Here is a 288,358-nt window from a genome sequence, read left to right as displayed (position 1 = left end):
TATATCTTGATCCGGCTTGTGGTGACTTGAGTATATACATAGGTAAACATTCACCAACCAAACACTTGAGGATTTGTATACTTTATACCCTTTACTACATAAATGTCATACTAAAATTTTAAAAGTTAAAAACAAATAACAAGGGAGAGTTGCTCCCCCATTGACCTCAGGGAACACTGGACCAGGCCACTCTTCTTTCCTGTCCTCCTCCCACTCATTTATGGATCTGTAGACACCAGGACATATGACAGAGCCTGTTGGCTGCTCCACCCCAGTGGATTATTTGGGGGAGCCAAGCTGATAGAATAGTAGGCATAATTAGTGGGAAACCAGATGAGAGATTGGCACTGCAGTCTGAGGCAGGATAAGCACTTCATGCTAAAATGCCTCCAGAGACTTTTCCTGTCTCCTGTTAACAAAAGGGTGACTCATGCTGAGGCGGAGATGGAGGAATTATATGAGCACAGATAATTTCCGCTCCCGTGGAAACTTGAGTTCAGGAGACAGAAACACACACACACACACACACACACACACCTATTTCCGACAGCCACTGATTCCAGAGGTATTTAAAGACTCAAAATGAGAGAGATGTAAGAAGAATTAGCAAGGTGTGCCAAACTCTATTTCTAATTTGTACACAGTAAAATTCAGTCTTTGTGGTATACAGTTGTATCACTTTAAACAAATGCATATGGTTGTGTAACCACCACTTCTGTTAAGACACAGAACAGTTCTAGCACACTAAAACTTTCCTTTGAGGTGCTCCTTTGTAATCCACCCCCCTTGTCCCACCCAACCCTGGTAACTGGATCTGTTCTACATCCCTGTAGTCCCTGTAGTTTTACCCTTCCCACAATGTCACATAAATGGAATCACACAACATGTAGCCCTTTGGGTTTAACTTCTTTCACTGAACAGGAGGTCTTTAAGAATCATCCTTGTTGTATGTATCAATAGTTCATTCCATTTTCTTGCTGAGTAGAATTCCACAGGATAGATATAGCACAGCTTGTTTAAACCATTCACCAGTTGAGGGGAATTTGGGTTATTCCTAGTTTCTGGCTATTATGAATAAAGCTGATACCAACATTCATGTATAGGTTTCTGTGTGAACATATGTGTTCATTTCTCGGGCAAATACCTATAAGTGGAATTGCTGTTAATTGTAGGGTTAACTTTATAAGACACCAACAAATTGTTTTCCAAAGGGCTTGTATGATTTTGCTTGGCCACTAGCAATGTATAAGAGTCCCAACTGTTCCACATCCTTGCCAACATTTGGTATTTTCACTTTTAAAAAGTTTTAGCTCTTGTAAAAAATGTGAAATAGTATCACCTAGTTTTAACTTGCATTTCCTTACTGACTAATAAAGGTGAACTTTTTTGTGTGTGCTTATTAGCCGTCCACATATCTTCTTTGGTGATGTGTCTGTTCAAGTTTTTTGCCCATTTTTAAAATGAGATATTTGTTTTCTCATTGCTGAATTTAGAGAGTTCTTTATATATTCTGGATACCAGTACTTTGTCAGAAGTGTGCAAATATTTTCTCTCAGTCTCTGGCTTTCCTTTTCATTCTCTTAAGAGCATCTTTCAAAGAACAGATGTTTTTAATTGGGATAAAGTCTGATTTATTGATTTCTTTCTCTTACAGATCATACTTTCATGTCATATCTAAGAACTCTTTGGGTCACAAAGATTTCCTCCTATGTTTTCCTAGAAGCTTTAGAGCTTTATTTTATGTTTTATATGAATATATATGATCCATTTTGAGTTAATTTTTGTATAAGTTGTAAAGCTGAGTGGAGGTTCATCTTTTTGCAAATGGATGTCCAATTGTTCCAGTACCATTTATTGAAAAGACTATCCTTCCTCCATTGAATTGCCTTTGCAGCTTTGATGAAAATCAGTATGTGAGTGGATTAATTTCTGGACTCTATTTTGTTCCATTCGTCTATGTTTCTGTCCTTTCACCAAAACCACACTTTTTTTTTTAAAGATTTTATTTATTTATTTGAGAGAGAGAGAATGAAAGAGAGCATGAGAGGGAGGAGGGTCAGAGGGAGAAGCAGACTCCCCGCTGAGCAGGGAGCCCGATGCGGGACTCGATCCCGGGACTCCAGGATCATGACCTGAGCCGAAGGCAGTCGCTTAACCAACTGAGCCACCCAGGCGCCCCCACACTGTCTTGATTAATGTGTCTTTAGAGTAAATCTTGAAATCACAGTGTGAGTCCACTGAATTTTTTTTTTAATTATTTTAGCTATTTCGTCCATTTGCTTTTCCATGTAAATTTTAGAATCGGCTTACCAATATCTACCCCCAAAAATCATGCTGGGATTTTTATTAGGATTGCGTTGAATCTATAGATCAATTTTTTGAGAAGTGACATTAAACAATGTTGAGTTTTCCAATCCATGAACATGATACACTTTCCCATTTATTTAGATCTTCTTTATTTATTTTTTCAGTGTGTTGTAGTTTTCAGCATACAGATCCTGCACCTACTTTGTTAGGCTTACACTTTAATGTTTCTCTTTTTTTGGGTGCTGATGTAAATAATACTGTTTTTAAATTTTGAATTCCAATTGTTCATTATTAATATGTAGAAATACAATGAATTACTGCATATTTGCCTGGTATCCTGTGACCTTGCTAAACTCTCTTATTAGTTCTAGAACCTTTTTTGTAGATTCTTCGTGATTTTCTATATAGACAATGATGTCTTCTGTAAACAGAAACAAGTTTATTTCTTCCTTTCCAATCTGGAAGCCTTTTACCCATGCATTTTAAGGTCAGTCCCATCCCTGGTTAAAAATTCTCCCTTAAAAAGCCAAACCCTAAAGTTCTTAAGATGTTATCCATCTCTCATACTGCACACTAATAACTAAAACTGAGGATCAACTAAACTACATCAGTCAGAATAGGTTAGGTTTTGCTGTAGTAACAAATAACCCTAACATCTCATCAACAAATATCTCTTCCAACAAAGTTATAAAATCTTGCTCATAGTATATGCCCATTATTGGTTGACAGGACTCTGCCCTTTGTGGCCTCCCAGAAACCCAGGCAGATAGACCAGGCACTGTCTTAAATGTTGCCTGTGAGTGTGCCAGAGCAAAGGAGAATTCCAGAGAATTTTTCACAGAAGATTCATTGGTCGGCCCAGCAGTGACTCATACACATTCTGCTCACAATCATTGACCAGAACAAGTCACATGACACCGCTCTACCAGAAGAGGGCTAGGAAATGCAATTCTACTGTATGCCCAGAAGTGGAGAGCCAGAAATATTTGGTAAGAGCACTGATGACTGTCAAGGCATGCACACACACACACACACACACACACACAAAGGAATATAAGACATAAAAATCATTCAGATGAAAGCTAGAAACAGTACATGCCTTTAGAGAGGTATAGAGAAAGTGCATTTGGAGTTAACAGAAGGTTTCTCTTCTATGAGCTCAGGGGAGGCTCCTGGCAACAATAACCTTCGAAACTAGGCCTTGAAAGATGTTAGAAATTGGAAGTTTAATACATTTATATTTCACGACATAATGTTGTAGTTAGGAGCAGGGGTTCGGGAACCAGACTGTCTGGGTTCAAGTCAGATCTGCCCATACTAGCTGTGTGACCTTGGGCAAGCCACTTAACTTGTCTGTGCCTAAGTTTCCTCAACTATAAAGCGAGGCTACTGACAGTACCTGCTTCATAGGTTGTTGAGAGGGTTAAATGAGTTAATATTTGTGAAACTCTAGAATAATGCCTGGCACATAAGTGCTATAAATGGTAAGTGCATGCGCACCACCCCCTGCCACCAAATATCCCTGTCTTCAACCAATTTGAAATTCTTGAGATTTTTAAATGCAGAGACTAGCTAAGAAAAGAAATTGGAAAAGTAGTTATCTCTGGTGAAACTTACCCTGATTCTAGCGAGCAAGGGCCACAGACCGACAAAGCCATCCATTCACTGTCTCTGTGACTCTGAAGCCCTGAGCAAGACTCCTCCTTTCACTTCACAACCAGAAGCGCAGATCAGATTTCTTAGCTATAGGTCATTCCCTGTCCAAAGCTATACCAGCTGAGCCTTTCCTAGGAGATTTTCCTCTCTAACTTTGGAGACTTAAACTCTGTTTAGGAAAGTCTTTTCACCAAGCTATGTGAAAATAAACCTCCACTCATCACCTGCCTGATGATAGGCACACCACAGGATATATAGGCATGCCACAAAAGGGGATTTGCTCAGAGACACTTTTCCAGGAAAAGGATAGAACCAGCACTCAAGAGACCTCCACACCTCGTCGAAGATGAGCAAATAAAGAATTATTTATACTAAAGGGCGGGGAAGCAGATACACATTCTGCATGGAGCACTGGGTGTTATGCACAATGAATTGTGGAACACTACATCTAAAACTAATGATGTAATGTATGGGGATTAACATAAGAATAAAAAAATTTTAAAAAAAGAATTATTTATACTATAAACGGGAAAATAATAAATCTCATAAGTAGAGTAAGAATGAAAACTTCTATTGGTTTAGCTTATTTGAATGAGTAAAGCTCTTTCGGTTATATTGCCACGTTTGGGTCTCACAACAACTCTATAGGGAGTGCACAGTGGGTGCTTCGTATTCACTCTCACTCCACAGATGAGAAAATTGACACTCAGAAAGGTGAAGTGACTTGCCAGGGACATTGCAGCTGGTAAGTAACAGAGAAGGAACTTGAACTCAGAGCTACTTCTCATGGTTACCTCTAAGTCCCTGTTTACAAAAAGGTGGGAGGCATACTGCCAGTGGGTACAAATGATTTAATGTGACATGTGTTATATTTATTAGCAAAATGTAACACCAGAACAAACTAGTAATTTGAAGCTTCCCTTTTCAATAAATTTTGTTTGCTTAAAACATTAGTCCATTTAAAGAAAATCTTTAGTGCACACCACAGATGGTGTGCATGTGGATATGGCAAAAATTGTGAAGATGGTCTGCAAAGGGCGGAAGGCTGGAACTCCTGCTGTAGGAACAGTGCCTTGGGCATGGGGGCTCTGGACCAGGCTCTGTCACTAAAGGGCTATGTGACCTTGTACTAGCCATGACCTCCCTGAGCTTCAGTCCTATCCTAAGCAGAACGAGAGGGTTAGTCGCAGTCATTCCTGGAGCCTCTCCAGCTGCAATCTTCTAAGATAGAAGCTGGTGCTATGTCCACGATGTGTGTAGGGCTGAGTTTCCTTGGCCCCCTTCTCCTGCAGTCAGCTTTCATTTGCCTGAAAGAAAGCTGACTGGTGGCTGCAGGATTCCGAGCACATTCCTCTGTGTCAGCTGCTCGCGATCTTTTCTCAGGAGCTTCTAAGGAAGGCCCCTTCAGCAGCCTGGATTCTCCCTGGCCGTGCGCCCTGGGCCCCCGCAGCCTGCTTAGGAGGAGAGACCATGATGGACAAAGCAGAAAGGAGGCGGTTTCCACAGAACCATCCTCCAACAGTGAAGGAGCGAAGGGGAGGGCTCGTAAGGACTCCAGCAGGGTGGGGAGCTAGGGCAGCTAGAGGAATGGAATTCATGATGGGTCCGACCTGAATGGCATCAGGGTGAGTGGGAAGGGTTTATTGGAAAGAGCCAGGATTCCCACTGAATGTGTCTTGAAGGTACTTGTGGGTGGGTGGCAGTTCTCCTCCCACGGAACCGGATCAGCACCCAGAACGAGAAAGTACAGGAGGGTCACCATCAGCTCATGAAATTATGAGGAAACCCAGGGCCACCCTGACCTGCTTTGTGACCTTGGGCAAGAACTTAAACCTCCCCAAGCCTCAGTTTCCCTATCTTCGAAATGGACATAATAACTGTAACTATCTCGAAAGGTCAGGGTGGGGATTAAATAAAAGAATACACGAAAATCCCAGCATGTGGTAAGAATAAATGTTACCGTTCATGTTTATTATTGATACTCTTACACTGGGCAGCCAGGATGGTGTTCTAGCTTGGAATTAGACAAACATACATTGAAATCCTGGCTTGGCCTCTAATTAGTCCTGTAATTTTGGGCTTCAGTTTTCATTGATAAAATAGCACTACTAGTAAAGATTCAGTTGCATGTTAGCATAAAGCACTTAGCAGAATGCCTGCACATCTGAATTGTTCAATAAATTACAGTCGGGATAGACATGGAGGTGCGCCCCGCCAATCCTCCCTTGAGGAAAGCCTTGCAGCCCCAGCTATGGGGAGTGCCACCAGCTGACAGGCCCACTGGCAGCAGCCTCAGGACCTGTGTGTCCCTAGGAAGTTCTCTGAAGGCAGGATCCCCGCTTCTTTGATGTCGCCAGGATAGTCACTGCAAATGTGGTAGGTCAGCTCTAAATACTTATTGATGGGCTGACTAATTTCATGACCTCCTTCAGAAACACAGACTATTTCGATGGAGCCCACTTAGAAGCATCTCAGGTGAGCACGGGGCAAGTCTGCCTAGCCTAATTCCAGAGTCCACAGCAAAGATGAAGTTGCCCTTGCCGGCATCCCTCACCAACTTCCGAGGGTTCTTTTTCTTTAAGATAGGATATGGGGCCCGGCTTTGGGGATCCAATTTAGTTCTTGTCAAAACCCCTCCACTCGTTTCCAGTCAGCACTCCCTGTGAGAACGCAGTTTTGGCAGATGTGCCCTTTCCAGAAGATTTTTATCTTACAGAACTTGACAGCTCACTCTTTAATTTGAAGTTTCTCATATTACCCCCTCTACTCCCGTCATTCCAGCTTGGGTAATTTTTCTCTAAAGCGACAGTTTCTCAGTTGGTGGTTACATTCCAGCGTGGGTTAATATGAAAGGCAGAATTGCCACATCTTGAATAACTTAAACCAAAGTGACGAATGAATATGGGATTGACCAGAATGTAGCAAGTCCTGGGCTTTTGAGCAGTAGTTTCCAAGCACCAGTCCATGGAGCAGGGCCAAGGTCCCTCTCCCACAGAGCTACAATCCAATGGGCATGTGTTGAAATGCACTAAAGGCCACCGTACTTCGCAGCTCCTCTCATCAAGAGGTGGAGTCTATTTTCACACCCCTTGAATCTGGGCGGGCCTTGTGACTTCCTTGTTTGGCCAATGGAATGCAACAGAAGTGACAGTGTGTCGATTCCTAGCTTAGAGTGCAAGGAGCCTTGAAACTTCCACTCTCAAGCTGCCATGTGAACAAGCCTGGGCTAAGCTGCTAGAGGCTGAGGGAGAAGAAAAGATGAGGAGAGAGGCCCCAATGCCCCAGCCTTCCCAAGAAAAGCCATAATAAACCAGCCAGTCCCGCTGACCCATCAGCTAGCAGCAGATGTGTGAGCAGACCCAGCCAAAATCAGCCAAGCCTGGCCCAAGGAGAAGAATGGCCCAGCGGAGCTTAGACCATATTGGCATTCTACAAAATCACGTGTAATTAAATAAGGGATGATTGGTATCACTGAGCTTTAGGGCAGTCTGTTCTATAATAAAACAGATAAAGGGGGAAACCCTTACAGGGGGAGATAGAAAGTAAAGAAGAAAACAAATAAAAGACCAAGGTAATACAAAGGCGACATGTATGATAAAGGAAACAAACAGGGTGAGGTGATGGGGGACTTTGGGTGACAAATTTGGGAAGGATAGTCAAGGGAAGACCTCTCTCAAGAGGTGACCTTTTTGCTGAGACCCAAATGAGGGGAAGGAACCAGCTAGGTGAAGACCTGAGGGCAGAAGAAATTGCAGTTCAAAGCCCCCAAGGTGTATTTTCAAGAAACAGAACAGAGACCAGCATGGCTAGAGCCTGATGAGATAGGGAGAATGTGGCCAGAGGTAGTCAGAGAGATGGGCAAGGTGTCTCAAGAAAAACCACTGGAGGGTTTTAAAAAGAAGAGTGACAGCAACTGATTTCCATCTTTTAAAGGTCACTCTGGCTGCAGTATGGAGGACGGATTGTAGGGTGCCAAGACTGGGAGCAGGAAGCCTGGTCAGGAGGCTCTTACAAAATCCAGGTGGGAGAAGATGCTGGCTTAAACTAAGGAGGTATCAGTAGTGGTCGTGACAAAGGGTCGGATTCTGGAACTGTTTTGGAGAGAAAGCTTCCTCACAGCACATAAGCTGACTTAAAACCAAAGTTTGTTATTTGATCCATATGTCTAATAAAGCTTAGGTCATAGGTATTGCTTTACTTTTCATATGTTTATTCCAAAATTTTTATTGAGGAGTTTTTAAGTTTGTAAGTGTATAATTTACTCATATTTTATACCAGTTTTTATCGTCAATTATTAATAGGTGCATAAGGTTTTCCTCATACTTAAAAAAAGTGGATAAAACACAAATCCAACATCTAGTTGTTCACAGAATGGAATATTTGGTTCATAATTTGAATACTCCCAATTTTGTGAATAGGATTAAAATTTTTCTATTCAGAAATTTTCCTGAACATTTGTAATCAGAATCTCCCTTATAGTTTCCCAAGATGTCAACGTTAGCTTATAAACCGTTTCCTGAAAGTGTTTTTCTTAGAACATTTTTCTTAGATGTTAATTTGCAAACATTTGTTTGTTTAACAATTATTGAGAAACAGTACGGTTTGGGGATTAAAATCATGGACTCTGGAGCCAGTCAGCCAGGTTCAAATTCCAACTCTGCCATTTATTACTTGTGTGATCTTTGGCAAGTTTTTTTTAAAATGAGGTGATAATACTACTTCCCATATGGTACTGTCGTGGTGATTAAATTATTTAATACATGGAAAGCACTTAGAACAGCCCCTGGTACATAGTAGGTGCTCAGCATTAGATATTAATATTTAACATAGGATGTCTTTAGGATCTCAGTCAGGGACTACACGTCTTTGTTAGTGTGACTATTTGAAAGGTGCAGACAAACAGCAACAACAAAATCTTCCAGATTTTCACTAACCTAGCATTCCCCTCCGAATTTTCTATCTCTGTCAGTTCTGACTATATGTTGTCCTCTAATGACTGGTCCTCATGCTCGCTGTGCCCTTGACCAGTGCCAGCCCTGAGTTATCAACTGTGGATTGCAGATGAAAGAAAAAATTTGTCAACAGCATACTACATGGTGACTATGCCAGACACTGTCGTGGAAAATTGGCCTGCTACTCGAAAAGAGGTGACAGTCGAGTTATTCCTGAGTTTGCAGTTAGAGGAGGGTGGGGACTGAGGTCATCTTACAAGCTAATTCAGTCAAATGCCTAGTGCCTGGTCTGGGAAGGCTCAAACGGCTGGGGGTTGAACAGCCGGGGCTCCTTGGGCATCTCTATCTCTGTGTGGTCTCTCCCTGTGGCTTCTCCAACATGGCAGCCACCGGGTAGCCAGACTTCTTATACGGTGGCTCAGGATCCCAACAGTGCCTATGAGGGGAGGAGAGAGGAAGAGAGAGAGAGCAAGCAAGAGCCAGGCAGAAGCTATATTGCCTCTTATGACCTAGCCTTGGAAGTCACATATTAGTCCCAACTAACACTGTAGTCTGTTAGTTGAGGCTGTCAAAAAAGCCCACCTGATGTTCAAAGGGGAAGCAAAACAGACTCCATCTCTTGATGAGGGGTGGGGGAAGGGTGGCAAGGTTCTGGAAGAGCCTGTGTGACTGGAAATATTATGGCCATTTGGGGAAATATGCTCTGCCACAGATGGAAAATGCATCAGTCAAAGCCGGCCAAGGAGATGATGTCCACAAGGAACCAAAAGCCATAGGCCCACTTGAGCTGGCTAAATCTGTAGCTTTACCTGAATGGCCCTACCTGTATCAGGTTAAGAGAGCAATTATAGGGATAGGAGGAAGGCGAAGAAGGAAACTCATGTTTATTGAGCACCAATTATACCCTGAATGTTTCACACATTGCCAACTGTCAATCAACAACCATTCAGCTGGCAATTTGAACTGCATTCAGCTAGCCAGGTTTTTTTTTTTTGCTCTGGGCCAGCCTCAGCTGATTGCTGGGCTTGCTCGTGCATCATCAGCCAGCTGCCAGGTCAGCTGAGGCACCTTGGTTCTTCCCAACATGGTCCCTCACCCTCCAGCAGGCTAGGCCGGGCTTGTTCATACAGTGGAAAGGTCCTAGAGCAGCAAGCCCCATTACACAGGCACTTTTAAAGTCTATTCTATGTCACAATGTCCCATGGACCGAATCAAGTCACATGGGCAGCCAAGATCCACAAACACTACAAGAGTGTGGACATAGGGAAAGGAAACATGTGTGGCCATCTTTGCAAATTACCACAGCATGAGATGTAAAATTTTGTTCACCAACTTCTCCACAACAGTTTCTCAGAGAAAAGAGTGATAGTGACAGAAGGAGCCTACTGGAGACTCCTTATGCTTCCCCCTAGGAGAGCAAGGGAGGACCAAGAGCAAAGAGTCTCCAGGTCTTCTAGTCACACGAGAGCAGCCCCATGTGGTCCGTGAGCAGGGACCACATCCAGGCTGGAATGAAGGCAGCATACTTGGAGACAAGGAAGAATCAAATGGGAGAAGAGGGAGGGGAAAGCCCCTTCCAGAAGATGTCAGTCTAAGGGCGCCTGGGTGGCTCAGTCTTTAAGCGTCTGCCTTCGGCTCAGGTCATGATCCCGGGGTCCTGGGATCGAGCCCCACATCGGGCTCTCTGCTCGGCGGGAAGCCTGTTTCTCCCTCTCCCACTCCCCCTGCTTGTGTTCCCTCTCTTGCTGTGTCTCTCTCTGTCAAATAAATAAATAAAATCTTAAAAAAAAAGAAGATGTCAGTCTAGCACTATGGCTCCCATTCATCATGGCCCACCTATCCCTGAAGGGAGCTATCATTCAAGCTCAATACATTCATATTATCATCAGCAAAAAAAAAGTAAAAAGCAACTCAGTTCTGCTTTTTGTTCTATGTTTTTCTTCTTTTCACATTTTTGTTTTGATAGACTAGAGCAGAGGACTGGAAGAACAAAAGGTCAGCTGGGGCAGGAAAGCTACCTACCTCATAAATGGACAAGGTTACATGGTCAGACAAAGCCCCCAAGGTAAGTGTGGTTTTTTGTTTTGTTTTGTTTTTTTAAGATTTTATTTATTTATTTGACAGAGACAGACACAGCGAGAGAGGGAACACAAGCAGGGGGAGTGGGAGAGGGAGAAACAGGCTTCCCGCCGAGCAGAGAGCCCGATGTGGGGCTCGATCCCAGGACCCCAGGATCATGACCCGAACCGAAGGCAGAAGCTTAACGACTGAGCCACCCAGGCGCCCCGGTAAGTGTGTTTTTGTGTCAAGTGAGGCCATAAGTGCATTTTAGAATATTAAATTATTTTTTTATTTTTATTTTTTTTTTATTTTTTATTTTTTAAATTTATTTATTTATTTGAGAGAGAGAGAGAATGAGAGTCAGAGAGCACGAGAGGGAAGAGGGTCAGAGGGAGAAGCAGACTCCCTGCTGAGCAGGGAGCCCGATGTGGGACTCGACCCCGGGACTCCGGGATCATTAAATTATTTTTTTAAATTGTCCTTGGGCCTTTGGCCTTCTTTATTTCTTCCACTTAGATGCCTCACTTACTTACCCAGAACATAAACTATGGCCTTCCTCTATGGCCACAACTATTTGGGGGGCGGGGGTAGTATTTAACTAAGCCATAAATAATTTGTCTCCAAAGAACAATCTCCATCCCTACCTTCCATCCTCCTACCCTACCCCCACCATACCCCCACAGCTTGGCAGTTAATTGCTTAATGGAGTTCCAAAATGTCTGCTCCTCCTTCATTCAGGAGCACCAGGCCTGTACAACCAAGACCAGACCCTGACAACAGACACATTCACAACCAAGCTCTCAGGCAACTTCTCCCCCATTCCTGACATCCTTTCAGAGTCATATGAGCTATAGGTGGGCCACTACTGGATTCCAGGATGCTCTCTACTTGTTTCTTAAATTCATAGGCCTGGTGGCACAGGAATAATGCCCCCCCCCCCACCAAAGATGTTGTATTACTTTGTTAGGGCTATGAAGAAGAATCTGTTCTGGGCCTCTTCTAGCTTCCTGTGGTTTGCCAGCAATCTTTGGTGTTCATTGGCTTGTAGATGCATCACCCTGATCTCTGCCTTTGTGCTTGCATGGGACTGTGTGTGTGTGCGTGTGTGTGTGTGTGTGCACGTCTCTGTGCCCAAATGTCCCGTTTTTGCAAGGACACAGTCTTATCAGATCAGTGCCCACCCTAATGACCTCATCTTAATTTGATCATCTGTGGAGACCCTATTTCCAAATCAGGTCAAATTCCCAGGCACTGGAGGTTAAGACTTCAAAACCCTTTGGGGAGACACAATTCAACCCATAACAGATGTCTACACACTCATCCCTGGAACCTGTGAATATCTTACCTTACATGGCAAAAGGGACTTTGCAGATGTGATTAAGGTTACTCAAAGGACTTTGAGATGGAGAGATTATCTTGGATTATCCCAGTGAGCCCAACATAATCACGAGTCCTTAAAAGTGGAAAAGCTTCTCCCACCATAAAGAGAGGCATATGTGAGGATGAAAGAGTGGACAGAGAGATGCAACACCAGGGATGGTGTTAGGGGCCTACAAGCCAAGGAATGTGGTGGCCTCTAGAAGCTGAAAAGGGCAAGGAAATGGATTCTTTTCTAGAGCTTTCAGAAAAGAATACAGCCCTGCCAACACCTTGATGTTAGCCCAGGGAGACCCACGTCAGACTTCTGGCCTACAAAACTATAAGATACTAAAACTGTACTGTTTAAGCCACCAAGTTTGTGGTAATTTTTCAAGCAGTGATAGAAAATGAATACAGCTGAGATTAGGCCTAAGCAGATCTTAGGTCATGTTCCCTAGAAGCAGAGCCTGAGACAGGAATTTTGTGCAAGTGATTTCTTGGGGGAAGTGGGGTAGGGTAGGGGGAAAAAGCTAAGCAAGGATGTGGTCTTTACTGGAAACTAGCTTCCACTCGATCCCATGGGAGGCTCTGAAGCATAAACAGCCCCACAACATTCATCAAATTTCTGCAAGGCTTTTATATCCTCATGTGAGTCTGTGACTGAGCAAGGACTATGGGGGTTAGAGGGAGGTGTAAGTGAGTAAGGGAGGAGCACAGTTTGCAGGGACCAGAACAGCTGAGTTGTCAGCCAGCACTCACAGCAGCTGGGAAATGGGGATCCTACAGATAACCTAGGGCAGAGCCGTCTAAATCTAACCTTACGGCCTTCAGCAGCCTCATGCACATTCCACAAGGACAGTATTTGTTCGCAGTTTTAGAGTACATTTCCCCTATCCTTCTCAAGGACCTGACTTTGCCATGGTCAGCCCAAGGTTGAAGAGAGATGGTGTGAGGCGCAGGGAGGAGGGGGGGAGGAGATTGAGATTTTGCTGCAGAGGGAGTGAAGACAGAAAGACCAAAGTAATATTTGGCTTTTTTTTTTTTTTTAAGATTTTATTTATTGATTTGACAGAGAGAGATACAGCGAGAGAGGGAACACAAGCAGGGGGAATGGGAGAAGCAGAATTCCCGCCAAGCAGGGAGCTCGATGTGGGGCCCGATCCCAGGACCCCGGGATCATGACCTGAGCCGAAGGCAGACGTTTAATGACTGAGCCACCCAGGCGCCCCAGTAATATTTTGCTTTTGATATTCACAACTGAAATATGCAGCAGGCAAGGGGCTTCCAAGCCAAGAGATTGTCTTCAGGAAGGATTTCCCAGAATCTTTTGTCTCTTCTTGTAGCCAATCAGCAAATGGAAGACTCCACTCCTAGGTTTTAACTATAGTGAAAAAGGGGAGACCTCTGTCTACCATGAAGGCATAGCTGGAGTCGGGAAAAAGGAAATATGACAAAGGGGAATAAAAGAAGCCCACCGCTCTTCTGGCCTAAGAACTTGTGAGAAGTAGGAGAGTGTGAGGTGAGGAAGCAGTCACAGGGGTGTGTCCTGAGCTCCCCTTTCTGAAATGTGCAGTGGCCACACTGGGAGACTAGAGGGTCTCAGATAAATCTGAAACAGTTACCTTAGAGTCAACTGCATGGCACAGTGGGACCAAGCACAGGAGTCCCTGATCTGCCCAACTGCCTTTGGGCCCTATAGGGTATAATACCTAGGTTACGAGCCAGAGGTCCCAGCACAAGGCCACTTTGGCAGAACAGTGTCACCCTGCAGTGGGCTGCACAGAGGCCTCAACAGGTACCCAGGGGTCTGCAAGTCAGCAGGAGCCGAGGGGAGGCCTGGTCATCCTGGGAGGCATAGGCCTTGGCCACACCAAAAGAATGGTCAGATCCCAAGTTGCACCAGCAAAAAAAGACATCAACCTAGCATCCAGAAGAGGCTAAGGAACCTGCCTAAGTTCCTTTCCTGATGGAGTAGGGAATGTGCTCTCTCACCAAATGAGTGTCTGAACATCTCCTGATAGGCCCATTTATATTATCACAGCTGACTACGCTGAAACCAGATTGGACATTTCGTTTAATTTTATCCCACCAACAGGCAGGTGGGGCCTCAGTAGGCTCATTAAAGATCAAATAAAATAATTTTGTTGGCCCGCCCACGTGCCGGTGAGTTTAATTCAGCCATGTGTACAATGAAGGGGCTTAGCCAAATGACCTTCCGTGTGCTTTCGAACGTTAGAATGTTGTGATTTGGGACCTGATGCAGCAAGAGGCCACCGGAGCTGAGAACAATCTGAGACAGCCCCGGGGGAGAAGAGGACTGCCCTGCGTCTCCACAACAGGGAGGCAGCCCCCAGGTAAAACAGCCCTCGGGCCCAGTCCCTGCCCCACCGTGTGGGACTGACCGAGCTAAAGGCCCTCCTCCATGCTGCACCCTCGTGCCTGGGTCCTCTAGCTCTTCCTGCTCCTCTACCCCCACCCACCTCATCAGGGGACTTTTCAGGGGCTCATTAGTGCCTCTTTCACCAGAGAGAGGGCGTGGGAGAGGAGGCTGGCCTCTTCTGGCAGTGCTCAGGAAAGGCTTGGCGCAGAGAAGGGAGAGAGTCCTGCTAGGCCACATGAGGTGTGGAGATGCCTGGTAAGTTCTACCGGCCCACCTGAAGCCACACTGAGGTCAGCATTCTCAGACCATGCTAGCTCTTTCCGCGTGGCTGTGGCTTCATTTGCTTTTGCTTTCACCTCAGCTGCTTTTCTTCACGGGCATGGATGCTCCCCCAAGCCCCACTCGAATGGAACCTCCTCAAGGAAGAAATTCCCGACGACTCCAGGAAGATATATGCTCCCTCCGCCGGGCCACACTGTGTCCTTGCGGCCAGTACAGGATTAATCTGGTAACTTTGCAGTGCTGGGGCCTCAGCTGTTCAACTAAACTTCCCAACCTCAGGTGCTGCCTCAGTCTCAACCCCGTGTCCCCAGGGCGTGGCACACTGAAGACGCTGAACATTCCCGCAATCCTTTCGTCTCCTTTCTAGTCATGGCTCTAGCTTCATGCCCTCGATTTGTTCCTCTGGTAACTTCAGTTCTCCCACATGATTCACTCATTCAGCAAATATTTACTAACCCCTTCCCTAGGGCCCGACATTGAGCTGAACCCTAGAGGTCGGACAAATGTAAGACGCGGGCTCTGCCCTCAAGGAGCTCAGCCTACTGATGAAGACAGACACAGGAACAAATCACTGCTAAATAACGTGGCTCTGGCAACAAGAGAAGTGCATGCAAGGCATTACAGGAGTGCTGAAGAGAGGCACTGTGGGGCTTGGGGCCGAGAGGCCAATGGGTCTGCAGATGGGGCTGCGTGGAGAGGAGTGTCAGCCTAGACACCGTCCCCGCGGACGACTGACACCCTCACGCACGGATTCCCACCCCCAGAGTGCCAGCTAAGCTTAACACAGACTGTGACATGTCAGATCTCAAATCCCAGTCCTTTTCCCACGGTGAAAAGAACGGGCATTGAGTTAAAGTTTCCTCTGAAACTCCTTCTAACGTCTTGGCTCCACATGCCAAGCCACTGTTCTCCCCTGCATTCAGTTTATGTATGGCGACCACTGGCCTAGAGAGAGAGGAGACTTGGAAGGCCCACGCCCACAACACAGTGTCTCCCCTACCCAGGCCATCCCTGGGAGTTGTGGGGTCCGGGCCAAACTTACTTTAAGCTCTTGAGATGAAGTTGATATTAAGGGCTGATCCAAAAGGGAAAAGAGGCCTCCAACTCGGCGCCGTCCATAATCCACCCAGACCCCGTCAGAGCCATTCCCCATGGTGGCATGTGCTGCCCGATGGGCTTTCCTGCCCACCCGCCAGCACCCGCAGCTCGGTCGGTGGGCTGCCTGAGGCTGCTGGGGGCCGCTGTGTTGTTGAGCGGGGACAATGAGCTGCGCAGGGACAGAGCCTCGGGGACATACCGGTAGGTACCGGGTGTAAACGAGCCCGGTAAAGAGCACCCCTTCGAAGTGGAGTCAGGCATGTCTGTGGGCTTTGCTGTCTGCCTCACCCCTGCTTTGCCTCCTTCCCTCCCGGCCCACTTCCCACTCCCATCCTGGTCTTTAATACAGCGCCATCCCCAGAAGCCTCAGGCCGGAGTTTGCTTCCAGGGAACGCAGCCCCAGGACTGGAGGGGGGCGTTCTGTGCTCCCCACTGGCTTGATTTAGGTAAGGGGGGTGGGGGTGAGCTTCAGGACCTTCGTTTACCACCTGGTGACAGGCACCTGGGCCACCCCAACTCCTTCTCCAGGCTACAAGCCACAGTGTCACGGGGCCTGTTTCACCTCAGCACCTGCCCCGTTTCTCCGCAATCTGGGGGAGGCATTGTGAGCTCACCAAACCTTCTGGACCAAGCCCTTCTCTGCTAAAATGCCAAGAGGTCTCCTACAAGCCACTGAAAGTAGCTTCCTACATAAACTTTGCTTGGGTTAGCCCTAGGGCTTCTGCCAAGTGTCATGAAAAAAGGCACATAGGTTTGAGTCCTGACCGCTCATCCGGGGGGTTACAATGGGGGGAAGGGTGTGGGCGCACTTTCACCTGGACAGGGGAGAGAACAAAAGATTTCTCACTCGACATTGACTGAGCTTTTCCTTGCCAGCTTTTTCTGAAAGAAATTCTGTTATAAGCGTCCTTGACCACAGAAGATCATGAAAATACTAAGGGAACATTTTTAGGCTTAATGTAGCACCTCTAAATCATGTATCTTGGCAGCACAGGTCCTGCTGACTCGGGATGTCAGAATTGGCAGGTGTGAAAAATCCCTACCGTCCATCACTGTAAAACTCATCTTCTCCCTGGGGTCTGAAGCTAGCAGAGCTGAGGAAAAAGAAAACACATCGAGGAGGAGACGCTGCAGGAAAAACAGCCAGGGCCTTCAGACTCAGAGACAGTGACATTCATCATCATTAGCCAAATGAAGAGTTAAGCCAAAGGTCAGCAACCTCTCCATTACCGGCTCCCTCGTCAGAACGGCTGGCAGAAGGCGGGCCAGACAGTTTCTGAGAGGCCCCCAGTTTGTGGCACACATGTCACTTGGGTGTGAGGTGGCCTTGTGAAGACCTTCAGCAAAGGCATGGCCAAGTACACCCTTGGTGCTCCTGCCCTGGTCTATGTAGTCTGGACAGAAATTTGGTGGAAGGTACTTGTCACTCAGAGGACAGTGGACATAAAGGACAAGATGAGGTTCTGGAGAGGGTGTGGGTAGGGTCTAGAGGGAGAGGCTTCCAGAATGAAGAGGCTTCAGGGGCATCTCTAGCTGTGGGCAGGACTGCTATATATTCACTAAAATCCACTTCCCGTGTTCACTGGCACACAGCTAGATACATTTCTCAGCCTTCCTTGTGTTAGGCATTGACGTGTGACTGAGTTCTGGGTAGTGGAACATGGACAGAAATGTGGTATACCTGTCCTCACTTTGAGCCATAGAACCTCCTAGAGGATACCCCCCACTCCCTTCCCACCCCTGCCTCCCAGGGACAGAGGATGGAGTGGGCAGCACTGAAGCCCTAGAGAGCAGAGGCGCAGGGGGGCAGGGATCCGGGAACCCCCAGCCCCACACGGTCAGCCGGACTTTGTGTGGGCAAGAAGCAAATGTGTGTTGTGTTAAGCCCCTGAGGTTCTGGGGTTTACCTGTGAGAGCAGCTAATATTACCTAAATTAATTCAGCAGGGAAGCAGAACCATGACAAAAACCAGCTTCAGTGTTTCACAGTTGAGCCAAGAATGGGCATTGCTGACAAGAATCCTAATGAGAAACAAACCTACAAAGTACGAGTTCCCTGGGTCACAAGTTTCCTTCCTCAGGTTGAGAAGCAGAGTACAAACAGCAAGTGCTGTGCACGCTGACAGGCCTAGAGGTGAATTCTGGCCTTCCCCCTGCTGGTTGTGGGACCTCACAATGGTGCTTCTCCTCTAAGGCTCCCTTGCCTCACCTTTAAAATAGAGACAGGCTCATTCCTGGGGTTGTCATAAGGCTCAAGTTCAATGAGATTACGCATCTGGTGTCCACACAATGCCTCATGCAGAGTAGACCCACGTTAAATATGAGCTTTCTATGTTCTTCCTTGTCTTCCTCCAGAAACTTCTGCACACTTGCCGTTTTTCCACCATCATCCCTGGGTAGTGTCTGACCTCAGGGAAATGGCAGACACCTAGACGTCTCACGATTTATCGGGTGCAGTAGAAAGCCAGGGGCCACTGCTGGCCTTCTCTGTCACGCTGGGCCAACTTGACCAAGGCTTTCATTGCCCTGATTGATCATGTTCATTTTGAGCTGCATTTGGCTCGGAAAAAAATTCGTCCCCAGCCCTCACGGTGAGCGGGCCCCAAAGATACTTGAGCAAATCTGCTACCCAGCTCCGGTGGCGGGCCCCCAGGCGTCTGGCCCCCCGGCCGCCGTCGTGCAGCTGTGACTGACAGGCAGCGGGGAGCAGAAGCTCTGATGTGAGGATCTGCATTGGCTTCTAGAAAAACAGCAACAGCAGCAGCAGGCTCCACCGGAAAGCAGCCCTGCCAGCACGGCTGATGCGAACACCCCACCGCCCAGGGACCCACACCGGAGGGTAAAACAGCAGGTGATTGATGGCTTCCCAAACTAACTTAGCAGACCAACTTGACTCTAGAGTTGAAGACGGAGGTTTGATTCCAGCCAGACCCTAGTGGGCCATTTCCTGACAGCTTGGAGCAGAGAGCAAGAACTGAATGTTGCTTCCTCAGCTGTACACAGAAATAGTCCCTTGCAAGTGTGGGCAGCTCTAGCAGCAGGGCTCAGGCCTGGCAGCTGAAAGACTCCCAGTGCCTAGGCCATGACCCAGACCCATGCTGTCGGAACTTCCGGGGCTGGGACCCAGGCATCTGGAGGCTTTCAAGCTTCCCCAGGTGATTCCACCGTGCAGCTCAGGGCGAGAATCCCTGGGCTACCCCTTCCAAGTACTCACCCTTGCATTAGCTCCCTCCCTTGATGTAGGACTGTTGGCCCCATTTGACAGAGAAGACAATAAACTCAGACAGCAAAACTAATTTACTTAAAGTCCTGTGCCTGATACATGAACGAGCTAGGATGCGGCCCCAGCCTTTTGGTATTTAATTCAGTAATCTTTCTCCTTAACCCTTCCAGCCTCATCTTCCTCTTCTATAAAATGAGCATCCCATTAACCTACCTCACAGGGCTGTTGTAAGGATGAAACAACTCCATCTTACTGTTTAATTCATTTGGCTTAATATCTACATATGGCCTTCCAGTTTGCCCAGCACTCTTCAAGCACTTTACCAATATTAACTCAGCTTAGTTCACTAAAATAGCTTCCTGTACCCTCCTACACCACTGGGGGTAATTACTCTGGGGAGTGATTTAGCAACATGAACAATTGCCTTTAAAATGTGTGAACTTTTTGACCCAGCAAAATCTTAAAAGTCATGAAAGGAAATAATTAAGGGCGTATGAAAAAAATTGAACTACAAGGGTGATCGCTGCAGTTTTTATAATGACAAAAAAATGGGAAACACTAATTTTCAAATATAAGGGATTCATTAAATAAATTATAGCACAGCAAAAAGCTGAACTAGCATGGCTCAGTTTTAAATGGTGTGCGGCACACCCTTCCATGTTATCCGCCTCTGATTCTGGGGGAGCTATTTCATAACTCTGTAAGCTGTATCACTGATGCAATGTAAAGTCTCTCTTGCTTAGAGACAGGCAAATCCTATCCTGTCCTGTCCTGTAGAAGTTCAAGGGACTGCCCTCACCCACTGTGGAAGAGTAGTTTTGCCTCCGTTTGCACCTTCATTTCAATATTCTTTATCTATAAATATGTCTTTTCTTTTTTTTTTTTAAAGATTTTATTTATTTATTTGAGAGAGAGAGTGAGAGAGAGAAAGAGCACAAGAGGGGGGAGCGGGAGAGGGAGAAGCAGACTCCCCGCTGAGCAGGGAGCCCGATGCGAGACTCGATCCCAGGACTCCAGGATCATGACCTGAGCCGAAGGCAGTCGCTCAACCAACTGAGCCACCCAGGCGCCCATAAATATGTCTTTTCTTTGGATTTTCTTTTTTTTTTTTAAGATTGATTGATTGATTGATTGATTGATTTTAGAGGGGGGGAGGGGGAGAAGGAGAGGAGAGAGAGAATCCCAAGCAGGCTCCATGCCCAGCTTGAGCCCAACATGGGGCTTGATCTCACGACCCTGAGATCATGACCTGAGCTGAAATCAAGAGCTGGACGCTTAACCAACTGAGCCACCCAGGCGCCACTTTGGATTTTCTTTTGAACCATCTGCCTGGTTCCCTCATATTTTTAATGAGTTAAATAAAACCTTTAACAAGTGTAAAATGAAATAAATAAATGATATGTGGCAAACAGATCCCAGGGTGGTTATGTTCACACTGGGCATAACACCCTCCCCTTGAGTGTGGGTGGAATCTGCAACTTGCTTCTAACAAACGGACCATGGCAAAGGTGATGAGATGTCATTCCTCATTCCATTGGAATGAGATGTCACTCCAAACCACTCCTACATTATAATGTAGATATAAACAGATATAGACAGATACGGACATAGATACAATACTTATCTTGCTAGCACACACTAGAGAGACTCTCTGGCCGGCTTTGAATAACAACTGCCATATTGTGAATTGCCTATAGAGAGAGCCACATGGCCCAGATTGCTGGTGGCCTCTAGGACCTAAGGGCAGCCTCTAGCCAACAACCAGGAAGAAGCTGAACCCTCAGACATGCAGCCTTAGGAGAATGAATTCTCCCAACAACCTAAATGAGCTCAAATGTGGACTCTTCCCTAGTCGAGCCTCCAGATGAGAAAGAAGCTTGGCCTACATCATGTTTGTAGCCTCAAGACCTTGAGCAGAGGCTCAAACTAAGCCAGGCCTGGACTCCTGACTGATGGAAACTGCAAGATAATAAATGGTGTTGTTTTAAGATCCTGGATATGTAGTAATTTGTTACACTGAAATAGAAACTAATAGGGGTGTCATGAAAGAATATTCTTTTACATGAAAGATATCTACAAAATACTATTCAATTACAAGCTCAGATTATAAAGCAATATGATTCAACTCTCTCTCTCTCTCTCTCTCTCACACACACACACACACAACACACACAGAATCTAGAAAGCTAATAGTATAGTAGAACTTGGGATGGCTTGTATTTCTTCTTTTTGATTCTCTGTACCTTCTAAAATTAGTTGCATTTTTAATATAATATTAGAAAACATTGAAAATAAAAATACTGAATAAAATATTCAAGTGTGGTTCTGTCAGGGTGGTGAAATCATGGTTGAATTTTATATTTCAGAATTCAAAAAGTTATTTTAATTTTTCCACTTTGAAGAGCTGACACTGACCGGTATAATTAAACAGAATAAATAAACAATGCCCAATTATTTTTTTCAATGACTGAAGAAAAACCCCACCATCATTGCTCTCAGATGTAATCAGGAGGGAAAAATCCATCCATGTGGGGTCTGTCTGCCACACACAGAGATACAGGACAACACAGAGTTAATAGCACGAACTCTAGTGCCATATGACCTGGATTCTAAGTTTGGCTACCCAGTGGTATTTTCTGGGCAAATTATTTAGTCTCATCTATAAAATGGGAGAATAATAATATCTACCTTGTAGGGTAAGGATATCATGGGGATTCAATAAGACAGTGTATATAATTTATTTTAAAATGACCCTGGTATATAATAGGTGCTCAATAAATTTTGGTTAGTGTTATCATCATCATCATAATTACAGTTATTATCAACCAACTTCCTGTTGCAGGAGTGGCAGATATTTCAGTCCTGATTTTATTCTTAGGTTCATTAAAACAAGTACAAAGAAAAACATAAGAATTATAATTATGGCATATTAATTCAGGTATTTAAAAGAATATCACATGCCTTGAAAGACCTAAAGTGGATGCTATGGGATGCCAAAGACACATTTTGCCCACCTCAATGCTAGAAAGAGATTCTTTGGTATAATTAGCACTACGCTTCTGCTGGGGTGACATGGGGTGGTTGGAACTGGCCCTTTAAGAATTTGAGTCAAGCTGGTTTGAGGTTTATCGCAGGCTCTAATAAACTGGTTCGTTATGGTATGAGGTGAGTCAGGTCTGGGTCAAAACTCTCTCAACATTCCAGGGGCCTCTGGGCACTGGGTGGGAGGTGGGAGCACTCCAAGGCCACCATGAAGCACAGCTGACGAGTTACAGCTGCCCTTTGGGATAGTGTCCAAATCTGGGCTTGGTTGGGGCAGGCCAGGCCAAGGAGACTTGACAAACAGGCTGGAGCAGGAGAGGGGCCAACATCAGGGGACCTGTAGGCTGGGTGTCTGGTGATGTGACCACAGGCAACAGGCAAGTGGCCAGCCAGACAGGCAGATGGAATCAGGCACGTTCTACAAACTTTTCATTGCCTGGGACAGATCTGGCCTCGGGAGGCTGGCCGAGAGTGGTTGGCAGAGACTAGGCCAAGCCACCGATGGCACAAGGGAGCCAAGCTACTGGCAGCAGCGCCACAGCTCTAAGACGCTAAGGATGGTTTGCTGTCCCAAGGCTCCAAACACTTCCAGAGACAGACATGGAATTGCTCCCATGATGAACAGGGTAAAAAATGAAATCCTTCTAAATCTCCCCCAAGAAAACTCCAAAAGGAAATTCATGCTTCCTCAGGAGGACCTCTCTCCGCACTCACAAAGCCCAAGCAGCGCAATAATCTCATCCATGTTGTTTAGATTAGGAGCTCAGCAATGCATGGTGAGCAAGGAGCGATACAGCCCCAGACTCAGAGAAGGGACAGTGCCTCTCTGGTGGGTCAGGTTTTACTATGATCATGATGATGATTATAATTATGATTATGATTATGATCCTTGAAAAGAAACTTCAGATGTGTTTAAATAACTGGCCTTTTAAGATTCCAATCCTAAAATGTCAAGACCAGTTTCCTAATTCACAACTAAAAAGGTGGAGAGCAATTTAGACATAAATATTTTCCTGTGCATGTGGAACTGTCCACTATTTAACTAGTTTCCAACCCTGGAAGGAAAAGATTTCTAACTTGAAAGGATGTCTGCTTTGGTGCTTTCCTTTTTGCTCTCATGGCCAAACGATATCCAGGTCATTGTCTCCTTAGACACAGAACACTGCAGGAGCCTTTTTACCCTGCAACTGTCTGCTAAAGCCAGCATACCCAAATCACTGCTTTGAGGGGTACAATACCCCACTTAAAAGCCTATGATGGTGCCTACATTTAGTCAGGGTGAGTAATGTCAGATGCTGTAACAAACAACCTAAAAATCTCAATGACTTAACATGATAAATGTTTCTTTCTTGTTCATGCAAAGTCCACTCTGCTGAATGGTTCTTCTGTAAGGGGAGATTCAGGAATCTAGTTTTTATCAATCTGGAGGTTCTATCATCCTGTGTGTTCAAGGGCTGAGCTCGTATCATCCAGCTACCATGTGGGGCAGAGGGAGAGCACGGAGGATCCTATACTTACTACCTAGCCATCTCAGCCTGGAGGTTACACACACTCCTACCACTCACATCCCATTGGAGAGAACGAGTCATGTGCAAGGAGAACTGGGAAAACATAGTCTCTGGCTGGGCAGCCAGTTCCCAGCAATAACTCTACACTACAGAATGGGAAACCCAGTATTTGGTGGTCAGCCAACCATCTATTCCAACAGAATCTCCTCACCCACTGAATTACTTCCAAACGTTTTAGGATGGTATTCAAAACCTACCCCAACTTAGCCCCAATTCAAGTCATGGAGGCCATCTTCTAGCCAACCAAGATGACCCAGTCTCCCACCACCACCAGACATATCAGTTAGCTTTGGCTGCATAGCAAACCATTCTAAAACTTAGTGGCTTGAAAAAATAACCATCTATTTAGATCACAATTCTTCAGATTGGCAATTTGGGTTGAGCTCAACTGAGAGATTCTTCCGGCCCAGCTCTGCTCCCTCATGGTCAGCTGCCAGACTGGCTAGGGGCTTTGGATCTAGAGAGTACCTCGGCTGGGACAGCTTGCCTTTGCTTCATGTGGTCTCTCATCCTCCACTAGGCTACTCCTGGCTTGTAAACCTAGCAGCAGCAGGCTTACGAGAATGAGAGCAGAATAGTGCAGAGCCCCTTGAGGTCCAAGCTCAGAACTCACTCACTTCTGCAGCATTTTAATAAACAAAGCCAGTCACAAGGCCAGTTCAGATTCAAGGGGTGGAGAAGAGAGTCCACCTCTTGATAGGAGGATGCGTGAAAGTACTACACCAGACATGTACTATGCTCTCCACGCCTTCCTCACAGGGTGTCATCTACCCAAAACCTCTCCCTCCTCCTTGTCTTTCTCTGTGGACAACTCCGGTTCAAATGCCTCCTATTCCACAATGACTTCTGCCTTAGTTTAGATTCTCCCAAAAACAGAGCCTGAGACAAGGACTTAGATGAAGATATTGAGTGAAAAAGTAAAAAGAGTAAAGCAGAGATGGAAGAAAAGCCAAAATGGGGGTGCTTTACTGAGATCACTGCTGGGGGGGTAGGCAATGAGAGGTTGATTCCACGGGGATCCCTAAGAAGCTAGGGGATACCTCTCAGGAGTGTCCATTATTCAAAGAAGTGGGGCCCGGAGCCTTTCTCCACCAGCTCCCATTTTTTATTGGTTGAGGGTTACCCTGAAGGACAGTATCTTCCCCACACTTTCGGGCTGCTCTTGCATGTGGACCAAGCCAGCTCCCACAGCATCAGAGGACAGCCTTGAGGCAGAAAGACCCATGAGCAGGTCTGAAGTGGGATGCTGTCAGCATGATCCTGAGCTCCCCTGGAACTATCCTCTACAGCTGTGTCTGAAATCAGAGACCAGGGAATGTTTTCTGAGGTCCCAAAAATGTTAGACATAATTTCCCTGATGTCTTGTTGGAGAGGAATTCTCCCTCCTCAGGGATCCTGTGCTCTGAAGTTTCCATTATTCCTATGGCAACAATTACATACTGTTTTTAACTGTAGACATTCATATATGTGTACAATCTCCCTTCTGGACTAAAAGCCACTAGAGGACAGTGGCTACATCAGATAGAACTTTTTAGAGCCTTAAGTTGGCCCCTAGCGCCAAGCCCTATCAGTTGTGTTGGCTGAGTAAGGACATCAGTGCACATACTGACATGGTAATCCTTCACTCCAACACTCCAACTAGTAACTGCAGGTATCCATAATGCGCACCACTAGAGGGGTCGTAGAAAACAAACAGAAACAAGCAGAAGACTCACACTGCCCAATCTCAGGAATTTTTAAATCTTGTTGGGTATATAAACCACGCACACGCACACACCATAAAGTCTAATAGAGAACACACTGAAGGTTCGCAGCGAGGAGGTAGGGGCATGGGGGAGGCAGGTGATGGGGATGAAGGAGCGCACTCGTTGTGATGAGCACCGGGTGTCGTACGGAAGCGATGCATCACTAGAGGGCACACCTGAAACCATAGTACACTGTATGTTAACTAACTGGAATTTAAATAAAAACTGTTTTAAAAAGTAAACATGTCTAAGGCAATGCCATGGAGTAATCTGGGGGGACAATGGTTATGCCAGGAAGATCAAAGGAGGTGGTGGATTAGTCTGGCTGCCATAGTGGAGACCTAGCTGAAGAAGGATACAGTGCAGTAAGAATGAGGTGCCATTCTTCACCAAATGGGTTAATATTTTTACAATGTCTTTCTGGTCATAAATATGATCCATGTGCATTATAGAAGAGTTGGAAGATGCCAAAAAGAACAAAGAATAGAGTTCATAATCCTACCACCCAAACGTAACCACTGAAAACACTTTGGCATAGTTCCTTTTTTCCTCCTTCATACACATTTATGTTATGTGGTTGAAGTCATACTGGATATTGATTCCTAGTTTATTTAGCATGAGAGCTAAACAGAGAAAATTGAGCCCAACTGCCTCATTATGTAAATGGGAAATGGAAAGCCCAGAGAAATCCAGGGACATATGAAGCCCCCAGAGTTAAGACCAGAATAGAGGTCTTCCAATTCCAATCCAGTGCTCTTTCTATGATAAGATGCTGCCTCTATTTACCTCTTCTTCCTTCCCACATAATTACGAATATAGACAATAAACTTATGTTTGGGGCTTGAGATTTCCCAAGTCAGTATGTGCATTTAAAATTGTTTGCCTACATGTGCACACACTGTCGGGGAAAGAGGTAATGGTGACCAACAGAGCCACCCCAATGAGAAAGCACTGAAGCATGCAGCAGGGACTCTGTAAGTGTGACTGGGGTGTTCGTGTGGCTGGGGAATACAGAGAGAGGTAGAGCAGGACTCTCAGCTCCGTTTTTTCCACATGTCCTCAAGTATAAGCTCAAAATGTTCTGTTGCCCATGCTGGAATATAAAATAAACTTCTCATCCAGGAAGGTGTTTCTGCCAGGTCTCCTCTGTGTCTGGGTGAATTCGTTTTTCTAAAAACGTTATGGTCCTCTGCAAAGAATGACTACAAGGGCTGCAGATGTTGTGGGCTCCTGTGAGCAGATGTTCATGACTGTAAAATCTCAGGGAAATTATACCTCAGCCTTTTAAGTCAATGAGCTAAAACCCAACATAACGTTCTGGGCTATTTATTATTTCCCCCCCTTAGGGCAGGCTGTGGATTAGTAGCAACAAAACAAATACATTTCCTGGGCAGTAGCCCATGGTCACCGGGGTCACAGATAAGCCCAAACCTCTCTGTGTCTTGGCCACGATGATTATCTTTCTTCTGGGCTTAACTGACAACACAAACCCTCTGGTTTCAGAGGAGAAATATATTCAGGGATTCTGTGGGCGGCAAAGAAAGCAACATCTCCCCCACACCACACCCCCCCCACCTCCGGAAGTGACTTCCAACCCCTCCACTGCCACTGTCACCCATGCCAGGCGTGAAAGAATCAGAGCGTCAAAAGAGAGCTTCGGAATGATTTAACCTCCCTCCTATTCTGGAACCCAGTGCAGTCTTACAAAAAATTATGCATAATAATCAGGAAGGCTTAAAGGAATTTTTATAAATAGAGCATTAGAAGAAGTCACAGCTCGCTTGCTTGCTTGCTTGCTTGCTTTTAGTAAATGCAAGAACATCTCTTTTGTTCACCCATACTTCAGTATCTAAGCACCTTTTTGTGGGGAGAGATCAGGTTCCTTCTGCGAAGCTATGCATCATTTCTGTTCAAGAATAAGGACAGGGCATAACATTCTCACCACCGTGAACAAACGAGCACACAGGCTGTTTTCTTTCTTCCTCTCCACCAACCTCTCCTCCCTTCCTACCAACCCTTCCACCCAAGCGTGGAAGTCAATGAGTGATGAATAGCAATCTCCCAAGCATGATTCAACATTAGGCCAGAACATTGCAAGAAGCAGACTCCAAGCAACCTTCAAAAGCAGAATCTGTTCAAAAACACACTCCACTCTTCCCTCAGACAACAAAATGGGGTACAGACTGGTCCACAACCGGAATCCCCACAGATGGGAATCTGGAGAGAATGACAGAATTGTGGCGGGGAAAGCACATGAAAATATTGCACTTACTTTAAACGCCCAAGGGGAGAACAAGATTCCTAGGTGCTGAGAATGATTTGTAACCAGCAAACAAATAGGCACTTCATGGCTGAGCCCATTCCAAGCAATACAGCTAGGGTGCAATCTGGTTTGGTTGGTGGCAGTAGGCAGAAGTCCAGGTTGCTTTAGTTTATCCAAACTGGTTTGTCCATTTCTTGCTTTAATGTGCAGAGTTTGTTTTTAAAAATCATTGCTAACAGCTTCTCTCACAGTCGGACCGACTCACCAAATCTGTATCTGGTGGAGTAAACCAGAGCTGTTTAGTAAGTTTGGGGATCAGAAGTTGTAGAAGTCGAGAGGGAGGAGCAAGATGCCAGAGGAGTAGGAGACCTGGATTTCATCTGGTCCCAGGAATTCAGCTGGAGAGGGATCAAACCATTCTGAACACCTACGAACTCAACAGGAGATCGAAGAAAAGAAGAGCAACAACTCATCAGAAAAGCAACCACTTTCTGGAAGGTAGGACGTGCGGAGAAGTGAATCCGAGGCGATATTCGGGAGGATAGACGGCGGGGGAGGGGCCTCCGTCGGCCGCTTCTGGCAAGTGATAGAGCCGCGGAGCACAAAATCGGAACTTTTAAAAGTCTGCTCCGCCGAGGGACGTCACTCTGGTGGCTAAGCGGGGGGTGGAACCCTCCGGGACAGTGTGGTCTCGGGACCCTCGGGGTCACAGAAAGACCGGGGGTGCCCGAGTGTGGCAGAGCTCCCAGGTAACGAGCAGGGAAGTCGGCTGCAGAGGCGGAGCCCAGGCGCGGGCTCTCAGCTCGGGGTGGCCATAAACCGTGATCCGCGGCACAGTCGGCCACTGCTCCTCCAGCAGGGACCCAACAAGCGGCAGATCCGGGGAGACTCCCCTTCCTCCCCCGGGAGGAGCCACGCGGGAGTGCACCGCAGGGATCTGCTGGGTTTGGAGACTCCAGACCGGGTCCAGTGCCAGAGATAGAAACGCGCGGTCACAGGCCGGGTGAGCACGGAGTGCGGCTGGAGACCGGGGAGACGGGAGTGACGGACGGCTCTTCTCTGGGGGCTCACTGAGAAGTGGGGCCCAAGTTCTCGGCTCCTCTGGGGTGGAGATTGGAGGCCGCCATTTTCACTCTCCGCCTCCAACGCTGTACGGAAAGCTCGCAGGGAACAAAAGCCCCGAGAGCAAACCCGAGCAGATTACTTAGCCGGGAGGGGGCAAGGGCGGGGCAATTCCGCCTCCGGCAGAGACATTTGGAAACCACGGCAACAGGCCCCTCCCCAGAAGATCAGCGAGACCAGCCGGCCAAGACCAAGTTTACCGATCAATGAGAACGGCAGAACTCCAGCGCTAGGGGACTACTGCACATAGAATTCATGGCTTTTTTACCATGATTCTTTAGTCTTTCAAAGTTAATTTTTTTTTAATTTTCCTTTTTTCTTTTTCTTTTTTTTTTGAATTTTTCTTTTTCCCTTTTTCAACCAACATCTTATCAATTCCTTTTTTAAAATCTTTTTAAATTTTTTCATTTTTACAGTCATATTCTAGCTCTTCATTGTATTTAACCGTATTTTTTGTGTATATATAAGTTTTTCTTTCTTTAAAATTTTGGGATACAGTTTCTTCTAACAGACCAAAATATACCCTAAATCTAGTGTATGATGTTGTCCTAGTCTCCCGCATGATCACATTCTTTTTTTTTTTTCATTTTTTTCAACCAACTTCTTATCAATTCCTTTTTTAAAATCTTTTTTAATTTGCATCTTCATAGTCATATCCCTTCATCTTATTTACCCTTATTTTTGTATATATATGTTTTTCTTTCTTTAAAATTTTGGGAGGCAATTTCTTCTAACAGACAAAAATACACCCAAAATCTAGTGTGTGGCTCTGTTAGTTTCACCAGCTTGATCATATTCTTTTTTTTTCACCCCTTTCTTTTCCCCCTGGTTTTGGGTCTCTTCTGCTTTGTTTAGTGTATATTTTTCTGGGGTCGTTGTTACCCTTTTAGCATTTTTTAGCATTTTGTTCTCTCATTCATTTATTCTCATCTAGACAAAATGACAAAATGGAAAAACTCACCTCAAAAAAAAAAGCAAGAGGAAGTACCGACTGCCAGGGACCTAATCAATACAGACATTAGTAAGATGTTGGAACTAGAGTTCAGAATGACAATTATAAAGATACTAGCTGGGCTTGAAAAAAGCATAGAAGATACTAGAGAATCCCTTTCTGGAGAAATAAAAGAACTAAAATCTAACCAAGTGGAAATCAAAAAGGCTATTAATGAGGTACAATAAAAAATGGAGGCTCTAAATGCTAGGATAAATGAGGCAGAAGAGAGAATTAGTGATACAGAAGACCAAATGATGGAAAATAAAGAAGCTAAGAAAAAGAGAGATAAACAACTACTGGATCATGAGGGCAGAATTCGAGAGATAAGCGATACCATAAGACAAAACAACATTAGAATAATTGGGATCCCAGAAGAAGAAGAAAGAGAGAGAGGGGCAGAAGGTATATTGGAGCAAATTACAGCAGAGAACTTCCCTAATCTGGGAAAGGAAACAGGCATCAAAATCCAGGAGGCACAGAGAATCCCCCTCAAAATCAATAGAAATAGGTCAACACCCCAACATAGTAAGACTCACAAGTCTCAGAGACAAAGAGAAAATCCTGAAAGCAGCTCAGGACAAGTGGTCTGTAGCCTACCATGGTAGAAACATTAGGTTGGCAGCAGACCTATCCACAGAGACCTGGCAGGCCAGAAAGGACTGGCAGGATATATTTAGAGCACTAAACGAGAAAAATATGCAGCCAAGAATACTATATCCAGCTAGGCTGTCATTGAAAATAGAAGGAGAGATAAAAAGCTTCCAGAAAAAACAAAAACTAAAAGAATTTGCAAACACCAAACCAGCCCTACAAGAAATATTGAAAGGTGTCCTCTAAGCAAAGAAAGAGCCTAAAAGTAACACAGACCAGAAAGGAACAGAGACAATATACAGTAACAGTCACCTTACAGGCAATACAATGGCACTAAATTCATATCGTTCAGTAGTTACTCTGAATGTAAATGGGCTAATCAAAAGACATAGGGTATCAGATTGGATAAAAAAAAACAAGACCCATCAATATGCTGTCTTGAAGAGACTCATTTTAGACCCAAACACACCTCCAGGTTTAAAGTGAGGGGGTGGAAAACCATTTACCATGCTAATGGACACCAAAAGAAAGCTGGGGTAGCAATCCTTATATCACACAAATTAGATTTTAAACCAAAGAGTATAATAAGAGATGAGGAAGGACACTACATCCTACTTAAAGGATCTATCCAACAAGATCTAACAATTATAAATATCTGTGCCCCTAACATGGGAGAAGCCAATTATATAAGCCAATTAATAACAAAATCAAAGAAACACATCGATAATAATACAGTAATAGTAGGGGACGTTAACACCCCCATCACCAAAATGGACAGATCACCTAAGCAAAAGATCAACAGGGAAATAAAGGCTTTAAAGGACACACTGGACCAGATGGACTTCACAGATATATTTAGAACATTCCATCTCAGAGCAACAGAATACACATTCTTCTCTAGTGCCCATGGAACATTCTCCAGAATAGATCACATCCTAGGTTACAAATCAGGTCTCAACCAGTACCAAAAGATTGGGATCATTCCTTGCCTATTTTCAGACCACAATGCTTTGAAACTAGAACTCAATCCCAAGAAGAAAGTCGGAAACAACTCAAATACATGGAGGCTAAAGAGCATCCTACTAAACAATGAATGGGTCAGCCAGGAAATTAAAGAAGAATTTAAAAAATTCATGGGAACAAATGAAAATGAAAACACAACTGTTCAAAATCTTTGGGATGCAGCAAAGGCGGTCCTAAGAGGAAAGTATGTAGCAATACAAGCCTTTCTCAAGAAACAAGAAAAGTCTCAAATACACAATCTAACCCTACACCTAAAGGAGCTGGAGAGAGAACAGCAAATAAAGCCAAAACCCAGCAGAGAAGAGAAATAATAAAGATCAGAGCAGAAATCAATGAAATAGGAACCAAAAGAACAGTAGAACAGATCAACAAAACTAGGAGCTGGTTCTTTGAAAGAATAAATAAAATTGATAAACCCCTGGCCAGACTTATCAAAAAGAAAAGAGAAAGGACCCAAATAAATAAAATCATGAATGAAAGAGGAGAGATCACAACCAACACCAAAGAAATACAAACAATTATAAGAACGTATTATGAGCAACTATATGCCAGCAAATTAGATAATCTGGAAGAAATGAATGCATTCCTAGAGATGTATCAACTACCAAAACTGAACCAGGAAGAAATAGAAAACCTAAACAGACCCATAACCACTAAGGAAATTGAAGCAGTCATCAAAAATCTCCCAACAAACAAGAGCCCAGGGCCAGATGGCTTCCCAGGGGAATTCTACCAAACATTTAAAGAAGAATTAATACCTATTCTTCTGAAGCTGTTTCAAAGAATATAAATGGAAGGAAAACTTCCAAACTCATTTTACGAGGCTAGCATTACCTTGATCCCAAAACCAGACAAAGAACCCATCAAAAAGGTGAACTACAGACCAATATCCTGGATGAACATGGATGCAAAAATTCTCACCAAAATACTAGCCAATAGGATCCAACAGTACATTAAAAGGATTATTCACCATGACCAAGTGGGATTTATTCCTGGGCTGCAAGATTGGTTCAACATCTGCAAATCAATCAATGATACAATCCATTAATAAAAAAAAGAACAAGAACCATATGATCCTCTCAATAGATGCAGAAAAAGCATTTGACAAAATGCAGCATCATTTCTTGATTAAAACTCCTCAGAGTGTAGAAATAGAGGGTACATACCTCAATATCATAAAAGCCATGTATGAAAAACCCACAGCAAATATCATACTCAATGGGAAAAACTGAGAGCTTTTCCCCCTAAGGTCAGGAACACGGCAGGGATGTCCACTATCACCACTGCTATTCAACATAGTGCTAGAATTCCTAGCCTCAGCAATCAGACAACAAAAAGAAATAAAAGGCATCCGAATCAGCAAAGGAGTGAAACTCTCACTGTTTGCAGATGATATGATACTTTATGTGGAAAACCCAAAAGACTCCACCCCAAAACTGCTAGAACTCATACGGGAATTCAGTAAAGTGGCAGGATATAAAATCAATGCACAGAAATCAGTGGCATTTCTATACACCAGCAAGACAGAAGAAAGAGAAATTAAAGAGTCGATCCCATTTACAATTGCACCCAAAACCATAAGATACCTAGGAATAAATCTAACCAAAGAGGCAAAGAATCTGTACTCAGAAAACTATAGAATACTCATGAGAGAAATTGAGGAAGACACAAAGAAATGGAAAAACGTCCCATGCTCATGGATTGGAAAAACAAATATTGTGAAAATGTCAATGCTACCTAGAGCAATCTACACATTTAATGCAATCCCTATCAAAATACCATCCACTTTTTTCAAAGAAATGGAACAAATAATCCTAAAATTTGTATGGAACCAGAAAAGACACCGAATAGCCGGAGGAATGTTGGGAAAAAAAAAAAAAAGCAATGCCGGTGGCATCACAATTCCGGACTTCAAGCTCTATTACAAAGCTGTCATCATCAAGACGGTATGGTACTGGCACAAAAACAGACATATAGATCGATGGAACAGAATAGAGAGCCCAGAAATGGACCCTCAACTCTATGGTCAACTAATCTTTGACAAAGCAGGAAAAAATGTCCAACAAAAAAAAGACAGTCTCTTCAGCAAATGGTGTTGGGAAAATTGGGCAGCCACATGCAGAAGAATGAAACTAGACCATTTCCTTACACCACACACAAAAATAGACTCAAAATGGATGAAAGACCTAAATGTGAGACAGGAATCCATCAAAATCCTTGAGGAGAACACAGGCAGCAACCTCTTCGACCTCAGCCGCAGCAACTTCTTCCTAGAAACATCGCCAAAGGCAAGGGAAGCAAGGGCAAAAATGAACTATTGGGACTTCATCAAGATAAAAAGCTTTTGCACAGCAAAAGAAACAGTCAACAGAACCAAGGACAATGGACAGAATTGGAAAAGATATTTGCAAATGACATATCAGATAAAGGGCTAGTATCCAAAATCTATAAAGAACTTCTCAAACTCAACACCCAAAGAACAAATAATCCAATCAAGAAATGGGCAGAAGACATGAACAGACATTTCTGCAAAGAAGACATCCAAATGGCCAATAGACATATGAAAAAGTGCTCAAATCACTCGGCATCAGGGAAATCCAAATGAAAACCTCAATGAGATACCACCTCACACTAGTCAGAATGGCTAAAATTAACAATTCAGGAAACGACAGATGTTGGCGAGGATGCGGAGGAAGGGGAACCCTCCTACACTGTTGGTGGGAATGCAAGCTGGTGTAGCCACTCTGGAAAACAGTATGGAGGTTCCTCAAAAAGTTGAAAATAGAGCTACCCTACGATCCAGCAATTGCACTACTGGGTATTTACCCCAAAGATACAAATGTAGTGATCCGAAGGGGCATGTGCACCCCAATGTGTATAGCAGCAATGTCCACAATAGCCAAACTATGGAAAGAGCCTACATGTCCATCAACAGATGAATGGATAAAGATGTGGTATATATATACAATGGAATATTATGCAGCCATCAAAAAAAAAAAAAGAAATCTTGCCATTTGCAATGACATGGATGGAACTAGAGGGTATTATGCTAAGTGAAATAAGTCAGTCAGAGAAAGACAAGTACCATATGATCTCACTGATATGAGGAATTTGAGAAACAAGACAGAGGATCATAGGGGAAGGGAGGGAAAAATGAAACAAGACGAAACCAGAGAGGGTGACAAACCATAAGAGACTCTTAATCTCAGGAAACAAACTGAGGGTTGCTGAAGTGGAGGGGGGTGGGAGGGAGGGGGTGGCTGGGTGATGGACACTGGGGAGGGTATGTGCTATGGTGAGCACTGTGAATTGTGTAAGACTGATGAATCACAGACCTGTACCCCTGAAACAAATAATACATTACATGTTAATTAAAAAAAATTTTTTAAAAAGAAGTTGTAGAAGTCCCCGATAATTTCTATTTTCTCTCTGCAAATGATGACAAGTTTATTTCCTATAAATTCAATGCAGGGGGTGTGTGTGAGTGGGTGTGTGTGTGTCTGTGTTGGCAGAGGGCAGTGCTGAAGAAAATGGAGGAGGAGGAAAACGGGAGAAATAGAGCTAAGGTCACAGAGAATGATCGTGTAACAGTGTTGAGGCCTCAGGTAACTTGGACAATCCAACTCTGTATATGCCATTGTCTGATTTGTTTCCCATGAGCCTGGGTATAGATTGACCAGGTCTGACAGCTAGACTGACCCAGAGGTAGGGTTTTGTCAGGTGAGGGCAAATAAAGGCTAAGGAGGCCATGGAGTTCAGGATATTTTCAAGAATGTGAAGAGTAGGGCGCCTGGGTGGCTCAGTTGGTTAAGCGACTGCCTTCGGCTCAGGTCATGATCCTGGAGTCCCGGGATCGAGTCCCGTATCGGGCTCCCTGCTCGGCAGGGAGTCTGCTTCGTCCTCTGACCCTATCCCCTCTCATGTGTTCTCTGTCTCTCATTCTCTCTCTCTCAAATAAATAAATAAAATCTTAAAAAAAAAAAAAAAAAAGAATGTGAAGAGTACCTGGAGGGAAGACGACAGAGAAGAATACCCGGAGCTCACACAAGGCAGGATATAGTACCTGTTCCCACCGACCAGCATGGAAAGCCTTTTAAGTCATGGGGCATTAGGTGGAGCACTCAGAAGTGTTTTGCCTCAATCACGGGAAATAATGAGCCCTAAACTAAACGTTGTTCTGGTCCTGCCTAGTAAGTCTCAGAAGCAAGACCCAAAAGAATCACACTGCTTCTAAGTAATTTAACCACATCCCAGATAAAGGGAAAACTATTTAGTGGAGTGCAAAAATACCCAACACCCAATAAGGTAAAATTCACAATGTCTGGTATCCAATAAAAAATATACCAAGAAAGCAAAGAAGCAGGAAAATCAATCAATTGAAACTGACATAGAATGACAGAAATGATTGAATTAGTAAGCAAAGTCATTAAGACAGTTATTATAACTATTCCATATGTTCTAGAAGCTAGAGGAAAGAGCACAAGCTAACTAGAGACAGAAATGGTAAAAATATGGTAAATTATAGCTCTTTAAAGCATGTGTGCAGGTTGAAAGCAAAATACAGAACACCATGTGATGGGGTTCTCAATATATGTTGATGTAAGACAACTATAGCATGAAGAGGGGAGGGTAAAGAGATCTATATGGCAGTAAGATTTCTACATTTTCATCAAAGTAGGAAAATACTGACTCTAAATAGACTGTGAAAAGATAAGTATGCATTTTGCAATCCCTAAACAACTACTAAAAGATAATCAGCTGGTTAAAACATACCACAGTACTGGCCCAAAAGGGAATCCTACATCTGTTGCCATAAAAAAAGTCAATAAACCATCAGAAAACCATCACCTCCACAATTACTGCTCTAGGGCAGGGGGTCAACAAACTATGGGCCAAATTTTTATAAATCAAGTTTTCTTGGAAAACAGTCATGTTCATTTATTTACATATCATATATGTCTGTTTTCATGCTACAGTGGCCTACTATCTGGCCTTTTACAGCAAGCTTGTGGACTCCTGCTCAAGTACTTTATAGCCTCAGCCCAGGCCATATCGACAAAGATGAAAGCCCTATGATCTGCCTCTCAACCTGCGTTAAGTTAGAGCTTCACACAGGGACCACTTTAACTGCTGCTAGAGAAGCAAAACTGCCTCATTTCTACTTTGCACATCTCTCAGGAAGGTATCTTCAGGGCAAAACCTGGGACACATATGGAATCCAAGCTGTAAGAGAAAACAGCAAATGGATTTAGCTTTCCAGTCCCCAGCATGCAGTCAGGCATGCTGCAGAGGCCTGGAATGGAACTCAGTGGGCCAATTTGTACTATCTGCCAAACCATCCACCTTAACAGTCATTCCAAATAAGAAATCCATGATCAAGCCAACAGGATGGAAACCAGGAAAAGGTTTGAGGAGAACAGAAGGCACTTTACTTTTATTATTTAATTTTTGAGATATACTTCACATACCATAAAATTCACTATTTGAAAGTGTATGATTTAGTGGTTTTTAATATGTTCAAAAACCTGTAACGCCATCACTACTATCTAATTCCAGAAAATTCACCACCCCAAAGAGAGCCCACACCCATTAGCAGTCATTCCCTATTTACCCCTCCTCCTAGCCCCTGGCAACAGCTCTTCTTAGCTTTCTGTCTCTATGGACTTGCCTGTTGAGTACCTTTCTTATAAATAGACTCATGTGGCATTTTGTGTTTGACTTCTTTTACTTAACACGATGTTGAAAGGTTCATCCATGTTGTAGCATGTGTCAATACTTCATTCCTTTTTTGGATATGGGTGGATACACCATATTTTGTTTTTTCATTCATCAGCTGATGGATATTTGGGATGGTTCCACTTTGGGCTATTATAAATAATGCTGCTATGAATATCTGTGTACAACTTTTTGTGTAGACATATATTTTCAATTCTCTTGGGTAAATGGGTAGGAGTAGAATTGCTAGGTCACATACTAACTCAATGTTTAACTTTTCAGGAACTGCCAAATTGTTTTTCAAAGCAGCTGCACCATTTTACAATCTTTTTTTTTCAAAGATTTTATTTATTCATTTGAGACACAGAGATACAGAGAGAGAGAGCATGAGTAGGGAGAGAGGCAGAGGGAGAGGAAGAAGCAGGCTCCCCGCTGAGCCAGGAGCCCGATGTGGGGCTCGATCCCAGTACCCTGGGATCATGACCCGAGCTGAAGGCAGACGCTTAACTGTCTGAGCCACCCAGGCGCCCTACCATTTTACAATCTTAACAGCATTGTAGAAGGGTTCCAATTTCTCCACATCATTGCCAAAACTTATTTTCTGTTTCTTTAAATAATATCATCCTAATGTATATGAAGCAGTATCGTATGGTTTTGACTTGCATTTTCCTAATGAGTAATGGTGTCAGGAATTTTTTTGTGTTTGTTGACCATTTGTATATCTTCATTAGAGAAAAGTCTATTCAAAGACATTACCAATTTGAAAAATTGGGTTATTTGATTTTTATTATTGAGTTGTAAGAGCTCTTTGCATATTCTGGATACCAATTATCAGATATATGATATCTGATTTGTAAATATTTTGTCTGATTCTGTGAGTTGTCTTCTCATTTTCTTTTTTAAAAGATTTTATTTATTTATTTGAGAGAGAGAGAGAGAGAAACAGAGAGAGAGCACAAGTGGGGAAAGCAGCAGAGGGAGAGGGAGAAGCAGGCTTCCCGCCAAGCAGGGAGCCCAATGCAAGGCTCGATCCCAGGACCTCGGGATCACGACCTGAGCCAAAGGCAGAAGCTTAACCGACTGAGCCACCCAGGCACCCCTGTCTTTTCATTTTCTTGATAGCATCTTTTGAAGCACCAACATTTTTATTTTGATGAAATCCAATTTATCTATTTTTTCTTTTATCATTTGTGTTTTTGCTGCCATGTTAAGTAACTATGGCCTAATTCAAGGATACAAAGATTTATGTGTATACTTTCTTCTAAGAGTTTTATAGTTTTAGCTTTGCATTTAGGTCTTTGGTCCATTTTTTTAAAGATTCACTTATTTATTTGAGAGAGAGAGAGAATGCAGGGGGGGCATGGAGTGGGGGAAGGAGAAGGAGAGTCTTAAGCAGACTCCACGCTGAGCATGGAGCCTGATGCAGGGCTCCATTTCATGACCCTGAGATCATGACCTGAGCCGACTCCAAGAATCAGGCACTTAACTGACTGCACCACCCAGGCACCCCGGTCTTTGATCCGTTTTATAAGTTAAATTTTGCATATGATGTGAAGTAGTGGTCCAACTTCATTCTTTTGCATATGGATTTCTAGTTGTTCTAGCACCATTTACTAGAAAGACTGTGTTCATGCCTTATTGAATTGTGTTGGTATCCTTGTAGAAAATCAATGGGCCATAAATGTAAGGCTTTTTTTTTTTTTGAATCTCAGCTCTAGTCCATTGATCTATATGTCTAGTCTTATGCCTGTATCCCATTGTCTTGATTACTATTGCTTTATGGTGAGTTTGAAATTGGAAAGTGTAAGTCTTCCAATTTTGTTATTCTTTTTCAACACTGTTTTAGCTCTTTGGGGTTTTTTGAGTTTCCATTTGAATTTTAGGAAAAGCTTATCAATTTATGCAAAAAAGGCAGTTAGGACTTGGATAGGGATTGCACAGAATCTATAGATCAATGTGGGGAGTTTTGTCAATTTGACAGTATTAAGTCTTTCAATCCATGAATATGGGGTACCTTTCTATTTATTTGGGTCTTCTTTAATTTCTTTCAATAATGTTTTGTAATTTTCAGGGTATAAGTCTTGCACATCTTTTCTTCAATTTATTCCTAAGTATGTTATGCTTTATGTTTCTTTTGTAAATGGAATTGTTCTTTAATTTCATTTTCAGAGTCTTCGTTGCTAGTGCATAGAAATACAATTGATATTTTAAAGATTTCATTTATTTGTCAGAGAGAGAGAGCACAAGTGGGGGGGGGCGGGGGGAGGCAGAGGGAGAAGCAGGCTCCCTGCTGAGCAAGGAGCCCAATGTGGGACTCAATTCCAGGACCCTGGGATCATGACCTGAGCTGAAGGCAGCCACTTAACCAACTGAGCCACCCAGGTGTCCTAGAAATACAATTGATTTTTAAAAAGATTTTTATCTGAGAGAGAAAGAGCACATATGGGGGGAGGAGGGACAGAGGGAGAGGGAGAAGCAGACTCCCCACTGAGCAGGGAGCACTACGACATGGGGCTTGAGCCCAAGACCCTGAGATCACGACCTAAGCCAAAGGCAGACACCTAACTGACTGAGCCACCCAGACGCCCCTACAACTGATTTTTTAATATTGATCCTGTGTCCTTTTACCTTGCTGAACTTGTTGGTTAGCTCTAATTTTCTCTCTCTCCCTCCCCCCACTCCTCTGTGTGTGTGTGTGTGTGTGTATTCTTTAGGATTTTCTATATACAAGATCATGTCATCTGCAAATAGAGATCGTTTTTACTTCTTCCTTTCTAATCTGGATACATTTTGTTTTATTTACTTGCCTAACTGCCCTGGCTAGATCATCCAGTTAAATGTTTAACAGAATTACCAAGAAGGGGACTTGGTAATCCTCGTCCTGTTCTTGGGAGGAAAGCTTTCAGTCCTAAGTATGATGTTAGCTGTAGGTTTTTCATTGATGCCCCTTACATAGTTAAGGAAGTTCCCTTCTATTCCTAGTTTGTTGAGTGTTTTCATCATGAAAAGATGCTGGATTTTGTCAAATGCTTTTTCTTTGTCTATTGAGGTGATCAAGGGGGTTTTGTCCTTTATTAATATGATGTATTACATTGATTTTCACACAATGAAACAATCCTGTGTACATTAAATAAACATCACTTGGTCATAGTGTATATTCCTGTTTATATGTGGATTTGGTTTGCCAGTGTTTTGGTGAGGATTTATGCATCTATAATCATAATGGATATTGGTCTATAGTTTTCTTTTGCTGTAACATCTTTGTCTGGTTTTTGTATCAGGGTAATGTTGGCCACATGGAATGAGTTGAGAAGTATTCCCTCTTCTATTTTTTGGAAGAGTTTCTGAAGGCTTGGTGTTCATTCTTCCTTAAACATTCGGTAGAATTCACCAGTGAAGTCATCTGGTCCTTTACTCTGTGAAAAGTTTTTTGATTACTGATTCAATCAATGTCTTTACTTACATCCAGATTTTCTGTTTCTGCTTGAGTCAGTTTCAGTATTTGTGTCTTTCTGGGAATTTGTCCTTATCATCTAGGTTATCCAATTTGTTGACATAAAATTGTTCATATTATTCCCTTTTAATCACTGCCATTTCTATAAGGTCGGTAGGAATGTCCCCACATTCATTATTCACTTTATTAAAATGAGTCTTCTCCTTTTTCTTGCTCAGTCTATTTATAGGTTGGTCAATTTTGTTGCTCCTTTCAGAGACCCAGCTATTGGTTTCACTAATACTTCTTTGTTGTTTTTCTATTTTCTATTTCATTAATTTCCACTCTAATCTTTGTCACTTCCTTCCTTCCACTTGCTTTGGGTTTAGTTTCCTCTTCTTTTTCTGGATTCTTTTTTTTTTTTTTTTAAGATTTTATTTATTTATTTGACAGAGAGAGATAGCGAGAGAGGGAACACAAGCAGGGGGAGTGGGAGAGGGAGAAGCAGGCTTCCCGCCAAGCAGGGAGCCTGATGTGGGGCTTGATCCCAGGACCCTGGGATCATGACTTGAGCTGAAGGCAGTCGCTTAACGACTGAGCCACCCAGGCGCCCCTTTTTTCTGGATTCTTAAGGTAGAAAGTTATTGGTTTGAGATCTTTCCTTTTTTTTTTAAATGTAGGCATTTACACCTATAAATTTCTCTATAAGCACTGCTTGAGCTGAATTCCATAAGTTTTGTCTATTTCTCCCTTCAATTCTGTCAGCTTCTGCGTCATGTATTTTGGGACTCTGTTCTTAGGTGCACACATGTTTATCATTGTTTTCTCTTGCTAATTAATTGACCCCTTTATCATTATAAAGCATCCTTCTTTGTCTCTAGTAACAATTGTTTTCTCAAAGTCTATTTTATCTGACATTAGCATAGCCACTCTAATTCTTTTGATTACATTTGCATGATATCTCTTTCTATCCTTTTACTTTCAAGCCATTTGTGTCTTTGAATCTAAGATGTCTCTTGTAGAAGGCACATTGTGGATCATTTTTAAAATATCCATTATGCCAATCTCTGCCTTTTGTCTGTTTAACCCATTTATATTTAATAACATGGGGCCTACACCTACCATTTTGTTATTTGTTTTCTATATTTGTTTTCTATTTCTTTTGTGTTAGATATATTTAGTGTACCATTTTAATTCTTTTTATTTCTTTTATTATATTTTTGAGTTATTTTCTTAGTGATTGCCCTGGGGATTAAATTAAAATATTAACTTATAACAATCTAGCTTGGATTAATACCAACTTAACTTCAATAGTCTATAAAAACTTTGCTCCTATATAGCTCCCTGGATTGCTGTAACCTTTGGCCAGTTGCCAGAGTTCTGGAAAAAATTGATTCTGACCATTTTTGCTAGTATTCTTATAGCTTTTATGGAGGAGAGTATTTCTGGAGGTCTTTGCTCCAACATCTCCAGTGACATTACTCCCAGGCAGTTCACTTTTAAAGGGTGCCTACAATCTTAGGAAGGAGTGAAATAGAGTAGCTAAAGGTGTAAAAGTAAAGATGGCTGTTGTTGCTTCTCAGTAGGTATATAGCTGTGGAGGAGTGCATTGTTGTTTCCAACTATCTACCCCTCTCTCTATCCATGCCCCCTGTCTGCCCTGTGACTTTGCAGTGCTTCCATCTAGAGGTGGAATATAGTTCTCTAATCCACTGATGATGTTGCCTAGCTATATAGCTTTCTTTGGCCAAGGGGAATGTGGACAAAAGTGAGGGTGCCAGTTCTGAGCTTAGATCATAAAGCAGTTGATGTTTCCACTCATCCTTTTTCTGCTGCTGCCATCACCATGAGAAGAACATGTGCAGCTAGTCTGCTGGTCCAAGAAAGAAAAGAGATACAGGAAGCCAACCTGGACTCAACCTGGAGTTTGGAGCCAAGTTCAGCCAAGCTTGGTCTATATCATGGAAATGTCAGCCAACCCACAGGTGTGTGAACAAGAACAAATTATTTAAGCTGGTGAGTTTTGAGCCGGTTTATTATATAGCCCTGTTGTGGCAACAGCTGGCTGATACATGTTGTTTTGATCATACCTTTGTAAGACCTGGACCTCAAATACAAATAGACCTACCAGTTATTTGTGCCACTACCACTTTCCTTCTCTCTCTCTTATCAAATGGAAGAGTTTGCTCTACCTTCTCTGGGCTAAGGAGCCATTTTAGATTTTTGTCAGTTATGAAATGAATATCTGGTATGAAAGGCAACAACTACATTAGATCAAGCACACCCAAGGCAGCCTCTACCTCTCAAGGAAGCAGCCAGCAAATCACTCCTCAGAGAGCAGAAACTCAAGGTCAAAAAACCAGGTCTTTTTTTCAAAAGAGAAATGATCAATTCTTCCCTCTCTGAGGGGAACAGTTTGCAGTATAGAAAGCAGTAATGGAAACACCAGTTTTCATTCCAAGGATTTTCTTCCAGAAAACTGGTTATTTTCTTCAGAGCAGTTTGTGATCACATGCTCTGAACTAGATGACATCATTTGCGGGGGGAAAATGTCTCTGTCTCAGTATCTTTCTGGTGAAAATTTGTTTAACAGCCCATAGGCTCTTGGCCCTGAAAAAGGAGAGTGTGAGGAAGATATATGGGGAAATGGTTGTAAAGGTACTTGGTAACCTTTATAGGTGTTTTTTTTAAAGTTGTTGGCAATTTTTTGTTGGCTACTATACCTTGCTCAGTTAAATTTTTAGTCTTTAACAGGTAAACTCTAGCTTACTGATAATGTTAATCATGGATGATGATCATTAGAATAATGTTAAAGAATGAAGTAAGTACAGAAGAATTGGTTAATTCTTTTCTGGATATAGGAAAGGCTGTGTTCTGTGAGGTGGTAAATGAATGTACATGTATGAAAGTTTAAGCCTAACAGTTCACTGATGCCTCTGCCCTCAATCTTTTTTTCTCTTTTAAGATTTTATTTATTTATTTGACAGAAAGAGACATTGAGAGAGGAAACACAAGCAGGGGGAGTGGGAGAAGGAGAAGCAGGCCTCCCACTGAGCAGGTAGCCCAATGTGGGGCTCGATCCCAGGCCCCCGGGATCATGACCTGAGCCGAAGGCAGACGCTTAACCGACTGAGCCACCCAGGCACCCCCCTCTGCCCTCAATCTTAAGGACATGTGTTATTTATGTAACCCCCTTCAAGTGGGGCTTATGTACATCAAGGAGGTGTAGGGTTTTTTTTTTTTAATGAAAGAGAAACACATTTTCTGGAGAACCAAAGAGTGAACCAAGTACAACTGCTTGCTTGGGGACTGGCAATCTATGGCAGATTTACAATTGTCATGAGCCTATGACAGCCATTGTCGTTTGCCTATCCCAACTCTCATCATAGTCTTCTTTTAGTAATACAACCCCAATTTTATTTAATATAACCATGGTCTTACTTGAAGATTACATTTCCCAGCCTCTCTTGCAATTAGATATAGCCAAGTGACGAAGTATTGGCCAATGAAATGTAAAAGGATATATGTATGGCTTATAGGTAGTCTCTTTAAAAGAACCACAATTCCCTTAATTACCTCTTTCTTGTTCCTACTGCCTGAAATGGGTGTAATGACTGGAGACCCATATTGGACCATAAAGTGACCTTAAAAAAAGGAAGCCACGTGCTAAGAATTATAAAACAGCATGATATTCACCAGGCTTCCTGTGACATGAAGCTACTATTCTAGCCCTGGCCTGTTACCTCCTGGCCTATTACCTTCTTTTACCTCAGAGAAGAATAAAATTCATTTCCTTAAAGCCAGGTTTATTGTATAATATATAGTAAAATTCACTCTTTTTAGGTGCACAGTTCAATGAGTTTTGACAAATTTATACAGTCATGTTACCACCACCACATTCAAGATGTAGACCATTTCCATCCCGCCCAAAGAAGTTCCCTCATGTTCCTTTGCATTTAATCCCTGCCCCCATCTTGAGCCACTAGAGATCACGGATTTGATTTCTGTCCAAACAGTTTACCTTATCCAGAATGTCACATAATTGGAACCATACAGTATGTAGCCTCTTATATTTGGCTTTTTTCACTTAGCATAATGCTTTTGAGATTCATCCACACCATTGCATGTTATCAGTAGTTTGTCCCTTTTTGTGGCTCAGGTACTACAATTTATTAATTCATTCCCCACCTGATGGGTATTTGGAGTGTCTCCAGTGTTGGTAATTATAATATAGCTACTACAACTATTTGTGTACAAGTCCTCGTATGGACATAGTTCACTTCTCCTGAGTGGTACTGATGGGTAGTATGATAAGTTTACATTTAATAGTATAAGAATCTGCTAAGCCCATTTTTACCCAGCAGCAATGTATAAGACTTCCTATTGCTCTGAACCCTTGTCAGCACTTGATAATGTCAGAAATTTTCATTTTACCCATTCTAATAGGTGTGCAGTGGTATCTCACTGTGGTTTTAATTTGCATTTCTCTAATGACTAATAATGTTGAGCATCTTTTCCTGTGCTTACGTCATCTCTTTTGTGGAGTGTATGTCCAAATCTTTTGCCCATATTTTTAGTTGTCTTCTTAGTGTTGAGTTGTATTTAAGATATAAGTCCTTTATGAGACATGTGCTTTGTAAATATTTTCTCCTGAAGTGTAATTTGTAATTTTCTCAAAAGCATCTTTAAAAAAACAGAAGTGTTTAATTTTGATGAAGTTCAATTAGCAAATTTTTCTTTTGTGGTTTGTGCATTTTGTGTCCTATTTAAGAGTATGTTGCCTGCCCCAAAGATTTTCTCTTATGTTTCCTTTTAGAATTTTTATAGTGTTGGGCGCCTGGGTGGCTCAGTTGGTTAAGCAACTGCCTTCGGCTCAGGTCGTGATCCTGAAGTCCCGGGATCGAGTCCCGCATCAGGCTCCCTGCTCAGCAGGGAGTCTGCTTCTCCCTCTGGCCCTCCTCCCTCTCATGCTCTCTGTCTCTCATTCTCTCTCTCTCTCAAATAAATAAATAAATAATAAAAAATAAAGAATTTTTATAGTGTTAACACTTACATTTGGATTTATGATATATTTCAAATTTATTTTTATATATGGTGCAAGGTAAAGGTTGAAGTTCACTTTTTCTGCCTATGGTTATCCAACTGTTCCAGCACCATTTACTGAAAGACCATCCTCCTTCCACTTGAATTACTTTGGCACCACTGTTAAAAATTAACTGACCATATATACAGGGGACTATTTCTGGACTCTATATTTTGCTCTGCTGATCTATGTATCTATCTTTACGTCAATGCCATGCTGTCTTGATTACTGTAGCTTTGTAGTAAGTCTTCTAATCGATAGTGAGAGTCCTCAACTTTGACCTTTTTGTTTTCAGAACTGTCCTGGCTAGGGGAGCCTCAGCCAGTTAAGCATCTGTCTTCGGCTCAGGTCATGATCCCGGGGTCCTGGGATCGAGCCCCGATTCAGGCTCCCTGCTCAGCCGGAAGCCTGCTTCTTCCTCTCCCACTCCCCCTGCTTGTGTTCCCTCTCTCACTCTCTCTCTCTGTCAAATAAATAAATAAAATCTTTAAAAAAAACTGTCCTGGCTATTTTAATTGCCTTAATTTTCCATGTAAATTTTAGAGTTAGCCTGTCAGTTTCTACAAATAAGAATTGTAGGATTTTGACTGGGATTGCTTTGAATCTATAGATAATTTGAGAAGCATTGACAACCTAACAACTTTGAGCCTCTGACCCACGAACATGGCATACCAAGAGAAAAATAAAATTCTATCTCATTTAAGACCCTGTTGCTCACAGTTTGTTTTTACATTCAGCCAAGCCTAATGCTAATCAACACAGAGGCATTCACAACTTGTTATGAATGCATCAGACCTCAGTTAAAAGAAATAGAGGTACTAAAAAAGAAAAAAGGATGGCAAAAGGACACTGGAGTCAACCTGAAAGAACTTCAAATAGCCAAAAATGAAACAATTTGAACCAAATAAATACTGATGGTACTGGATTGTAACCCAAAGAAGAAAACAAATATCCATGAATGCATACTGATATAAATACATCATTGAATACATGGGGAAGAAGAAACAAATATTCCTTACATTAGAATTTCAACTAACATATATAGAAAGAAGGAGAAAAACAGAAAATCACCCTTAGAACACCACAGCAATAACTGCTGCAGGCAAGAGTCATTGATGTGTGCGCATATGTCAAATTCTTTAAACTTTACACTTTATGTATGTGCAGTTTGTTGTGTGTCAATTTCACTTTAGTAACACTGGAAAATTAATCTCGCTGTCTTTTATACTCCAATGAAAAGTTAACAATGTGGTACTTCATTCAAGTACAGGAGGTGAACTTTCTGTGGGCAGCAGAACTGTTCTAATACCTACAGTTCAAGTATCAGAGTATATCCATGGAAATAAGGGCAGGTTCTGTGGGTAATCTGCCCTTACGCCCTCACCCTTACCACATCAGGTGCTGGCCCAACTTCCAAAAGCCAGCACCTGCATTTGCCTGCTGGACTGCTCTGGCTGCTAAAACCGACTTGGCCTGCCCATCTGTCAGGCCAGAAGTGCCAGGGAATTAATGTCCTCAGAGGAACAGCCCTCAACCTGTGACTTCTGGGAATTGACTGGTGTATAAACATCCCAGCTTTCTCATCTCTTGGGGGTAGTAACTCTAAAACACATGTTCTACAGTGTTCCCCAGAGGTCCAGAACAAGACTATGCTCTCCTATTGCCTACAGAGCTAACTGGTTTGATAATGTACCCTGTCTTCCCATGCTTCTCTCACTCCCCCCACTTCTCTACTGGCATTTCCTTTACTTCCAAATAAACTACTTGCTCTTGAATCCTTGTCTCAGGGCTGGCTTCTGGGGGAACCCAAACTAAGACAAAGATGTAGTGGGCACCTTTAGTGAATACATGAGCATCCGTAAGAAATATGGCTAAGAAACATACTCCCCTTGAATAGAAAAACTACCAAGAGTTTCAGGAACCTAAAACTTTATGTTTCAGCCTATGAATACTTTAGAATTACTGTCTATAAAACCAGTGCGATTAAAAATAAGCAATACTCTCTCCCTCTGCCCCTCCTTCCTCTCTAAAGCATTAATTAATTAATTAAAAAGTAGGGTCGCCTGGGTGGCTTAGTCAGCTAAGCAGGACTCTTGATTTCAGCTCAGGTCATGATCTCAGGGTTGTGAGATTGAGCCCCGTGTCAGGCTCTGGCCTGGGCATGGAGCCTGCTTAAGATTCTCTCTCTCCCTCTGCCTCTGCCCCTCCCCCCATCTCTTCCTCGAAAGAAAGAGAAAGAAAGAAAGAAAGAAAGAAAGAAAGAAAGAAAGAAAGAAAGAGAGAGAGAAAGAAAAGCAATAATATATGCAACTAGCTTAGAGCTGATCTGCTTCTCACCATTTCTGATGGATAACTCAGGCAATCTTGACCATCATCCAGTTTATTGTCAGTCTAACAGTATATATTTGTCTATTTGTCAAATGTTCAGCAACTCTTCACCACTGGGGTTTTTGTTTTTGCTATCCCTTAGTTGTTTGTTTTCCTAAGATATCTGAGAAGAAAAGAGGAGGGCAAGCTCATTACACAAAGCTTCAGCTTTATAAAGCAATTACTTATCCTAATGAGAGGGGGTGCTGAGCTCAAGGCTTGAATACAATGGGTTGACAATGCACAATTTGCATCATGTATTAACAGGGCAATTAAAACCCATGCAAAATCTAGATATTGGAAATGAAATGGTTCTGGAAATAGCAGCAGCTGACATAGTTACTTATCACCTGAGGAGTGTTGGTAATTGTGATAGATTGCAAAAATTGTCCCAATTCTTTGCTTTTGCATGTACTTACACCCCCTTTGCCATGTAACTTTGTAGTGTTCTTTTGCTGTGTGTGGAGGTTCAGCTATATGGCTTCCTTTTGGACAAATATAGGAGACTATGACACAAGCAGAGGTTTGCAAAGAGCCTCCATGATTGGACTGGCTCGCTCTTGCCTTCTGTCATCACCATAAGAACATACTCAGGATGGTCTGATGGTGGATAAGAGACATGTGGAGCACAGCCAAGTCGCCTCACTCATTTTAGCCAAGGCCATCTTGGACCAGCTGACAGTCAGCTAATTGCCAGAAATGCAAGTAAACCTGGGCAAGACCAGATATACTGCTCAGTTGAGCCATCACCAACCCAGAGACACATTAAACTTATACATAATATTTTGAGCCACTGAGTTTTGCAGTGGCTTGTTACATAGCATTCTGATGGAGATAACTAATACAATAAGGCTGGGGATTGAGGAGTATAACCTTTCTTGGGGCAATGGGCCCCAAAACTCACATAAAAATGGGTACATTTAGCAAGTCATCTGAATACTCATAAATATCTAGGTATGTGATGGATTCTAAAACACCCATAGCAGAGATTGCAAACTGGTGGCCCACCATCCATATCTGGAGATGTGTTCCTATGGAATGGTGAAAGCATGATTTCCTGTCTTCTTTTCAGTCAGAAATAAGTGAATCCTATATATTAGAGAGCTCACCTCTATTGGCTTAAACTTCTTTCTCTACTACCAATTGGATGTAGAATCTAAAGGTAGACCTTGGGGGGTCAATAAAACTTGACTCTGTATCAGATAGGGTTCAGTCAGAGAAAAAGAACCACGAGGAATGATGTAGAATAAGAATTGGTCATAGGGATGTGACCTTCAGCAATTATGGAAACTGGTAAAATGGTCTCAGTTTGGTTGTTTCTTCTGCATCTGGTGCAGAGCCTGTAGTCAAGTAGGCATGAGCTAGGCAAGCACAGGCTCTTCCTAGGCTATGATTATGTCCACACAACTTTCTCTCTCATTTTAGTTATGAAGTCAAAAGGCATAATAATACTTTATTTTTTTTAATGTAAAGCTACAGAAGCCCTGTTATTGACATCATTTTTCCTCCCTGAGTTCATCATTGGGGTGTATATACTGAGCCAAATGGTGTCTGGATAGTTTAGCCTCCTGTGAATCACATGACTACCCATTACCTAAATCAAACTGGGTTTCTATTAGCAAAGAATATTAGGAGAGATGGGTGGGCAGTGGCTTTGTGTCTATTCATTCACTTGGCATTTACTTTATACCTGTAACCACATCAAGAGCATCAGATATGAAAGCTCCACAAGTAACATGTAGGAAAAGAGAATTTCTCCATGGCTCAGAAAAATTAAGTATGACCATCTTGTGAGTTCTACAGGGAAACTTAAAAATAGACACATGAAATGGCCAACAAGCACATAAAAATATGCTCTACTTAATTAGTCATTAGGGAAATGCAAATCAAAACCACAATGAGGGGCGCCTGGGTGGCTCAGTCATTAGGCGTCTGCCTTTGGCTCAGGTCATGATCTCAGGGTCCTGGGATCGAGCCCCGCATCGGGCTCACTGCTCGGCGGGAAGCCTGCTTCTTCCTCGCCCACTCCCCCTGCTTATGCTCCCTCTCTCACTGTCTCTGTCAAATAAATAAATAAAATCTTAAAAAACAAAACAAAACCACAATGAGATACCACTTCACATCCACTAAGATTTCCCAAAAACCAGGAAAGTAAGTGTTGGTGAAGATGTGGAGAAACCGAAACCCTCATACACTACTGGTAGGAATCTAAAATGGTACAGAGGTATAGAAAACTGTGTGGCAGGTCCTCAAAATGTTAAACAGAATTATCATGACCCAGCAATTCTACTTCTAGTATCTAACCCCCAAAGACAAGCATTTGCCCACACAAAAACTTGTATGTGAATATTCATATCAGCATTATTCATAATAGCCAAAAACTGGAAACCCAAGTGTCCATGAATGAATAAATGGATAAATAAATTATGATCTATCCACACAACGGAATAGCATTCAGCTATAAAAAGGAATGAAATACTGCTACATGCTACCATGTAGATGAACCTTGAAAACATTATGTTAAGTGAGAGAAACCTGACATATATTGTATGATTCCACTACCTGAAAGGTCCAGAATAGGCAAATTTATAGAGCCAGAAAGCAGATTACTAATTGCCTGGGACTGGGGGAGATGGAATGGGCAATGCTTGCTCAATTAAATCCCATTTAACTATGGGGTTTCCTTTTGGGGGATGAAGATATTCTGTAACTAGACAGAAGTGGTGATTGTACAACACTATGAATGTGCTGCCATGGGATTGTTCACTTTAAAATGGTTAATTTCATTACATGTAAATTTTATTTCATTTTTTAAAAATCTTTAATAAAAGACACATGAAAGAAAATAGCTTTTCCCACCTTTTTGTTAAGAATAAAGTAGTTAGAACTGCCAAATCCACCCTGTGTTAAAAAAGAGGCAGGTCTGAGAAATAAAAATCTTCTAAAGATGGCAGAGCAAAAAGATGGAAGGAACCCAGGTTTGGATGAGTTGTCAGGTTGTTTTAAATGATCTGTCACAAAACCACTCTTCCTTAAGACTTTTTATCTTGTGAGATAATTAATTCCCCTATTAAGAAGTCTTAGGAATGGGATGTTTGCCAAATGCTTTTATTTTCTCTCTTTTGTTTATATTTGCTGTCTGGAAGCTGGCAGGCTTCTGGAAATTTCCCTAAATGATTCCAGATATTCCCATAATTCTTTTCAGACACCACACCTTTTGAAAACACTCCTCTTTACTTACCTGTAGAAACCAGACACGCACCATTCCTATTGTTATAAAAGCCAAGTGCTGTGAACCTAACCACTTACAGAACCCAACCATTCCAGACCTCCCAGAAACAGAGACTGGAGCAGGACAGAACACAGGTACATTCTGTCCAGATCTTATGTGCAGTTCATGGGCACTTGAAATTCCATAGTCAGAAGGAACCTGACTTTCAACAAAATGGATTTCTTTTTAGTCTCAATCTCACAATTAATTTTAGTGTTTCTGTATATGCTAACGGGGCCTCGTCTCATTCCTATTGCTAGATGCACACACACATGCCCACACTTCACAGCATGTTCCTGCAGAAATGTTTTTACTTTAAAAATTAGTCAGAAATAGGGGTGCCTGGGTGGCTCAGTCATTAAGCATCTGCCTTCGGCTCAGGTCATGATCCCAGGGTCCTGGGATCCAGCCCTGCATCGGATCGGGCTCGCTGCTCAGCAGGAAGCCTGCTTCTCCCTCTCCCACTCCCCCTGCTTGTGTTCCCTCTCTGTCTCTCTCTCTGTCAAAAAATAAATAAAACCTTAAAAAAAATTAGTCAGAAATAGGGGCACCTGGGTGGTGCAGTCGGTTGAGCATCCGGCTCTTGATTTTTGCTCTGGTCATGATCTTGGGGTCGTGGGATCGAGCCCCGTGTCATCCCTGAGGGCTCTGCGGTCAGTGCGGAGTCTGCTTGTCCATCTCCCTCTGCTCTTCCCCCTGCTCACGCGCGTTAATAGGTGAATAAATAGAATTTTTTTAAAAATTTGCTCAGAAATCACAATGCCACAAATCCCTCAATGTAGCTCTATCTCGTCCTACCCCAGCCCATGTCCCCCCAAAGAAACCGCGTTGGGCGGAAGCAAAAGGAGGAGGTAGGAAGGCAATTTGCCACTTCCTGCCCTTCCCTGCGCTGGAGCCATGAAGGAGGTGGAAATCCTCAGGGGTACTTGAGCTACGGTTGTGGGGGTCCCGTGTTGCCAGCCACATCATTGGACAGGAGCCAAGGCAGGTTCTCCTTCGTATTATTCAAGATATTTCATATGAAGAACTCAAATGATATCTGCTGATTTAAGCTTTGTGTCAGGTATAACTTATCCCAACTATGACTCACGTGATGCTATATAGCTGCAGAATGTTTCCACATACATCATGCTATTTAATTGGGGCTACAGTTCCTCAAAATAGGTCATCTTCTTGTCCCCACTTTATGATAGGAAGTCAAGAAGTTAGGAGCCATGAATTGCATGTAGACACAGCCTGGACATGGCAGCCTGGCCTCCAGCCCAGGCCTTCTGAGCCCAGATCTCATGCTCTTTCTCTTTGTGTTCTCTGTATTCTGGGGCCCAACTCCTAGTACTTGGCACTCAGGGTCCTCCTTGGAAAGACTTAGGAGTCTCCAGGGACTCCTAACTCCCACCCCACAGCCCAGGCTGTCTGATGTTCCCTTTGCTAAACTTACTGTTACAGCAGCTACCTGTAACTGAGTCAAGAAATGCTGCTTTCATGGCCAGACTCATGAACTGGGGAGTAAATCATAACCCTGCAGGACTGATGGAGATAAGAACAGAATTTCCTTTAGAGACCCACTAGAAGCACACACCATACCTCTCTGACCTTTTTTCATTTTTCTTTTTTTTATATTTTAAAGATGTTTATTTATTTATTTATTTGACAGAGAGAGCGCGCACACATGCACAAGCAGGGAGAGCGGGAGAGGGAGAAGCAGGCTCCCCACTGAGCATGGAGTCGATGTGGGGCTCGATCCCACCCTGGGATCATGACCCCAGCTGAATCCCAGCTGAAGGCAGACGCCTAACCGACTGAGCCACTCAGACACCCCCCCTTTTTTTCATTTTTCAAGAGAAAACTTTTCTTAAAAAACATGAATGCTCACAGAGGTCAGAAAGAGCCTTATATCTTTTGGTCTCCCCCCCGCCATCCCTACTTACCCCATCCCCAGGAAATTCCTGGTAGACACCATAATGCTGGAAAGTCAAATAAGAACTTTGTGTTAGTTTCCTATTGCTACCATAACAAATAACCACAAATTTAGTGGTTTGAAACAACATAACTTTATTATCTTACACTTCTGAAGGTCAGAAGTCTAGGTACAGAATGGCTTAGTTTTTCTAAAATAAAATTAAGGTGTTGGCAGAGCTTTATTCCTTTCTGGAGGCTCTGGGGATGAATCTGCTTCCATGCACAGTCAAGTTGTTGACACAATTCAGTTCTTTGGGACGATAGCACTAAGGTCCTTGTTTCCTTGTTGGTTGTCATCTAGAAGCCTCTCTCAGCTCTTTATGGCCAGTTGTGTTCCTCATCACATTGCCCCCTCCACCTGCAAGTCCTTCCGATCTTCACATCTCTGCCTTCCTCTTTTGCTTTTAAAAGGACTTATGTGATCACATGAGGTCTATTAGATAATCCAGAATACTCTTCCTGTTTTAAAGTCAGCTGATTAGCAACCATAATTACATCTGCAAAATCCCCTTTGCCATGTAACACAACATGACCACAGGAATAACACCAGAACACCAGAGGGTGAAAATGGGAGGGGGCACCAAATTCTGCTTAGCACAATCCACCCTCTGGTGGCCCCCATGAGCCCCATACACTGCACATGGCCCCAAGTTTTCCCTATGGTATTTAAGCTTTGTCTATGGTGGTTAGGGTTTCTCTACAATTGTCCTTAATCTTTCTGAGCCCTGACCAACAGTATTTAACACCCACATTTCTACTAACAGTCTATTTAAGACAATCTAGGCTTTTCTCTATCATTCTGCCGCATCCTAGGTAAGTTACTTCACTTCTCAGGATTAAAAATTTCTTCATTTGCATGAATACTAGTTTTAAATTTTACAGAATACCCCACAGAATGATCTTAATCATCTCCTAAGTGGCTTTGGATTTCAGCCATTACCAGGCTCCACAAAAAGAATGTCATCAAAACTGGGGCGCCTGGGTGGCTCAGTTGGTTAAGCGTCTGATTCTTGATTTCACCTCAGGTCATGATCTCAGGGTCGTGAGATCGAACCCCATGTCAGGCTCCGTGATGAGCATGGATCCTGCTTAAGATTCTCTCTCTTTCCCTCTCCCTTTTCCCCCCCCCCCCCCTCCTTCTCGTAAAAAAGAAAAGAAGAAGAATGTCATCAAACTATCTGGTGGTCCGTTTTGGGCCAGTTCAAAAAAGGGGCTGCGGTCTGGTGAAGTTGTTTGCCTATCTCAAGATCAGGTGTGGGCTGGTGGTCTCTGAGATGATCTCTGAGATGATCCTGAGACAAAGATCCTCTATTTCCCAGTGCTGGACACAATGCCAAGGACTGACAACAACCAATCATCAATTTTTAGTTTAACAAACACATGTCTAGCATTTTGCTAACTAGGCACTATTCTAAGTTCTTTATATTAACATATGGGCACTATTATTGGTAAGTTATGGATGAGGATGTGAGGCATAGAGAAGCAAGTAACTTGCCGAAGACCACATAGCTATTAAGGGATGGAGCCAGCATTCCTTAATAAAGATCTCATACTTTTAACCACTATGCTATACTGCTGGAGAGCCAACCTCCAGGCCACCCCTTCTTACTCATCCCAACAGTGGAGTTACAAGACATGACAAGAGGACATTATCACCCCACCCCCACCCTACTGCCTCCCCTGGGCCATCAGAGAATTAAGGAAGAGAGGTACTTGGGAGAAGAAGAAAACGAGGTGACCAAAATCAGAGTTAGGGAAGGAGGTAGAAAGTACAGAAGTTGGACATTAATGGGCTCAAAATGTTAAAAGTTTAAGCCTGTGTCTCCATGTCTTCTGCCTCATGGCTGCTTAAAGCTGACTTCCAGAAATGCTGAGACATTCTAGCCAGAGAGCAGAGTGAAAAGAGAATCAGCTATGATCTTCAGAGAGCAAGCTGAACACACAGTGGGAGCCAATAAAAAAAACTGATTAAAATATATTTTAAACTATTTTAATTGTTGTGTCTATCAGAGGGAGGAAACTACTATTTAAAACGTAAAATCACTATAACCAGCCATGCTGCCATCTAAGAGAAAAATCCCTATTATTAAGAAATATATGTCTACATTGTTTCTTCCCCTTACAGAGGCTGGCAAGAAAAGAATGAGAAAATACAGAAATGTTAAAGCTTCTATCATTCTTCTACGCTGTGAAAGGTGAGGTTGCAAACTGGCAGTGAGTAGGCCCAACCTGGCTCACAGACATGTTTTGTTTGGCCTGCGTAATGTTAGCCTGCACAGTGGGTTTTTTTCCCCCTCCGTGTTTTAAATTGAAAATAGTTGCCAACATATAAAAAAAAATAGGCAAGAACTCTTTGACAGATGTATTGCAAATAAGTTCTACTGTGCCGCAGCCTGCCAAAACTCTCTTTGTTGTGAATTCTGATAAACAGAGGTTCCTAATCTTAATGAAATCCAATTTATCAATCTTTTCCTTTTTGGTTAATTCTTTGTATGCCCTGTTTAAAAAAACTCTTTATGAAATTCATGAAGATATTACCCTATACTTTATTCCAGAAGCCTTATTGTTTTACCTTTCACATTTAGATCTATGGCCCATATTGAACTAATTTTTGCACACGGTAGGGATCCAGGTTCATTTTTTTCCACATGCATATCTAATTGTTCCAGTACCATTTATTGAAAAGACCATCTTTTTCGCCCACTGAATTATGGTAACATCTTTAATGTAAATCAAGGGATTATATATGTGTGAATGTGTTTCTGGGATCTCTATTCTGTACTATTGATCTGTTTGTCTAACATCTGCAAAAATACCATACTCTTAATTACTGTGGCTTTATAGCTAGTCTTGAAATCTAGTAATATAAGTCCTCCAACTCTGTTCTTCTTCAAGATTATTTTGACTATTCATTGGGATGAAAACTTAAAATTGGTACATGTACATTATACCTCAATAAAAAAGTAGGTAACATAAAACAGACGTTCTGGGGGGTAAGGCAGAGGTGATATTGAGCCCCTCTCAAGGAATTAGAAATCTAGCAACACAGGAGCCCGTATGGCAATCATCTAGACCTGCCCTCATAGACGGAGTATACCAGCATGGATCTGTCGCAGTCCCGGCTTATGACTCCCTACCACTGTGACGTATGGGCCAGCGCCACTTCTCATCTTACTCTGACTCACTTCACTAATTTACACTGCTGCTCGGATCCTGGAAGTATTTAAATTAATGGACTAACTTAGCAGAACCTGTTCATGTAGCTCTGACCATGTAAAGGGGTGTCCCTGGCAGTGATGGGGAGAAGGCTACATTGCTCTGAATAATTGAGGGGAAATGAAGGAAGCCTCAGGGGCTCCCCTGGAGGTTTCACAACACAGTCACTATTAACATGTGGGGCCAAACCATTCTCTGTGGTGGGGTTTGTGCGATGCACTGTAGGATGTTAGCAGCATCCCTGTCTTTAACCCAGGCTATGCCCTCCCAAGTTGCGACAACCAAAAACGTTTCTGGATATTGCCAAATGTTCCCTGGGGGGCAGAGGCAGAAGTGCACCCAGTTGAGACCTACTGGCCCAGACCTAGCATAGAAACAGGAAGGAGAGAAAAGAGATCTGTAGTGGGGGTCTGGGCACTGAGTTAGAACAGAAATACTGGCAGGACCTCCCCAGTTCCCACCTGCCACCTTCCGTCTTCACTCGGAGAGTGCACTGTGCAGCTCAGAGCTGTGAATGGGTCGGCCGCAGCACAACCCGCAAGGGGCATCTTTCGTACAGAACACAATGTGAACAACGTCCCCTGGATATAAACTCTATTCCATAAATTCTGCCCCTTTCCCGCCCCACCCCATCTTCCATACACAGACACACAAATGCCTCGTGTAAATGACGTTCTGCCGGGAAATAGATGGTCCATCTATCAAACTAATTCCTAGGAAACATATCTGAGCCAGAAGTGACAAAGATAAAAACATCAGTTCCTCTGCCTCTCACAATCTCCAGAAAGACTGAGATGCAGGCGCTCACCACACATGGGTTGAGGTTCAAGCCAGTTTCATTTGCATTTCAAAGGTCCTACATCACAATTCTCTGTATCTGTATTTAATTTGCTTTGCTTTCCTTTATTTCATTCCCCAAGCATTATCTTACTTCCCTTTGGCTTTCCTTCAGCCTTGTTGCTTTGAGTAAGTCTAATCCAGGGGTGGAGGCATGCACTCTGTTCTACAGTGGTGTACCTAGGGCAGGAGTGGTCCACCCCAGGTCCAAGAAACTGGGGTGCATTCTCTGTAAAAAGTTTAAAAGAAAAACAGTAACAGAACTGACCACAAGTCAGTCTTTTATTTTCAGCATGTGCCAGTGGTTCTAAACTTGTTTAGACACTGGCCAATGTTAAAATGCACCCCCCCAAATATTCTGTCGGTCTATGTTCAAAACAATTACTGTGGTTACTGTTGTTATATATATATATATATACTCTATGATTGAAAGACAAATGCAATGAGAAAATCGCTTAGACCTGCCAACACCAATGTCTGCACTTCCAAAATACCTATTCTAAAAACAGTATGGCAGTACTCTTTGAAGTTGGAGTTTGCCACAGAGATGCTACACTTGGGAGCATTTCTCCCCCAGACTCAGGGATTTTCAGAATTATTAAATAAATTCAAATGAGAACTCGTGTTCCAAACAAATCGGTATTTCAGCTTCATTTCCAAACTCTTCATTCCTGTACTTCGTTAAGCCTTCCTGCCAAAAAAAGAAAAAAAAAAGAAAGAAAGAAAAAAGGAACAGAAGAGCCCTGTGCCTTTCGGTCACCTCAGTGCCCATTATCTCCCCCAAAAGGAAAGAAGTGAGGATGGAAAACGTCTCGCGTCATCCAGTGGAGCTCCTGCCTCGCAGGGTTTAGTCCCTTGTGCTCTGGGCTTCGGGCCTTTGTCCAAACACATGCCACAAGATGTGTAACAAATCAAATGAACAGGTTTGGTTCATGTCAGAAGCACTAGTTTACAGTCTTCCAGTGAAGACTCTTCTACCTCCTTTCTAGGAGGTAGAAAAAAATGGAGAGAACACCTATCACTTCTTGAATATTAGTGAAGTGACTTCATGCGTTTGTGCTTAAATCTTGAAAGAGGCTAGAATTTCAGGATGCTTTATGCCTTCTCATGACATGCCTTCCCATCCAGCCCCCATGCCCAACTCTGGCCACTTCCTCCCCTCCACACTCCACTGGCTCCTCCTTCCAGACGAGAATCTTTTGCAGTTGCCAGAATACACCATGTTCTTATACTGCCTTGCCTTAACATATGCAGCTCCCTCTGCCCGGAACACCCTCTTTTTCTTAGTTAATGCTTATCCCTTCTTTAAGACTCTTCCATGAAGCTCTCCTGGATCCCCACAGTCTGAATTAGATGTCCCACCCCCACACCATGTGTTCGCAGAGCCAACTGGCCTTGTGTCTCCTGGTGGACAATGTGCCCACTACAACTTTTTCCTCCTGAACTGACAGCTAGACCACATTTCCCAGTCTCCATCACAGTTAACTGTTGTCATCTGAGCTCTGGGAAATGAAGTATGCATAGAAGTGATGTGTAGCACTTCAGTGAAGAGAAATTTTATCTTTCCTACAGTATCTTTTTTTCCTAAAAGGAGGAAGATGAAAGCACACATGAAAGGAGTCTGGGTCCCCACATAACCACAAAGAAAATGGGGCAACTAAGAATATCCACTCTGTACTGTAAGGTGAGAAATACACATCCATTGGGTCAAGCCACTCTACTCTTGGGGTTCTTTGTTACAGCAGTCAGCCTACCCTCATACATCTTAGTAACCGTCCCACACTGCACTGCAGTTCCTGTGTAGGGGTCTGTGAGCAACTTGAGGGAAGGGATTCTGTATTGTAGGTCTCACCTCCAGTTCCTGACATAGTATTCGATACACAGCAAGAGCACGGCAAGTATCTGTGGAGGGAAGGTCAGGAGAGGGAACAAACTCATGACTGGACCCTGTAGCACAGGAGAAAGACTGCCTGAGGAACCTTTTGATCCTTTGCTGTCAACTAACTGAGACCTAGATGAGTCCATGTTGCCTCTCTGCACCACGGTTTCTTTGGCTGTAAAATGAAATTAGCTAGAGCAGCAGTTCAGTAGTAGTGGGCACCAGTATCACGTGGAGGGCTTGTCATCACGAACACTGCCAGGCCCACTCCCAGAGTCCCTGATTCAATTATTCTCCAATGATAAGTTCCCCAATGATGCTGATACTGCTTGCCCAGGGACCACATTTTGGGAACCACTTGCCTAGAGGACCTCAGATCTCTTTTATCTCCAAAATGATCCTCACCAGCGCTTGGGAAAGGTCAGGGTCAGGTGATCTCCAGTGCCCAAGTTTATGAGCCAGATCACAGAAGATTTTTTCCAGAGTTCATTTGGTATTCAGAACTACTAGATTACTAGAAATATCCCATGTGTAGTCCACCATATGCATTCACCATACAGAATAAAACCCCCATATGATAGGAAACTGGTAGACTCCTAAAATTATTCAAATTTTAAAAGTAAGAAACTGCAACTGGGATGACAGATTACTTGGTGGGGCTCTCAAGCCCACTCTTCCTGAGCCCTCCCCCTTTACCCCTACTCTAGCTAAGGATGTGATGATGGGAACATTTTTGAACAAAAAGAATACTGACAGGATGAAGCAAATTACCTGGACCCCACATTAAGTCAAATTTTCAATTCAGTCGTTCTTTAAAATGCACTGTTAGGCATGATCTCCCATGATCGCCCAGCGTTGACCCTGTAAAGATGTTTAAGGGCCTACCTCAGATCACTAGGAGGTAAAAATAATAAAATCTCAGACTTTAAATGGGAAGACCTCCAACTCTTTCCCACGGCACTTCCAGGAAATGCACAAGATCAAATGCAGGCCACAACATATCGACACCAAGACTCCATAAAAGCACACTTAGTTGTCATACATTTATTTTTAACATAGCACCTCAGTTTCACATCGTGTACATTTTCCAAAGTTGGAGATTTTTAATCTACTATGTTCTTTACAGACTTTCCAACAAGTGTGAAAAAGAGGCAGTAAGGTTAGCGTCTACAAGTCACAATCCAATATAGGTCACCCTATATTTATGTTTAAGATCAATATACATAATGTTCCCAAGGCCTAGCAAATGTGTAAGACTCTGGCTAAGTAAAATATTAACACAACTTGTTAGCACATTATGAAAAGACAGAAGGCATCAAATATATACTTTGCTGTTACTCATTTTACTGTTCAATGTACCTGTAGTGAAAAAATATACACTTTTACTCTCAAGGTTAAAATAGACCATCACCTCATTCTCTCTCCTGGCCCACTGTAATGAAGACCAAAATGGCCCTTCCTGCCTCTGGCTTTCTTGAACATATTTGCGATGAAGACAAAAAGAATGGCAGTGCTAAAGAAAAGGGTACACCCGGTTCCCAAGATAGGTACAGGTGAATTCCTCATACAAGTTGCCTTAAGACAAAACAAAAACAACAAAACTCAGCTGATTCAATCGCCCTATGATGGGGTGCTTGCATCCAACTGCACCGCTCTTGAGGGCAGAGCTCTGTGAAGGACCTTCAGGATCCAGTCCTGTTGTCCAACAGAGTACTTTAGCAGGACGTAACTGGTCGCTGAATTTCCCTAGTGTGGCCCTCAAATCCCAATACAAGCCCTCTTGAAAGTCCCTTGTCCTCTGGTCTTCAGAGTCTTAAGCCCATTTTCTCCAACTTCCCACAGCCATGAACTTAAATTAGAGCAAGACAGGAGAACTCACAAAACACAAAAAAATAAACATTTTCCAATTGTTAAGAACACAGCAAGTCTTCTGTAACTAGAACAAGTCCTCTCAGTTGAAACCCTGCCTTCATCATCATGTAGGTTAGCAAATGTAGACAGTAACTATCTAAGCCTAAAAGCAATTGTGTACTCAGCATCCCTTGCTCACATTAACAGACTGGCTGTTTCAGGGAACACCTGTAAGGCAACCTCTGAACGCCTATTTTTGAGGAAGGCAGCAGCTCTTAGACTCTGTGCTGCTTTTAAAGTCTGTCCTCCGTGTCTGTTCTTACAGCTGCTCTAGGGAGGGTCATAAAACTAGATGCATTTCTCACTGCAAACAGGCAAAGTGGGGTGGCGCACAGAGTAAGACTCACACGCAAACTGCCATCAGTGACTGAGCTGTTGGCATTGGTGGGCAGTAGCCTTCAGCCTGTGCCGAAAGAGGAGATGCCACCTCAGAATTCCAAAAACCCAAATCCCCACTTCTACTAGGAACTTGAATTACACTAAGTCATGATGCAAAAAAAGAACATAACAAAACACCCATCACTAAAGTGTAAATTCAAGAGATCCTCTGAAATCAGAGTTTTCAAAAGAGTACACTTGCAACAGAATAAGCCAGTTGGAAAGAGAAACCAAAGTCACTAGTGTTCTATTTATTTAACTAGAGGAGAAAGAGACCTTCCTTTTTCTAACTGATATTACATTTTGTTCATAATGTTTAAACCACAAGCTACTAAGTCTTACTTGTCAATAATATGGGAAGATCTGGTTGCTATGATATTGGGAATTCTTTTTTTTTATACTTTCAAAATCACATTCTTTTTGTGATGTTTAGTCAGGAGGTGTGATTGTAGTTTGTGTTGAACAAATGTTTTCAGCTGTAAGGTGTTATACTGTAACAGATCTTTCCAACTACTGCTTAGAAGAAGACATTTGCAAATGTCTGTCTTAATTGCAAGAAAAACACCCATTCGATTTTCTTATTAATCTTCTGAGTACAAATCTATTATTACCATGGTTGAGAGATCATTTAAGAAATAGACAAATTATCATTTATAAAGAGACTATAGAATCAAGTCACATATTAAGAGAAGAATGCTTTATGATAGTTCAGACACTGGTAGGAAATCAAAGAAAAATGCATGTTTTTGATTACTCCCCCTGAAATATGCTGAAATCGAACATTTGCAACCCACATAACTAAAGATATATCGAAGAAAACCGTAACTTACTACATATTGAGTTCATTTCCATCGCAGGAGTCTATTTGAAAAACAAACCCCCGTAAGGAATCCAGGAATGGAATCCATTCAAAGCAACAACTGTCAAAAGTTCTGCCAAGAAACTTGGAGTAATTTATTGCATCATGAAAGGTGAGGTGTTCAGAAGAACAAATAGTTCAATCATATTCTTCCCTTCAGATTTTATTTTTTGCTTCAATCCAAGAGAAATATCTAGATCTAAAACTCACTGAAACATGTTTTCATACTTGAAGACTAAGTAAATAAAGTTCAACATGGTAAACAGAAGAAACCCTCCTAATCTATTTTTAGTATTGCTAGAGGCTAGAGGACTTGACTCAGAATCTGTAAGATCAGCTGGCATTCCAACTCTGCCAGTAGTTATCTCTCTACAGATTCTTGGGCTAGAAAATGTAGTTTCTGATGGCCTTGGTTTCCCCACAAGCAAACTGCAGGGGACGGGTACAAGTGCTCTCAGCTCTGACATCCTCTTCTCCAAGGAGAGTAAAATGGGCATAGCTTCCAGCTAAGATGTCTCCCCTCCCAACCAGGCCCAAAGCACTTGCCTAGTATTTATAAAGCAGTTAGATCTTTCCAACTGAAACAAGTGCAAGTATCTGCCTTGATTACAACAGCATCTCCATTCCAGAAATCTACCTCTTGGTTGTACTTCATGTCTGCTGGACAGGGATGTGGCAGAAGTAATACACCACTTACAAGAGACACTGAGGTACCCCATTAGCCCGCTATCAATTCCTACTGTGCTTTCATCATGGGACTATAGGACCCCTTTAGAGGAAGACCACTTAACAAGTTTATGAAGCCCCCACAGATGGGGGCAACATCGACATTATGTCCACTGAATTCTGCCCAACGAGTGGGTCTAATTTTGGAGAAGTTTTATAGAACTTCTATAATGGTGATTTCAGTCCCAGCCTTCCTGTAAATCACATTGAAGGCTCACAGAAACATACAGGAGCTATAATCCTAAATTAAAAGTGCACATTCTGAGAAAACAGAGACATGGAAGAAGAGCACTAGTCAGGTAATAATAATAGTGTATATTGGTTTTTTTTTTAACCCACTTCTAAGCAACTAATACACTATGGTCACTGTTAAGTGCAGTCAAGGAGGGCACGTATTGCATGGAGCACTGGATGTTATATGTAAACAATGAATCATGGAACACTACATCAAAAACTAATGATGTAATGTATGGGGATTAACATAATAAAATTTTAAAATGTAAAAAAAAAAGAAAGCTGAGTATAGACATTGATGTGTGCTTTAATGCAATGCTCATCTCAAAATATCGGTGAAACTATGCAACTCATGGGACTTTAACTGTCCAATGTGAGTTTGGTCCTTTAGTGAAGACCAAGCCAGCTAAACAAAACCCCAACCTCCTAATTTGTCTCACTCTGGCACTGACTTGATGGGGGGAAAACATATCAATATTTTTTTTAAATGTATACTAAAGACTAACATTCCTGAGCTCATATGCCTCCTTACTGGACATGCAGTGCTATCTCGAGGGAGCGCACAGGTACTGGAAGATGAGGAGATGGAGCGCACACGCTGTTCTTTCCCGGGCAGAATGTAACAAAAGCTAAGCATGCTGTGGAATGTCTGCAGCAAGGACATTGCTGATAAAAATAGCTTTAGCCCCTCGATCTCAGGACATGGGAAAAGAGGTTACGTCAAAAATCTGCACTGCCCATTCATAATCTTAGGAAGGGTTTAAAATGACTCCAAACCCCTCCCAGAGGGACAGAAAAGGCTACCCAAAAGGGAAAGAAAGGGGGAATAGAGAAATAGTTTAAGTTCTGGGATTTTCAAAATCAAATCAATTCAAAATCTTTTAATATGCACAGGATAGAATCAACAATTTGTTTTTCTTTGGGAAAACATCATCTGATTGAGCCTTTCTCTTCTGCCATTAAGCTATTGATAAAGCTTGCAAATAAACTAAGGAAGCATTAAATAAACACCTCCTTATTCTAAAAGCTGTCAACTCTACTGAAACTGAAGGCTTAATCCCATACTGCAAACCTATCCTAAACCACCTCAAAAAGGACCCCAGGCACACCCCACACCTCTACTCTAAGAATGGGTAAATTAGCAAAATACACGAGAGAGAGAGAGAGAGAGAGAGAGAGAGAGAGAAAGAGAGCATTTCTTGTAATCAGTCTCTCAAATTGATGTGAAAGCGGGCATGCCCTGATCCCTGTGGGGGTCAGTCACTTCCCATATTCAACTTGAGCTTTCAGGAGCAGTGGGTGATCAAAACTTCCACAGGATACTGGCTTCGGCAATTTGAGCTCATGGTTTTACATCACATACACTGGAGTCAGCTGGGTTCCACTGGACGGTACATAAACCAATCACTTCCCAAGGGTACACTTCACAGAGAACAAACAGTTGTATATCCAGAGTGAAGATCGGTTTTCTTTCATTAGTCCTTTATACTCAATACAATCACAATCCAGGTTAAAATAACAAAGACAAAAATAACTACCAGAGTTGTTGGATTGCTGGTAACAACCATTTCCCCTTCTTCTCCAGGGTGAATACCTGGGTTCAAGCAACAAATATTTAACAGTCCAAACAGTCTCTTCAGCCTTTCACATCTGATGTGTAGTTTCCAAATTCATGCATTTACAAACATGTTATCCCATGCAGGATAAAAGTAGCGATCTGGCAACTATTTATTTAATTTGATCGAGTGAGGCGGTTAAAGTGGATTGCTCTTACCCAAAAATTTACATGAAAGGACTGAATTCTGTGAGTTGAAGGCCTAACTGGGCCAAGTTAAATAGATCATTGACAAAACTTCCACTTTACAGAGGTGCAAAGACCCAATAAATCTCTGCCATTTAACAGAAAACAATAGTTATGTATTATTTATAGCTAGATACAATGTCAAAATGGCACTAGAGAAGCAATTTTTGGCATATGGTGGCGGAGGGGGCACGGAGCCTGTCTAAATCTGATGCTCTTGTTTTAGTTTTTGCTTTTATTATCATCATGCCAAAGACTATCCAGTTGGAATCCCAATTATTCAGGAAACCAAGCTACTGTATTTGATATACATACAAAAATAAAACAAGCATCCTGAAGGTACTAGGCTATGAGGTTTTATACAAATCATAAATTCTTTAAATAAATAATGCTCTAAATTGTTTTTAATTGCTAGAAGATTGGTTTTTGGTAAGGAGCAACATCTAACAACTTGAGGAAGTACTTAAGAATGGGAGATAAATTCCACTGAAACTATAATTTCAAGTGTGAGAATCAGTTGTATTTTTTCCACCAGAGTAAAACATACAAGTGAAGTACAAGAGAAAAGGAAATATGGATTATATTCCGCTGCTCGCAGCTTTTCACACAGTCTTGGACACCTATGACAAGTAGTTGGGTTGAAACATTCAAAGGAAAGATCTTGGCAGAAAAAGTCACCCACTGTTACTTGAGTCTTGGGGGTTACAACACAGTGACTGGACGAAGTTGTTCCAATTGGTTTTCCAACGCAATCCGTTCTTGATGAACCTCCTGATTTGTACAAAACAGAGAGAAGGAAACAAAAAAGCAAAGGGGTCATTTCCTGGGTTCATCCCTACTTCATCAGATATTAAAAAGAAACTTGTAAGCAGACCCACAAACACTGAAGTACCACATGATTCTAGGGCAAGCAGACTAGAAGGCATCATATTTACAACTGGTGACTAGACAGAGGCGGCTTCACAATTTGTCATCTCGCAGCTCCTCTCTGAAGATGAGGAAATGAAACTGACTGACGCCACCCCTACCTCAATCTCACTGGCAGTGTTAACAGGATCAGTGGCTGGCAGAAGTCGATGTTAAAAATCAAAAGACAAGAGGCTGGGAGAGAGCAGAAAAGCAAAAGCAGAATACTAATACTGAGAGGTGAGCCAGCAGGACTCAATTTCTAGCTGCGATCTCTCATTTCTAGTCCAGCACCACACCCTGCCGGGTCTGAGGGATGAGCAAATGCACTGGCCATCCCTCTGCCAAAATCTCATCTTGGCTCCTGCACAAAACACAGCTGAGGGTATGACTGCATGGCTAAAGGCAGGGAGAAAGAAAAACAGGATCAGCCATCTGCTATTTGGGAATTCAAACTTTCGGCCCTAAAACAGATTTATTGGCAGGAAGAGAGGGGACACTTAAAGACATTCGTAAGTAGAATCAGTTAAGATGGGAAAGAACTCTGTAGAAAGGCTTAATTCTGAGATACCCCAGAAGAATTAACATGCTAACAGTCCAAACAGAGTTCAGCAAGCATTTGTTCACCCTCCCCCACTACCCAGCCATCTAAGAGTCTTTGATTAACTGTATACTATGGGCCAGATTCTGCTCTAGATGTGACAGTACCAGCAAAGAACAAGATGGATCAGACCAATGCCTTCATAGGCTTTATTCTCAAATGGCTAGAGGAAGACAATAAAGAACAAGATACTTTCAAAAGGAAATAAATAAGATGAGGTAATAGAGGAATCTGGAAGACAGGTGGAACAGCTGGTCATGGAAGGCTTCTCAGAGGTGATGCTATCTGAGCAGAGACTTGAATGAACTGAGGGGTGAGCCATATGAAGACATGGGGGAAGGATATTCAGGGAGACAAAATGGCAACTACGGGGGCGCCTGGGTGGCTCAGTCATTAAGCGTCTGCCTTCGGCTCAGGTCATGATCCCAGGATCCTGGGATTGAGCCCGCATTGGGCTCCCTGCTCCACGGGAAGCCTGCTTCTCCCTCTCCCACTTCCCCCTGCTTGTGTTCCCTCTCTCGCTGTGTCTCTGTCTAAATAAATAAAAAATTTTTTTAAAAAATGGCAACTACAAAGGCCCCAAGGGAGGGAATAAGTTTGGTGTGTTTGATACCAGAAAGGCCTGTGTGACCAGAGGAGAGGGAGCCAGGAAGACACTGGCAAGAGCTGAAGTCTGAGAGTTAGGCACAGACCTTGTGGACAGAGTCAGGAGTGTGGACACCATTCACAGTACAGGGGGATAGCATTGTGGGTTTTGAATCAGGGAATGTATGTGGCTTAATTTAGAATTTAAAATGTTCACTCTAGCTACTGTGTAGACAGTGGATTATAGAGTAGGGCAAGAGCGCAGGCAGGGAAGAGTTGCAAGGTTACTGCATGGACCCAGGTGAGAAATGAAAATGGCTCTGATCAGGGTAGCAGCCATAAAGATGGCAAGAACTGGATGAATTCTGGTTTTGTTTTGTTTTGTTTTGTTTTTTTTAATTTAGAACTGATAGGACTTGCTGATAAAGTTGACGTAGAAAAGAAGGAAAGAGATTTGTGATCAAGCAAGTGGGTGGTTAGTAAGTGGTACTGAGAACAAGATTAGATGAGAAATAGGCATTTCAAAGGGACGGTTGGGAATGAAGCGTCTGAGGTGTGTATTAGATATATTAAGAGAATATGTTGAGTAAGCAGTTGTAATTGCACGTCCAAAGATCAGAGGTAAAAGAAGTAAGGTTTGAGACATAAATTTAGGATCACCAGGCTATGGATGATCTTCAAAGCCCTGAGATTGTGTATCATCTAGCAAAAGAATACAGACAGAGGTTGCAGGTGAAAGATGGAACTGAACATACACAGCATACTCATTCCCTACTAGAACTCCACTAAAACAATGAAAAAAAGTTTTTTAAGTCACAAACACACAAGAACAAGAAAAACAAAAGGGAAGAAGTGATACCAATACAATTTGCAAGCAGGAAGGCAAACTGATGAATGGTAAATGACTCAGCAAATCCAAGCAAAATAAATGTGGGCATTCTACCAGTTGTTACATTGCTGCATGGTGGGGTTCGTCTGTAAAGTGACCCAAGTACCTCTTTATTCAAGGGTCCTGCATCTGTAAACTGACTTAGTCTGGAAATTGATTGACAGGCTGTGACTAAAGCTCTATTTTGATGATTCTTCAGACTTCTATTCACGTGAGCTAGAACATTTTCACTCATACAGATCAAGAAGAGAAAACTAAACCTAAGCTAAGCATAGTGACAAAACAAGAACCAACTTGATTTTACATAGAAGAGTTCCTGAAAGACTCAAGCTGGCAGTGCCAGATACCTACGTAAGTGGAAGCGGAAGAGGGGAGGAGGATGGCTAGAATAAGTGTTGGGTGAAAGTCTGCTTCAGAAGCAATTAGCTCCCCAGCTTCTTCCTGCTACCAGGGCAGAATACTGAAGATTTATTCCTTGAAAAGGTAAAACACAGGGCCTCTTGATTAGCAGTACAGAGACACAGCTGAGGACAAGATACTGGACTGGAACTAAGGAGATTAAATGAATATCCTAGATACTGAGACCCACAGCCCTCTCCCTCCACTGAACCAGGTCTTTCCCTCCATGTAGGAGACTTAAAAAAAAAAATCTCTCTGGAAATTCTATCAGATTAAAAAGAAAGCACCAATGATACTGCCTTGGGAGGATCCCCAACTATACAGCCCAACCAGACTGTAAGACTGAAGCTCAAAGTTGACAAGCCCCACAACATGCTATGCACTTCCAGGGAGCATTTGCATCCTCCTCCTAAATATAAGCAAAGGACCATCAGATATTGAAGGAAAGCATCTAATAAGAAATACGTAATAGTAAAATAGAAAAGTATTCAGGAAGAAAAAAACTACCATTAATAAAAAATATTACAACAATGAAATGAGAATAGGATACCTTTAAAAAGAAACAATTAGAGAACAAAAAATGAACTCTTGGTTAGTAAATAACAGTTTGAAAACTTAAAATTAAGTAAGTCTCCAGAAATGGACAAAAAGACAAAAATAAAGAGAAGGACAGAAAACAGAAGATAAAATATGAAAATATTAGAATACCAACAAGCTAAGAGTTCCAAAGTCTGAAAAATATCAGCAAGCAAAAACAGAGAAAATGGGCAGGGGAGTGGGGGGGGGTGGGGAAGAAACATGGAGAAAATACAACAATAACAAAAACCAAGAAAACCCTCAGAACTGAAGAATATGGGTTTCCAAATTAAAAGGGCTTACCAAGAAGAAAGAACATTGTATGAAAATGATCTACACCAAAGCAAAGTAAGAGGGGAGAAAAACAAGAAATAAAACACACAAAAAAACAAGTTTGTACACAAAGATTCATAAAACAGAATGAACTTTGACATTTTAAAAAATAATCTTTTTCATTACATGGTAAGAGTGACTTTTTTTTTTAGCGTACAGTTCTATAAACTTCAACACATGTATGTATTTGTGTAACTGCCAACAACCAAAAAGCTCCCTGGTACAACTCACTGATCTATAAACCTTCACCTTCACGCACAACCCCTGGCAACTACCAGTCTGTTTCCCAGCACTATAGTTTTGTCTTTTCAAGAAAGTTAAAAAAAGGGATCAAACAGTATAAAACCTTTCGACCCTGGCTTGCCTCACTCAGTGTAACGTCTTTGGAGTTTCATCCAAGTTGTGTGTATCACTACTTTTACTGCCGAGTGCTATTTCATTGTGTGAATGTACCACACTTGACCTATTCATCCTCTGAAGTACATCTGGGCTGTTTCCAAGTTTTGGCCATCACATAAAACTGTTATGAACATTCATGTACAGACTTTTTAGTGAACACAAGTTTTCATTTCACTGGTGGATACCCAGGAGTAGAACTGCTGGATCACATACTCAGTGCATATATAACGTCCTAAGAAACTGCCAAATGATTTTTCAGAGTGGGGTACCATTTTGCATTCCTATCAGTGCATGAGAGTCCCAGTTGCCAGCACCCGGTATTGTCATTATTTTCTGTCTTAGCAATTCTACTATACATGTGGTGGTACAAGATCACAGTTTTAATTTGCATTTCCCTATGGCTAATAATGCTGAGTTCTTCTCACGTGTTTATTTGCCATCCTTATATCCTCTTTGGTGAAGTGTCTGTTCAAGTCCTTTGAGTTTTTGGAGTTTTGAGAGTTCTTGAGTTTGGAGAGTTCTTTATATAATCTGGATACAAGTCGTTTGTCAAATATATGGGTTGCAAATATTTTCTCCCAGTCTGTAGCTTGTCTCTTAATTCTCCTGACAGTATTCTAGACAGAGCAAAAGTTTTTAATTTTGATGAAGTACAATTTAATTTTTCTGTTCTAGGTTACGCTTTTGGCATCATTTCTAACACCAGGTCATGCAGATTTTTTCCTATCTTTTCTTCCAAAAGTTTTACACCTTTATGTTTTATGTTTTCATCTATGACCCACTTCAAGTTAATCTTTGTATAAGGACTGAGGTTTCAATCAAGGTTCGGTTTTTTTTTCCACATATGGAGGACCCATTGTTAGAAAACAACTGTTGAAAAGACTATCCCCTTTCTCAATGAATTGATGTTGCACCTTTGTCAAAGACGGAATGGCTATATTCATGTAGTCTACTTCACAATCCTCTATCCTGCTCCACTGATCTATGCATCAATCCCTCCCCCAAGCCCATATTGTCTTGATTACTGAAGCCTGATACTAAAGTGATTCCTCCAACTTTGTTTCAGCTATTCAAGTTCCTTGGCCCTTACATAAAAATTATCAGATTAGCTGATCTATACCTACAAAAAGTCCTGCTGGCACTGTGATTGGTATTGTAGTGAATCTATAGATCACTTTGGAGAAAAGTAACATCACTACTATGTTAAGTCTTCCAATCCACAAAAAGCAAACATGTCTCTCCATTTATTTAGGTCTTGGATTTCTTTTAGGAGCACTTTATAGTTTTCAATATTCACAACATATGTGTTTTGATGAATTTATATGAATTGATACCTAAGTATTTCATTTGGAGGAGGGTGGCAAGATATCGTGAATGGCAGTGTTTTTCATATTTGTTACCAATTGTTCATTGCTTACATAAAAGAATATGATTGGTTTTTGTGTGTTGACCTTGTATTCTGTAACCTTCACAAACTCAATTAGACAATGAAAATGTAAAAACCAATTCAATTTGCAATAGTGTCACAAAAAATTAGGAATAAATTTAAGAAAACACATGTAATATGTGTACACTCGGAACTGCTAAGAGAAATTTCACAAGATATAAATAATTAGAAGATGTACTCTACTAACAGATTAGGAGACTCAACACTGTTTAGATTTTGATCCTCCTTAAACTGATCTATAGATTCAAACGAATCCAATCATAAGCCTGGCAGGCTATTTTGTAGCAAATGACACAATGATTCTAAAATTTATATGAAAGAAGGGGCCCAGAATATCCAAAGGAATCTTGAAAAAGAAGAGCACGTTGAAAAATTTATACTACCTGATTTTCTTACTACAAAGTAACAGTAATCACGATTGTGTGCTACTGGTGTAAGAATCAACAAATAGATTAAAGGAACAGAGTAAGAACCCAGGGGCACCTGGGTGGCTTAGTTGGTTAACCATCTGATGCTTGATTTCGGCTCAGGTCATGATTTTGGGGTTGTGAGATTGAGCCCCATGTCCAGCTCTGTGCTCACTGTGGAGTCTGCTTGAGATTCTCTCTCTCCCTCTGCCCCTCCCCCATTGGCGTGCTCTCTCTCAGAAAAAAAAAAAAAAAACAGAAATAAATCAACACTTATATGGTCATTAGACTTTTCACAAGGGGACCAAAGTAATCCAAGGAGAAAAGAAATTCTTTTCAACAAATGGTGCTAGGTTAGATATTGATATAGGGAAAAAACAAACCTTGACCCTAATCTCAAACCATACACAAAACTTCACTTGAGGTGGATCACAGACATTGGTGCAGCCACTATGGGAAACGCTATGAAAGTTCATCAAAAAATGACAAAATTATCAGGAGTAACATCAGCATCATGGCTGTATAAGACATCCCTTGTCCATGTCCCTCTGCCAACAACAACAGTGCCAAAAAAAATCTGGCTTTCATTCATGGGCAAAGTGCCTTTGTGTGAGCTGTGCGATCCAGCACCATACATAGACCAAGAGATCCACCCAGCCATGTATTGGGTAATAGGCACACAGACCTCAGTCCCAGCTCTGGACCCTGCACTGGCTTCTGAACCAGCTCTAGTCCCTCTTAGCCACCATCTGGGAGTCTATGGAAAACACTGTTTTAGACAATCACCCATGGATGACAAAGCCTTGGTGGAAGTCCAAATTTCCAGGAGAGAAGTTCTAGCACAATGCTAGAGCAAAAAAAAAAAAAAAAATAGTAGTTTGGATGCACTGGAGGACATAAGAGGAACTGTAAGATTTTACTCATATCACCCTCCTCCACAAGGTAGCACAGCTTAGGGCCAAGAGAGATCTTCTCAGCCCATGATTTCTCCCATGGGAGAAACAGGAGTGTGTGGGTACACACCCACCTTCCCCAGCTGTGTGGGACACTGCCAAAGAGGCTCAATTCTCTCTTGCCCCGTCCAGAGTACTGAATTATGAACTGCATGACCAAGAGGCAGAAAGTAGCTGGGAGAGCGGCAGACAGGACCCTCAGAAGGTATTAAAGGAAACATGGACCCTACAAAATGTGTTGCGGGACTCATCAAGAAGCCTACTCATGAGCTTCTGGGGATCCTCCAACTGCCCACAGGATACTTTTCAGCATACCTCTAGCCTTACCCTCTCTCTCTCTCTCTCTCTCTCCCTCTCTCACACACACACACACACACCTATCCTGTACCAGATACCTGTTCACACTCCCTAGGCAGCAAACTTTGGCAGGTGGCTGGTGAGCACATGCAGAAAGGCTGTGCTGGCTCAAATCTGAGGGTCATGGAGAGACCACAAAATTGAGCTTTAGTGCCACCTTTGGGAAAACAAAAGAGAGGCTGCTAGCACTTGGCCTGGTGTTTTGCAGGATCAGAAGGCATATAAGCTTAATAATTCTTCCACAAGAGGGAGCAAAAAATGTCAAGCAGCTACATTCATAAAAGGTCTGAGAAAGCCTCAGAATCCCTAGCAGGACTGATGAAACGTACTTGTCTCCTGAAGGCAGTTAATAAAGACTGAAGGAAGTGACCGCTACTTCAAATACGAAGACAGCAATGCAAAATTTCAAGGAACATGAAAAATTAAGGAAACATGACACCAACAAAATATTGCAGTAATGTCCAGTAACCAAACCCAAAGACATGGAGATGTGTGATTTACCTGCTAAAGAATTTAAAATAGCTGTCTTAAGAAAACTCACTGAGCTACAAGAGAACACAAAAAGACAAAATCAGGAAAACCAAATTATACAAACAAAATGAGAAGTCTAACAAAGAGACAGAAGTCATTAAAAAAGAACCAAAGAGAAATTCTGGAGCTGAAGAATGAATGAAAGGAAAATTACAATAGAGAGCAAAAACATCAAAATGGATCAAACAGAAGAAAGAGTCTATGAGACAGAAGACAGAACTTTAAAATTATACAGTCAGAAGAGAACAACAACAAAAAATAATCAAAAAGAGTGAAGAAAGGCTACATTACCTATAGGGTACCATCAAAAGAAATAATATGTGATTTGCTGGACTTCCAAAAGTTGGAAAGAGAAGGGGGCAGAAAATGTATTTAAATAAATAATGGCTGATGAGAGATATGGATACAAGTCCATAAAGCTCACAGACCACCAAACTTAACTTAAAGAGATCCTCTTCAAGATTCATTATAATAAAACTGTCAAAAATCAAAGAGACACCATCTTAAAAGCAGCAAAAGAAGTTTGTAACTTACAAGCAAAGCCCCAAAAGGCTCTCAGCAGATTTCTCAGCAAGCACCTTACAGACAGGCCAGGAAAGAGTGGGATAATATATTCAAAGTGCTAAAAGAAAAAAAATGTCAACCAAGAACACTCTATTTGGCAAAGTAATCCTTCAGAAATGAAGAAGGATTAAACACTTTCCCAGAAAAACAAAGTTGAGTGGGTTCATCAACATTAGACCAGCCTTGCCAAGAAAGGCCGAAAGGAGTTCTTCAAGCTGAAATGAAAGAATGCTAATCAGCAACATGAAAACATAAAAAAATACAACATACTGGTAAATGTAAGTATATAGTAAGATTCAGAATACTCTAATACTGTAATATGATGGGGTGTTAACCACTTAACTCTATTACAAGGTAAAAGGACAAGAGAATCAAAAATACCTATAGCTATTTACAAATCAATCAATGTGATACATCACACATTATCAAGAGGAAGGATAAAAACCCTATGACTATCTCAATAGATGAAAAAAACACATCTGACAAAGTACAACATTCATTCATGATAAAGACTCTCAACAAAGTGGGTTTAGAGGTAATATACCTCAACATAATAAAGGCCATCTAATGAAAAACACACAGCTAACATCATACTCAATGGTGAAAAACTGAAAGCATTACCTTTAAGATCAGTAATAAGATGAGGATGTTTACTCTCACCACTTTTATTCAACATAGTACTGGAAATCCTAGCTGCAGCAATCAGACAAGAAAAAGAAATAAAAGGCATCTAAACCAGTAAAAATAAAGTAAAACTGCCACTATTTGCAGATGAGGATATGAGACACAGAAAACCCTAAAGACAGCACCAAAAAAATATTAAAATAAGTGAATTCAGTGAAGTTGCAGAATACAAAACTAATATATAGAAACCTCTTGCGTTTCTAAATACTAATAATGAAGTAGCAGAAAGAGAAATTAAGAAAACAATCCCATTGACATTTGCATCAGAAAGAATAAAATAGCTAAGGATAAAATTAACCAAGGAGGTGAAAGACCTGTACTCTGAAAACTATAAGACACTGATGAAAGAAACTGAAGATGACAAAAACAAATGGAAAGATATTCCATGCTCATGGATTGGGGGAACAAATATTTTTTAAATGTCCATACTACCCAAAGCACTCTACAGATTCAATGCAATCCCTATCAAAATACCAACAGCATTTTTCACAGAACTAGAACAAATAATCCTAAATTTCACATGGAACCACAAAAGACCTCAAATAGCCAAAGCAAACTTGAGAAAGAAGAACAAAGCTGGAGGTATCACAACCCCAGATTTCAAGATATACTACAAAGCTGTAGTAATCAAAACAGTGTGGTACTGGCACAAAAACAGACACATAGATCAAAAGAACAGAATAGAGAGCCCAGAAATAAACCCACACTTATAGGGTCAATTAATCTATGACAAAGGAGGCAAGAATATCCAATGGGAAAAAGTCTCTTCAATAAATGGTGTTGGGAAAACTGGACAGCTACATGCAAAAGAATGAAATTGGACCACTTTCTTACACTATACACAAACATAAATTCAAAGTGGATTAAGACTAAATATGAGACCTGAAACCATAAAACTCCTAAAAGAAAACATAGGCAGTAATCTCTTGGCTATCAGCCTTAGCAACATTTATGGATATGTCTCCTTAGGCAAGGGAAAATAAACTAATAGAGCTATACCAAAATAAAAAGCTTTTGCACAGCCAAGAAAACCATCAGCAAAAAGGCAACCTACTGAATAAGGGAAGAAGATATCTGCAAATGATTTATCTGATGAGGGATTAATATTCAAAATATATAAAAGACTTATACAACTCAATACCAAAACAAAACCCAATCCAATTAAAAAATGGGCAAAGGACCTAAACAGACATTTTTCCAAAGAAGACATACAAATGACTACCAGACACATGAAAAGATGTTCCACATCACTAGTTATTGGAGAAAGGCAAGTCAAAATCACAATGCGATATCACCTTACACCTGTCAAAATGGCTAGTATCAAAAAGATATGAAATAACAAGTGTTAGTGAGGATATGAAGAAAAAGGAACACTCATGCACTGTTAGTAGGAATGCAAATTGGTGCAGCCACTATGGGAAACAGTACGAAGGTTCCTCAAAAAAAGGAAAAAAACTACCATATGACCCAGTAATTCCAAAATTCAGTGTTTATCCAAAGAAAATTAAAAACACTAATTCAAAAAGATATAGGCACCCCTATGTTTACTGCAGCATTATTTAAAATAGCCAAGATACAGAAGCAACCCAAGTGTCTATCAATAGATGGGTAAAAAAATGTGACACACACACACACACACACACACACAGAGGAATATTACTCAGCCACAAAAAAGAATGAAATCCTGCCACTTGCAACAACATGGATGGACCTAAAAGGTACAATGCTAAGTGAAATATGTTAGACAGAGAATGACAAATACCATATGATTCCACTTATACATGGAATCTGAAAAATAAAACAAATGAACAAACAAAAAAACGGACTCTTAAATACATAGAACTGGTGGATGCCAGAGAGGAGGTGAGTGGAAGGATGGGCAAAATAGGTGAAGTGGATTAAGAGGTACAAAATTCCAGTTATAAAATAAGTAAGTCATGGAGATGAAAAGTACAGCATAGGGAATATAGTCAATAATATTATAATAACACTGCATGGTGACAGATGGTGACTACACTTGTGGTAGTGAGCGCTGAGTAATACACAGAATTGCAGAATCACTATGTTATATGCCTGAAACTAAGTAACATTGTATGTCAACTATACTTCAATAATAAAAAAGTAAATAAAAAGCAAATCAGTATCATACAGGGAAGCAGAGTGCCAAAGGTGCTGGAGACTTGGTATTACTCCTCCTCTGCTCTGTTACATGGTAGCTAAGTGACCATGGGCCAGTCACACAGATTTCAAGGGCCTTGCTATGCCCATCTGTTGAAGGAGGGTTTCCAAGCTCTCTTAAAGCTCTGAAATTCTATGATTTAGAATCCTAAAAATCAAGTACATAAAACATTAATAGGCACAATGCTAGAGTGACAAGCATCCAGTTAATACCTTGAGGGAAAACAATGAGGTAGTATAACTTTTAACAGTAATTAATACAATTAAGGCAATAAAAATTATTTCACTCCTGAACAACCAATAGGTCAAAGAAGAAATCAAAAACGATCTTGAAACAAATGAAAATGGAAACACAACATACCAAAACAAATGACCAACAGGTATGTAAAAGACGCCCAACATCAGCAATCACCAAGGAAATGTAAATCAAAACCACAATGAAAGGTACGTGGCTGGCTCAGTTGGTGGAGTATGCAACTCTTGATCTCAGGGCTGTGAGTTCAAGCCCCACATTGGGTGTGGAGCCTACTTTAAAAAAAAAAACAAAACTACAATGAGGTATCACATTACACCTGTTAGAATGGCTATTATCAAAAAGGTAAGACATAAGTGTTGCCAAAAATGTGGAGAAAAGGGAATCCTTGTGCACTGTTGGTAGGAATGTAAATTGGTGCAGCCACCATGGAAAACAGCATGGAGGTTCCTCAATATTAAAAAAAAGAACTACCACATGATCCAGCAATCCCACTTCCAAGTATCCAAATGAAATAAAAATCAGGATCTCAAAGGGATATCTCCACTCCCATGTTCACTGCAGTATTATTTACAACAGCCAAGCTATGGCAACATTAGTATCTGTCTACAAATGAATGGATAAAGATGTAGTACATACATACAATGGAGTACCATTCAGCCATAAGAAAGAAGGAAATCCTGTCATTTGTGACATGGATGGACCTTGCAGGCACTATGCCAAGGGGAGTAAGACAGAGAAAGGCAAATACTGCATGATATCACCTGTGTGTGGAATATAAAAAAAGCCAAATTCATAAAAACAGAAAGTAGAATGGAAGTTGCCAGGAGCTGGAGGGGAAATGGAGAGATGTTAACTAAGGGTGCAAAGTTCCAGTTATAAGATGAGTAAGTTCTAGGGATCTAATGTACAACATGGTGTCTATAGTTAGCAATACTACATTACATACTTCAAAGCTGCCAAGAGAGTAAATCTTAAATGTTCTCACCACATAAAAGAATTGGTAATTATGTGAGGTGACAAAGGTATTAACAGTACTATGATAATCATATTGCAATATGTAAATGTATCAAATCAACATGTTGATACCTATACACAGTGTTATATGTCAATTATATCTCAATAAACCTGAAAAAAATAGAACTACCAAATATGATCCAGCTTCTGGGTATATATCCAAAGGAATTAAAATCAGTATCTTGAAGAGATTATCTGTACTCTCATGTTCACTGTGGCATTATTCACAGTAGCCAAGACATGGAAGGAACCTAAGTATCTACCGATGGACAAATGGATAAAGAAAATATATATACATACAATGGAATATTATTCAGTCTTTAAAAAGAAAGAAATTCAGCCATTTGCAACAACATAGATAAACTTGGAGGACATTACACTAAGGAAAATGAGCCAGACACAGAAGGACAAATGCTAAGTGACACCACTCATATGAGGAATTTACAACAGTCAAACTCCTAGAAGGAGAGTAGAAAATGGTGGTTGTCAGAGGCTGGGGGAAATGGGGAAGTACTATTCAAAGGGTACAAAGTTTCAGTTATACAGAATGATTAAGGTCCAGGGATCTACTATACAGCATAGTGCCTACGATGAATTATACTGTAGTGTATAATTAAAAATTTGCCAAGAGGGCAGATCTTATGTTAAGTGTTCTTGTCATGTTCACAAAATAATAATGATGATAATAATAAGAGGGGGAAGGAAACTTTTAGATGTGATGAATAGTTTTATGGCATAAGTTGTGGTGATGGGTCCATGGATATATAATTATCTTCCAACTGTATGTATCACATTGCATACATTAAATATGCATCGTTTGTTGTGTATCAATCATACCTCAATAAAGTGGTTTAAAAAAGTAACTTAAGACCTAAATGCAAAAGCTAAAACAATAATGGCTTTAAAAGAAAACATAGGAGACTATCTTCATAATTTAGATGTAGGCAGTTTCCCTATATGAGAAGAAAATAAGAACCATAAGAGAAAAAAACCCAATAAATTAGACTGTTTAAAAGTTAAAAATATCTGTTCTTGAAAAGATACAGTTAAGAAAATGAAAGACTGGAAGAAAACATTTATAAAACAGGTATCTGACAAAGGACTAGTAACCAAGATAGTATAAAAAGCATCTACTTACAATGCCACAAAAGACGACAAAAAATGATTTTTTAAATGGCCAGATACTTTGAACACTTCATAAAACATATGAAAGGTAAATAATTGTAATAAAAAATGCTCAGCAAAATTAAGCATCAAGGAGATGCAAAATAAAAACTAAATCACCACAGGATAAACAAAAATTAAAAGATCACCACCAAATGTTGGCAAGGATGTGGAATAACAGGAACTCTCACGTTCTAGTGGGAGGAGTGCAAAATGCTACAACCACTTTGGGAAAAGCTCTAGCAGTTTCTTTTCTTTTTTCGTCTTAAAGACTTTATTTATTTATTTGACAGAGGGAGAGACGAGAGAGAGAGAGAGCGAGCAAGAACACAAGCAGGGGGAGCGGCAGGCAGAAGGAAAGGAAGAAGCGGGCTTCCCGCTGAGCAGAGAGCCCAACGTGGGGCTCGATCCCAGGACCCTGAGATCATGACCGGAGCCAAAGGGCAGACGCTTCACTGACTGAGCCACCCAGGCGCCCCAAGCTTTAGCAGTTTCTAATAAAACTAATCACATATGTTCGCCACATTACCTACTAATCCAAATCTTAGGTACTTCCCCAAGAGAAATGAGGACATATTTCCACACAAAGACTTATTCAAGAATGTGGTTTTCTTCAAAATAGCCAAAAACTAGCAACAGCTCACATGTCTATTAATAGAAGAACTGATAATGAAATTGCAGAATAATCACTCAGTGGAATACTATCCAGCAGTAAAAAGGAATGGATTACTGACATGTGCATTATCAATGAATCTCAAAAATGTAATACTAAGTGAAATAAGCTTTACATAAAAGTACGTGTTAGGGAACACCATTTATATAAAGTTACAGAATAAACAACACTATGACATAACAAAGTCAGAACAGTGGTTGCCTCTGTGTGCGTGGGGCTGGAATTGACAGGGAAGGAGCATGAGGGAGCCTCGTAGGATGACGGTAATGTTCTGTATCTTGATAGGGGTTTGGGTTCCATAAGTATATGCATTTGTAAAAATTCAGCAAATGGCACACTTAGCATCTGTGCATTCATTCTATGTAAAACTTACATCATCAAAAAAACCTGTAAAAATACTGAACTCTAGTTACTGATCTGCATGTTGCAATATTTAGGGGATGCATACAGATGTCTACAATTTACTGAAAAACATGTTAAAAATAAAGTAGAATGAGGAACAGAGGGGTAGATATGTGATAAAACAAGTATAGTAAAATGTTAAAAGAGGTGGCTATAAAAGTATTTACCATAGGATTCTTTCACCTTTCTTGTATGCTTAAAAATGTTCATAATAAAATATTGGGGCAAAGGGGGAGTAATAAAAGAGAAATCAAAGAAGGAAGAAATAGCACAGAATGCTAAGGAAGAAGCACCAGGAAGGGAGGGAAGGAGGGAGGGAGGGAGGTAGTGGAAGGAACAGGAAAAAAGTATAGTAGTCCAAAAGCCAGTGAGAAAGGCCATTTCAGAGGAGGCAATGGCCAATTGTGTAGAATTCTGAAAATTCGAGTAACATTGAAAGCGGCCCATTGGATTTGGTTGTAGGAGGGATGTGAATGGAGCAGAGCAAAGCCAAATTGAAGTGGAGAGAGAGAAAGCTGTTGGTGAGGAAGGAGAGTAAATGAAAACAACTCCTAAGAAACCTAGCTGGGAAGGAGAGCAGAGAGAGGGGGCTGCAATTGAAGAAGGATGTGAAGTCAAGATAATGGACAATACTGGAGCACGTTTATATGGATGGGAATGATGCAGTAGAGAATCAGGGGATGCAGTAGGTAGAACTGTGTCCCCCAAAATGATATGCTTAAGTCCTAACTCCCAGCATCTGTAAATGTGACCTCATAGAAAAATAGGACCTTTGTGGATGTAATTTAATTAAAATGCGGTTATGCTAAACTAGGGCAGGCCTTAATTCAATGACTGGTGTCCCTATAAGAAGAGGACACTTAAATAAGAAGAGGAATTTGGACACAGACACAGAGAGACCCAGAGAGAAGACCATGTGACAGTGAAGACAGATATTGGAATGACACATCTGGAAGCCAAGGAACGCCCAGGATTGCCAGCCACTACTAGAAGCTGGGAAGAAAGAAGAAGGATTCTCCCCTAGAGCCTTCAGAGACAGAGCACGGCTCTGCTGACACCTTGATTTCAGACTTCTAGCCGCCAGAGTTGTGAGAAGTGATTTCTGGTACTTTCAGCCACCAAGGTTGTAGTACTTTGTTATGGCAGTCCCGGAAAACCAAAACAGGGGAGATGAATGGTGATGAGAAAGAGGTGGTAAGGAGAGAGGTGATGTTCTTGAGAAGGTGATACGGAACCATTTGCCCGCCGGAGGGGTCAGGCCTTTGATAGTATCAGGGCTACCCTCCTCCACCTACATAAGTATATACATAAGTATATTCAGGGAGGATCTAAACAATCAAGGGCTTGTCCAGAAGCTTTCGGGAATGAAGAATGCTTCAGACAGCCTTTGTAATAAATTCTCTGTCCTAGTCACTAATAAACAATATGTAGCCTGCATATTCAAGTTGCTAGTCTTCCTCTAAACATACAAGAACCAGCCCATGAAACTTAAGTGCAGCCATTCTCTGCCTTCCAAAAGAGGTTTGAGAACAAAGATGCAAGTCTTACCAACAGAAATGGAAGCAGGTGCTCAGCCAATGGTCAAAACAAAACCACCAGATGAAAAGCCCAGTAATCCAATTTCGGGAAGCTCCTTACCTTGAGCTGCTGTTGAAGTTCACTGTTCAGCCGGGCCAGCACTGCATTTGCCTCTTTATTTTTGCGGATAGCAGTCTGAATGGCCTTCTTCTGTTTGGAAGACTGTCTATAAAAAAGTACAAACAGTTCAAGGAAATAGAACTCAGAGGTCCGGACCCTTGTGGGTCAGAACACTGACTCATGAGAAGTGCTCAACTAACAAGGGGCTAATGTCACAGGCAGGCAGGCAGACACACACCAAATGAAACAAATTTGTCCGGATGAATTATTCACACCTGAAGTACTTCCCATTTTATAACTTGAAAGACAAGCTGTGAATTGGACCTTTTCAAACACCGCATTCCATTTATTCCAAGACATTTTAATAAGTATTTCTTCCTGACAAACCACATTAACTAGAATGCCCTTTTTGTGTAAGCCTTAATGGCATTTTTAAAAGACCTGCAGGTGGCCCCTGTGGACAAGTCTGAAGGAAATGAATAGAAGAACATTCTCTTTAGGAAAAATCCTACATTAACTTAGCCGGCCTATACAAGTCTCCTTCATTTCTTTATTATTAGGCATGAATGCTTGAGTGTGTCTATGTGTGTGAGTATGCTCAGGCATGTGCATATACCAGCATACATCTGTGGCACTTGAGAAAATGTTTTAATACCACTATTGCCAAATTAAGTCAATAGTAAATTCACAGAGCAGGTATAACTAGGGTGACCACATGTTCCACTTTGCCCGTTACAGTCTCTGCTTATACTGCTTGACTGGCCCTAATTATTCTTGGAACCCTCTTTCTCCCTCAAAGCTGTCTACAGTTGGGATGATATATCAACACGATGGTATAACCTACAGCCTTATATCCCACAGCAAAAAATACTGAATTTGCAGAGCAAAAGGGCAATTTAAGTTCCCCTAGGAAAACAGACATATGTGCAACCTGTGAGACGTAGGTTCTATGCCAGGGCAACTTAACCAGAATGCATAGTGACCATTGTGGAGATGATTACTATTCACTGAGAATATACACTATGCTACCCACTCTGCTAATCTGCAGAAGGCATACTCCGTTCCCCAAGAAGTTGAAAGATTAATTTTTTCATCCATAAATAGGCAGGGAAGAGGATTTAAAATCTACTTTCAGAAAGATAAGGATTGGATTTCCAGTTTCAGGACAACATGGAGTAGACATACTTCTCTCTACCCCACCAACTACAGTTAAAATCCTGGACATAATATGTAAGACAAACATAAGATTACTCCAAAAAGTGGAGTGAAGAAGGCAAACCAGCCCAGGAACTCAGTACTCAGGGAAACACATAGCAGTGAATTCCCTGGGTTTTCTCTTTTGCTTCATATATCCCAGACTGGATGGTGGAGAAGTCAGCAAGCCATAAATGTCAATAAGGTCAGACAATAAAAAGCCTCCCCCAACCCAAATACTGCTCTCTCTAGCCAAATGACTTGGAAAGGGGCAGCCTAGCAAGATATAAATTAGACACAATATCTCTCCTGGACATAGATATCTGCAAAATCTTTAACAAAATATTAACAAATAGAATTTAGCAATGTATTAAAAACTTATACACCATGACCAAGAGAGCTTTATTCCAGAGATGAAAGGCTGATTCGATATTCAAAAGTCAATCAGTGCAATCCACCATCCTAACAGATGAAAGAAAAAAATCACATATCAACTGATATAGAAAAATCACCTGATAAAACTCAATAACCATTCATGACAAAAACTCTCAGAAAACTGAATAGAGGCCAACTTGTCCAACTTGATGAAGAACTTCTACCAAAAAACTACAGCTGACATCATACATAATGAAAAACTGAATGCTCTCCCCCCTGAGATGAGGAACAAAGCAAGGATTTCTACTTTCATTACTATTTTCAACACAGTGCTAGAAGTCCTAGCCAACACAGTAATGCAAGAAAAGGAAATAAAAGGCACACATAATTGAAAAGAATGAAACTGTCCCTATCTGCAGATGACATGATGGCCTACATAGAAAATTCCAAGGAATCTATAAAAAAATTCTCTGAACTAATAAAAATGAGTTTTGAGGAGAGAAGATTAACATACAAAAATCAAAAGAATGGGGGCGCTTGGGTGGCTCAGTCAGTTAAGCATCCGGCTTTTGATTTTGGCTCGGGTCATGATCTCTGGGTTGTGGGATCGAGCCCGGCATTGGGCTCTGCACTCAGGGTGGAGTCTGCTTGTTCCTCTTCCTCTGCTCCTCTCCCTCCCTCCCTCTCTCTCTCTCTCTCTCAGATAAATAGATAATCTTTTTAAAAAATCAACAGAATTTTGATACACTAACATTGAATACTTGGGAAAAAATAAAAAATACAGTATCATTTACAAAGCTTCAAACTGAAGTTCTTAGATATATCAAAACATACACAAGATTTACATGCTGAAAACTATATACAACAGTAATGAAAAATAGGATCAAAATAGAGAAATATTTATCATGTTCATGGATTGAATGACTCAAAATAGTAAAGATGCCAAATCTCCTCAGACTGATATAAAGGTTTAAGACAATTCCTTTTTAAAAAAATTATTTTAGATTATTTATCTATCTATCTATCTATCTATCTATCTATCTATCTATCTATCTGATAGAGAAAGAGACACGCAAGAAGAACACAAGCCGGCAGGGGGGGCAGGCGAGGGAGATGGAGAAGCAGGCTCCCCGCTGAGCAGGGAGCCCCACGGGGCACTTGGTCCCAGGACCCCAGGATCATGACCTGAGCTGAAAGCAAATGCTTAACCAACTGAGCCACTGAGGTGCACCAAAGGTTTAGCACAATTCGTATAAAAATCTCAGCAAGAATTTTTGTGGATCAAGACAAAATTATTCTAAAATTTATATGGAAAGTTAGAGGAATTAGAATACCTAAAACAATTTTGAAAAATCGTAATAAAAGTGGGAGAAATAGAAGACATTTTATTATATAGCTATAGTAATCAAGTAAATAAGTAATGAAGACAGTAATCAAGACTGTGTGGATTAATAGGCAGAGGGAAACACACATCGATCAGTGGAACAGAATAGAGAACCCAGAAACACACTCACACTAGTACAGACAACTTACTTCTGACAGAGGTGCAAAAGCCAGTCAATGGAGCAAGAACAGCTTTTTCTTTTTTTTTTTTTAAGATTTATTTTATTTTTAGAGAGAGAGAGAGCGTGCCTGACTGGGGGGTGGGGCAGAGGAAGAGAATCTTTCAACCGCAACGTCCCAAACTGCTGAGCGCAGACTGGGGAGCCCAATGCAGGGCTCAATCCCACCGCCCATGAGATCATGACCTGAGCCAAAACCAAGAGTCAGACACCCAACCAACTGAGCCACCCTGGCGTCCCGAGAATAACCTTTTCAACCAACAGTGCCGAAGCAATTCAACATCCACAGGCCAAGAACCCTGACCCAGATCTTACATAAAACAACACAAAATGGATCAAGCAACTTAAATATAAAGTGTAAAATTATATAACTTTTAGAATAAAACATGAGAGAAAATCTTCAGGACCAAGGGCTTGTTCGTGAAGAGTTTTTAGATGTAACAACAAAAGCACAATCCATAAAAGAAAAAAAATAAGTTGGGCTTCTTCAAAATTTTAAAAACTTTTGTATTGCAAATGACTGTTAAGAGGATGAAATGACAAGCTATAGACTGAGAGAAAATATTTGCAAACCACATTCCTGACAATTGATATGTATTTAAAATATATAAAAAGAACTCTCAAATCTCAACAGCAAAAAAAACAATTCAATTAGAAAATGGGCAAAGGACATGAAGAGACATGTTTCCAAAGAGGATATATGATGGTAAATATACACATGAAAAGACATTCAACATCATTAGCCATTAGGGAAATGCAAATTAAGACCATGACAGGATAGAACAACCCACATACTTGAACAGCTAAAATAAAAAAATAGTGACAAAACCAAATGCTGGTGAGGATGTGGAGAAACTGCATCTGTCATACATTGCTGGTGGAAATGTAAAATGGTACAGCCATTTTGGAAAACAACTTGGCAGTTTCTTTTAAAACTAAACATACACTCCACACACAACCCAGCAATCACACTCTTGGACATTTATACCAGAGAAACGAAAATTTATGCACACACAAGAACCTGTACACAAGATGCTCACAGTCACTTTATTTATAATGCTCAACAACTAGACACAGCCAAAACATCTCTCAACAAGTGAATGGCTCAAGAGACTATGGCACATCCATACCACAGAATACTGCTTAGCAGTGCTGATTGAGATATATAACTTGGATGTCAAGGGACTGTGCCAAGTGAAAAAAGCCAAACTCAGAAGATCATGCTGTGTGATTCTATTTATATAACATTCTCAAAATGAAAAAATTCTAGAGATGGGAAACAGAGCAGTGGTTGCCAGGGGTAAGGAATGGCGAGGAGAGGGTAGGTCTGATTTCTGTACCTTGATTACAGTGGCAGTTACAAGACTCTACACATGTGATTAAACGGCATGGAACAATACATATGCTGTCCCAATGTCAGTTGCCTCGTTTTGATATTGTACTATAGTTAGGTAAAATGTAATCATTAAGAGAAACTAGGTAAAAGATCCACAGAACCGCTCTGCACTGTTGTTGTAATTTCCTGTGAATCTGTAATTATATCAAAATAAAAGGTTTAAAAAAAAAAGTTGATCAGAACTTGATGCCCCTCCTTACACTACTACTACTCTATGTGTGTCCAGCTCCTAACGGTTTCCTCCTCCTTTAGGAACTGGCTCCATCTCCTTCCACCTCCTCCACAGGGATGGGCCCCTGGCAGGGAGTTCTAGTTGTCTCAAGAAAATCCTCACCTCTATTTTGACACTTGAATGGATCTGGCCCATGCCAAGCTGACCAGATTCTCCCTCCGAAGGACTTGAGTTATGGCTAATATTTCAGTTCAGCCTGGGTCCAGCACAGTGAGAATGTAATCTCTGGAGTGGAAGGTGCTTGAGAAGTCTTTGTAGATAAAAACGTCAAAAACACCTTAAGAAAACTGAGAGGCATCAGAATGAGCCCCAGAAGGTTTGCAATCTTCTCTTCCAATCCACTCCTGCCACTGATTTCCCTGAATCACCCCTATATCCTTATAATAAAGAGTATATTTTGCTACCTCAAGTCGCTTTTTATTATTTGCTACCAAAGGAGCCGTAAATAACACAAAGATAGGATCAAGCCCAGAATACCTCTGAAGGGGTCAGCAAAGCATTTAACCTGCATCACCCTCTTAAGAGTTGCCTCTGGAGTTTCTCTCTTCAGGTCCTCCCAGTATTTTTACTCACTGTTCCAGGCTGCACTCTAACTGGCATGGTTTCCAGGGAGGAAAATGAAGGAGTAACACTTAAGTAGACATTTATTTTGTCTCACTCTATTGTGTGTCATGCTATCTATCAATTCAGAACTGCAACACTGTGAGGCACTGTCCACTCAAGGTTTTGTGGCAGACTATCCTCCAAAACCTGTTCTTGCGCCTTCTTACATGCAGTAGCCTATTATTCTCAGTTTGAGTGGCCCTCCAACTAGAAACTACATTTCCCTGTCTCTCTGCAGGTAGGTAAGACCATATGACTAAGTTTGGGCCAAAGGGATCAGAGATGCCACTTCTGAGTCATACCCTTAAAAGTAGTCTGTTTTCTCTCCATTTGTTCCTTCCCCCTCTCTGGGGCCCAGAATGTGAACATGTTAGGGAGCCATCTTCAACCACAGGGATAAAGGCAACCCCCATGGGGATCTAGAATAAGAATATGGGCAGGCACCTGGGTTCCTGCACGGAGCTACTCTATGCTTTGGGACCACTCACCAACTCAGACTTTTATACAAGAAAGAAGTCAATTTCTATGTTATTTGAGTGCTTGTTACCTGGGTTACATTCAGGCAGCTGAACCAATATTTGAAAGAATATAAACTGGGGTCTCTAGATGAGAAAAATCTTAGCCTTCAACCTGAGCCCTGATTTCTCCCAAGGAATTGTGAGCACAGCTTCTAAGAATTGAACTTGTATTGCCTTTTCTCTACTTGGAAATGGCAGGTTTTCATTAGGGATGCCACTCATCAACCCCACAGACATTCCAGTACTGCCAGCCATGAAGCAGGAAGGAAAACAGACTCCCAACCACACTGAGAATGTCATGCAGGCAAGCAGACACTGCCACACTGGCTGCTGGGCATGCCCTGGGGTGGTCCAGGACACTTCCCGGGGTTATAGAGAAGAGCAAAAGCCATGGAGGCGGGCACAGTTTCAGTCGTAGTACTGCTATACAACATCCTCTCTCTCTAAACTGTTCAAACCATTCTATTTTCCCAAAGTCCATCTTTACTAGATGCACAAGATGTGAGGGGAAACCAAGTAAGCCAAATTATTTCTTTAAAAAACCTACTTTTGTCCTTACAAGCAGCTCAGTAATTTTGACACAATCCAACAGTTGTTTATTAGTTATAGTCTGGACTCAGCAGCTCACTTAGACTATTTTATTTTTCCTTTGCCCTAAATGAAATAGACAATGACGATATCTGAAAGAGATTTTGTTTCTTAACAATAGTTCAGTTCTGACGTTCATTTCCCAAAGAGAGGATGACCATTTTCCAACTAGTTTATTTTTTTGGCCTTCCTTAACCAGTGTTCTGTTAGATAATTAAGAAAATTATTTGTGACTCTTTTCTCAAATTTCCCCAAAACAATACACAGTAAAGACCACTCTACATGCATAGGAGAGAAGTTAAGATCCTACAGACAATGGATGTCTAAGGGCATCAGAGTTTCATTCTTTCCCAGAACCCTGGGTGAGAAAGAACTATACAGACTAACGATCATGTGTCTGGCTGTCTCTCTCTCCAGGGCTTAAAAAATGATGAATGCTAAGTTGCTTCTTATCAACCCCAAATAAAGTAGTCTAGGAACTAAAACAAGTTGTATGAAATTCCCTGACCCAAAGCTTACATCCAACATTTACAGCACTATTTGTGTTGCTGTGGTCGCTAGCCTCTCTCGGTCTGACACCATGTGGTCACCTAACTAGTGAGAGAGTATCACAATGAGGGACAGTCACTAAACAGGCAGATAAAAGGAAATATCTCCTTTCAACAAACAATTCGGGGACAACTGTATATCTATATGCAAAAGAATGAAGTTGGGCCCCTTCCTCACACTATACACAAACATGAACTCAAAATTAACCATGGGTTTCAATGTAAGAGCTAAAACTATAAAACCTATAGGAGCAAACACAGGAAAAAATCTTCATGAACTTGGGTTAGGCAGTGGTTTTCAAGCTCTGACACCAAAAGCACAAGTAACAAAAGAAAAAAAATAAACTGGACCCCGTCAATATTAAAAACTTTTGTGCTGCAAATGACACCATCAAGAAAGTGAAATGATGGGGCGCCTGGGTGGCTCAGTCGGTTAAGTGACTGCCTTCGGCTCAGGTCATGATCCTGGAGTCCCGGGATCGAGTCCCTGGATCAAGTCCCGCATCGGGCTCCCTGCTCAGCAAGGAGCCTGCTTCTCCCTCTATCCCTCCCCCCTCTCATGTACTCTCTCTCTCTCATTCTCGCTCTCTCAAATAAATAAATCTTAAAAAAAAAAAAAAAGAAAGTGAAATGACAACCTATAGAATGGGAGAAAATACTTGCAAAGCACACATCTGACAAGGGACTTGTATCCAGCATAGGTCAAGAACTCATAACTCAAAATAAAAAGATAAATAATCCAAGCAGGAAAAGGCAAAGGATCTGAGCAGACATTTTTCCAAAAAAGATAAACAAATGGCCAATAAGCACATGAAAAGATGCTCAACATCATTAGCCATTAGGGAAATGCAATCAAAAACACAATGAGATACCCCTTCACACCCACCAGGATGGCTGTAATAATTTTTTTTAAAAAGGTAACAACAAGGGGCGCCTGGGTGGCTCAGTCAGTTAAGCGTCTGCCTTCAGCTCAGGTCATGATCCCAGGGTCCTGGGATCGAGCCCTACATCGGGCTCCCTGCTCAGCTGGGAGCCTGCTTCTCCCTCTCCCTCTGCTGCTCTGCCTGCTTGTGCTCTCTCTCTCACTATCTCTCTCTGTGTGTCAAATAAATAAATAAAATCTTTATTAAAAAAAAAAAACAGGAGAAATTGGAACTCTCATATGTTACTGGGAGGACTGTAAAATGCTGCAGCCACTGTGGAAAACAGTTTGGCAAGTCCTCAAAATATTAAATATAGAGTGACCATATGACCTAGCAATTCCACTCCTAGGTACATACTCAAGACAAATGAAAACATAAGTCCACACTAAAACTTGTACACACATAGTATACCAGCATTATTCTTTATAGCTTCAAAGTGGGAACAACCCAAATGTCCATCAAGTGATGAGAAGATAAATAAAATGTGGTATATCCATACAATGGGACATTATTTAGCAATAAAAAGGAATCAAGTACTGATTCATGCTACAATATGGATAAACCTTGAACACATTATGTGAACTGAAAAAAAGCCAGCCACAGAAGACCACATGTTGCATGGTCCCATCTACATGAAATGGCCAGAACAGGCAAACCTATAAAGACAGAAAGTAGATTAGTGGTTGCCTGGGACATGGACAGGGAATGGAAAGTGACTGCTAATCAGCACAGAATTTCTTTTGGGGGTGATGAAAATGTTCTAAAATTAGTTTGTGACAGCAGTTGAACAACTTTATGCATATACTAAAAACCACTGAACTGTACACGTAAAAGGGTGAAATGTATGCTATATGAATTATATCTCAATAAAACTGTTTAAAAAAAAAAGACGAAGGAAAGAAACTGAAAAAGACCTCTGCGTGAGCTCCACCAGCTGCCCTCCATCCAGTCGGTGGAGCGGGGGGTGCTGTAAGCACCACTGACTGACCAGCAGTAATGTGAAGCAGAGACCCAGTGGAAAGCCAGGGTGGCACATGGAAGCAAGTTTAGCCATCTGTGTCCCTGACAGGGATCCATCCCCCAGGCTTGACAGTGGTGGAAAGATGATCAAAGCTCTCAGGGGCCATTAAGGACAAAACAGATTTCCTTTATGCACTGATACCACCAGGGAGCTGTCTATTTGGAAAAACAAACAACAAAACCATCATCTGAAGAGTGCTACACAGATTCACAATGGGGTTTTGGCTTCAGAGGCAAGTTGCACCCACAGAATCTGTTGCTCCTTTTTCTACAACAGCGTAAGCAGGAGAAACCCACAGCAGCTCCTGGGATCAGCAAGGTCCTGAGAGCAGTGTCACAGGGCTTATCTTGAGCACTGACGTTAGTGACCAGTCGAGTTCACTTGTGAAGTCACACACAGTAGCAGGTTTCTGCCCTCAACACCTCGCTCAATTTCACTACAGGGAAACTGAGGCGAGTGATAGCCTTTCTTAAAGCCAAAGTCTCTGTAGAAAATTCGTTTGTCCAGGGCGCCTGGGTGGCTCAGTTGGTTAAGCGACTGCCTTCAGCTCAGGTCATGATCCTGGAGTCCCGGGATCGAGTCCCGCAACGGGCTCCCTGCTCAGCGGGGAGTCTGCTTCTCCCTCTGACCCTCCCCCCTCTCATGTGCTCTCTCTCATTCTCTCTCTCTCAAATAAATAAATAAAAATCTTAAAAAAAGAAAAGAAAAGAAAAGAAAATTGGTTTGTCCAGAGCATTATTCTCTTGGTTCCTGGCCTTATCCACAGACGCCCCCACCCCGCCACCCCCTCCAATGTCTATTACAGGCAGTCAGACAGATATTCTGGAGGCTCCACAGGTGACCATTCTGTTCTGAGATGATCGACAACAGAAAATTTTCATGGGGAATGAAAAAAAATCACAAGCACATCTACTCAAAGTTGGGTCTGAGGGTCAGGAAGCTAGCCATTTGCCCTGGGGGGCAGCATAAGACAGGCAAAGAGGGAAACTGCCATTTTTATCACTGTCTTCTTCCTAGGAAAACGTGGCCCAGCACAAGGAAGAGGGGTGGGAAGGAGACGAAGAGGAGGAGGGAAGGGAAGGAAATCAAACCAAACTGAAACACCACAGCTTTGTACTCGCTTGCCCCTTGGCTCAGGTTAAGTCCTATAGCTTAGAAGGTCTCTTTCTAGGTGACTGGGAGCCTGTAGTACCACCAGAGAGGAGGAAGGCAAAACTACAGCCATAAAATCACACTCTTCTATGGCCATGGGTATAAATATAAACAGATTTACATGTACATGCATACGAAGATTGAAAAGGTAGTTTCTGACCTCCCTGATGTGACGTACTTACTTCTGGACTGCTGTGTGGGGTTTCCCGGTCACTGCCAACGCTGCCCCACCAACAGTGCTAGAAGGCTCTTGGCTTTCTGGAGCTGGGTTTTCAGGTCGTAATTTCCTTCGGATGGGCTTTGATGGAGGCTGAGAATATGGTATGTCCTGTGGATTAAATACAAAACAATAAAACCCAAAAGTTAAAAACTGAAATGCTCCCCCATCATGCCCATGTGCTCATGTTCCTCCTAGGCCCATTCTCAGGTCAGGTGCACACTCTGTTCAAACCCCACACCCGAGGATATAAAGCTGATTCATGGCTTCGCGAGAATGGGGGAGGGGGGGAAGGGGGCGGGGACATGGGCATCAGATTCTAGGGGCCTTTCTTTTTTCCTTTTTTTTTTTCTTTCCCTGCTTGCAGCCTATTACCGCTTTTTGCACCTGAAAAGACCCAGGAATCAGATTCCAGTGGCCCACCTGCCCACCCTCCCTTTTTTCAATGCTGTGTGCATCTCACACCATGAGGCCTTTTCTGACTGAAGACAAAGCTCGCTCTTGCCTCACTTTGGGTCTTGTGGGAATATGTTGTAAGTTTTGAAGTTTGTGAAGGTCTCAGTCATCTGCTCCTCATTCTTCCACTCCCAATTCATACATGAAGCCAAGCTCAAGGGCCACAGTGTCTTCTGGAAGGAGACAGCCAGCCTGCTTCCTGGGAGGCCCCTCCTCCCCCGTGCTCCCAAGCCCAGGACCCATGCTCTGACCAGAGGAGGGCCTTAGAAAAATGGGGAGCAGCAAGGAGAGGGTAACAAGGTGAACAGAGAGCACAATAAGTGAGTGGCACCTCCTGAGCAAGTGACCTGGGACTCAGTGACACTGGTGGGCTATGGTGAAGACACCAAGATGCAAGAGGGGACTGTGGCACATGGACAAAGAAGGGCAGACTACCCCGCCCCCCACCAGAGGCCCTCCTAGAGCCTCAGTAGCATGAAGGGTTCTGCCAAAGGCACTTGGCCCTCCCCACCACCCCTCCTCAACTTGCCAAAAGCAAGGCCGCCATTTAGCTGGGAGGCTGAAGAGGAAGTGCAAACTGTCAGTGACATCAAGGTCAGACCCAAGAATCATCAGCACCCTAATCTTCACAAAAAAACCAAATTCTAGGAAAGCTGGATCATTAACATTCAGGTCAGGACACTGAAACCAAAGTAAAACAGATTTGCAAACAGAGACCAGAAGCCCAGGGGAGGGGCTCACAATGCCATCACAGAGGCACCTTCCCACAGGCCTTACCTTCTTTGTTGGACTACTGTCTGCAGCTTGAGAGGGGGCTCTGTTCAGCTGGGGGTGTATTTCAGCCTCAGATGCTTGTTCAGACTGTAGTGAAATATCACAGAGAAGATAAAAATGCAAAAACATGAACACCTAAATATATAATGGACAGCACTTAGAAAATGTCACTAAGTGGAAGCTGATTTAAACCAACTTGCAGCCAAGCATGGTCAAGTCTTTGGATCCTTGAGAAAACCTTCTCTAGACCCTGCCATTCCTTCCCATGTCCCCTTTGTTCAATCTTAGGAAAAGGAGTCATGGTAGTGTTGTCTATAACTAGACATAGGTATTGCTAAAAACGAATGTTTTACAAGCTCAAACTAAAAAAAATAATAATAAATAATGCTTATTGAAAAAAAAGGGCTGGGAAATGAACTAAAATTTTAACCCAAGCACTAACAAAAACAGTAACCATAATAAAAAAAAAAAACAGAAACTTTAAAAAACATTAAATACCTAAGAAAAACACTCTAAGAGATATGACTCTTTACCTTAAAAATGTAGGGGTGAGAGAGCATGATGGAAGGAGTAAACAGAAGGGTTGAGGCTGCCAAGTGGTATGGAACAAGCGCACAAAGATTGGCGAGGACTGCCCCCAAAGCACTTCAAGACCAAGCAGATGCCAGAGAACCAAGCAGGAGAGTACAGGGAGACCAGGCACCATGTGCTGCTCCCTGTCTCCAGGAGGCCTGCTACATGCAGCTGCTATTAGCCATCAATGCAAAGTGTTAACATGCAAAGAAAAAACCCTCCGTATGAACTAACGTGACTTCTTCATTATAGTGACATCAGTCCTCTACCCACAAAGTAATATGCATCTGCAGCACAACAATCATCCTTAGGGTATCCATTCTGTCCCTAACCTGGCCTTCCCTAACTCCTTGCAGAGCCTGGCTTCTTCCTTCCTCTGCCTCTACTGAAACGGACAAGGGCACTAATGCTCCCCCATTTATTGGATTCTTGCTGCCTCTTCTAGTTTTCTCCCAAGCCTTCTGCCCAGCACAGCACCCCTATCTTTTAAAACTCCTGTCCCTGGCATCTGAGGAACTACAATCTCCTACTGGCAATCATTCTCTCTCTTTCCTGTTTTGACTCCTCTTATCCCTCAGATATAGGATTTCTCAAGGTTCTGTCTTTGGTTCTCCCACCGTATTCCTCCTACCACCATTCATTCTTTTCCAGAGCAATCCCATCTGCTCCTACATTTGCATTGCCCTAGCTAGAAACCTTGATTCCCAACCACCTCTCCACCTCTTCAAACCCATCATGCAGGCACTCAACATGTATGAGTTCTCATTCCAAGTTTTGCTTATGGTCTTCTCCCTTCCATTAAGGATAACTGTATTGCTGCTGCCGTCGACACTGATCTGAAACACCAAGCACTGTGCCACACAGTTCCCCAGGAGGTCTGCACAAATGAAAGCATTTCATCATCACAGTCCTAAGAAACAGTTATTACCCCCATCCTATCGGTGAAGACACTGAGCATCAAGAAGTTGAGGAACTCACCCAAGATCCCACAAACAGCAGGGTCTGGACCCAGGCCTCAAGTTCCAATGGTGGGCTTGTGACCACTATGCTATACAGCCTCAGGTACTCTTGGACCCAAGTGGTACTCATTCAAGAAATATTGATTGACCAGCTACTGCAGGCAGGCCCCGTGCTAGAGCTGGTATTCAAGATAAACAATACTTAGACCTTTCTTACAAGAAGCTTGAAGTCTAGTGGAAAAGGCAAAGAAATGATGGGGCAAACATGCTTCAGTGGAATTCAGACTTTGGTGAGTAAGTATGGGGGCTCCAGGAACACCCAGGCCACGTGGGTCAGCAAAGATTTGGGTGAAGGTGATGTCACAGCTAAGACCTGAGTGATAAGCAGGGTGCAGCCACCTAGAGGGGCAGTGCATGGGGATGGTGAGAAAGGAAGCTCCAGTACCCACCAGCTTAGGACACCATGACAATTCAGAGGCCTATCCCCAAGGCAGGAACCATGAGAGAAGCAGATGTAAGAGCTCACTTTCAGGCACACTGAGTTTGAAACACCCGGGCAACAGCCATGCAAAGCTATCTGGGAGCCATTCCTCATCAAGAGTATGGGGAATGTAAGAGTTCACCCACCTCCCCTGGGGGTTCTAACAAATGATGTCATATTTCAACACCTGCAGGCCCAGGGGCGCCTGGGTAGCACTGTCGGTTAAGTGCTCAGTTTGATTTCGGCTCAGCTCATGATCTCAGGGTCCTGAGATCAAGCCCTGCAACTGGCTCCTCGCTGAGCATGGAGCCTGCTTGGGATTCTCTCTCTCTCTCTCCCTCTGCCCCTCCCCCCACTCTCACGTGTGCTCTCTCGAAAGAAAGAAAGAAAGAAAAGAAAAAGATCTGCGGGCCCAATGTCAGCTTTATTAATGGCTGAGTGAGGGCCCAACAACCTCTCAAACGCAGGGCTTCCCCTGACCTGTGCGGAAGAACACAGCTTGGACCTGATGTCCCTTCTTGCCTTCCATCCGCAAATCCATTGCTTGGAACACAAATGTTCTGGCCTCAAGTTTATGCATGCAGTCCTCTGCAGGACCCCAGGTAGGCACTGACACATCCTGCCAGCCAGCCAGAGAGAAAAGGAGTGACGGACCAGTCTTGCCTTTCACCTGCTCAGCTCCCCTCCATCATCAGGCAGAGAGAAGTGTTTGCCCTAATGCTCCCTTTCCTGAGGAGACGAGCAGTCTCCCTCTTGTGGAAATACTGAGGGAAATGATAAATCAGACCCTCTTTTCAACAAAAACAAGGATTCCAAGCATAGCAAAAGTAGTAGAAGGTCATTGTCATTGCCTCTGCTTTCTCTTAAACATCTCTAAAAACCCAAACGACAATACAGTGGGAGTTGGGAAGGATGAAAAAGCAGTTGTGAAAAGTGCCTGACAATTTTTTCCATTTATAGGTTTACCTTCCTGAAATCAGATCTAAAGGCTGAGGTTTTCTAGCTCCACAACCAAGAACAAACAGCTTCTTGGCACTATGTGAGGTGGAATCTCACCATCAACCTCCTTGGGAGGAACATCAAGACTTCCCCTCCCCACTCCATGTCTGATTCTAAATGGGTCCATCCATGGAACATTCAGAGGAGTAAAATCTTGCGAGGGGCCTGGAGCACAGGAATCACGAAGGTCCTGGAAAGGCAGAGCTTCACCAGGGCCAGACATTATCCCAGGAAAAGAGATGAGGAAAGAAAACTAGCATTGTGGTATTAAAAAAAAACAAAAAACAACCAACAACTAAAGATGAGATTTAGAGTTACAAAAGCCCCTCTTTGCAAGAAACTATTTCACTTTCCCTCAGGAAAATAGTGTAAGGCTTAGCAGCTGAAAAGCAGAACAAACTGGGGAGATTTCTTTGCTATTTCTTCAGACTTTTCTAAGGTAACTTGAAGAGAATGATAACCCATGAAACAGGGGAGCCTCAGCAGCTCCCTTTTATCTCCATATATTAAAGTAGAGAACAACTCTATGAATATGGACAATATGCCCTTGTCTGAAAGTTCTCATTGTCTGAACTGATATCCAATGCCTGAATCCTGTGGATTACAATTACTAGTACAAATGGCAGTCCTTCCCTCACAGCTCACAATGTAACATGGACCCAACCAGGATGTGGCAAGGCAGGAAAATGTACTTTTAGCCAAGAGCTCATTGAAACTCCAGCTAAGGTTCCTTTTAAAAATATATATCTCATATTTTTAATATTAATACTTCCCTACCCACAAATAAGAAATATAGTTTCATCCTAATTTTGCAAGGAAAAGCCTGTATGAGTTACATGGACTTAGAGGGTGCTGCCACTCCAAATGTAGAGATCTGTTCTGGGATTTTGCCTACTCCCATGGTTGATGGGACAACATGGTCCCTGCTCAGGTAGCTCCCCAGAAATGGACACAGGCCTAGGAAGGCTAAGCATCTTGCTTCTCCACTAGAAGAAGGGTTTGTTCAGTTACTCAATTTTACAGATATTTATTTCACATATTTCATGTATCACTTTCCAAAAATCTTCATCTCATGTTCTGCTTCTGGGAACCAGACCTGAGACACCAGGCAAACTGCTCCCAAAACAAGGGAGTTAAAGCACTCTAGTATTCTCCTCCTTGGTCTCTCTCTAGGATTACTTGCTCTGGAAAAAGTCAGCTGCCATCTTGTGAGGACACTCAATCAGTCCTAACAAGCAGCCCATGTAGCGAGGAATTAAGGCATCCCACCAATAGCCATGTGGGAGAGCCACCTTAGAGGTGGATCCTCCAGCCCCAGTCAAGCCTTCAGATGACTGAAGCCTAATGAGAGACCCTGAGCTGAAACCACCAGATCAGTTTCTCCTAAATCTCTAAGCCACAGAAACTATGAGATAGTAAATGTCAATTGTTCAAGGCCTCTAAAAACACCCACTCTAATAGGTCTGAAATTTGGGGTCTAGTAGGGTACGGAATAAGGGTGAACAGTAGAGAAGAATAAGAGAGCCAAAGCTGGAGAAAAGCAGTGAAGTGGATCCCACATGGTCTTAGAGATCACTGTCCCAGATGGTCTATTTGCCACTCAGCACCATTCCCCACTTCCAGGCTCTTCCCTATGTTGCAGGGGGTAAAAGCCTGGGAAGAACATTTATAAAATCTCCTTTCAATAATATTCCTTGTTGACTCCGACAGTCACTCACATGAAACCAAGAAGGTGAGAGAAACAAGCTGTGTTACTGTTCCTCAGGCAGTGGTGGGAAGAAAAGCATGGGATTCAGCAGTCAGAGGATCTTATAGTGGCCTCAGGCATTTCCCCACAAATCATTACTTAGATGCTGTGGGCAGCCTGAGGTCCTCCAGGTATTTCCTTTAGTTCTTGCAATGTCTTAACATTCAGAAACTTGCGGCAAACCTGACTGATGGCCTTCCCTCGTCTTTGCTCCTCTAGCACAGCTAATTCCTTAAGTACCTAATCCCTTAAATGAAATCTCTTCCAGTGTGAAATACCTAGAGTGGTTTCTGATTTCCCAACCAGACCTTGGCTGATACGTCCATGTTGAGGATTTGGAGCTTACCCTGACGGCCATGGGGGAGGGGGGGGGCACTGAAAGATTTTAAGTAGGGAAGTGATAGGACTAGATTTGCATTTTAGAAAGATTATTCTGAATCCAATGAGTAAAATGTATTAGAAGCAACCCATAGTGGGCAGAGGCAATTCACTTAAAAGACGAAAATGAAAACAAGACAAGAGATGATGGTCACTTAAACCAGTCTGGTGGGAGTGGGGATAGGCAGATTTGAGAGCTATGTGGCTTGAGACTGGATACATCCTTGGTGATTGATGGTATGTGATAAATGAAAGGAAAGAACAATGACACATGGGAGCCAGATTTTGATCTTCAACAATGGATAAATGGTTGAGAGGAAATAGTTTAAAGCCAGAGGAAAAGAAATATGGCAGCATAAAAGCTGAATAAAATTAAGCAGATTCATCACAAGCAGTGCTAAAACAACCGACCTCTATCTTCTTACAGCAGTATCTCTCAAATAGGGGTTCCAGGGAATACCAGTTCTATGAATTGCCTAGACAGGGATAGGAAAACCTTTTCTGTAAAGAGCCAGAAAATAAATATTTTTAGTTGTACAGGCCATTTGGTCTCTGCATCTCCAATGCATATGTGCAATTCTGCTACTGAGTGTTAAAGTAGCCAAAGAAGACAACACAATGAATGGGTGGGACTATGTTCCAATAAACTTTATCTACAAAAACAGGATGGTGGGACAGATTTGGCCTGTGGGCCATAGTTTGTCAGCCCCTGGACTAGAGGAAACAGAATCTCCAGATAAGCTTAGGGAACATGGCACAGTCTATCTCCCTCCTAGAAATTCACAGAGTACATAGCACATCACACACACTCTGAAATCCTGTGAGGTAAAGGAAGCCACTGCCTTTGCTTAACCCAGCACTTCCCGATCTGATTTGGCTTCAACTTCTAACTCTCATGTAACTCCTATTAACATCCAGCAGAACTAATGTTCTGTGGAACACACTCTAGGAAACACTGACCTACAGACTGGGTTTTAGAGGAACAAAGGAAAAATATTCCATTGGACTCAAATGCCAAATGCCACATTCCACTCCTAATCCTTCAAGAGGAGCATTCTGCAGAGTGGTTGGCAGATCCAGCTCCGGGGAGCCTCTGCTAGATCCCCTTCCCCAAGAGTGTGGAGGCAGGGTAAGGATGGGGTTGCTGCCTGGCAAGAAAGGCCTCCCTTCGTTTCTCCCTTCCTCCCTCCTTCCTTACAATAGCAGCTGTTGCTGCTGCCAACTACTTCTCTGCATGAATTTATTTACTGGGCTTCCTTTAAAAGCTCCTGGACAAAAACACAATAAAATCATTCACTATAATAGTTAAAGCAGATGAACACAACACTGATAAATTATGGATTTTTTAAAGAAGCTTAAAACAACATGTCCCAGATTCCAGTCCCACCCAGGCAGGCTAGCTTTGCAAAGGTCCCATAGCTCCCATCTAAGTCCATGTGCTCACTACACCTCCTACCTGGGCTCCTGCAAAAACTGCCTTGGGTCTTTTTCTAGCTTTTGGGTTTTTTCCCAGTCCAACCCACCCTGCACACACTGAGGAAATAATTTTGTAAAGCACCTTCTCTCATCAAAATACTTTTTCCTCAAATCCCTTCAATTGGTCCCTAAGGCCTATGGCATAGCACCACAGGCCTTAGGGACACTCAGCCAGTTAAAGATCTTCTATCATCTGGCTCCAATTTGCCTCTGCATCATAACTACATTAGTTTGCCCATATGGATCCCGCTCCAGGCACATAAGTATTACCTGAATCTTCAAACAGACCAGAAATCCCTTCTCAACTCCATTCTGTTTGTTCTAGACCTTCTAAGCCCAGTGGTTCCCAAATATAGCTGCACAGGAGAATTATCCAGGGAATTTTTATAAATTACAGACTTTTGGATACTACCCCAGACTTCCCTAATTAGAATCTCCAAGGGGTGGAGTATTAGAAACTTCTATTTTAACAAGCTCCCTGGGTAATTTTTATGTAGCCAGTCAGACCAACTGGGGACCATCGATGGCCCAAACTCTTCATTTAAGAGATGAGAACACCAAGTCTCCAAGGTCCAGCTCTGAAAAAGGCCACAGGTGCTGCACTAAAACTAACCAGGCTTCTTAACTGTTTTCTTGTCCATTTACCATGGAGGGAATAGGGGTGTCTGCCATATGGTTTCATAAAATAAATATTTGAAGCTGGGCAAAATCTTCAGCAGTAATACTTTTGTTTAAAAGTCAAATTTGTGGGGTGCCTGGCTGATACACTCAGTGGAGTGTGCAACTCTTGATCTCAGGGTTATAAGTTCAAGCCCCATGTTGGGTGTAGAGATTACTTAAAAAAAATAAAATCTTGGGGCACCTGGGTGGCTCAGGTGGTTAAGCATCTGCCTTCGGCTCAGGTCATGATCCCAGGGTCCTGGGATTGAGCCCCCACATTGGGCTCCCTGCTCAGCGGGGAGCCTGCTTCTCCCTCTCCCTCTACTGTTCCCCCTGCTTGTGCTCTCTTGCTCTGTCAAACAAATAAAATCTTTAAAAAATAATAAAATAAAATCTTAAAAGTAAATAAGTAAATAAACATCAAATTTGCAACAACAAAAAAGAATCAGTGGAGAGGGGAAATTAGAGGAAGATGATCAAGAGGTACAAACTTCCAGTTATAAGATAAATAAGTAGTAGAGATGTAATGCACAGCATGGTGACCATAGATAACACTGCTGCACAATATATAGGAAAGTTATTAAGAGAGTAAACCCTAAGAGTTCTCATGACAAGGAAAAAATTTTTTCCTTTCCTTTCTTTTTTTTGGAGAGGGAGGGGGAGGGGCCAAGGGAGAGGGAGAGAGAGAATCCCAAGCAGGCTCCACACCCAGCCCAGAGCCCAACACGGGGTTTGATCTCACAACCCTGAGATCATGACCTGAGCCAAAATCAGGAGTCAGATGCTCAACCGACGGAGCCACCCAGGCGCCCCTTCTTTCTTTTTATTTTATCTATATGAGAAGATGAATGTTAGCTGAACCTATTGTGGTATTCTTTCACAATATATGTAAATCAAACCATCATCCTGTACACCTTAAACTTACACAGAGATGTATATTATTTCTCAATAAAACTGGGAAAGGAGATCAAATCACTTTTTAAAAATTAAGTAGTCTAAGGGCACCTGGGTGGCTCAATCAGTTAAGCATCCAACTCTTGATTTCCGCTCAGGTCATGACCTCAGGGTCATAGAGTCAAGCCCTGTGTCAGGCTCCGTGCTCAGCAGGGAGCCCACTTAAGATTCTCTCTCCCTCTTCTTCTCCCTCTGCCTCTGCCCCTCACCCCACTCGTGCACTCACTCTCTCTCTCTCTCTAGTAAACAAATAAATCTTTTTTTAAAAAACTAAATAGTCTAAATTGCAGAACTAATTGCTAAGATGTGGATAATTGGTGAATTTATTTTATAAACTTTATAATACTCATGCTGACAGATTAGAGAAAGAAATTCAAGTTTCATCTATCACCCAAGAATTCAGGCAGAGCCCAAGACTGGGAATCACAAAGGCAGCAGCTAAATTCGAGGCAGATGAGCAGATAACTGTGCTATGGCCTCTAGGGAATCTCCAGCATCCCACTGGTATTCTAAATGTCATTTGGTGCCTACCTTTCACCTGACCTCCATCTCTGCTAGGTAAGGGCACATGAGAAAAAGCCACGTGGTCACATCCAGTCATAGAAGATGCAGCACAGTGGCCACAGCAAAGCCCATCATGCCACAATCAGTTTCAGAGACAGGGTCCAAAAAACCTGAATTTCTCTGCAAGAACAATTGCCAAAATCCATGACCCAAGTCACCTATGAGAGACAGAAATGGAGCTGATGTAGAAGCACTTGGAGTGCATGATCTGTGTTTTGCTTCACTGTCCTTTCCCCAGTGCCTAAGCTGAATGGCAGCACATAGCAAGTACTCAAATCAATGTGTGGAATGAGCTAGTGATGAACCCAACACTGTTTTGTGTTCCACTGGACAAGTCAAGAATTCATCCTGCCATAACTGAAGCCACAGGGCACATCAGTTACAGGGCAGAGGCTCTGGAATCCATCCAGGGTTTGCACTTGTTTGGTATATAACCGGGGCATGTACTAACCTCTCTGAGACACAGTTTCTTCATCTGCACAAGGGGATAATTCACCTAAATCCTAGCATTTGTAAAGATTAAGCAAAATAGCTGTCTAGAGGGCTAAGCACAGTAACACAGTAGCCACTCAATAATGGCAGCTACTGGGGCGCCTGGGTGGCTCAGTTGGTTAAGCGACTGCCTTCGGCTCAGGTCATGATCCTGGAGTCCCGGGATCAAGTCCCGCATCAGGCTCCCGGCTCGGCAGGGAGTCTGCTTCTCCCTCTGACCCTCCTCCCTCTCATGCTCTCTGTCTCTCATTCTCCCTCTCTCAAATAAATAAATAAAATCTTTAAAAAAAAAATAATGGCAGCTACTATCATAATTAAGAGTAAATATACAGGGGCGCCTGGGTGGGGCAGTCAGTTAAGCATCCGACTCTTGGTTTTGGCTCAGGTCATGATCTCAGGATCGTGAGATTAAGCCCCACATCGGGCTCTGAGTTTCATGGGGAGTCTGCTTGAGAATTCTCTCTCTCCCTCTGCCCCTCCCCCTGCTCATGCTCTCGCTCTTTCTCTAAAATAAATAAATACATCTTTAAAGAAAAAAGAGTAAATATACAATTGGGTTTCCCAGGCATAGATTCTGCAACTGCAAAGAGCACCCAATTCAACATAAAGGACTCTTCCTCTCTTGCCAAAAGATGAAAACCTAGACTGAGAAAGTGCTGACTCCAGCTTAGAGTATACACAGATCCCATAAAGCAGGCTATCCATAATCCAAATTTGTGCCACTGAATATTGCTGCTATCAATACTGGAGGGAAGAAGCTTTTAAAAATAAAAGCCCTTTCAGATTTCATGGCTGCCTCAGCACAGACATCTCAAGCAGCTTACACTGAACATCTCTGGTGGCCCCCTACAGCTGGCCAATCCAACAAGGACGACACCCAGGGGAACACTGAAAGAGGAGCTCAGGGACAACTGCAATAGAAATGGATCATCAGTAACTATAATGGGCAACTAGTCTCTGCATACAGCAGTCACATAGCATAATCTCTTGGGGATTTCTGGAAGCCACTGGATTATGGACAATATCCATGAAACAGACTTACTGTGACGAAGGACCATGGGTGTTTTATTTTGGTCTAAAAGACAAATATTTTTAGTATGACTAGGGTTTTGTCCTTCTATTTCCAATTTCTACTAATAGAAATCTGAGTCAAGTCTGAGCCCCACCCTCTATTCATCACATACCTAAAAGCCATATGATAATGTTCTCTGCAGAGTCAACAACATAGACTTCATAGTTAAGGGGATCTATGACAGGATTCTCTGGAGATTCACATTTCCCACTGAGTAAGGCTGAAAAAAGATGCCATACGCATGCCTCTTGCCATACCAAATGGACGCTTTCTCAACAGGCAGCCACCACCATCACAATTCAAAGACATCTGGATATGAGGCCTTTAGAAATCCCTTTTGCTGGTCCCTCAACGCTGACATACATAGGCCTGGCAACAAGAGCAAAAGTATATAAATATTTCCAAGTGCCTCAAAGCCCTAGCCCTAGCCTCACTCGATATTTTACCACTCTTAAAGTTTTTAATTCCATTCCCAGTTCTGTTGTTCTGTATTAGGGATGAAAATATTTGAACAACATCTTCTCTAACTAGTGATAGCGGGTAAGTAGACTATGATTAATGTCCACTTTGGGGTTGACACAGCCTTTCCTGCAGGAGCTATGTCCATCACAAGAAGGTGGCTTCTAAAAATTTCAATTAGAAATAGCTAGCTAGAGAGGGAACTATAAAAATTATTAAGAGTTAGGAGCCAGTCACAGAATAAATCCAGTATTGATAAGGATATAAATACTGGAACAGGAACACTGTTAATGGAATATAAATCAGTACAAACACTTTATAAAACTGTTTGGCAGTACCTACTAAGGCTGAACAGATGCCTATCCTATGACCCAGCAATTCTACTGTAGGCATATACCCAAGAGAAATGAAAACATCCATCCACTCAAAAACTTGTGCATGAATATGCATAGCAGCATGATTCATAATTGCCAAAATCTGAAAACTACCTAAATGTCCATCAACAGTGGAAAGCAGTGATATCTTTGCATATACAATGGAATACTATACAGCAATGACCTACAATTATACACAATAATGTGGATGAATCACACAATATCATGTAAGCAAAAGAAGCCAGACACAAGAGTATATACTGCATGGCTCCACTTATATAAGGTAGCAAACAGGTAAAACTGATCTACGCTATCAGAAATCAGAATAATGGTAACCCTAAGAAGGGATAGTAACTGGAAAACAGCATAAGACGGACTTTCTGGGGTGCTAGTAATATTTTGTTTCTTGATTTGAGTGCTGATTATACAAGTATGTTCAGCTTGTGAAAATTCATTCAGTTGCACACTTAATGTGCACTTTTCAATATGCATGTTATACTTCAATAAAAAGTTAAAAAATAAATCCAGTAGAGCCTTTCCTGTAATGGCCTTAAAGTGCCACCTAGTGGCACAAGTTAAATATAAACAAGAGGGAAGTTTCATCTCTAGTGACTTCAAAAATATGGTCCCATTTCTAACAGCACATTCTGGGATTGGGCTGCAACAGTGCCCTAGACCAAAAACAAACAAACAAACAAAAGGTTCCTGTGTGACACACAGAATCCGACAGAAGGATTCAGCAGCAAGTGAAGCTGTCTACTACAGAGCACACTAGTACCAATGAGTTGATGATACACATCACCTCCCAGCCCCACCTGCCATCAGCCACGGTGGAAGTTTTTACAACACAGACAACAGGAAAGGCTACAGAGTGGGGCTTTTTCTTTTTCCAGAGGGAACGTTTACCAACACACCAGGAAGTGATACATACAGAATTTGCTGAACAGAACAGGGCATTCAAGAGGAGTTGGGAAGAAAGAAATCCTTTATCCTGTTTCTCCTGGATGGGTTTCTTTCCCTCTTTCTCACCTTAAAGGCAAGGCCTTAGTCTGGTTTCTTCTGATTATGCCTAAGAAACACAAAGTTAGGAAGGCCTGCCCAGAGCAAGCCTTTGAAGCTGCCAAATGAATAAAGAATATTTGCTCAAGGTTTTGCTAGTGAGATGTGAAAGACAGCGCATCTTGGTCAGATAAAGGTTCTCAAGGCAAAGCTGCAAACTATAAATAAAGGCATCACGATCCTTGAGTTAGGAGATGGTGGGTTAAAAGGCTTATGAGGAGGCCTACCTGTCTTTCCATCGATTCTGCTCCTTCATGTTTCCATTATTTACAGGAAAAGGCGATGATCTGGATTTGGAGCTACAGGCTGTAGTTTGCTGACCCCTGATGTAGGCAGAGGGCCAGCCTACGAAAGGTCACGAAATAGGGAAAGAATGCCATTCTACTACAAGTGGTTTAGTAAGCCAGTCCAGCACTCATTCTGGGCTTAGGACCGGCCACTAATTTCTGGTTATCCTGAGTCTGCTCCTCCGTGTTTGCCAACGAGAACCTGCTTCTGTTTTGCTGGGCCTGGAGTGATAATAATTGTAACAGCTACTTTGCACTGAGGCCTGACTATATGCCAGGAACCATTCTAAGTGCTTTATGGATACTCATTTAATCATTATAACAACCCTATGAAAGTAGACACTACCATTAACCCCACTTTATACGTGATGAAACTGAGACACAGAGAGAATAAATAACTTGGCCAAAGATACACAGCCAGCAAGAGGAAGGGGTAAAATTTGAACCCCAAGCTCATGTCCTTAACTATTCTGTCAAGGTGCCTCCCTGGGTCTGACTCCTAGCTGTCCTCCATTGTCCTTTCCCATGAACACCACAGCACATTTGGACACCCTTCCATCCTGCCCCACTTCCATACTTGCTCCTTCCCTGACACACAGGAGTACTTCTTGGTTTTTGTCACTGTGGTGAGGGGGACAGAGAAGAGAAATAAGGATTCCATTGTTTAGGAACCTAGAAACCAACCATAATTGACCCCCAGGGGAAAGACTGAGGTAGCCTGTTAATTATAGGAAATATGGCATCCAGCTATTGCCTATAATCCTTGACAATACAGCATGAGAAAATGGATTTAAATGAGATACATAGGCACACCAGGAGACATAATAAAATGGATGGTGTTAGGCATGAGTATATCACAACCTTTGTGCCATCGTAGTTCTTGGCAAAGTATGGACCTGTTGTAAGCATATTCCATCAACGGGATGAACTTACGGCATCTTCCAGAGGAATGATGCAAGCAAAGTCAGCTTTATACAATGATACCATGAACACAATACAGTAAGGGAGGGAAACTAATTGTTAAGAAGAGACATGTTAAGGGGCGCCTGGCTGGCTCAGTCAGAAGAGCGTGCAACTCTTGATTTCAGGGTTGTGAGTTCGAGTTCCATGCTGGGTGTAGAAATTACCAAAAGAAACTAATTCTGGGACATGGTTGGCTAGCACAGCATAGTTGGAGGAACTGGCACTCTGAGGCAAGATAGCCAGGATTAGAATCATCCCATTAATTCTTACTTGCTGTGGGTGACCTTGAGGAAATTCCTGAAGTTCTCTGTGCCTTGGTTTACTTATGTGCAAAATGAGAATAACAATAGAACCTATCGAGTATGGTTGTTATGAAGATCAAGCATGCATTCATCAAGCCCTTAAAAGAGCATCTGACATATAAGCACTATATATAATTATTTATTAAACAGAAGTTCTGCCTTTTTGTTTCCTATTAAAAAACAGAATAAGGATTACAACACTTGGCCTTTTGCTACACCAGATATGGTCCACTGACCAAAGTGTGAAAGCTATTTTGGCCAAGATAAATGTAAGTCTGCACTGCACTTTAGCATTTTCGCTTAATGTATGGAAATACTTCATATTTTGAGGCGACTGGGTGGCACGGTCATTAAGTGCCTGCCTTCGGCTCAGGTCATGATCCCGGGGTAATGGGATGGAGTCTCGCATCGGGGTCCCTGCTCAGCGGGGAGTCTGCTTCTCCCTCTCCCTCTGCCTGCCACTTCCCCTGCTTGCACTCTCTGTCAAATAAATAAATAAAATCTTCACCAAAAAAAGGAAATACTTCGTATTTAGAAAATTATTGGTGGGCACAGAGACTGGAAATTCTTGCTAACTTTTGCTTAGCAAATCTATAGTTAATTTTTGTGCTGTGCAATGAGTGATTCCACTCTCTCTCTAAATGTTTATCATTAAATTTCTAGCACCTCCTCAGAAACCTTTCCCAGTTCTCCTCTTTACAAGAGCTAGCTAGCTTTAAAAAAAAAAAAGGGCTAGCTAGCTCTGTCACTCACTTGCTGAGAGGCTCCAAGGAACTCACTTTCACTTTCTGAACCTCAACTTGCTCTGCTGTAAAATAATATGCAAGGACAGATGAGAGAGCATGAACATAAAAAGTGTTAAAATTAAAAAGACTCAGACACACTCAGAAGCAAGCTCAACATCCCTGTAGGGTCAAATTACAAAGTGGTCGGCGAGGCTGAGGGTTCAGAAGCAGGCAGAGGCAGCTGAGAGCTCATACACAGCAAAGTAACAGGTATTCAAATGCCCCAGATGAAGCAGGGGAATTCCGCCACGCTCATTTCCTGAAGCCAGAAGCTAAGGTGGTGCTTCACTACCTGTAAAGCTGCAAAACCAGGATGAAGCCTGGAAATGTACTCAGAACTGCCTACTTATGAAAGTAAACAGAAGCAGGGGCGCCTGGGTGGCTCAGTCGTTAAGCGTCTAACTTCGGCTCAGGTCATGTTCCCAGGGCCCTGGGATGGAGCCCCGCATCGGGCTCCCTGCTCGGCGGGAAGCCTGCTTCTCCCTCTCCCACTCCCCCTGCTCGTGTTCCCTCTCTCGCGGTGTCTCTCACTGTCAAATAAATAAATAAAATCTTTAAAAAAAGAAAGTAAACAGAAGCAGATAGAGCACTGCAGCCTGGTCTTACGTTAAGCCACCATCTGGTGCCATCCGCACCATCTCTGACATGTGTACCAGACAGAAGGGCTGAACCTCAACTATAAGAACTAGCCCTACACTGGAGGCCCATGGGTGCAGGGCTACGGGGTGTGCTTGGCAGACACACCATGAACTGCTGGACAGGGAGGAGCTCCAGAACTGAGAATGAAATTTAAACTCCAATTCAAAATAAGACCACTAAACAAATTTCCAGAAGCATGAAGAAAAAACCCAATACTAAGAAGAATAGCCAAAAAAGAGAGAGAGAGAGAAGATGACTTTACTCTTGAAAAAAATGAAAACAGAACAAGTTGAAATTGACTTCAAAATAATTATGTTTAAATCCTCTCCAAGTTAAAAGTAGAAAATGCATCCTTAAAAAAAAAGAGAGACACAAGGGGTGCCTGGGTGGCTCAGTCGCTGGGCGTCTGCCTTCGGCTCAGGTCATGATCCCAGGGTCCTGGGATTGAACCCTGCATCAGGTTCCCTGCTCTGTGGGAAGCCTGTTTCTCCCTCTCCCACTCCCCCTGCTTGTATTCCTTTACCAAAAAAAAGACAAGTATGAAACAGAAATGGGGGAAAAGTGAAACAAGAACAGATTGACAGAAACAAGAATGGACTATAAAACTTGGACTCATATACAGCTACACAAAAGAATGATTAATTTGGAAGATAAAGGTTTCACCGAGGGCCAGGAGAGATCACAACATAAAAAGACTGAAAGAGCCATCACCAGAAATAAAAGGTGTATTGACAGACACAGAAACATAGCTAACTGGACTTTGAAAAGAAAACAGAGTAAGTAGAGAATCAAAACCTGCAGAGATATGACTAGGAATGTTCCAAATTAGAAGACATGGTTTTCCAGATGGAAAACGCACACCAAGCATCATCTGGAATAAATAGGTTTAAATCTATGCTTAGACACATCGCAGTCAAATGAAAATAGAACATCGAAAATAAAGTTTTAAAAGCCACCCTAAAGAAAAAATAGTCAATCCAAAGGAACCAAAAAGAGAATTCTCAGCAACAACAATAAACACCAGAAGACAAGGAGGTAATACATTCACAATGCTGAAGGAAAATAACCTTCAATCTGGAATTCTGCACAATACAAAATTACCATTTAAGAGAAAGGGCAATAAGAGTTTACTATCCAGAGAACATGGATGAAAAAAACTAGAAAAAGAGAAAAAACTACATGATAGATTTCAGTAAACACTGTGTTTGAACCTCATAACTGCTGGAGTTAACCTAACTATGTGATTATGCAATATGACATAAGTTCTGAGAGCATGGTGTCTAAAAGTAGCTTCCTAAGAGTCAGTTTCTTCTGATGAAGCTTTGAGTGACTTTTTAAAATTCTAATTGTCCTATCAGAGAGCATTTTTTCCCTTTTTCCTAAACGTTAATTGGAAGAGGAACTCTTTAAAAGAAAAACTACATAATTTTCTCACCAAAAAGAGCTATCTAAACTACTACCAATTACTTAGCAGTTTACCTCCAAATGCTTGACAGCAGACACTTGACATTTTGGACTGAAATATCTGGAGACCTTTGCGGACACCCCAATTCACATACATACCATTCATATAGTCTCCCCAAAATAGAGAATGTACTTACAATAAACAAGTTATAAGATGACATAGTTAGGTTATAAATTAATTATTTAAGTGACCCCTTGAGGCCCCTAAAAAGAGTTAGTGGAAATTCACCGAGGAGTTAAAAACCTCAAAAGCCCACTGGGAAGGGAACACAGGCCAGAAACGCTGAGAAAGGAATTCAAAATCCGACCATGGCAAAGGGTCCAATCACTGTGTTCCACAGACATTCCAGATCACCCTGAGAAGGCAGAACACCTTACTGTCAAAAGTCTACTAAACACTTTCATGTGGTACAATCAGGAAACATTTCTGTACTCAGCTGTTATCCTTCTTTTCCACTATTTTCCATATAATCATTTTAATAGATGTCTAATACCCTATTAGGCAGATAGACAATATCCTTAACCAGAGGCACCTTCTTGGACATCTGTTTGTATTGTTTTTTATTTTTATTAATAATACTAAAATAAATATCATAAAGCTTTTCCTTTCTTTTCAACAGTTCTTGGCATACATATTAATAGCATTTGTTGATAGCTGGCAAAACTATGTATGCTCTTTTAAACGGCAGGGATTTATCCTTAATCTTCCCTCCACTAATACAATGCCAGTATTTCCTCACTATATCTCTGTCATCTCCCTAAACTTATCACTACGGCAGTTTCCTCTACCTTTTTAATTTCTCATTCAATGCCAACTGTTTGAGAACAGCTTTCAAATTCCTTTAATAAATCCTTATGTGAGAGGACCTGTAGAACTCTCAAGATTCAATCCACAGAGGCTGGTCTAAACCACAGTTGTCTTCATGTTACACCAACCTGGAGCTCTGATGATCAATGTGAGTCATCTGTGAACCAATCCTACAACTAGGGAAGGTACAGTAAAATGTACTGCCAAAATTAATACAGGGAAAAAAAAAACCTTACACAAAACAGAATCGTTCTACTGGAATATTCGACCTTGATAAATTCAAAACAACATTATCTACAGTGAGAGATAAATTTATCAGAATCTGAGTTTAGTTTAAAATAAAGCCTTTTAGGGGCGCCTGCGTGGCTCAGTCGTTAAGCGCCTGCCTTTGGCTCAGGTCACGATCCCAGGGTCCTGGGATCGAGTCCTGCATCGGGCTCCCTGCTCTGTGGGAAGCCTGCTTCTCCCTCTCCCACTCCCCCTGCTTGTATTCCTCCTCTCACTGTCTCTCTCTCTCTCAAATAAATAAAATCTTTAAAAAAAAAATAAAGCCTTTTAAACAGAGGATACAAAAACCAATTTTGCTATCATTTTCCTACTCTCTATATCACTTATCTCAACTCTACATCATTTCCTTCCTTCTGCTACCTTTGGATTTAGCTTGCTCTTCTTTTTCTAATTTCTTATGGTATAATGTTTGCTTACTGATTTTGGATCCCTTTTTAAATATAAGTGCTTATAGGTATAAATTTCCCCAGAGTACTGTTAGTACTGTTCTCTCATAGGTTTTGGTATGTTTTCTCTTTCATTCATCTCAAGGTATTTTCCAATTTCACTTGTAACTTCTTCTTTGACCCACTAGTTTTTTTAAGAATATGGTGCCTAATTTCCACATGTTAGTGAATCTTCCTGTGTTACATCCATTACTGATTTCTAGTTTCATTCCACTTTAGTCACTCTTTATGATTTCAATCTTTTTAAATTTATTGCGACTTGTTTTGTGACTAATATCTGGTCTATCCTGGGGAATGTTCCATGTGCCCAAGAGAATGCGTCTTGTGCTATTGTTGGGTAGAGTGTTCTATAGATGTCGCTCAGGTCTAGGGGATTGAGAGTGCTGTTCACATCCTCTATTTCCTTACTGGTCTTCTGTCCAGTTGTTCTATCCATTACTAAAAGTGAGATTTTGTAGAACTGTCTGCTACTTCAATTCTATTGGTTTTTGCTTCATACATTTTGGGGCTCTGTGGTTAGGTGTGTATATTTTTATAAATTTTTTACCATCTTAATGGAATAACCTTTTTATCAATATATAATGTCCTTCTATGTCCTGTAACAATTTTTGTCTTTAAGTCTATTTAGTATAATGTGACTAAAGCCACCGGGCTCTCTTTTGGTTACTACTTGCATGAAATATCTTTTTCCATTCTTCCATTTTCTTTTTTTTTTTTTAAGATTTTATTTATTTATTTGACAGAGACACAGTGAGAGAGGGAACACAAGCAGGGGGAGTGGGAGAGGAAGAAGCAGGCTTCCCGCGGAGCACGGAGCCCCATGCGGGACTCGATCCCAGGATCCTGGGATTATGACCTGAGCTGAAGGCAGATGCTTAATGACTGAGCCACCCAGGCACCCCTCCCATTCTTCCATTTTCAACCTATTTTTAACATTGGATCGAAAGTGAGTCTCTTGTAGACAAGCATGTAGTTGGATTACTTTTTAAATCCATCTGTTTCTGCCAATTAATTGGAAATATTTATCCATTTAAAGTAATTACATATAAGGAAAGATTTACTTCTGCCATTTGCTGTTTGTTTCTTTCTTTTTTTTTTTTTTAGATTTTTATTTATTTATTTGAGAGAGAGAGAATGAGAGAGAGCACATAAGAGGGGGAAGGGTCAGAGGGAGAAGCAGGCTCCCTGCCAAGCAGGGAGCCCAATGCGGGACTCAATCCCGGGACTCCAGGATCATGACCTGAGCCGAAGGCAGTCGCTCAACCAACTGAGCCACCCAGGCACCCTGCTGTTTGTTTCTTAATTAAATTAAAATTTACATTTTAAAAACCTTATACCTGTTTGGTTCCTCAGTAGTTCCATCACTTCCTTTTTTATGATTTTTTCCTAGTATACCATTTTTGTTACCTTCTCATTGTCATATTTTTTATATTTTTTAGGGTTTTTTCCTTAGTAGTTACCCTAAGGATTGGTTAACATCTTAACTTTATAACAATCAAATTTGAATTAATACCAACTTAGTGCCAAGAGTATACAAAAACTCTACTCCTTTACAGCCCTGCTGCCCCTTATATTATTATTGTCACAAATTATATCCTTATATATGTGTGCTCATTAACACAGATTTGTGATTATTGTTTTAAGTATTTTTCTTTTAAATCATATAGAAAACAGAAGAGTTACAAATCAACACTACTGGCTTTGAGATTTACCGATGTGGCTACCTTCAGCATTCTTCCTTTCTTGTTATGGCTTCAAGCTATTGTCTAGTGTCCTTTCATTTCAGTCTGGAGAACTCCCTTTAGCATTTGTTATGGGGCAGGTCTACAAGTGACAAACTCCTTGGGTGTTTGCTTATTGGGAAAGGTCTGTCTCCAGTGACACTATCTGTCGGGGTATAAGGTGCTTCCCCAGGCCACCTGTTGCCATCAGATCAGGGTTAGGAGACCCCTTTGGTCTCTGCTAAAACCATGTTTGCCAGCTAGGAAAGTACCACCCCAAGTTGTCTGCTGCCACCAAGTGAGGGACAAGAGACCAACTCCCAGACTGGTCTCTGATGACACCACAGGGAGGGACATCCGTAGTATTTGGCTGGGGTAGGGCAGGTGTTGTCAAAAAGGTTTCTATCTAGCTTGTCTACCCTTTTCCCAGTCCTTTGGCTAGGGAGTAGGCTTTTCTCGAGGCCTTTTTTTTTGGGGGGGGGGGGGTCTACATTTGTTGGCAGTTCCAGGTTGCAGGCTTCTCCAGTACTCAGTCCAGGATATATGGCAGATTTTTTTTACAACTCAGGGAACTCACTGCCATGCCATTACTCAAGTCCTAAGGCCCTAGCCAGTCCACTTTCCTGTTTACATCTTTCAAAGTCCTCTTTCTGTTTATTACGTCCAGGGCTTTTAGTTGTACTTAGCAGTGGGGTAAAGCAGGGAGAAATTAGTCTAAATCATCTTGTCCTCAATTGTGTTTTATGATGTTTCAATTATATTTGCAACAAAATTTTTCTTGGACAGAGGAATACAACACAGAATCAGAGACCTTAAGCACTAAAAGGATCTATCTACCCTAAACTTCACATTTTATAAAAGAGTCAGTAGGTCTGTGAGACTAATCTGCGTACTTCCCACAAAGCTACAGAGTAGTAGAGCTAAGAACAAGAGCACAGATACATTCATATTATGCTCTACAGCTTTCAGTATGGTCTTTCATCATCACAGATGAAGATAGATCCTGGGACTAGATCTTCTTTCCTTAATTACAGAAATACTCATTAACATACTGTGATTTTCAGCTAATCTACAGCGTGCACTGTAAGACAAAACAGGGTAACACTCGAAGAAAGCGAAGGTAGCATTCTAGGTGATAGGTTTGTAAACTCTCTTCAGAATAATTACGAAGTTTCAAATACATGAATGTATAGAAAAATACCTTTTGACATATACTAACCTTACATACTGATGAATGAAAATTAGGATGTTGTATGTATCTTTGAAAGCTCACAAATATGCTTTATCTACATAGCCAATATATTAAGGTGATTCGATGACTAATGTACATTACATGAGATCCTCTGCATATATTATAGCAAAAGATCTCATGATATTTGATGTATGCCCACTGAGTTTTAATTTGATCAGGAGAAAAGCCATGAAATGTTAGAAGTGGTGACATTTCCATATTGTTTATACTTAAAGAACGCTTTCTTATAGATATTTAAAGTTGCCAATGAGATAGTACTTCATTTTACTCTATTAAAAATTATTTAGTATGTGTTTAAAATGGATTGAGTATGCAAGTTAAACTTTAATCAAATTTACATTTTAAAAACCTATTAAATAACCCTGTGAGAAACTTACATTATCACCAGTAATGCCCTCCCCCAAAGACCAAGAAAGAACAAGTGTGTGTGGAGTTCTAAAACGCTTAATTTCTTCCAGGAGAATTTACTATTTTGTATCACCAACTATACATTAACTTACAGAAAGAATACTTGAAATGACAGGATATTAATTTATAAGGACATTTTCTAGAAAAGCATAGTGTCAAGTATTTTAGAAGTAGTTCAGGGCCTACAAACTGCCATTTGAGTTGAAGTGAGCCCATCTTTCCTTTAAAATGACAAGAGGGTAGGATCTTACTTAAAAAGTTGTGTCTAAAAAAAAAAGGGCGCCTGGGTGGCTCAGTTGGTTAAGCGACTGCCTTCGGCTCAGGTCATGATCCCGGAGTCCTGGGATCGAGTCCCGCATCGGGCTCCCGGCTCGGCAGGGAGTCTGCTTCTCCCTCTGACCCTCCTCCCTCTCATGCTCTCTGTCTCTCATTCTCTCTCTCTCAAATAAATAAATAAATAAAATCTTTAAAAAAAAAAAAAAGTTGTGTCTAAGAAATCTGGCTTTGAAATAGAACAGCAAGCCCAGCATACTCCTACTGGGTTCAGTAGTGCCTTAGGGATCTCATTCTAGCCAGATGACAAAGTTAGATGAAAGACTCACTATGTGGACTATGGTTTCCTCTCAAGGCCACCTGGGTTCACGGCTAGTCCTTCAAAATAGTACACACAGGACCTGAGGTGCACAGTGGCTAGTCCTTCCAGCAAGACCATCCCATCAAGCCCTCTAACCCTGCTGGAGTCAGCCATCCCAAGAAGACTGAGACTCCCAAGGCCATCCATCAGGATCTGGGTTCTTGTCCCCACAGGGTATGGGTACGTCCCCTGACCTTATGCCTCCCACCCTCCCCAACTCAAGAAAGACTTCCACTGCACACCTGAAGAACTCAGGGCATGGGGCACCTGGGTAGCTCAGTCGTTAAGTGCCTGCCTGCCTTCGGCTCAGGTCATGATCACAGGGTCCTGGGATCAAGCCCCCGCATCAGGCTCTCGGCTCAGTGGGGAGTCTGCTTCTCCCTCTCCCTCTGTCCCTCCCCCTGCTTGTGCTCTGCCTCTCCTCTCTCTCTCTCAAATAAATAAAATCTTAAAAAAAAAGAGAGAGAACTCAGGGCATACCATTAACAAATCCCATAGATTCTCAACTTCATCTCTGAACATTCCTTCTCTTGCCTTAATTCAGTGTCTCTCAATCCTGACTACACTTCAGAATCATGTGGGGAGCTTCTTAAAACTCCCAAAGCCTGGGCCTCCCACCACACCAAAATCTCTGGGGGTGGGACTCAGACCTCAGTAGATTTAAAGCTCTCCTCCAGATGATTCCTGTGTGCACAATGTGAATACCACTGGGCTGATACCCTGTGCTCTCCCATAGGGGCTGCTCCCCCAACAGAACTCTCTTGTCAGGGGGCCCTTCCTCTCCCAAAGCTCTGGCACCACTGGGCCTCAAGTGGGCAGGCCACTGGCTCTTCACTGCCACATCCACTCTCCCCTAAAATCTAGCTTTCTAAATTTCAGACAGTTCCTTGAACACATGGGGATCTCTTGCATGCCTGCCTCCTTGCATTTGCTTTTTCTCTACAGTAATGCTCTGAACCCCTCAGCCATCTGAAAAGAAAAGTTCTCTTGTTTAAAACTCATTTCACTGGTCACCTTAGCCCTTCCATGAAGCCCTCTTGGTCTAAGCTTAAAAGTATTGATCAAATGCTTCCTCCACAGTACTTTCACCCTACAGTGCTATTTTAGTACTCACTGCATTGCCAGTGAGAAGCACTTGCCATTATAAGGTAAGAAATTAGTGGTATCAACAGGAAAATTCTGAGCACATTAGTCTACAGGGAGCCCTAATTCATCGAATGTGGTGCTAATATAAAACTGAAAAGATGGGGCACCTGGGTGGCTCAGTCTAGGTTAAGCATCTGCCTTCGGCTCAGGTCATGATCCCGGGGTCCTGGGATCGAGCCCCGCCCGTATCGGGCTCCCTGCTCAGTGGGAAGCCTGCTTCTCCCTCTCCCTCTCCCACTCCCCCTGCTTGTGTTCCCTCTCTCACTGTGTCTCTCTCTGTCAAATAAATAAATAAAATCTTAAAAAAAAAACTGAAAAGATTATCCTTTGTACCAAAAAAACTTTTTTGATGAAGATTATTGCCATAAGAAATTTGGCATGAGATCAATACAATTAAAGAGATTTAATTATTGGAGTACCAAATAGGCCCTTAGCAGAGAACTGATGGCATTTTACTCAGTTTATATGCATACAAACAGTGAGCTACTAAGTTTAACTCTCATGTTAACTCTGCTCCATATGAAACAGTTAACTCTAACTGCTTTTTAATCATTTATGTTATGAATCAGTCTTTTTTAAAAAATTAATAAATGTGTCACCTCTTCTGAACTGAGCCAAAATACCATGCCTTGGTCTCTAGCTTGTCCTCAGGAAAACATGGAACACAAACCATTTGACTCTTTATATAGTCACTTGGTCCCTCTTGGTCTTACCTATAGTATGCAAAATAAAAAGATCTGTTTCTTTGAATGTATTCCTTTTCCTAACTCTAGGGCCCCATTTGTATAATTTACTCCAGATGTCCATATCATCACACTAGTGCTTAGTATTAAGGGCCAGCTAAACTGCATTTTATGCTGAAAACCTATACTTCATCTCTCTTACTTGGTAAAGTAGAGATATACTTCTAGCATATGTAGAAATGATCTCTATATACCTTTGTGGACACATCTGCAAATGTACAAATGCTTTTCTCTCACATACTTAAAACCTCAAAGGACATCACTGACTGGCCACATAGTTTTTTAAATAGTTGTTCCTTTTTAGGGAACAGAATGTTTTCTTGTTTATTATAATGTAGTCTTAACCATTTATCAAGTTAAGTAATATGAAAATTTTAAACCCAGGGGTGCCTGGGTGGCTCAGTCAGTTAAGTATCTGCCTTCGGCAGGTCATGATCCCAGGATTCTGGGATTGCGTCCCGGGCTCCCTGCTCAGTGGGGAGTCTGCCTCTCCCTCTGTACTCGAGCTCGCTCTCTCTCTCTCTCAAATAAACAAAAATCTTTTTTTAAAAAAAGAAAAATTTAAATCCAAAACCTTTTTATCTTAATCTCTTCTCAGAGCTACTGATAAATTTAAGATTTAAATTATACCAAGCTTCCTTGTTTCTCCCCTAGGTACTACAGTTTAAGCCTCGTAAAAAAGACTCTGAGGTTAGGTGTATATATTTTTTTTCCAAAATCAGGTCGATTGTCCATATATAACAAGGAACACTCAAAAAAAAATGTTTAACAGAACAAAAGAAGAACTCAAAGTTTGCTATAATAAAGCTTGTGGTAAAAATGACCTCATGAAAGAGTAAGCCAGAAGGAAAAGAAAAGCAAATAAAAAAAAAAAAACAAAAAACAGAACAAACTGAAAACATGACAACTAGAAATCTGAAGCTAACATGTGGTAAACTTTCTTTTTCAGTTTCAACTCTTCTAGGGAAAACGACTGGCCTAAGATATAAAAATTTAACTTTAATCACATAATATAGAGAGGAGGTGCCAGATGAAAGCAGTTTGGAAACGTCCTTACCAATATTTTAAAGCTGGGGAGAATAACGTTCCCTAACCACCAAGCCCTCAGGGGACTGTTAAGTCTTGTATAAAGAAAGAGGTGAATGGTCACACACACTACGAAATTGCAAGCTTTACCAAAATTGACCAGGTTTCTTTACTGTAGGACTTCAAACCCTTTAATGAGCCCATACGCACCGTGAATCTTCACAAGCGGGCACTGAGGCAGCAGCCTACAAATTTGTCTTACCACAGAGCCCTGTTAATATCTCCCAGAAGACCGCTTTATCACAAGCAGTGTGGGAAAGACCAGAATATACAGGTGCCCCACCCACATGGTTAGCTGAGCCTCTCCCAGGGCCATTGGGAATTTGACACTGCACAACGACTAAATACAGTCACGTGTTCAGCACCCAGGATTTCCTCTGTTCAATGTGTGTGTCCCACTTACAGTAGAGGAAAAGGGGAGAGTAGGCGGAGGGAAGTGGAGAAGGGCTTTTCTGCCTGCATTTCTTACACACCTGTTTCTGTAGTCTGAAATCTCCAAAGTTAGGCAGCTGAGTTGGAGGCTTGGGCTGAGCACTGCACTCACTGTTTACATTGTGATGGGAAATCTGGTAGACAAAGAAGCAGTCTCATTCATTAACAGTGACTTGAGAATTCCCAGCCCCCCATCAGATCCTTGGTCACTAAGACCCCAAGCAGGCAGGAAGCCCACCTCAAGCAGGTCAAATGAGGACTGCTGATAGCAGCAACGCATTTCACAACCAGGAAGTCATTCCTGTTACTTGTACAGTAGAAGGTAAGGAAGTGGATCACAAAAGCCCTTTCAGACAGGTCTTGCATGCATTCATCCGGGTGGCTCCCAAGCCCCAGTTTGAAACCAGTAGCTGGTAGATAACTGCCTCCCGAATGCCCACTATTTTGTTGTGACAAAGCCCAGGTTTGCTGTTGGTGCCAGTCAGGAGTTTGGTTTCATCTAGGTCCTCCACAGGGGGCACGTAGTGAAAGCCTCACCCGCTAGAGCAACAGATCACTGTCTTACTGTATACATAGATGCTTCAGCTCCAATGATGGGGAGGGCAGGGACCTTTAGGAGACAGACCTCAGTTTGGGAGCTGGCTCTACCTATTTACTAGCTATGTTACCTTGGCTGACTTGCTTAACCCTGTATGCTTCAATTTCCTCATCTGTAAAAAAATAAAAGCTATTAACACCTACTTCAAAGGATTTTTGTGAAGATTAAATAATGCATTGAAAGCACTTAGCACAATACCTGGTCTACTGCAGATTCTCAATAAACAGAGCTATTCATTTAAATGAGTAGAAATTATAATCAGGGAAAAGCTTAGGATGGAACTAAAGCTTGCCATTAGATATACAGCAGGGACTTAATAAATACTTGTTGACTGATTAATCAACAACTTTTAAAGCCAATCCTGGAGTATTAGAAAGGGGGTTCTCACTCGTTTATATGTGAGTCAGGAAGAACAGGGCTTTTAATTACTCTTCAAACTGAGGAAGGAAAGCAGTACTCATTGTATTTGCACCTCAAGGTTGAGCAGATGCTAAAGATGATCTAATTCTCTAAAAGAAGGACAAGCAAATGTTCAAAGTGGTTTCAGTGACTCAGTAAGTCCTAAGATGTGCCATGTGGAAAGGTATGTTCTGAAACATCTAGAGCAATAAGGCAAAAACTAGGACTGTTAATACAGAAATTTCCCAACATTTTCTGCTGAAAGTTAGAGGGCCTTTAAAGACAGGAAGTCTCTTCAGCAGCAATTACTGAAAAGAAGTATCTGTAGTGCCTTTTACCACACTCTGCAGATTTGCTGCTTGCTTCTCATTTCCAACTCTACAAGGAGTGTTGATGAATAAGGCCATAGTAGCACATATAAATGAGGCAGAATTAATTCACAAATGAAACAGATTTTTGTGACACACTCTCCCAAGTCCTGCTGTTTCAGCTTATTGTTCCAAAGGAAAATACCATCCTAACGATAAAGAAAGCACTGTAGGTCCAAACCACAGCACTAACACCATGGTGATGACCATTAATTATGGAGAATTAACACAGCTCCTAAAATACTGATGAAAATATACACACCCAGACTGTACATACTATACAGAAAAACCATGTCCCCAACCCCCCAATTGGAGAGATACCCATTCTTCTACGCCTTTCTCTATCTGAAAATGACATGCAACCTTCTATGGCCAAAGGTAAACCAGTATGCATTTGTTTGGTTGCTTATTGAGGAAACTTTCCCTTTTCTACATGAGGCTGGGGGACTGGCTGGATAAGAGGAAATGCAACCACTTTCTGCTCTCTTTGTCCAGATGCCATCTTGGGAATGTGACCAGCCAGTTCTGTGGCAGTCAACCCTTGCAAAGGAAGCACAGTGGCAGGACAATTTCACTATACCCAACAGTTCACAGAAATCAACTTCTGTTTCCTACCTGTGATGGACAAGGTCTTGGAGGGAGCGCAGGTGGTGGAGGTAACAATCCTGACTTAGTAGCTGAAAAGAAAAACATACGCTGTTAAGAATTACCAAAAACACATCAGGTGCTGCATTCAGGGTGGGGTCTGCTTGAGGTAGTCCTCCCCCTCTCCCTGTGCCCCTCCCCCCCAAAATAAATAAATATTTAAAAAAAAGAATTACCAAAAACAAAATACCCTTTCCACTTTTTAACTAGGAATACCAATTGCAGTTAACATGTTTAAGTTATTAAAATCCATCTGAAGGCTTAATTTAAAAAAAAGGAGTACATGCTATTTCTAATCCCTTTTTCATTTTCATCCTATCTACCCCAAATCCAATTATTTATATAGGCTGTTTTGATTAAGACAGTATAAAACAGTAAGGAAAAGACATCCTTTGATCAAAGGACTGGAACCCAGCAAGGGAAAGGCAGTCAATCCCTCATTATTCTGATGTTACTTATTTAGTTTCAAATAATCTAGGCCCTTTGGTTTCTCTAATATTTCTCTCTCTCTCTTGGCCATTACACTACTCATTAGCTCAGCAAGTGGGCTACAGAAACGAAGGGAGCCAGAGTCCCCATGGGCAGCTCTCCTGCCCTGTAAGCTAGTGGGTCTGACAACAGCAGGGAGGCTGAAAGAGATGGGACTAAATGATGTTGAGGGACCCTTCAAAGATCTCAATTTCCTTTTCTCTCCCTGATCCTTATTAGCAGAAATAATAAAATCTGTTTCTATCATAATCTGGCTCCATTTAAAGGATGTTTTGAACAAAAGTCTCAGTCTAATTTTTTTTAATTTTGTGAAATATAGAAAAAATTTGAGTTAAGCTAAGAATGTCTGAGTTGTACCTAAATCAAATAAACATCTGCTAGTGAATTATAAATAAAGCTCATAATCACGCATAAGAAATAAATTTATTGTCACACACTGGCAAGTTAAACCATATTCTTTACAAACTCCTTTAAAAAGCATACCGTGCTCTATATAACCATACCTAGTTTATTGGCAATTCTATAGTATGTGTGCTAATATTTGGACAATTTTCTGTGACTTAAAAATAAATCATAGCAATGTGCCAAGAACATGAGGGTTTTTGAAAATCACTTTTGATCTGACCTAGCTAGATCAGATGAGCCCGAAGTTGGGAGTCTGGGGCTTTCCAGAAAGGTAACTTAAGAGTAATTTCATAGACATTTGCATTCTGAACCAGTGCACGGATCTGGTACAACCATGTGGGCCCATCAATGATTTCTCTCAATCTGCCTTTCATTAAAATTTATGAAACACATCAGTGGGTCAAAACTCCAGAGGTGGTGAGACCTTGAACAGCCTTGGATAACAAAGCATGTAGGCAGCAGAAAAACAAAAGCCTCAGGAATTATCCATCTCAGGGCCACTCCCTACTCTAAAGGTCCTCAGGATCGGGCCTTTAAATTACCATCTTCTTTAAAAACAAAATTTTAAAAATCTACACATGCTTTTAAAGGAAAGGCCTTGCACCGGAACAAAGTGTATGTTAAAATAACCCTTTATTAACAAAAGAGGACTAAGAATTGATAAGCCATTATCAAAGAGGACTAAGATTGACAAGCCATTAAATAAACTTCCGCTTCCAGCAAGAGGGAATAACAAAGACCAGATTCACCCTCCCATTTGAAACAGCCCAAAACAAACATATGTTTTTTATATGAAATAAGTTTTAAGGCATGAGAGGAAAATGTATAAAACAACAGTTTTCAAGACACTAGGAAATCCTGTAACAAAAGACAGTGATCCCTGAGAGACAGGAAACCAACCAGCTGAGTTGTAGGACTCACTGTCCCTGCTTAGTATACTCAGATATAGGACCTACATCCAGATGCATGTCTGATTCATTTCATTTTTACCATTTTTTAATTTAAAAAATGCCTTATTTTTGTAAAAGATGATATGAGGGTGTTTCTGAATATACTTTTGGATAAAATCCTATCACCTATGAATATTAACAGCAATTTGGTTTCTTCTTTTAAGTACCTTTATCTATTTCTTTATCTATTTTTTTTTTATCTTACCTGGCTAGAACATCTACTATAAAGTTATCTTATAATAATCATATGGGCATTCTTATCTTCTCTTGATCTCAAAGGGAAGGCTTTCACTCTTTCAACATTAGGTATGGTATTTGCTGTAGGTTTGTGTAGAAACCCTTTAATAGATTATGAAAATTTCCACCTATTATTTTGAGACTTTTGTGATAATCTGTTGATGCATTTTAACCAAAATTGCATGTCCACCCACTGAGATGATAGTATGATTTTTCCCCTTTTAAGTAGTTAATACGATGTTACATTATAAAATTTTAAATATGCCAACCTAGGATAATCCCAACTTGGTCAGGTTTTTATATCTGCTAGATTTAGCTGGCTAATATCCTGTTTAGGATTTTTGCCAACTATATTCATAAGTGAGACTGATAAGTGAGTTTCCTTTCTCATATGGTTATCTGTTAGGCTTCATTCGGCTGGAGAGTGTTCCCCATCTCTACTCTGGAATAGGCTGCTGTTGTTGAATGGCAGGTAAAACTTGACAGCAGAAGCATCTGGGCCTGGAGTTTTGTTTGAAACAAGATTTTTAATGACTTCACTGCTTTAACTGTTACAGGATTATTTAGACTTTCTAATTCTTAAGTCAGTTTTGATAAATGATATTTTTCTAGATATTTATTGTCTAAATGTCCATATTTATTGCCATAAAGACGTTCCCATGCCCTCCTCTACTCATCTTAATCTCTGTGCACATAACTTTTTTTTTCTACTAATACTGTTTGTATCATCACTCTAGTTTCCCTTCATTGAGCTCACCTGACATTTGTCCATTTTATTACTCTTTTCAAAAACCAACTTGCCTGCAACTCTGTATTGTCTGCTTGCTTTCTGCTTCATTAATGTCTGTTCACTTCCTTGCATTTTCTTTCTTTGGGCTTATCCTATTGTTCTTTTTCTAGTTTAAATTATTTGCTTAACTGATTGTGTTTCTTCTTTTCTAACGTAAGCATTCAGTGTTACAAATGTTCTTCCAAGTGTCACAGGTTTTGATATGTTCTCATTCAGTATTAAAGTTTTCCTAGTTTCCATTACAACCTCTTTTATGATCTTACCTTTTTCTGAAGTCTTTAGAATTTCCTTCATGGATAGTCTGTTGTAGCAAGCTTAGTCAGTTTGTGTGACTGAAAAGTCTTTATTTTACCTTCATTCTTCAAAGATTATTTCACTGGGTATAGATTCTTGATGGACAGCTATTTTTGCACAGCACATTAAAAATAACATTTTGCTGTCTCCTGGCTTACACTGTTGCTGTCAAGAAGTCAGGTGTCTATAGAATCATTGTTTTTTTGGTAAGTAGTCTGTCTTTTTTCTGGTTGATTTCTAAATCTCTTTGAGGTGCTCTGCAGTACTGAACTTGACACTGAGTCTGCCTATTTCTTCATCCTCTTTTTCTTTCATAACCTACTGATCTTCACTAGAATTTCTGAACCATGTGGCATCCTGTTCACTCTGGGAAATTCTGAGTGATTCTCCAAATATTCTTTCTGCCATTTTCTCTTACCTCTCCTTTTGGAGTTCTTTGTCTCAACTGTGCTGTGTTCTGGATAATTTTCTAAGATCTACTGTTCCATTAACTAATTCCCTTTCCAACTGTGCTTAATGTCCTGTTAATCCAATCTTTAAAAGTTTATTTCAATGACTGTTTCATTTCTGGTTCTATTTGATCTGTTTTCAAAATGGTTTTTTCGTTTTTATAATTTCTTGGCTATGTGCTCATTTTCTCCATCTCCTTTTCTTTCAACTTATTAAACATATTTATGTAACAGTCTGTGTCTGATAATCCCACAGTCTGCAGGCTTTGTATTTACTACCCTTTTGCTGCTCCTACTAGCTCTCTCTGTGTTCCATTTCCTAGAGTGCTTGGCAACCTCTGACTCTGAATGCATATCCCTTGGAACTTTACCTGCAGGAATTGGGCCCTGTGTGGAAAGTGGGTTCCTCCTCTACTGTGTCTGCCAGAAACCCGGAGGTGCTTATCAACCTGGGATCACTTGAAACTAAAAGCTTGGCTTGATACTGTATAGGATTCCTAGTTCCTGCTGTCCTGAATTTTATTAAATGTCCTATAGTAAGACTTCTGAGTCTAGATAGTAGCTTGAATATCTGCAACTAATCTCAGTCTTACCTCATTAACATAATAGTGAAAAGAAACTGTTTAAATTTTCTTGTTTAAATTTGGAACTGGGAAAATAGATGAGTGGCTGATAGCTAAATGAGCAGCAGAGAAAGCAGACAATAATCAAGGTGTACCACAGAAGCCCTCCAGTTCTCAAGAACTGATGACATCAAACTCCTCTGGAAGTAGGGGTAAAATTAAGAAAGCAATAAAAAGTAAAGAAAATTAACTAATAGTGAATCTTATTTCCTACCCTTTAGAAGGGCATACCTTGACAATACCCTTGAAGACTGGGTTCCAGCTACACCTCATGCAGGTTTTGGCTTCAGGATCCCTGCTTCTGTGGTCCCCTCTGCCTGTAGAGTCCATGCCCTACCCCTACTCCACCTGGATAATTCAGGATATAGTAAGTGTCCAACAAATATTTGTTTGAACTAACATAAGAACTACAGGACCATGATCCATCCCCACATTAAAAAAAAAAAAAAAAAGACTAATTGAAGCCCTTTAGGAGGAGTTAGATCCTGAGATTTTTCTCCCACATTCTGCATATTTTCATCATGTTTCCCACTCCAGCAAAAGGCTAGAAGTATCTTTCTTCTCCAGGGAGGTCATCAGGCCCAGATAAAGGCATGGGGCCATACTGAAAACAGGGGGATCTAGTAAATGTATACATTCTGGATGCTGAGACTGCCAACCCTCTTCCTCTCTGGTCTCAGACTTTTGTATCCAGAGGTTAAAAGAAGTGCTCCAGTGAACTGGACCAGCCAAGAAGTAAGATTTAGATACCAACATCAAGAGATCTCCAACAAGATGACCAAATCATATCATTCCACCATGAAACCCACAAGACAGCAAGTCTTATCCATTTATCCATATATTCCAATCAGCTTTTTACTCCCTTTCTTAAACAGAAACAGATGAAGTATTATCAGATATCTGCATAAAAATTTCTAAGACAGAGCAATATAAATAAAAAAGGTTAATCTCAAAGATACAGATTAGATCTATAATGGGAGAATAATTTAATGTATATTAGTATCACCATAATGATCATTCAGTTTATTCCAGAATTACTTAAACATTTACTATGTATCAGGCATTGTTTGAGGTGCTGAGAAAATACCAATGGAAAAAAAACAACAGGGAAAAAAGCTCTACCCTCATGAAGCTTTATTTTACTGAGAAGACAGTGAATGGGGTGGGAGTAAGGAGTGAAATTTCTCAAAGTTATCAGGGAAATCATCAGTAAGAAATAAGAGATGTTATTTGCAAAGATGAAATACTCAAGATGCTACTGAAAAAAAGAACAGTCGAATAATTAAAAAGAGCACCTGGAAATTAAAAACATGATAGCAGGAAAGGAAAGCTTAATAGAAAGATAATCTAAGGAGATCTTTTTTTAAGGATTTATTTATCTGAGAGTGAGAGAGAGAGCACACACACGTGACTGCAGAGGGGAGAGGCAGAGGGAAAAGGAGAGAGAGTCCCAAGCAGACTCCACGCTGAGCACAGAGCCCAACGTGGGGCTCAATCCCACAACCCTGAGATCACGACCTGAGCTGAGACCAAGAGTGGGACACTTAACTGACTGTGCCACCCAGGCACCCCAATCTAAGGAGATCTTTAAAAAAGTAGGATAATATCCAAATAAAAGTTCCACAAAAAGAGAGAAAATAGCAGGGAAAAAAAATCACATAGTCCAAAAAAACTACCCAGAAATGAAGAACAGGACTTTCTAAATTAAAAGAGCCCACTGAGTACCCAGAACAATGGAAAAAAACAGACCCATGGCAAGGCACATCAATACGAAATTTCAAAATACTGGAGTTTGAAGATTCTACAAGTTTCCAGCAGGGGGTGGAAGAGGATGGCAGGCCACATCCAAAGGATCAAGAGTCCAAACAGTTTTAGATTTTTAATATACCACTGAAAGCTAGAATTCATTGGAGCAATGTCATGAAAATTCTGAAGAAAACTGACTTCCAACCGATGGTTTAATATACAAATGAGCAGCCTGCACGATGGCTCAATTAAAGGTATTTTTAGACATTCAGGGGCTTGTATTGAGCTCTATGTACCTTTCCAAAAAAGCTACTCAAGGATGTGTTCTACCAAAGCAAGAGATTAAACCAAGAAAGAGCAAGGCATAGGATAAAGGAGTTCCAACATGGAAGAAGAAGAGAATCGTTGGATGACAGAGAAGGGAGATGCCATGATGAAAATTATGTAGCAGGCATAGAAGACAATCACTCTACATTTCTTCAAACAGATGAAACTAATACGTGTGTCCAAATTTCATAAGAGGAACTTTAGAAAATTGAGGGAGTCTACAGTTGCTTCAGGGGCAAGTACATTGAAAAGAAATAAGCTTGATTATGCACTCCAAGGCCAACAAAAATCTGCACAAGTAAATAATTTACTATATGGCTTACATAACCATAAGAATAATATAAACACTAAATACTGATCTAACCAAAATTCTACTCTAACTGTACTGAGAGGGTGAAAGAGGAGAAAAGTTGCTAGATAGGGGAAGGCAGCAGATGATGACTAAAACTGAAAAGTCAACAAGAGGTTATACAAATACATTATTTTGTTTTGTTTTGTTTAAAGATTTTATTTATTTGACAGAGAGAAAAACAGTGAAAGAGGGAACACAAGCAGGGGGAGTGGGAGTGGGAGAGAGAGAAGCAGGCTTCCCATGGAGCAGGGAGCCCAATGCGGGGCTCAATCCCAGGACCCTGGGATCATGACCTGAGCTGAAGGCAGATGCTTAACGACTGAGCCACCCAGGTGCCCCACATACAAATACGTTATTTTGAAATGTGAATACCAAAAGGATATAAACAATTTTGTAGCAGAGTGTATTCTCTCAAGTCTTGAGGTATATCAATGGTCTTGGAGGTACTTCCCAAACTTCAGTTTATTCCCTCAATTCAGCATGGAGCCCTGGCCCTTCCCCTCCACCGTATCAGGGCATCAGCTGTGATGATTCACTTTTCCAGCTTTTTCCCTCTCTTTCCAGAAGTCATGTCCACTGACCCTCAGTCAAGAGAAGGTAAAACTAAGAGTACCCACTCACTTCACTTCACTCCAGATTTGGAGTTTCAGTAAGAAACCTACTCACACACATGGCTTCTAGAAGGAGGCAGGCAGAGTCAAGCCTCGGGTTTTCCCTTAGCTGCTACTCTCTCTCTCAAAAAAAAAAAAAAAGGGCATTAGCTCATACATCTTTCCTTATTTGGTTCCTGCTGAAAAATCTCTTCTATATGTTCATGACCCCACATTCATTTCCTTTAACAGTAGGTGATACTAATCTACATTCATTCTACCAAGTTTATGTCTGATTCACCTTTTTATCTCCCAGAGCACCTAAACACACTGCCTTGTGTGTATTAAGTATTCACATGGTGGATGAATAACTGGAACTGAATTTAGTAAAATATCTCCTCTTATAATAGTTTCAGTCCATTCATGATCTTAAATTGGATTCAAATATTTTATCTGGCATGCTCTTATCAATTTAAAAAAGAGAAAGGGGCGCCTGGGTGGCTCAGTCAATGAAGCGTCTGCCCTTTGGCTCAGGTCATGATCTCAGGGTCTTGGGATTGAGCCCCACATTGGGCTCCCTGCTCAGTGGGGAGTCTGCTTCTCCCTCTCCCTGTCGCTCCTCCTGCTTGTACTTACTCTGTCAAAGAAATAAATAAAATCTATAAAAAAAAATTAAAAAGAGAGAAAAAGTATACCTTCATGCAAAGTGAAACTGAAAAAATACTTTAGCTGAGTAATCTAGCATACACATGCAAAAGATGACAACATACCTGTTAATAGTAACACCTGCTTTCCCAGAAGGGAAGAGAAGGAAAGAAGAGGGGAGGAGAACACTTTTGATGCATATATTAAAAGGTATACCATACATGTGAAGCTACTGTAGGTTTATTCCTGAAGTCTCACAGTTAATAAGGTAGAATACCAGATACCAGCAAGGTTTTGTCAAATCAGAAAATTCTGTAAGTGTAACCAGGGAAAAAATAATAGATACCCAAATCCTGAAAACCAGATTTAAAAGTTCATGAAAGAAGCTGCCATTTAATCCTAAACTCAGAAAACATAGTAATAATTACTAATGTTTATTAAATTTGTTGAAAGATGTGCATTTTCTAGCACTGATCTACTGAATCTCAGGTTCCTGGTATCTTCATCCAAAACTTTAACCTCTAAATTTTTTTATCCTTTTATTTTATTATGCTTAGAAATTTCCAGACAAAATATTACCCATATATGTTACTATTTACTAATTTCCCTCAGATTTTTACAAAGCCCCAAATCAATGATTTAATGAAAACATGTTCCAAATTACTAAGTAGAAATAAAGCAGCAAATGTGGCAATTGAAAGTTGCAAGGAACAGAAAGCCAATTCTTCGGGGGAGAGACACGTGGAGTAACTTCAGCTGTGAAAAGGTCTCCCATCCCCCCCAAACTAGGAATATTTTATGAAGAAAATAAAACCATTCAAATGCCAAAGGAAAAAAAAAAACACTTAAAGGATGGAAAATGTTGAAAGGAGCCTGCCAGTGGGACCTGCACTTTTAAGCATCAATCAAGCAGAGAGTTAGCCATATGCAAAGCTTCAAGGATTTCATCAGTGAGGACCATTCTTCTTCTTGGCAAGTTCATTAAAATGGCTATTTCTTTGTAATAGAAAATGTACTTTCTTTCCTTACTAATCACAAAAGCATGTGTGAGCCTATGCCTATCTCCTAATCACCCAGTTACACACAGTGATGGGTTCATATGTCATATACACCTACGAATATGACAAAATGTTTGCCAGGAGTACTTTTCCAACAAGAGCTGCTTTGATCCCCTGATAACGGCCCACTTCCCCCCAAACACACAAGCTCATTAAATTCTCTGTTAAACACAACAATTACTTTTCACCAGTTAAAAGATAGGAACTTACACATGACTTGGAATTGTTCACCAGGGAAAATATTAATGACTGAGTTTGGAAAAGTAATGAGATCAAATTCAATTCTTCCACTTCGCAGATGAGAAAATTAAGGCCTGGAGAAGTAAAATGACATCACCAAAGCTACTATGAGGCAGCAATCAGTATCACATTTTGAACCTACAGGACAGGTAATGGAAAAGGGCACTGAGATATGGGATAAACAGCTGGACAGGTGTTATTGTATATCCAGGAATAAGCATGTCAGAAGGTTGAAAGTAAACTATGCAACTTCAAGGAACTAAAATGATGCTTCTGAATATGCTACATGCCACATACTCAAATAAATAAGATGCTAGACACTATCTTAAAATGTGCCACTGTAGTAAATATTTAGCCTTCTAAGTCATGTGATTACCTTTTCACAAGACTACACATGACTCCCTGGCTTTAAAAAATATTCAGTGTAGGGGCGCCTGGGTGGCTCAGTTGGTTAAGCAACTGCCTTCAGCTCAGGTCATGATCCTGGAGTCCCAGGATCGAGTCCCGCATCGGGCTCCCTGCTCAGTGGGGAGCCTGCTTCTCCCTCTGATCCTCCCCCATCTCATGCTCTCTCTCTCTCATTCTCTCTCTCAAATAAATAAATAAAATCTTTAAAAAATATATTCAGTGTAGTACTGCCATAAGGACATATAGATCAACAAACAGAACAGAGAGTCCGGAAATAAACCCTTATATTTACAGTCAAGTGATTTTCAACAAAGGTGCCATGGCAACTCAATAGGGAAAAGAGAGTATTTTTCAACAAGTACTGCTGAAACAACTGGATATCCACATACAAAAAAATGAATTTAGACCCTTAGCTCACACTACAAACGAAAATTAAATCAAAATGGATTAGAGATATGAATATAAGCATATTGTAGTATTTTTAGAAATAAATAATAGAAAAACTCCAAGACATTAGGTTAGGCAAAGATTCCTTAGATATGACACCAAAAGCACAATCTAAACAGGAAAGAATTTATAAACTGTACTTCATCAAAATGCAAAACTTTTTTGCTTCAAAATACTCCATTAAGAAAATGGAAAGACAAGTCACAGAATGGCAAGGAAATATTTGCAAATTACACATGTGATAAAGGCCTTATATCCAGAATATACAAAGAACTCCAGAATATATAACTCAACAATAAAAAGACAAACACCCAATTTAAATATGGGCAAATGATTTCAGTAGACATTTCACCAAAGAAGACATAGGAATCATTAATAAGCACATGAAAAGATGTTCAGTATCATTAGTCATCAGGGAAACAAATCAAAACCACAACTAAATACCACATCACACCCAGCAGGACAGCTGTAATTAAAAAAAAAAAAAAAGTAAGCATTGGTAAAAATGGGAAGAAACAGTAACCCTTGCACATTGCTGCTGGAAATGTGAGATAGTATGGACACTTTAGAAAACAGTTTGGCAGCTTTTTAAATTACCATACACCCTGTAATTCCACTCGTAGGTCCTGTGCCAAGAGAAATGAAAACATATGTCCCACAAAGACTTGTATGCAAGTGTTCATGGTAGCATTATTCCTAACAGGCAAAAAGTATAAAAAACTCAGATGTCCATGAAACTGAAGAATGGAGAGACAAAATGTGGTACATCCATACAATGGAACACTACTCCACAATAAAAAAAATGAAATACTGATACATGCTACAATTTAGATGAACCTCGAAAACATCAAAGTATAGAAAACCAGACACAAAAGACCCATATTTTGTATGATTTCATTTATATGAAATGTCCAGAAAAGGCAAATCTATAGAAACAGGAAGGAGGTAGATTACTGGTTGTCTGGGGCTGGGCGTGGGGATTGACTGTAAACAGGCATGAGGCATATTATTGGGGTGCTGAAAAGGTTCTGAAACTGGATTATGGTAACAGCACAATTTGATAAATTTACTGGAAATCACTGAGTTGTACACTTAAAATGGATGAACTTTATGGTCTGAAAATTATACCTCAATAGTTTTTTTTTCAAGCTAAGGTTGGGGATAAAAGTGTAATTAGTCATATGGGAGAGGGAACACAGATAAAACAAAATGGGCCATAGTTGATCATAGTTGAGGCCAGGGATTCAGTATACTGTTCCTTTCCTTTTTTTATACATACTTAACATAACAATCTGATAATAACAATTTATATTAATAACAATTTTTGATCATCAAAAAAAGAAATTCCTAAGATCTCCAACTATTTATGAAGGCAAAACTTTCTTTCCTGTCTCCCTAAAGAACCTTGGGGAAATTGGCTCAACACTGTAAATCACATAAAAGAAAACACAGGAGGGGCACCTGGGTGGCTCAGTTGTTGAGCGTCTGCCTTCGGCTCGGGTCATGATCCCAGGGTCCTGGGATCAAGCCCCGCATCGGGCTCCCTGCTCGGCAGGAGGCCTGCTTCTCCCTCTCCCAGTCCCCCTGCTTGTGCTCCCTCTCTCACTGTGTCTCTCTCTGTCAAATAAATAAATAAAATCTTTAAAAAAAAAAAAAAAAAGAAAAAGGAAAACAATATTACTTTCTTGCATATTGGGCACCATATCTATTCTTTAATATATCTTTCAACTTTAGATGAATTATTACCTATAGAAAAATAGTAAGGTGTGCCCCCCCAAAATTAAATTAATATAGATTGCCTTCTCCAACACCAAATCTGTTGCAACAAAAACTTGAACAAAAAGGGCGCCTGGGTGGCTCAGTTGGTTGAGCGACTGCCTTCGGCTCAGGTCATGATCCCAGGGTCCTAGGATCGAGTCCCGCGTCAGGCTCTTTGCTCTGCAGGGAGCCTGCTTCTCCCTCTCCCTCTGCCTGCTATTCCACCTGCTTGTACTCTCTCTCTCTCTGTCAAATAAATAAATAAAATCGTTAAAAAAAAAAAAAAAAAAAACCTGAACAAAGAGGATTCTCATGGAGAACAAAGCAATTACATTTTCTAGATCTCAGCCTCATCACCTGTAATATGTGAGAGGTGGCCAAGATGACATGTAAGTTGTCTTTTACACTGACACTCTATGATTCTAGAATTTATTTGCCAGTTTTTTCCAATAACTCCTTCTTCTTGTACCACAGGTTAACAAGGTCCCAGACAGAGATACGGGCAGAGTTAAGCAACAAAAACACATGAGAATTAACCTTGGTAAAGGTCAAGTTTCATTTCTCATATTACTTTTATATGAATGCATTTCTCCTAATCATTTTACTATGAAACTCCTTAGGGTGGTTAAAAACGTGTATGTGTGTGTGTGTGTCTTGGACGGAAGGCAGGCAGGCAACTTGGAAAAAGATTCTATTATCTTGGTAGGGTCTCTTTTCCACCATGACATATAGTCAAACCAACATCTAAGTCTGAAACACGTCAAAACGAGTTTGTGATGACAACTACTCCACATCAAAGTTTCTCAATCACCCCACCTTTTGCAATCTGGATTAACCCTACCACTCCAATGAACTGTTCTAAGACTTCCTAGGAACATAGTTTGCAAACTCCTTCTCCCCGAGTCCCCATTCTTATTGATCAGTAGCAAACCTTAAGACTTCTGGTCTCTACTTCCTGAAATATACTCCTCCCTGAGCATTCCAGGCCATGGTGCTTGTCCCTTACTGAATTCATGTGTTCTCATGGCTTTAGGTCTAGCTGTTATGGCAATTTGGTGTTTACATAGAAAGACCTGAGAAGTTTTAAATAAGGAAGTGACATCATGGCTGAACTTAAGACAATTAATCCTGTTGCACTATGAAGGAAAGAACAAAGCAAGCAAACCAGACTGGAGATTATATAGTAGTCTCCAAGGCAACTGGTAATAAGAAGTGAACCAAGGCAGATATCAAAGAAAAATCAGCAGAATTTGGCTGCAAAAGTTATATCCATCCTTCAAAGGCTAGCTCAACAGCCTGTACAACCACTCCAACATATCTACAGATCATCCTAGTTAGAAACCACCCAGACTCAGCATCCTTCTCACATGTAACTATAATACTGACTGGCAGAATGTGGGGCCATATCCATATTCCTCTTACAATTCTCCACAGTACATATAGTACACAGTAAGTGTTCAATAAATATTGGTTAAATGATAAGACACTTTTGCTGGTCACCATTATTGAAGTCTATTTCAGTTTTCATGTAACTCTCTAAGCTCAAATGCATACACTGAGAATTGTATTGCTTTTTTTGTTTTTTTTAGAGAGAGAGAGAGAGCATATGCAAGTGGGCGGGGGGGGGGCAGAAGAAGAAGGAGAGACAGAATCTTAAGCTGGGCGTGGAGCCCAACACGAGGCTTGATCTCACGACCCTGAGATCATGACCTGAGCCGAAATCATGAATCATGGAACATCAACCATACATTACATCAAAAACTAATGATGTAATGTATGGTGATTAACATAACATAAAAAAAAAAAGAATCAGATGTTTAACCGAGTCACCCAGGCACCCCAAGAATTGTAGTGTTTTATGCTATTCTTCAGCTCACAAGTTTTGTAACAGTCATAAGCAAAATGTCTAACAATAGATAAATGGTTAAATAAACTAAGACCCAAATTAATAAAGGTAAAAGAAATGAGAGTATCACCATTTTGCAACTACCAATGAAACAATGGATCTAAGCAGTAGTTTGCTGAGAACAGCTCATACCAGCTTATGAGAGCCAACCGTATACATAAGTTCCAACCTCACATGTCGTAAGACATCAGTAAGAATAAAATTGGTTGTGGCAGGAATGTTTATACCATAAAAATTGGTAAATAGCCAGTTAAACATTTATCAACACACCACCGGATGTAGGCAATGAGGATCAATACCTGATAAAATGATTATCTGAAAGGCTGTTGGGGATCTCTATAATAACGGATGAATCAAGCTAATACTTCATGAACCCATCGATAAATCAAACATCACAAAAATGGAGTCATTAGACATCAGAGACCTCCTAATGTGATGCAGTAGAAAATACACAGCATCACTAGGAACTACTCTTGTTAAAAATAGAATGTGATGGGGCGCCTGGGTGGCTCAGTCGGTCAAGCAGCTGCCTTCGGCTCAGGTCATGATCCCAGGGTCCTGGGATCGAGCCCCACGTCGGGCTCCCTGCTCAGTGGAGAGTCTGTTTCTCCCTCTCCCTCTCCCTCTGCCTGCCTCTCTGCCTACTTGTGCACTCTCTCTCTCTGTCAAATAAATAAATAAAATCTTTTTTAAAAAAATAGAATGTGATTCGGGGCGCCTGGGTGGCTCAGTCGGTTAAGCGGCTGCCTTCGGCTCAGGTCATGATCCCAGGGTCCTGGGATCGAGCCCTGCGTCGGGCTCCCTGCTCGGCGGGAAGCCTGCTTCTCCCTCTCCCACTCCCCCTGCTTGTGTCCCTGCTCTCGCTATCTCTCTCTCTGTTAATAAAGTATTAAAAAAAAATAGAATGTGAATCTAATCAAACCTAGATCCACCTACCAGTTTGTAAGAAATACAAAAGAAAAGGTTTAGTGATTAAGTTATTTTAAAAAGGCCTTACCTGGGCGCCTGGGTAGCTCAGTTGGTTAAGCGACTGCCTTCGGCTCAGGTCATGATCCTGGAGTCCCTGGATCGAGTCCCACATCGGGCTCCCTGCTCGGCAGGGAGTCTGCTTCTCCCTCTGACCCTCCCCCCTCTCATGTGCTCTCTCTCATTCTCTCTCTCTCAAATAAATAAATAAAATCTTTAAAAAAAATAAATAAATAATAAGGCCTTACCTATTAGAGATACATATAAAGTATGTATGAAATTACATAATATCTGGCATTTGATCTGGGGATGGAGATTTTCTACTTTTACATAAATTTGAAGTTTTCCATAATACAGTTTTTAACAAAGTAGCCAGTATATAGAATGTATATAAAAGAATGACAAAATTACCCGTACTGACATGGATAGATCTCTAAGAAATAACAAATTGTGAAAAAGCACAGGGGAAACATGTACAATGTGATGCCAATTATTTTAAAGACAAAAAACATGGAATTGATGTTATAAATGGACTAGAAAATGTCAGGATACCTTCCCTGGGGAGGATACTGGACTTGGTGGAAATGAGGTTAAGGAACAGATTTGTAATGTTTGAATTTTACACAGAAGAATGTATTTGTCTATTACTCAAATGAGTTTTTGTTATTTTAGAGAGAGAGCAAAGAGAGAGTGGGGGGGCGGCAGGTAGAGGGGCAGGAGGAGAGAGAAACTCAGACTCCATGCTGAGCATGGAGCCCAATGCAGGGCTCAGTCTCATGACCCTGAGATCATGACCTGAACCAAAACCAAGAGTCAGACGCTTAACCAACTGCGCTACCCAGGCGCCCCTACTCAAATGAGTTTTATAAGCATTTTAAAAATAAAGATTATACCGGGGCACCTGGGTGGCTCAGTCGTTAAGCGTCTGCCTTCGGCTTAGGTCATGATCCTAGGGTCCTGGGATCGAGCCCCGCATCGGGCTCCCTGCTCAGTGGGGAGCCTGCTTCTCCCTCTCCCACTCCCCCTGCTTGTGTTCCCTCTCTAGCTGTCTCTCTCTCTCTGTCAAATAAATAAATAAAATCTTTAAAAAAATAAAAAATAAAGATTATACCAACATTTCCTACTGCATCCTCCTGAGATTCTAGTCCTATTCTTTCCCACAGTCCCTTGTTCAAGCACTCAGCCAGCCAGGGAAAGCTATAAAGCCAGAGAGTGGATAGAAAAGAGAATACACCCTGTCTAATAGCAGGACTAGCTGTACCCTCACCTTGGCAAGCCTTTGTAAACCTTCTTGGCACAAATCATAGCACTATGCTAGTATAGAAACTTTCACGTAACTATTAGAAAAGAAAAAAACCCTATAAATAGAGAAAGGAACAGGAAACAGCAAAAAGAAGCCAAGGACAGACAGCACACTGTAAGCATACCTCCCAAAGATGGAGACTGGCACATATCTAGATGAACACACTGAGTACTGGCACAGACAAGCTTGGAAATACCAGCACTGTATTTTCACCTCTGAAAATGTTCATCTAGCCCAACAGCTCAAATATACTTCTCCAGGTTTAAATGAACTTCTAGATTTCAAATCTCATGACCGAGTGACACTATACTGCAGACAACACCTTTTATCCTTCAACTACTGAGAAGCTCAGAAGGAAACCTCAATGCTCTGTCACTACAAATTCTGAATGTGTTACTTCTAACTATAGACCCCTACCACAAATAAGATCAGGCCTGAAAGCAAGGATTCAGATGTAGAAAGCTAGAAAGAATTCCTTGGCCCTTTAAAGACAAATGACTGTCGTGACAGCCAACTGCCCAGGTGTGGAGATGAATCTCAGTCCTCAGCTGGCTAGTGAAGGAGGGTAAGGGCTGCAACCAACAGAAATAACAGCACTGTGCACTTCTTAAGAATTCAACATCCAGGGGCCCCTGGGTCTCTCAGTCGGTTAAGCGTCTGACTCTTTATCTCAAACTCAGGTCTTGATCTCAGGGTTGTGAGTTCAAGCCATACATTGGGCTCCATGCTAGGTGTGGAGCCTACTTAATTAAGAAAAAAAAAAAATTCAGCGTCCAGCATAGGCAGCTGAACAGAGACAAGACTACCAAATATCTGGCAAAATGGACAAGTTGGGAGACTCAAGTGGGGGTCAAGAGAAGAGAAATACTTGCCCCTTCTTAAGGCAGTGGAGTGTAGGCAAGCCCAGGACCACCATCTACTAGCTCTACGACCTTAAGCAAATTAACTTCTGCACCTCAATTTCTGTATTTCTAAAGTGGGGATACAACAGCACCTACCTCATTAGGGTTATTGTTAAGGATAAGAGCTAATGCATGGAAACTGCTTTAAATGTGTCCTCTGTACAAAGTAAGCCTCAAATTCAAATCAGCCATCATCACTATGTATCTAGTGCTAGGCGTTAATAAAGAGCCTAAAAACAACTCTAACAAATAGGGAAACTTGGCTTGGGACAGAGTAGCCACTGCATACTTACAGGTAAAGAATATACTACTCAGGTGACCTGGGTGGCTCAGTCGGTTAAGCGTCTGCCTTCAGCTCAGGTCATGATCTCCAGGTCCTGGGATCGAGACCTTCATCGGGCTCCCTGCTCAGCAGGGAGTCTGCTTCTCACTCTCTTTCCCCCTCCCCATCACGCATTCTCTCTCACTTTCTTTCACATAAATAAATAAAATCTTTTTTAAAAAAATATACTACTTATAAAGGAACTAGATCAACTGGTTTCACATATGAGAGAAAAAGTACAGCTGGATGCTAGCAGTCAGTAATGATTCTTTAAATGTCCTCCAAACGCTAAAAGGGATTCCCTCCATGATTTGTGGTAGCTGCATGATTAGTTAAGCAGTTAGAAGTCCAATAATGAGAATGCTTCCAAACTCATTATCTAAGTTAAGGATAAGATGTGTCCAGACAACTAACAGACAAGTTCAACAAGGTTACAAGATAGATCAATACATAAAAACCAATTATACTTCTATACACCAGCAATGAAGACTGCAAAAATGAAATTAAGAAAACAATTCCCTTTAGGCTAACATCAAAATAAAACACTTAAGAATAAATTTTTACAAGTGTAAAACCTTTTTGTGAAAACTACAAAATATTGTTGAAAGAAATTAAAGACTTAAATAAACAGAAATACATCCTGTGTTCATGGATTGGAAGATTTAATATTGTTAAGATGGAAAACATCACCGTTTTACACAATATGTACAATTTTTATTTGTCCATTAGCATCATTATAAAGTTTGGGAAAAAAGACTGTTGAGATGGCAATACTAACCAAACTGATTTACAGAGTCAACGCAATCCCTACCAAACTCCCAGTTGCCTTTTTTTTAAAAAACAGAAATTGACAACCTGATCCTAAATTTCATATGGAAATGCGAGGGACCCAGAATAACCAAAACAATCTTGAAAAAGAAGAGAGGCACCTGGGTGGCTCAGTCAGTTATGTATCTGACCCTTGATTTCAGCTCATGATCTCAGGGTCTTGAGATCAAGCCCCACGTCAGGCTCCATGCTCACTGGGGAGTCTGCTTGAGATTCTCTCTGTCCCTCTCCCTCTGCCCCTCCCCATCCTGTGCGCTTGCTCACGCCCTCTCTCTCTCTCAAATAAATAAATCTTTAAAAAAAAAAAAGTAAAGAAAAGAAGAAAGTGAGCAGACTCACACCTCCCAAATGCAAAATGTATTACAATTCTCCAACAATCACAACAGTATGGTGCTAGCACAAGGATAGATACATTAATATCAATGGAATAGAATTGAGAACCAGAAATAAGCCTGTATGTTTTTGGTCACTTGATTTTTAATAAGGGTGCCAGGAAAATTAAACAGGGAATAATATTTTCTCAACAAATGGTACTGGGACAACTGGATAGCCACACGCAAAAAAAAAAAAAATTGAACCCCTACCTCACACCACATACAAAAAAATCAACTCAAAATGGATCACAGACCTAAATGTAAGAGCTAAAAATATAAATATCTTAGAAGAAAAGAGGAGTATGTGTTTGTGGCCTTGAGTTAGGCAATGATTTCTTAGATATGACACCAAAAGGACAAAATTAAAAGCTTCTGCACTTCAAAGGATACCATTAAAAATGTTGAAAGGACAACCCACAAAATGAGAGAAAATATTTTTAAATCATGTATGTGAAAAGGGACTTGTATCCAGAATATATAAATAACCCTTACAACAATAAGAGACAAATAGCCCAATTTTAAACTGGGCAAAGATTTTGAACAGACATTTCTCCAAAAATGACATAAATATGGCCAATAGGCACATGAAAAGATGTTCAACATCATTAGTCACTAGAAAATGCAAATCAAGGGGCGTCTGGCTAGCTCAGTTGGAAGACCATCTGACTCTTGATCTCAGGGTCGTGGGTTTGAGCCCCACACTGGGTACAGAGATTACTTTAAAATACTTTAAAAAAAGAAAATGCAAATCAAAACCATGATAAGATACCATTTCATACCTACTAGGATGACTAAAATAAAAAGGATGGACAATAACAAGTGCTTCAAGAGTGAGAAACTGCAGTCCTCACACACTGGATGGTAAACTGGTACAGCCACTTTGGTAGTTCCTCAAGATGTCCAACTTAGAGTTACCATACAACCCGGAACTTCCACTCCCATGTATATCCATGAAGTGATAAATGGATAAATAAAATGTGTCATATTCCTACAATGTAATATTATTCGTCCATAAAAGGAATGAAGTACTCCTACATGCTACAACATGGATACACCTTGCAAACATTATACTAAGTGAAAGAAGCCAGTTACAAAAGACCATATATTGTGGGATGCCATTAATATGGAATGTCCAGAACAGGCAAATTCACGGAAACTGAAAGGAGGCTAGAGGTTGCCAACAGCTGGTGGGAGAGGACAGGGGAATGAAGAAGGACTTCTAATGAGTATGGGGCTTCTTTTTGGGGTGAGGAAAATGTCCTAAAATTGGATAATGCTAGTGGTTGCACAACAGTATGAATATACTACAAGCCACTGAACTATATACTTTAAAAGGGCAAATTTTATAGTGTGTGGATTTTACCTCAATAAAGCTTTCATTTAAAAAAAAAAAAAAATTGGGACGCCTAAGTGGCTCAGTCGGTTAAGCGTCTGCCTTCGGCTCAGGTCATGATCCCAGGGTCCTGGGATCGAGTCCCACATCGGGCTCCTTGCTCAGCAAGGAGCCTGCTTCTCCCTCTGCCTGCCTCTGTCTCTCTCTCTGATAAATAAATAAAATCTTAAAAAAAAAAAAAAAACTGTCCAGACTGCTAAACTGAACCCTTAGCTGGCTGTGTACTGTGGACCCAAAAGTTTGGGGGTGGAGCAGGAATCCCATAATCCTACTGGATTTTAAAAGGGAACAAGTAGCACTCACAGGAATGATACAATAAGGAAATCTATAAGGTCGAAGCCGTTTGTGTGAGCAAATTCATCCTTTAGAGAACTTGAAAGGTTAAATTTGGTAAGAGATGTTGTATCTCTTATTCCCAAAGGGTTTACGTATTTCTCAAGTTGCAGAAATATCAATTTGTAGAAAAACCCAGACAGACTCTTCTCAGCTGGCCAACTAAAAAATACAACCCCCTTCCAAATTAAGACAGAGCCCTTATCACACTTTGCCCATCTGTACATCTCACAATGGAGACTACGGGAAGTCCTCTTAACTATTCCTCAATATTGGAAGGGCACTGAAGAGGAATCTGAAGGACATATCAGAGTCTTAAAAAATGTTCTAAAATGCTTCTGTCATTTTAGCTGCATTCTACAAAGTGGCAGCAGACTGGTCATAAAAATACCCTGGACATAGTATGGTAGGTAAATCTGAGACAGGTAAACTGGGCCAGGGAAGGACATTTCTGGTACTCTCAGGTACTATCTGGTCACTGTGGCTATAGAGTGAAAAGCAAAATTTTTATAATATCTGTACTTGAGGCAAAATTAAAAAGATACAAGTGGATATTCAATAAGAAGTAAGTTTCTCTCTCACTCCTGTCCCCAGTCATCCTATTCTCTTCCCCAGAGGCAACCACTATTACCACTTTCCTAAGTATCCTTCCAAAATCTGCCTATACATTTAAGAACACGCATATTCTGCACCATGCCTCTTTCATTTAATTTATGTCAGATGGCTTTCCACTTAGTACACATACCTTATTCTTTTTAACTGCTTCTTAAGTTTCCATAATATGGATGTACCATAATTTCTTAACCCTGGAATGAATTATTATCAGTATGTCTAAAGCAGAAATAAAACATTAGCTATCCATGGGTAGATGCTACCCATGGATGTGTTTTGTTCAGCCATCACAATGGTTTTAACATGTGGATCTGAATGTATTTGGCCACATGCGATGTGGTAGAAAGAGCTCCCCACCAACATTCACTCTCCTCTTTTACAGTAAGAGAGATGTCAATGGGAAATGGCTACCCTGCCAGGAACTACATTTCCCAGCTGCCCAGCAGCTAGCTATATTCATGGGACTAGGTTTCCCCAGTTAGAGCTGAGTGGAAGTGATGAAGATTTCTGGTCTGCAGCTTTAAAGGGATGGCTATGTTTCCTCCAAACAACCTCTGTCCCTTCTGCCAGGTAGAAGCTCAATGACTGGCACAGGGCTATTTTGGCAGAGGCAGCACTGAAGGGGTTGACCATCACCGTGGCAACCTCCAGCTGCAAGCTTTAGACATGGCTCTGGAAGGGGCAAGTCACTGTTGAGAGTGGAAGGAGGGTAGTTCCCACCCCACATGGTGGAACAAAAGAAACCCCTGCTTTATGAAAACAACTGTTTCAATGAGGAAAAAGAAGTTAGTATCTAAAGAGTATTGCCTTCACAGTTTGATTTTTCTTACGGAAATTTCAGTAACATAATATGTTTTATAAAACAAAATAATAATAAAATATGTTTTGTGGCGGTAAGCATAGAGCTATAAAATCTAAACATTCCAGGTCTGACTGCATCTAGATTTTGTGCATTTGCATCATCACTGACTGAGACTTTCTTGCACATTTTTGTGTTCTCTCAAATGCAGCAGCTGTTTGGGCCTTGACAGGATGGCTCCCTGACCTGGATCAGCTATTACAAAGGTGATCTCCCATGGGGCGCCTGGGTGGCTCAGTCGGTTAAGCATCTGCTTTCAGCTCAGGTCATGATTCCAGGACCCTAGGATCAAGTCCCGCATCGGGCTCCCTGCTCAGTGGGAGCCGGCTTCTCCCTCTCCTGCTACCCCCCTGCTTGTGTGCTCTCTCTCTTTCTGTCAAATAAATAAATAAATAAAAGCTTTTAAAAAACAACAACAAAGGTGGTCTCCCTTTTACACACAGCAATCATGTCATATCAACTTCTCCCTATGAAAACATACACTTAGGTGTAATACCAGTACCTGCCTATCTAGAGCCCTGGGATTATCCAGACTCCCGTAAATTTAAATTCATACTGTTTTTACAGATATCAAAGGTAAAGCCAATTGTCCCATACTGCCAAAGTGGCTTGTTCACTTTTATAGATTTACATTCGACATCAGCCCTTTGTCATTCTTCCCCATATCATCTTACTGATCTCCCTAAATTTGAAGGCATTAATGCTCTAATGAAGGCATTCTAAGTTCTTCCTTTAAATCCCACCAAATCCTTCACCAAGTCTGTAGGAAGGGCTCTCTGTGTGCTCTCCTCCCCTTGGTCATCACAGTCTTCTATTTCCTTCTCCTCCCTTTATATAAACATCATCACTCCTATGTAACAACCATCTCATCATTTTCTGCACTTCCCTCTTTCATTCTTGCTTCTTTGCATCTTCTCTCCATCCTATTTCTTCTCCACACAATCAGTCCACCATAGGCCACTCTGACTCAGCAACCTAGCCTCACTTACTCTGTTTTTCACAGTCCTTTGCTTGTAATACAGCAGGCAACTGGGGCTCGGTCTCTCTGTGAGCCCACCAAGGAACTGTAGGGAAGGGATTACAGACCTGAACCACTAGAGATCAAGGGGGGCAAGGGACTTTATCCTCTCACTCCCTTTCCTCAATGATTTCTGGGCAAATGAGTGCCTATGGGTCAAACATGTTGCTATTAGGATTATGTTTATTATCTCACCAAAACTCTATAGCTCCGTGGACTGTTGGCCCTATTTTAGAGATTAAAAATCTGAAATGCAGAAAGATTAAGCCACTTGCTGAAAATCAAACAGTTAATAAGCAGCAGAGCTGGACTCCAAATCCAGTCTTGTCTCTTCCACCATACGATGCAATGTTGTAAAAGCCAGAGCACATCCATTCCCCAGGACTGCTGGCACTCCTCGCGGGCTTGCACAGCCAGAGAGATACTTGCACGCTTCCAGCCTCTCCATGCAAGGAAAACGTATTAAGATAGCTGCCCAGATTGTTTTAATCTTTTTGCATGCATAGAAAAATCTTCTGGGTCATAATCCGCCAGCCATGTGAAATTTTTATAGCATCATCATCCGTGGCTACTCCCACCTCAAATACTAGTTACTATGAAATTATGCCAGAATTTGGATCAAAGTATGGGGGGAAATGCAAGGCAAATTTTTATCTGATGAACTCATGGCAGAGAATCAAATTTCATAGAGAGTTCCAGACTCTAGTATATTAAAAAACAATCTGTAACTTTACTGTGAGGAGACTACTTTATTAGAACAACTAAAACATGCTGAGCTCTGCTGGGACACAGAGGTCATGCTAATGTGTGAGCCAAGGAGAGTCTTTTCTTGCTTTTGTAGAAAAGATAATAATCTGCAAATCACTAGCATCTGAGGCTGGCTTGATTTAAAATGCACACAGATAGAGAAAAAGTTCCAGGAAATCACTATATTTATAGCTTGCCTACATCAGTCAGTAGAAAGGCCCTTGCTGCTCCCAAAATAACACTCGGGAAGGTGCTGCATCCTAACACCTTTGCTAAGCAAAGGCATGCATGGTTCTCATCTGCTGTTCTGTAGGTTCCCTAGGAGGACATCTCCCACTTCACAGGGAGCCAGGGAAGGAGACTGGGCCCTCCAACTTCCCCCACCTCCAGCCCAGCTGTACAGCAGCTGGCTCAAGGAAGTCCCAGTCCCAGAAGCCCTCAGCAGGCCACCTGGAGGAGCCCTTGCCCTAGTTCCCCCCACCAACCACCTAACCATCAGTCAGATTTAGAAAGCAAGCCCCTTAGCATTAAACCCTCCAAGACACCGCATCTTCACCACAAGAATAAGATGCAGAGGAAGATTCTGGCCAGGTGTCGATCGCCAAGGTCTTTCACAAAGAACTGCGTAAGCATCTCAGGAAATGACAGACAATATACAAATTATATACAAATTACTTATATACAAATTACCACAATACGGAGAACAAGACCCCAGCCATGCACTCAGTGGGCTGTCTGGGGTTTAAGTATTTTAATCTTCTTGGTACAGAATTTCATAATTCTTGGTCCATATGGGTGTGGGCAAGGCTCCAGACACATAGGATATCTTATCGGTTTAGAACTGCTTTCCCTCCGGGCGCCTGGGTGGCTCAGTTGGTTAAGCGACTGCCTTCGGCTCAGGTCATGATCCTGGAGTCCCGGGATCGAGTCCTGCATCGGACTCCCTGCTCGGCGGGGAGTCTGCTACTCCCTCTCCCGCTCCTCCCTCTTGTGCTCTCTCTCTCTCTCTCAAATAAATAAATAAAATCTTTAAAAAAAAAAAAAAAGAACTGCTTTCCCTCCCAAGAATACCATAGCAACTCGAGGACCTTCCTGGGACGGGAAATGGCCAGATCTGCTCGTTCTGTGGACTCACAAAGGCCTCTGTGGCAGACACACATCCAGTGACTCCAACAAGAAAGGGAAAGACTGGGGTGCAGAGGGGCACTTCACCTGGCACACTGGGCTGGAAGACTTTATTCAGATCCAAGGAGGAGGCTCTGGAATGGGTTTTCTGTGGCCGCGGTGGCGGGGTAGGAGGGTCCTCGCCCCTTTTCATGGCCTCTTCTATGGAGGTGCTAGAGTAAGATCTGCAGCAAAATAAGGAAAGGTCAGAAGGGAGACAGCAAAGCTTTAGTCTCTGAAGTAGGGTTGAAATGGAAATACCCACAAAAGTCAAAGTCACTACAAAGGACTGACCAGGGCCCATCTCAAAGCAACCACGAATTCAGCTGTCCCTTGGGTGCCACTACCTGCAATAATTGTCCAAACCCAAACCATGAATCAGACCCTTTTTTAACCTCTTTGTTCATACTACATCTTAGACCTAAATTTACACAAAGGAAAAGCTTTCTGTAAATTCAAATCCGTTTCTATGGGTATTGTTAATAAGAATAACATGTAAGTCTTCTGCTCAGCCACTTCCATATTTTAACAGAAGGGCTTCATGGTCTTAATGGACTGCAGCACTTTTCTCCTGTTTACATGCGAACACGATGACAGGCACGTATGGAAGTGGGGCAGATAACCTGAGAGTAAGAATCAGAGGCTCAAGGGAATACGCCACAAATGAAATTCAGGAAAGGGAAACACACATCTATCAGATGGAGGGGTCTAGGCTGTCTTACCATGAGAAATACTAGTTTGGGGAAATTTTCAAAGCAAAAGCTTCCTCTTAACCTTGTCCCTCAATCTGTAACAAGGCAGTACCTAACTAGACAACTTCTGAGATTGTAACTCTAATAATTACATTCAAAGAAACAGAAAATAAATAACCTGCCAAAGGTAACATAGCTAGAAAGTTACATTGGTTCAATTCAAACTCCAATCTGTTTCTAAATTCCATTTTTAAAATAGTCTGATACTGCCTATAAGCCAAGAAAGAAATCTTTTGGCAGTAGCGGCTAAACTACTTACTAGAGACTTAATTATTTTCTAAATTAATTCAACTCAGTACATTAATCAATTGCTTAGAAACAGGTTTGTGGATGAGTTCCCAATATGATTTTCTAAGAAGTGGATGTGTACATCTGTTCTACTCAGCCTCTCAGCTACACTCATGTCAAAGAACAAAATGACCTTAGAGTCAGAGATATGCTCTAGAGACAAATTAACATCAGAAAACTATTATTAGTATTTAGCTATTAGAGTGTCATTTATGAAATCAGAATCTATCGATTACTATTAAGCAACTTCAGTTCTTGGTAGAGCTGGTTTTGACATAGCAAGTTTTTACTTTCCCAAATCATTCCCTCAACGTTTCTTTGTGGTAGTTGAAGAGTTTTGTCATGCAAGGTTGCAATCTTTCATAAAGCTGCCATAAAGGCATGGAACGTGCTCCGGGGTGGTCCCTGTAAAACAACTGGCAAGACAGTCAAGGTAAAGGCATGCAGGAACTGGCAGGAAGAATGGTCTGATACTTTCAATCAGAGTGAAAGGAAATTGATAGGAAAATACAACAAAGTTTTCAAATGGGAACTCTTGATTTAAAAAGGAAATCAGAGGGGCACCAGGGTGGCTCAGTCGTTAAGCGTCTGCCTTCGGCTCTGGTCATGATCCCAGGGTCCTGGGATCGAGCCCCGCATCACGCTCCCTGCTCAGCGGGAAGCTTGCTTCTCCCTCTCCCACTCCCCCTGCTTGCGTTCCCTCTCTTGCTGTCTCTCTGTCAAATAAACAAATAAAATCTTAAAAAAAAAGTTGGCCAGAGATATTAATAATAGAACAGGTAACCATGAAATTTTGTACTTTCATTCACTTGGAGAAAGAGAGGAAGTCAATAGAAGAAAACTGTGAGGTTTAACTTAAAGTTAACACAGCACACATAAACAGATTTCTGGAATTCAAAGGTTTTTCATACTATGAGGGCAGATAAATGTTACTATTTCTACATCCTAAAGCCAGTACTTTAAGCCAGTACAGTAAAAGATCCATTCATCCTTTAAAAAAAAAAAAAAAAAAGATGAGTAAATGTGGTAGCACAGACAGAAACAGTGACTATACCTTTTTTCCTGCCAAAAAGATTACTGTTATCTATTGTTTCAAAAAATGTGAATATAGATATCTGTATCTTCTATAAACAAGGAAACAAAACCCCAATTTAGAAACTCCAGACATAAAAGATAAACTAAGGGATAACTCTCAGATTTACAAGACGACGAGGTTTCCTCAATTATCAATATTTCAAGCATATAAAATATGATCAGATTTAAATTCACTTTTTCAGGAATGTGTCTCAGTAGCCAAAGGAAGAAAAAAGTCACTAAGAGCCAAAGCAAACACATATGTACTGTCCTTACACTGCTGTCTACCACTGAAGAGTGGTCCCAACACCATTTCTCCTCTCTGATGTTCTATTAATGTTTCCATATTTCTCCTCATCCTCCACTCTGATGTCTGATGTCAACTGCAGCTCTGTCTTACTCGCTCTCCCTCTTCTACTAGCTTCTACTGATCTAAAAACTGTGAAGCTTGGGGCACCTGGGTGGCTCAGTCGTTAAGCGTCTCCCTTCGGCTCAGGTCATGATCCCAGGATCCTGGGATCGAGCCCCGCATCGGGCTCCCTGCTCGGCGGGAAGCCTGCTTCTCCATCTCCCACTCCCCCTGCTTGTGTTCCCTCTCTTACTGTCTCTCTCTCTGTCAAATAACAAAATCTATTAAAAACAACAACAACAACAACAACAAACAAACCGTGAAGCCAAAAAGCAGCTCTAAGACAGGATAAAACAGACCATAAGCACTGCTTACCTAAAGCCTCAAGCCTCATTAAAATCACCGTGAGCATTTCCTTTTCCTACTCTAGATTTCATCCCTCAGGCGTCTTACTTTTGGGTGTCCACCTTGTCATGATAGTAAATTTCAGTGTTACCTTTGAACCACATTTCCTTCTCTCCAAAACTACTGCCCTCTATTCCTTATCATCTTGCAACAACTGGGCCATATCCACACAAACCACTTCTTGTCAGGCGACCTGCCAGAAGCAGCCACCGTCTTCCAGCGCTAATAAACACAGAAACTGAGAGTCTCCCAGCCGCACTGCATGCTCCAAGCAGGCCCTTCATGACAAGTGAATTCACCCCTATTCTAAGCTTCAAATCTGAAGGAAAAGGAAATTGTGGGTTGGGCTTCAGGTTGTGGGATTTTATTTCTAGTCAGGGACAGGATAGAAGGGGCATTAAAGCAGAAATTAAACAAACACTACCTGGATCTTGGTCTTGCTTTGAGACTGTTGGAATCCTTAGAAGTGGCTGAAACAAAGATTAGTTGTTGTTTACTTGGCTTTCATTTCTGCAGTTGAACAGGTTTATAAGCAATACCTGGGCTAGTAGAGAACAAACATTATCAACAGGTAAATGTGAGGTACAGGTGTCCCTGTGGAGAACTTGACCGCCTCCACATTTTCATTATTTTGTAATTTTATTTCTAAAGCTAAAGGCACAATTTAAAGGAAGGAGAAACCAATATTTTTTTCCTTTTGTTAGAGTACTAAGGAGCTATTCTCAAATCTACGTTGACGAATGAAGAAATTCCAGTCTAAAAAGACAACCCTCTCAAGGGGTTATCTACTTGTATAATAGTGGGTTCAGACCTGTGGTTTTCTTGGTCTATCATGATAGCCTAGTAATTGATTTTGAACCAGCTTCCCCTGAAAGCTAAGAAGAAATCTATCAGGTTACATATTTCAAGATTTTTTAAAAATACACTACCAGAGCAGCATGACCACAAGAAATCAAAGCTCCCACAAGTTGAAATAAGCTACACAGATTCTCCTGTAAGAAAATATTCTTGTGTCCTATGTCTCTGTGACCAAATCATACACAGGATATTACAGAGTGAAATCATTAAAATATTTTATCAACCATATGACTTTTCCTTATCAAATGTAAATCATGAACTAACTTGCTCAGTATTGACACCCATGAAGCCTACTTTCCCATCACAGTTGCTGGGAGTAATTAGAAACATTTACAAAAAGATTAATCCTTTTTTATGTTTTCAGTACCCTACGAAAGACAACTTTAGAAACCATTAGTTATGCTAAGCTGCAAATTTTTCATCATAAAATGTCATAAAAATCCATAGAAAAAGTGCTACTCTAACTAGGAACAAGGAGAATATAGTTTGTATACTGTTTGCACAAATTCTTCCAAACATTTTCTTATGTCTCAGTGAATTATCCCACCCCTTTTTACATTGCTCCTAAAGATAAAAACCCTCCTTGGGATGAAGCAGCCTGAATTGACGATGGTCATTAAAATCCATGGGTTAGATAAGCAGGAGAGGAAAGGGGAGCTAAAAATGCTAACAAGGCACAAAGCAAACTAGCAATATATATTCCCTTAGATATGGTCAGCTGCCGAAAAGATGCATTTATCCCAAAATAAGAATTTTGGTTTGGTGTAGTGAGAACACAGGCATCTTTCAACTTCAATCCATCAAAATGCTGCCAGAGCCCTGAAAAGCATGGGAGGCCCAAGGAGTTTGAGCCCTGTCCTGCCCATTCTCATGCATCCACATCTGCAGGGATATGTGGCTCCCCCCGCCACCCCTGACCCCAAAAACCCCAGGCAGCAAAGGAAAGGGGCCTAAGGGGAGCCCATCCTGCAGTCAAGCAGGTTGCCGTGGGGCTGAGTGAACAGGGTGACCAGACTCACCACAAAGCTGGGGGCCACCCTCTGGGCAGGCTGCCCACAACTGGCTCTGAACCCCTCTTCTCCCTCAGGCGACACTGCTTTCCAGAAATATATGGGTCGGGAAAGTCTCGGCCACATTAAAATAAAAGTCTGGTTCCCCAAATCAGACCACGGGGGTGACCGTTAATTCCTTTGTCAACAGCCATTATCTCTGTCTTTTTGCTGGGGTGAGAATGGGTGTGGAAGGAGTGGAAAACCCTGGAGGGGAGAGATAGACATACAGACAGATGGGGTGTGGGGGAATGGATAAGCAGTGGAGACCCAGACAGGTGTCCTGAGGCCTACATGTCCCTCCTGGCCACAACCGTAACTATTATGATTCTGAGCCTCAGTTTCCTCGTCTACAGAATGAAGATAGTAAAAATGTGGCCCCTTTCTCATGAGGAGAGAGGTGAAAGTACTTTGAAAACTAACTATATTTTAGAATTGCAAAATATTACTGTTGGAGAGTGCTCCTAATTTTTCAAGCTTAGAAACCTGGATTCTAAATTTAGTTCCCATTAGGACAGCAAAGGAGGTACAGGTGGGAGCAGGTAATGGAAGCAGAAAACTGTTCTACCCTGTAAGACCATGGGGTGATAGCTGGCAACGGGGCAGCTGCTAGAATCACCAACGGTGTCTGAAGACTACAGTGTGAGGGTCAACAGGCCTAATCCCCTCAGCATGACTTACAGACATCAAGAAAAAGATCACCATTGTACAGTGTGCCCTGTTGAATTAGGCTGGAATATGATGTTAGCTAAGGAATCTATTAGACTCCACTAATATGTACACTTTCAGCATTTAAAAGGGTAAGGGCATATTAAAAAATATGTGACAAGGAATTACCCCCATTCCCTGACAACAGTCCCACCACAACATCATCTTCATCACCATTACTATTACCATTATTATCATCATTATTACCACCCATTGTGGAAGAGCAGGGCAGGGAGATATTTCTCCTGCCATCTGCAAAAATATATCCCAGGCAGATCTTGATAAGTCCCTACAGGTTTCGGATCACAAAAAACTAGAGAACACTATTCCAGTTAAGTCTTCCATCAGCCTCCAAGCCGCTGAAAGTCAGACTCAGCATTTGGGGCATGTGAGTATCTGCAAAAACGGCCAGGGCATGTTGTACTGGAATCCAGGCAGAAGCCAGTGGGGAGATCACAGCTTCTCATTTAGCTGGGAAGAGGGAAGAAGAATGACAACTTCCTAGAACACCCCGGGCATGTCATCTTTGCAGCAAACTGAAATAGGATAAAAAGGCAAGCCTGAAGTTTAATTCTCTAAAAGGCAGCACTCAACTGAGGTGAAATGTCCGTGTGGCATGGACAGACATTCAGAGTTAGAAACCACCACGTTGGGCACCTGGGTGGCTCAGTTGGTTAAGCGACTGCCTTCGGCTCGGGTCATGATCCTGGAGTCCCGGGATCGAGTCCCCCATCGGGCTCCCTGCTCAGCGGGGAGTCTGTTTCTCCCTCTGACCTTCCCCCCTCTCGTGCTCTCTCTTTCTCATTCTCTCTCTGAAATAAATAAATAAAATCTTTAAAAAAAAAAAAGAAACCACCACGTTGAAACTCTAGTGTCTCACACTAGAAATCCAAACATGCCCCAGGAAAGGGGGTATTAAATAGGTTTTCAGATGAAGGATTCCCTCATATCCACTCCAGAAAGGGGCAGCAGTAGGAAAAATGAATCAGAAGCTACATAGCATGTTCCCATGCAGAATGAAACAAATGCAGATGTGCTTTGCACACCGTGGCACACCCTCGTAGCATTTGTCTGGTGACCCCATTCCCCTGTCAGTGAAGGAATATTAAAAATGAAGCTCATGCTTCAGAGAACACACAATGCTCATGGGAAAAACAGCAAGTTATTAGCCTAAAAGGCTGTTGGAAAAGCACCAATTTAACTCTCCAAGTTCAACTAGCTTTTATTAACACCGTTAACATGAAGTTTACAAAAACAGAGGTGCATCCACTTTAGCTCCAGAAATTAGAGGTGGAAAGAACTTACCTCAGGCATTTGTCCTGACATGGGATAAGAGGGCAAGCCTAAAGTCTAATTCTCTAACAAGCCAGCAATCCATTTGTCTTTACATAAACTGAGCATTTCTCCCTATGATGAAGGAACCCAAACTAGGCTTGAGAATTCCGACCACTTTTGGAGGCATGGTTGATCTACAGTCTCAATTTTCCAATTCTTTTTTTTTTTTTAAGATTTTATTTATTTATTAGAGAGAGAGAGAATGAGAGAGAGCACATGAGAGGGGGGAGGGTCAGAGGGAGAAGCAGACTCCCTGCCGAGCAGAGAGCCCGATGCGGGACTCGATCCCAGGACTCCAGGATCATGACCTGAGCCGAAGGCAGTCGCTTAACCAGCTAAGCCACCCAGGCGCCCTCAATTTTCCAATTCTTAACATCATCTCCTAAAGGCAGGGGTTCCCCAAATAGGCCACACATCAGAATCACCTGGGGTGCTGCCTAAACACACAGAATCTTCAACCTCATCACCGAAATCAATCATATATTCTCATTCATATTCATGTTCTCTCTCTCTCTCTCTCCCCTCCTCCTTCTATCTTCCCCCGCCCCTCTCTCTCTTTTAAACCTTGAATGAACTTAGTGTTTGGGAAATGCTGTACTATAGCATAAGGCTCAATGTTATACTGATTCCTTTGTTCCAACTTTAAACAAATAAGCCTGGGATGATAGCTAGCTAACCAAAACAAACATGATTTACTTATTAAATATTATGAAAGATAACAATGAGAGAATGCAGCAACTTCTTCCACATCCTCACAACTGGAGCTCCAAAGAGTAATGCCCTCCCTAGCCAGTTTGCTTTCAACTAGGTTCAGCTTGGTTCAATGATGGCTCCCATCAAGAGAGCTGAGGACACAGGCCTGGCCCTCTCCACAGTTCACAGACACAGTTCCAACTCTTCAAGAACATGGGCAAACACAACTTTTCTTTTTCTCCTTGGAATCCACTCCCTGTATAAGCACATTTACTTGCCTTCCTGGTGGTGAAGTCTAATGAAAACATTTGAGATTTTTGCTCTGGAAATGGAAAAGTTCAACTGTGGGCCTCCAGTTGATCTACCAATCAGCTCCTTACTCTACACAGAAACCACAATGGCTTACTGAAATCTCAAATCCAAGCCTTCCCAATTTCACAGTAAAAGTAACAATGAAACTCTAACTTCAAACTGCGTGATCCTATCAGTGAAACCTAAATTCAGAACTTAAAAATAAAAAACACTCTCTTCTCATACCTGAAAAGAGGGAAGTGGTAAAAAGCAACCAAAAGACTTCCTTAGAATAAAACACAAGGCGCCCAGCGTGAGGCCCGGAAGAGACCCCAGTCCGTCGTGAGCTAGGGTTACCGCGGAAAAGAAGCCACTGCACCCCACAGCCACGTGGGGTGGGTGTGGGGCGGGGTTCGTTGGTCCAGGAGAAGGACACTATGGACCCCCGAGGGCCAGCACCCCCCCAGCCTTTCCAGCGGCCTAAGGAAACTGGTCGTGTCCGCCATCGGAAGACGAGGCGGGAGCGCAATGAGGCCCTGATGGGCAGCCGCCAGCCATTGACCCGTCAGGATCCTCCTGTGACCAGTCAGGATCCCTCTGTGGTCCCTACTGCTCCCAAGCTTGTGGTCATAACCCAGGGCCGGCTGAGCCGGGAGCACTGGGGTCTCTTCAACCATGAGGAGAAATCTCTTGACGTGGCATGGCTGCTTAGCTGTGAGTCCCTGGAGCCAGGCACCCCTTCACTCCCCACCAAACCCTCCCCGAGCCCAAGGTGGGCCCAAGAACCAGCCCCACAGTCAAGGGGCAAGGAGAACCAGGTGCCTAGAGGCTCCGGCCCAGGCCCACCCAGTCCCCCAGAGCTCCGTGGCTGGGGGCAGCTGCTGGAGGAGCTGCAGCGCCAGCTGATTCTGCCACAGGCCTTCCCCAGGAGGAACCTAGTGCAAGAAGCCAGGGATGCCACTGTGGGCACCTTACAGACCTCACCGTGGTGCTCCGTGGCTGCCAGCCACCCTTACCAGGGACCAAGCCTGGGGGCCCTGAAAGCCGAAGGATGACACCCTCCTGCATCAACAGCCCTGAGCCAGCCCCAGGGGAGGGGAGGCAGAGGAGGCAACAGAGGACAAAGATGCTCACGTTTGCCATGCCTCACACCTGCAGCACTCCCATGGTGCACAGGGTGAGCCTGGCAGCGCCAAAAGGTGCTGGCCACCCCCCGTGCCCTTGCTGCCTTCGCCATCCGGGGCAGCCTGGGGCCCCCCAACAGCCTTTGACCTGCTGAAAAGCATCTGGCTGGTAGCCACGCTGCCCCCTCCGCGGCCCTGGGGGGTCCGGCCCCAACAGCCCATGCCTCAGCCACCATCACCCTTGTTGCCCAGAACCTCTACCCTGGACTGGAGCCCCAGCCCCCCTGCCCGACTGCCCAGCCTCTCCTGGGTGGTGGCCCAGAGCAGCCCAGAGGCCTGGTCCTTTCCACCCATGGGACTGTACTGAGGGGGCTGAGACTGGGCTGGGGGCACCCCTAATCACCTCAAAAAAGTACCTTCTACATGGTCAAAAAATAAATACAAGGCAAATATTTAGAGAGAAACTTACACTACCACCTATTTTCTACTCACTGAAACTACTGGGTTTTTTAAATTAGAAATAATGACATAAAAATATATTAAAATGGTTTTCTCTTACCTGGATCCTCAGACATATCCTTTGGTAAGGCTTCATCCGCAGTACTTTTCAAAGCTAGACGTATTTTATTTTGTTCTAGACGTGTTTTGTTTTGTTCTTAAACAACAAGAGAAAGAAAGGAGAAAAAAAAACTGTAAAATTTTATGTCTGAGGCACATTACATTAAAACAAAGAATCCAGGCCACCTGGGTGGCTCAGTCGTTAAGCGTCTGCCTTCGGCTCAGGTCATGATCCCGGGGTCCTGGGATCGAGCCCCTCATTGGGCTCCCTGCTCAGCGGGAAGCCTGCTTCTCCCTCTCCCACTCCCCCTGCTTGTGTTCCCGCTCTCTCTCTGTGTCTCTGCCAAATAAATAAATAAAATCTTTTTTAAAAAAAAATAAAACAAAGAATCCCTAGTCGTCACTTATGAAAATGGTGTTATAAACCTCTACAGGTTGGTACAGCACTTAGTAAAACAATAAAGACCCCCTAAAGTATGGAAATAGGTTCTCATCCCACAAGGAACAAAGCAGTATTTCCAATTTTCAACAGAGAGCACCTCTAGTGGCTATGAGGAATATTACCAGAAAGTATGAGAAATTTCCCCCTTTCATTCCTGACAGCCAGACCAATGACATCAGAATCTCTCTGGGAGTGAGATGCAGCCTTCAGTATTTTTAGACCTCACCTGGTTATTCCAATGTGCAATCAAGGCTTAGACTCACTAGTAAAGACCGTGATCAGAGTACACACTACTGCAAAAAATGTCTAGTTCTGCCTGCCTCTCCTGAGCAAATATTTAAATAGAGAGCAAGCAATTATTGTTTCCGAATGGAAAACTTATTTTTCATGTTTAATTCCTGTACAAAGCAGCAACAATGGCAGGTCTCGACAATAAACCTGAAATAGCTTCCCTGATTTTTAGTCCCTTCAGATAAGCCTCTCATTCATGGGTAGTAAATCAGTATCAAATAATAAAAAGAATACTGGCTTGAGACTTAGAAAATCTTTGTTCTTATCTCCATTCTTTTTATTATTAAACAAATGATTCACACTGCCTGCACTTCGGTTTACTCATCTCTGCGTTTTAGGTGATAAAACATACTAGCCCCCATTCAGTTTTGTGAGAACCGAGTAAGACAATGAATGAGGAAGGACCTGGTAGATTAATATAAAGAATTATATGGAGTGGTGTTGGCGGGGGGAGGGGGGTCAGGGGGGTAGACATCCAACTGTTCTTCTAAATATTCCTAGGCCAACTCATCTCTGTGCTTCATGGTAGCTCTAACACGGAAAACTGTGCTGTACTGCTTCTCACTTGCCCAGTAAGACAGACAAATGGTTGCTGGCTCCACGACACAGCCTCGCATCCACAAAGTCACAAGATAAATCCCAGGGACAGAAACTCTCTCCAGAAGATAACTTCCTCAAGGATTAGACCTGTGCACAAATATGCATTTATACTGATGTTCTGGAATCACATCTGCCAACCCAAGATGTTAAGCTCTCAATTCTTCCAGCTTCCAGTCATTTCCTAATTAGTGCAACCAAATCCCAATGTAAAGTGTCAGAGTAGTCTGAGGGTCAGCAGTGAGTAAGGGGCCAATGAGTTAGGGGGCTTTGGAAGCTCCTGTTACCATTTCAGAAATTACAGTTTTTTGACAACTATTTGAACTACTTAATCCATCCAAATGTGTTCATATACTGAACACTGTCCTCATATGCTCCAGAAGCCAGCCATTCCAAGAGAAGTAGATGAAGAAACACAGGTAGAATGTCCCTAAAGGAAGAAAACTCATTCTTTTCATACCTTGTTTGTCATCACTAGTCACATCTTGGGCTGGGACAGGAAAGTCAGCCATGTCTTTAATAGATAGCTTCTTGGAAAAGAAAAGTAAATAAATTATACAGGTTGAAGTGTAAATTAAGTTACATGTACATATGATGAAAATGCTTTAAAAACAACACATTTTGCCAATATTCCTGTCTTCAGTAAACTCTGACATTTAATACTACTTTATTTTATTAGATTCCTAGTGAGGTATAGGTTAACTTGTGTTGAAATTTTACATATGGGGCACCCGGCTGGCTCAGTCAGTAGAGTGCGTGACTCTTGATCTCAGGGTCCTGAGTTCGAGTCCCACACTGGGTGTAGAGATTACTTTAAAAATTTTTTACATTTTTTTAAAAAAAGAAAATTTACACGTGCAGAGAAAAAAAATGACGATTCAGATTTAGGCATATGTATAAGACTGCACAATAAATCTGAATCTGGTGTGGGATTCAGCCAGAGAATTGTGTAACATTTGCCCATTCTGCCAAAAACAAACTTGCACTTTATGTACTTTTTCACAAGCAGAGAGAGGTTCTGACAAGTGGCCCCATAATGTAGATATTTGCCAAAATCTGTTATGCAGAGAGTGTTCAACCCTGATTCAAACAGCCCCTTGTCAAGGAATAAGAAAAATGAGCAGAACAAAATTTTCTCCTAACTCAATTAGGGGAAGTCTTCACTAATACTAATAAGAAAGAATACTCAAATTGATCACATATTGGTCACTTAAAATTCTATTTAAGGGGCGCCTGGGTGGCTCAGTCATTAAGCGTCTGCCTTCAACTCAGGTCATGATCCCAGGGTCCTGGGATCGAGTCCCACATCGGGCTCCCTGCTCGGCAGGAAGCCTGCTTCTCCCTCTCCCACTCTCCCTGTTTGTGTTCCCTCTTTTGCTGTCTCTCTCTCTGTTAACAAATAAATAAAATCTTAAAAAATAATAATAATAATAAAATCCTATTTAAAATCTACTTACTATAAATTTATTTCTTACAAAGTCTTAATTAATATGCATTCTAAGACCTCTGATAAAAGAATATATATTAATATTTACTATATATATATAAATTCTGGAAAGATACATAAAAATTGAAGGGTGACTGGGTAGATGGGGGAAAGGATGGGAGGAGGACTTGTCACTATATGCCTTTTGATATTCTTTTAATTTTAAACATATTCAGAAAATCAAACAAACCTTAAAGGAAATAAGGTAAATCCTGGAGCCATCTAGTGCTCCAGAAGGTTAACTGGTTTGCCTCTCAGAATCTGAACAACCCCAGTGAGATAAGCAATATTTCTGTTTTTCAACTGTTTCAAAGAACGGAATTCAGTACTGCTTGGTGGTAACCTGATCTAGGATTTAACAATCCTCAGGCAGGTGATTCTTGGCATTACCATGAAGCCTCCAGATATAATTTCCTATTCAAAGTCTACTATCTCCAATAGAACAGAGAATGTATCTTAACAGTGCCTTTCTTTCATTTGCTTCTCCCACCTGGACTATAACTAGATCCCTAGTAAAAGAAAATGATTTAGGAGTAGAAAATATAAATAAAAAGTCATCCCCAAAAAAGCACCTTTGAAAGAAATTTTTAAAACCTAAATAAATAGAAAGGCATCCCATGCTCATGGGTCAGTAGACTCAATATTGTTAAGGTGGCAATACTCCCCCAAATTCATCTACAGATTCAGTGCAATCCTTCTTCACTTTTTTGCAGAATTTGAACAGCTTGTCCTAAATCTCATAAAGAAATGCAAAGGACCCAGAATAGTGAAAGTATTCTTAAAAAAGAACAACAAAAAAAACAAAGTTGAAGGACTCAGACTTTCCAATTTCAAACCTCACCACAAAGTTATAGTCATCAAGACAGGGTGGTACTAGCATTATGAGAGACATCCAGATCAATGGAATAGAACTGAGAATCCATAAATAAGCCCTTACATTTACAGTCAACTGATTTTCAACAAAGGTGCAAGACAATTCAATGGGGGAAAATTGTCTTTTAATAAATGATTCTGAAATAACTGGATATCCATACACAGAGGAATGAAGGTGGGGGCGCCTGGGTGGCACAATCTGTTAAGCATCCAACTCTTGGCTTTGGTTCATATCATGATCTCAGGGTCATGAGATCAAGCCCTCCATCAGGCTCCACACTCAGCACAGAGTCTGCTTAAGACACTCTCTCTCCCTCTTCCTCCCTGCCCCTCCCACCCCCGGCTCTCTTTCTCTCTCTCTAAAATAAATAAATATATCTTTGACATTAAAAAAAAGGATGGGGGCACCTGGGTGGCTCAGTCATTAAGCGTCTGCCTTCGGCTCAGGTCATGATCCCAGGGTCCTGGGATCGAGCCCCGCATTGGGCTCCCTGCTCCGCGGGAAGCCTGCTTCTCCCTCTCCCACTCCCCCTGCTTGTGTTCCCTCTCTGTCTCTCCCTCTGTCAAAAAATTAAAAAAAAAAAAAAAAGGATGAAGGTGGACCTCTTCCTCGTGGCATACACAATAATTTACTCAAACTAGATCACAGACCTAAATATAAGATCTAAAACTATACAACTCTTAGAAGACCACAGAGGAGTAAATATTCATGATCTTCTGTTAGGCAATGGTTTCTTAGATATGACACCAAAAGCACAAGCAACAAAAGAAGAAAAGAGACAAACTGGACCTTGTTAAAATAAAAGACATTTGTGTTACAGAGGTCACTATCAAGAAAGGAAAAAGAGGGGATGCCTGGGTGGCTCAGTCAGTTGGGTGTCTGCCTTCAGCTCGGTCATGGTCCCAGGGTCCTGGGATCAAGTCCCACTTCGGGCTCCTTGCTCAGCGGGGAGCCTACTTCTCCCTCTGCCTGCCATTCCCCCTGCTTGTGCTCTCTCTCTCTGATAAATAAATAAAATCTTTAAAAAAATAAAATAAAGCATTGAATTAAAAAAAAGAAGAAAGGAAAAAGAGGGGTGCCTGAGTGGCTCAGTCGGTTGGGCACCTGCCTTCAGCTTGGGTCATGATCCTGGGGTCCTGGGATCGAGCCCCATATCGGGCTCCCTGCTCAGCAGGGAGTCTGCTTCTCCCTCTCCCTCTGCTGCTCCCCTGCTCGTGCTCTCTCTCTCTCTCTCTCTCTCTGTCAAATAAATAAATAAAATCTTTAAAAAAAAAAAAAGAAAGGAAAAAGAAAAACCAAAGAAAGAAAATACTTGCAAATTATATATTGAATAAGGGACTTATATTCAGAATATATAAAGAATATTTACAACTCAATAATAACCCAATTTATAAAATGACAAAAGATTTGAATAGACATCTCACCAAAGAAGATATACAAATAGCAAATAAGCACAAGAAAAGATGCTCAACATCAGTAGTCATTAGGAAACTTAACTCAAAACCACAATGGGATACCAACCACTTCACTCCCACTAGAATGGCTAAAATAAAAACCACAAACAATAACAAGTATTTTTTAAAGGATTTTATTTATTTATTTTAGAGAGAAAGAGAGAGAGGGGAGAGAGACAAGCAGACTTGCACTAAGCATGGAGCCCCACGTGGGGCTCAATCCCAGGACCCTGAGATCATGACCTGAGCCAAAACCAGGAGTCGGCTGCTTAACTGACTGAGCCACCTGGGCGCCCCCAAAACAAGTGTTAACAAGGATATGGAACAATTGGACCCCTCATACATTACTGGTAGAGGAATGTAAAATGCTGCAGGTGCTTAGGAAAGCAGTTTGGTAGTACCTCAAAAAGTTAAGCACAAGTTACAATATGACACACAGCTCCACTCCAGGTAAACACCCAAGAGAATTGAAAACATTGTGCTCACAAAAAAATTGCTACATGAATGTTCACAACAGCATTTTTTCTCTCACAACTCCAAAGTGGGAACAAGCCAAATGTCCATCAACTGAAGAACAGACAGACAAAATGTGGCAGATCCACACAATGGAATACTACTCAGCAATAAAAAGGAATGAGCACTGATACATGCTAGAACATGAATGAACTTTGAAACATTATACTAGGGGCACCCGGCTGGCTCAGTCCATTAAGCATCTGCCTTCAGCTCAGGTCATGATCCTGGAGTTCCAGGATCAAGGCCCACATCAGGCTCCCTGTTCAGCAAGGAGTCTGCTTCTCCCTCTGCCCTTTACCCTGCTTGTGCTCACTCACGCTCTCTCTCAAATAAATTTTTTAAAAAATGAAACATTATATTAAACGAAAGAAAGCATCACCAAAAAAAACCCCCATAATATTCTATGATTCTATACGAAATATCCACAATAGGCAAATTCGGAGACAGAAAATAGATTACTGATCACCAGAGGCTGGGGGGAAGGGAGGACAGTCAATGAGTGCTAATGAGTACAGGCTTTCTTTTCTGGAGTGATGAAAAATGTTCTAAAATAAGACTATACTGATGGTTGCACAACTCTGTTAATACACTAAAAACCATTGGATTGTATACTTCAGTTGAGTATAGTATATGAATTATATTTTAGTAAAGCTGTTTACAAAAGAAAGAAATCTAGTAATCTAAGAAGCACTGCTAAAGAGGACTTTACCTGAAATTATAATCTTTAATTCTTGAAGGAAACAAGTACATGGTTACAGCTTTGCTGTCTAGAGATCTGATCTGTACTGCTGAGCAAAGTTCTCATGACCTGAATCAGCTACAGCTTCATTCACAACACAAACACCTATATGGAGTCATCCCTCACAGGACTAGTACCAAGATCTATTTAAATCCCAGGTATGCATTCATGAGAGATTAAAAGATTGGTAGAAAGAACAATGAATAAAATAGAAGAAAATGAAATATTTAATCATTAGCTACTAAAATTTGACCTACACTTCTTGAATGGCCAAAGCCTCAATTAACCTCATTACTTAGTCCTTGAATTCTGTATATTATTACATGATTATGTAAAAGCACCCCACCCTAGAATATAACAATTTTGTGCAGAAAGAGTTGTTGTTGTGGTTGTTGCTGTTGTTGTTGTCGTTGTTGTTGTTTTGCTTTCTTGTTTGGACAGGGCAAAGCAAAGACTTTTAACTACCACCAACCTCCATCAAAAGAGCCAGTTTAAAGTATACAGAAGTATCTAACATAAAACTAGCTGCACATCACATCCATAAAGGTGAATATCCATAATGTCATCAAGGACATCAGAGTGTGCGTGTGTTTAAAAGTATCTCCATTTACAGACTTCACAGCCAACTGTATATTGGCTCCTTTCCTTTTAGACAGATGATAAATGACTACATGGGAGAAAGCAACACAAGCCAGTAATTAATTTCTCTAAAACACAGCATTATTTGTTTCTGTTGGAAGGGCAAAGGCCACCTGATACCGTGGCAAGTTGAAACATAACATTTATCGAGAAAATAAGAATTTATGACATTTTTCAATAAATCAACCTCATAATTTTACACAAGCAAGGGGACCCACAGCAAACAAACAAACAAAAACAGGGCAACTGCATAAGTCTCCAGACATTGCCAGCAGCCCCAGAGTATACAGAGGGTCGGGAAAAGTGGCTAATTACTGTTATCTGTTTTCAGTCGTACACATTCTTAAAAAAAAGAAATTTAAAAACCTAAAACTCTTCAAATGCACATCTATCACTCTTCCTGATGTCACTTTATACCTATTTCCCATGAGTAGAAATCTGCTAAGGAAAGTAACAGAGGCTCTGACTCAAAGAAAGAGTAGGAGAGAGGCCAAGAGAGGTGTTATCAGAGGGAACACTGCAGAATCAGGCTGATTCCATCACAGAGGAACAGAGGACGTCATTGCAACACAGACTATATGCATGAGAGCCCCATGGAAAAAAATAAATAATCACACACAGTGGCAAGAAATGAAAGAAATGGCCCTGTATCCTGCGTCTGACTTCCATCATCTTGCAACAATTTTAACCAGGGTCAGGGGACTATAATAGCAGCCTATGAGTAAAACGCCATTTATTACACATTTCCAGACTTTTTTTTAGGATGGGAACAGCAGGTATCATAAGGTGTCATCACAGCAATCATAACAGTGATAATGATGATGAAGAGTGTGCTGACCTTAACAATAACCATAATGACTCCTATTTATTGATGCATACCTAAGGACCACTAAGCATGTGGCTAGGACCTTACATCAGTAGCCCAACATTGTAGGAATTCTACAGATACCTCTTGGGGATAATCCAAATCAGTCTTCATTTGGTCCCAACACTAAAAAACCCTGAGGGAGAAGGCAGCTTTGATTGTATTTTGAGATCCTCTTACACAGTTCTCAAACTTCCTCTTACAACTATTCTGGGTCCATAAGACCTTGTTCATAACTCAGCTACTAAAAATACTTTCCTACATTTACTTCAAAATTAAAGCTTGGTTAAAATAAACAACTTGCCTAGCATTTTTCTGGCTTACTTTGTCTACACCTACATTTCACCCCTAGAAGGTCAAGAGACTACTTTGCTTATTTCACTAAATCTAGTTCTAAGAAGAAAAGAAAAAAAGTAATTATAGATATATCTGGTGTCTAGATTTGAAAGGCTGAGCCCCAACATAAGGACTTGGCATGAAGAGAAAATGTTATGAAAGTGGATTTTCTAGAGTTTGTAAAGAACACAGGCTAATGGATTTTAATTCCACACACATCCTTATTTATTAACATATGAAGATCTTTTACCTCCATCCGATTCAAGTCACGGGGTTGTTGGTTTGCAGGCATTGACTCAGAATAAGAATCAAATAGTGTGCACTCCCGCTTGGGCTTAGGAAAGGCTAAGAAGAAACAAAAATACATAAGAATATATACTATATTCACAGCAGGCATTGTTTCCTATCAGCTCTTCTGTGCTTAGGAAATATAACAACAAAATCTGCTAGCACCAATACACTACTTATGGCAGTAATCACGCCAAGGTATTATTTTAAGTTCTTCACATACACAACCTACTATTTCTATCATCCCCATTTTACATGTTATGAAATTAAGGAGCAGGGAAGTTAAGCAACTTACTCAAGGTCATATAGCTGGTAAATGCAAGACCAGGGACTTGAACTGTCAGCATTTACGTTGTAACATAGTAGTAACCTTCACTATCACAATACTTTACATTTTAACTATGCTACTAGCATTAATTTCTAAATGGCAGTAACTGGTGATAGTTTTAATGCTATAAACATTAAGTAAGGAAATACTTCATTTTAGCTATTATTGTTTGAAATAGACATGATCTTTTAATGATAGGGGACCAAGAAAACTTTATAAAATACTCTTTTCTTTTGGTTAGCAGAAATAACAAAAATAAGAGCACAAGTTCTTGCTGATTTACAACAAGGAAAGAAGAATCACATTTTGGGTTTCTTCTAACAGAACAGTGACAGAAGCTGCTATGTTAGCTGGGTAGCTGAGTGGATTATGCTACTTGGTAAACTAATACTCAACACACCATTTCTGAGAAGCAGATTCTGTTTCACCACTTTGTCTCAAAGTAATTAAGAAAGAAATGTCTCAACAACCAGGAAATTGGTCAATATCTCAAGGAGGAAAAAGCAGATCATGGTAGACAATAACCAGAAGCTACAAATTTGTCAAGACCAGATATTAAGAAATCAAAATTTTAATGCCACGTTTAAACAATTTTTGAATCAAATGTTAAAAATGGATTGGCATTATTTTTAATCCTTTCTCACCCTCCCACCCCCACCAGAGTTTGAAATGCCACCTTGCCTCTGCAGTAAAGTACTGGCCACTAACAGCTACCATATGCAGTTCAGTATAAGCACCTTAAATTGTTCGTTTGCTTACTTTGGTCTGAATTTCACTGATATTGAGTAAGGATAGGGTTAAGATATAGGCAGGGAGAGATAGGGGGCCCTTGACTAGGCTCTGAAAGAGTGAACAAGAGATAAGGGAGTAGACCAGGCCATCTGGCCCCTGATGTGAGGGAATATTTTTCTTTGGCGGCTACAGTGTAATCACAGAAATTGACCAAACCTCAAAGAAGTCAGTCCTTAAGGGTGTTACCAATAGTCCCTGCTCAGACCAAGATGGCCCAAGAATCTCAAGGCCACAAGCTCCCTAGGTCAAGTTTTCAATAAAAGACCAGCCTAAAACCCCTCAGTGGCAACCCATTCAGGACCCCTCTCATTCTGAGAGCTTTTTATTTCCTTTCTGCTCTCACCTTACTTAATAAACTTTCACTTCACCCCTTTGTGTCTGAGAGGTCATTCTTCGACTCTATGAGACAAGAACCCTGCGATCCTGCAACAATATCAAGTAGGGCAAATCTCGGGCCCTGGCAATTTTTCTGACTATACCACGTAGTCTCATTTCCTTGGTAAAAACTCAGCAAAACACCTTTCCAAGTACCATTCCACAATCCGGCCACACAAGCAGGTTTAAGATTTCTGCTTCTAGTTTACCAATCAGTGATTTGACTAGAATTATTACATGACTTAAGCTTTATCATGAGAGGGTCTTGCTACAGAGAAACCTAACACTTTCCAAACCTACAAATGCCATTGTTAACTGCTAAATTTCTCTCTAGCCTGTCCCCATCTCTCCAACTCCACTGTTACCTCCCTAGTGCCAGCCCCCTGTGGATCTAACTGGACTGCTGCCATAACCTGGTCTTTGAGTTTGCACCCTTGCTCCTCAAAACCTGCTCTCCAATCAGCAACCAGCACAATCCTCTCCGACAGCAACTCTGTGGCACTTCCCTGCTTAAAACCCATCAACGTCATTGCCCATGGTTTGTTCCGTACCTTCCTCTTCAGCCTCATCCCCAGCCCCTCCAGCTCTAGCTCCTAGCACTCCAGATGCTGTGGCCTGAACTTTCCATGCCTCCCGTGCTCCAAGTCCCCTCTGAGGGCCTCTGCAGCATACCCGCTGCCCCCTCTGCCCAGAGCCTACTCTTGCCCCCTTCTTCACCTACATAGCCCTTAGCTCATCCTTCACATCTTAGCTCAAATATTTAAGGAAGTCTTCCCCAAGGTCATACACCCTCTTGCTGCAGCTATGCTTCTCCACAGCACCTATCACTGCCTCTAATTACAAGTACACGAGTTTACTGAACATCGATCCTCTAACTGCCGGCAAGTTCCATGACGGTAAAAATGCTGTTCTATACAGCATTCTGACCAGTGAGAGTAACACAGTGCTCACACAATTATTTTTAACAAACTCTACAGTAAAAATCTATACCACAATCCACCCAGTCACCTAGACAGGAAAATATCAAAGGCCCATGGGTAAGCTACCAAGTAATCCAACTTTTCCTTCCAACTGTGTCCTTTAATTTCCACTATTAGGGAAAAAATCAGATACAACAATTTGTTTCATTATTTTATTGAAAACAAGCTTGTATAATTGTAAATGCAAGATGGTATCAACCAAATTTATACTCTTCACCAATCTTATTGAAAACTGGATTAGATTTTTTTTAAGACTGAATGTAGATCAGAAAAAAAAATGCAACAAAAGGTAAGCTTTTAAAAAAGCCAAGTGGGATACCATAAAAATGAACCCCCAAAATGAACAGAATCACTCATATATGCAGTCTAAAAGTACAAAGAAAACCTAGACAGTTCTGGCCATTTTCTTGAGCTATATACAAAAATAAACATGAGTGATAAACATTAAAAAGTTAACTGTTAAACCCTCAGGGTTTGCCTAAAATATACCATCACTGAGTTTGATGGAGTTTTATGAGGTCTCTAATGGTTTTTGTTAGAACTGTGTAATTATTATTTAAGATGAATCCCACAAGCTCTGGAAACGATGTGCAGTTTTGTTTAATTGAAGGGTATGTGATGAATTCTCCAGTTGTTTCTGTCTAAATGCATGCTGACAGCCTCCACAAAAGATCAGGAACAAACAAGGGGCTTCATTCCAAACGAAAGGAAGATGCCTCTTGACTGGCACTCTGTTTTACAGACTCCCCGCTACTGCATAAGCAAGGCAAAAGCAGCCACTTGCAGCAGTGAAGGAATCAAAGGAGGCTACTTGTCTTCTGTTAACACACTTTTTGCACAGGGCTTTCAGATTTTTTTTAAATTTTATCAGTAGCTTTTGAAACAATCCATGAAATACTTGGATACCTACAAAGTGACCCCTCAAACAAGGAGTCATGACACCTGGCAGAGGTTCCATGGCCACAGGACATCAGAACAGTACAACAGCATTCATCAAAACCCAAAGACAGAAAGCTAAGTGTGGGTTGGGGAAATAAGGTTACCACAATAAGATGCCCAGGCCTCACAATAGGAAACAGTGACAGTATTAAATATAACTAAATAGTCCTGGAGCAGACCTTTGCCCTCTGGTCAGCTGTTCATCCCCATGAAAGAGACAAAGCTCCATGTGGCCCTGCTCCCAGGAGAAGGGGCTCCTGGATGACCTGATACTGACTTGGTTATGAAAGCTACACCCTTGCCAAGATAGCCCCAAGGATGTTAGCTCTTCTTTGCCTCAATCCAGGAGGAACAGAGAGAAAAAGATGGTGAGATAGACACCAAAGTAGAAACAGAGCTGTATGCCATGCTGCCCAATTGCAAACTGGTTCCTGGGGACCCACGAGGGTCGCCCCCAGCCTAGAAGGAAGGGTAGCAGCAGGCTGGAGTTACATCCTGCTGCAGTCAGAAAGCAGCTGCTATTTGCAAAGTCTAAGCTCTGAAATTAGTAGTAGCGTCTACTGCCTGAACTCTCCCCTTCATACATTTTATGGAGGCATTTAGGGAAGATCCCAGAACGGGTCACTCTCCCCCCAACATGTTTACCTGCCACTGGCAGTGGCCACACACTTGGTCTCTTCCCTTTGGTTGAGCTTTGGCCCACTCACTACCAAATACAGAAAATGACAGACTTTTTATTTAAGAGTCAGAGACCCCAAGACTGACTTAGATAATTCACAGGCCACTTTAAATCTAGTGTTGTTATGAGGGGACAAGACATGAGAAACTAGGGCCTTTTTCAAATCTAAACACGAAATGTGTACTCTGTTAAAGACTATTCAGTTTCTTTAGACATTGCTCCTTCTTGCCAACAATCATCCATAACTAGAGTTCTCATGTTTTTAAGAGGCCTTCCCTAAAAACTGAGAAAGCTTATTGACAGCACCAACTGTTTCTGGACCCTTTCAATGGAAGCTATACTTCTCTGAGTAACAGACATCGTTATCAGTGCCCACTGCCTTTGAAAAGGGCAAGAGACACTTAATCTTCCAAAAGAATTGATACAAATGTTAGACTCACCATGACTCTTTCTTATTGAAAGGGTATGGGGGTAATAGCTTTATTAAGGAGAAAGACAAAGAGTTGTAGTCCAACCTTGTGGTGTGCCAAATGTTCTGTATCTCTATCTGATTGCAGTTACATAGATGTATACAGATGTAAAAATTTTTCAAGGGAACATTAAGATCACAGCACTTTGTACATTTCCTGGCATGTAATTTTTTAACTTCATCAGGTATAAGAGTTCCATTCCATTCCATTGCCCCAGGCCACTTGGGGACACTAGGATGTACCTAAAGATGCCAAGTCAGCACTTGGCTCTACAGGAAGATCTTTCTCTTCATTTTATATCAGCTAGGAGGTTCAGTACTTGCCTACTCCACAATTTTCATGAAAGGGTAAGTGACTGGTTCAAATCCATCCAGAGAACAATAGAATGGGAATAACAGATGACTCACACTTAACCCATATCATCCCTATTACTTATATCATAAGATATGAGAGTCTAATATCGGTTAAAGGACTTTAGACATAAAAGACTCCACAAAGTGCCTGGATACCACCTGAAGGCACAAAAAGTGCTTATAATAAGGCCTGGATGGAAAATGTCAAAGGTTTAGGACTTTGATGAGGCCTTACCTGCTTGCAGGTACTCTGGCTGCAGAGTCGGAGGCAGGCCCTCGGGTAGTGGGTAACCGTTTTTCCGAGCCACAATGAGATGAAATGCAGCACAGAACTCAGGCAGGGTCAGGGCTCCATCGCAGTCAGCATCACTAAGTTCCCTAAATATAACATGTCACAAGCACCTAACATGGGGCTTAGAGGAAAAGATACTCAGCCTCAAATATGCAAACATGAGGCACCTGGGTGGCGCAGTCCGTTAAGCATCCAACTCTTGGTTTCAGCTCAGGTCATGATCTCAGGGTCCTAAGATAGAGACCCATGTCGGGCTCTGTACTCAGCGCAGAGATTGCTTAAGACTCTCCCTCTCCCTTTGCCCCTGCCCCTTCCCCACCCCACCTGCATCTCTGCCCCTTCCCCACCCACCTCAAATTAAATAAATAAATAAATCTTTAAAAAAAAAGTATGCAAACACAACTCCCAGGCTCTCTGGTGGTGGCCCTGCAAAGTCTCCAAACTCCTATGAAATCTCAGGGAGCACTTGGAGGACGACGGCTGATCAACAGCGCTGGTACCAGCACCACTTCATAAACAAAACTTTACACTCTTCAGGTTCTCTGGCAGGTCTGTTTTACAGCACTGAGTACACAAGACAAGAAACTATAGCACAAAAAGGAAAATAAGGCTCAGGATTCATTAGTCAACAGTCATTCAGTAGTAAATGGGTGGTGTGAAGAGCTCCAGACCTGGTGCTCACAACAGTCAGAGTAAGGGCGGGCCTCAACCTTTTTACAGTTGTCCCAGCCATTATACAGTTACCCGAGCTCAGAAATGAGCACTTTATTTTTCAGCTTTAAGGAAGAACCCTGAACTTTTCAAGTCACATAAATGTTGTATCAAAGATTTGCTTGATAGGGCGCCTGGGTGGCTCAGTCGTTAAGCAGCTGCCTTCCGCTCAGGTCATGACCCCAGGGTCCTGGGATGGAGCCCCGCATCGGGCTCCCTGCTCCACGGGGAGTCTGCTTCTCCCTCTCCCACTCCCCCTTGCTTGTGTTCCCTCTCTCGCTCTCTCTCTGCCAAATAAATAAAATCTTTAAAAAAAATAATATTAGTAATAATAAATACTGGTCGAATTATGTTTTCAGATAAAACCAGCAACTTGGGAAGGCTGGAACCAGATAAGACAGAAAGGAAGAAAGTCTTGAAAAGGCTTATCTTTGCTTCAGTGTCTCCCACTAAAAGGCACAGACCTATTTACTCAGCACAAAAGAAACCTATTTGCCAAAGTAACTAAGATCAACCAGTCTCTTAGGTGTATAGAGACTATATACTTGTGCTGGGACAAGTAAAGAGATAGGATATAAAACCGTGCTGGAAAGCTATCACTATTTCAAAGAAGAAATATAGAAGGTAAGCTCCCTAACTTTCCTCTGGACCAATCACATTCTCCTCCCCTCCAATATTTAGAATACACCAGCCCTGAAAGCAGCTCCCCAGGGTGAGAAGTCAGGGAACTGTTTCAAACGCTGGGTGGAGAGAATACCATTCAGCTTTCATGGGTATGTCTCAACAAAAAGATAGAAAGCCTCATGCCAATAATGTTAAGACTGGGAATTCTGCCAAAACAGAGTGTCTTCTTTTCAAAATGATAATTCCTTTTTTCCCCCCTAGCTTTAAAATCTAATATAAGGCTTGTTGTAAAAAAAAAAAAAAAAAAAATGCCAGAATATATTGCTAAAGAACCTAAATCCAGCTCAGAATCCCAGATACACTGGCACGCACAAGTGTTACTGGAATAGTTTTCCAATAAAATGCACAAAACATGACAAGCAATTTTAAATCCTGCCACAATTTTTGTAAATCCTCGTGAAAAAAGTCTCATATAAATATTCCAATGTTTTAATTATATATTTATAGCAGCATGGTCTCCCCCCCAGGCTTGAGGAAGAAGAGCCCACACACAGCCGGGAGTTTACAGAGGCACCGAGCGTTCTCATAAACGCAAATGAGCCATCTGGACTGTCCTGGTACAGCCCTTCGGGAGCATGGGCTGCAGCCGGCGCAGCAGCAAGATGCAGTGCGCACCACAGCTGCAAGTCTGAACTAGGGCCCAGCCAAACTGATGAAGCTCAGAGGCAGCTAGAATAGTCAAATTTGACTTAATTCCAAAACATATGTGGACCTTCTTGTTCACCTGGCCTCATAAAATATTTTAAAGAAGAGTTTTTCAAGATCCTCTGGGTACCTGCATCATATCGAGTAGAAATATCTGAAAATGAAATTCACAAGATGGGAATGCTCATATGCCCACACAATTGTTTAGACAGGAAAGAGATCTAGAGGAGGATAATAATTGCAAAATTAATTTTTAAATAACAGCTAACAGATACAGTGCGCCACACACTGAACATTGTGCTTTTCATATAGTAACTTATATATAATATAATAACTTTTCATATAATAACTTATAATATATATAACAATATATATAATATAGTTATAATAACCTCACAGCAACAAAAGTCTTAAGTTCTATTCACTCTCTTCGTCTGTTAAAAAAAACATTCAAGGGGCCCCCGGGTGGCACAGTCAGTTAAGTGTCTGACTCTTGATTTCAGCTCAGGTCATGATCTTAGGGTCGTGAATTTGAGCCCGTGTCAGGCTCCATGCTCAGTGGGGAGTCGCTTGAGATTCTTTCCCTCTCTTTTGCCCCTCCCCATTTGTGCTCTCTAAAATAAATAAATAAATTCTTTTTAAAAAAACATTCAAGGGGTGCCTGGGTGGCTCAGTTGGTTAAGCATCTGCTTTCGGCTCAGGTCATAATCCCGGGGTCCTGGGATCAGCCCCGCGTCGGGCTCTCTGCTCAGCGGGGAGCCTGCTTCTCCCTCTCTCTCTGCCTGCCACTCCCCCTGCTTGTGCTCTCTCTCTCTCTCTGTCAAATAAATAATAAAATCTTTAAAAAGAAAACATTCAAAAGATAAAACTTTCAAAATGCAAAAGTAGGAGCTAAGGAATGGGTATGTAATGACACTATAATACTAATATGGCATTAATTATACTTACCATATGTAGGAGAGTTCTGGAATGGAAAGCTTTGATTTGGTGAAGAAGTTCTTGGCCACAGAACCTGCCAAGAGAGCCATTGTTTAAATAAATCATTAATTACTTATCTAGAGCAGCTTTTATATTTATATATAAATGAATCACCATTTTTTCATTCAGAATCCCTACCATATAACAACAAATGTAACATTTGTTCATCAAAGCAACTATAAATCCTATGGCTAAAAACAACATATGAACAGCTTTTAAAAGAATATATAAATTACAATAGGGCAAAAGAAACAATATCATAATACTTATTATGATATGTGAATCACATAAATTCCTTCTTCATTTTTCCAAAAATCTGCAAAAGTTTATTCAAAATTCAAAAGACAAATTTCAAAATTATTAAAGTAAAAATCTGTCAAGCACTTTTAATGAAAGGATGAGAAAGTAATATACAATCATGGTAGAAAACAGCAAAAAGAAAATTAACACCATTGATCTTATCACACAAAGACATGGTAAAGAGTCTGGTGAAATTTAAGATCTCTTGGTGGCTCTTTAAGAAACTTATCCAGGAACCTCTTGCTACTTTCTTTATCTATCACAAATTTACCAGTATCTATTGAAATCAGGTAATCATTCCATTTTACACGTTATATAGCTCCAAGTCCCAACTGCACTTAAAATGTTAGACTGATCCTTACTGAGATTGAAATTTTTTATGGTTTCAGCTCTAAGACCACAAATTCAAAATTCAAAGGCCTCAATTCTAACACAAAGTACAGTCAAATCCAAGCCTCAAGCTCTAAACTGATTAAGTCAAAAGCCTTTCCTTGGCAATCACAAGTCTTCTAACTGGTCTTAAAACAAGGGATTATAATGGACCCTAAAACAGATGTATTGTCCTTTGATTAAATTATTAAGGATCAAAGGCAAAATGCCCTATTAACCAATGAGCTTTGTCTCAAAAGCATCCTGGGAAATAATGCTGTCACAGGACTGCTGGCCATCAGTGAAGCTACCCTGTCAAACATTTATCAGAGATGTCTTAAGAGCCTATTTATCAGCTATTTTATAGATATAAAGACATTCTCCCCTCAACTCATTCTTCTTTTTCTCCCTTGATATCCTTTCTTCAAATTACACTAGGCCCAAACCCAAGCCAGAGACCCAGCCTGGCCTTCAGACAGTAGAGAGAGACTGTTCTGGCATGGTGTCCCAAAGAGATTAGGTAGGGCCCATCCGGAAGCCAACAGCTAACAAATTCAGTCGTGCCCTGGCTGTCGCCTGCCAGAGAAGGAAGCTGATGAGAAAGCCCAAGTGCTCCCTCCTTTGGTGCCGACAGATGTTTAATTAGTGAGGGGGAACCCTCACCCCAGCCCTAATCCCAGCCAACCTAGAAACCCCAACCCAGCCTCCTTTCCTTGCTCTCTCCAGCCATTTTCAGACCTGCTGGGAAGCTTTATATGGGGCAAAAGAGGGAGAGGTGAGGCTTAAAAAAGTTGTCAGCAATCAAACATCAAAATGTGGATTCAAACTTTCTATTACAAGGAGTCTCTCAGCCCAGTAAAAAACAGCTTTACATAGCATTGATGTATCAGTGATAAATATTAACACAATGAACAGATAAAATCTTTCAAAAATAAAGACCAATAACACAATACAAAAATGGGTAGAGCTATGACAGTTCACAGAAATAGATGCAACTGACCCTTTTTTTTTATTTAAGTAAACTCTACCCCAACATGGGACTCGAACTCATGACCCCAAAATCAAGAGTTGCATGCTCTTACCAATTAAGCCAGCCAGGTGCCCAACTGACTCTTAATCATTTACATATATAAAAAACCCTCAACCTTCTTTGTAAGAGATCCATAAAATAGAGCCACACAAAGACATGATTTCTTGCCTATCAAATGGAGGAAAAATACAAAAGTCAGTGAACATGTAGTGATAGTAAGACTGTGGGAAAATGGGCATTTCCTACAATGCTGGTGAAATGACAGCACGGTACAACCCCACTAAAGGAGTGTTTTGCAACATCTAGCAAAATTGGATTATCCAAAGATACACTGACAAAGAAGTACAGAGGGTTATTCACAACAAAAATATGTGTAATAGCAAAAGACTAGAAATAATCCCAAAAGGGGACTAGCTAAATAAATGACTGCATATCACACAATCTAGTAGTACACAACTTATAAAAGCGAATGGGAAATATGTCTACATGCAATATGGAGTAATCACCAGGACATAATGTTAAGTGGAACAAGCAAGGTGGAGAGAAGTATAAATCGTATGCTACCATTTATCTCACAAAAGATGGGAGATAAGAATATACACACACATATAGATCTATTCACACATACATGAATTTGCTTTTACTTTTAAAAACAGACAAACCATAAAAAAGGGGGCAAGGAAGGAAAGGGCAGAGGGGATAGGAATAGAAGCTAGACTTCTTTGTAAATTGTTTTGTAGACTCAAATTCAGAATTGTGAAAATATTTATATGTGTATAAAACTAAATTTCAAAAAGACCACAATCCCTAAAAATTGAAATCAAAACAATTAAAGGTGACAAGAACAAAGCTGGAGAACTCCCACTTCCTAATTTCAAAACCTACAATACTCAAGACAGTGTGGTACTGGCATTAGACTAAACAGTGAAAATCAGTGCGAAAAAATTAACATCCAGAAATAAACCCTCACATTCATAGTAAACTGAATTTTGACAAGAATGCTAAAACAATTAAATCATGGGAAGAATCACTTTTTCAAAAAAAATGTGCTGGGACAACTGGAGATCCACATGTGAAAGAAGCAATTTTTTTTTAAAGATTTTATTTATTTATTTGACAGAGAGAGAGAGACAGCTAGAGAGGGAACACAAGCAGGGGGAGTGGGAGAGGGAGAAGTAGGCTTCCCGCCGAGCAGGGAGCCCGATGCGGGGCTCGATCCCAGGACCCTGGGACCATGACCCAAGCCGAAGGCAGACGCTTAACGACTGAGCCACCCAGGCGCCCCTGAAAGAAGTAATTTGAACACCTACCTGATATCATACACAAAAATTAACTCAAAATGGATCAAAGACCTAAATGTAAGAGATAAAACTGTAATATATATACCTGCTTAGAGGAAAATATAGACATAAATTTTCATGAACTTGGTTTAGGCAATGATCTTTATGGCACCAAAAGCACAATCAACAAGAAATAGATAAACTGGACACCATCAACACTAAACAAGCCACCCACTGAGAAAAAATATTTCCAAATCCAATATGTGATAAGGAACATGTATCTAGAATACAGGCATACCTCGTTTTATTATGCTTCACTTTACTGCACTTGGCAAATGTTGCATTTTTTTTTTTTTTTTTTTTTTTACAAACTGAAGGTCCGTGGCATCCTTGTGTTGAGCAAGCCTATTGGTACCATTTTTCCAAAAGCATTTGCTCACCTCGTGTCTGTATATCACATTTTGGTAATTCTTGCAATATTTCAAACTTTTCCATTATTATTATATTTGTTATGGTGATCTGTGATCAGTGATTACAACTCACTGAAAGCTCACATGATGGTTTGTATATTTTAGCAATAAATTATTTTTTAATTAAAACATATACAGTGCTTTTTTTTTTAAGATTTTATTTATTTATTCATGAGAGATAGAGAGAGAGAGAGGCAGAGGCAAGGGAGAAGCAGGCTCCCCAAGGAGCAGGGAGCCCGATGCGGGACTCGATCCCGGGACCCTGGGATCATGACCTGAGCTGAAGGCAGACGCTTAACCGACTGAGCCACCCAGGCGTCCCTACAGTGCTTTTTTTAAGATACAATGCTATTGTACCCTTAACAGACTATAGTATAGTGTAAATATAATTTTTATATGCACTGGGAAATCAAAAAATTTATTTGACATGCTTTATTGCAATATCCACTTCATTGCCATCATTTAGAACCAAACCTTCAATACATCGAAGTTATGCCTGTACATAAGGAACTCTTACCATTCAGTATTTGTTTAAAATGGCAAAGGATTTGAATAGACATTTCTCTAAAGAAGATAAACAAATGGTTAATAAGAACATGAAAGGATGTTCAATTTCATTTTTCATCTGGGAAATGCTAATCATAACCACAAAGAGATACTACTTCACACTCACTAGCGAGGTAGGAGGGAAGGGAGACTCAGGAGACAAGTTGATCAAAGTAAAGCCATTCTGGTTTTAGACTGACCCTTAACCTAAAAGTCAGCAGGTAGTAGACAGAGTCACAAGATCTGACTCATGGAAGACCACAAGACCCCACTCCCTCGGGCAATAAAAGCCACAAAGGCCGGACATTCTTAAAATTGCTCCCTGTGGGTAATTTCACAACCCTAAGACAATGGCAAAACTAACTACCCAATGTAAATGATAAACCCAAAATTAAGGAGTAAGCCCCTCCCTACAGAGTTAGCTAATTTTTCAAACTTACAAAACCCTTTCTTAGAAGCAAAGGGGGGGTCGTCTTCCTCACCTGGGAGAAGATATCACTATTCTATCTGTGAAGTAACTCCTTTCTCACTTCTATACTTAATAAATTTTTGTCTGTTTTTCTAAACCGCTTGCTCTTGAATTCTTTCTCACACAAAGCCAAGAACACTCAAGGCAAGAGGCCTGAGGCCCTCCCTCTCAGGACCTTGGCCCATCTAGCATCACTAGGATGGCTAAAAGCAAAAGACAGTTAAGTGTTGGCTATAAGCAAAAGACAGATAATAAGTGTTGGTGAGTAACTGGAACCTTCATATGCTGCTGGTGGCAATGTAAAATGATGCAGCCACCGTGCAAAACAGTCTGACTGGTCCTCAAATGATTGAACACAGAGTTACGATATGACCCAGCAATTCCACTTCTAGGTATATATTTAAGGGAAATAAAAACATACATCTATACGAAAACGTGCACACAAATGTTCTGAGTAGCAATTTTCTTTTTTTTTTTTTTTAAGATTTTTTATTTATTTGAGAGAGTGAGAGAGCGAGGACGAGAGCGGGGTGCGGAGCAGAAGGAGAAGCGGACTCCCCACTGAACAGAGAGGCCGATGTGGGGCTTGATCCCGGGACTCCAGGATCATGACCTGAGCTGAAGGCAGCCACTCAACTGACTGAGCCACCCAGGCACCCCTGAACAACATTATTCTTAAGAGCCAAAAAGTGGAAACAACACAAATCAAGTGCCCATCAACTCATGAATAAATAAAAAGTAGTATATCTATACAATGGAAATTATTCAGCCATAAAAAAGCAATGAAGTTCTAGTACATAGTACAACCTGGATAAACCTTAAAAATATTATGCTAAGTGAAAGAAGTCAGACACGAAAAAAGACCACACATTATATGATTTCATTTATAGGAAAAGCCCAAAATAGGTGAATCTTTAGAAAGAAAAAGTAGTTTAGTCATTATGTAGGGCTGGGAGGTGGGGAGAGCAGGAATGGGGAATAATTGCTAATAAGTAGGTGTTTGTTAGGGGTAATGAAAGTGCTCTAAATTCAGATTGTGAATATACTCTGTAAATACACGAAAACCACTAAACTGTACACTTTTTACAGGGGTGAATTTTATGTTAATATCTCAAAAAAAGATGTTTTTTTAAAAGAGACAACACCTAATTGCAATATATTAACCCCTCTTGACCTTAAACAAACTAAACTGTTTTTAAAAGGCATTTGTGAGACAATCAGGGAAATCTGAACAAAGACTTGATAACATTAAGGAAATGTGTTTTGTATTTTTTTCATGTGTGCCAATGAATTGCGGTTATGTTTTTAAAAGAAGTCTTTCTTATCATTCGAGATACGACCTGAAATACTTTCAAATGAAATGATCTGATAACTGCTTCAAAATCATCTGGGCTGAGAGAGGATACAGACAGAACAAAATCATTGGTGCTGTGTAATAGGTTACAGAGGGGTTTGTTATACTAGCCACTCTAGTTGTATCCGTATTTGAAATTCTGCAAAATAAAAAAGTTAAAATAAAAACACTCCTAACAGCTACCCATTTGTATTTGTCTACTTATACACATACATTATGAAGAAACTCACTTAAGGGGCGCTTGGGTGGCTCAGTCGGTTAAGCGTCTGCCTTCAACTCAGGTCCAGGGTCCTGGGATCGAGCCCCACATGGAGCCCCGTGTCTCCCTCTCCCCCTGAGACGCCCCTCCGGCTCGTGCTCTCTCTCTCTCTCAAATAAATAAATAAAATCTTTAAAAAAAATTTTAAAACTCACTTAAGCAGTGGGTAAGGTTAGCAAATGGTCAATCTGGGTTTCTGCTTATTTTAAGTCCTGTTGCCAACATGAATTTGTTGTATCTACAATATTCTCCTTAGAATAAAGTATTACCATCAATTAGAAAAATTATGTCTGAATTTATATAAGTATATTTCAATTACACACCTTATTTCTCAAGAGAAAATTAGTCCACATTCAGTACGTCAGGTTACAGTTATTGAGGGCATATTGTTATTCTTCAAAATTGAAGTACAAAAGGAAAGTTTTATGAATTTTTCTTCCAGACTCTACTATTTCACTGTTTAGTCTTCAGTCCAGGAAAATGCACATAGGAATTAAATCAATTTGCCTCAGTTTGAATTTTACATGAGAACTCAACAGGAATACATATTTAGAAGACAACCCAGAAGAACAGACATGTGGACATAAAACTGCTGGCCCATTTTCCTCCCATATTTTAATTTCTCTCAGAAAATCCAGAGGAGAAAGACTTGAGCCAAAGAAAACGAGCATGAATTTGGACTTCTAAAGCATACATAACAGTAAGAGACTTGAGACACTAAATCTTTAGAAGGCTACACTACATCTTTGCTCTAATATGAATAAGCAATTAAAGAGGTCGTCTTGGTGCCATAGTCTACCATTTCAAGAACTGCTCCAACTAATAAGGCACAGGTCTAAACCAGGTTCCCCCAAATTCCCATTTAAACCTTTGACACTGAAATATAATTTTCCAAATATCATTGCCAACTATTTTTATGCATGGTTTATAGCTGATAAGAAATTCAATCTTAGGGGTGCCTGGGTGGCTCAGTCGTTAAGCAGCTGCCTTCGGCTCAGGTCATGGTCCCAGGGTCCCAGGATGGAGCCCCTGCATCGGGCTCCCTGCTCTGCGGGGAGCCTGCTTCTCCCTCTCCCACCCCCACCCCCCCGCTTGTATTCCCTCTCTCGCTGTCTCTCTCTCTGTGTCAAATAAATAAATACAATCTTAAAAAAAAAAAAAAAGAAATTCAATCTTAGAGGAAAACAAATCAAAATCACAGAGATTGTCACATTCATTTTGTGTGAACTATTTCTCAAGATGTGTACTGTTATCTATATGAGACAATGATCCTGGACCCATGTCTTCACCCATCAGACTTAGTTACCTGAAATGAAGGAACTCGGGTCAGGCTGAAGGGATCGGAACTGATTGACATAGTACTCGCGCTGTTCTTCTGTTATCCGCCAGGGTTCATCTGGGTAATTACTGTTGTTATCATGCGGTTCTCTCTCCACGGAAAAGGACTTTTAAAAATAAATAAGCAAATGCTCAGAGGTAAAAATATAAAACATCAGTAAAAGTTATCATGCATTATACTTATTTTTTTCCTCAAGAGAATACATTTAAACACCTTGTAACTAGAACATAATTAGAACATAAACTTCTACAGGGCAGACATCATGCTTTATAATTTTTTTGTATACCTCAAAGTTGTTAACAGGACTGAGAATGAAATACTGAACACTTGGTGAATGATGAAAGTTTTTCCAATGTGATGAAGAAAGAGTAAAAAGGACAATCATTCTTTTTAAACATTTTATTTATTTATTTATTTATTTATTTATTTATTTATTTATTTATTTATTGAGAGCGGGTGTGAGGCGGGTAGGGATTGAGAGAGAGGGAGCAAGAGAATCTTAAGCAGGCTCCACACCCAGCGTGGAGCTGGACTCAGGACCAATCTCACAACCCTGAGATCAGGACCTGAGTGAAATCAAGAGTCGGGACGCTTAACCAACTGAGCCAACCAGGTGCCCCAAAAGGACGATCATTCTTATCTTCAAATATTCACCACATTTTTATCCTTTTAGATTAGCTGAGTAGGCAGCAAAATAATCTAGATTTCTTTTAAACCATTTTTTTTAATCTACAAAAGCTATAACCATGTCATCTTTTTTCTGAAGCATTCCCATTGTATAAATCTGGGAATCAAAAGTTCCAATTCCAATTCCACCTCCCCAGGTCCTACTCGAGTGGCAAGTCAGGAACACAGAACCTCTCGTTCCGCATTTGTGAACTATGGATAATACTTAGTAATAGTACTGGGTGGGGAGAACTGCTCATGGGACCCCAACAGGGTAACATAACAAGGGGTGCATCAGACCTGACACTAGGGGGCATGCAAGGCAAATGTGAGGATTTAAGGATACAGAGAACCAGAAAAATAGTTCAGGGGAAAAGACTGTACTAGGCAGTGAGAAAAGCAGCAAAACTGGTGATTCTGGAAGGAGGAGCCTAAGGCTTTGTTCCATCCCTCCCATATACCCTAAGGCTAAGGTGCTACTTGCCAAGGGCCACTTTCATGGAACCAAGAGGTGAACACAAGGAGCATGATCCTTTAGGACAAAAGGAGACTAGGAAAGAAAAGGAGAGGTATTACTGCTAATAAGCCACCAAGTTGCCTGCTTCTGCACACACTATCAAGAAATTAATCATTAGGGGCACCTGGGTGGCTCAGTAGTTAAGCGTCAGCCTTCAGCTCAGGTCACGATCCCAGGGTCCTGGGATCGAGCCCTGCATCGGGCTCCCTGCTCAGCGGGAAGCCTGCTTCTCCCTCTCCCACTCCCCCTGCTTGTGTTCCCTCTCTCGCGGTCTCTCTGTGTCAAAAAAAATAAAAACATCTTTTAAAAAGAAGAAATTAATCATTAGGAGGGCATTCTACTCACTATCCCTAGAAAAGAAAGCCGACCACCTCTGCACCCTTCCTCCCACCCCAACACACACACCCCATTTCCAGCAAGTAATTCTTTTCAGGAACACCCAGCTCCCTCCTCTGTGGACTTTCAAAGATGAAATATGACTATAAAATGTTGAGCTGTGATATAACCTTGAGATTTCATTTTTAAAGTTTTCATACTAGGTGAGTTTCCACTAAATGTAGATCAAACCATTTTTAAATGCCCCAGAAGCCACTAATCATTAGTTAATATCATAAATTCATAGAATGCTTTCAAATTTACAAAGCACTACACACACCTATCTCATCTGAGCATCTCAAAACCTTTGAAAGGTAGACATAGCAGGGATTATTATACTTTTCCCAGATGAGGAAATGAAGGCTCATACAACTTAAGAGATGAGTCCAGGGGCGCCTGGGTGGCTCAGTCATTAAGCATCTGCCTTCGACTCAGGTCATGATCCCGGGGTCCTGGGATCGAGCCCCGCATCGGGCTCCCTTTGCTCAATGGGGAGTCTGCTTCTCCCTCTCCCGTTGTCCCTCACCCTGCTCATTCTCTCTCTCTCAAATAAATAAACAGAATCTTTTAAAAAAAAAAGAGAGAGAGATGAGTCCATATCCTTCATTATTTGCAATCAGCATTATTGCATTATTGCAGTCAGCAAGTAATTACCCCCTCTGTTTTATCTGTTGTTCAAAGTCAGCCTACTCCATATCAGGCCTTTTTTAAATTGAGTTGCATCAGGGACCTTGAGAACATGATGCTAAGTGAAATAAGTCTGGGACGCCTGGGTGGCTCAGTTGGTTAAGCGACTGCCTTCAGCTCAGGTCATGATCCCAGGGTCCTGGGATGGAGTCCCGCATCGGGCTCCCTGCTCTGCGGGGGGCCTGCTTCTCCCTCTCCCACTCCCCCTGCTTGTGTTCCCTCTCTCGCTGTGTCTCTCTCTGTCAAATAAATAAATAAAATCTTTAAAAAAAAAAAAAAAAAAGAAAGAAGTCTGACATAGAAAGACAAATACTGTATGATTTATATGTGGAAAAAAAAAAATCAAACTCACAGATACAGAGAACAGATTGGTGGCTGTCAGACGTGGGGGATGGGCAAAATGGGTAAAAGTGGTCAAAAGGTACAAACTTCTGGTTATAAGGTAAATAAGTCCTAGGGCTGTAATGTAAAGCATGGTGACTATAGTTAATGATACTGTTATATGTATTTAAAAGTTGCTTAAAAAGTAAATCTTAAAAGTTGTCATCACAAGAAAAAAATCTGTAACTATGTATGATGATGGATGCTGACTAGACTTAGTGTAGTAATCATTTTGCATTATATACATATATCAAATAATTACACTGCACACCTAATACAATGTTATACAATTTATCTCAATTTAAAAAAATAATAATTTTTAAAAATTGAGTTGCATCCAAGTTGTTTAACTCTTATCGTTCTGATAATAAACAATATAAATAAAGCAAGAAAGGCTACAAGTCAGTCTAAGCACCCGATGGACCACACAATTTTCCAAAACACTCGAGCCAAATTCAAATGCTCCACACTAGCACTTTCTGAACAAGCCCAAATGTCTGACCAGGTTGCAGGGGCAAAACCCAGGGTAGAGGGCGTCAGTATGCTATGGATTGGGTTCTTGGCCAAATTATAATGTGTAGAGCTCCCAGGAACACTGTCCTTCTGGTTGGCACTGAAGGAAACAGATGGAGTAAAGGTATCTAAAAAGCTGGGCACGAACAGGACACAAGAATGGATGTTTACGACTGATCGATCAAGCAGACAGAGACAGTTCATAAACCTGGCAGGACACTTGTGAAAAGCTGTGTCCCACCGGCCACCCTGCAAATGAAGACACGAAAATCTCTGTGCTGGGTGTTGGCTACTGCATTCCTGGTTCCGATACAGAAGCTACTATTCCCCTAGAATACACTCCTTTCCACCTGGACCTGAAGCTGCCATACCCAGTTGTTGTTGTGATGTCAGCCCATGTTTGTTCTTTCTCCAGTCCCATGACCACCTGCTCCCTCTGTTCCCTCTCACACATTATCTCACTCCCGACTGGCGTCAGTGGCCTCTTAGCAGGTCTCAAGTCTATTCTGGCAGCAGGGTTTAAAAGCCTACAGAGATGACCTGTCACCTATAAAAAACATTTACCTCCTCCACATGGCCTTTAGGGCCCTTATAATCCAACCTCCTCCCTGCTCACTCTTAGCAGGCTTCTGATTGCACACATGCTGGCTCTTCATGGGTCAGATCTTTGTCTTCTTCCCAGACCATCCCTTCTCTGATCCCAGCCTGCTCAAATCCTATTACTCGAGTCCCACTGCCCCAAAGGCTCTCCAACGTACCTGCCAGGCCCACAGCCACTTCAGAGGGCAATGCCCATCCCCCAACTCTGATACAAAGGTGGGCTTGGCAGCCACATGTGCACCACAAGACCCACCTCACACCTGGTTTCACCCAATTGAGTCCAAGTAAGGAAGGGAGGGCATAGAGTTTCTGGCCTCTGGGATCCTCTTGCATGGAAAGCTCTACCCTAGCAAGAAAAACTTCAGCCAGATGCTCATTACTGGGGGTGTGGATAAGAAATATGAAGATCAAAAGCACAGAAAGCAGGCCCTGAATGGATGCAGTGAAGCCATGATATAGAGTAAGGGCCCAGTGGGACTTGAAGTCATGAGGAAGCCAGAACCAGTATAAGCAGAACCTGTGAGGTAGAGAAGTACTAAAAAGAACAGGGGGTGAGGATGGCTGCTGGCAGCCAAAAGATAGCAGATAGTGAAGCAAACTCAAGGAAACTAGGGCAAGCACAAATAACCAAGAACACTCACTCTTTAGGACCACTGGGCCACTCCTTGTCTCTCATTTCTTGGATTCCCATGAGAACTTCAACCCCACCTCCTTTTCAAGAAGACTTAAGCTGGCAAGGAGAGTCCCTGCTCCCTAAAACCAAAAAAGCCTTGCAACAAAGAGAGAGAAGGCATATGAACATTGTATAATCTATACATAACATAGCATGGCCCTTCTACTGGCTTGCACTAAATGTGTTAACTACCCCCATTCTCTTTCCCCTTGCTTCTCACTGCATGCTTTTAATTGATTTAATAAACAAGTAATTAAGCATCTTAAAAAATATGAATTCTTGGGGCGCCTGGGTGGCTCAGTTGTTAAGCGTCTGCCTTCAGCTCAGGTCATGGTCCCAGGGTCCTGGGATCGAGCCCCGCATCAGGCTCCCTGCTGTGCAGGAAGCCTGCTTCTTCTCCCTTTCCCACTCCTTCTGCTTGTGTCCCCACTCTCACTGTGTCTCTCTGTCAAATAAATAAATAAAATCTTTTTAAAAAATATGAATTCTTATAAGTATCACACAGTTTGAACATTTCAAGTGCTCCTGAATATCATCACTCAGGTTTCAACCTGGGGGACCAGAACCATATCATGTATTCCTTTATTCCGCATATAGTCCCTAGCAGGTACATCACAGATACTAAAAAGTAGTGTGAGATCCACTTATTGATGGGCTCTAGTAAGTTCAGGTGTTTGTCTTACATTAAGAGGTGCAGAAACACTACTCTGTGTTGTGGGCTGAATGAAAGAAAACCTATGAGTCTATTTCACATTTAAAGTTTCAGATCTATCAAAAGAAATCCATGTCTACCTTCCTGTGGTTCATCCAGTCTCTGATCTCTATGGGGAGTTCTCAAGTTCCATATCCATTAAGTGAGTATTTCAGTGTCAGGTGAGGGCAAACAGAAGGAGTAGATCACATTCCACATATCCTTAGGCTGAAATAGTCCAAAAGAAAGCTCATCTACAAGAAGCAAAATGATTTGAACTTTGCTGCATGAAGAGTGATCCACTCATTCATTCATTCAACAGACATTGAACACCAAGTATATCCCAGACAATAGTGACTCGGGATACACTGATGGGCAAACAGATTCTTTTTCCCAGGAAACCTAGGGTCTCATGAGAGAGAAAGACAAACAGGCAATCTCAAAACAGTGAAGTGCTATGACAAGACAGGGTACTCTAGAGCTTTGCTACTCAAAGTACAGTCCCCAGACCACCCAAATCAGCATCACCTGGAGACTCCCTAGAAACACAGAACCTCAGGCTCTACCTTACATCTGGGGAATCAAAGTCTGGGAGTGGGACCCAGGAATCTGTGGTTTAACAAGCCCTCTAGATGATGTGAAGCACACTCAAGTTTGAGAAGCAATGCCATAAAACATGCAGAGCAAGACAAACAAAAGGAACAGCATTTACAAAAACCCCCAAAAATGAGAGAAAATGGCCATCTTCTGCAAGTAGCTCAGTTGGACTACATGTAGATAGAATAGGCTGCTAATACAACATGGATGTTAGTGGAGCTGCCTGAAGATAGTCCAGACAACAATCAGGGCCCAGATCATGAAGGCCCAGGTATACCAGGTTAAGAGATACAGACTGTATCTAGAAGACAATAGGGAGCCACAGATAAGTATTAAACAGAACAATGATATTATCAGATGTCAGTTACAGAAAGAACACTTCAGTGATGAGAATGGAAGGGGAAAGACTAAAGGTAGGAGGACAAGTTAAGACCATATGAGCAACCCTGGCCAGAGGTCAAGATGGCCCAGAGTTAGGGAGGGGATGAGAAGAGACAGGGAGAAAAAAGCCACATGGCCAGGACCAGAGGAAGGCCCATTCCAGCAGTGGGATGGCAGCTAAGGACCTCTCTGTCAGCAGCTAGAGGGCCATCTTGCTGCAGGACCCAGATGCATGGAACATCTTCTCCAAATGAACCCAAAGTCAACTGAAACAACTGGCCCAACTTACAAAGATCTGAAAAGTCAGCCACCAGAGAGAGAATACCCAACTGCAAAGACTGAAGGCACTGAGAAATGTGGGTGGATGAACTATGGAGCCTCGGGCTTCCAAGGTGAAGCCAGAGCCAGGAAAAGCCCCAACTGCGCATGCACCCTAAGAGGACTCTTCCACTTCAATTCCAGTTCCAGTGGTTTCATCAACTGGGTAGAACTATTTGCTAGTTGGTGCCAATTTTAAGTTCTGCCAGCGTTTTAAGAAAAAATGAGAGAGAAACCTTCCACATCTGTCCACTTAAGCCACATACATATGGTTCATTATGCAGTTTCTCTAGACACAGGAGAATTAGATTTGCTTATATTTAAAACATTCAAAGCCTTAGTTTCGTTTCAAGTGAAATGCAAATATTTGGCACTACAAGTTATTATCTCAAGGGAAAACCGGCTGTTTATCATGAAAGAGACTTCAAAAGACTCATTAAAAAGTAATACTATTAATAAAATCCCAAAAGGTGACATTTACCCCTGAAGTATCTTAAAAATCAAGCACAGCTGAATAATATGAATTGCAAGGAGGCATTATCAGGGAGAATTTACAAAGGGTGTGTATATATTGTTTCAACCACAGAACATTTCTGTTTTGAATATAATCCCACCCTGGAGATATCCTATAAATGCTGCCCAAGAGTCCAGCCATTTCACCTGAGGATGCAATGATCTTATACCAGTGCCTTAGTAAACAAACCATCTGGCATAGCAAAAGCTCATACAGAGCCCACAGTGAGGATTTGAGAACACCTCACCTGCCAACAATATTTTGGAAATAAGACAGCCTCAGTGCAACTACTGATCAAAACACGATTTCATGGAGCGCCTGGGGGGCTCAGTCTTTGAGCGTCTGCCTTCTGCTCGGGTCATGATCCCAGGGTCCTGGGATCGAGACCCGCATCAGGTTCCCTGCTTCGCAGGAGGCCTGCTTCTCCCTCCCCTACTCCTCCTGCTTGTGTTCTCTCTCTCACTGCATCTGTCAAATAAATAAATAAAATCTTAAAAAAAGAATTGTCTTCACCTTGTTGCACTTTTCCATACTACTTAAAAAAACACACACACACACAATTTCATGAGCAAAGATGTGAGAAGACTCAATCTCCCCTAATGAGAAAGAAGGACTAACAGGCTGGTGAGACTAGACTAGAGCCCAAGTGAATATTAATCTGCCTAAGGAAAGATCATGGTCACTGATCAGCCATGGGGCTGAGGAGAAAGAAGAGTCATAGAGGCAAATGACAGCCTTGCTGATATAGGGGATTATATCCTCTGATCATTTATATGTCCTCTGATCATTTACGTGGCCCGAGGCCTGGTACAGAAGTATCACTGAGTGGCTGTGGCTGCCCTCCCAACAATGACATGTTCTACCACACCCCCTGCAGTTGGTTGCAGCCATGTGACTGAGTTCTAGCCAAGGCAATGTGAGCACAAGTGACAGGCACCACTTCCATGTACAGCTAGCACTCTGTGGCACTCTATGCTCGTCCCCAAGGGCCACTGAATGGGGGACGGCACAGCCACGGGACAGAAGGAGCACTGGTGCCTGAATCACCATGTGGAGGAAGGCTGCCTACCAACCTGTTAGATGAGTGAGAAATATACCAATGCAATGAAGTCATTAAAACGCAAGGCATATTTGTCATACCGGCTATTAGTCTAACTATCCTTCAGGCAAGGCCCAAAGGAAAAGCAGGCCTGCCCAGTCCCAATGGCACAGCCATTCCTGCACTGAAGATGGAAGCATAAGGCTTCGTTTTGTAATTTGACCACCTAATGACATGAGACAATTCTGAGCCTATACAATTTTATAATTTGTCCATGCAGATGATCTATAGGGACAGCATGTGTGTGGACGCATCATTACAGCCATCTTTCTATGTCTGGTTAATAGGAGTTTATGTTTCATGGGTTTGAAGGAGATTTACGGGAAGATGGACTGAGTAAAAAGAGGAGAGGGCCAGGGTAAAACTGGGAAAACTATTAAATGAGGAATGAAGAAAACAAGATGGAGCTCAACAATTTTGTTTTGAACTTTCAACTGGTTACTCTGTGTAATACTTTACAATCTTGTGCATTTATCTTCTGTCTCACACCCCACTCTCACTATAATAAAAGGTCCATGAGGGTAGGAAAACTGGTCTAGTCTGATCACTGCTGTATCCCCAGCACCTAGACAAGTGCCTATCTATGCTCATACATGTTTTTTTTCAGTGACTAAACAAATTGGACAAATGGACAATTCCAATCCAGAGACAGAAAGGTTAACCTGAGCTCTCCTATGATGACTAGACCTGAACTTTATATGCATTTATTAAACAACCTCACCTAACTGTAAAGGCTGGGCCCCCTCCTTTACCAATGAAATTAAAGGAAAAAATTCTTTTCTTTTTATTTTGAAATAATTATAGGTTCACAGGAAGTTGCAATAAATGACTTCTGGTTTTACCTGTAGAGGAGTTAGTTAAAATTAAATCCTAATAGCAATTTAACCTTATCAGTTTCTTCATGGAAATACATCCATAGAGATGCCAAACTTGCTCAGAGATCTAATTTCAACAGCTTAGGAGGTTGATTGCAAAGTGTAGGAATCTGAATCTAATGAGCAACACAGAGTTGCTGCTTATTAAGATAAACTAAATTTTAAAAGCAATCACCACAGACATAGGAGATTGTCAGGGAACACATATTCACGACTTTGCTAAGTGCCAGGAACTATAAGCACCCAATACACATGACCTATTTTCACCTTCACAACAACCCTGAGACGTAGGTCCCATTATTTCCAATTTGCAGAAGAGGAAACTGAGGATTAAGGAAGGGAAGTGACTTACCAAGATCACACGCCGACTAAAATGGTAGAGCCAGAACATGAGCAGAGTCCAGAGTACTCTTTTTTAATGAGCAATCCCTATGCCTCTCCCTCCCTCTCTTATCCATCCATCCTGTAACAATATACCATTTCCTTTTAAGAAACACCCTCACTATTCTGAAAACTATAAAACACTGATGAAAGAAATTCAAGACGACATAAAGAAATGGAAAAACATTCCATGCTCATGGACTGGAAGAACAAGTACTGTTAAAATGTCTATATTACCCAAAGCAATCTACACATTTAATGCAATCCTTATCAAAATACCAACAGCAGGGGCGCCTGGGTGGCTCAGTCAGTTGAGCGTCTGCCTTCGGCTTGGGTCATGATCCCAGGGTCCTGGAATCGAGCTCCGCATCGGGCTCCCTGCTCCGCGGGAAGCCTGCTTCTCCCTCCCCCACTCCCCCTGCTTGTGTTCCCTCTCTTGCTGTGTCTCTCTCTGTCAAATAAATAAATAAAATCTTCAAAAAAAAAAAAAAGAAAATCTTTAAAAAAAAATACCAACAGCATTTTTCACAGAGCTAGAACAAACAATCCTAAAATTCATATGGAACCACAAAAGACCTCAAATAGCCAAAGCAATCTTGAAAAAGACAAACAAAACTGCAGGCATCACAATTCCAGACTTCAAATTATATTATAAAGCAGTAGTAATTAAAACAGTATGGTACTGGCATAAAAACAGATTCATAGAACAATGGAAGAGAATAGAAAATCCAGAAATAAACCCACAATTAGATGGTCAATTAATCTTTGACAAAGGAGGAATGAATATGCAATGGGAAAAAGTCTCTTCCACAAATGGTGTTGGGAAAACTGGACAGCTACATGCAAAAGAATGAAACTAGACCGTTTTCTTTCACCATACACAAAAATAGACTCAAAATGGATTAAAGACTTAATTGAGACCTGAAAACCACAAAAATCCTAGAAGAGAGCACAGGCAGTAATTTCTCTGACATCGGCCCTAGCAACATTTTTCTAGTTATGCCTCCTGAGGCAAGGGAAACAAAATCAAAAATAAACTATAGGGACTACATCCAAAAAAAAAAAAAAAAAGCTTCTGCACAGCAAAGTAAACACTCAACAAAACTAAAAGGCAACCTATGGAATGAGAGAAGATATCTGCAAGTGATAAATCCAATAGAAGAGTTAGTATCCAAAATATATTTTATCTTTTTAAAATATTTTATTTATTTATTTGACAGAGAGACAGCAAGAGAGGGAACACAAGCAGGCGGAGTGGGAGAGGGAGAAGCAGGCTTCCTGCTGAGCAAGAAGCCCGATGCGGGGCTCCATCCCAGGACCCTGGGATCACAACCTGAGCTGAAGGCAGACGCTTAACGACTAAGCCACCCAGGCGCCCCCAAGATATATTTTAAAAAACTTACACAACTCAATACCAAAAAACAAATAACCCAATTAAAAAATGGGCAGAAGACATGAACAGACATTTCTCCAAAGAATACATCCATATGGCCAATAGACACATGAAAAGATGCTCAACATCACTCATCATCAGGGAAATGCAAATCAAAGCCACAATGAGATATCACCTCACACCTCGAAGAATGGCTAAAATCGAGACAAGAAACAAGTGTTGGCAAGGATGTGGAGAAAGGGGAACCCTCTTGCATTGTTGGTGGGAATGCAAACTGGTGCAGCCACTGTGGAAAACAGTATGGAGGTTCCTCAAAAAATTAAAAATATAACTACCTTAGGACCCAGTAATCACACTATTATTTACCCAAAAAACTATAAAAACACTAATTCAAAGGGATACATGCATCCCTATGTTTATTGGAGCATTATTTACAATAGCCAAATTATGGAAGCAGCCCACGTGTCCATGGATAAATGAATGGATAAAGATGTGGGGTGGAAGCAAGTATGTGTGTGTACACACACACACACACACACACCACAGAAATATTACTCAGCCTCGGGGCACCTGGGTGGCTCAGTTGTTAAGTTTCTGCCTTCGGCTCAGGTCATGATCCCAGGGTCCTGCTCCCTGCTCAGCGGGAAGCCTGCTTCTCCCTCTCCCTCTCCTGCCCCCCTTGCTTGTGCTCCCTCTCTCGCTGTCTATCAAATAAATAAAATCTTTAAAAAAAAAAAAAAAAAGAAATATTACTCAGCCACAAAAAGGAATGAAATCTTGCCTTGTGCAACAACATGGATAGAGCCAGGGAGTATAATGCTAAGTGAAATAAGTCAGTCTGAGAAAGACAAATACCATATGATCTCACTCATATATAGAATTTAAGAAACAAAACAAACGAGCAAAGGAAAACAAAAAGAGAGACAAACCAAGAAACACACTCTTAACCATAGAGAACTGATGGCTACCAGAGGGGGGGTGGGGGGTGGGTGAAATAGATGATGGGGATTAAAGAGTAGACTCGCCATGATGAAAAAAATAAAGTAAAATAAAATAAAACAGGAACACCCTCACTCCAATGCCAAAATCAATGTAGCAATTTTGCAGACTGCAGATATTCATCTGGGATATGAATATCCTATACTTACACATCTCTCCCATTATCTAATTTAGTCATGGATTTGGACCAGTAAACTATTAAATCATACAGACAGAGCACCATCTTATTGCTCACACACATATAAGCATCTGGCATGTTTTCACATCAGGAAAGAATCCTGTAGACAGCCATACAATACAGGTATTCAATCATTTCACTGTTATTTTAGCATGTGGCACTAACACTATTTTGATTAACATAAGAAATGCTTATGAATAATCACTATCTCCAACTCTTCCATCATGAGCCAAGATCTGCTACTCCAGAGGGCATTTTTCCTTGGGATTTTGCTCTCTGCTTGGAGGAGTCCAGAAGAAAGTGAGAAATCAGCAGTAAGAGGAGATTTTGATGAGGCTGTGGACTTCCAGTACCACTACACTAACATGCCCACCCCAATCCTTGCCAGTTAGGTCAAGGGCACCTGTCTCCTTCACTATGCCCTCCCCTTAACACTCATGGCAGCCTGAGGTCAGATGGGAAACAGATGTGCCAAGATCTGGGGCTGAATTCGAGGAATGCTTTAGACAATGAGGCTACATACTGGAGGTGCAAAAAGAGTGCAGACTCTGGAGGCAGACAGGCCTGGGCTCAAATCTGGGATGGTCACTTGGGCCACTTAACTTCTGAACCATCAGTTCCCCACCTAAAAGGCAGTGCCATGGACCACAGGGCTCTGCCTACCTCTCCAGCTTCATCTCCCTCCCACTCCAGGCTCTGGCCACACTGGCCTTCTTTCAGGTCTTGGACTGTGTCTCCTCTGTGTGCTGTATACATGGTATACTGGCCCACTCAGTACCCACTCCATTCCCTCTTAGCATAACTCTGCACTGCAGGCGCTGGCTAAGTAAAAGTACATTATCCAAATACCTCTGCTGCTAGAATTCCAGATGGGACTTAGGTTCCACTAAACACGCCCACGGAAGGCTGATTCAAAACAAGTCACATGGTAAAAGAGGCAGGGAACAAAGCATTCACTTGGCGGGCCTGGGTCATACACAGTGTGGAGCTGCAGCCGAAAGCTATGGCGACAGCTGCCCAGCTCTGTAGCTTCCTGATTGTGGCAAAGGCAAAGCTCCCTCAGCCGTCCAGCCATCCAGTCCTGCTGTGTGGTTCGGGGAATTGTTCCTGCAAGCTCAGAAGAGAGTCTGAATCTTCAGCCCTTCCAAAGATCTGGTAGATCTCCCACCCGCTTATTAGAAATTCCTATTTGCATCTAAAACTAATGATGTAATGTATGGTGATTAACAATAAAAAATTTAAGAAAAAGAAATTCCTATTTGCGGGGCACCTGGGTGGCTCAGTCATTAAGTGTCTGCCTTCGGCTCAGGTCATGATCCCAGGGTCCTGGGATCGAGCCCCTCATCGGGCTCCCTGCTCTGCGGGAAGCCTGCTTCTTCCTCTCCCATTCCCCCTGCTTGTGTTCCCTCTCTTGCTGTCTCTCTGTCAAAATAAATAAATAAAATCTTTAAAAAAAAAAAAGAAATCCCTGTTTGCTCCAGCTAGCCAGAGTAGATTCTGTCATCCACAATGAAACCCTGACCAATGAAAACAGACCAGTGCACTCAGCCAGACACCCCTCTCCTTACCTCCCAGCACCATCCTCCCTTTGCCTGGTTACTTCCTAGTCATCCTTCACAGCTCAGCTCAAGCAGCACTTTTTTTTTTTTTTTAAAGATTTTATTTATTCATTTGAGAGAGAGAATGAGATAGAGAGAGAGCATGAGAGGGGGGAGGGTCAGAGGGAGAAGCAGACTGCCCGCCAAGCAGGGAGCCTGATGCGGGACCCGATCCCGGGACTCCAGGATCATGACCTGAGCCAAAGGCAGTCGCGTAACCAACTGAGCCACCCAGGCGCCCTCAAGCAGCACTTCTTTAGGGAAGCCTTCCCTCACTTTCTAGCCCTAGGTAGGATTTCTCTGTCACATGCCATGGAAATCCTCTCTTGTCGTTAGGGCAGCTGTCAGTTTTCCATTATACATGCAGAGGTGGGACCATCTGATTCACATTCATCTACCCCGCCTGACTGCAAGTTCCCTGAGAGCTGGGACCATGTTTGTAGTCCTCAGGGTACCCTTGGCATGGTGCCGGACCCACACCAGCCACTTAGTATCCCTGAGTGGATGAGTACAGGACATAATCTCGCAAGGAGTCTACCTTGCAAGAGTGTTGGGAGAACTGAAAGGACACACACAAGTAAAGGGGCGAGCACAGCACCAGGACCAAATAAGCACTCAGTTGGTAGAGACTCTCATTGGGATAGGCAACTAGGGGCATGACACCACCTGTTCACCTGATATCAGGGGGAATACCAATGGGCCCAGGGGCTGAAATGGTGCCGTTGTAAAGGCACCTTCCATATTTCTACCAAAGTATATACCAGCTAACTGAGACCAAGGGGTCCTGGAGAATATGCCAGAAACAAACAAACACTCTGTTTTTCAGCTTTAAATAGTACTACCTGGGACCAGGAGTTCAATTGGGTGCTTACATCTGAGAGAGTAAATCAGAGGTGCTCCTGTCCACCATATCAATGTGGGCCCTAGCTACTACCAAGAAAGCTCTGGACACCATAATGCCCACAACTGTGGGGAAAAGCAATGCTGACCCTACAAATAAAACATGCTCATTTGCTTTTGTCGGTAGTCTAATGACCTATTAAGCACTATATGGAAGCTAGAATTCTCATGTGTACCAGGATCCACCATTTTTACCCTCCCTCCACCCTACTGTCTCCAAGCACGGATTCTGTAAGGCCTTAAGGCAGCACCCCAATGAATACTAATATTTACTGAGTTTTCTTTTTCCCATAAAAATCCTTCAGTTTCGGGCGCCTGGGTGGCTCAGTCGGTTAAGCGACTGCCTTCGGCTCAGGTCATGATCCTGGAGTCCCGGGATCGAGTCCCGCATCGGGCTCCCTGCTCGGCAGGGAGTCTGCTTCTCCCTCTGACCCTCCTCCCTCTCATGCTCTCTGTCTCTCATTCTCTCTCTCGCAAATAAATAAAAAATCTTAAAAAAAAAAAATTTATAAAAAAAAATCCTTCAGTTTCAATGCCAGGTACCCTGTTCTTATATCCTGGAATCACCTCTCTTTCAATGATCCTGTATCTCTTTACTATTCTCATTCTGTAACGTGAAACATTTTTCATGTAGAAATGCCTCCCAACAAACAAACCAATCAACTACCATCACTTTAATTGTTAAGAAGCATAGGTAAAGGGTAAGCACCCGAAGAAGATAATAAGAGACAGACAAAAAGAATTAGGCTAAAAAAAAATTTCAGTATCAACTGAAATGCTTCAGAAATTAGGGAAAAAGAAGTAGGTGAAGGAAAGAAGTAGGAAGGAGGCTTCATGAGATGAAAAACAGAACCTCTTTGTGGTAACAGTGACTAACTGGGTATCTGTGAGTCCTAGTAGTAGATTCAGTGAAGTAGAACATATCAACCTTTTCTACCCCTTAAGGAGATGGTAAAACTCCAGCTAAGGTTGAAATCAAACACGGAATTAATCTGGTAAAACAAGAGGTCAAGAACAAGGCATATACATTCCTATAAAATTTATCAAACCAGTTCTTCCTGTTACACACCAAGACAAACACCCATATACTCCTTCCCGCCCTCTTCCTCCTCCTCCTCCTCCTCCTCCTCGTCCTCCTCGTCCTCCTCCCTCTCCCCTCACCCTCTTCTACTTCAGTCAGAGGAAGAGAATTTAGCAATGCCAAGAGGTCAACACACACACAATGTATTAACATTCACTATCCCTAACAACAGAAGACTTTCCTAGCCCTAATCTCTACCCATAAACTAAGTAACTCAACTTTCTGCCCTAAAGGTATAAATAAGAAATTCCTGTTGCTGGAGGGCCTAGGGTGCTCCAGAACCAAGAGAGGTTGGGGTCCCTAAACTCCTACAAGGGCCTTGGGTACCCAGGACCTCTTCTCAACCACACAAGGAGCAATTTTCCACATACACTGCAGCCTCTCATTTGTCCAAAGGAAAAGAGACACCAGCTTCTGGTTTCAGACTGGCAGGAATGACAAACCAGTAAGAAAACACTGATAACTCAAAAAAGAGGCATAGGATATGAAGTTATTTACTGAAAAGGAAACACAAATGTCTCACAAATGTCATATACTCCACTTCACTAATAAAGAGAAATGTTGCGGTGCCTGGGTGCATCACTCGGTTGGGCGTCTGCCTTCGGCTCAGGTCATGATCCCAGAGTTCTGGGATGGAGCCCCACATCGGGCTCCCTGCTCAGCGGGGAGCCTGCTTCTCCCTCTCCCTCTGCCCCTGCTCCAGCACTCTCTCTCTCAAATAAATAAATAAAATCTTCTAAAAAATTAAAAATTAAAAATAAAGGAAAATGTTCATTAAAACTACACCTAGATAGGGGCGCGTCGGTGGCTCAGTCGGTTAAGCGTCTGCCTTCAGCTCAGGTCATGATCCCTGGGTTCTGGGATCGAGTCCTGCATCGGGCTCCCTGCTCAGTGGGGAGCCTGCTTCTCCCTCTCCCTCTGCCCACCACTCCCCCTGCTTGTACCCTCTCTCTGTCAAATAAATAAATAATCTTAAAAAAAAAACTACACTGAGATATCATTTTTCACCTATCAGATTGGCAAAGGTGTAAGTTTTTTAGCACATTGTGTTAGCATGGGTATGGGAAAATAAACACTTTCATATATTGTTGGTAAATGTGTGAATTAGTACAGTCTCCAATTTGAAAATCTCTATCAAAAATAAAAATGTGTAGGAGCGCCTGGGTGGCTCAGTCAGTTAAGTGTCTGCCTTCAGCTCAGGTCATGATCCCAGGGTCCAGGGATCAAGCCCCACGTAGGGCTCCCTGCTCAGCAGGGAGCCTGCTTCTCCCTCTCCTCCCTGCTCATGCTCTCTCTCGCTATCTCTGTCTCTCTCAAATAAAAAAATAAAATCTTTAAAAAATAAAATAAAAATGTGTAGATACTTCATCCAATTATTCCATTTCTAAGAACTGGTGCTCTCTCTCTCTCTCTCTCTCTATATATATATGCATATGCAAACAATGCTCTAAGTTCCAGATGCTGATCAGAAGGAGCTGATCCATAAATGATTTATGGAAGATGCACACAATAAAATACCATGCATTTGAAAAAAACAAAATATGAAGACTGCTATAGAATGTTGTTAAAGTTTATTGCTAAGTAAAATATGCAAGTGTGTAACAGATGTATATAGTATGCTACCATATGTATAAAAAGCTGGAACTATATGTTTTGCACCTATTACATATAATTTCATATAAGAATACCTATATTCACTTGTATATGCATAAAATAGTCCTAGAATGATACAAAAGAAATGTGTCATATTAGCTGTCTGTAGGATAGGGAAGTGGATGGCCAGTGGTGGGGACAGAAGGGACACTTTTCATTCTGCACCCTTTAGTATCTTTTTAATTTTTGACATATTTTTTAAATTTTTAATTGCTCTTAAGAACAAGGGTATTTGAAAGTTCACAACCCATGATCCAAAAAAAAACAAAAACAAAAAACACCAGTGCAGTGTAAACAAGCCAGCAGCACCGTAGCATGCTTTCGCTGCAACCAAGCAAAGAGGGCGAGCATGTTAGGTGGCTGCACAGCTCCAGCCCCTCAGGAGAACATCTGAGTGGGCTTCTTCAGTGGCTCACGAGCCCACTGGTTTGACTGCAAGATGTGGAGCACAAAAAAGGGCAAGAACGAAATGTGGAAATGTGGAGTGGCGTCATGCTGAAGTACGCCCAGGGCACTTCACGGGGCAAGGTCACAGCTCTCAGATAAGGAGAGAGGGGAAAGATTCCAAAACAAGGAAGGAAAAATGCCTGAGGCTCCACTCAAAGAAAACAAAACAACCACAAAAACAGCCCCCACCCAGGCCAAATGACCATGAAAGAGCCCCCTATGGGCCCGACCTGCCACACAGGCCATTCCTCTGGGCTGAGAACCAGGTAAGAGAAGCAGAGTGGCTCAGACAATACTGAGTAGGCCCCACTTGTTGACCTGCTTCTTTCTTCTCCACACTCAGAACACCAACTTGCTCACGACTCACCTCTAAGCCACCTCATTCAATCCCATCCCCGTCTTCCAGCCACAGCCTCTACTCTCTGCTCTCCTTACCCCACAGCATGCTAGTCCCATCCATCCATAAGATACCTTTCACACCATAAAAAGTTCTCCCAGAGCAGCGACAGCCTTCCAGAAGGTCTAGTTCTTCCTGTTCTCATCAAAACGACTATAGTGAACAACTTAATCACAGTGACTATCCATTCTCTTCTGACTTATGCCAACAGCACTCTGACAGAACCTCAGGGTATTTGTTTCTTTTACCATCCTTTACACACTTCTTTTCTATTTAGAACCATTCCAAAGGGAGGCAAGGAGCAAAGAGAATCTGCTTCTGGCCATAAGTACCTACAATTAAGTCCTGGGTGAGACGGGGGGCATGGTAAAAAAATTGAAATTGAGCAAGAATGAGGCGGGGGAAGGAGACAACTAATTTAAATAAATGTTTTGCAAGTCACAGACTTTTAGATTAATATGGTGGCTGGCTAGCAATGTCTAACAATGTCTGCCTAGTTAGTAAAAAGCTTCCACCACAAATATAGCCAAGAGCCCCAAGTAAAATGGCAGAGTGATGAATTTCTCTAAATTCTGTTTATCAGTTTTTTGTCTTTGAAGTAATAAAGACAAATGAGTATTTAGAATTTATCCCAGAAGGCTGTTAAGTTCACCCCTCCAGAAAGAGAAGAATATATCACAGCATGTATATTTAGGGTACGAAAAGTGAGTATGTTTTGATTTAAAATAAAAGATAATTTTTTTTCTACTGAGATCTGCCTGGAAGGATATTTCATTTGCCAAGCCTGTCTCCCTAAAGTCAGATAAAAATATATTGCATATATTTTATATATGTATGTGTATATATATATATACATATGTACACATATACACAAATATACATATATATGAATACCTATATTTGTTTACATATGTATAATATACTCCTGGAATGGTACAAAACAAACACACCAGTTGCCTCTGGAATGTGAAACCAATAAAGACTGAATGCCATCCTCTAGCTGAGCTTACAGATAAATGAGACAGTAATGAACCATTTTTTTAAGAATGAAAAAATGGAAATTTCACATCTACAAGAAATATTAGAAAATTCTCAAACTTAATGTTATCAATAGAAAAAAAGGATACATGAACTGAGACAAAGGAGAAAACAAGGCAAAAGCCAGGATGGAGAATAAGGTTCCCACACAGAGAACACTGACCATCGGGGAAACAACAGTAGCTCTGTGTGGCTGGAGTATGGAGGGAGAGAAATGAGCTACTGTGGCTGAAAAAGTATTAAGCAGGGGCAAACACCAGGGCCCTGAGAGCCATGTTCAGGAATGTAGGTGATATGAAGAGAGCAACAGGCAGAGAGTGACAGGTCTCAATCAAGGGAGTAGAGTGATTAGATATGTATTTTTAAGATTTGAAAAGGGCACGAGGGGAAGCAAAGAAAAAGAGTTAGAGGCTGATAGAATAGATTCAGTGACAGAGGAAGATGGTCTGAACCAAAGAAATGCAGAATAACGGACAGGTAAGACAGGCATTTAGAAAGTGAAATGGCCGGCACCTGGTAACTAAGTGGGCAGAAGAGCCAAGAGACAAGCCAAATATAGAGACTAGCATTCAGGCCCGTGCTAATAGATGGACGGAGCCAGGAATGGAAGGGTGAAAGCTGGCTTTGTGGGAAAGACATGTTAGTTTAAACTCACAGTGGGACATGTGAGTGAGGATGTCTGGCAGATGGAGCTATGTGGTCATAAGCTTCCATATAGCTAAGGAGGAACAGAGTGAGAAGCAGACCCAGGCATCACCAACATGTGAGGTGCTAGTGGAAGTAGGAGAATGGAAAAAGAAGATTAGGAAGAAGTAGTCACAAAAGCAGGAAGAAAACCAGGAGAGGATGGCATCATGTACACCAAAATTTGAGAGCATGTCAAGAAGGTGGTCAGTGTCAAAAGTTGCTAAGGGGTCAATGAAACAAGGACTTAACCCAAGGTAGTTTCTGGCAACTGCAGCAAAAACAGAGGCAGCGGAGTATAGTGGGAGCAAAAGGGACAATTCTAAATCCTACACCAGCCAATTACAAATGTTGATGGTTAAGATAATTTGTGAAAAGTAAACCACAAAATGACCTATAAACACATGATAAACAGATGAATCAGGAAAGAAGACTTAGTATTTCTAATATATATATATATGTGTGTGTACATATATATATTTAAAGATTTTATTTGAGAGAGAGAGAACACGAGCAGGAGGAGGTACAGAGGGAGAGGGAGAAGCAGACTCCCCGCTGAGCAAGGAGCCCGACTGGAGCTCGATCCCAGGATCCTGAGATCATGACCTGAGGTGAAGGCAGACACTTAACCGAATGAGCCACCCAGGTGCCCCAAAGACTTAGTATTTCTTTACAAATCACTGTCAACCATTCACTGATCTAGGATATGCTCAGTATCTGAAATTTCAAAGGAAAAAACTTCCAACCCTAAACAAAAAAACCCTGAAATTTCTAAAATATTAGACAAAAAAAAAAATTATACATGCCAATATCTGGGTGCTGAATTTGGCATAAGCATCTCTAAAATGCCAAGTTCATGAGCTGCAAGAGCACTGGCCCAGGGTCCTGAATAACCTCCCTAAGTACCCAGAGGCCACTCCCCTTCCAATCATAAGAAACAACTTGAATACAAGTCCACAGAGGAAGCTAGAAGAGAGCAAGGTTGCCAACAGCACACTAACGTGGCAATGTGAGGGGAATGAGTTACCCCAGCCTAGCCTACTACCAGCCCCAATCCATATTAATCCCCTACCACCAAAAACCTTCTCTTTAGATCCCCTCATCTACATGACTAATTCAGGCTGGCATTTTCCTTTCTGGGAATTGGAGTTCAGCCAAACCAAGATGACAGGCATAAGAAGGAAACCTAGAAACAAAAGCAAGAAAAACACATCAGCCATGAAAACCACAAACTGCTGTCCCAAGGAAGGCCCCTTGTTCTCATCTTAAACAGAAGGCAATACTCCAATCAGGAGGGAGTAGGGGCGGGGCTTCCACTGATGCCAAACAAACATTAAGGGAGTCAGACTATTGCAGATTATTCCAATGGACTGTTAAATCCATTCCAAGTCATTCATGTTACAGAAAAGAGAAGAAACTTGCCCAAGGTCACACAGTTTGGCCAGACCTGGGTAAGAACCCATCTGTTTTTTTCTGCACCAGACCATAAGTCCTTCTAATGGCCAACAACTGCCAAATACTGATGTCCAGCCCTGGCTCTCCCCAAAGTTCCAGAGCCATATTTCCTACCATCTCTTTGACACCTCCTCTTGGCTATCCCAAAAGCTCAAATCCCAACATCCAACACTGAACTCATGATCTTTCCCTAATACTCTCAATGCCAGTTTTTCATCCAGGGCTTCTTAGCTTACCAGATATCATCACCATCTGGTTCCTGAGCCAGACTAAGAAAATATGTCCTGTGTTTGAACTCCAGCCCTATCACTTCCTAGCTGTGACTCTGGGTAAATTAAATAAGGTCTTTAAACCTCAGGTTTTGTCATCTAATAAATGGGACACCCAGGAGTCCAAGATGGCTTCATCCATACCAGTGAAGCAGAAGCAGCTCATGGCAAACTAGAAGAGCTACCAAGCTGGATACTGATGCGGGATTTCACCCTAAAGGTGCTGCTGGAGCATTTCAAAGAGGTTACTACCAACCAGTATTATAAATAAGTATGTCAATGTGAAGAAAGTGGGGGCATCGCTGGGATTTCTATGGTGCCGGCAGCTTACGTGCTTTTCAACTACTGTCATTGTTACAAGGACCACTGAAGACGGCCCAGTGTGGAGGCACATTCTGCATTCCTGACCATGACCTTTGCCTGGCACCCTTGAATCCTTTCATATCCTAACTGAGAATTAACATCCAATAAAAGATGACTGGTACATGGAAAAAAATGAGATAACAGGAATTACCTCATAACACAGCGGCGAGCACTAAAGAAGATGATGTGTATAAAATGCTAAGCACTAGAAAACAGACTATTTTCTAGTCCTGTAAGCGCAGTGCCCTCTATCTTCTTGCCTACTCCCCCCATTCCCATCCCTTGACCTGGTTAACACCTATGAATCCTTCTCATTTCAACTCAAATGTGACACCCCACTAAAAGCCTTCCTTGGGTGCCTGGGTGGCTCAGTTGGTTGGGCGACTGCCTTCGGCTCAGGTCATGATCCTGGAATCCCAGGATCGAGTCCCACATCGGGCTCCCTGCTCAGCAGGGAGTCTGCTTCTCCCTCTGACCCTCTCATGCTCTATCTCATTCTCTGTCTCAAATAAATAAATAAAATCTTTAAAAAATAAAAATAAAAGCCTTCCTTGATTGCCCCCTACCAGCTAAGGGTAGGTCATAACTGTGCCCCCACACGTTGTTTTTCATCCTCAAAGCAGTGTAATTTCCATTCACAACACATAATGACATATTTACTGTGCAATGGTTTGATTATTGGCCACTTCCCCCAATTGCGTATAAGCTCAATGAGGGCAGGGACTAGAAGTGTTAAACCTCATTTTTGTATCCTCAACACAGTACCTGGCACTTAATAGGTGTTTAGTAAACATCAGCTGAATGAAGTGTCCACGAAGCATGTCTACCAGCAGGAAACATGGACCCAGAGATTTGAAGAGAAGTCATAGGACATGAATCCAAGTACAAACCCAAGGCATCCCATCCAGAGGACTAGGTAGAAAGGGTCTGGTAAGCCCTACCTGACCACTGCAAAGTTCATGATTTACTGCTTGTTTGACCACTATTCTAACAATTCAGGATTAGGTCTCCATGGCACTAAGATACACTCTGTACACACATGCACAGCCACATCCTGGAGAATTTTCTAGATGAATCCCAGTCCCCCCTACACCTTTCTTAACGTAACCATCATTCCCACAGTGGGTGTGATTCTTATGTTTAAAGACACATATTTTTATAACACAGGCCCTCTCACAACACAGCCAACTACTACATCTGGGGCTCAGCTAAATAAAGAGTTCTTTGTTCCAACTTGGGGGTGAAGGTGAGCTCTACTGGACAGAGGAGAGAATGGCATCTTGGCTCTCCAATATGGTACTAGTAAGGGATCATCAGGAATATTTTTTACTACACCCAAAGTCAGTTTATGTAGCAACTCCAGAATCTAGCCTCCCTATAATATAGAACCCTAATGTATAGTAAAATATTTTAAAGTGCAGATTTTGACACTGGGCAGACCTGGCTTCAAATTCTGGTTCTGCCACTTACTAGTTATGAATAAAACCTTAGACCTCTCTTGGCCACAGTTAACTCATCTACACTAGTAGATAAAACAGTACCTAGATCTTACAGTTGTAGGAAGCATTAAATATAAATACACAGCATATGGCTAAATTATTATCCTTAAGAAAGTTCTTTGTACACAGACTACCACCTTAGAAGATAAAGTTCTGTCCATAACACAGTTCTGGGCCGAAGAGATTGCCCCATTCCCAGAGGGTAGTCATTGAACACCATGATCTGTCCTTAGCCTTTGTCTATTCTGTTTGAGACTAGCAGCCCAATTCTTTATAGGAATATCTGACACTACCCTTCTATTCTGAGTAGAACTGCCACTGCGTAAGTGATCCTTCTTCCTAAGTTGGATAACCAAAATGTCATACAAACCACCCAACTTCCTCTTGTCTTTAGGGTCAAACAGTACACCCAGTTTTTTCATAATTCCTCTCATGTAGACACACACACCAGCAAGCACACACCCTTTTTTGAGAATATGACTTCCCCAGCATAGGATTCAGAGACACTACACAAGATAACAGTTGCAGACATGAAAATAATAACAGTTCTTTATCCAAAAGACAACACTGGAGAAAGGGAAGCTGAAATTTTCTAAGCCAGGAGAAATGGAGACATCACTTGTTCGTCTGCCATAATATTCCTTTTATATCTATTACATATAAGAAACAGCAGTTACTGCCACATGTAAAATAACTGTCCTCCAAACAGCAGGGACTAGGCCCTGAGACAGAATGCAGAAGAACTACCTCCGCCTTCCAAAAGCTTGCAATGTGATTGGAGGCACAAAACAAAGTGCAACAGCTAAGTATGCACTGAATGAATAATAATAAAGAATAAGGCAGAAATAAGATAGGCTATTTTGGAAAAAAATAAAGCACTCCTGAAAGAGGTGCCTAATGATGTAGGTGGAAGGGCGTTTTAGACATACAAAAGACCAAGAACCAGCTTGGATTAGTCTAGAGACACTGAGAAAGGGTAGAAACACACATTACAAAAAAGATGTAGGAGAACAGGGGCATCTGGCTAGCTCAGTCAGTAGGTCATGAGACTCTGGATCTTGGGGTCATGAGTTCAACCCCATATTGGGGGTAGAACTTAACTTAAAAAAAAAGATTTATGAAAATATATAAGCAACAGAACAAGAAGTGCAATATTTGCATAAGGGGGCAGTGTTAAATCTCCCTTACAAAAAAAAAAAAAAAAAAAAAATGAGGGCCCATCAAAAATTCATGTCCCCAAAGTCTCCCACTGGCATAGCCCCACAACATCACTTACCCGAATAAGGGAAGCCTGATGCCGAGGGGGCTTGGCTCCTGGGGCCCCCGACGAGGGTCCTTCAGGCTGGACAAGGGGCTGTCTAGCTTCGTAAGGAGCTGAAAAAGCAGGAGGAAAAGTCAGCACAGTACAAAAAGATTCCACCCAAAAATTATGACTTCACACTCAAACTGAGAGTGTCTGTTCTTCAGAGAAGAATTAGCAAAGGAATTAGAATTTATGTACATAGGGCCACCTTGCACAAACCAACCTTGGGTACAATTTAGGGAAGCAATCTAAAGACATTCAACTGATTCATGAAAAGACAGGAAAATATTTACATCAAGTTGAGATTAGGAATAAATTAGAAGGGTGGAATTGTTAAGAATCTAAACTGCAATTGAAAGCAATAATAAGAGTCAGAAAAGTGCCATGTTATAAAAGCTCAAATTCTAAATATCAGGTAAATTCTATATATACCCGCTGGTTTAAAAGTCTTGCATTCATCATCCATCTTCCAAAGCACCAAGAAAATAAATATGCATTTTGAACACTAAGAATCAACATTATCATTCATTTTTCAAAAATAAATGGCACAGTCTTCTTTTCCTTATTGGAAAGAATGTAAAACCAAGGAGAGAAAAGTACAAAAAGGAATAAATGTATTTTATATTTATTTTATCTTTCAATAACCAAACAAAAAATAATTTTGCTGACTTTGAGAAAAGTTCTTATGCCACAAAAACAAATGCATTTTTTTATTCCTTTTATTTCCAGAACACTTCATAATGATCTTGTCAATATGGTAGGAAAACAGTTAAACATAACCAGGTAGTATTCAGGGCTAACAGAAAGGAGAAATTATCACCCATGATGAAACCATTTTTGATTAACATTTCTGGCTAACAATTCAACTTTTTGGAAGTATATCAAGAAGTAAAATGCTGGAGCCCCTGGGTGGCTCAGTCAGTTAAGCATCTGACTTCTGCTCAGGTCATGATCTCAGGATCCTGGGATCGAGCTCCGCATTAGGTTCCCTGCTCAGCGGGGAGTCTGCTTGTCCCTTTCCCCCTCTCTCTACCCCTCCCCCCCGATTCGTGCTCTCGCTCTCTCTCAAATAATTAAATAAAATCTTTAAAAAAAAGAAGTAATATGCTTTCTTCCTACAGCTTCCTTATAAATAAAATTAGGTAGAGAGAGCAGGGCAGCCTGTTATGGCAGCACCCTTAGCATACTTTGATCATTTGAAAAGAAAGGAGGTGTAAGAACAGCAAACCACTCTTGGGCTCACATCTGCTTTTTATATTTCCTCCAAGGGACTGGAACACAACATTATAACACATTTAAAATACATTAGAACATCAAAAATCATTACCTAGCAAAGCATTAAATAGATTTTCAGACCCTGCTAAGAATAAATAAAAATATATAAACTGCAAAAGACACAAACCCGAGAACACATAATCCAAATCTTAGAAGATAAGTCTCAGGGGCGCTTGGGTGGCTCAGTCATTAAGCGTCTGCCTTCAGCTCAGGTCATGATCCCAGGGTCCTGGGCTCGAGCCCCGTATCGGGCTCCCTGCTCCACGGGAAGCCTGCTTCTCCCTCTCCCACTCCCCCTGCTTGTGTTCCCTCTCTCGCTATGTCTCTGTCTGTCAAATAAATAAATAAAATCGTTTTTTTTAAAAAAAAAAAAGAAGGAGATAAGTCTCAGCTGGTAGACAGGTGTCCTTCAAAGAAGGATTTTTTTTTTTTAGGATTTTTAAAATTAATTTATTTTTATTTTTTATTTAAATTCAATTAATTAACATATAGTATATTATTAGTTTCAGAGGCAGAGTTCAGTCAAAGATGGATTTTTAAGATCATTCCATTTTGATGGAATACCCAATGCCAGAATTAAACTCTCAATGCCAGAAGTTTTGAACCATAGTAAACTATACCATGGTTGGGAGACTAGTGGTCATGAGCTTTCCCTGGGTAGCTGATCCCCCATGCTTCAGGTTTCCCTCAGAGGGAGGGAGCTTCTACTGCAAAGGAGGACACATATGCAAGGAAGCCATATGGCCCATGGCTCCAGTCCCTTACCTACAAGGGTCTTCCCTCAGAAGAAATAGACATATCTCATCAGTAAGGCTTGAACAAAGACTCATCTGCATGAGGGATCATTTTTGGAAAGGCCTGGCCTCAACGGCAGATTTTCTCTTCCTACTCCTGTGGGAAGCCTGGGTTGGCCACACCAGCTGGTGACTGGAAAGGTGAGTGTATGAAGCCCATCTGGTTACAAATCTAAAACACGTGCTCCGATCAGCTCTGTCAGTACCAGAGCTGATAATCTGACCATCATCAGTCTGACTCCTGTCTCAATCCTCAGTTGGATCTCAACTCAGAAGGTAAAAAGGCGCTACTTATTGCCTCTACTCTCCTTCCTCCCAAATAAAACCTGGAACGTTCAATTCAACAAAAAGGAAATAATTCTTAGATACCCTTATGAGAGGTTTAATAAGGAACTAGAAGTATCATCTTTCTCCAAAGGGAGGAGTATAAAATGAACCCTAAAGATTTCATCACTCTGAGATTCAGTGTCAAACTAGAACAGGGACCACTAGTAACTGCACAATAAAGACTCTACATCTGCAGTCAACCTAATGAATTGTATCCAGGAGGTAACTTTCAAGAATACTTAAGAGCTTCAGAAATAAAACAGGTAGCAGATTCTAAAAACACAAAAGAAAATACTAGGCAACATTGGAGCACCTACAATGTGCCAGGAACTGCTAGGCACAGAGGTTTATATAACAGTCCTTATTTGATCCACACAGCAAACCTCTGAAACAGATGTTATTCCACTTTACAGATAAGAGAAACTGAAGCTCAGAAAAGTGACATATCCATAGTCACACAGGCCAGAAACACAGGCTCACCAAGTCTACCTTTAGACCCAGGAGACTGACATCATAGCCCATACTCTTAAGAGAGTACATTCCTAGAATTGATACGTCAGAATAAGATGTGTAAGAAAAAACAGAACAGGTACCTTGATATGGAGATAAGACCTTAGGTAACAGAAGAAACAGATAAGATTTGAAAGTAGTTGCCTCTGGAGATCAGAAATAGGTTGAGTGGGAAGGAGAACAGTTGTTTTCACTACAGGTATTTAAATATTACTTAACTATATGGATGTTATAACCGTGATTTAACCGTTTTTTAAATATGAGTAGCAGGATCTGCCTCTGAAGGTTGTGCTAAGAAGCAAATAATGCACATGAAGATCTCTGCACGATGCCTGGCACACAAGTCTTAGCCACTGAATGTTAACTATAGGTACATCCAGCAAGTCAGACTAGCAGGAGCCAGGAGAGAAGTCGAAGAGGGGCTCTGAATCAGACTGGTCTGGAGACACTCAGTCTGATTTAAAACATACTGACATATATTCCCCACTAGCCAGGAATCATAGCAGAATCTTGGACAGGAAAATGACCCCAGAAAAATGTATTCCTAGAAAAATATTCCAGCAGTGAGACTCCTTTCTGAAAAGGCATAAATTAAGAATAACTCTAGGGATGCCTGGGTGGCTCAGTTGGTTAAGCGACTGCCTTTGGCTCAGGTCATGATCCCAGGGTCCTGGGATTGAGCCCCGCATGGGGCTCCCTGCTCAGCGGGGAATCTGCCCCTTCCCCACGCTCGTGCACTCACTCCCACGCACTCTCTCTCTCTCTGCCTCAAATTTAAAAAAAAAAAAAAAAAAAGAAAAAAAAAGAATAACTCCAACAATGCTTACTACCAGAGTCACTAAGATTTAACAGATTTTAGATATGCTACTATTTAGATCAAAGGGAAGATGGAGTACAGAAAAAGGAAAGAGAATCCTGGGTTTGTCAGATGGGTTGATGGCATGGTGAAGGCAACAGAGTTAAGAAACTGATGGAAAAGAGCATGGAAGCCTTAAGAAAAACTGAGTTCTGGGGCGCCTGGGTGGCTCAGTTGGTTAAGCGGACTGCCTTCGGCTCAGGTCATGATCCTGGAGTCCCGGGATCGAGTCCCACATCAGGCTCCCTGCTCGGCAGGGAGTCTGCTTCTCCCTCTGACCCTCCTCCCTCTCATGCTCTCTGTCTCTCATTCTCTCTCTCGCAAATAAATAAAATCTTAAAAAAAAAAAAAAGAAAGAAAAGAAAAACTGAGTTCTGAAAATGTGGGGAGAGAGAGAATGAAGACATGTGGGATTCTCTTACTTCTTGACCTAAAGATATATGAAAGAAAAGGAAGAAGACAGGCCAAGAAAATCCTCTGGGGGAGAATCTACAGACATTACAAAAATAGGAGTGAACAAGCTTTGAGGTGAATATTATCAATTAGAAGCAAAAATCACAAGACTGAACCAAGTCGCAGCTAGAAAAACTCTCCCTTCCTTTGACTTAGAGAAATCTACATGGCAGCACCTGTAAACATTTTATTTCTGAATGACCTTGTTTCCAGTTAAAGGACCCTAATCAATGGCTAGACCCAAAAAACTCAAACTCTTTGAGAAACAGGCAACTAAAGAGTTCACTCACACTCCTCTCTATGGGTATGCTGTGCAAAGAAGAACCCTCTGGAACAGTAGCTCATCAAGTTTAAGGTTCATGATATCAGGGAAAAAAAAAACAGGAAGGGGTAACTTAGAAAAATACATTCCAAGAATAAAAAGTGACAACAAGGAAATGTCTTCACATCTAATAGAATGACTACAATTAAAAGCACTGAAGAAAAGGAAACCAATGAGAGAACCAAATGCTGGCAAGGAAGACAGAACTCTCATACATCGCCAGTGGGAATATACAAGCACTTGGTAAAACTCTTTGGCAGTTTCTTATACACCTTCCCTAAGGTACAGCAATTCTACTCCTAGGTGCCAGGGAAATGACAATATATGTCACAAAAAGACTCACAAACAAACGTTCATTGTATCCTTACTCATAACAGCCAAACACTGGAAACAACCCAAATGTCCATCAACAGGAAAATGGATCATCAAATTGTGCTGCATTCACACGAAACACTACTGAGTAATAAAGAGAAACAAACTACTGAGACCCAGAACAACATGGATGAATCTCAAGCACTGTGCTGAGGGAAAGACGGCAGACACATAAGAGTATAACCATTCAAGAGGACTCCATTTATATCAAGTTCTAAAAGAGACAAAACTCATCTAAGGTGATAAAAGTCAGAACAGTCCTCACAATGGGGGCCAAGGAGTGACTGGAAAGGGTGACATAAATGTTCTGTTCTTGATCAAAGCGGTGGCTACATGGATGTTAAAACTCAAACTGGAGATTTTTAAATGTGTGCATTTTATCATTTAGAAAACAATAAAACAGAACGAAGGCATGGTCAGCCGTGACATAGGCCTCTAAGAGTCGAGAAAGATGGAGAGAAGCAGGTTGTCTCCCTGCCAATGGTGGAATGGAAGCCCAATGTGAATGGAATGAGGAAAGATCGGGGCAAGGAGTAGACAGAGCAAATGCAGACAAGTTGTTAAAGGAATAACAAAAAAAGATAGGGTCGAACTTGGTAATAGGCTGACTCAGTAGAACAAAAAATGACTCACCTGTGAATTAAAAGCCAAAAAACAGGCACCACGCTGGGCATAAAACTCCAGTGTCCAAGCCCAAATAACATTAGGAATCAAAAAAAAAAAAACTCCATTTCTAAAACTAGGGAAGTCAGGCAGAAGAGACTATAAGAGGAAAATGAAGAATTCTCATTTCGTTTCAGACTCTAATGGGTCATCCAAGTTTCAGGAGAGTCATTTTTTATTACTAACCCTTAATAACATCATCTTGCATTTGCATAGGACTGAATTTCCCATCAGACTTTATACTTGTGTTCTCACTAATCCTCACAAAACCCCTATAGAATACTGTTACCCCATTTTAAAAGAGGAGAGGAAATCACAGTTCAGAGCAGTTCAATGGCTTGCCCAAGATCACATAGCTAGTCACATTAAACCCATGCCTTCTGATTCCAATCAAAAGATTTTTCCATTATGCCACACCTGCTCCTCTCTACAAGATTACAACCTCTCTTTAGCCTAGCACACATTTTTATCTGTGTCCCTCTAGAACTCACCACTATTTTCAATGCAGCAAAAACCTGCAGAAACTGGGTCATTTTCAAACACAGTCCACAAAGTACAAAAGGAAGGTTACGGATAACCAATTCTAGAATACCTTTAATTGGTCCTATCTTAAACTACGAGCCTGAGCCCCAGGAGGACAAGATGCTGCAGTGAATTTATGGAGCTTTAGGCACCGCAGGCGAGATGGCCAACTCTGCAAGTCATCCTCGGAACCAACTAATGTATTTTACCACGAACATGGCCAGCATAGATTAAATGTGAGCAACCAGGCAACCCCACAACTAGGCACTATACACATTTCTCAGCAAATGCTTCCCCTACCATTTATGTCCCTTATTCTTATTCCCAAACACAAGAGCTAAATATTTTCATTATGTGATTGGTCTTTAAAGGTTGAATCAACTCTTTTGCTTTTGCAGAGTTATATTTTTAAGTAGTTTCATAAAAGCAGTTGTTATATAAATATGTTTGGAATGTTTGCTGAAAGGAACAACAATTCCGGGGCGCCTGGGTGGCTCAGTCATTAAGCGTCTGCCTTCGGCTCAGGTTATGATCCCAGGGTCCTGGGATTGAGCCCCACATCAGGCTCCCCGCTCTGCGGGAAGCCTGCTTCTCCCACTCCCCCTGCTTGTGTCCCCTCTCTCGCTGTGTCTCTCTCTGTCAAATAAATAAATAAAATCTTTAAAAAAAAAAAAAAAAGGAACAACAATTCCAAAACAATACCCATCTTTCACGTGCGATGTTCCTGTGTAATGAAATCTGTATACAAAGGATTAAATCATCTAAATCATTTACAAGTCTAAAGATAAACTAGTCTGTAGGATAGGAGACAAGGCATTACTAAGATATATTTCATTTTAGTTTTTTAAAAAAAAAACCTTGAGAGTATAAAATTAAATTGAGCCATGTTTTCAAGGACAGAGGTAATTAAGTCCAGAGATTCAGCAGCTGGTGGCACTGCTGGCTGATAGACTAAGGAGTCTCTAAGACACTGCCTGGGACAGTTGAACAAGATCGCCTCTTACCTGGATGCATCTGCTCTGTGCTGCTCCGCAGTTTGCTGTAGCCATGGCTCAAGGGCACCCTCTGGTAATGAGGCGGGGAAGAAGGAGGGGAGGCGAGGGGTGACATCGTGGGAGACTGTGTTTCCTGCTTCAAAAGAACCAGAGCAGAGTTCAGAGCCAATCACTCGAGAAGCCTGGCGCTCTGAGCTGCAGTTATGAAGTATAATGCAACTCTATTGCCGGCGAGATGGCTGATTTAACAAATGGAAGGAATGTTTTCTCAAAAACACAGTTTGGTTAAAATGCCGTGTCTGAGGATTCACATCTCCCAGAGAACAAAGTCTCACCAGCGCTTAGTTGCCTAAATTACTAAAACAAGCCTGAAATGCTTTCAGTTATTCCGCTAAAATTTTCCTTTGGAAAATGGAAGACAATGATCACATGAAAAGGCATTCATACGTCCCAAATCTGATCTCTTTGTGGGTAAATTCAAATTTCATTCATTAATAAAGGCTCCTATTTCCTGGATTTACACTTATCAAGTCTTCTAGCAAAGAAAAGAATATTTGTATGGCAAATTTCTTTGTCTTACAGAAGATATTATATTGAATATAATTTGACTTTTCTGCATGATTCAGTACCTTTATTAGAAGCATGAGCTGTACCTTGATGCCCTCAGGGTTTACTAATGTGTAAGACTATTTACCTCTTTCTTGATAGGCTCACTCTTCTGAGATATTATACTTCTGTCTCTATCAATCACCACCTGACTATAGCAATTAGTGCTCTAATTTTAAAAGCCCATCCTCCCTATCCTTGTCCCTAACCTGCTAAATGTGTAATGGCAGCATTTCCCAAGATGGAATTCCAAACATGCTCTGCAAGAAAAGATTCCCTGGTCAAAGAAGTTTAGTAAACACAAATCTCCAGGTCTCTTTACAGCAGGACTTCTCAGGGCCTTGAATGTGCTAACGTGCACTATAACTCTCCAAGCCTGAGGATGTAGTCTTTCCCCCAAGAAAAGAATATGAAGCAGCATTCTCCAAACATATTTAACCACTGAAACCTTTTCTCCAAACTTTTTGTGAGGAGAGGGTCTATTAAAAACTCCTAGCGATGCCTGGCTGGCTCAATCAGTAGAGCGTGTGACTCTTGATCATGGAGTCCTGAGTTAAAGCCCCACGCTGGGTGTAGGGTTTACTTAAAAAAATAAAAAATAAAAAAACTCCTATAAGCTACATTTCAAAGAACCCATTTGGAAATGCTGATTAGAGAAATCAAGTAAGTGTGCTAAATCAGTAGTTTTACTTTGGACACAGTTCTACATTCAAGTAGGCTCTAAAGGGCCCAGGGGTGGCTATATGTCAGCTGCTTTTTCTTGCTACAAGGAAACTTTACTGGCTGACTTCCAAGTCTATAATTGAATCCCAGATGGTGAGGTTTGCTAGAAGCTTGACAGCAGATATGAGGCACTGCTACGTGAGGTTTCATGGTCAGAATCAAAAGGACATGCCTTATCAGACTGTTTACCTGTTTATCCTCATCGTCCATTCTTTTGAAGGTATTTTTTTCTGTGATTAAATATGGAATCTGAACCTTAGCGCCATGCAGTTCCGCCGGGTTCCCGAATCGTATGTCAGCATCAGTCTTTGACATCATAAAGCGAGGCAGTGGCAGTTCTTTAGGACCAGAATCAGAGAAGCTCAAGTAAGGCTTCATTTTAAAACTGTGAAAAGCGGGACTCAATGGCCAAAAGATGAATCACTTTTGAGGAAAAATTCCAGAGCACTAAATATAGATTAAATTTTTATTTTGACATAATGAAGACTCTAATAATGCCGTGAGAGAAAAATGCTTCTGCTTTACAACAAAGCGTTCTGGCTTCACATTTTTAAATGCTGTCAAATCATTGCAGAGGATATTCAGGTTGTGGACTGCTCTCCCACCTCAGCCTTTAGTCCAGCACCAGCAAGAAGGATGTGATATTGTATAAACACAGTAAGTGGCAAATGAAGCAGGCAAAACCTATACAACACATATTAATATGCCAGACACTACTGTAAGATCTGCAAATGTTAAGTCATTTAATCCTCACAACAATTCAATAAGGTAAGACTATCATTAGCCTTCTTTTACAGATGTGGAAACAAACACAAAGGAGCTAAGTAACACCCCCAAGATCGCACAGCTCATCATCTCTGGCAGAGCTGTCAGTGCCTAGAGCTGCTGCCCTACAGACAGGCCGCTCATTCCTAGGGCAAACTTACTGGGTAAAACAGGTTTTCACCCTATGTCATTCCTTAAGGAATTTTCACACTCGATCTCCAATTGTCTTTTCACAATAGAATAAGGAAAATGGTATCAAGTTAGAGCCATCAGTCCAACGTTCAGCCAGATTCTACTGTCAAAACCAATAGCCACACTCACAATGCTACAAAGAGCTGAAACGCAACAGTCTGGAATATTTACTTATCTCTCAAATATCTGATAAAACTATTCTGAAACAAATGATGCTTTGGCACACTTCTAGTTCTCAGCACAGCAAATCACACACAATCACACAACACAAAGAACTCCAAAAATGGGGATAATATTATGGATTATGCATAATGATTTGCATCTGTATCCATTGTTCAGGATAATACTCATCACCGTGCCTCTGCACTTCCATCAGCGCTCTATTCCAAACACAGCTGCATTTCCACTGATTGATGCTGTGCTAAAGCCAGAAAACATCTTAGCAACAACAACCAAGTATCCTAGCTCCCCAGGCAAAGAAGGCCCCTGGTTCTCTAATATCCACATCATGTTTATTTTTAGTTGCTATGTCCACATTTGATTCAAAGAAGTAGGCAATATGATGACTCCCTGCATGATCAATCAGCCAAAGGCCCAAGAGACATAAATAGAATAAGCAACCTGGAAAATTAAACCAGGACTCTCCTCTAAAGAGAGGATGGCCACCATTTTGATCATGGTAATGTTTCCCAACCTCAGCAGCTCTCCAGTACTCAAGGCAGGAAGGGACTTCAAAAGAAAAAAAGGCAGAAGAAAAGAAAACCTAGATTCTTCATAAATCAAATATAAGCTCATCCTACGGTTATCTTCTCAGAAAGGTATTTGTTTCAGTTCAGTCTGCAAAAGGTATCTAAAAAGATGGAACAAAATCACATAAAATAATTTGCACCCTGATTGCCCATAAGAGGATGACTCTACTTCCAAACACTACTTGAGGAAGAAGAGAAGTAAATGTTCACGTTTGTAAACTCCCTGACCAGTGTTTTACTGGGTGTTCAACACATAATTCTGGGAACAATAGAATACAAACACGAGAAGATGAATATCAACTATTATTATACTAGGACTCCCAGATATCCTTTAGGACACTGTCACATCACACAGTCTCCTCCTTCCCTGGCGATGGCATTTCTCCAGAACTATTCACCTGGCAAAGAACCTCTCTCCTGCAGATGGCCACCAAACAGTAAAACACAAAATACAGCTGAATTTCTCTTGTACTTTCTTTGCTTAATGTGGTTTTAAACAACTCTCACTTAACAGAATTGTAACCATACATAATAATAATCCTATCACTGAAAACTTTCATGAAGTTGCTATCTCCCTTAACTGCTCCAAGCTTTCTAAAAGTCAAAAGTACAACTCTAGTTTGTAAATATTCAGTCTCAATGTTTTTTTGTAGTCATATGGACAACATATTTAATAGTGAAATTTCATTCAAAAATTAATCAATAAAGTATCTGCTATCTGTGTCAAGTAATCACAAGACAAGAGCCATTTGTAGTAGTTGGTTAGAATCTTTTCTCCTAAACTGAATTAAGTTAACACAAGGAAATAGAGTTCAAATTAAAGGTTTATGGGGGCCACGGAGACAATGAGTACAGCCATCCAAGGCAGTAATTTGTTTCATAATGTTATCTTAGGTTGTAGTCTTTGAACACAGAAACACTTTGTATATTAAATATAAATGACTTTTTCCCTTCCACAAAGAAAACTATGCTTCTAAACATCTGACCCTCTAAAAAGTAAGGGAAAAATCCTTTCATTTTCCATATTTGATGGAGACATGAATATAAGAAATACTTCCATTTCCTCAATTAGAAAAAATGTAAACATAAAACAGAAATGGAATAACAAATGGTAAATGACAATGGGGAGAGGTGGGGCTGAGCAGAGAGCCCATGTTCCATCTAAAATGGCAGCTGCTGTTCACTGTCCTTCAATACTGTCCACTAGAAATTGAAGGCGAGCCACATACATAATTGTAAATTGTGTAGTAACTACAATATTTTTTAAGTGAAGAAGCAAGTCACAAAAAGACAAACACTGTATGACTGACTTATATGAAGGATCAATAGTCAAATGTATAGGGACAGAACGCAGAATGGCAGTTGCCTGTGACTAGGGCAAGGGGAAATGCAGAGCTGTTTAATGGCTATAGAGTTTCATGTATCTAAGATGAAAAGAGTTCTGGAGATGCATGGTGGACATGGTTGCACAAGATGAATGTACTAAATGGTACAATTAAAAAATGGCTGGCTGGCACCTGGCTGGCTCAGTAGGTAGAACATGCAATTCTTGATCTCAAGGTCATGAGTTTGAGCCCCACACTGGGTGTGGAGATTACTTTAAAAAAAACAGTTAAGATAAATTTTATGGTAAATTTTATGTTATGTATATTTTATCACAATTTTTCAAAACTTTTCCAAATAAAAAGGAAACAGGTGAAATTAATTTTAATAATTATTTCAACCCAATATTATTATAAGATATAATCGAGATAAAAATTATTAATGAAGTAGTTTACATTCTTTTTTTCAGACCTTTCAAAGTCCCAGGTGTTTTTACATGCACTGCACACCTTGATTCAGACGTACCGCATTTCAAGTGCTCAGTAGCCACACTAGTATGGCTACTGGCTACCCTACTAGAACAGCACAATTCCAGTTGATGGTTGACACGAGGGAATGTGGACCACTGTGGCCAGAAATCTGGATTTTACTAAGAGATATTATAATGTTAAATGTGAACAACTAATTGATTTCTTTTAAAATTACGTAAGGAGTATTTTGTATGGAGGGATAATTTACATAAATCTTAAGTGTACCATCTGAAGAATTTGACAAATGTATATATAAGAACATACACCCAAACTAAGATAGGACATTTCCATCCTATAGAATTTTCCTTCACATCCATTTCTAGTTAATCCCCTCTCCTTGTCCCACTCGGCAACCCCTGTTCTAATACCTAAATCCAAACTACCTTTGCCATTATAGAACTTCACATAATGGAATCACTCAGTATTTATCCTTGAAACTAGCTTCCCTTACATTTTGTCTATGAGAATCATCCAGTGTACTGTATGTAGACATAGTTTATTCTTTTTCATTGCTATGGAATAATCCATTTTTATGAATATATTGAGATTTTTTTTTAAATCCATTCTCCTATGATAAACATCTGGGCTGTTTCCAGTTTGGGGCCATTATGAATATAGCTATTACAAACATTCTAATAAATGGTTTTTGATGGACATGAATTAATTTATTTTGGGCATAAACCTATGAACTAAGTCCAACCCACTGCCTATTTCTGTATACCCTGTGAGTTAAGAATGGGTATTATATTTTTGAATGTCTGAAAAACATCAAAAGAAAAATAGTTGTGATGTGAAAACTGTATGACAGTCAAATTTCAGTGTCCATAAATAAAGATTTTTTGGAACAACGCCACTCTCCTTTGTTTACATATCGTCCATATCCGCTTTCATAGTTCAAGGGCAGAGTCAGGTAGTTGCAGCAAAGGCCATATGGTTCACAAAGCCTAAAATATCCACCACCTAGCCCTTTACAGGAATAGTTTGTTGATCCCAGTCTTACACAATGCAATGGTTCAAGTAAAACATAGCCTTACTAAAACAATAAAGGTGCATTTAATGGAAAAATATTTTACACGGCTTGAGTATTTTTAAATTTTAAATAATTTACATTAAATTAAAAATTCAATTCCTCCATCAACACTAACCATATGTGGCTAGTAAGTGCTCTATTACTTGGCACAGTTTAGATGCTTTTCCAAATTATTGACATTACCTGATTTTATGCCCACAACAACCCTGTAGGACAGGTACTATTGGTATACCCCTTCTCCAGGTGAGCCATTTAAAGCTCAAAAAGGTTAGGAAATTTGTCTGAGGGCACACAAATAAAAAGAGATGGTGCAAACAATTCAAAATCAGGTAACCTATTGCTGGGGGCCTGCACTCAGCCACTAGGCTATACTGTCATCCTGAAAATTAAAATATTCTTTCTATTGCAGGTCTGAACACTCAGCATGAAACTGTGGCATTTCAGAGCTGGAAAATAGCCTAGAGAAAACCTGCTTGGAATATCCACATCTTACAGGTGAAGAACTAAGTCCAGGAAGGGGAGGGTGGGCCTTGTCTTAGTCATGCAGCAATTTGGTGACAGAAGCATGACCACAACACTCCTGCCTGCGGGGACTCTCTCTTGTAATTTTTCGAGGGGTAATGGCAAATAAATTACATTTACTCAGCAATTTCATAAAAGGGCATTTAATTAAAAAAAAAAAAAAACCTTAGAATTGAATGCATTTCATTTTATAAATAACTCCTTCTTTTGTCCTAATTCTTTCTCCTTTTCACTACAGACTGTGTCAGACTGCCACTAGATCAATAACCAGTTTGGGGAACACAGCCCCAGAGGCTATGTGAACCACGTTATTGTACTATTAGCATTCAGAGACTCCCAGAGGGGCTGTGGAAAGAAATCATGGGGTCAGTCATCTTGGATAAGAAAAAAAATTACATCTTTCTTCTCCCTACCCTAACTGCAAGTTAGCATTTCCTTCAATTATGAATGCAGGCAACAAAGCGCTGTAGTATCATTAGCAGCAACTGTAACTTTGTCACCCACCGAAATCAGATATTTATATATCACATTACACTTGTTGTAGACATCTTGAAGTACTGTTTATGTTCATCACTACTTTGAAAGTATGGTAGTTATTTAGGTCACTGTTAGGTCTCTTATTTCAATGCACTAATGAAGAAGTATGTATATTGCCATATAACACTTTTTAAAAATATCTTAGCTTTAATTTCAATATAATTGGTTTCCTTTAGACTCCTATGTCTTTGTATACATTTAAAATATTATTCCCGGGGGCGCCTGGGTGGCTCAGTCATTAAGCGTCTGCCTTCGGCTCAGGTCATGGTCCCAGGGTCCTGGGATCGAGCCCCGCATCAGGCTCCCTGCTCAGCCAGGAGCCTGCTTCTCCCTCTCCCAGTCCCCCTGCTTGTGTTCCCTCTCTCACTTTGTCTCTCTCTGTCAAATAAATAAATAAAATCTTTAAAAAATAAATAAAATAAAATAAAACATTATTCCAAGAAGGAGTATCAGACTGCCAAAGGAGCCCATGACACAAGAGGATACAAAACCTACTCTAAACCCTACCTATCCCTTCCCTCAGTCCTCACACCCTGTTATGACCAGTCCTCAGAAAGGAAGGGACAACAGCTCCCAGGGAAAATGTCCACCATGCACTTTCCTCATCAGGAATTCTTCATTGGTCCTCAATTTCACCCCTTCCTTCTGTTCTCTTAAATCATCATAAGGCTTCACCATCTCTGTAACTGGCCAAATAAGGTGAAGCTAGAGAGAGATCTAGTGCCAACATTTAAGGAGGTGGTTACTCTCAGGCCCTGATTCTTTAAACGCAGAATCAGCACCTGTACAGCCCTGAGAATGAGTTCCCCCTTAAAGTTACGTATGCTGGGTGCCTCTGGCCTCACCCCAGTTCAGGCCCTGCTATAACCAAATATATACTCATGGTGTAAGCAAAGCTCTCGAAAATGCTCCACTCAACTTTCATAAGAACTCAGTCTCAACCCTGGCTCCACATAACAATCACCTGGGGAGCTATTAAAAATCCCCATGTTCATGAAGAAGATGTGGTGTGTGTATATATATATATATATATATATACACAATGGAATATTATGCAGCCATCAAAAGGAATGAGATCTTGCCATTTGCAACGACGTGGATGGAACTGGAGGGTATTATGTTGAGCGAAATAAGTCAAACAGAGAAAGACATGTATCATATGACCTCACTGATATGAGGAATTCTTAATCACAGGAAACAAACTGAGGGTTGCTGGAGTGGGGGGTGGGGTGGGAGGGATGGGGTGACTGGGTGATAGACACTGGGGAGGGTATGTGCTCTGGTAAGCGCTGTGAATGGTGCAAGAGTATTGAATCTCAGATCTGTACCTCTGAAACAAATAATGCAATATATGTTAAGAAAAAAAAAAAAGAAGAAGAAGAAGAAGGTAGCAGGAGGGGAAGAATGAAGGGGGGGAAATCGGAGGGGTAGATGAACCATGAGAGACGATGGACTCTGAAAAACAAACTGAGGGTTCTAGAGGGGAGGGGGGTGGGAGGATGGGTTAGCCTGGTGATGGAAATTGAGGAGGGCACATTCTGCATGGAGCACTGGGTGTTATGCACAAACAATGAATCATGGAACCTACATCTAAAACTAATGGTGTAATGTATGGGGATTAACATAAGAATAAAAAAAATAAAACAAAAAAATCCCCATGTTCAGGCTGTACCACAGGCTAATTAAATGAGAATTTCTGGAGGTGGCCCCTAGCACCTCTATTTTTTACTTTGCATTTAAAGCTCTCCAGCAGATTCTCAAGTGCAAACAAGGCTGGGAACCACAGCCTGAGAAAGAAGACTTCTTTAGAAATCCCTCAGGAGTTCTGGATGAATCTGAAATCCAACTGTTTGAGCTTAAAAAGTGACAGATGATTAAGACTCAGTCCCCATGCACAAACACTCATCTCTTCATTCACTCAGCAAATGTGCCCTGAGTGTCCACAGTGCTCCACAGCACAGATCTTCCTCCCTTCCCTTCAGGTAAGCTTGCAGACTAGTGAGGAAGACAGAAATTAGTCAAACCTGTAAAGGAGTATTTACAAACTGATTAAAGTGCTATAAAGGAACAGATGCTGAGAGAGAGTAAGGTAGGGAGAGGACTGTCACACAGAAGCATTATCTTAACAGGATTAACCCATCCAAGGATTACCTAACTCCCTAGGGATATGTACTTTTGTTTTGAGTTAATATTTACTCTTCATTATGCATCTTACAACTTTACTGGTAGAAAACTGTTAGCTAATCTTGTCTAATAGCAATGCAAGTGAATTTCATCTTAGAAAAGAGTATAATAACCAAATTACAGTTTTACTGCTCTACAGGGCATTCATCAATTTTATATGTAATTTAGCAATCTTACTCCAGCATTCTATCTTTCCATGACTATAAATACTTCTGACTCTCCTACACTTTCTTGAACCAGCTTTACTCTACACTGGTTCCTTCATTAATGAATTAATTTGACAGAACCTACTTTAGACAGGATGGTGGGGACAGTCCACAAATCCTGAAGGATGAGGAGGAAAAGCCAGCCACTGGAAAGAGAGGGGGAGAAACAGACTGCCGGGAACCCAAGACCTCAAGATAACATGGTCTTTCCCACACCAGAAATGGCTAGGCCAGGGAGGCCGGGCTACAGATTGCGAACACAAGGGGCGGGGGCAAGTTTAAGATGAGGATGGAGAAGCAGAGACTAGATTACTTAAGGGCCTTAAAGATCAGTGTAGTGACTTTGATTTTAGTCTGATGTACAACAAGCCAACCAGTGGAGGATTTCAAGGAGTAGGATGAAAAGATCATTCCTACTGCCGCATGGGAAAAGAGACTAAAAGAGAGAAGAGAGGAGGCCAAGAAATCAATGACAAAACCACTGTGATATCTGAGTGAGTGGCTGAAGATGGCTGGGTCTAGTAGGTATAGAGAGATGGAGGGAGCAAGCAATGAGACTAGAGCTGCACTGCCAGGAATGTTGATGGATTACATTGTGGAGCAAGGGAAAGGGCGGAATCAAGGATGACTTCTAGGTTCCTGGATTGAGCAACTATAGATGCTGGTGGCATTGGCCAAAATGGGCAAGGCTGGGGGTTAGAGGTTAACACACACATGCACACAGACGCATGTAGTTCGTGAAGTAAGAAGAGACTCACAACTCCATGAGTGTGATGAGGCTACTACAACCTTTCAGATTAAGTTCTCACAGAGCATTCTCTTTGGCCTTCAAGGTTTGTGTCATCAAACATTAAACTAATGGATTTCAAGCAGTAAATTGGAAAATTCTAAGTGGCAGCTCAAAGTGTGGCCCAATGTTGCCCTCATTCTTACTTAACAGATGCTGACTGCAAATAACTTTCATTTAATAAATCTTTAAATGAAGGAATAAGTTCAAAATTAACTGTGAGTATACTTAAACTGTCAAAGGTAAAAGGCAGCATCAGGATTTATAAAATACAACTGAAAAGGCCTTACACTTGTGAAAAAGTGTTAATCCTTTACACATGTCATAATTTAGACAACTCCCCCCCTTCTCCCCCTTTTCCACTCCCAGGAAATTTGGCTATAGATGTGGGCACAAATCAGGTAAAAGACCATTCTAACGTAAAATAAACAACAAAAGTGTTAAAAATTTATTCTTGAATACAACAAAGCAGCTTTAACTTTTCCAGAAGATAAAGTTGGAAGATACAACAATAAAGCTTAATGATCATTTACAATGGAATGGAAACTGGAAGCTTTCCGTGTCTACCCCAAGTCCAATTACAATGTGATGTTAATCACAGCAAGTGACTTACATCAGAGACCACTCTGCCTTATAGTGATAAACACCAAACTTGCCACTGAAATAATGCTCCATTAAAAACTATTTTAAGGAACCAAATTATGTAATATCAAGGGATGCCTTTGGGTAAGATTTTTTTTCCCATTCAGAATATATTCCATGATTCCAGATTATAATCAGCACCTTACTAAACCGAATAATCAAGAAGAGGCTACTATGCATGAAGATCGAGGAAAGTGAAGGCTGAGCTTCTGGCTCCAAACTCTACTAACCTTATGTCTTTAGGCAAATTACTCAACGGCCCCTAAACTTCAATTTCCACATCTGTAAGAGAAGGATAACAACAGTACCACAGGAGAGACTTCCAGTGTTTATCCAGAGCCAGTTGTCTCCTTGCAGGCAAGGAAGAGAATTACACCGCCCCCAGTCTGCTCTGCAGTTCAGTGGATCCATGTGACAAGTTCTGGCCAATGCACTGTGAGCAGGAGTCATGTGAGTCATATCCAGGACCAAGTATTTAACTGCTAGGGTGAGAAGCTATTTCTCTGTTGCAGCAATTATAGGAACAGGTGCTTGCCAGGGGAGGGGGGGTGCCACAAGATAAAGTAGCCAGGATCCTGAAGCCACCACATGGAGGGCAGCTGCCCTAGAGGGTCACCGCGACCCACTGCAAAGCAAGAAGTGACCCTGTATTTTGTTAAGACACTGGGATTTCAGTGGGATTTGTTTCACAGTTTATCGTAGGCAATGCAAACTAACACAAACACCTAATTTAGTAGGATGTCGTGAGGACTAAATGAGATGGTATCTGGCGGACACTAAGCCTTTAATAAAGATTAGTGGGATGATTTTGGCTCCCTGATGGTTAGCGCAAAAGGACTTTATTTCCCATAGTCAAGGTATCAGAATCTTCTCAGCTATTTAAGAGTTGTCCTACAAGGTTCCTGAACCCACTTTGAGGTTTATCAAGAACTTCACAGGACAGGCATGGACAGATGAGTGGTTTTTATCTCAAAATGAGGAAAAGGATAAAGTTCCTGCATGGCTGCATGAACTTATGAAAGTAACTCAGATCAGAGTAAATGAACAGAGGACTTCAGCACAGCCCTGGAATAACCACCTTCTTCACAGAGATTTGTAAACCCAATACTGAGGCAGTATAAATGATGCTCTGGGGCTTTACTTTTTAAGTTGTGGAAAGTGTTCAAACATTCACTGGGTTGGGGGCAGGGATGGCAAGATAAGAAAACGTTAAATCAAAACTTTGAGAAGCTAAATTCATTCTGCCAAAAGTCTGATAGCTCCATAGGACTTACTAATCATTAGAAGGGTGCTTCAGGAATTGGGGGATTAAAGGACGATCATGCATGATAGGACTCGCAGGGGCAGGAGCAGAAATAGGAGCGGTTCCACTCTAACTCTCCCACGTACTTGTCCCCTTGTCCCTAACAGAATTTCAAATGGCATTATATATTCTTCAAGAGGAAAATAAAACTACATGTTATTATTTTGCCACAGGCTCTAGAATTCCTGTCCCGATCTCCTTCTGCTGAAGAACAAAAACTATTTTAACGTCAAGTCCGTTAAAGGCATGAATCTCAGGTCACTCTCTGAATATTTTTCCCATTTCAAAAAGAAAAAGTAAGATACCTGCTAAGTTTTCTTACTTTATTTTACAACAGTTGGAAGAAGCAAGGAGAAATTCCACAAATGCTTATAACGGGCCTTAAGCCCACTAAAAATGGTTCTCATAAACAAGACAGCCATCATGGACAATCAAATACATAAACGGGAGATACTTACCACATTTAAGACTCTCTAGCCGTACAGGGAGGCCAGACTGTGCTGCAGCAATCAGTTTTAAGGCAATGTAAAACTGTGTTGGACCAAAACAACCAACCCGCTTTGCACCACACAGTTCTGTGATCTGAAAACAGACAAGAAAAACCAGGCTGAAAACCCCATTTCATAACAGGAAAATGAGACAAGCTATATTATGAAATCTCAAGGATTTCACAGCGTAGCTAACCAAAAACTCCCTGGAGAACCTATGTGTACACACTGGTTAGGGGTTTTTTCCACCAGTTTACAGAAAGATTTTCAATTCAGATAATTAAATTCTACCTACTCATGATGTTTCAGGACTGAGTGATTATTCCTCCTCTTTCAAAGACAAAAATAAAGGTGACAAAGATGGCTGTTACTGTTCTTACAAAAGACAGTGACTTGTTCAGGGGGTGGATACTAATGTACAAAGTCTAGAAGATCACTGGGGTGAAAAGAGAACAGGTTAGTCATTACCACTACTTGTGGATTATCCCAGCTGATCAAAACTAAAAGTGAATTAATTATTTTTAAAGTTTTCAGGCAACAGGATTTCCTAAGCATTGAAACTACATCACAAGTGCTCACTTCAGAGAACCAAAGGGGCGGGGGGGGGGGGGGGGGAGGTTCCTATGAACACAAATGTCTTTAAGATCTTGCAATCTTTAATTTGCAGACCTTAAATTAACACATATCCTATTGGTAGTTTAAAACTAACAAATATTCAATGACTTTTTAAAGTTATTTCAAAGTAATACTCAAAAGTTCAAATAAGAGTAAATGGGGTGAAGATCTAAAAAGGACCCTCCACTTCCTATGGCCCAGAGGAAAACATTATATTCTTTTAGAAATGTTCTATGCATATATATAGCACACACCTGTGTTTTTCCTCTTGTTTACTCAATACTTTATACAAACAGAATACCATATACTATTTTGCAACTTGTTTTCATTTAGCATTATCCCTTGAAAAAAAAAATCTTCTCTACCAGCAGAGTTAAAAATACATCTTTCTTTTAACAACTACATAATACTCTGCTATAAAGATACACCGTGGTTTCTTTTTTTTAGTTGGTCCTTATGGATGGGCTTTTAGATTTCCAAACTATAAACAGCCACTAATTAATCTTAAGAAAATTCCTATAAAAATTCAACTAGGATGTCAGCAAAAAATGGGGGGAATAAAGGCCTCCAAAAATTCTCTCCTCTATCAAAGCAATGAGAAAACTATGCAAAGGGACAGAACTCTGGAAATGAACCAAAGGCTCGCAGCAATCCAGGGAGCGTTTATTCAAGAAAAGCTGTGAATCTCAGGAAGAACACTGAGCTTTGTGGTATTTAACTGGCCTTACACCCAAGCCCCCATCCCAACTGCGGGCATCACTGTGGTTGCAGGCATCCCCAGCCTGCAGTCACAGTGAGACAAACAGCCTGGCAGCCACAGGAGGGGGCAGGACAGGGCTGGGCTTCTTCGATGTATACATTAGTGTTTGTCTTTCTCTTTCTCCCCTCCCCCCTCTCTCTCTCATTTTCCCTCTCTCTCTCATTTTCCCTCCCTCCCTTCTTCCCCCGCTCCCTTCTTTCCTTCTGATATTTCTAGTATTTCTCAGAGCAGGTGGTCTAACTCTCCTAGCCCTAGACTACAAGCTGGGGTTGGGGGGAGGGGGCGAGTACTGTCTTCTTGGCTGGATCCACCAAGAATGGAGCTTTCCTCATATGGAACTGGTGGAGGACAGGTGGGGAGCAGGTCATGGTTCAAATACTGCAGACTCACTGCTCTTACCAAGATTTAGGAGATTTTCTTGAATGTTTCTCCATTTGCTGTATGTCCTCAGGTCAATTTCCAACGACTTTAATTATTTTTTATATTTTTTTGTTACCATTTAAAATGTTGCTTCATTGGAGAGGGTCTGCTGAGTTTCTCAGGCTGCTGTTCCAAAAGTCTCAATCCTCCCCAGATTCACTGACTGGAGAAGCAATAGGATGTTATGGTAGAGAACAGCCCTTGGAGTAAATGACTTGGTTGTGAATCCTGGCCTGGGCACTAATTAGCTGTTTGCATAACCTAAGGCAAACTACTTAACTCTTGTGCCTCAGTCTCCCCATAAGTGTAAAAAGAGGTAACGGTAATTACCTCGAGAGCTAATTAGCAGCGCTGAAAATAGTGCCCATTCAATAAATGCACTGCTGTCTGATTTATTGATCCACTTGTCTTATTTTGTTCCCAGTCTAGGTGCATATTAGAATAACCTGAGGAGCTTCTGAAAAATACAGTTACCTATGCCCTACCCCCCAAAGATTCTGCTTTAGCTGGTAAATTGTGCAGCCCAGGCATGCGTATTTTTGCAAAGCTCTCAACGTAATTCTAATGTGCAGCCAAGGCTGAGAATTACTGCTCCTTCAGTGATCTCATTCCCTCTCCAGGCCTCAATTACCATCCAAATGATCACCAAATCACTCTCTCCAAACGTAACATCTCAGATGCTTCATGCACTTTTCCAAAACCCTAACACAGATACCCAATGCCATCTCAGACAATAACATAAATAAGCCCCTTCCCACATATCCTGGCACCTGTTAATTAATCTTGCTGATGTCAACTATTCCATATCCTAAATCAGAAACTTATCTCCAATGGCAACCATATCCAGTTGATCCTACCACTGACCCATGTCCCAAATCAAGGCTATCTTCTCCCCTGTCACAGCCTTAACCCTTCCTAATATCTCACCTGGCTACCGTGACAGATTTTCTAAATAGAATTCACACACTTAACCATACAGGGACAGATTTCTTTAACTTTTTTCTAACTTTATTCCATAGTTGGTAGTGTTCTCGCAACAAAACATGCAGGCACTAATACTGAGAGAGATGAAAAACCCGAGTGTGACTTTCAGGTAATAGTGAGTTTTCCTCAAGTGAAAAGTAGACATCAATACTAATTATCAGAATTTGTTTCAAGAAGAAATATAATATTCATATGGAAAAACATAGATACAGAAAAGCATACAAATCCTAAGTGTATAGTGTATGGGGAGATAAGTTTTCACAAATGGAACACAACTACATAACAAGCAGCCAGGATCAAGAAATAAAACATTACAAGTCTTCTAGAAGCCGCCCTGTGCAGCTCCTTTCAATCGCTACCCATATGCCATTTTCCTAACTTCTAATACCATAAATTAGTCTTGCCTTTTTCTGAACTTTATAGAGTCAAAGAGTATGTACCCATATGTCTGGCTTCTTTGTTCAATGTTATTTGTAACATTGTTCCAAGTTGCTGAGGAAAATTACGGTCCAATCATTTTAGTTGTTATTCAAATATTTGTGTGGATATATCACAAATTATCTATCCTTCTGCCACTATACATTTGGATGGTTTCCACTTTGGGTCTATTCTGAATCGTGCTGCTCTAATATTCTTGCTCATGTCTTGTCAAGACATGTAGAGCAGAATACATTGGCCTGAAATACATTTCTCTTTAGGTTTTTATCTAAGAGTGGTAATTGCTGGCTTACCAGATATGTGTATGTTTAGTGTTAGTAGATACGGCCACACTGCCACCAAGGGAGTTTGGGAATTCAGTTTGCTTTACGTCCTTGCCAACACTTGGTATTTTTAGGTTTTTTCATTTTCAGCATTCTAATGGGAGTGTGGTATAATATCTCATTGTAGTTTTACTTTGCATTTTTCTGAGAACTAGGAAGTTTATCACCTTTTCATAGGATCATAGGTATTATGGTCCTGAGACCAATCCCAAAACGTGAAGGGGGGGGTATCCCACACAGCACCAAGTAATTCTCCAGACAACGCTTGGGTATCCTACAGTTCAACTCAACTCTGACAGGATTACCTAGAGACAGCATCAGATTCCACAGATTAAGGGCTCAGTCCTCCAAGACTGCCCCCTTGGGCACCACCCCCCCACTTCAGACATAAGTCACAAGCCCAGGTTGTTACCAATTGGCTATAAATCAGATGTTCCCATGACCCCCTCCTCAGGTTTGGTTAATTGGCTACAACAGCTCACAGAACTCAACATTTTACTCAGTAGATTAAGTTTAGTATAAAAAAGGATATAACCCAGATACAGCCAAATGAAAGAAATGAATAGGGCAAGGTATGGGGGAGTGTGCAGTTTCTATAGCCTCTTGGGAGCACCACTCCACTCTCCCCAAATACCTGGTGCTCACCAACCCAGAAGCTCTCTGAAATCTGTCCTTTTGGGTTTTTATGGATGCTTCATTACATAAGCATGATTTGATTAAATCACTGACCACTGGCAATTGATTCAACCTCCAGCCCCCTCCCCGCCTGGAGGTTTGTGGGGGGCGGGTATCCAAAGTTCCAAACCTCGGATCACAAGGTTGGTTCCCTTGGCAACCAGCCCCCATCCTGGTTACCTGAGGGCTTACCCTAAGTCACCTTATTAACATTAAAAAAAGACACATTTACTGCTCCGATCACAGGAAATTCCAAGGGTTTTAGGGGCTCTGTGCTTTAGGAACTGGGCTGGAGACTAAATACATATTTCTTATTATAAACCACAACGTTACCACGGGCATGTGACCATTTATTTGCATGTGACCAATTCTCTACTAATCTCCATCAAATAGGGAGATGTGTTTGTTGTTCATCTGTTCATTCTCTGCCATATTGTCTATACTTAATAAATACTGGTTGAATAAATAATTTTTCTGACCCATACTCACCTCAGCTCATCTTGCAATTCCAGTTTGTCTTCCACAGTATCTGCATATTCTTCCTTTTGAAAGCTGACAATACTGTTATGCTTTAAGACATCTCATCCTGGAAGTCCACCATCCTCAAGACAATATTCTATCTCCTTAGTTTGGCATTAAAGTCCCTTCACAACCTCGCCCGGAACAGCTTCTCCAGTTTCATCTCTGAACATGGATGAAACACGGACACACAAACGAACACACACACACGCACTTCTGTAGCTGCATTCCATTTCTCCCACTGTCACAGACACATCTTGTACTTTCACTTCTCTGTATCTATGCACATGGTGCAGAAGATGGCAAACTAAATAGCCTTGAAGTCAAGGCTGGTTTGCAACACGGAAAACTAATTAGTTTTATAACTTAGGGCAAATTTATTTGAATCTGCCTGAAACCTAATTTCCTCATTTGTAAAACAGAGATAGTGCCTCCCTCATAGGACTATTGTGAAGGAAAAAATGAACTAGTGTACTAAATGAACCTAATACAATGCTTAGGGATATTCAGTAATTGCTGGGTTCCATCCCTTTTACCTGAAACTGGAACTTACTCCCTCCGTTCTTGAATGCTCTGTAGCTCCTTCCTTCCCAAGTCCCCAGGTATAGTTTATTTTCCCTGTGTATTCTCTGACTCTTCAAATATATATAAATGCCCACCCACCACATGATATACTGCCTCGGATTTGTTTCCAAATAAAAGGCGGGAGGGGAATAAGTAGAGCAGAGCGTATGGGTGCAACAAGCATGCCCCTGAGTTGAGAACTGTTTAAGTTGGGTGATGGCATTCATGGGGGTTCATTCTCCTACTCTGTCTGTACTTACATGTATGTTTGACATTCTCCACATTCAAGCTTTTTCATGTCTATTTCAGCACTTATCACATATTATAATTATCTGTTTATCTCTGCCTCCCATTAAATTGTCTTCTCTCCAAGGGCAAGGGGTAACTTCCATTCACCTCCCACCCAGCACAAGGACAGGCATCCAGGATGCAGTCAAAAAATTTTTCAATTAAGTGAATGAACCAACCCTCACAAAAAGTAACTGAGTTGTATAATACATCCCTTACTGTGAATATATGTTACACATCTTCAGATACAGGCTTGCCTATACATGGGAAAAAACACCAACATCATCAGTGTGGTTCCAGCATCAATATAGTTGTGTTGCAGAATAATCCCTAAAAAATTATAATCCTTGACATGCAAACAATTTAACTACTATTTCAGTGTTAATTTAATATCAAGTTAACCTTCAGATATTGCTTTGCCGTAAGTAATACATAGAACTGAAAAGCTCTTAACTAAAGGTAAATGAAATTGCTATTAAACCTCCATATTGGTACTTTGAGACCAACACTCAAATCTGACATTAGTAAACTGCTTTATTTACCTTGGAAAGTATCCTTTGGTCCCATACACCACTAGGATCACTGCTTTGTAGCAAACGTGGAACATACACACATAAATGAGGTAAGCCCATAGGTCACTTTTCTTGCTCTTTGTACACTAACCCTCCAAGAGACATGCCAAGAAATTTCTGAAATATTCAAGCCATAAGGAAGACAAAGTAATTATTATAAGCCTTTGGAACTTACGTATGGACCCTTGTAAGACTGAAATGTCTCAATTCAAAAAAGAGGTTAATTTTCTAAGTTTTGTTTCTCAAGGTTCAAGATGTTCTAAATCTAAATTAAATTCTCCATGGAAAAGCTCTAAATTGTAGGTAGAAATATTTTAACACAAACTGAAGAAAATAAGGTGGTGCTTTATTCCCAAGTACTCAATTAGCAGGAGATATTTTATATAATTGCTCCTTCAAACAGTCCAAGTTGCCAAGCCTTGCTCAAAATAAAGAAAAAATAGAAAGATTCCACTCCTTTTTTTTAGTCTAAACTCCAAACCTGTAACTCTCAGCTGGATCCACCTCAGATTACACGTTGTGCAAATTTCTGACACAGAACAAGAACCTATGGACTCATATTTGTTTTCTCAGGTGGAAGGCCAGAGATGAGGGGGAAAAAAAGGAATGGATGAAATCAATTCCTTACAGCTTACAGATGTACACTAAACTGTGGGGGTGCTGGATACGAATCAGAAAAACTCACCGACCATTTGGGAGGAACCTGGACAAAGTTCTGGAAGAAGATTGAAGGCCACTAAACTAGCTTCCCTCCAACCTAATTCTGAAAGATTAAGTGACTGTGCTGAGTAATCAGTCCACACATGTTCCAGTTTCCCTGAAATAATACTTTCTTTCCTAACTGAAATGTAATAAATTTTCAGAGCTATTTAAAAGTTGGAATAAGCTTCTCTCTTTCAAGTATTTTTTAAAGACTTCCTTAGAAAGATTTAAAATTGTAAAAAGTCTTGTTGGGAGGGGTTGAAAGAATTCTGCAAGAGCACCAGTGGACCCTTATTTACTATTCTTTCTCTGCTGTAGCTGCCGAGTTCAGATTCTTTGCTCACACATCGACTACTTCAAGTCCTGCCCTTAGACTCATGCAATTTCACCACACCATCCTTCACACTCCCTCCATGAGATCTTATTGAAACAAGATCACCCCCAACTCAAAGGAACTTTCAGGGCTCCTCGTTCCCTTTCCTGTAAAACCCAGACTCCTGAGCATGGCTTTTGAGGCCCTCCCATCTGGCCTAAACAACCTTTCCAACAATCCCACGTCTGCCTCCTCCCCACCCTGCATCTAAGGCTTCAGCCACTCCAGATGCCAACCAGTCTCTCAACACGTAAGAGCCACTCAAACCTATGGGCACCTGGTGTGTCCCCTGCCTGGAAGCCAGAGGTCTCCCCACTTCATTACCCGCAAGACTCATTCTCCAGATTACCTCAAGACCAACCTTATGTTTGCAACCTTAACTCCATATGGCATGTTTTCTGCATTCCAATAACCCTCCTCACTAGCTTTCTATCACATCACTAGCCTTGTAATATAGCCAAGTCTGTATTTTGGTCATTGTCTCCACTGTACTCCCAACTCCTTCCCCATCCCCCAAGTGCCCAGCCCAAGGCAAGAGTATATCTTTATCATGTGTACCCGAGGACTCATATTTTACAATGCTTGCTATTTTTCAGTTGCTCAATTAATGTTTGCTGAATTAATTCATTTCACAGCCTGTAGTAACAGAATCACTCCTCTTTCTCTCATCTTGTAATTACTTTTACAAGTGGCTGCTAAATTGGCTTCAGTCATTTCACACCATATAGCCATAAGAGTTCCCACAGGAATATAAGAGAATATCAACTTATCTGTTCCATCCCTGCTCAGGTAGGAAGGACTGGTTAGGATCAAAGCACGAGGAAAGGCCTCATCATGCCTTTGCCTCAGAGCCCAGAACACCTCAGTGATGCTCCACCAGCTAGGTGCTCCAGAGATGCACACTGCAGGCTTCTTCCTTCAAGCCTCCTTCTTCTCAGCAAATCCGCAGGAGATGTCAGCCCCCAAGTAGGCACCCTCAACAATAGAAATATAGAGGAATATTTGAAGGACATGCTTACAAGTTGTACCAGCTGAAGAGTCAGGTCAACCATCCTGAGTTTTCCTTTCCTGTTCATTTACACATTCTAAAAATCAAGAGGAATTTTCAGTCCAGAGGTACCTGGGTGAGCTGCCCAAGAAAATATGAACCCCCATATCCAAATACTCAACATCAAGTACCACAGTATATGCCTAAGCCAAACTAGCACACTGTTAACGAGAAGACAGACATTCAGTGCTTAGGCATAATTTCAGACAGAAAAGCCCACTAATACCTGGAAATACTTAACACTTTAAAATGTATTAGGCACCTCCCCATTAAAAGCATTGTGTTCGGGCCTTGCTACGAAGTGAGCAGCACTGAACAAAATAACTTACTCTTTTCTCTCTCTCACTCTCTCACTCCCTCCCTCCCCCACCCCTAAATACTTTACTATTCACCTCCCCAAAACAGAGATATTCTCCTACACCATCCCACCATCATCACATCTCAGGAAATCAACATTAATATCATCATACAACATATGATCCATACTCAGGCTCCCTCAATTGTCCTATAAATGGCCTACAGAACTCTTCCTCTTTCATATCCAAGATTTAATTAATGTTTATGCATTACATTTTTATCTTATCTCTCCTTAATCTTCCCTTAATCTAGCACCATCTCCCTTGGTTATTCATGACACTGAATCCTTTCAAGAGTGCACAGTGTTCCTGCACAATGTTCCACATTTTAGATTTGTCTGTTTCCTTATAACATTCACATCAAACATTTCTGGCAGAAACACCACATAGGTGATACTGTGATATAGTAAGAGGTACACATCAGTGAGGGGCACATAATGTCAGAACATCCCACCATTGGTTACCAAGCCTGGCCATTTGGTTAAGGTGGTGACAGCCAGATCTCTCCATTGTAAAAACATGTTTTCACTTAATAATTGCAGACCATTCTATCCCCTGACAAATCGGCTTTTCAATCTGTTAAATACTAATTCTAAGTAAGTCTAGCTAAATTACATCAACATCTATAGAACTGGAATCCTAATTCAAAATCACAACAAAGATGGGGAGATTATTTATTCCATGTGGTATGTGTCATTACCTCCAGTTTATGCACAAATAAACACAACTTAGTTAAGTGAGATGTTCAAGGTCACAAGTTCGGAGCCAATACTCAAACTTACACATGCATGTGTCCAAAGCTCATGGTCTTCCCATTACAACAGGGGTTGGAAAACTAATGTTCACAAGCCAAACCTGGATCATTGCCTGGTTTTGTATGGCCCATGAGCTGAGAATGGTTTTTACAGATGAACATTTGCAATCAATCTGATGATCACGGAATGATAACTTTGAATCCCATTAGGTAAAATGTTATCCCAAAAACAAGAATCCCATGTTTCTTACTAGCAGAACTGTATTACAAAAAAAAAAAACACACACACACACACACACAAAAATGGTACTGGATTATTGTATTTTGAATTTTGTCAATAAAAAGTTTGTGGAAGTTTGCTTTGTTTCTTGTTATATAAGTACCTATATAATGTCCTCAATTTTGCCTCTTGGCCTACAAAGCCTAAAAATATTTACTACCAGGCCCTTTACAGAAAGGGTTACCAACCCCTGCACAACAACACACTGCCTCCCTGAGCTATACTTTATATCCTTGCAGATATCCTCAATAGCCATGCAGAAAGGATATTTTCTTGAAATAATCAGCTATACTAAGTAAATGCCAGCTTAAAGAGTGAACACTTCCATTAGGAAAGAACACAGGGGCCTGGGTGGCTCAGTCGGTTAAGCGCCTGCCTTAGACTCAGGTCATGATCTCTGGGTCCTGGGATCGAGCCGGGCATAGTTGGGCTCCCTGCTCATGCTTCTCCCACTCCCTCTGCCCTTCCCCCTGCTCATGTGCTCACTCAAGCGTGCGCTCTCTTTCCCCCTCTCAAATAAATAAAATAAAATCTTTTAAAAAAAGAACACACATGTATTTACCCCCCATTTTCTACCCATTTATATACATTTGTTTAAAATTTTCCAAAGCTTTTGAACGAGGGCTTCCTACACAACTACATATTTTCACAGCAACCAACTGGAGCAACTGGATGCCAGATTTCAGTTAGAAGCAAAATTTATGCAATAATTAACACCCTAAAAATATGATTCTGCCCTTTTTTCCAGCTTGGAGGTATAACTGACAAATAATGTCATATAAAGTATACATTGTGATTATTCTCTATACATACCCATTATGAAAGGATCCCCCCAGAGTTAATTAACATATTCATCACCTCACCTATTTACTTCTGTGTGTGTGTGAGAACACTTAAGTTCTACTCTCTTAGCTAATTTCAATTATACCATACAGTGTTATAAACTATACTCACCATGTTTAACATTAGATCCTAGATGTTATACATCTTATAACTGAAAATGTGTACCCTTTTACCATCCTCTCCCCCTTTCCTCCACCCCCTACCCACCCCAGCCCCTGACAACCACCATTCTATTCTGTTTCCATGAGTTTGACTTTTTATTTCCTCCCAAGATTCCACATTGAAGTGATGCCATATAGTATTTGTCTGTGCCTGGCTTATTTCACTTATTTGCTTTTTATTTTAAAGGGGAAAAGGTATTATAAATCTTCATAATCATTCTTTGAAAATGTCCTTACGCATTTGTGAAAACATAATGATCCAAGTCCTCTCAACGTGTAAGCTCCTCCCAAGTTGCAAATCAATTTTGGAAGCTACATTATCTTTCAGATTCCCCATGATGCCATTTAATTTAAGGTCAGAGAATCTATAATAAAATTATAGGCCGAATCCAGCCCAGATGCTAAAAACAGGCTGTCCTGGCAGAGGTTACAGCCCAGACCTGGTTTGCCAGCATTCTTGGCCCAAGGCCTAAAATTCACCCCAGTAGTGGGGAAGACCTAGCCTGCCACTCTGGCTCAGATGAAATCTGAACAGGGAAAAGACTCTCAGCAAAAAATCAGGAACTTGTACACTGCTAGTGAAAACACAGATTGGTATGACATCCAGAGACCATGTGGCAATATCCCTAAGAATTATAATCAACTTTTTGATCTAGGAATTCTACCTCCATGAATTTATATTCCATTTTACACAATTAAATGACATATGTACAAGGTCATTCAATACATATTGTCTAAGATACAGATTGGAAAACACCTAGAGGTCCCTCATATAAAATATTAGTTCAATCAACTGTGGTTCATCCACACAACAGAATTCTAGGCAGCTTTAGTAGACATGTGTCATATCTGTGATTACCCATCGTCTTTTGAAAGCTTTTCTTTTTGGAGAAATTTCTCATATTACAAGTCTCGCCTCCCAACTTGAAGGCTGAGAATCAAATTCCTAGGCTTCTTTGCAGGTAAATTGCAAACATGTGACCACAGCTCCACTGATCAGACATATGCACACATGACTTCACTTGGGAAGTAAGAAATATAAGGGAAGAGAAGCTGCTCAGAGCATCTGCTTTTGCAGGTGGGAAGCTGCAGTAGCTGCAAAGCTGCCTTCCTGGCTCAGGATGACAATGGAAGCACCTGCAGTCAAGGTAAATCCCTGCTATCTGCTGCTCAGTGTGGGCAGGAGCACAGGTGGCTTCCACTTAATACCTGTGCTATGCGGGGCTTGGAAAGTTAGATGCTGGCCTGTTCCTCCAGCCTCCAAACAATTGTACCAGTTACCTGAAGTCCTAATCCCTCTTTGAATTAACTATCTAGAGTGGATTCAGCTGTCTGCCACAAAAAAACAAAAACCACGAACTAAAGAAGAATGAGGAAGCTCCTTGTATAATGCATGGAAAGATCATCAGGTTAAACTGTTGAAACAGAAAAGGCAAGGTGCACAATATGGGTATAGGAGGTTCTTATTTTAAGGGGGTTGACTGTAGACACATTTATTTATACATTCATACGCTATCTCTGGAAGTTGAAGCTAACAAACTTGGCTGCCAGCTGCCCTCCAGGGGACGGGGAAGGGGGAGGGGGAGGGGGAAGGGGAAGGGGAAGGGAAGGGGAAGGGGAAGGGAAGGGGAAGGGTTGGCCAAGGCACAGGGATAGGGAAGAGTTTGCTGTATTTCATATTATACCTTTTGATTTTTGAATTTCGTACATGTATTATCTACTTAAAATGAATTCAAAAAAGTTGTGAGGAGTAAGAGACAAAAGCCTAAGCTCACGTCAGCAGAAAATATTATAGACACACCCCAGAACCATTCCCCTCCCACTTGCTCTAAGTGCAATTTCAAAACAAAGTGCCCAGCTGGACAAAGCTGCAACAATCCTCACTCACCGAGCCCACATTTAACACACAAACACAGTGCTCTTTCCTCTAAATTGTCAACACAGACCAAGGCAGCAGCTTGCTTTATGAAAATGAGTTATCTTTGTCAAAGGTAGCTCTAACTGGGTGACCAAGGGGAATGCACCTGACCTCCCTTGGTCTCAAGTCTCATCTAATGGAATGAAGCACTCTGACTAGATTGGACACAAGGCTTTTTCTAGATCCATAAATTTTATAAATATGAATTTTATGAGTAAAAGCTAAAATTACAGTTTGAACCTCTCCCTCTGGCACTTACCACTTCTACTTTGTATTATGATTCTCAGTATACCTGTACATCCCCCTACAAGGCCACAAGTCTCTTGAGGGCAAGTCCAGAATTGCATTCCCCACAGCACCCATCCCATTGATTTCCCACTAAGAACGCTTATGGAATACTTTAAATATGCCCTACTGAGTTTTAACTCTTCACTGCACTGAGAGAACCCCTATAAATGTTGTCTTGTACCACTGAATTGTGGTACACCACCCTATTCAAAAAAAATTATGTGAATACACCACCCTATTCAAAAAAAATTTTTCAGATTTAAAGGATCAGAGACACTACCTGATTCCAGGAGAGAAAGCACCTCAGGTGAGTTCAGGTAAGTCATTTTGTAATCACCTGATTCCAAGCAAACAAAGCCAAAGAGAAATACAACATATTCCCCCAGAACTTTGAATTTACTCAGTTTTTTTGTTTTGTTTTTGCAGGAGGGAGATCACTTTTGAATTGAAACAAAGAAATATGTTAAGGAGTTGAGCATGAAACTAATATGGTTCCTAAAGATGAGAATTCAAAGGAATTCTACACTCAAGCTAACTGCTTTGGTTTTTGCACAATGGATTGGCATACATTGGTCGGACAGAGTGATTCTACAGATTTTATCATGCACCTATACTGTCGTTAGGAGTGAGGAAAGATTATAGGTAGTGATGACATTTGATGACAATGATTTATTATGACTTTTATAAACTAGGCCTTTGGAAAGACAAGCTGTCCAACTGGCTGCACACGTGCAGGCACACATCTCAGGGTCAGGAGTTCCTCAGGGTTGTCACCTGCCCGAGGACAAATTGGGATATAACACTTCGAACTGAGCTGAGGGGAAGAGTGCAATGAGAGTGAACCACCCAGGTACTAAGGAAGCATCCTGCCCACCCCAAGAAGACAGTCACTGTGATGTAGAACAGTATAGGGGGAAAGAACAATAGAATCAACAGCAAGAACATCTACTGAGGGCTGACCATGTGCCAGGCAGTGATTTAAATGCCAGGAATCGATGAGATGAAGAAACGCACACACGCACACACACAGAGTCTTGACACTAGAAACTGAATTAAAATGCAACGGCGGGGGCGCCTGGGTGGCTCAGTTGGTTAAGCGACTGCCTTCGGCTCAGGTCATGATCCTGGAGTCCCGGGATCAAGTCCCACATCGGGCTCCCTGCTCGGCGGGGAGCCTGCTTCTGCCTCTGACCTTCCCCCCTCTCATGTGCTCTCTCTCATTCTGTCTCAAATAAATAAATCTTTAAAAAAAAAATGCAACGGCAGCTCAGATTACAAAAGAAAATTCATTTTAGGATGCTGGCCCTGGTTTCTAGGCTCTGCACATCACAAACTTTTGTACAGCTGGAGGCAGCAAAATCTCAGGTGAACACACATGCACTGCCAAGATTACATAAAGCTTTTACTGGTTCTGGCAACTCAGACTTTTCTCAACAGCCAAAGGATTCACTTTTCAGACTGTTTACTTTAGACATTTTTAGTGCTTTTCAAAAATAAAATTAGAGGTTGGGGTTATTTGGTATTTTTGTAAGTTTGTTCATTTCAGTCCCTTCTATGTATCTTTTATTTTATACACAGTCATGCATGCCCAGGCACACATGCACTCACTCATACACACATTCCCGTTTCAAACTAGTGCCTTGATGAGAGAAATAGAGCATGCCAAGGCACCTCACATCAGTGGAGCACCCATATATTATATACAAATCCTTGAAATGTTTTGGGAGGGGATGAACGAATGGAAATTAAGTCTCAGATCACATTAGAGTTCTCACTCTCCAACCTAAACCCAGACAGATCAGACCCTCCAGCACAGAGTTAAACTCATACCAAAAATAGCACTTTTTGATGGGGTAGGCAATCTGACTTCATTAATTGGGTTTCTTTGTCAAATTCTTTGTGAAGACTCTTTCAACTGGTAAAACAACAAATGCTCCTCTCCCCTCCTTGACGTTCTGGCAGCCTCCTTGCAAGAAAGCTGGCCCCCTCAAAGCAGGCTATACTGCAGGGCACTGAAACCGGAAATGGGCCCCCTCCCTGTTCATTGACTATTCTCCCCACAGCAGGGCCTCATGACAACCAGCACAGTAAGTCCCCCAGTGTCATCATAGCAAATGCAAATGGATTCTTCGGCCCAACTAGCCAGAACCCAGCTCCAAGTCCACTCTGCTATTGGTCCTACTGTGACTTAATGGCCATATTATATTAAGGAGACTAACCTCTTTCCAGGACCAAATCCCCTTTCTCTGCCCCAGCAATAAACATCCATCCTCTTCCCCCCTCTAGCTTAACAGACACCCATCATCTAAGGCCTGGCCTTGCTCTCAACTGTCTGTCCTTGTCCTGCACCTCACCCCCAGGTACCCACTGACACTTCCCTGACACCCAAACCCCCAAACTTTCCCTGCTCTTAGGTCTCCTGTCACTGAGTTATGCTTGCCAGGAGGGACATCCCTAGGATCCAAGTGGATCTCCTATGTTGTACCTTGAATGACCTCTAGACACTATTCCATCAGCGGGGATAGACTTTGCATTGCCTGGTCTGAGACAATCCACCCATCCCCCCCTAAACTGGCACCCCCACCACAATGGATGAGCTGAGGTCTAGGTCCTGATTTCTCCCAAGACAATCTACCCAAGTACAATCCACTCTCACAAGCTATGCCTAGAGATTTGACAACTTAGACATATTTGACACAGAAAGAATAGTCCCTACCCTCCAAGAGTTTATAATCTTTTATGGACTTAATGTTTGTGGCCCCCCCAAATTCATCTGTTAAAACCCTACCCCTCAATGTGATGGTATTAAAAGATGGGGCCTTTGGGAGCTGATGAGGATTAGATGAGATCATGAGGGTAGAGACCCCATGAACGGAATTTGTACCCTTATAGTCACAAGACAGTCTGCTTCCCTCTTTCTGCCATGTCAGGACACACACACAGCAAGAAGCTGGCTGCCTGCAACCCAGAAGAGAACCCTCACCAGAACTTGACCATGCTGGCACCCTGACCTTGGAATTCCAGCCTTTAGAACTATCAGAAATAAATTTCTGTTGTTTATAAGCCACTCGGTTTATGGTATTTTGTTACAGCAGCCTAAGCTAAACATGATCTGATTGGGATATGTGCATCCAAGAAGTTTGAGAAGAAGGATTAACATTTCTCAAGCACCTACTACACAATCTCCAAGCATTATGCTTTCCTATGTATTATTTCTAATACTTAAACTAATCCTACATAAATGGTTTTGCAGATAGGCACTTCAGGATTCAGGATGGTTATCAGAGAAATTCTGGAAAATGAGAAATGACCTGAATTTAAAGATCTTGCCGCTCAGCAATTCATATTATAAATGTCAGTCACATAAACCAAATTCACTGCACAAATAGGCAACCCCTTATGTTCACTAAGATACCATTCATTCATTCATTCATTCTCTTAGGTGGTGCACTGTGGCAGTGAATGGAGTCTCTTTGGGCCTACCAACTAAAAGACACATACTGTTTGTACCTTGGCAACCAGAGATACATGCAAATTAGGGCCCACTTATTTTTTGGACTTCCAAATGGCCAAGAGCACACATCTGTGAGAAAGGGAGCAGGTGTAAAGGGTACAAGCGCAGACTATTTTCTCTCCATAGAACCAAGGAATGAACCTCAAAGCCGGTTTCATCCTAACTGTGCTAAAATGGAGCTAACCAGAGTACAAAACAGAAAGTAATGAACATTTTGCAGTTTTTCTTTTGGCTGCCCAGCTTCACAACACCTTGCCAATGTTTATGAAATTTTCTACCTGCCTTCAGCTAAATAAGTTAAAAATTATGTCAGATACTCAGTTTCCTAATTTCAGCTCAATCAGGGTATGGACACAGTCCCTCAGCTTGGTCAGACACACCACAGGGCACTTGAATCAGTAACAACTATGCAAAGCATCAGGAAGAGCAGATCACTGTTTTCTGAAAACAGCAGCGACGTCAGTTCCCAGGGGCAACAGGGGTGCCGAGCCCCACACCTGAGGTCCAGTGCAGGCAAAGAGAGGTATACCTGGAGGCACCCAATATTCAGTAGCTACAGTTCTCGCATCTTCACCAGACCAAATCTGTGGCATGATATGGGCTGCAGTTCTAGCAGTGCTGCCCCTTAGGCACTTTTCAAGCCTTTTCCAGCTTTCTTAGGAAAAGACTGAGCTACCCAATAAACTCTTTTTCTGCTTAAATTACCCACAGGTAATTTCTGTTACTAACATGATTGTGTCACAACTCCGGAGTGTTATAGAGAACAGGTCAAAAGTGAGCCTTAATTGGCCCAGAGCATCCAAACTCAGCTCTATCAATTATCTATTGCTGCATAACCAACCACCCCAAAACTTTAGTCCTTAAAACATTTATTTAGTGCATAATTTTGGGGTCAGCAATTTGGACTGAGCTCAGGTCGGCAATTTTATTGATGTGGACCAGACTCTGCTGAGATCAGGTGGGGCTCACTTATGCTTCCACAGTTGGCTATGGGGTTGACTGGGGGCCTCCATCCTCCTCCACGTATCTTCTCATTCAGCAGGTGAGCCCGTGCTTTTCCACTTGGGGGCAGAGCTCCCAAAGCAGCAAGAACTGAAGGTGAAATGCTTCTTCAGACCAAGGCTCAAAACTTGCACAAGGTCACTTCTACTATATTCTATGACTAAAGCAAGTCACAAGACCAGACAACACTCTAAGGATGGAGACATAGACTCCACATCTTGATGATGATGATGATGATGATGCTCAGTCGGTTAGGTGTCTGACTCTTGCTTTTGGCTTCAGTCATGATCTCAGGGTCATGAGATCGAGCCCCACATTGGGCACCACACTCAGCATGGCATCTGCTTGAGATTCTTTCCCCCTTTTTCCCTCCCCCTCTGTCCCTCCCCCAGCTTGCACTCCCTCTCTCTCCAAAATAAATAAAATCTTTTAAAAAAAAAAGAAGATGCACAGTATTGGGGGAATTTTGCAATCTACCATAGCTGACAGATAAACAGCACAATGGGGAAGCTGTCACAATAGTGACAACCCTATGGATTCCCATTTATTACAACTGCTTATATCCAGAATCTGTGCTCTCATCACCATTTCCATTAACCTACCACCACTGTCAGCCACTAAACCAACAACAGCTAAATAGAAGCAATAAATACATAGTACTGAGACCACGAACTCCACAGACTGTAAACAGTTAGATACAGGGGAGGCCCCTTGGATCTCCCATACTGCAGGGCACGCTAAAGATCATGAACTGAACTCATGTGGCATTGGACACCAGCTCTCTAAGCTATGGGCCTGCCTTTCTACAAACCTCAGCTTTCCTCCCCCACAGCTCACAATCAGCATTTTCTGCATATGAACAAATGGGTAGTTTGATCACTTCAAGCAAAGGACTAGTTAATACCCCTCAATTTACAGAAAAACTTACTATAACTTCAAGAGAATCTAAAAAAGCTCTGCTCTGAATTTGTTTATTAGGATCTTGAAGAGGTTTAACCATATCCTCTTAAATTGGCAAGAGCCACTTAAACTGGCAGACCCCACAAACTGAAACTCGATGTTTCCCTGACAACTGTTGAACTGAGACAGGAAAGGCTCTTGTGAGAAGTCTCCATGGAAACCACCCAGTCCTTGCATCTACCATTTACCTTATTCTTTGGTTGGCATTCAAGCACATCAAATTAGCAATAAAAACGTAAGGAAGTTGGGAAGGCTTTGGAGCAATGAAGATTGTCTATGTTTGGTACACTGAGATTTTCCAGGAAAAAGAAAGCATACTCAGTCCAAATGTCTCAGGACTTAGATTAAGAAGCGTCTGCATGCCCAACCCATTTTTAAAAATACTCTAGGAAGTTTTAAAACACAGTGTACTGGTTTCCCTAGGGCTGCTATGACAAAGTACCACAAGCTGGACAGCTTAAAACAAAAAAATTCATTGTCTCACATTTTTGGAGGCTGGAAGTCCAAAATCAAGGTATCAACAGGATTGGTTCCTTATTTTTTTTTTTTAAGATTTTATTTATTTATTTCAGACAGAGAGCGAGCGAGCAAGCACGAGTGGGATGGGGGTGGGGCCCAGAGAGAGAAGCAGGCTCCAGGCTGAGCAGGGAGCCCGACACGGGGCTTGATCCCAGGACCCCAGGATCATGACTGGAGCTGAAGGCAGACACTTAACCGACTGAGCCACCCAGGCCCTATGTACCTTCCTAATGGAAGTGTTCATTCTTTAAGCTGGCATTTACTTAGCATAGCGGATTATTTCAAGAAAATATCCTTTCTGCATGGCTATTGAGGATATCTGCAAGGATATAAAGTATAGCTCAGGGAGGCAGTGTGTTGTTGTGCAGGGGTTGGTAACCCTTTCTGTAAAAGGCCTGGTAGTAAATATTTTTAGGCTTTGTAGGCCAAGAGGCAAAATTGAGGACATTATATAGGTACTTACATAACAAGAAACAAAGCAAACTTCCACAAACTTTTTATTGACAAAATTCAAAATACAATAATCTAGTACAATTTTTGGGTTTGTTTTTGTTTTTGTTTTGTAATACAGTTCTGCTAGTAAGAAACATGGGATTCTTGTTTTGGGGATAACATTTTACCTAACGGGATTCAAAGTTATCATTCCGCGATCATCAAATTGATTGCAAATGTTCATCTGTAAAAACCATTCTCAGCTCATGGGCCATACAAAACCAGGCAATGATCCAGATTTGGCTCATGAACATTAGTTTTCCAACCCCTGCTGTAATGGGAAGACCATGAGCTTTGGTTCTTCTAAGAGCCAACAGCTTCTAAGAGCTCTAAGGGAAAATCTGTTCCATGCCTCTCTCCTAACACCTGGGAGCCCCAAGAGTTCCTTGGCTTGTAAATACGTCACTCCAATCTTCATCTTCACATGGCATTCTCGTTATGTGGACTAGGAGCCCACCCTACTCCAGTATGACCTCATCTTAACTTGATTACATCTACAAAGAACTATTTCCAAATAAGGCCACATTTCAAGGTACTGGGGGTTAGAACTTCAACATATCTTTTTGCAGGGACACAATTTAACCCATAACATACAGCTTTTATATAAAGTATTTGATTTTACCTATTCACTAAGTGTTTGTTAAAGCAAATTGATAGTTCCATTTAATTTATGGCTTAATCAAAATAGAAAGTTCATACTTGTTCACACTGCTGCACTTAGCTACTGAAATCTGAGCAAATGCAGCCTTTATTCTGAATGGTCATGTGCCCAACTAAAAACTGGAGTTTCTACTGCAAAAGAGAAGGGAATGAACATCAGCGAACAAACGGAAATCTCTATCACATAGGCAAAGAGAAAAAAAATCACTCAGGAAAAACAAGTCCAGTGTCCAGATACTCTGGCCCTTAGTTAAGAACACACTGCAAAAATGAGATCATAAAAGTTAACGGTGCTTGGAAACGACCCTGAAACTGAAATGAAGAAACTAGTATGTGTCTAGCAGAAAACCAGAGACAAAAGGCACACAAAGGGCATACAGAAAATAGCTTCCTAAATTAAAAACACTTGAAGAAAAAAGTCAATCATACACCTACATACAGGGACTCACATGGACCCATTTCAGAACAAAAATGGGCCAGAACCTTGGAACACCACCAAATTAAAAAATGCTACCTTATTTATTATTTCTGATTCTTCTGACTCTGATCTTTGTAGATCCTGTTGTATTTTTTCTTTCTTAAATGCTTTTTTAAAAATTAAACTATTTTGAGATAATTGTAGATTCACATGCAGTTTTAAGAAATGACAGGGGAAAGATCCTGTGTATCCTTTACCCAATTTCCCCTGAATAATAACATCTTGTAAAACTACAGTACAAGAACACAACCAGCATACTGACATTGATACAGTCAAGATAGAGAACAGAAAATTTCCTTCACCACAAGGATCTCTCATGCTGTCCTTTTATACCAATCACTTTACTCCTGCCCATGCCCCTCAGGCCCTGAGAACCACTAATCTCTTCTCCATTTCTATATCCATAGTTCATTCTCTTTTATTGCTGAGTAGTATTCCATGGTATGGATGTACCAATATGTTTAACCATTTACCCACTGAAGGACATCTGTGTCATTTCCAGTTATGGGCTATTAAGAATCAAGCTGCTATAAACATTTGTGCACAGGTTTTTGGGTAAACATAAATCTTCATTTCTCTGGGATAAATGCCCAGGAATGCAATTGCTGGATCATATGGTATATTCAGTGTTTTAAAAAAAAAAAACTGCCAAACTGTTTTCCAGAGGGGCTACATCACTGTACCATCTCGTCAGCAAGCTATGAATGATCTCGTTTCTCAGCAGCCTCATCAGAATTTGGTGACGTCACTATTTTTTATTTTAGCCATTCTGCTAGGTATGTAGTGATCTCTCACTGTGGCTTTAATTTGCATTTCCCTAATGGCTAATGATGTTGAACATCCTTTCATGTGCTTATTTGTCATCTGTCTATATATCCTTTTCAGAGAAATATCTCTCTTGCCCATTCTCTAACTGGATTGTTTGTTTTCTTACTGTTGAGTTTTGACAGTTCTTTATATATTATAGTCTTTTGTCAAATATGTGATGTACAAATACTTTCTCCACTCTGTAGCTTGTCTCTTAAAGTCTTTCTCAGAATAAGAATTATTAATTTTGATGGAATCTAATTTATCATTTTTTTCCTTTTATGGATCATACCTTTGGTGTCAAGTCTAAAAAGTCTTTGCCTAGCCCTAGGTCCTAAAGACTTATGTTTTTTTTTTAATTTATAGTTTTATGTTTAATATTTAAGTTTGTGATCTAGTTTGTGTTTTTAATATATAAATATATACACATATGAATAAAATACACATATATATGTATACACACACACACACACACACAAATAATGTTAAGCTGAGAGAAGGGATAGTGGAGTTAAAGGTCCTTCCATTGTCCAGGAGAAAGATAAAGATAAAACTTAATGGTAATAATTTTTTACGAAAGCATCCCCTAAACACCTCCTCTTAGGTTCAGAAGGTGGAAAAACCTCCATCTCCCCTCATTTCATTGCTTTTCAGCCAAATCAAAGTAAAATCATTCACCCCACTAGCATCACTGGGTGGCAAGATGCTATGTGTCTCTAATAAATCCCTCCTTAAAATATCTATAAGAGTACTCACCAGTGCCAAACCATCCATCTCCATGCTCTTCACTGCCAGGATGACCAACCATCCTGGTTTGCCTAGGGCTGAGGGGGTTCCCAGGATGTGGGTCTTCCAGTGCTAAAACTGAGAAAGTCCAAGGTGGTCACCCTACTTCCAGCTCCAACAGCCCATACTCGTGAAATGGATTGAGTGAGGTATGAGTAGCTCCTCTCTTTTCCACTCACTTCTAGTGAGCAGGTCACCAAGTGGAACTCATTAAAGTCAAGCACACAGGCTCACCTATAAATGCCACCTTTTAAGTGCTCCCCAAATGATGTTTTTGAAAGCACATAAACTCCTTGGCTCCTCAAAGGTACAGTGTGTCAACAAGTTAGCTGAAACAGAACCCATGGATATTTTATCAGGCTCTGTTTTCTCACTTTCTAGATCCCACTGTCCTACTAAAGAATACCAGTATGCAGCAGAGAAACAAAATCTATTTTAATCTAAGAGAATTGGGAAACTTCCAAAGAGCACTGACCTGAAAAATCTTGACACAGCAGAGGAAATCAATTTTCTACCAAAGCCATGCAGAGGATTAGACTCAGATTTAGGCCAATAAAAGATTTACATTCCATCCAAGTCCCAATATAACATGATGCACAGATGAAAACATGCTTGTGAGCTGACATAACTGGCACACATCACAAAGTCCAAAGAAGTCAGCTCTTAAGAACACATGTCCCAAAGGTAAAAACACACAATATGTAAGTTGTACAAAATATTCTGATGAATCATAACATAATCAATCTTTCAAACGTATTTTTATAATTAGTTTTTATTCTCATCTTGGCCTCTTTTCAAAATGACTGCCCACAAAACTTCAGGATCAGAAAATAACATCAGTCATGCATTTATAATGATCAAAAAATTCTTAAAATTGATAATAGATATCTTAAAATTTAAAAAAACCTCCAGCTTCCCACCTTTCAAATATTAGACAACTGGGGCACCTGGGTGGCTCAGTCGGTTGGGCATCTGCCTTCAGCTCAGGTCATGATCCCAGGGTTCTGGGATCGAGCCCCGTGGCGGGCTCCCTGCTCGGCAGGGAGTCTGCTTCTCCCTCTCCCTCTGCCCCTCCACCCCACTTGTGCTGTATCTATTGCGTGCTCTCTCTCTTTTCTTTCTCAAATAAATAAAATCTTTTTTAAAAAAATATTAGACAACTACTCCACCCACATGCCACACACATGCAGACAATTTGACATTATACCTCATTCTTATTATAACCTCTGTTAATAATGATAAAATCTCCTGTACAAAGCTACACTTAGAACCAAAAGTACTGGTGACCAGCTTGACCTTGACTGACCTGGGCACCTGTACTAGGCAGTGTGCAATGAGAAGGCAGTTCTCAGGTGGCCACCTATTTCTGGCTACAGTGAAAATTAAAATTAAAGCTGCCTTTCATGGTGCTCTTCACTTTTGCAAATTTTCTTCAAATCCTTATTTTTTTTCAATCTTCCTATGTCTAAGAAAGAAAATATGATGCATAGGATGTCAAGTCAATAGAAAAAGTCAAGGAAAGCTATCACTGTGTAAATGAAGCATGACATTGGGACAGCAGGAGTCAAGATCAAAAGTGAGTGAGCCAGCCTCTGTGTAGAATTGGTCACATCCAACTAAACACAATTTTGAAAGGAAAAGGAAAATACTTAAAGGAAGCAAAAAGCTCTAAGCCAATGCAATCAACAGTGGTTAAAAGTGATGGGCTGATTCCCGGGGTGGAAACGTTTTTGATTTCATGGTTGCACGATTAGACACAGTAAATCCATATACCTCTGTTTCCAGTCAAGGCCTATCTTCTATTCCCCAAAGCTCAAACCAAGTTAAAATAAACAAAAGTACAGTTAAACTGCTTCAGGAAGAGGACCCATTAACATCTTCAAGCTTCAGGAAAACCTAATTCAACCTCAGAGATACACAGAAAAACTCAGTTCTGAATTTGTTTCAACAAACCCCCTTTCCAACAGGCACTAGATTGATGGGCACCACACATTAAATGGAAGGGGTGCTTCCCAGAAATAGATGAATAAAGAAAGGAAAGGCTCCTGCAAGAAGTCTCCATGGAAACCACCCAGTCCTTGCATCTACCATTTATCTTCTATTTTGGCTGTCATTCAAGCACACCAAATCAGCAATAAAAACATAAAGAAGTTGGAAAGGCTTTGGAATTGAAGAATTCAGTGTTTGGTACATGGAGATTTTCCAGGAAAAAAAGAAAGCACCAGCAGTCTGAACTTCTCAGGACTCAAGAGGCCTCTGCTAGCTCAGCCCATTAAAAAACAAATCCCCCAAAGGAGTGTGTTTGTCATGATGAGCACCGGGTGATGTATGGAATTGTTGAATCACTATATTGCACACCTAGAACTAATACTACACTGTATGTTAACTGGAATTTAAATAAAAACTTAAAAAAATTCCCCAAATGAAGTGTTTGCAACACAGCTTTTATAGTATGTATTTGATTTTGTCCATTCATTAAATACTTCTAAAAGTAAATTTATATTTCCATTTATGTTGTGAATGATTTGGGTATTTTAAAGTTAGAAATTCTGATTTGGAATTTTAAAATATGAAAAGGAAATACAACTTACAATTTTGCGACTATGGGAAATAAGGATCCTACACATGTTCTAACCAGTGTCCCAGATGGGCCCCAGTGATGTCCACATCCTAGTATTCATGATGCCCTTGTATAGCCCTTTTCCACACTGTTTCAGGGCTATCTGTGTGATCACTGTGTGATCCATCTCCAATTGGGCCTTCGGATGGCTGAGGCCTGGATGACAACTTGACTGCAACCCCAGGAGTGACTGTGAGCCAGAACCACCAGCTTAACTTCTGGATTCCTGAGTCTCAGAAGCTGTGTGATCAACTGGCAGAAGTGATGATCTCTGAGGTGAGGACATAAAAGATACTGTGGCTTCTTAAAAAAGGGTGGGGGGATGCCTGGTTGGCTCAGTCAGTAGAGCATGCGACTCCCGATCTCAGGGTTGTGTGTTCAAGCCCCAGATTGGTCATAGAGCTTACTTTAAAATATATATACATAAAAATACACATACTGTGTGACTTCTATCTTGCTATCTCTCTCAGATCCCTCACTCTGGGGGAAGCCATCTGCTATGTCATGAAGACATTTGAGCAGCCCTAAGGAGACATGTGGTGAGAAACTGAGGCCTCCTGCCAACAGCCATGTAAGTGAGCCATCGTGGAAGCAGATCGTCCATCTCCAATTGGGCCTTCGGATGGCTGAGGCCTGGATGACAACTTGACTGCAACCCCAGGAGTGACTGTGAGCCAGAACCACCAGCTTAACTTCTGGATTCCTGAGTCTCAGAAGCTATGTGAGATAATAAATGTTTGTTGTTTTAAAGTGCTAAATTTTGAGGTGATTCTTTATGTAGCCAATAGAAAGCTAATACACCACAAACTATTACCACTCAGGCATTGCCTGCCTTCCTTTAGGTTGAAACCAATGCTAAAGAGATAGTATAGGATTGTGTAAAGGACAGGGTTCTGCAGGCAAATATACCTGGGTCAAATCCCAGGGATTTAACAGTGATCTACTGAATGCAGCCCATCATAGACTGGAAAACCTTTTCTTCTTAAACTTTTGTCATAGTAATATCTTATCCTCTGAAGGCAAATTCTCAAATGAAAGTCAAAGTTGCCTGCAAAGTACTTTGCAGGGCCCACACAAGAGGCAACAGAAAATAATTCCCTTTTGACCTTTAACTTTTTTTTTTTTAATATTTTTGATGATAGGCACTTAACTAGGAAACTGCTTTCTTAAACTGTGGTCAGAATAATAAGATATGATAACTCTTATACTCTGCACTCTATTAGGAAAGAGGTTCTTCATTTTTTATGCCATGGACTCTCTGCCAGTCTGGTAAAGCCTTATGGATCCCTTTTAGGAATGACATTTTTAAATGCAAAAAATAAGCATAGGACTACATGGGAAGCCAGTTATTGAAATAGTTATTAAAATATTGTACTCATTTGTGATTTAGCAATATATATGCCATTTTATTATGGCATTAAGTATCAAGAACAAGTGGAAACTCCAATAACTGCCAAAACTTTGAAGTAGTGATTAGCATAAATGATACTGCATATTTGCAACAGCTGTAATGCATTATGAAGCTGAGTGATGACAAGTCACAGGTGGGGCTAATAGCACTGTGATTTGTTGCCCACATTCATTAATTGATGAAAATGCTAAATATCCATTATTAGTCAAATAAAGATGTACTTTTTTTATTCATTCAAAGTCAAGGTCCCCTTGAATTCTATCCACAGATCCCTTGGAGACCTAAAAACCCAGGAAAAGAATTCATGTTTAAAATGAATAATAACCTGGGCGCCTGGGTGGCTCAGATGGTTGAGCGTCTGCCTTCGGCTCGGGTCATGATCCCAGGGTCCTGGGATCAAGTCCTGCATCGGGCTCCCTGCTCAGCGGGGAGCCTGCTTCTCCCTCTGCCTCTCTCTCTCATGAATAAATAAATAAAATCTTTTAAAAAAATAAAATAAAATGAATAATAACCTAAGATGTGAATCCTTCCCAGAGGGATGCAAATTTTAATATCTATGCAGATACCATTTAGAATGTTTTCTTTATAAACATAGATATAAAGGGTTGTGATTTTTGTGATTGTTTTACACTACCAATGGCTTGTACCTAGCACATAAAAAAGCGAATGTGAATAAATAACATCTACACCTGGAATAAAAGAAGTAACCCATGTTCACTTTTATTTTGAATATTCTCTTGACAGAAATCCTGTTGTTAGACTTGGCTGACTGCCTAGAATTTTATTTGGACTAGCCCTTCACCAAGGGAGAGAAAGCAAATTTTATACTACCCTCAGAATTTATCCTCCACCTACCTCCTACACTTGAGATTGTTCTCAGATTTCTTAATCAATACTGAAGCAAGTAAAATCTCCTGTGGCTATGAATTTTGGCACTCTTAATGATATCCATGGAAACGTCCTAATTGAAAACATTCAGTTCCCATTGGATCATCTTATCCCATGAAGCATTTAAGAGAATTTGTTTAAATCCTCCCACATTTTGACACCTCATAAAGAGTCTTGCAGTGCTAGGTAATACATGTATGGTATGGGGGAGGACCTGTAATCTGAGCATTCAAAATAATTCTAGGGACTTGCCTAGGGGCACTCAAAACTCTGACTAGGATGTGTTTGTATTAGTAAATTTAGCTTTTTGTCTGTAATGTAAACAGCACTCTTAAGTTAGGCAAAACTTATCAGAAATTTCCTTTTTTAGGGGTGCCTGTGTGGCTCAGTTGGTTAAGCGTCCAACTCTTGATTTCAGCTCATGTCATGATCTCAGGGTTGTGAGATAGAGTCCCGCAACGGGCTCTGCGCTAGGCGTGGAGCCTGCTTAAGATTCCCCACCCCCTTTGCCCCTCGCCCCCTCTCTCAACAATAAATGAATGAATGAATGAATGAATGAATGAATGAAATTTCCTTTTTTATTACATTAAAAATTGACCATTTAGGGGCGCCGGGCTGGCACAGTCAGTAGAGCATCCAACTCTTGATCTCAGAGTGGTAAGTTCAAGCCCCACATTGGTTGTAGAGATTACATAAAAAAAAAAAAAAATTGACCTTTTATTAACTTAGGCAATAGAAGAGAAGGTGGTAGAAGCTAGAAGCCACTTGGTTTCTCACCGTTCCTCATAATTCTGCCTCACATGTTATTAAATGGCCCACAATTTCTAGTTAGAATCAACATCGCTTTTCCTACTTTAAAAATCCAGGGCTACCGGGGTGCCTAGGTGGCTCAGTCAGTTAAGCAGCTACCTGCAGCTCAGGTCATGATCACAGGGTCCTGCATAGGGAGCCTGCTTCTGCCTCTCCCTCTGCCTGCCACTCCCCGCTTGTCTGCGCACGCTTGCTCTCTCTCTCTCTCTGTCAAATAAATAAATAAAATCTTTAAAAAAGAAAGATCCAGTGCTACAAATAATAAGTACAGGATCATAAAAAGATCCACCTCTACTATTCTCTTGCCCAAGGCATATCTGTTTAGAGAATCAGATGCTGCCATTAAGAAAAGCTATTTTACCTTTTTATACCTTCTTCCTTATGTTGTAAAAAGGAGGTGAGGTTGTCATGCCCCTCTTGCGCCAAAAACTTAGGATTACTGCAACTGAACCCAAGCCTTACCTTCACCAATTCTATATCCCAGTGACACTGCTCCTAATGCTATAGTGCTCACTCAGCATGAGTGGCCCAAGAAAAAAAAGAAAACACAAGGGCACAGAGAGAGCATGGATACCAGCCAAGGCTGACAGAGTTTCAATAACCTGGGATTAGAAAAGCTGTACAAATATATTTATTATCAAGATGTTTCAACTTGTTATTATTATCAGCTTATTTTCACGGAGTAAAAGGTCTTCTGTGCTCACACCAGATGGCCAGGAGAGCATTAGGAAATCATTTCTAAAGGATGTGCTCAGTAATCCAAAACAAGCCAAAAGGTGAACCTCCTGCTATTTGGACAACGCAATATCCACACAAAGAGCAGAGAAAATAAAGTGTTCCTTCTTTCCTTCAAGTTTCTACCTTGATTAGGTTACAAATATGACAAAATAAAATAATAAGTATCACAATCCCAATATCAAATATGTTTGCCAATATCTAATTGAGCTTAAAAGAGACACTTCCATTCCATCACCACCCTATGAGAAGTGCAACTACCCAGGGACCACCATGATGTGAGAAGGCTGAGCCATGTGGAAAGGGCCTGGAGGATGAGCTACCACATGGAAAGAGACAGCCACAGACACTGAGGAGACTTTCCTAAGAATGAAGAGGCAATTTTGGAAGTGGAACCTGCAGTACCAGCCACCCAATCAATGCCATCTAGAGCCCAGAGGAGACATTCTGAAATCCCTGACCAATAAAACTGTAAGCCACCAAGTTCTGGAGCAGGTTTTCAGGCAGCAATGTAGAACCAAAATAGACAGTCATCACCTCTTGTAATGAGCTCTGGCACCACCAGAGAAGTAACAACGAGGTGACCCGATCATTCTTCAAACAGGAGTAGAAAATGAACAAGGGTCCTTCTAGCTGGCTCAGACCTCAAAGACACTCATCCTGAATCCTCAGGCAAAAGTTATCTGCAGTAAGAAAGGGACTGCCTGACTTCTGCCTGACTCATCCCAATAGGAATCATTAAGGCCACAGGGACTCTAATGGTGAGGGGCTACCTCATTCAACTTAAGATCTCCCATGAGTAGGAAGCTGAGGCAGGACCCTAAATACTACTTACTCTTCAGAAAAATGACCTCTTGCCTCTAGGAATCCTCTCCATCCCCTGTGTGAACCACAGAGAAATCCTGTAAACTGTTTGCAGGTACCTAACTAATAATGCCATCTATCAATACACTAATCTCGGGCGCCTGGGTGGCTCAGTTGGTTAAGCGACTGCCTTCGGCTCAGGTCATGATCCTGGAGTCCCGGGATCGAGTCCCGCATCGGGCTCCCTGCTCGGCAGGGAGTCTGCTTCTCCCTCTGACCCTCCTCCCTCTCATGCTGTCTCTCATTCTGTCTCAAATAAATAAATAAAATCTTTAAAAAAAAAAGATTAAAAAAAAATACACTAATCTCTCAAGAGCAAGACAAAGCTACTCCTGGAGTCTCTCTTACATCAACAGCCCACATGAACCAAGGAATCTGTCAACAGTCTCAAGGCCTTGTCAAATTTGTCAAGGAAATGAAACAGACACCCAACACCATATAGCAAAGGAATAAGTGGGTCATCTGAGCAATATTATTATAGGAGAACTTTAAAATCTATACCTGTTTCTTCAGTTCCAGCAAACTAGAACATGTGGCCATGCAATCTGTATTCTACAGTTCTATTAAAATTAGTTCTAATAAATATTCCCAACACAGAATGATTGTGAGTGAAACCCCGAAGAACACTGAGGAATGTTACTAAGAATAAGGAGCCCCCTTTATTCTGCAAAGTGTTTTATAGTTTTGTCCCAAAGCAGCCTTTGCAGAGAAGCTGGTTTTGTTATGGTCACTTTAAAGACCAGGGAATAGGGACACACAAAGACTGCAGTGAGAAAAAGTGCCTTTATGAACCCTGGGCCTCTAACACTGCTAGAATTTATCCCAATTTGTATGTATTTATACCTATCAAACCATGTACAAAAGCATGGATGATCTGAATGCCTATACCCAACTGGTAGATGGCCAAGATGGAAAACATAAGAGGCAATTTAAACTCTGGTCTGCTTCCCTACAGCAATAATTTCACCTCTCCTTGCCCTTATCCCATCCAAAATACCCCAACCCCAGAGGCAAAAATTACAAACCAATAATTATTTCTGTCAACTTTCAGAATAAAACTGCTCCCCGTACCAAGATTTGGAGTACTATATATTAATTCATGCCAAAATGCAGAAATTGCAAATAATATTTTTATCATATTCTTGATATGGGAAAAAAGTTGACTGACCTTATCCCAGATATAACAGAAAGCTGTTTATACTAAAATATTGTGATGACATTAAAATAAGGTTACCAGGAGCTAGGGGTGAGGGGAAATGGATAATTATTGTTTAGTAGGTACAGAGTTTGTTTGGGATGATGAAAAAGTTCTGGAAAGGGATAGTAGTGATGGTTGTACAACACTGCAAATGTACTTAATACCAAAGAATTGTACACTTAAAAACGGTTACAATGGTAAATTTTATGTATTTTACTACAACAAAAATATTTTTAAGAAAAAATTGCCTGCATGAGGAAATAAAAACAATATGAATGGGTAAATCCTGCATTAACATTTCAATGGTAGATGACTCAAAGAAAAAAAGTTTAAAACTTGGTTTCATGTTAGATATATGTCAAGCTGAATGCTTCTGAAAGTCTTTTCAATCATAATTTTTCAGTCAAAACACTGCTGTAAGAGGATTCCTGGTATTGATCACTCTGATATTTCTTATTTAAAAACATGTCAGACATAGGCAATACTTTAACCAAATGATAAAAACTTAAATCACCAATGAGGGACAAGGAGACATCATGTGCCTCCTAATGCATTCATTACCTGAGAAGGACCCACTGCTTATGCAGTATCCAGACAAAAATGCATAATCTTATCTAAACATGAGTTGGTTGGTGGCTACCAACCAAACCCAAATTTGGTACATTCTACAAAATAATGTCATGAAATGTCATTGTTCAAAATGTCAATGTCACAAAAGACAAAGGCTTGCAGGAACAATCCCAAATCAAAGGAGAATAAAGAGCCATGACAAATAAATTTAGTATGTTCCTGGGTGGGATCCTGTATCAGGAAAAAACAGAAACACTCCTACGAAGAATTTTTTGGGGACAACTGGGGAAATTGGAATACAGACTGCAAACTAAAGTACTGTATTGATATTAACCTTCCTGAATTTGAGGGGCGCCTGGGTGGCTCCATCAGTTAAGTGTCTGCCTTCAGCTCAAGTCATGATCTCAGGGTCCTGGGATCGAGCCCCTCATTGGGCTCTCTGCTCAGCAGGGAGCCGCTTCTCCCTCTCCCTCTGTCCCTTCCTCCACTCATGTGCATGCGCTCTCTCTTCCTCTCTCATTCTTTTTCTCTAATGACTAAAATCTTTAAAATAACTTCCTGAGTTTGAATAACTCTATGTGCTTGTGTACAGTTTTCAAATTTAATACTTCAGTGGAAAACTGTTGAAAACAGTATCGTGACTAGATACCGTAAATCTAAAGAAAAGAGAATGGTTTATAAATGCTGTAATCTAGTTAGTGAAAGTGCCTTTTCACAGGGGTATGAGGTAGCAATTCTGCAACTACTTTACATGTATACTAGAATTAAACAGATAAATATTTAAGTTTAAACTATTAAGGCATATAAGAGCATGATGTATGCAACTTAATCTCAAATGGTTTAGTACAGGTAGATGATAAATAAATGGATGGATGAACAGATATAAAATACATATATATACATGGAGAGAGAGAAAGAAAATAAGGTAAAATGGGGCAAATGTCAAGTAAACCTAGGTAAAGGGTACATAGGCATTTTTTGGTACTATTCTCACAACTTTTGTGTCAGTTCGAAATTACTTTAAAATAAAAAGCTTAACCTGGGTCCTTGAATTATTATATGACAGAAAACCACCTACACAACCAAAAATATGGGGCGCCTGGGTGGCTCAGTCATTAAGCGTCTGCCTTCGGCTCAGGTCATGTTCTCAGGGTCCTGGGATCGAGCCCCGCGTCGGGCTCCCTGCTCCACGGGTAGCCTGCTTCTCCCTCTCCCACTCCCCCTGCTGTGTTCCTTCTCTTGCTGTGTCTCTCTCTGTCAAATAAATAAATAAAATCTTTAAAAAAACAAAACAAAACAAAAAATACGCACATTGGGAAGGAAAGCTTCTATTGTGTTAAGCCTCTGAAAGTTGGGGTACACAGTTGCTAGTGTTACACTAACCAATACGATAGGACTTTAATGTAATTGATCTTGGCTTCTTGGAGGACAGAGCACTATTTTACTTAATCGAATATTTTTCATAAATACTCTAGGAAATGATATGAATATGGATCCACCAACGAATGCTAAAAATTAACAGGCAAAGTTTGAGGAAAAATAGGATATTCACAAAGTCTCAAAGCACCTCCCCCCAAGATACTTTAACTATGGGGGATACTCTGCAGATACCAACTTAAGGGATCAAGGTAAATAACACCATTAATAAGACTATCAACATTATGAACTCCATGATAGAGTGCAATGGAAAGGATACATCACTGTTTTTCTAGTAATCTTGCCAAAAAATGCACTTCATTCAAATCATAAGAAAATATGAAACAAACCCAAATTAAGGACTATTCTACAAAATAACTGATCAATATTCTTCAAAAGTGTCATGAAAGATTAAAAAACTGTTACAGACTTGGGGCGCCTGGGTGGCTCAGTCGTTAAGCGTCTGCCTTCGGCTCAGGTCATGATCCCAGAGTCCTGGGATCGAGCCCCACATCGGGCTCCCTGCTCCGTGGGAAGCCTGCTTCTCCCTCTCCCACTCCCCCTGCTTGTGTTCCCTCTTTCGCTGTGTCTTTCTGTCAAATAAATAAATAAAATCCAAAAAAAAAAAAAAACCTGTTACAGACTAGACGAGACTAAGGAGAAATAAGTAAATGCAATATGGGATCCTGAATAGTATCTCAGAACAGAAATAGACCACCAGTGGAAAAGTGATGAAATAAGAATAAGGTCTGTAGTTTAGTTAATAATATTGTAATGACGTTAATTTCCTGTTCTTGATGACTGTACTGCTTATATAAGATGCTAATGGCAGCAAGGTGAGGAATATAAGGGAACTCTGTACTATTTTTGCAACTTTTCTAAAAGTCATTTTCTGTAAGCTCATCTCCTGAGTGATTGAATGAATAGTCCTACTGGATTGAACATACATGTTAACCCCCACTCCTACTCAAAACTCCACTAAGACGATAATACAGGGTTGTTTTTTTAAGTCTTAAAACTATAAGAACAAGAGAAAGGGAAAAAAACAAAATTATGGTGCCTAGAAAACAGATGGACATATAGTGAAGGGCAGGAAGTGGAAACCAAGGAGGTCAATTCATACAACAGACTCTGGGAAAGGACCCAACTCCCTCTGAGATGTAAACAGAGCTAGAGGCAGGAAGATAACAGCATTTCAAACCTAAGACACCATTATTTAGGTAGCACTAAGAAAACACAGCCAAATAAGATATGACACAACAGTAACACTACTTAGTGTTTATCTTAGACTTATTAAAGGAACTCTTTTATATTTTTCATTTTTCACTCATATATACATAGAAAAAAATAAGCAAAATCAGTTGTTCAAGGTTTTCCTAAAACTTCACATTCAGAATTGAACTTTTGTCAATCTTTTTGACTAAGAGTGGTCGATGTCCATGTTTTTCCAGCGTTGTCCTCTGTGCTACCAACACCATTTGATGATGCAGCATTTTTTTAAAAATCCATAAAAAGAAACTGGAACTATTAGTACTCAGCTTTCAAATTTTGTAAAGCTAGACTATTTTTGACTACTGCTTTGAGTTTGCTGCTAAACACTGCGGGAGCATCCAATTTACCACCTCTCTCACTACCCCCATCTCCCATCCATTTGGATCCTAAGAGTTAACAGTACTCCACTCTAGACTTCAGTATCCTTTTCCAAGCCACTTACACCCAGTAGGCCTGTTTTGATGCAATAGAAGATACCATTAATTGTGAGATGTCCTAATTTTAAGTGAGGGAGGGGGGAATATGTGCCTCAAAAATAAATAAAGCAAATCAAGACAATGTTGTACTGGCATAATAATAGAAATACAGAGCAATGGGATAGAATGAGTAGTCCAAACATAAACCTTTACATTTATGGTCAACTGATTTTGGACAAGGGTTCCAAAACCATTCAATGGCAAAAAAATGATGCTAGGACAACTTTGCAACAAATGGTATGAAGACAATTGGATATCCATATACACAAGAATGGAGCTGAACCCCTACCTTACACCACATACAAAAATTAACTCAAAACAGATCAAAGACCTAAATGTAAGAGCTAAAACTATACAACTTTTAGAAGAAAACACAGGAGGGGCGCCTGGGTGGCTCAGTCGTTAAGCGTCTGCCTTCAGCTCAGGTCATGATCCCAGGGTCCTGGGATCGAGCCCCACATTGGGCTCCCTTCTCTGCGGGAAGCCTGCTTCTCCCTGTCCTACTCCCCCTGCTTGTGTTCCCGCTCTCGCTGTGTCTCTCTGTCAAATAAATAAATAAAATCTTTGAAAAAAAACCAAAAAACAAAAAAAACACAGGAGTAGATGTTCATGATCTTGGATCAGGCAATGGTTTCTTAAATATGACACCAAAAACACAAATGACAAAAGCAAAAAGTAAACAGATTACCTCATCAAAATAAAAAAAAAATTGTATGCTTCAGGGGTGCCTGGGTGGCTCAGTCAGTTATGCATCTGCCTCATGCTCAGGTCATGATCCCAGAGTCCTGGGATTAAGCCCCAGGTTGTCTGCTCAGCTGGGAGTCACCTTCTCCCTCTCCCTCTGCCCCTCCCCCCACTCATGCACTCTCTCTCTCTCTCTCTCTCTCAAATAAATAAAATCTTTAAAAAATGGGCGCCTGGGTGGCTCAGTTGGTTACGTGACTGCCTTTGGCTCAGGTCATGATCCTGGAGTCCTGGGATCGAGTCCCACATTGGGGTCCCTGCTCAGCAGGGAGTCTGCTTCTCCCTCTGACCCTCCCCCCTCTCATGCTCTATCTCATTCTCTCTCACAAATAAATAAATAAAATTAAAAAGGGGCGCCTGGGTGGCTCAGTTGGTTAAGCGACTGCCTTCGGCTCAGGTCATGATCCCGGAGTCCCGGGATCGAGTCCCGCATTGGGCTCCCTGCTCGGCGGGGAGTCTGCTTCGTCCTCTGACCCTATCCCCTCTCATGTGTTCTCTCTCTCTCATTCTCTCTCTCTCAAATAAATAAATAAAATCTTTAAAAAATACTGTATGCTTCAAAGGATACCATCAAGGGGTGCCTGGGTAGCTCAGTCGGTTAAGCATCTGCCTTCAGCTCAGGTCATGATCCCAGGGTCCTGGGATCGAGCCCCACATCAGGCTCCCTGCTCAGTGGGGAGCCGATTTCTCCTCCTTCCTTTGCCTGACACTCTGCCTACTTGTGCTCTCTATCTCTGACAAATAAATAAATAAAATCTTAAAAAAAAAAAAAAAGGACACCACCAAGAAAGTGAAAAGACAACCCACAAAACGAGAAAAATTGTGCAAGTCATTTATCTGATAGGGGACTTATATTTAGAATACAGAAAGAACTTCCACAACTCAAGATTTTATAAAGACAAACAACCTAATTTAAAAATGGGCAAAGGATCTAAACAGACGTTTCCCTAAGAAGATATATAAATGGCAAATAAGCACATGATATCATTCACATCATTAGTCACTAGGAGAATACAAACTAAAACCACCATAAGATACCATTTCTTACCCACTAGGATGGCTATAATAGAAAAGACAGACGATTAAAAAAAAAAAGAAAGAAAGAAAAAGAAAAGACAGACGATAACCAATGTTGGTGAGGATATGGAGAAATTGGAATCCTCATATATTGCTGGTGGGAAATGTAAAATGACACAGCAGCTTTCAAAGAGTCAGGCAGTTCCTCAAAAAATTGAACATAGAGGGGCACCTGGGTGGCTCAGTTGATGGAGCATCCAGCTCTCAATTTCGGCCCATGGCATGATCCTGGGGTCCTGGGTCAGGCCCCCCACTAACAAAAATAAATATATCTTTAAAAAAAATTGAGGGGCGCCTGGGTGGCTCAGTCGGTTAAGCGGCTGCCTTCAGCTCAGGTCATGATCCCAGGGTCCTGGGATCAAGCCCCGCTTTGGGCTCCCTGCTCAGCGGGGAGCCTGCTTCCCCCTCTCCTCCTCGCTCAGTGTGTTCACTCGCTCTCTCTCTCGCTCTCAAATAAATAAATAAAATCTTTTAAAAAATTTTTTTAAATAAATAAATAAATAAAATTGAATACAGAGTTACTATATGTAATCTAGCAATTCCACTCCTAGGTTATTAACCAAGAGAAATGAAAACACACATCCACATAAAAACTTATACATAGGGGAGAGGGGTGGGGGCATCGGTTAGCCTGGTGATGGGTATTAAGGAGGGCACATACTGAATGGAGCACTGGGTGTTATACGCAAACAATGAATCATGGGGGGCGCCTGGGTGGCTCAGTTGGTTAAGCAACTGCCTTCGGCTCAGCCATGATCCCAGGGTCCTGGGATCGAGCCCCACATCGGGCTCCCTGCTCGGCGGGAAGCCTGCTTCTCCCTTGCCCACTCCCCCTGTTTGTGTTCCCTCTCTTGCTGTCTCGGTCAATTAAATAAAATCTTTAAAAAAAAAAAACAATGAATCGTGGAACACTACATCAAAAACTAATGATGTAATGTATGGTGACTAACATAACATAATAAAATAAAATTTTTTTTTAAATTATACACAGGGCGCCTGGGTGGCTCAGTTGGTTAAGCGACTGCCTTCGGCTCAGGTCATGATCCTGGAGTCCCGGGATCGAGTCCCGCATCGGGCTCCCTGCTCGGCAGGGAGTCTGCTTCTCCCTCTGACCCTCCTCCCTCTCACGCTCTCTGTCTCTCATTCTCTCTCTCTCAAATAAATAAATAAAATCTTTAAAAAAAAAATTATACACAAATGTTCATAACAGCATTATTCATAACAGCCAAAATGTAGAAACATCCCATGTCTACCAACAGATGAATGGATGAGTAAAATATGGCATACACATAAAATCAAATATTACTGGGCCATAAAAAGTACTGATATATGCTACAACATGAACACTGAAAACGTTATGCTAAAAAAAAAAAACTAGCCACAAATGACCACATATTATACAATTCCATTTATAAGAAATGTTCAGAATAGGCAAATCCATACAGATAGAAAGCAGAGTTGTGGTTGCCTAGGGACAGTAGGACTGGGGATGACTACTACTGGGTACCCTGCCTAGGGTTTCTTTTTGTGGTGATGAAAATATTCTGGAAATATATAGTGGATATACTAAAAACTCAATTGTACACTTTAAATGGGTAAGTTGTATAGTATGTGAATTATATCTCAATAAAGCCATTAATTTAAAAAGTGAGGAAATAAGAGACAAAAAAGAAAACAAATTTTAAAAGAAAAAAAAAACTGCATGAATGTTCCAAAGCTGTGATCATGTTAAGTGTATTAAACCCAACAGGATGAATGTAGAAAATACAATCTTTATCTAATATAGGATTTATTAAATTAAAATAGCACAATCAGTTCAGGTGACTTAGTTAGGATTATTAAAGTATCAATGTTTATATGGTGGCTGAAAAGCCCAAAAGCAGAAAGCAACATAGTTAGAAATAAATAGAACTGGGGGGATTATAATTACTGATCTAGCAAAGAAAACACATTAATAAAGAGATAAAATTCATTACCCTTGTTTAGGAAGGGTTAGGAGGATTTGTTATAATAAAAAAAATCAGTATGGATATAGAAAGAGTTGAAATCAAGTATATTTGAAATATGCCATAGTACGTGACAGTAGGCTTGTGAAAGGAAAATATAATACCCAAAGAGAATCCAAATACATATGAACCTGCATAAATCTAACCTGCTTTTATTATTCAGTACAATTTCCCATTCTAGATGTAGAATAATATAGAGTAGGGATTGGCAAACTTTGTACTTTAGGTTCTGAGGTTCTGTGGGCTATAAACAGTTTCTGTTACAACTATTCACCCAGCCACTCTAGTGTGAAAGCAGCCATATACTATACAGAAACGTTAAGTGTGGCTATGTGCCAATAAAACTTTGTTTATGGAAGCTGAAATCTGAGTTTCATATAATTTTCATGTCATGAAATAGTCTTTTTATTTCTGTCCCAACCATTTAATGTAAAAACCACTCTTCGCTCATTGGGCATACCAATAAATTAATTAATTAATTAACTGACTGACAGGATGGATTTGGCCCATGGACTATATTTTGTCATCCCCTGATAGAAGAATGCTTTTCAGTATTAGAAACACAACACCCTGATAAACAAAAAGGAACAACCAAGTCTTACACTGTACAGCAATACTTTTCAGAAACGAAAAGGCATACTAATAAGAATGCCTCATCTGAAAAAGTGACAAAAACCATTAAGAATATTTATGGGAATTATGGGGCACCTGGGTGGCTCAGTTGGTTAAGCATATGACTTCGGCTGAAGGTCATGATCTCAGGGTCCTGGGATGGAGCCCCATGTGGGGCTCCACGCTCAGCAGGGAGTCCGCTTGTCCCTCTCCCTCTGCCCCTCCCCTGACTCATGAGCGTGCACCGTGTGCATTTTCTCCCTAAAATAAATAAAATCTTTTAAAAAAAAGAATATTTATGGGAATTGAGTTAATTACACACAAAAATTTCTAAAAATAATAATGGATGCTCAGCACTCAAAAACTATTTCCAATATTATTAGCAAAAAGATATTTATACTGACTCAGAGAAAAGATAAAGGCAATGATCCCATTTCTGCAGTAGTACAACACAAATCAGAATTAAGAGTGATTACTTTTGGGGTACATGGGTGGCTCAGTCGGTTAAATATCCGACTCTTGATTTTGGCTCGGGTCATGATCTCAGGGTCCTGGGATCAAGCCCCACGTGAGGCTACACACTGGGCGTGGAGCCTGCTTGAGATTCTCTCTCCCTCTGCCCCTCCCCCTGCTTTCGAGCACACACTCTCTGGGTCTAAAAAAAGGGGGGTGATTACTTTTAGGTCTAAAATTCCCTGCCATGGTATTTTCTCAAGAAAGTCTAAAATTCTCAAGACTAAATTTTATTTCAGCACCAAGAAGCTGTTATTTACATATAAGACAAGTTTCTAGAAGAAAGGTGAGAGAATGACAAAATATTTAAAACTTATGGCTCTAAAAAGTTACCCAAAGGATTTCTCAAAGAAAAAACTAAGATTAGGGTCAAGATTTCAACCTTGGCTACACGTGTGAGGCCAATGCTAAAACCAGCATGGTGAACCGACCTTTCTTTACCAAGGATCTGTTCTATATAAGAACCCACAAGAAGTCACTACTTGATAAACAGCTCAGAGCTCATCTATTCCACCTAACCACTTGCTGCTACGTCTCAGTTTAAAAGTACGAGGCACTTAAGCAGAACCATTTGTTCAAGAACAGGAGAATTATACTACTTGGCCCCAGCCCAATCTTGTGTTGCATACCCTGTAACACCAACAGAAAGAGTAGAGAAGCCATTTACTTATCACCATGAGAGGTGCTTTCCATCACCGTATTCACCCGACCTAGAAAGGGAGGCTTAAAATTCACAATTAAACAGAGCACCACTACCTGCCTTTTCCAGATAAAACTGCGTTTTCAGAGAAAAAAGCAAATCAATAGTCATTTTGATTTCACAACCTTAAACAATGGATTGCTGACAAGGCACCCTGCTATACATTCACCCAACCACCTGTCGCCAACATCACCCTCAAACACAAAGGGCTATTTTTATGTAGTACACTACAGAGACAGATAATATCCCATTGCCATGGCAACAAGTTTTCCAGAAGATATGCTAGAGCCCATGAAGAATGCAAAAGAGAACAAAGTTCTCTCTTTGCACTTGCCTTTACTTTGCAGTATATGAGGAAGATTCTTTTTTAAGTCCTCGGTTTGCTCAATAGGGCCTTAGTAAGTTTGAGCAATGTACAAAGAAATTCCGAGTGGACACATATACAGCTATTTTGGGGTGAGGAAGAATCTCTACAGGAATCTTATCCTTCGGGGAAAGAAAAATGTCAAACTAATGCTAGGTCATACCCCCCAAATGTTATAATATACTTTCTACTCCCCTGAATTCATCTCTGGTCCCTAGGGCAACCTTTCCCACCATGTGCAGCTACTCCTGGCAAAATCTCCAAGAAGGCTACTCTATTGCTGTATTTTTCCCAGTGCCCTGAACAAGAACAAACCCAGCAACCCATGGAAATGTCCTACTCTGATCAAAAAGCATACACATGCATACATCCCATACCCAAATGCAAACAGACAACCCCACAGTCTTCAAGACTTTCCTAAAGAAGTAGAAAGCAGCAGCTCAGATGGGCCAGTCACTCCTGTCCAGCCCTCTCTTGTCCCTCATGAAAGTCTGCACACCCAAGCCCAGCTTGGCACAAATGGACTTCCCTTGCCCCCTACACCAGCCATGCCCCATTCTCCCTAGGATCCAGGGCGGTGGTTCCCAGTTCACCTTGTAGTCTGTGCTGGCTTTTCCTCCATGTGTCCCCCAGAACCACAACCCTTTATCCACTCTGCCCAGGAGGCTGGTCTCTATAAGCTTCAACTCCCAGGCTTTTCTGCCTCTCGTTTCCAGTTGGGCACTGGAGCACATCAGACAGAGTTGGTTATTTGTCCCTCAGCTCACCAGCCCCTCCCTGGCCACAGTTCTGGCAATGACTGCATTCTTCTAGACCACTGTTCTTTTAGGGGAATCACACCTTTCACAGCTTCAGCAACAACATTTCTTTCCTGGGCCCTTTGAGATCTAGGGACAGCAAAGGCTTCGTGCTGCTGCTAATCTCTCCAAGCCTCCATGCTGTTTTCAGTAAAACCCTCTGAGTGTGCCATTTCCTTCAGGGCCCTGAACAATACATAGCCTTACCTCAATTTCTTTTTTTTTAATGGTTTACAATCAATTTAGTATCTAATTTTTTTATTTTTTTTAAGATTTTATTTATTTATTTGACAGAGAGAGACACAGCGAGAGAGGGAACACAAGCAGGGGGAGTGGGAGAGGGACAAGCAGGTTTCCCGCGGAGCAGGGAGCCTGACGTGGGGCTCGATCCCAGGACCCCGGGCTCATGACCTGAGCCGAAGGCAGATGCTTAACGACTGAGCCACCCAGGCGCCCCTTTTTTAAAGATTTTATTTATTTATTTGAGAGAGAGAGAATGAGAGACAGAGAGCATGAGAGGGAGGAGGGTCAGAGGGAGAAGCAGACTCCCTGCCGAGCAGGGAGCCCGATGCGGGACTCGATCCCGGGACTCCAGGACCATGACCTGAGCCAAAGGCAGTAGCTTAACCAACTGAGCCATCCACGCACCCCAGTATCTATTTTTAAACAACAATAATTACACCCGAGTTAAAGTCTTACCCCTTTATAAAAAACAATAAAATAAATTCTATGAAACAAATACTTAAAACTTCAATCAGTAAGAGAACATGTCAAATGTGGAATTTAAAATCAGCTGATAGGACAGATTAATAAATATTTTAAAGTTAGCTAACAAGTTGTAAATACTTTTGTAAATTTTATGATAGAAAAAATTTGATATATACAGATTTTTAAAAAAAAATAAGATGGAGGGGCGCGTGGGTGGCTCAGTCGGTTAAGCATCTACCTTCGGCTCAGGTCATGATTCCGGAGTCCTGGGATCAAGCCCCATGTCGGCTCCCTGCTCAGCGGGGAGCCTGCTTCTCCCTCCACCCCTCTTCCCCGCTCGTGCTCTCTCAATAAATAAAATCTTTTAAAAAAATAAATAAAAAATAAGATGGAAATTTCTTTCTTTCATGTAAAAGTAGTATAAAATTGGACTGTCTCAGACTAATAAGGCAGCTTTATAAAGGTATGGGACCCAGGTTCTCTCCCTATATACATATACTGCTGTTCTGCCATGCTCTACATGTAGCTTTTACCTCCAAAACCACCACATAAGCACCAGCCTTCATATTCCAGTACAGTTAACATGGAGTATTGTATTAGTCTCAGGTGTACAATATAGTAATTCAACAATTGTCTGTGTTACTCAGGGCTCATCATGATAAGTGTACTCTTAATCCCCTTCACCTATTTCACCCATCCCCCCCACCTACCTCCCCTCTGGTAACCATCAGTTTGTTCTCTAGAGTTAAGAGTCTGATTTTTTATCTTTTTTCCTTTGTTTCTTAAAATCCACACGAGTGAAAATCATATCGTATTGTCTTTCTCTGACTGACTTATTTCACTTAGCATTATACCCTTTAGATCCACCCATGTTGTTGCAAATGGCAAGATTTCGTTCATTTTTTTTTTCTACTTGAATCATCAAATTATATTTGGGAGAACTGACACAGAAATATTTAAAAAGTTTATTTCCAGAACAAGACCACTGAGCCCACATTAACATAAATATTTAGTATCAGAATAAAATCTTGAAAATGCTTTCTAAAATTCAAACTGAGCAAAAATTCTACTAAACCTTGATTTCCCCACCAAGCCAATGTATTAATTTTTCTTCTTGTCATATAAACCTTGTCTCGACGTTTTCCAAATCCCCAGCTTAAAATTTTTTTAAGCATTTTATTCTTAAGTAATCACTACACTGAACATGGGGCTCAAACTCACAACCCCTAGGATCAACAGTCACATGCTCCACCAACTGAGCCAGCCAGGCGGCCCTGAAGTGATATCATCTTAGACATATAAGGTAGAATAGATTAAATTATTAAGGGGTGCCTGAGCCTTACCTCAATTTCTGATGGCTTCCTTGGCTTTGAAGTTTAAGCAGCCTTCTTGACCCTCGACTGTCTCATGTTCTGCTTTACCATACTGAAGCTCCTTAGAAGCAGATTCAAATCTCCTACTCAGACCCATAGATAGACTCACCCCTTTAAGCAAGAATTCCAACATTTACACAGAATTGCTATGAAAACCATAGCCTCTCCACTGAGACATCATCAAGAAACCCCCCCTTTATTTTTTAGTTTGTCTCTTCAACAAAGACTGAATTTCAACCCAAATAATTATGAAAAATATTACCAGAAGTCATTTATCTATGTGACCATGGGCAAATTACTGAATCTCTCTGTACCTCCATTTTGTCTTCTTCAAACTGGGGGCGATAATACCTACTTTGTGGTTTGCTTGTGAAAATTAAATGAGATGAGCATTCTACAAGCTATAGGACAAGGCCAATTACATGGTAATCAGTAAATAAACGGTAGTAGCTACCATGATTGTTACCACGTATCTACAACCGGAGTAGATTTTGCCTCAAGGGACAATTATCTGGAAACATTTTTGGTTGAAACAACTTGGGGAAGGGCAGATACTGGCATCTACTTGATAGAGACCAGGGATGCTGCTAAACATTCTATAATGCACAGGACAGCCCCCACAGCAAAGAATGATCTGGCCCAAAGTGTCAATAGTGCCAAGGTGGAGAAAACTTAGAGAATGAAGAATAAATTAAAAGAACCTAGGGGTGGGGCGCCTGGGTGGCTCAGATGGTTAGGCGTCTGCCTTCAGCTCAGGTCATGATCCCAGGGTCCTGGGATCGAGTCCCGCATCAGGCTCCCTGCTCAGTGGGGAGCCTGCTTCTCCCTCTCCCTCTGCCACTCCCTCTGCTTGTGCTCTTCTGTCTATCTCGGTCAAATAAATAAATAAAAAATCTTTAAAAAAAAAAAAAAAAACCTAGGGGTGCCCGGATGGCTCAATTGGTTGGGTGTCTGACTCTTGATTTTGGCTCAGGTTGTGATCTCAGGGCTGTGAGATCCAGCCTTGAGTGAGGGGAGACAGAGAATCTTAAGCAGGCTCCAAACCCGGGGAGTTTGCTGCTCCCTCTGCCTCTCCTGCTCCCCCTGCTTGTGCTCTGGAGTGCACTCTTTCTCTGTCAAATAAATAAGTAAAATCTTTTTAAAAAAATAACAAAAGTGGGTATGTAATTAAAAAAAAAAGATTCTCTCTCTCCCTCTACCTTTGCCCCTCCCCCCCCAGCTTGCACTCTCCCTCTCTCTGTCTAAAAAAGAATCTAAGACATCCCACATGGTAAATTTCACGCACTTTGCTTCCAGCGCCATCTCTTAGTAACAAGACTCAAAGTTACCAGAGTGTATGCAAAGGAGAGGAATTAAAGCATTTTAAAACAATTTTAAAGGAATCCTAAAGGAGAAAAAAACTCAAAAAGCAAGCACACCAAACATCTCCAGGGTCAAAAACCTGTTCATGTAAAATCATCTGTTTTTCACAAGACTGACCCTGAACTAAGGGATAAACAAAGAGATTATTGCATTACATATGTTCTTTTTTTTTTTTTAAACCTAAACTCTTTTTTTTTTTTTTTTAGATTTTATTTATTTTTTTGACAGAGAGAGATATAGCGAGAGCAGGAACACAAGCAGGGGGAGCGGGACAGGGAGAAGCAGGCTCCCCGCCGAGCAGGGAGCCCGATGTGGAGCCCGATGTGGGGCTCGATCCCAGGACCCTGGGATCATGACCTGAGCCGAAGGCAGACGCTTAACGACTGAGCCACCCAGGCGCCCGCATTACATATGTTCTTTTGAAGGCATCAGGGCAAACATTACACATTTAAGAAAGCCTGCTTTAAAAAAAAGCAAAAACAATACTTAATTGCTGGCATTTATGGGATTTACTTCAATTAGTCAGGAAATTAACACAGGTGAAACATTTAATTACCCCCAGGAGGCTGAACAAAGCTATTTTTCTGTAAACCAATGGCAAAGTGTTACAAATGAATTAAGTCAAAGCAAACGTTTACTACTAACCTAATATTAAAGAGCCTCTCCTGGTCCTGAATTAAATTATGAGGAGAGCCGAGTTTCTCCAGTCTGTTAAAAATCACTTTTCCTTCAGGTTTGTGTTCTAGCCCCTCTCTGAAGTAGAGAGAACAGTGGTAAATAAAACAGGCCCAAAGCCAGATGGCATGTGCCCCCCAGGGGCTCTCTGGAATGAAGCAGAGCAGAGAGGGCCAGACAGGAAGGTCAGGAGCAGGGAGAGTTGAGCAGGGACTGCAGGGACTGCAGAGCGAAGTCCTGGTGGGAGCAGCTGAGCTTTCATTCTCTCATTCTCTCTGGCCTTCCTTCCCCCTCGCAGGGCTGCCTGAAGGGGGAAGGACCACCGCAGCCTTAGGGAATCGCATTCCTGGCGCAGAGTTGCCAGCAGTGCTGCTGCCAGTCTGACTTTGAAAACGGTCAACTATGAAGTACTGAAGTTCCCAGTCCAGACACCTCACAACTCTTCAGAGCACGGCTTCTTGATCATTTCTGTGCTATGCCCCTTGCCCTTTGGTAGTCTGCATGGACCTCTTCTCAGAATACTGTTTTTAAATGCATAACATGAAACACTTAAAATAGATAGGATGATAAAAGAAACATACAGAAATACAACTATCAAAATATTAAAAAGCAAATCTGTGGTAGTAAGGCATGTGTTTGAATATGCATTACTACCTGCAATAATTATGATTTTTAAAAAATCCTATTTCTACAGGTGATGAAATCACAGGTACTACTACTACTACTGTGGTTTGTTGCCTATATGCACAATAGAAGGAAATGCTTGATTTCAGTTAGGGGTTGGTACAAACAAAAACGTATCTTTTTCCACATCTAAATTCACAGACCCCTGAAGTGGACCCAGGCCTGCTTTAGAGTATTCCGGGCAGGAGTGGACATGCAAGGCATTCATATCTGCTTTTCCACTTCTTTTCCTGCCTCCTACTAGTTAAGAGGAAAAAACAAATTGCCTAAAGACTAAAACTGAAAATAATACATAAGAAGATATATACTTGCCAGTTCTACTTGGTATAAGAAAATGAATTACGCATGAAAATGTTTTAAAAGATAAAGAAATTTTAAATGAGTGGGTGAGCAAAAACATCTATATTATCTGGCCCCAAAATGATAAACAGAGTAATTTTCTGCTTCAGAAAACTCTGGAAGGCAAGTGTGGTACAAAGTTCCTAAGCTGACACATACCACCAATAATTCTCACTTCCTGCTGTCTTTGCTTTTGAATAATCCTCTCCCCTTCAGTGCAGACAAAACCTGTGACTTGCTTCTATATATAAGACAGGATATGGCAAAGGCAATGGGGTGTCACTCCTCTAAGCCAACGGGAGAGAGAGAATCTTCTTAAAGAAGCCAACAGCCATATTATGAACTGCCTATAGAAAGAGCCATGTGGCGGGGAACTGCAGGTTGTCTCTAGTAGCTGAGACCTTCAGTCCTAAACTCACGAGGAACAGAATTCTACTAACGGTGACATGAGCTTGGAAGAAGTCCCCAAGCTCCACAAAGAAATGCCACCCAGCCAATGCCTTGGTTTCAGCCTTGTGAAACCCTGACCTGCAGACCCAGTTAAGCCATGTCAGGACTCCCGACCCAAAGGAACAATAAGATAATAAATGTGCTGTTTTAAGCTGCAATTTAAATTTATGCGAAGTCATTATAGAGCAATAGATAATTCATGTAGTAACCAGTACAGAGGGTGAACAACCATCCCAATTTGCCTGCTTTGAAAACGGAATCTCGTGCCCCAGGAAACCCCACAGGCCTGAGCAACCCAGGCTGGTTAGTTACTATGATCTGAATGTGTGTCCCCCACAAAATACATCTGCTGAAATTCTAATGCCCAATGTGATGGTATTAGGAGGCAGGGCCTTTGGAAGGTACTTAGGTCATGAGGGTAGAGCCCTCACGAATGGGATGTAATGCCTTACAAAGAGGCTCCAGAGAGAACCCTAGCCCTTTCCACCATTTAAGGCCACAGCAAGAAGGTGCCAGCTATGAACCAGGAAAGGGGCCCCTCACCAGAAGGCAAACATGCTGGCACCATGATCTTGGACTACCAGCCTCCAGAACTGTGGGCAGTAAATTTCCATGGTTTATAAGCCACCCAGTCTGTGGAATTTGTTATAGCAGCCCAAACGGACTTAGCTGCCCACCAAAAAACATGTACTGAAGAAGAGAATGATGTAAATACAAAATCCTAGATACTTGCCTTTATGAAACAACGAGAAAATTTGAAAAAAAAAAAAAAAACCTGGAAAGGAACCAAACCCTCTTTAAAAAGTTACTGATAATTAGTGGAACAACTCAAAATTTCCTCACAACCAATTTTCCATACCCTTAAAGTAGGACAGTCCCCAGTTATGCATGTGAAACTAGGTCAATATTCAAATCCATCTTGCATTTTTTTTTTTTTAATAATCTCTAACCCAACTCAGGGCTTGAACTCACGACCTCAAGATCAAGAGTCACATGCTCCACCGATTGAACCAGCCAGGCGCCCCCATCTTGTATTTCTAGTCTTCACTTTTGTTACCTTTTCAGTCTCCCTATTGGTGTACCCAATTATTCTGAATCAGTCTCAAAAATCGTTATCTTTAAGACTGCAAATAGCTCGATCATGTGGAACCATCACTGTCTTGCCATTTGACCAAAAGCCAAAGATACCTTTTCTGCCTATATTAAACCCCTCCATGTTCCCATCTCCTCTGACCACTCCCAGGTTCCTTCTTTAAAGATAAACCCCATGAATTGTGTGATATCAGAGACTTGCAGGGTAGGGTACAAAAGTGAGAACACAGATGGAACAGAACTGATCGCACGTGCATTGATGGTTGTTGAGCATGGATGGCAAGCACAGAGGAATTTAATGTATTATTCCATCTACTTGTTTGAGATTTCCCATTTTAAAAAATATGAGAGGGGGCGCCTGCGTGGCTCAGTCGTTAAGCGTCTGCCTTCGGCTCAGGTCATGATCCCAGGGTCCTGGGATCCAGCCCCACATCGGGCTCCCTGCTCCGCGGGAAGCCTGCTTCTCCCTCTCCCACTCCCCCTGCCTGTGTTCCCTCTTTCGCTGTGTCTCTCTGTCAAATAAATAAATAAAATCTTAAAAAAAAAAAAAAAAGAATATCAGTGTGCATTTTGCTACCTATAAAGGAGCTTTTAATATTTGTACACATTTAGCACAGTCCCCCAGTCATGTGACATTCTATACAAAAATGCCACCTACTTTCCTCAGTCATAAAGGCCTCTACAACACCATAATGATGAGTCACTATAAGAATAGGTAATGAAGTTTTTTTTTTTTTAAGATTTTTATTTATTTATTTATTTGACAGAGAGAGACAAAGCAAGAGAAGGAACACAAGCAGGGGGAGTGGGAGAGGGAGAAGCAGGCCTCCCACCAAGCAGAGAGCCTGATGCAGGGCTCGACCCTGGGATCATGACCCGAACCGAAGGCAGACGCCCAACGACTGAGCCACCCAGGCGCCCCGGTAATGATTTTTAAAAAGGAAACATAAATGAACTACAGCTACATGTGTCAACAAAGATGAATCTCAAAAACGTAATAATGAGAGGAAAAGCAAGTTGCAGGTTACAGAGTACAATATTCCTAATTTTAAGTTGAAAAGTCATACAGGGGTGCCTGGGTGGCTCAGTTGGTTAAGGGTCTGCCTTCAGCTAGGGATTGAGCCCCGTGTTGGGCTCTCTGCTCAGCAGGGAGCCTGTTTCTCCTTCTGCCGCTTCGCCTACTTGCACTCTCTCTCTCTCTGTCAAATAAATAAAATCTTTAAAAAGTTGAAAAGCCATACAAAACAATATATTATTTTAGTGACATATATATACACACACAATATCTTCATGTATAATAAACATATTAACTTTTTTTTGTTTTGTTTTGTTTTTAAAGATTTTATTTGTCAGAGAGAGAGAGAGAGTGAGTGAGAGAGAGCACAAGCAGGGGAAGCAGCAGGCAGAGGGAGAAGCAGGCTCCCCATTGAGCAAGGAGCCCCATGTGGGACTTGATGCCAGGACCCTGGGATCATGACCTGAGCCAAAGGCAGACGCTTAATTAACTGAGCCACTCAGGCGTCCCATTTTTTCAATTCATGCACACCAAATTCAGGACAGCAGTAACCTCTGGGGTTGGAAGGAAAGAGAATGGGACCAGAGAAAGAGATCACAGGAAACCTTCACACTGAATGAACTGTTTTACTTATTTGCTGGGTAATCCTCTAAGTTTTGCACACCTGAAGTTTTTTTTTTTTGTTATAAAAGAGTCAACAAGCAACTATTATGCAAATGTCGCTCTTTTAACCACACAACGGTTTGGCTCTGGAACTTCCTATATCTGCTGGCATTCTTGCTTTTTTATAAAAAAAGAATACTACCTTAAACAGCAAATATTCTTTCTTACTGTTATAGTATTCTGGCCTCTATCTTCTTAAAGTCTATGTTACAAAGGGATATGATATAAAGATGTAAAAACAGAAAACTGCCTTATTTGCATTTTTAAAAAACAGTTCTGGCTAACAACCTAACAATGGGGAAAGTTCACAAGAATTTTGTCTTTTACCTATAGTTTTCTTTAATGATTAAACAGTTGCTTCAATGAATTACAAGAAAACCTTTAAATAGGACTTCTTCCCAAAGGTGAGTCCATGCATAGGGCACCTGGGTAGCTCAGTCAGTTGAGCCTTGGACTTTTTTTTTTTTAAGATTTATTTATTGGGGTGCCTGGGTGGCTCAGTCGGTTAAGCAGCTGCCTTCCGCTCAGGTCATGATCTCACGGTCCTGGGATCAAGCCCCGCATCGGGCTCTCCTCTCAGTCAGCTGCAAGTCTGCTTCTCCCTCTCCCTCTGTGATCTCTCTCGCTTTCTCCCTAAGAAATAAATAAAATCTTTTAAAAAAAATAAAGATTTCATTTATTTGAGAGAGAGAGAGCACGCACAAGCGGGAGGGGCAGAAGGAGAGAGAATCTCAGACTCCAAGCTAAGTGGGGAGCCTGACGCAGGGCTCAATCTCACAACCCTGAGATCAGGACCTGAACCAAAAACCAAGAGTCAGACACTTAACTGACTGCACCACCCAGATGCCCTGAGCAACTGACTCTTTTTTTTAATTTTTTAAGATTTACTTATTTGTTTTAGAGAAAGAGAGTGAACAAGCACGGGGAGGGGTGGAGGGAGAGGGAGAGAGAAACTTCAGCAGACTCCTCGCTGAATTCAGAGCCCCACTTCGGGCTGATCTCATGACCCCGGAGATCATGACCTGAGCCAAAACCAAGAGTGGGACGCCCAACCGACTGCACCACCCAGCCCCCCCATCCTTCTCCACCCCCCCACCCAACTCCTGATTTTGGCTGCAGTGGTGATTTCAGGGTCCTGGGATTGAGCCCCCACATCCTCTGCACTCAGCGGGGAGTCTGCTTGAGATTCTCTCTGCCCTCCTCCCACCCCGTATGCTCTCTCTCTCTAAAATAAATAAATCTTTAAAAAAACAAAAACATGATTCTGTGCACAGGAATTTTTAAAATATCCCCTGCTTCTAGCAGCTTTGTTTTACTTCTTTACATCAATCAAAGCTGCTTAAGCAATCAGACATTTATTGGCTTTTTTCCAATTCAATGATTTCCCCTGATATTATAGAATCAGCAGTGTCTTATAGCTATGCCCCTTAATGTCTAAGAGTTAACCATCAAATCAGAAAGACAAACACCATATGATCTCATTTACATGTGGAATCTAAAAACAAAAAACCTGAACTCATAAATACAGAGGACAGATAGGTGGGGGAGGGATGGGTGAAAGTGATCAAAAGTTACAAACTTCCAGTTATAAAATAAGTAAGTCATGAGGATTTAATGTACAGCATGGACTATAGTTAATAATACCATACTATATATTTGAAAGTTGCTAAGAGAGTATGTATTTGAAAGTTGCTAAAAGAGTATATCATAAAACTTCTGATCACACAAAAAAATGTTTAACTATGTATGGTGACGGATGTAGACTTACTGTGGTGATCATTTCACAAAATATACAAATACCAATCATTATGTTGTATACCTGAAACTAATAGGTTACATGTTAATCATTTCCCAATTAAAAAAAAAACTATTTCAAAATAAAAGGAGTTGACTATCATAAAAACTAAAACAAATTATGACTACTTCACATATGCACAGCATTCCCAGAGACTAACACACCATCCTAAAAGATAAATATTATAAATAAGTCTATATAATTTAATTCATTACATCAAATGCAAAACTTGCTAGTTTAAGGTAGATATTTTATTTCTAGAGGTTATATTCTTCTTTTTTTTTTTTTTTAAGTAAGCTCTACACCCATCATGGGGCTTGAACTCACAACCCCTTTATCAAGAGTCATGTGCTCTACCAATTGAGCCAGCCAGGTGCCCCTCTGGAGGTTATATTCCAAATTGTTTCTTACTCACATCAACTGAAGAATAAAAAACATTTGCACTGGAATGTAAACTCCATGAAGACAGGGATTTGTGTGATTCATTGTTGTAACCTCAGCATCTAGAACTGTCCGTTATGAGCAATAGAAATTCAAATGCATGTCAAACCCAACCTGATTCCCACCACACCACCTTATGCCTTCTAGTAAAATCATGGCCTTTGAACACCAATGAAATACTTCACAACCTGAGAAACCAATCACTCTAACATTTGTAGTTCTTGTCTTAAAACAAAAACTATGTTTCTCAGACATTTATATTTTCTTTTTCTAATGTAAAGGGTTTTGTTCTACCATTTTTCACCTAGTACTAGAATCCAGCTTTTATTTATTTTTTTTAAAGATTTTATTTATTTATTTATTTGACAGAGAGAGAGACAGTAAGAGAGGGAACACAAGCAGGGGGAGTGGGAGAGGGAGAAGCAGGCTTCCTGCTGAGCAGGAAGCCCGATGCGAGGCTCGATCCCAGGACCCTGGGATCATGACCTGAGCTGAAGGCAGATGCTTAATGACTGAGCCACCCAGGTGCCCTAGAATCCAGCTTTTAAAATAAATCAGCAAATGAAGATAAATACTCTAAAAATAGGACCAAAAGACCTTTTTAAAATAGGCTATTATGATGCATTAAAATATAATTTAAGATGGCGAATAAACATATGACATGATGTTCAACATCATGTCATTAGGGAACTGCAAATTAAAACAACGAGATATCAATCACTACGTTCCTATGGTCAAAATAAACACTGATATCATTAAATGCTGGTGAGAATATGGAGCAACATGAACTCTCATGCATTGCTGAGGGGACTGCAAAATGGTACAGCCACTTCGGAAGACAGTTTGGCAGTTTTCTACAAAACTGAAGACACTCTTATATGATCCAGCAATCACACTTCTTGGTATTTACACAGAGGAACTGAAAACTTAAGTCCACACAAAAATCTGCACACAGATGTTTATAGCAACTTCATCTATAACTGCCAAAACTTGAAAGCAATCAAGATGTCCTCCAGTTCATGAATGGATAAACTGTGGTACATCCAAACAATGGAGTATTATTCAGCACTAAAAAGAAATGAGCCATCAAGCTATGAAAAGACATGGAGTTATCTTAAATGCATATTATTAATGAAAGACGCCAATCTGAAAAGATTACATACTGTGTTTTTCTAACTATATGACATTCTAAAAAAGGCAAAACTATGGAAACAGTAAAAAGATCAGTGGTTGCCTGCGGTTGGGGGTAAGTGGAAGGGATGACTATGCAGAGCACAGAGGATTTTTAGGTCAGTGAAACTATTCTGTATGATATTTTAATGGTAAATACATGTCATTATACATTTGTCCAAACCCACACAATGTTCAACACCAAGAGTGAACCATAATGTAAACTAGGGACTTGGGGTAATTATGATATGTCAATGTAGGTTCATCAATTGTAGCAAATGTATCACTCTGGAAGGGAGTATTCCTTTTTTTTTTTTTAAGATTTTATTTATTTATTTGACAGAGAGAGACACAGCGAGACAGGGAACACAAGCAGGGGGAGTGGGGAGGGAGAAACAGGCTTCCCACCGAGCAGGGAGCCCAATGCAGGGCTCAATCCCAGGACCCTGGGATCATGACCTGAGCCAAAGGCAGACACTTAATGACTTGAGCCACCCAGGCACCCCTGGAAGGGAGTATTCCTAATGGGGGAGGCTGTGTATGTGTGTGACGAGGGGGGTATATGGGAACACTATGCACCTCTCCTTCAATTTTGCTATTAATCTAAAACTGCTCTAAGAAAATCAAGTCTTGGGCGCCTGAGTGGCTCAGTTGGTTAAGCGACTGCCTTCGGCTCAGGTCATGATCCTGGAGTCCTGGGATCAAGACCCGCTTCTCCCTCTGACCCTCCCCCCTCTAGTGCTCTCTCTCTCTCATTCTCTCTCTCTGAAATAAATTAAATTAAAAATTAAGTCTTAATAAATATATATGTATTTTTAAAGATTTTATTTATTTATTTGACAGAGAGAGACACAGCGAGAGAGGGAACACAAGCAGGGGGAGTGCGAGAGGAAGAAGCAGGCTTCCCGCCGAGCAGGGAGCCCGATGCGGGGCTCGATCCCAGGACCCTGGGATCATGACCTGAGCCGAAGGCAGACGCTTAACCGACTGAGCCACCCAGGCACCCCAATAAATATATTTTTTTAAAAAACCTTGGAATGTACAACACCAAGAGTGAACCCTAATGCAAACTATGGACTTTGGGTAATAATGATATGTCAATGTCAATGTCGACTATAACAAATGTACCAGTCTGGTGGGGGATGTTGATAATGGAGGAGGCTGGCATGTGTGCTGGTAGGGGATGTATGGGAATTTTCTGTACCTTCCCCGTAATTTTGCTGTGAACATAAAACTGCTCTGAAAAAATTAAATCTATTAAAAAAAATATATATATATACACATTTCAACAGAAAAAAATCCTTAACATAACTCACTTTCATGACAAACTAACAGACATAGTTTATTTTTTACTGCAAGGAGGAGACAAAATTAAGTATTTTTGTAAAACATTTACTCCAGGTAAGATTTTCACCCTGCCTGAAATGTTATGCTAATCTTAATTATATGCTTATTAAGAAAAAAAAATCTGGCTGTTACCATAGAAATTACCAGGGATGGTTAGTGCCTCCATGATTTGGGCAGTTATACCTGTTGGGTCACTTAATTCTGAACTTACAGGTTCCTGTTCAACAGGGAAAGGCTAAAAATGTCTACATTTGTTTTAAAGAATGGCTAATACACTCATGGGGAAATGCAAATTGAGGTAAATGGAGCATGCACACACACATCAAGATACAACATGACACAGCACACCACAACACACACCACACCACTCCCCACTAAAATGGTTGGTAAAAATTAGGTGGCTGCTGACTGCTAGCTTTGTTTGAATCTCTTCTGATTACATTTCCCTGTCCAGGATGCCTCTGGTGTTCATTTTTACCTGTATGAAGAATACTGGATTATTGCAATTATATTAGGTTAATGGGGAAGTATGTATTTTATTTTGCTGGGCTGAGTAAGAAAGCTTAGAGCTCTGAGACATTTACTATAAGCAATCTTCTAGGCATGTCTCCCTTTGCCGACATCTGAAGCAGTCTCCAGTTTCAACTGGACATCGAGAATATAAACTCATTCATGCAAATGTACTGTGCCTTGGGTTCTTTCTAAATCATATATACTTGAAGGGAGCATGGATTCTAACACCAGGAAAGTCCCCTCCCCAATTCCTTAGGAGTGGTGAACCAACATATTCACATTTAATATGCCCACTTTCTCTTATCACACTCCATGTATTACTGACTACAAAATAAGCCTTAGCAGGTGCCCAGCTGTCATTTACTTGCTGTGTGGCCTCAGTCACTTATTCCTTTTTCAGTTGAGAAGTTGCAACATCATTTAATAAATTTATATGCTTGGGAATATTCTGAGGGCCTCAAGTAATGGCCATGGTTTGTGTTTTAAGACACTGACTTTTTGTCTACCTAGTTCAGCTCAACCACGGAACAGCAATTGCAGAACTTTCTACATATAAAGGACTTCTTAAGAGCTAAACAGCCATGCTAAGTTCTATGAATACTAATTACATTTTCAGAAATCCCTTTTAAAAGGTGAAAGATTACAGAGTGGCTAAAGTTATGCTCACAAACATATAGGCATATGCATGTTCCAGCAGTATAAAGCGCAGTCTTAAGTGGTAAGAAAAAAAATAAAGAACCTACAAACACAGTGACATTGCAAGTGAGCCATAAAACCCTCACTAATCCTCTAGAACTAGATTTTAAAATACCACTCCCCACTCTAAATATTCAATTGATGTTAACTTTCATACTATTGTTTTTAAGAAAAGCTTCATTTCCATGCACCCCTATGTTTATAGTTTATAGCAACATTCTTCACAACAGTCAAGATATGGAAGCAACCCAAGTGTTATTTATTTATGCATACATATTTATTATGTATTATATCTATATAAAGAAATATTATTCAACCATCAAAAAGAATGAAATCTTGCCATTTGCAATGATATGGATGGAGCCAGAGTATAATGCTTAGCAAAATAAGTCAGTCAGAGAAAGACAAATACCATATGATTTCACTCATATGTGGAATTTAAGAAACAAAACAAGCAAAGGGAAAAGAGACAAATCAAGAAACAGACTCTTAATTACAGAGAACAAACTGGTGGTTACCAGAGGGGAGGAGGTGGGGGAATGGGTGAAATAGGTGAGGGGGATTAAAGAGTGCACTTGTCCTGATGAGCACAGGATGATGTATGGAAGTACTGAATTACTGTATTGTACACCTGAAACTAATATAATACTGTATGTTAACTGGAAATAAAATGAAAACTTAAAAAAAAAAAAACAATTTTAAAAAGGTTTTCATGTTTTGGGCCTGATATTAAGAATCTTATCAACATGAAGGCCTGGTGATATCAAAAGACGATGCTTATCAAGTAGTCTTTCTCCAAGCTCCAAGGAAAGCACAAAACAAAAACAGCACGTGCTGTGGATCACTCCCTCCTCCTTTTCCAGGTATGGAGCAGCTAAAAGGAGGTAGCTATGACACACATTACTTTCCAGTTCTATTTCAAGTCCAAGTAATAAGATGGGAAACTACAGCTGTCTCCTATGGTGGATGTCCGGGTCTATCTCTAGCCCGAAACAGTAAGCTTGGCTTTGCCCTGACAGACATCCTCTTGCAGCCCTTTGTCCCTGCTCCGTTAAGGCTTTCCAATTTAATACCAATATTCAGAAATATGTTAGTGAGCAAATACATATAGTAGATATATATATCTAGATAGATAGATAGATTACATGGATATAGGGCGGACAACATTCAATTCTGGGCCCCTGACTCTACATACATACATACATACATACACACACATACACACACACACACGCGCGCACGCACACACACGCACACTTCAAGTTCAAATCCCAGCAAGGCACCCTGAGCGCCTACCCCTTTCCACCCACCCAGGAGAGGTAAAGGCAGGAGCAGCGAGCAGAGGTTAAACCAGACACTAGCCAAAACAAACACCACTTCCAGAACAAGGCAAACTTTGGGTCCGGACAGCTGCAGAGCCCCAGCAATGGCCGGGGGGGAGGGGAGGGAGTGTCAGTCTGTCTCAGGGGAGGAAGACGGGGAGCGCACCCAGCACTCCTGAGCTGCGGAGGAGGCTGGTGTTCCCCGGGGGACAAGGGCGTCGCCGCCATCCCCGACTTCGACCTGCCGAGGCCTCCAGGTCCTTGGGCAGCCCCATCGCCCCACCCCGCCCCCTTATCCCCACAGAAATGGTCCCCACAGACCTGCTGGGGCAGGGGGCGCGGGGACCTACCTGGTGCAACGTCTCGGCGGGCAGCTGCGACGCCCGGAACAGGTCGGCCACGGGGCCCGCGGCTGCGGTGACCGCTCCGGGGACGGCCCTGGCGGCCTCAGGGGGCCCGGACCCGGGGCCCCCGCCTGCGGCGCCGGCGCAACGCGCGAAGAGCTCGGAGTAGCACTGCTGCTCGCCCTCGCTCAGTAGCAGCGGCGGCCCGGAGCCGCAGCCCCCGCCCGCCGCCGCCTCCATGGGGCCCGGAAAGGGGTCCGGCGGAGCACCGTCACCGGGTAAGGAGCCGCCGCCTTCGCCTCAGCCTCCGCCGCCTCGGTCTCGGCCTCGGCCGTCGCCGCCACCGCCCCCACGCCCCGCAGCTGCCGCGCTGCCGCTTCCTCCCGGCGCGCGCCGGCCCCGCCCCCGGACTTGAATGTTGTGCCTCCGCCGCGCGGCACATGGAGACAGGCGCGGGGCGGACCAATCGCAGCCTGAGATCGCACCCCGGCCCCGCCCCCGCCACCCCGCCCCGCGCCGCGCCGCGCTGCGCCGCGCCAGGTAACTAACTCTGCGGGCCGCCCACCCGGCGACCCGTCACCTGCCCCTCCCGCACTCCCCAGACCCGGAGGGCAGGAGCCAGCGCTTGGCGCGCCCACCCACCCCGAGAGGGGTGCCCTTGGCTCTCCTCGCTGGCTGGGAAGGGAGACAACTAGACCCACCTGGAGTATGGCGCTTTTCAGGGGGCGGAGAAAGCTGTGGTGATTTCGCCGTAGAACGCTGGAGCTGGTGCGGCGCCCTTCGCAGAAAAGGGAGGACGCATGAGAAATTAAGTTTCCCTTTTTTCATAGCAGTAGCGCTTCTGTCCTCCTATGTCCTATGGAGATCCAGAGATCTCCATACGAACTGACCTACCCAGTGACTGACCATAGCGCTCACGGGGGCGATGAGGTTAGGCCACTTCCTCAGGTCTGGAGTTGAGCCTTAAAAAGGAACAGCATCAGTTAGTGTTAAATACTAGAGTAATAAGAGTAAAAGGGGCCCTAGGAAGAAGAATTGCATGTATAATATAGAAAACACAAAAAAATTAAGTCCAGGATGAAGCACTAATAAAAAATACATTTTAGAATTTAATGGAGAGATATATAAATCTTTCACCCCAAATAATTTTATTTTAATTAAAAACAAAAACTATCTCAAGAAATAGCACTGATGATAACAAGTGTATTTTGGTATTTTGGTCAACTAAAATAAGGAGGAAGGGCAGGAAGACCGGGGGAAAAATCAACAGGTGGTAAAGGGGGGAGGGAATACATAAGAAGAAAAATTATGAGGGCGCCTGGCTAGTTGAGTAGGTAGAGCATACAACTCTTGATCTTGGGGTCGTGAGCTCAAGCCCCACGTTGGGCATAGAGTTTATTTAAAATAAAAGGTTTTAAAAAGAAGAAGAAGAAGAAAAATTATGTCAACTGATGGCCAGAGTAAGATTTTCCTTTTGGAATCTAAGGACATAAAATAAGATCCACTCCAAAAGCAGGAAGTTCTCATCTCTTCACTAAGATTTCCTTTTACCACATTTTGCTTTAGACCTGCCAGGAGAGAATTAAGACAGAAATAAGCTTGCAGACAAGAGTACAGAAAGGATAGTTAAGTAAGGAGCAGCAAAGACTATCTTAGCTGGGGAATTTCCATTTCAAAATCTAAACACACACTGTATTTTCCACAACTGTAATAATTTCTCAGGAAAACTGGAAGCCAAGAGATCATGTTTACCCTCTTCTGACCTTTTTAGTCATACTCAGGATTCCCTGAGAATGCCCCACCATTCTAACAGAGGTTAGAAAGGGACCCACTCTTTGTGATAAAAGCCAAACCCTACTTTCCCCTGTAACACCTGGGAAAAGAGATGTGAGGTATAATAATCCCTGACATTCATACAGTTCAAAGCTACATTATCTCGTTTAAGTAAGTCTCACAGTAACTCTCTGAGGTAGGTTGGGAAAACATTTTCATCTTCATTTTGCGGATGAGAAAATGGATACAGAGATGATGTGATTTACCCAACTGAATACTAGATTCGGAGCTGCTCTTCATTACTCAACTCAGTTTAATAAATTTGACAGGTAGTCATCAGCACCACAGATACTGGAGAAATGCGTAGAAAGTCTTACATCTGTGCCTATCCATCAAGCAGCACTCATTGGTAGAACAGAAAGTATTAACTGTGTCCCTACTGGAGTAAAAAAATACAAGATGTGTTCCTTTCAAGGAATCTGTAGCTTCGCTGGAAAAGACAAAACTAACACAACAAATAAAAACAAACAATAAAAGACAATATATAACTAAGTGCTAAATCGTGTACCCCGGGCTAAGTGTTGTGGGAGTTTAGAGAAGAGAGAAAATCCACGAGCCAGAGGTTTAATGGAGGTTTAATGGAGAAGGCCCCCAGATGGATGTTACAAATCCGTGCGACTGGGGGATGCAAAAGGGCCGGACAGAGAGGGGGGCTCACGGGAGAGGGAGGAGCCCCAGAGACTTGGCGCCAAGGAAGTGGTGAGTGTGGGACAGCGGGCTGGGGTGGGAGGGAGGGGGCAGCCTGTCTGGGGCTCTGGTATGCCAGAAGAAAGCTGCTCAATGGAGGACAAGAGGCAGAAGTGACCCACCAACAGTAACCAGTAAACCCAGGACGCAGGAGGGAAAAAATGGCATTTTTTAAAATGTCTTAATATCTAAGGAATGCCAAGTGCTATTCTTTATTTCTGCAACAGTTTTTTGAATAAAAGAAATAGTTATCAAACTTCAGAGTAAACACAGCTAAGAATGTAATAACGAGAAACACTCATATCCCTTAAGGCTGACAGTAAACAAGAATGTTTTAGAAGAGAATTTCTTTTTACTTTTTGCAGTTCTAAACTTCCACACTTGTTTGGGCTCCATCATGGCTAGAGAGGCCAGAATGATAATACAGTTGACCTTTAAACAAGGCAGGGGTTAGGGGCACTGACCCCCATGCACTTGAAAATACACGTGTAGGGGCGCCTGGATGGCTCAGTCGGTTAAGCGGCTGCCTTCGGCTCAGGTCATGATCCCAGGGTCCTGGGATCGAGCCCTGCATCGGGCTCCCTGCTCAGTGGGGAGCCTGCTTCTCCCTCTCCCTCTGCCTGCCTCTCTGCCTACTTGTTCTCTCTATCTCTCTGTCAAATAAATAAATAAAATCTTTTTAAAAAAAGAAAGAAAATACACGCGTAACTCTTGACTCTCCAGAAACTTAATTAAGAGCCTACTGTTGACCAGAAGCCTTACCAATAGCAAATAGTTGATTAACATATATTTTGTATATGTATTATATACTATATTCTTACAATAAACTAAGCTAGAGAAAAGTGCTATTAAGAAAATCATAAGAGGGGGGCACCTGGGTGGCTCAGATGGTTAAGCGTCCGCCTTCAGCTCAGGTCATGATCCCAGCGTCCTGGGATCGAGCCCCACATCAGGCTCCCTGCTCAACAGGGAGCCTGCTTCTCCCTCTCCCTCTGCCTCTCTCCCTGCTCATGCTCTCTCTCTCTCTCTGTATCTCTGTGTCTCAAATGAATAAATAAAATCTTTAAAAAAAAAAAAAAAAGAAAAGAAAATCATAAGAGGGGGCGCCTGGATGGCTCAGTCGTTAAGCGTCTGCCTTCAGCTCAGGTCATGATCCCAGGGTCCCGGGATCGAGTCCCGCATTGGGCTCCCTGCTCCACGGGAAGCCTGCTTCTACCTCTCCCACTCCCCCTGCTTGTGTTTCTTCTCTCACTGTGTCTTTCTCTATCAAATAAATAAAATCTTTTAAAAAAAGAAAAAGAAAATCATAAGAGAAAATACAATTTACAGTACTGCACCGTATTTATGGGAAAAAAAGCCACGTGTAAGTGGACCAGCACAGTTCAAACCTGTGTTGTTCAAGGGTCAACTGTATATTCAGGAATAGCCAAGACAGAGTCTTTAAGTTTTGCTTTTTCCTTTTAAATCCAGCATGAGTGCCCTGCATAAAGATGACAACTGAACAAACCCAGAACAAGGTGCTGGTTACCTATAGTGAAGAGTTTCCTAAAGCAGGGGTTGGAAAACTAGGACCAGTTGTCTGGTTTTATTTTTATTTTATTTTATCTTTGGAGAGAAAGAGAGAGTGTGGAGAGGGGCAGGGGGAGAGAGAGAGAATCCCAAACAGGCTCCAAGCTCAGCACAGCGCCCGATGCAGGGCTTGTCCCACAGCCCTGAGATCATGACCTGAGCCGAAATCAAGAGTCAGACGCTTAACTGACTGAGCCACCCAGGCGCCCCAGTTTTCTGGTTTTGTATGGCTCACGAGCTAAGAATGGGTTGTACTTTTTTTTTTTAAGTAAACTCCACACCACGTGTAGGGCTTGAACTCACGACCCCGTGATCAAGAGTTCTGACAGAGCCAGCCAGGTGCCCCAGGTTGTACTTTTTTTTTTTTTTTTTTTTAAGTAGGCTCCTCGCTCAGCGTGGAGCCCAACTCAGGGCTTGAACTCACTGACCCTGAGATCAAGACGTGACTTGAAATCAAGAGTCAGACACTTGGGTCACCTGGGTGGCTCAGTCGGTTCAGCGACTCACTCTTGATTTCCACTCAGTGGAATGATCTCAGGGTCGTGGGATCGCGCCCCAGCTCAGGCTCTGCACTCAGCAGGGGTTTACTTGAGATTCTCTCTGCCCTCCCCCCCCCCCAAATAAATCAATCTTTAAAAAAAAGAGTCAGAGGCTTAACTGACTAAGCCACTCAGGCGCCCCCTGGGTTATACATTTTTTAATGGTTGAAAAATAGTGCTTTCTGTACACTGAATAATATTTCAGGACATGTGAAAATTATATGAAGTTCACATTTCAGTATTCATAAGTAGAGTTTTACTGGAACAGCCAGGCCCCTTCATTTATGTGTTGTCTATGGCTGTTTTCACACTAGAATGGCAGAGTTGAGTCATTGCTTAAGGTCTCTGGACATTTATAGGAAAAATTTACTGATTCCTGTTTTATAGTATGGAAACCTAATCTTTTCTTTTTTGAGACCTAATATTTTCTTATACCTACAGCCAATTTATAGGTTACCTAGGCAGGGGAGGTATACAGAATTCTATTCGGCTTCTCTGAGCTTCAGAATTTTCATGAGTGATATTGAGATTCTTGACATAGTATTTCAAAGATTGTGAACTTTAAAAATTACTTAGTGAGGGACTGACCAATGTAAACACTAAATATTCACTTGTTTGACTGATTTTTTTTTTTTTTTTTCTGGAAGTGGAGAAAGATCTTTGACAGTGTGAGAGGGAATCCTATTCCCCTGGCCACATTTTTTCTTGAGAAATTTCCTCTCTACTCCCCAGGAGGGAGTATGATGAAAACACTGGCGCTTCTCCCAGCTCCTCTCATTTTCTCTTCTCTACGGCAGAAGTGATGGGAGGGAGAAGAAACTGATCATTCCTGATTTTTAACAATGTCTCTCTCTATCCCTCTCTGTCTCTGTCTTTCTGTCTCACTCTGTTTCTCTTTCTCTCTTTCCTGACCCCTCTCTCTCTCTCTTTCAACCTCTCTCCCCACCACCAACATCCTTGAATTCTGTTGCCCTCAGAGAGGACTCCACTCTACCCTATTTCACATAGAAAGCACACTGAGGGGCGCCTGGGTGGCTCAGATGGTTAAGCGTCTGCCTTCGGCTCAGGTCATGATCCTGGAGTCCCGGGATAGAGTCCCGCATCGGGCTCCCTGCTCTGCGGGGAGCCTGCTTCTCCCTCTGCCTCTCTCTCTCTCTCTCTCTGTCTGTCATGAATAAATAAATAAAATCTTTAAAAAAAAAAAAAAAGAAAGCACACTGAGTTTGGGGCCACTCTCTCTTCCCACTTGTGGGATTTGATAGGTGTAAGACAGCAGTGTCCTTGCAGCTTGCCAGGTAAAAGTCTGCTTTGTAGACTCTCTTTGAGGTGGAGAAGGAAGGGGGTAGGGAAGGTAAGAAGAAACCTAATTGTGGCCACAAACCAATCTGAATTTCCAATTCAATTCCAGCAACAGTAAAGCTGATGTGGGCCACATGGACCCACCCAATTCATTCTACGCTCCTAGAGAGAGAGCTGTTGGAGTACTTGGCCCCCTGTATGCTCTGCAAACCACTAATGACAAATCTTACAAGTTATTGTCTCCCATAAACCAGTTTTGAACATCGATGAAATTATATATTATATCCACCCGTGTGTGTGAGAGAGAGAGAGAGAGAGAGAGAGAGAGAGAGAGAGAATGTGCCCTCTTCCTTCCTGTAGCAACTCCATCCTCTGAAGCAAAAGCTTGACAAATTGAGAAGGTGGCTGTTCCCAAGCAACACATAGTTTGTTCTCAGTAGCCCCGTTGGCCTCTTAGGTAACCTATCAGATAGCTCACCTCTCTCCATGGTAGCCCTGGGAATGGCTGAACAGAAACATTAAAAAGCTTTCTATGCACTGGGCAAGTCCAATAGTTATATCAGACAAACCGTAGCCGACAGTTGTCACGACTTGTTAACAATAGCAAGCTGTCTAACCTTGAGAAAGCAGCTTCCTGCTTGGTTTCCCTGAACAGGATTTTGGATAATAATTATCCGAGCCATATATTTTCATGGTGCTTTTAACATTCACCCATAATACTCAAGCACACTGTCAGAGCTTTCTTCTGTGTTTTGAAGGAATAAGAAAAAAATTCTTACTTTAGGTCTTCAGCGCTTTGGTCACCACAGATTTGAGCAAGGATTATTATTGATGAGATGGGTAGAATTCGTAAAATAAAATTTTCAGAAGCATTTCAGGTTTCTGAAAAAGAGAGGGTTCACTAAATGAGTCATGGTAGGCTAACTACTGAAACAAACAACTTGAAAAATCCCAGCGGGTTAACATAATAATGATTTATTTCTTGCTCCGGTCACAGTCCAACAAGAGTCTGTGCAGAAGAGTGGTTCTCTCTGTGTTCATTCAAGGACACTAGCTAGTAAGTCCTCCATCCCGTGGGACCTCACAGTCTTCCACTAGATGCTCTGCATCTGGCAGTTATAAAAAGAAAGAGAGAGCTGAACAGGGCTGGAAAGAGAGAGAGAGCATGGAAGATTGCTTACACAGGGGTTTTATGGGTCAGGGCCAGAGGCGGCACATATCACTTCCCCCTGCTTTCCATTGGTTAGAACTGAGTCATGTGGCTGCAGCAAACTGTAAGGGAGTCTGGGAAATGTAGTCGACGTATATAGCCAGGAAGAAGAAATGGGTTTGGGGAACATCTACCTGGATTCTGCCATAATTACCATACAA

General features: G+C 41.5%; 1 protein-coding gene and 1 pseudogene across 1 annotated transcript; one reads left to right on the top strand and one right to left on the bottom strand.

The window, feature by feature from the left end:
* Positions 1-64,459: 64,459 nt before the first annotated feature.
* On the bottom strand, positions 64,460-281,356 carry REPS2 (RALBP1 associated Eps domain containing 2). The gene is made up of 18 exons (XM_035000243.1): positions 281,067-281,356; positions 223,870-223,993; positions 212,831-212,979; positions 211,322-211,448; positions 204,197-204,294; positions 179,666-179,804; positions 172,253-172,316; positions 169,208-169,350; positions 164,019-164,113; positions 157,320-157,389; positions 155,531-155,626; positions 149,338-149,383; positions 146,094-146,230; positions 121,481-121,542; positions 93,853-93,936; positions 92,585-92,730; positions 82,291-82,396; positions 64,460-66,105 (listed from the first exon to the last, which is right to left on the bottom strand). Exons 1-18 carry the CDS (start codon positions 281,298-281,300, stop codon positions 66,037-66,039), a joined length of 1,989 nt encoding a protein of 662 aa, XP_034856134.1. The 5' UTR covers positions 281,301-281,356; the 3' UTR covers positions 64,460-66,036.
* Positions 154,285-155,395, top strand: LOC118007205 (annotated as a pseudogene).
* Positions 281,357-288,358: the final 7,002 nt, after the last annotated feature.

Source organism: Mirounga leonina, unplaced genomic scaffold (genome assembly GCF_011800145.1).
Source record: "Mirounga leonina isolate KUSES-001 unplaced genomic scaffold, KU_Mleo_1.0 Mir_101595, whole genome shotgun sequence".
In the NCBI taxonomy this organism is placed as follows: domain Eukaryota; kingdom Metazoa; phylum Chordata; class Mammalia; order Carnivora; family Phocidae; genus Mirounga; species Mirounga leonina.
The sequence above is the reverse complement of the archived record's forward strand: the minus strand, read 5'-3'. Positions and strand labels throughout refer to the sequence as shown.

Excerpts from the sequence above, each read along its gene's own strand:
- REPS2 (XM_035000243.1), bottom strand. The coding sequence starts at position 281,300 with ATGGAGGCGGCGGCGGGCGGGGGCTGCGGCTCCGGGCCGCCGCTGCTA. Across the intron at positions 223,994-281,066 it reads CCGCCGAGACGTTGCACCAG|ATCACAGAACTGTGTGGTGC; the intron begins GTAGGTCCCCGC and ends GTCTGTTTTCAG. Across the intron at positions 164,114-169,207 it reads GCCAGAGTACCTGCAAGCAG|CCTTTCCTAAGCCCAAGCGG; the intron begins GTAAGGCCTCAT and ends GTTTCTTCTTAG.